A 287346-nucleotide genomic window follows, 5' to 3' on the forward strand; every position below is an offset into this window, starting at 1 on the left:
TTGAATACCTGACCGACTGATCCACCCAGGTGCCCCCATAGTGTAAATACTTTATTTGTTGCATTGATGTATCTGTTGAATACTGTGTGTTCTTTGTTCTTTTCACATATTTTTAAATGGTTTGAGAAATTCATTGGCAAAAGCATAAATATCTACTAAGAGTACCTAGGATGAGGTTAGGGGGGCTGAGGATAATCCAGATCTCTTCCTATCATTTTGAGTGCTGTCAAAATAATATTTTTGATTCCAAGGATTTTCATTTTACTTACTGACATATTAAAACAAATAATATAATGTAATTTTAACTTAGACCCTCCAAGTTCCTTACATTCCTAGATTTCAAATAAATGTAATTAAATTTGTTTTGCCTATTGGTTTAACATGTGAGTGCTACATGAATTATGAATACACAGACTCTACCTCAACAGAGTCAAGGCCCTTATATAAACTCCCTGGATTACATCTCCTTCCGTAACTTCCTGAATTTACTATTCATTCTTCCCAGGCATTTTACTGCTATTTTACTCTTTACATAAAAGATAACATAGAAATTCTCCTGCAGCCTTGGGTTTCTTCTCCACTCAATATTACATTTGTCATACTCACCCATATTGATATAGCTGTAGTTATTCATTATATGTAACTAATATTAATATAACATATGTAGCTAAAATTATAGTTATTCATTATTGATAGATCTATAGTTATCCATTCTCCTGCTGACGGACATTGAGTTTGTTTCCAACTTTTAGCAATGAATAATCTATATCTGTCTCTTTGTATACAGGAAAAAACGTTTCTCTAGAATTAGAATTTCTGGGTCACAAAATATGAGCATCTTTGACTTTATTAGATGTTGATAAATTGTTCCCCAGAATGGTTGCACCAACTTACAGCCTAAGCAGCAGCACAGAAGACTTTCCACTGTTCCACTTACTCACCAACACTTGATAGTGTGGGACCCACTTTCCAACCTAGTTTTGTAGCTTTAACTCTCACTGCTCTCTTTCATGCGTCTTCGATTCCAGCCAAATTGTAGTACTCACCCACTCACCGTTCACACCCCTGAACGTATTCTGTAATTTATTTCCCTTCTCCCTCAAATAGCTACTCAGTAGGTATCCTGTATCAGAAACCCTGCTAAATGTTAGGAAAACAAACATGAAAAGACATGGCTCCTGCCCTAAAGGACTTTTTCTAGTTTCCTGGAGAGACAGACTTGTCAACAACAACTAGAATATAATTGTCACAATGAAAGTCGGTACAAATTACAGTATGCCGTAAGGCAGAAGGGGCACACAAGTCTACTTCTGTTTGGGGCCCGGGAGGGAAGAAGGTCAGAGAAAACTTCACAGAGGAAATGGTTTGGCCACGTTTTTACCAAGGCCTACCCCTACCTGGAAGATCTCATCCTGTACATTGCTCGCTTAAAGGCCAGCTCCCCACAAAACGTCCCAAACATTACATCGTGTAGCATTGCAGATATTAGTATACGTATAGTTTACCTCCTCTACTAAATTATCAACTCCTTAGTGAAAGGTATTGACCTCTTAGGCATCTTTGTATCTCCCATACAGTCTAGAAGGTTGCTGACACCCACCGTGTATTCAGTAAATGCTTACTGAATGAAAGATGAACACAAAGTAGTGGGGGTTACATCATTTGGCTCCCATTCTCCCAGATGCTTGACCCTTCAGACATTTTAAGTAATTGCTAAGTCAGACTGCTTTTTGCTATTGTCAAGTAACAGGAAGACTTCAAAACAAACAAGAAAACGAACAAATTCTTTTTAAGGTCATCTACCCTCTTCCATGGTGCAAAAAACATGTTATGTAACATTATAAAATCTAGCCAACCAAGAGCGCTTTCTCTGGTCTTCTCTTTCTTGCTTCCTTAATAAACTCTACATTCTCCTTTCAAAAGATCTTGCCAACATTAATTCATTACCACTGTACTCATCAGCAGAATGGAAAATATTTGCATATCTCTTTGGTATAGCAAAGGAAAAGAGGTCAGAAGCAATTCAGGACTTGAAAGCTAGTGGCTTTTATACTCTGTATTATGAGTCTCCCTCTTTTCTTTTCCAAACTGCACTCCTATTCCATAATGAAATAGGGAGTTTGATTGTGCTCCAGGATTTTGTGAGAAATACATACGAGCTGTAATCTAACAGATCAGTATGAAATAGTTTTTTACTCCATAGCTTTTTACACATGGCCACCCTATGATACTATCTCTACAGATGAAACCAGAAAGCTCTGAAAACATAGGTGAAAATATTTGTGAATAGGTAAAAAATTATATTGGCTTATAAATCCTCTATGTTAAAAACCAACCTGCAGACTAATGTATGGAATTGTTGAATCACTATATTGTACACCTGAAACTAATATAACACAGTATGTTAATTATACCGGAATGAAAATTAAAACCAACAGCAACAAAATTAGCCTGCAACCTTCCAAGATTTTAGGCTGCCAGAGAGACACCAAAGAGCAAACACCAAAGATATCTCTTAGATTCTCTGTTGTCACTGGGGCCATTTGGACATGGGTTGAAAGCAAAATCTACTAACAGGTGTACCCTTACAAAGAATTGCAACAGGATGGGGCGCCTGGATGGCTCAGTCGGTTGAGCGTCCGACTTCGGCTCAGGTCATGATCTCACAGCTTGTGAGTTTGAGCCCCGCTTCGGGCTCTGTGCTGACAGCTCGGGACCTGGAGCCTGCTTCGGATTCTGTGCCTCCCTCTCTCTCTGCCCCAACCCACTCACATTCTGTGTCTGTCTGTCTCAAAAATAAATAAACATTAAGCAAAAATTAAAAGAAAAAAAAACACAAAGAATTGCAACAGGAAATCATTCATTAAGAAAGATAAGAGGCAAGTACTCGCCTATCATAGTGAGGATCTTTAGATTTCCTTCAGAAGGGAAATGCCTTTTGCATCTTGTCTTAGGACCAAGACAGGAGATTCTGGGGGGTGGGGGGGGGGGAGGGAGAAAAAATTCTTTTCACGGAGACATTTTCAATAGCAATTGCAATTCTTTTTATTTGCTTAAAACATTTTACACAAAAGGCTATTTTTGCAATGATTTAGTTACCACAAGAATCAGGAGGAAACAAACAGGAACTTGCTGGTTTCACTCTGGTGATGGAGGACCAGGATACACCATCTGTGAATGTTTCCAAACTTCAAGATGAATATAACACTTCTATCAGTTACTAGACTTGTGTGAAGAAAGTGAACCTCTTCACAATTATGCAGTAAGGGACCTTATAAGGATGTAGCGCAGGATAAAGAGGTTGGTGAGTCTCCCCAGCCAGGTATAGGCTCCAAGATACAGTGGTGATAGGCCGGTGCCGGCCAAAGGGCAGAATGATTGCTTAGGGCAGGAATGAATGGGAGCCTTCGCTGCTCCTTCTGGCAGTACTTCTTCCTTTCAATTTTGTGAGCATACACTTTTCTGTATATTCATCCCACTCCTCCCTCTGTCTGGAAGAAATAGACACTGGCCCCTCGTAGCCCTGTTCTTAATATAACACTGAAGGCTTACTTTCAATGATCTCTGGCCTTGGAAATCTATACTTCTTTCTCCCCAGCCTGGTAATTAAATGAGTGATGCAATAAAAGGAAAAGGAATCGGTCAGGCTTTTTTCGTTGCCAGTAAAAGGTACACCTTCTTATCTTCTGTATTCACCCAGCAAAGCTAATAAATTTTTTAAGATCCTGTATTTGTGAGGCTACAACTGACGTAAACTCAGATTAAGATAAAGTGTCAAATCCAACCTCAGACAGACCGGGCTAGGCCAGAATTTTGACACTCACATAGAAGAGTGGAGTGCTTCTCTGGTTCAGCTAAGCATCCCTGCTCCCAAACTCTCAACAACATTAATTCCAGAATCCTAGAACTGGAAGGGACCTTTGTCCTTGTGATTACCCCTTAGTCTTGGTCCCCGTGAGTCTTTCCTCCAAAAATGTCCTTTTATGTGAAGTAGGGCCACAGTGAACCAGAGTTGTTTTTTTTTTTGTTTTTGTTTTTTGGTCTGTTACCTCTTTGTAATCAGAGGAAAACAACTGGCTGAGATTGTTGTCAGTACGTGGGTGTGGCTGGAAAAAAAATACCCTCTGTGACCAATAGTTCTTTCTTCACTGTACTCTGCTTTCATACTGTTTCTCATGAATAAAACATATTCACATGACATTTTGTGCTTTTCTCTCCTTATTCAGTCGATGCAGATAGCCACTTACTCCTAGGCGGTTGGAGAGAAATGCCAGCTCCGGGTAGCCAGAGATCAAGCAAAAGGTGCATGAAAAAGCTACAGCATTTGCTTAAGAGCACATGATGGAACCCACTTAGAAATGCGATGAAAAATCAAAGTCCTAAATTCTGGTCGATAAGCTTTTTATAGGGAAGAGAACTTATCTACTTTCCAGGACAAAAGAAATCCCCGCCTCTGATTTTTAAATGAAAAGCTATCAATACTTATTGATGCCTATTACAATGGCGGGCACTGGGTACACAGTAAATACAATACAGTCCCTGCTTTCACAGAGCGCAGAGCCCAATGGGATGAGCAGATAGGAAACAACAACAACAACAATTTTAAATATAGCAGTGTTAGGAGAGAAAGAAAGAGCCTCATGATAGACAGTGAGAGAAGAAATGACAGAAGGAAAGAGGGAAGGAAAGGAGAGAGAGAGCCTGAGCAATTTCAAACGTAAACTTTTGGCAAAAACTACAAACTTGGGCCAGTTTGAAAATAAGAGCCTTCACTAAGGTGAACATGATAGCTTTGTTTTTGTCAAATAAGGTGAATCGTTTGGAAGGTCACATACAGCAAGAGCAGTGAGGTTCGAGCTGAATCAAGTGGAGACAGAGACATGGCTCATCCTAAAATGTCAGAGGCAGCTATGGCTCGTCTAACCGGGTCGTGCTATCTCCAGTCACTGACCTTTCTGCTCTTCTGTTCTCTAGAGTGGCTGCTTGGCACGTATTGGCTTTTCCCATAGCTGAATTATTTCTCTGCCAACTTGGCTTATGAAATGTCTACAAGCAGTTTAAATCATCATGACGAAAGACACAAAAAGGTCCGGAGGGCTTTTAGATCACGTTTTCCTAATTTTTTTCTTTTCTTTTCTTTTCTTTTCTTTTCTTTTCTTTTCTTTTCTTTTTTCTTTCTCTTCTCTTCTCTTCTCTTCTCTTTTCTTTTCTTTTCTGTCTTTTTTTTAAGTGAACAGGTAAGAAACAAAGGTTACCAGGAGGATTTTCAACAGGTTTGCCTCTAACCTTTGCAGAGCTACCTGTGAGAGAAACAAAGGCCCACATACTGTATTTAAATATTTAGCATGCATAGATCAAGCTAGCCAACTTAAATAAAATAGGATAAAGAGATAGTCTCTCCTTTTACCTTGACACACATGCCTTCATGTTCTAGAAGGCTAGATTTGGGTTTAGAGTTCTCAAACGCCTTGGAGTTCCACACGAGGAAGCGATGGCGTGGGAAGAGCTGGTCCCCAGTCCCCAGCCTCTGGTGCCCCTCTGTCCCTATGCCAGCCCCATCCCACACTGGAGGGCCTTTCTGCTCGTTCAGGTGAATCCGGTAACTAACATGATTCAGTTCCAGTCACACAAGCTTCAAACAGCCACCCCTGGGGTCTGGCAGTGTGCGCACTGGGGCTGCGGTTCACCCTTAGAGGAAAGACGCAGGCAAGAGGCCCATGGCTTGGGTCTATTTGGGAAGGAATGCTGGGATTCTAGGTGCTCAGAGCTTGGTCTGAAAGAGGAGAACACAGATTCGTGGTGGACACATCCCCTTGGTCCCATGGATGCCTCCACTTGCTGAAAAGAGCATCAAATGGGACCCCAAAACCTGGGACTCAGGGCAGGGGCTCCTCTTGCCTGGGTCCAAGTACATACCAACTTTCAAATTTTTTTATTTACTTTGATTAAAGTAATAAAGTTATTTTTATTAAAGTAATACTTGTACACTAAGCAGATCAAATAGTAAAGACTAGTTTATAATGGGTGTCAACTCTCTCTCCCTTCCCTGCTGCCACACTTCAGAGACAACCTCTTGGAACCACCAGGTCTTCTAGCATTTCTCTCAATAACCCTAGATTACATCCTCACTTCTACCTATTAATTTATCAACTGTAGACATTATTGTTTTTACATGAACAACCTTAAACTCCACAAAAGTTGCAAGTACATGACAAAGAACTTTTTTTGTTACTGAACCATTTGAAAGTAAGTTGCCAATATGATCCTCATCAGCCTTGTATTTTTGTTAGTATTTCCAATAAGCGAGGGTATTTTCCAACATAACCACATTACAATCATCAATCCTCCAACCTCATTCGGTTCCCAGCAATGTCCTTTTTTTTTTTTAATTTTAAATATTTTATTTATTTTTTGAGAGAAAGAGTGTGAGTAGGGGAGGGGCAGAGAGAGAGAGAGAGAGAGAGAGGGAGAGAGAGATTGAGAATCCGAAGCAGGCTCCGAGCTCTGAGCTGCCAGCACAGAGCCTGACATGGGTCTTGAATCCATGAGCCATGAGATCATGACCTGAGCCGAAGTCAGCCGCTTAACTGACTGAGCCACCCAGGTGTCCCCCCAACAATGGCCTTTTCAGCAAAATAATCCAGTCAGGAATCATGCATTGCAAATAGTTATCATGTCTCTATAGTTTCCTTCAATCTAGAATAGTCTTTTGATTTTCAGGATCTTAACTCTTTTGAAGATTAAAGGTCACCTTTTCTTTTTTTTTAGAATGTCCCTCAGTTTGAGTTTGTCTAATATTTTCTCATGATCACATTCAGGTTATGGGCCTTGAGTATCACGTGAGTGCACATGCTGTGTTCTCATTGGCATCCTCCCAGGTGGCACATTACTTAGCTGTGTCTCATTATAAGGGATATTGATTTTGTTCATTTGATTAAGGTGGTGAAGGAAGGGTACTATTTCATAATTATTCTGTGGAGATGGGGTGCCTGGGTGGCTCAGTAGGTTAAGCGTCCGACTTCGGCTCAGGTCATGATCTCACAGTTTGTGGGTTTGAGCCCTGTGTCGGGCTCTGTGCTGACAGCTCAGAGCCTGGAGCCTGTTTCAGATTCTGTGTCTCCCTCTCTGCCCCTCCCCTGTTCACACTCTGTTTCTGTCTGTCTCAAGAATAAATAAACATTAAAAAAAAATTTTTTTTAATAATAATTATTCTGTGGAGAAATACTTTTTTGAGACTATTTCAATATCCTGTTTCTCAGCAAATGGACACCCTCCTCACCACACTTGAAGTCTAACATCCAGTGTCAGGTGGCCCCTCACGGCCCCCTCACTTCCTTAGACTCCAGCTCCGAACCCCAGGCACCATTGCCTGCCTCAACCAATCCTACCATGAAGACATCCACCTTGCTTTCCTAGTGGCTTTGGATTGAAATGTTCATGAAGGGAAGGACGGGAAGGAAAGGGAATACAAAGAAAGGAAAAGGAGGGGAAAGGTAGAGGAAAGGGAAGAAAAAGAGCAATTCTGATTTACTCTCATTGAGGAGAATATGGAAATAATCTGAAGTAATGATAATTCAACATTAGAAAACTCTTGCATCTGAAAATAAGGGCTTACCGCTTACACTAACCTTTGATTATTATTCTCTTTCCTCACTGGCAAGACAAAATCATACTGTGATATTTATTTAAGTAGAAAAACTAAGAAAAAGATACCTCTAGGTCACACGGCAAATGATTTGCTGAACTAAAACAAAAAACTTGCGGGGTCAAGTGTATCACCACCTCATCTCTATGATTTCACCTGGCTAGCTCCTGCCTTTTGTTTAGAAAGTATAGGTAGAGTTAGTGCCTATTCACTGTGTCTTGAGGAATACCGTGAGGTCCCAAATATCTGCTGGGGAAAAGTGTTCCCATTGATCTGTCATAGCTCCATTCTCTTTTTTATGGACTCTGAAATTCACATGATTTGTCACACATTTGGGGAAGTTAAAAAAAAATTGGGAGACAGCCTTCAGGAAGTCTTTGTTTAAATGTACATTTATTGCCTGAAAGACAGCAGGCTTTAAAGAGAGAGTCCTTTAGGGCGCCTGGGTGGTGCAGTCAGTGAAGCGTCTGACTCTTCATTTCGGCTCAGGTCATGATCTCACTGTGAGTTCCAGCCCCACATCGGGCTCTGCTCTGATGGTGTGGAGCCTGCTTGGGATTCTGTCTCCCCATCTCTCTGACCCTCCCCTGTTTGTGCTCCCTCTCTCTCTCTCTCTCGAAATAAATACATAAGTTTAAAGAAAGAGAGAGAGAGAGAAAATCCTTTAAACACCCTATTAGTGGTGTATGTAACAAGTTCAGCTCAACAAATACCTATTGAATATACCTCTTGGGCCAGGTACCGATATGGATTTGGTAATGAATGAGACAGATATGGTCCCTGCCTCAGGGAGCACCACACTACAAATACGATGAATGTCACAAAAACAGAAACCACAGGGAGCTTGCAGAGGGCATACCATGAAGAGCTAACCTGGATAAACTTCCTGGCAACTGGAAGAAAATAGGAATTAGTTAAGTGAAAGGTTAGGGGGAGAAGGGAGACGGGGCAGCAGACTGCTCTGGGCAGAGGGAAAGGAATGTGTTAATGCTCAAAAAGTAGAGTATTATGAGAGTAGACAACAAAAAAGGAAGGGCGGCCAGAGATAAGGTAACTTTATAAGCAGGGAAGGAAGGACCAGGCATAGAGGGCCATGGTAAGACATATAGACTGAATTCCATTAAAGGGTTTTAAACAGGGAAATGATATGCAGATTTGCATTTTTAAAAGACCGCTGTGAATATAGTGTAGTGAATAGACTTTGGGCATAAGGATAGATACAGGGAACCCCTTAGGAAGCTATTTTAGTAGTCCAAATGAGAGACATTGCTTGTGGTGGCATGGAGAGAAGAGGACAAACTGAAGATATATTTAGGAGTTTGAATTGGTAGGACACATAGAATTGATACAATGCACAAAGGAGGAAGAGTCAAAGATGATTGATTCTTGGTCTTTACCTTGGTAGTGTTTGCAATGATTACGGCCAATTAGTTATTTGTGCCATTGTTTATTTAATGTCTGCCTTCCTCACGGGACTATACGCCACCCAAAGACAATCTTGTTCCACACCTTATTCCTTGCGTGCATGCTCTAGTGTGGTTTGTGGCACATAACCATGCTTAAAAGCTATTTGTTGGTTAAATGATATTTTTAGGTATAAGCAGATGGGTTTCTGGTGGTATCATTCACTGAGATAGGGACATGGAGCAGGAAGGAGCAGTTTAGAGGGTGAATTTTGACCGTGCTGAGTACCTGTGAAATTCCAAGGGGAAACGTCCTGTACGCAATTGGAAATATGAGTCTAAACCTCAGGAGAGGGAGATGGGCTGGACCGATATGGTAGTCATGAGCATAGGGAAGGCAATCAAAGCCATGGAGTAGATGAGATAACCTAATCAGCAAATTTGGAATAAGAAAAGGAAACCCCAAGAGAGCACACAGAAGTAATATTTAAGGGTTGTGCAGAGGAGGAACAGCCAACAAAGGAGTTTGAGAGGTGGCCAGAGTGTTCTGGTGGCCAGAGGTAGGAGGAAACCCGGGAGCAAATAGAGTCTGAGGTTTAAGGGAAGAGCGTTCAGGAAAGAAGGAAGAGTCAACAGTGTCCAATGCTTTCGAGAACTCATCGTGGGGAGTACTTGATAACCAGCTTCAATACAGTGGTGGACGAAAGCCAGAGTGATGTAAGGTGAAAGTGTGGAGAGAAAACAGATTTAGCCAATGCAACCGGCCCAGTAACTTATTTATTTAGCTGGTTAGTTGTCATCTTTCAAAACAATCATGCTCCAGAGAGGATAAAACGCAGAACGTGAATTTTTAAAAAAGAGAGCACGGAGTGTGAGTGGGCTCGAGTCCGTGATGAGGCAATAACACGGAGGTTCAGGGGGAATGAGGAGATCTCCAGGATGAGTGCCTGTAAGTGGGAGGAGAGTAGGATAGATAACTGATTATTTCATCATTTTGCCTTAGGTCAGCCCTAATCCTTACCTTCAAAGAATGTCAAAGGATTTACTGACAGGATTTAGCCAATGGAGCTCCACCTCTCACAGACAGATTTCGTTAAGGCCCTCACTCAAATCCAAGAAGATAAAGTTCTGTTGAGAAATTTTAGGGCATTTCTTGAAGCTTTTCAACCTCTTCTCTGCAAAGAAGCTATCCAGTGGAAAGCAAAAAATATTTAAAAACAGCAACAACAAAAACCTCTCTTAGCTAAGAAACTGGGATTCATATTTACCTAACTTTTGGTTCAGGGATTTGATTTTTTTGTGTCTCATCATTCTTGCCCCTTATCTAGTTATAGGGATGTTAACAGAACTACTAAAATCATCTGCGTGAAATACTTAAAACAAAGTCAGTGGTAAAAATACAAGGTGACACTTCCTTCCCCAGAGGTAATAAATTTAGCATTAGCCTAAAGTACCATTTATTCCTGGGGGTTTATACATTTAGTCCAATCGCTAACTAGAAAAATGGAAAGATAAAGTATAGATTCTGTCTCAGATTTTGAAATTTCTAGGATCATAAGGTCAGGGAAAGTTGGCATGAAAAATGCCTTCCTAATCCTTAAGTACGGAAAACCAGACCCTAGCCTCAGCCCTGACCTCTGTGGCCCCCCAGGTGACCTTGGATCCTTACAGCACTTTGGTTAGAGGTAAACACACTCCACCTACTCTGCCTGGCTAGCCAGTCCTCAGTTCTCCGCTCCCTCAAGGCTGTATCTTCCTAGCTTAAGCGGTTGGGACGAATCTTCTCTTCCCTGTGTTCCCTATCCAGTCATTTCACCACCTTAATCTCTCCTGCCATAGAGCTTCTTGTTCAGAGGAGGTTAAAGTTGATTTGAATAGAAATCTGAGTGTAGAAAGTGCAGAAAGTCAAATTTCTACCTAGAAAGCAATATCTCCATGGCACATATAAGACTGTTATTAATAGGCAGGTTAATTCAGAAACTAGGCAAATTTGGGAATAAAGAAGTTGTCGGAAAGCTGTCCTTTCATTGTACTTTGGTAACAGCAAACATGTTTTTTGTGTGTATGCGTTTCTCACAAAGCTCTGTCCTCAGTGCACACTAAGTGATAATGAGGATTAAGGGGCTTAGAAGCAAACTCAAAAATACCCAAGATGGGAGCTCCAAAAACACAGGCCTTCATTTCCTTTAATCTTTACCCACCTCTTTTTCTCCAGTTAAGTTTTCCTGGCTACCAAAAACTCCTTCCTATTATTGTTTCCCTCTATCATTACAATTTAGAAAAGGGCCCTTAACATCTGTCCCTAAAATCCATTCCTTCAACACAGACTTAGGTGCCTTTTACTTTTCACCATTGTGCCAAGTACTGAGGTTACAACTGTGAATTGGAATTGATCCTCAACTTCAAGGAACTTCTGATTCAGGGGTGATTCAAGAATAAAATGAATTCAAAGATTTATGGTGACCTAAAGCATTTTCCGGACTATAAAGGTGATAACACCTGGATCTCCTTTATAGCTAAGTACATCTTCTGATTTTGTATTATTGAAACCATGGCTCCAAGTCTAAATACACCTGTGTATGCATATAACCTTAGATGTTTACACTGTTAAATTTAAACTGGTCCTTAAGTACAGGGCTTTTGCAATTCATTCATTCCTGGGTTTGTCTCTGAGGTATTTCTTAATACTGATGTCAGAAGTTTCAAGCATACCCACCAATTTTGAGGGTCAAAGGGCATATCTGATAATAAGAACGGTGTTTGGTGTCCACGGATATTTTCTTTTCCCTAGTTCCTTTAAAAAAAAAAATTAATCAAGTTTTATTTTTACAAATGTGCAGTTGGTGGGATCTGTTCATGGATCTTCACTGGCAGCTAGCGTCTCTCCATCCTTGAGGATTCTAGTGTAAATGACTTGGGTCCTGTGCTTTGAAATCCGTTTAAAAAGTCTTTACTAAGGAGCTTCTGGGGATGCGTGGGTGGCTAAGTAGGTTAAGCGTCCAACTCCTGATCTCGGATCAGGTTGTGATCTCATGGTTCGTGGGTTTGAGCCTCACGTCAGGCTCCTCACTGACAGCCCGGAGCCTGCTTGTGATTCTCTCTCTGCCTCTCTGCCCCTCCCCCTCTTAAGCCCATATGTGCTCTCTCTAAATATAAATAAATAAGATTAGAAAAAAAAGGGAGAGAAAGACATCAAAATAAGATTATATTAAAAAAGAGCTTTTGAAAGGCTGCCCTGGCAGGGGAACCACGAATCTACTGTCTCTATGACAACAGCCAGGGTTATAAGCTTATAGTCAGGAACTTCCTTACAAAGTTTGTCATATGTCTGCTTTGTCAAACAAGACCAAGTTACTGAGCTTGTCTTGAACTTTGCCTTTGGACCACCTCTTTTTGGCCTTGCTTCCAGATTTGTTCACCAGGTCTTTGTCTTTCTTGGCTGACTTTCCGGCATCTCTGTTCTTGTCCTTGGGCGGCATGGCCATGGTGAGGCTCAGACGGCAGCTGCTGCCCCTGCGGCCTCACTATCTTCTCCCTAGCTTTGATGGCTTGGTTTGCCTCGTGTGAGAGATATGTTGAATTATTATGTAGAATTCATATTTAACAAACAGCTTTGCAGAGCTGAGTTGTGATACTCTCCATTTTGTTAACCAGTTTGACTATTTGAAACGTGTTTTTACAATTTATTTATTTATTTTTTAAATGGCTATTTATTTTTGAGAGACACAGAGACAGAGCGTGAGTGGGCGAGGGGCAGAGAGAAAGGGAGACACAGAATCCGAAGCAGGCTCCAGGCTCCGAGCTGTCAGCACAGAGCTGACAGGAACCTTGAGATCACGACCTGAGCTGAAATCAAGAGTCGGATGCTTACCGACTGAGCCACTCAGGCACCCCTAACCAAACTCCTAAACAACCAATTTTGAGAATGGCCTCCACACTTTTAGGGGCATGGGAGATAAATGACAGGAATCCCGAAGCATTTGAAAGTTACAGCCTGGTGGAGTCAAAGGGTCACCGGATTTGCAGTCAGGAGACATTGATTGTAGCCTAGCTGTAGTAATCCTCTTTGTTACTTTCCGGGTCTTAGCTTTCTCATTTCTTAAATAATGGCAGTGAATTTCATAATCTCAAAAGTCTCTTCTGGATTGAATAGCCTATTATTCTACAATAGGTAACATGCATTTTACTTAAGGTAAAGTGATATAGAGTGATTTGCACAGATCGCAGAGATTTTGTTTTAAGTATAGCAATATCCAAGAGTCATCTTAAACTCTTATTCATTCTGTAGCTACAGTACAGTGTAGAATTATATATTATGTTCAGAGTAATGATCCTGAGACATTGCAGGATGCCGAATCAGTAAGAGAAGATTTCATTATGTTCATTAGACTACTTATTAAAACAAGAAAATGCACCGAGACAATTTAGGGACATTTCAAACAACAAGTGGCCTCTCATTAATCCATAGTTAATCAGAAACCCAATTAACCAGTATCCTCTATTCCAAGATTTTACTGTTTTTAGACTTATTTATTTTTCTTTACATCCATGACCAAATCACTGATCCAAATCTTAGCCATTTCACATTTATAACACTAAAATCAATGGATTATTCCTCCCTCAAACAATAGAAAAAGCTACCAGAATAATCACCTCAGAGACAGAAAAAGCAATTATTTAAACAAGAAATAGAGATGAATAAAGTGATACAATTCTGAGTTTTGCTTTAGAACACTCCAGATGTACTCTATAGGGTACATGTGCAATTAAAAAACAAGGAAAAAGAAATAAGTAAATAAAGCAACTATTTCCCAAGTATGCTTCTATTTCAATAAATCTTAATCTTTTCTGAATTCCAAAACCCTGTAAGTTTTAAAATATGCTAAATCGGGGTCTGTGGAAAATGTAAGTCACTGATGAGACTGTCGAAAGGCTACTTCTCTTTTGTGTGTGTGTCTTTGCTTTGCTTTTTTTTTTTTTTTAAAGTAAGCGCTATGCCCAACATGGGTCTTGAACTCAAGACCCCAAGATCAGATCCTCTACTGACTGAACAAGCCAGGCACCCCTAGGTCATTTCTCTTTTATTCACTATATTTAAGAAGATAAAGCTAAAGCAGAATTCTTTGAAATCTTAGTGGACACTAACCTGGCTCAACTCTACAGAATAATAAGGCAAGATTATAAAATGATTTTGGTATTCAATTTTTGATTGTAACATTCAGGGAGAATTTTAAGCTTGGCCTATTAAGTCTTCAGATTCATTCATCACTCTGAACTCATTCCAAAATTACGGCTTTCTTTTACAGGATATCCCTTGTAGCGTTCAGTTTTGTCTTCAATCAGTGAGGAAATTTTAGTTTTATATTGACCATGAACATCTCCTCGTCAATTATTATTGTCCAAAATCACATTTCCACTTTTCAAAAAACCAAGACTCTAATTTCCTCTCTTTATACTGCCTTTGATTAGAACTTCTCGACCATTTTCCTTTCTTCAACTACTTCCTTTCACTGGTCAGTTAAGTCAGTCTTTCAGAAATATTATTTTTTATCTCTTTCTCTCTCCTGATTCTCCTTTACTTCTTACTGTTTCAACACAACTTTCCTCCTTATTCAATCTGTCAACCTACACATCTAGATTGAGTAAGTAGTGCACACCTAACAATGCGTGAGGTGAGAATTCGAGGGATATCAGAGATCTAGGCATGGAGCCTGCAGTCAAAGGCTGACCTTCTAGTTAGGAAGACAGCAAACATATCAGAGGAAACAAAACCACGAGGAAACCATTACACTAAGCCATGCGATCCTAGCTGCCGGTGTAACTCTAGAAACTCCTGGTTGAGAAAACCAAGCAGCTGAAGGCTCAAAAGTAGAGAAACAAACCCATGACACCATCTGCCCGGAAAGCTTATGCAAATCTGCAGAGGTGTGAAGCCTTCTCAGTGCTGCCTCTGAACTTGGAGCCTATGTACATGGATGAGAAAACAAACAGTGACTGTAACTAGGTAGATGGTGGATTTATATAAACTTGAACACATCTCCTTTCTGACTGTATTAATTTAGCTGATTGTCACTAAACATGATTAAGCCATTGTCCAGGTACAAGTATCAGAAAAGTATTTGGGGGGGGGGGGAGGGCAGGGAGACAGAGACAGAGAGGTAGAGACAGAGACAAAGACAGAGACACAGATAGAGACAAAGAAACAGAGATTTAGCCTGGTGGGAATCAGTCAAAAGATGCATGATTAGTGATCCAACCTGTTCCACCAACATAAACCCACATATCATTGGGTGGAAATATCACCAGATAGTAGGCCTGCTCTCTTAATTAAGTCCTGTCTTATGTGTACCATATAAAAAATAGCTACAAGACACATCTTACAGCAGGTACTACCCTGGATAGACATGAAGTCACACATGGATTTGGGATTACCATAGTCTCACCCTGACTATGACTGTCACAGAGATTGACGTTTAACCTCAGCTGAAGGCGTGTGCATACCTATGCACTTAGTCTTTCCCCAGTTTATTCTAGTTTCACAAGGTGGAGGTGTTTGATTTCTGGTCTGGGAGGGATGTTCCACCCCATGCCTTCTAGGGGATGTTTACTTCAGGTCAACCGACAGGTAAGGAAAAGAAACTTCATCACCTAAAAATATAAGAAAGTGGTGCCCTCTGCAGGACAAAGTGGAAACTGCAGCCCTGGTGATTTTTTTTTTTAGGAGGGTGATCTGCGCTAGATTACCTCTCTCCACAATGTGGCGCTGCTGTTCTCAGTGTCATTTTTCAGCCAGCTTCCGAGGCAGGTATGAGGAGGAGACAAGGAGGAGAGAGAGGAGACAGTACAGGGTGGGGTTACAAGGGATTAGGAGGAAGGAGAGGTTAAGGAAGAAGGTAAGGAAGAAAGCCAGTTTTTCTGCCTGATAGAGCTTCCCTAGCACTTCAAGTCAGATCCACTGCAATAAGTAAAGTAATCCCCTAACCCAAGTAATTCATTTTGGATCATTTAATCCAATAGTTCTCAACGCGACTGGCCAACAAAATCACCGGGGGGACGTTTTTAAAGATACCAGTTCCTAACTGCAGAGTGTTATGCTAAGTGAAATAAGTCACACAGAGAAAGACAGATACCATATGTTTTCACTCTTATGTGGATCTTGAGACACTTAACTGAAGACCATGGGGGAGGGGAAGGGGAAAAAAAGTTAGAGAGGGAGGCATGCAAACCATAAGAGACTCTTAAAAACGGAGAATAAACTGAGGGTTGATGGGGGGTGGGAGGGAGGGGAAAGTGGGTGATGGGTATTGAGGAGGGCACCTGTTGGGATGACCACTGGGTGTTGTATGGAAACCAATTTGACAATAAATTTCATCTTTAAAAAAAAAGTTACCAGTTCCTAGATTCTACTCAACCCCAAGAAAGTCTGATTCGTAAATTTGAGGAGGGGCCCAGTCATCTGTCTTCAAAAAGTTCTCCTGAAGATCATTGGTGGTTCGTCTACATAAGATTTGGAAGGGAAAAAATAGTTTAAGAGGAATCAGTTCTTGCAGGACTCTGCAAATAGAGCTTCCATTTCTCAAGTCAATAACAGCGAATGTAATGAGAATCTTTTCTGTACCGGTGAGTTCTCTACGAAATAAGAGCACAATTTGTTGAGTAAATTCATCGATGTCTTTTAGGAGCTTACTAAGGAGACCTCTGTTCAGTGTTTTCTCCTGCCCATTTTTGGCAAAAACTCTGTGAAACAACAGATTCATAATTCCCTAGTACCAGACCGCACTGTCTCCCTTTTACGTACCATCATCCCAGTTAGGGAACAAGGGTGATCCGGCTATCTTTGACATCATTCAGAACTGAGTTTGAATCCTGACTTGATAAGTCATCAACTATGGGACATAGTTATCTAAAAATTTATCTAATCTTTTAGATATCTAATCTTTCTGAACCTTTATTTATAACAGGAGATAGTCATACCTGCCTCTAAAGTCTGTTACAAGATTCAAATGAGATCATTTAAAGTTCTTAGCAACCTGCCTGGTGCATGGTGTTTAATAACTATCATTTATTAATAGTAGTAGTAGCCTGCCACCTTGATCTCTAGACCTCGTCTAAGTACGTGTCATCCATTGACCCTCTATGTTCACAGTTTTCCATGCCCTAATGCCCTGTTTTGAGGAGAACTACTGACCTTACCTCTATAACCTATAAAGAAAGGAAAGTGTGCTTCCCGTCCCAGAATCGTCACAGGTAAATGTAATAACTATATTTCTCCATCCTAATTCCCTTTCCCATGCCTCTATCTGTAATTTAGAATGATTTTGTTGGAATTTACCTGAGTGGGAGTTTTCAGACTTTCGTAAGCAATAGGATAATCAGGAGCACATATACAAAGTGCAGTTTCCTAGGCTACTTGGCGGGATTCTGCACTTGATTTTAAGCAAAATGCTGAGAAACGATGGGCAGGATTCTGATCATTGTGTGGTACACCTTAAACATATACAATGTTATATGCCAATTATATCTCAACAAAGCTCTTGGGGCAGGGGGAGTTACCTAGTCCCAGGGTAGCAAACTGAAAAGCTCTTGGAGGCCAAGCAGATCATGCACCTGGATGAAGGAGCAGAGTGTAAGGACAATGTTTACCAAACAGAACTGGAAAGTACATGCCCTGCATATCTTTCTTTTTAAAAATTAAGTTATAATGTACTAATTGAAATCATCTTCTAAACAAATAAAATCTGTTGTTAAGCCAGGAAAGATAAAATGACTTGCTCAATGTTACTTGTAGTGGTAGAGGTGGGCCCAGAGCCTCACTTTGTGAATACCCTGGTTCCTATGCCATGTTGTTTCACAAGCGGACTCAATAGTCTCCTTCTTCTTTGGCCCAAGACTAAATATCATACCCAGCTGGAGAAAAGGAAAAATAGCATTTGGAAAGTCCAGCTCAGGATTACTCTAGCCTGGACTATTTCCCCAAACAGAGTTTTCTTAGAGAAAAGCAGTAAGAATTCATGGAGGAAGACTTTTCCCTGGGGCCCCAAGTGCAGAGATCTGTCAAACTGCAGACAAATAGCATCAATTATTTTGTGACGGATCTTCACACTATTTAAATATTTCTTTTTCTTTTTTTTTTTTTAACGTTTATTTACTATTAAGACAGAGAGACACAGAGCGTGAGCAGGGGAGGGGGAGACAGAGGGGGAGACACAGAATCCAAACCAGGCTCCAGGCTCTGAGCTGTCAGCACAGACCTGACGCGGGGCTCGAAGTCACAAACTGAGAGATCATGACCGGAGCTGAAGTCAGTGGCTCAACCGACCAAGCCACCCACGCGCCCCTAAAAGTTTATTTTTCAAAGCAACCAAAGCAGTTTTATTCTTCTTGAGAGGGCTATCCGCCTGGTAATGGTGATCAATAACAAAAACTAATAGACTATATTAGTCCTTACAGATGTCCCAAACATATCATTAAGTGGAAAACCCAAATTGCAATATTGATTGCAAAAAATATAGATTGTAAAGCAGTGGGAATATACATATACATATATATATATATATATATTTATATATATATATATTTCTTCATATATATATATTTCTTCATATATATATATATGAGGAAAGTATTCCCGTTTTATTTTATATATCTCTAAATTTTTAAAAAGACAACTAGAATGTCTCATTTTTGTACATCTTTTCAAAAATCAAATACAAATACTAGATAAACAGCAGTGATGACAGCATAGTTATTTAATCTCTCTAAATCCCCACATAATAACCAAGAGCAACCCCCCCCCAAAAAAACAACCCAGAAACCAAGAGAGCAACAGAGAGTAAGACCAAAATCTACACCAAGCAGGAGAGAGCAATTCAACAACAGCCACAACATTTGCATAATTTCAGCGTCTGTGCAAGAAAGCAGAGGAAGCAACAAGACATCTAACAGACCCCCAAACTGGAAAACCCCAAAATAGCCAAGAGGAAAGGGAGGTGAGTCAATTTGAAAACATGAGATTAAACGGAGAGTTTGGCCTAATCCTATTAGTGGCTTAGAGCATGGGGCCCATAAAACCTGAAGGGGTTAGAGCAATCTAACCCCTTAGAAACTCTTGAAACTGACCAACCAGGGCTCCATTCTGGGATATGGCCACACACTGAGAGCAACTTCTGGGTGTAGAATCAAAATTGAGTAGGATTGGGATAATAGAGTCAAGGAAAGACAAGGTCCAGATCAAGTGGGGGAGGGAACAATGTCAGGAAGCTGTAGTAATCAAGGCACCATACTTTTAAACTATACTCATATCTCCTAAAATTTTAGGAAAACCAACAGCACATTAAAGAACAACAACAACAGGGGGCGCCTGGGTGGCTCAGTTGGTTAAGCATCCGACTTCGGCTCAGGTCGTGATGTCACAGTCCATGAGTTCGAGCCCCGCGTCAGGCTCTGTGCTGACAGCTCAGAGCCTGGAGCCTGCTTTGGATTCTATGTCTCCCTCTCTCTCTCTCTGCCCCTCCCCCTCTTGTGCTTGCTCTCTCTCTCTCAAAAATAAATAAACATTAAAAAATTTAAAAAACAACAGAAAAGTATGAAGTTTAAATCCGATAAAAGAAGATATTATACAGAAAAGGAAAGAAAGAAGCAGAACATTTGTACAGATAATGCCAGAAAGACTAAAACTATTATACTCTGTTTCCAAACAAACAGAAAACCAATTAAAAATAATACAAGACATAAAAGAAGAGTTGAAATAAAAAATAGAAAAACTCATGAATTAAGTGATAAAACTCATGGAAGAATTAGAAATAAAAGAAAAAATTTCAGAAATAAAGATTAAATGACGAGGAACATCACAGTGAAAAATACAACAGATAATGCCTTTGGATAAGTAAACGGTAACAAAGGAGGGAAGTTTAAAAACCAGAAAGAAGTAAAACATTAAAGAGAAAGCAACAAATACTGAAGATAAAAATAAGAACATCCAATGGAGAGATAATGATCTATACAATTATTGTTGTGAGAGACTCCAACTATATTGGGAACATAAATGTTTAGGAATTTTTAACTTTTTAGTTAAAATTTAAACTAAAAAAAAAAATTAAAAGTTCACTTGATGCAATTGAAGCTGTTTCACTAATTAGAATCCCAATCTCCTTTCCTAGGGAAGCTATCCTCTAGCTAGTTACAAAAAAGATCACTCAGGTGAAGACAGTAATAGAAGCCAGGATCCCTTACATCTTGGACTGATCCAGATTTTATGGTTCCTGGAAGTTATACAATGTGGGGAGACTTCTTTAAGAAAAAGGACAAAAAAATGCCTTATTTTTGTAAATTTTACAAAAACAGAGCAGTTCAAGGGGCCCTAATTTAGTCTTGGAGGTCCATCTCTGCCCATGCTTACTTCTAATACCAGAATAGGCTCTCCTCTAGCTTGTTTTACATGATTTCTTTCAAAAAGACTTTACTTTTCTAGAGGAGTTTGAGGTTCACAGCAAAATTATGAGCAAAGCGCAGAGATTTTCCATATACCCCTATCCCCACACATGCACAGTCTCCCCCATTATCCACATCACCCACCAGAGTGGTACCTTTATAACTGAGAACATACACTGATACATCATAATTATCTAAAGTCCATAGTTGACATTAGGGTCTACTCTGGCGGCTGCACATTCTATGGATTTGTACAAATGTGCAATGGCATCTATCTGTTATTATGATATCACGCAGAGTAGTTCCACTGATGTAAAAATCCTTGGTCCTCCACCTATTCATCCCTCCCCACCAATACTTGGCAACCACTGATCTTCATCTCCATAGTTTTGCCTTTTACAGAATGTCCTTTAGCAGAGTGCCGTTGCTGACATGGAATAGCTTGCTTTTATTTTTTCCTTTATCTTATTTTCTATTTTTTCTATTGTGGTACAAAATACATAACACAGTATTCACCACCTTAAATACTTTTGAGGATACAGTTCAGTAGTGTTAGGTATATCCACATTTTTTGTGAAATAGATCTATTCTCTTTCCTCTTGCCCCAAACGATCTCCTTTTTTGTACTCTGCTTTTTCTCGACAGCATCCACGTCACTCAGATTCAAAATCTCAGAAACAACCAACAACCTCTGAGTACTTCTGTTCCACTTATTAACTCCATTCAGCTCCACCTGTAAGTTCTGGTGGTTGAGTCAGCCTCCAAGAAAGATGTTTCTCATGTAATCAGTCCCCCCTTTCCAAGGTAATAATTGTAAGAGTTTTATAAGTGATTCTCTTATTTCCAGGATCTCTCCCCTGGAGCCATTTTTTAAAACCCAAATGAACATTTTTTATAAAAGTTTTTCATCATGTTATTCCTCTGTTCAGAAAACACTTCAGTGACTCCCCCTACAAAATAAAATATGGTGTCCTTAGCCTATCATACGAGGTTCTGCATAATGTGCCATAACTTATCTTTTTAGCCTCATATCCAACAAGCATGGTGTGATTTCAGGGTATTAACAAGAAGAAAAGAGCCATTTTCAATGTACAAAGTAGAGAATGCATCTCCAATACCATCCCATAACAGTACTATGAGCCTGGTTTCATTAGTTTTTGCATCTCAAAGAATGCCTTTCCAACCCCAAACGATGTAAGACTACACACCATTGTGAAATCACAGGCAAGAGAAGTAAAATGTTCTTGCTTCTTGAATGTCTGCATTATTTTCTTTTGGAAGTAACAGAAGTATAACTCCTCTGGAAAATCGTGGAACCAAAGTACTGAAAAAAATCTTCTGATCTGTCCACTTCTCTTTACATCCATTGCTACCACCCTTGGCCAAAATCCACCATCTCTCACCTGGACTATCACAGTAGCCTCCTAAATTGTTCTCCCTGCTTCTATTCTACACCCCTCTAATCCATTCTTCACACAGCAAGCAGAATACATTCTCCTACAATATAAGCCATACGTGATGCTTCCCTGCTTAAGCCCTCCTATGGCTTCCCATTGCCCTTAAAAATAAAACCCAAGCACTTTGAAGGCTCTTTCTGATCTAGTTTGTTCTACCTCTTTGACTTTATCTCCCCTCTTTGCTTGCTATGCTTCAACCATACAGCTCTTCCTTTTGCTCTGGACACCTGCCCAGCTTGTTCCTACCTTTAGGCCCATTGCATTTACTTTTTTCACTAGAATGCTCTTTTCTGGATTTAGGCCAGATGGCTCCTTTTTATCTTTCAGATTTCACCTCATAAATCGCCTCCTCAGAAATGCTTTCTATGAGCATACAATTTAAATAGACCTTTAGTCATTTCCTATCAATTACCTTGTTTCATAATACGTATCATCTGAAATTATTTTGCCATTGGTTCATTTTATATCTCCCTCCCACCTCTGTAATAAAAGCCCCATGACAAGAGTTGGTCTGTTTTCTTCACAGCTGTATCCCTGTCCATGGAACAGTTTCTAGCACAATACAGGCACTCATTAAATGTGTTGGATGAATGAACTACCTTCAAGCAATCTGAAAGGAGAGAAGCCTGTTCTCTCCTTAAATATCTCCAGAGAAGATTCCACCACTTTCTGAAAAATGAATTCCAGCATCCAATAACTTTTAGTTGTCAGAAAGGTCCTCCTAATATCCAGCTTAAATCCTTCCTAAGGCAATTGCTGTCTCTTCTCATTTGATTCTCAATGGAATCATTAAATTGCCTTTTTATGTCAGTAATAAGTTTGTTATTGGCTCTCCTAACACTAGTGCTACTTCTCACGCTTTCTAACACTGTTCTCTTCTGTTCTTGTCAAAGTTCTCTGTCTCAAGCTTCATTTGTGATCCCAACACTGAACACAAATATTACTGCTTGAAATAATGCCTATGTAAGAAAATCTCAACTTGAAAAGAGTAGTCCTGGGGCACGTGGGTAGCTCAGTCAGTTAAGTACCTGACTCTTGATTTCAGCTCAGGGCATGATCTCACAGTTTGTGGATTTGAGCCCTCCATCAGACTCTACACTGACAGTGCAGAGCCTGCTTGGGATTCTCTCCCTCTCTCTCTGCCCCTCCCTTGCTCATGCGCTCTTTCTCTGTCTCTGGGTCTCTCTCTCTCCCTCTCTAAATAAATAAATAAATAAACAAACACACACACAGACACACACACACACACACATTAAAAAAAAAAGTAGTCCTTACATCATCCCACCTCTTCCTTGACCTCCTTTTCTACAGGTTCTGCATATGAATTCATAAGTGTCTGTTGTGAAAGTGGTTGGACCTTCTCAAGAATCTGTAGGTGTAAATAAGAAGATGCAAAATAACTAGAGGACATAAATCGTAGAAAAGCTTCTCAACATGACTGGCCCACTTGTATTTTGGCCACTCCACACAAAGCAAGTCATAGGCACAAGGTCTGAAATTCCAACAATCCAGAAGAGAGTTGAATGAATAACTGTGAAGACATACTTTAGTGAGAAGATTAAAAGTGGGCTTTGGGGGTAAATCTCAAAGTTGAGATGAGGAAAAAGTAAAACTAAGGACCTCATCTTGGCTGAACTAAAGAGAGAAAGGATTTTTTCATACTTGAATCAGAATAGTTAGGGGGATTGGAGCACACTGATGTGCTCATGTGATGTGATGGTGGCATCAGCCATCCATGCTGTATAGCCCTCTGGGACCATCTAAACTTGTGTATGAGGAAAAAGGAAACCAAAAGTATTCAGCCCAATGAATACTGATAAGTCTCTGTGTGAATGTAGACAAATTATATATAGAAATATCAGTTAGAGAATATCATCTAAGATGAACAAAAGTCATAATGAGAAAAAAGAAAGAAATCATTACCTCTTGGAATGTGCTCACCAATTTTCTCACAGCCTATAGGAGAATGACAATCCTACTGGGAAATAAGAAGACAAAAAAGGTAAAGCCTAGCATATAAGACCAAGACAAAAGGTTGGGCATGTAGTCTACTGAGAAGTAATGGTACTTACCTAAAGATAGATCTTGAGTCTCAACGTATTTGCTTCTTGTAAGAAGCAAAGCTGACACTTGTAAAATCTCATAAAGTGATGGGGAGTGGGAAGAGAGAATAAATCCATAGCAGCATCAAGAAACAAGAAAGAGCATCGCTCTTCTGTGAGAAGTGTTAAGGTGATTTGCAAAGATAAAAAGCAGCCAAGATAGTCACACGGAGATGGGTAAGGTGGCAAGGGAAATAAAAACACTCAAAGGTTATTATCTTGTTTGTGAAAAAGACAGAGACACTGATTAACCTGAGATGTCAGTAAAAAAATATAAATTAAATATGTATTCTAAAATTTAAGGTCAATCGCTAAAGAATAGGATAAAGATATACAATTTCTAAATGGCTAGAGAAGAAATAGGGAACCAACTTATGAAAGGAGTATTTATGATGGTGATGGTGATGATGATGATGATGAGGGAGATGATGATGACAGTAGTCATGACACAAAAAGAATCCATTAAGTGGATAACATAAAATAAGAGGTGGATACAACCAAACATATCAGTAATCACAAAAAAACTGATTGAATTAAATTTCCACCTGAAAGAACAGGCTCTCTTTTTATTTGAAAATAAAAACTCTAAGGGGCGACTTGGTGGCTCAGTTGGTTAAGCGTTCAACTCTTGATCTCAGCTCAAGGCTTGTTGTCAGGATTGTGAGTTCAAGCCCCGTGGTGGGCTCCATACTGGGTGTAGAGCCTACTTTAAAAAAAAACAACCACACTAATTCAGAGCCATGTGCTGTTTCCAAGGTACATGCCTAAAGCAAAATGAAACCAAAAAGAAAAACAGGGAAAAAGGAAAAAATACAGCAGACATTATAGAGAGAAGCTTAAAATGTATTCATATAAGATGAAAAGAGATTTCAAGGCTAAAAACTTGAAATGGGACAGAAAGGGATATTTCACATTAGTGAAAGTTCAAAGCATTAAGAAGATATGACCATCTTAAAATTTTATGCACCTAACTCACAGCTTTAGAATTTATAAACAAAAATGAGAAACATAAAGGAGAAATTAAAAATTACAATATCAGTATGAGAAACTTAAATATACTTCTTCAAGAAATGTATAGACTATGTAAGTTGAAAACACATAGGAGCAGTATGAATTCATGTTTAGCTTAAGATAAAATACAGATGGATACATTTACAAATATTTATAGATATATACACACACACAGGTTAGGATACACGCATGTATCTCCTTGCTTTATAAGCTGAGAAGGCCTTGAGGTAATGATACCTTAGTAGGAATGAGCACACTTAGTGCCAAGATCTTGGTTCTAATACCAGTCTCCAATAAAAACAACCACGGTCCTTGGGGAAATGGCTGTTCTCAAACTGGGCCAGGAAATATACAAGATAAGCCTGGAGATTCTTATAGTGCCAGAAAGTAGGAAAGGGCTCAAAAACAAAAGACAAACAACAACAACAAACTCACAATGACAGAGGTATGTCAAAGGGACACAAGAGCCAACTGAAAGAGCTCCCAGTGGCCAAATGTGAAACAACTAGAGCAGGAAAATAAATAAAGCAATAATTAGTTATAATTCAAGGTATAAAATAAATATTTAGGAGTCCTTACTAATATAAGTAAAAGATTGAATAAATGAATGAATGAATGAGTGAATAATAAATTAGATGCATCCCCCATGTAGAAGAATTCCATGTAGGGCCTCAGTCAGTTAAATGTCTGAATCTTGATTTTGGCTCAGGTCATGATGTCACAGTCATGAGATCGAGCACCGTGTTGGGCTCTGCACTGACAGTGTGGATGGAGCCTGCTTGGGATTCTCTCCCCGCCCCACCCGCTCCATTCCCCCCCACCTCTCCCTTTCAAAAATAAATAAATAAACATTAAAAAAATTAGAAGAATTCCAAGTAACTTATGTATGCATTCCACTCTCAAGGAGGTGGATGAAAACTCCCCACTCCTTAAGTGTGGGCTGCACACAGTGACCTCTTTCCAAAGATTACAGTATGGAAATGGGGGAAAAACCACTGAACACAAATACTACTAACAAACAGTATCTCAGCCACGTGATCAAGGTCAACATCAGTAGTGATTGTCATGTTGATAGTATGTATTCTAGATACGTGATGAAAATGGCACTTTACCCTCTCTGGTCTTCCTCCCTCAAACCATAACTGTATCTAATCATCAGAAAAATATCAGACAAATTGCAGCAGAGGGGCATCTTACAAAATACTTGACCAGTTTTCTCAAAACTGTCAAGGTCATCAAAAACCAGGAAAGCCTGAGCAACTATTACATGAAAAATTATAATATTCAGGGGAAACTGGGTGTTGTAATATTAAGGGAAAACTCTATTATCTTTGGACTTTTTCTGTAAACCTAAAACTGCTCTAAAATATAAAATCTGGGAGTGCCTGGGTGGGTCAGTCAGTTGAGCATCTGACTCTTGGTTTCGGCTCAGGTCATGATCTCACGGTTTGTGGGTTTGAGCCCGGCATGAGGCTCCATGCTATCAGCCTCATCAGCTATCAGCATGGAGCCTACTTGGGATTCTCTCTCTCTCCCTCTCTCTCTGGCCCTCCCTGCTCAAGCTCTCTGTCAATAATAAATAAATAAACTTAAAAAAATAAAAAATAAAATAAAATAAATATTTTTTTAGGGGCACCTAGGTGACTCACTTGGTTGGGCATCTGACTCTGTTTCGGCTCAGGTCATGATCTCAGGGTTGGTGTGTTCAAGTCCCACATCAGGCTCTGCACTGTAAGTGCAAAGCCTGCTTGGGATTCTCTCTCTCCCTGTCTCTCTACCCCTTCCCTGCATGTGTGCTCTCTCTCTCTTTCCCTCCCTCTCTCTTAAAATAAATAAACTTGAAAAAAATTTTTTAATAAAAAATAAAATCTATTTTAAAATTAAAGGAATGATAGACACAAACAGATAGAAGGACAAAAAACTTGAATAATACAATTAAGAAGCTTGACCCAGAACTTCTAGTTCTGTTAGTATGGCAGACTGAACAACTCCACTGAAAGCATCTAAATATGCTAGATAAAATATTTTTAGAAATCTCCTTAATAAATGAATTCCATGAGCCAACAGATAGTAAGGACTTCTTCGGGACCAGTTGCTTAGATTGCTCTCACCTGAGCAAGGGACCAGGCATGAGTTCTAGGAAAGGCCCAGACTGCACAAAGAAGTTTCCATGTGCAACTTGCACCAACAAGACCCAGTACTTCCAGCTGACAGGTAAAGCCTGGTACAGTGGGGAGTAAGCCACAAAAACCAGGCTATGCCCCAGCCTAGGCTGCAGGGTCCTGTTCTATCTTACCTTGGCTGTCTCAATAACCCAGCCTGCACTGAGGTTGTGACCCCACAGCCCAAAGTTGGGATGCCAGCACATCTTTGACCTGGGGCTTGGACCCCATAAGGAGCAGCCAGCTGAAAGTTGGCCTCCCCCAGGAAGAACCTGTAGAACCAAGTTTGGGGTGACTTTCCAAATGTATACCCCATTAGGTCTTTGTGAAAGAAAGAAAGAAAGAAAGAAAGAGAATGAAAAGAAAAGAAAAAGAAGAAGAAAAAGAACAAGTTACTGCTTATGTTCTCTTCTTGGATTTTTATGGTTTCAGTTCTCACATTTAGGTCTTTAATCCATTTTGAATTTATTTTTGTGTATGGTGTGTGAAAATGGTCCAGTATCATTCTTTTGCACATTGCTGTCCAGTTTACCAACACCATTTGTTGATTAGACATTATTTTTTCCCATTGGATATTCTTTCCTGCTTTGTCAAAGATTAATTGACCATATAATTGTGGGTTCATTTCTGAGTTTTCTATTCTGTTCTATTGATCCATGTTTCTATTTTCGTGCCAGTATCATACTGTTTTGATTACTACAGTTTTGTAACATAACTTGAAGTCTGGAACTGTGATGCCTCCAGCTTTGTTTTTCTTTTTCAAGGTTGTTTTGGGCTTTTGTGGTGCTATAAAAATTTTAGGATTATTTGTTCTAGCTCTGTGAAAGGGGCTGTTGGTATTTTGATAGGGATTGCATTAAATGTATAGATTGCTTTGGGTAGTATACAAATTCTTTCTAGACATGTCTCCTGAGACAAGAGAAACAAAATAAAAAATAAAGTACTGGGACTACATCAAAATAAAAAGCTTCTATACAGCGAAGGAAACAATCCATGAAACTAAAAGGCAACCTATGGAATGGGAGTAGATATTTGCAAATGAAATATCTAATAAAGGGTCAGTATCCAAAATATATAAAGAACTTATAAAACTCAACACTCAAAAAAACAAATAACCCAATCAAAAATGGGCAGAAGACACGAATAGATATTTTTCCAAAAAAGACATACAGATGGCCAACAGACACGTAAAAAGATGCTCAACATCACTATCATCAGGAAATACAAATCAAAACCAGGATGAGATACCACCTCACACCTGTCAGAATGGCTAAAATCAATAATACAAGAAACAACAAGTGTGGACCAGGATGAGGAAAAAAGGGAATCCTCTTGCACTGCTGGTGGGCATGCAACTGGTATAGCCACTTTGGAAAACAGTATGGAGGTTCCTCAAAAAGTGAAAAATAGAACTACCCTACAACCCAGCAATCACACTACTAGGTATTTACCCAAAGAATACAAAAATACTACTTCAAAGGGATACATGCACCCCAATGTTTATAGCAACATTATCTACAATAGCCAAATTATACAAACAGCCCAAGTGCCCAACAATTGATAAATGGATAAAGAAGAGGTGGTGTATATATATACAGTGGATATATATTACTCAGCCATAAAAAGAATTAAATCTTACCATTTGCAATGACATGGATGGAGCTAGAGTATTATGCTAAGCAAAGTAACTTAGAGAAAGACAAATATCATATGATTTCACTCACATGTGGAATTTAAGAAACAAAACAAATGAACTTAGTGGGGGAAAGAGAGACAAACCAAGAAACAGACTCTCAACTATAGAGAACAAACTGATGGTTAGCAGAAGGGAGGTGGGTAGGGGGATCGGTGATGGGGATTAAGGAATACACTTGTCATGATGAGCACCAGGCATTATATGTAAGTGTTGAATCACTGTGTTGTACACCTGAAACTAATATGACACTGTATGTTAACTAACTGGAATTTAAATAAAACATTAACAAAAATAAAAGAAAAAGGAAAGCAACCAATATAATTCATGTATTTTCATATTAAAGAAAGCGTGTTTATTCACTAGATGGATAAAATGTATAGGAGAAAATGCATAATCAAAAAAAATTATAAAACTAGGAATAAATGGGAACTTCCTTTATTTGATAAAGCCTCTACAAAAACTCCCTATATCATTTATCCATCACTGCCTGACAAATTACCCCAAAGCTTAATGACTTAACACAATAATAAACACTTATGTTCTCACACACTTTCTGCAGGTCAGAAATTTGGAGGACCTTAGCTGGGTGGTTCTAGTTTAGGGTTTCATAAGAAACACTAAGAATATTGGCCAGTACTGCAGTCATCTGAAAGCAGGACAGGAGCTGGAGAAGCCTCTTCCAAAGGGGCTTACTCACAGAGTTGGCAAATTGGTGCTCGATGCTCGCAGGAGACCACTCTGCCACATTGACCCTCCCATAGCACTGCCTAAGAATGCTCCCAACACAGCATCTGGCTTCCAAAAACGAGCAAAGCAAAACAGCACTATCTATTATAACCTAGTCTCAGAAGTCAAACTGTCATTTCCTCAGTACACTATGACACAGGCCAGCCCTATTCAGGGTTGAAGTGTGAATATCATTAGACAAAGACCATTTGGGGGTGATCTTGGGGACTGGTTATCACAACACCATGCTGAATATCTTATTTCATGGTGAAACATTCAAATTATCCCCTATAAGTTCATGAACAAGAAAAAGGTTGCCATTACCATTGCTTCTATTCAACAGTGGACTAGAGGACTTAGCTGACACAGAAAAACAAGAAAAAGGAACCAATGGAAGAAAAAGTCACTATTTGCAGATCATATAGATGGGTCAACATAGGAAAGGCAAATATATATATACCACAAAGCATGAGAAGTAGGTGAATAATGTTTCTCAATACAAAGCCAATGCGTAAAAGTTAGCTTAATTGTTATATATCAACAACATCAGTTAGAAGATGAAACTTTAAAAAATGATTTCACTTACAACAGCATAAAAATATGAAGTACTTAGGAATAAACCTAACAAAATACATCTATGACCTTGATGGAAAATATTGTAAGACTTCACTGAAAACATTATAGAAGACCTGAATAAATGGAGGGCTTTATCACAGTCGTGGACTAGAAGACTCAGCGTTGGGAAGATGCCAGTTCTCCCCAAATTGATGTACAGATCTGATAAATTCCAATCAAAATCCTGAAAGTGTTTTGGGAGGAGGGAAGGATTGACAAGGTGATTCTGAAGAACAAGACCGGGGGACTTGCCATACAAAATATAAGGAATTATTATAAATCCCTAGTAATTAAAAATGTATCATACTGATTTAGAGACAATGAAACTAATGGAATAAAATAACCCATGCATAAATGGAAACTTGGTGTATGATAGAGCTGATAATGAAGAGCAGTGGGGAAAGGATGATAGCTTTTCTGATAAATGGCACTTGGCTATCCAGAGGAAAAATAACTACCTTACCCCATACACACAAATCAATTTTAAGTGAATCTAGAACCTAAAATAAAGAATAAACTATAATATTTTTAGGACACAATATCAAAGACCATCTTTACAACTGACCAATAGGAAAGGATTCTTTTTTTTTTTTTTTACCTTTTTTAAAATTCATATTTGAGAGACAGAGAGATACAGAGCACGAGCAGGGGAAGTGCAGTGAGAGAGGGAGACACAGAATCCAAAGCAGGCTCCAGGCTCTGAGCTGTCAGCACAGAGCCCAGTGTGGGGCTCAAACCCACCAACGGTGAGATCATGACCTGAGCCGAAGTCGGATGCTTAACTGACTGAGCCACCCAGGCACCCCTGGTAGGAAAGGTTTCTTAAACAAAACATAAGAGGCACAAGTTAATAACAATGGTAACAATAATAATAATAAATTGGATTGAATCTTGGATGTCAACAATTCTACAATGCACCATTACTTTAAGAAAGAAAAATTAAATTATAGGAATTTTTAATCTTATACTATTATAAACTTGCTTTTTAATTTTTTAAGATTTTATATGCATGCATAAGAAAGAATGTTTGAGGGAAATAAACTAGTTAAAATATTCCTAGTATGTTTTCATATTCAGAACCTGAATGTTAGAAATAGCTCTTGACTCCATTCTTGACATCTGTTTTCCACACAGTAGCACCCTTTGCCATCAGGAGCTCTTGATGAACTGCTGCTGTGCCTGCTTCTTCTTCTTCTTCTTCTTCTTTTTAATTGAAGAGTCTTTTGCTATGAGATTGAATATTTATTTAATAAGATCTATTTTCGACGTGGCCTCTTCTCTGCGATTAGCTGCGGAGAGTCTGTTCTGCTAGTCTTCGGGTCATTTTCTGGGTTATTTACACTGATGTGGGTGTTATCTAAGTGCATTGGTAGGACAAAGTGAACGTAGGATGCTCCTACCCTGCCCCCCGCCCCAGGAAGTCTGAAGTGCTTCTTAAAGAGTGCTCCAAACTGTCTTCAGGATTTTCTCCCAAGCCACTGGCACCTATTTTGCAAATTTGGATATAACACTTCCTTGGTTAATGAGAAATTATCAACAGAATATTTCAGACAGTAACCAGGATTTATAGTCGTTTTCCAATAGTTTTCAAATAATCTGTTGTTTGAAATGTCGAAGAATTGCTGTTGGCCAGGATGAGATCAGGAGTCACAACCAAGTCCCTGTCCGGGTAGGTAAGAACAAGTACATCATGACTTGTTGCCTGACTGGCAGGCATGTAAGATCCATCAATTGTAAGAGATGCTGTATTCATTTTCTACAACTCCTGCAACAAAGTACCACAGCTGTGGTGCTTAAAACAATACACATTTAGGGGCACCTGGGTGGCTTAGTTGGTTGAGCATTTGACTCTTGATTTCATCTCAGATCATGATCCCAGGGTTGTGGGATCAAACCCCACATTGGGCTCCAGGCTGGGTGTGGAGACTGCTTAAGGTTCTTTTCTCTCTCTCTCTCTCTCTCTCTCTCTCTCTCTCTCTCTCTCTTGGGGCACCTGGGTGGCTCAGTTAAGCAACCAACTCTTCATTTCAGCTCAGGTCATTATCTCATGGTTACGTGAGCTTGAGCCCCACATCGATCTCTGCATGCTGACCACTGTGGTGCCTGCTTGGGATTCTCTCTCTCTCCCTCTCTCTCTGCCCCTCCCTGCTCACACTCTCTCTGTCTCTCTTTAAATAAACTTAAACAAAATTCTTTCTTTTTCCCTCTGTCCCTCTCCCCCACTCGTGTGTGCTCTCCCTCTCTCAAAACAATGCAACACACACACACACACACACACACACACACACACACACTTACTCTGTTTCATTTCTGGAGGCCAGAAGTCTGTGATCAGTTTCATTAGGCCAAAACCGAGTGTGAGCAGGGCCACATTCACTCCAGAGGCTCTAGGGGAGAATCTATATCCTTGCCTTTTCCATTTGTTAGAGCTTCATTCCTTAGCTCATGGCCTCTTCCTCTCTCTTCAAAGCCACCAGCAAAGCATCTTCAAATGTCTCTGTATTTCTATTGTCATAACACACCTTCTTCCTTCTGTCAACCCCCTGCCTCTCTCTTATAAGGACACTGGAGATTACATTTTATGGCCGTCCCAGATAATCCAGGGTAACCTCTCCATTTCAGAATCCTTAATTCAACCACATCTGCAAGGTAACTTTAGCCATATAAGGTAGCAGTCACAAGTTCCAGGGTTTTGGACCTGGACATCTTTGGAGGACACTATTCAGCCTACTACAGATGATAAATGTGAAAAATATGCATCTACAAATTGGTGATATATGATAATGTCAATAATAACATATGGGCTTCACATAAAATTACTGTTATTTGTTTGTTAAGTTCAACACAATATAAGAGACTATCTTTACAACCTAGGGGTAAGGAAGGATTTCTTTTTTTTAATTATTACATTTTTGTGAGGGGTGGAGGGACAGAGGGAGACAGAGAGAGAGAATTCTAAGCAGGCTCCACACCTAGCGCAGAGCCCGACGCAGGGCTCAATCCCACCATTGCAAGACCACGAGCTGAGCTGAAATCAAGAACCTGAGGCCTAAGCCACTGAACCACCCAAGGGCCCAGGAAGGATTTCCTAAATGAGATACATAGGCATGAACCATAAATTATGATGATAATAATAGTAATATGAAAAATTACTATCAGTAATAATACAAAATTATTACATTTTATTAATTATAACATTAAAATTAAAAAGTTCTATTAATCAAAAGACACCACACAGAAAGTGAGAAAACATACCACAAACTGGGAGAAGACATTTGCTATGCACACAGTTGACAAAAATTTAATGTCCAAGGTATATAAAGAATTTATATACATCATTAAAAGAGGAAAGACAAATAATCCAATAGAAAAGGTAGGTAAAATCCTGCTCAGTAGTGGCCAGGCCTCAACACCCACCCAGTTCCCACCTAGGGCCACTTGGCCCCACATACTCTTCCAGGTCTCCTCCCCCACCTCCCCACCATCAATAAAGCGTCACAAACAGAAAAGAAAAAAAGGGTAGGTAAAAGACTTGAATCTACACATCTTAAAGTGTTTAATGGGATATAAAATGCTATTTGGAGCGTATATTGTTGCAATTCCTCTGGAAAATAATTTAACATCATCTTGTAAAACAGAAGATGTGCTCACCCTATGAACACAAATTCCACTTGAGGTATATACACTAAAGAAGCTGTTGGGACATGTGTACCAAAACACATGTATGAGAACATTCATAGCACCAGGGGTGCCTGGGTGGCTCAGTTGGTCTTAAGTGTCCAATTCTTGGTTTCGGCTCAGATCATGATCTCGCGGTTCATGAAATCAAGCCCCGAGTCAGGCTCTGTGCTGACAGCATGAAGTCTGCTTGGGATTCTCTCTCTCTCTTTCTTTCTCTGCCTCTCTGTCTCTCTCTGTGTCTCTCAAAATAAACATTATAAAAAATAACTTCCCCTTTCCTTAAAAAAAAAAAAAAGAATATTCATAGCACCACTGTTAAATACTGGTAAAAGGACTGACACAACCCTAATACTATCAACAGTAAAATAGATAATTCGTAAACTATACAATCGAATACTCCATATCACCCTGAAAATAAATCATCTATTTTAGAAAGCATTTTGCTATCCTATACTTCTTTTTCATACTGTCAATATTTTCCTTTTGAAAAAACAATACGTGAAATATTCAGGAGACACTGAGAAGCTCAACTTGGCAGAGATATTATTTCCTCTCTGTCCTTCTCCCTCTCATCCAAATTCTCAGGGAAGGAAACGTGACTGGCTCAGCTGGGTGATACCAACTTGTAACTATTTGTAGTGGGGATGGCAGAAGGCTGCCATGTGGCACAAAATTATTCCCGAAGGTCCCCTGTTGGAGGTAGACAGCCCATAAAAGTAGTCATTATGAGCTGGGTAGACACTACAAAACTGTTCTACTAAATTATAGCAGAATACTTATAATAATTTTACATACCTTTATTTATAATAATTAGTTAGAATTCAATAATTGTATTATTTATAATAATGTATAATATTCAGTGAATATGCTTGTGTATATGTCCTCATAAACACTGTCTGATTGCCTTCTCAAGTAAAATCGTAAAGGTGCAATTATTGGATCAAATGTATTAATATGATTGAAATTTTAAATTCGTGTTATCAAATTGATCTCCTAAGCATTGGATTAATTCACACTCTTACCATCAGTGTACAAAATGACCACTTGAAAGAACACAATACTCTTGTCAATATTGCGTCTCATTTTTAAAAAACCTTTGCCAGTTTGATAAATGAAGGTGGTATCTCATTGTTTTTTTATTTTTTCTTTTTTTTCTTTTTTTTTTAACGTTTATTTATTTTTGAGACAGAGAGAGACAGAGCATGAACGGGGGAGGGGCAGAGAAAGAGGGAGACACAGAATCCGAAGCAGGCTCCAGGCTCTGAGCCATCAGCCCAGAGCCCGACGCGGGGCTCCAACTCATGGACCGCGAGATCGTGACCTGAGCTGAAGTCGGACGCTTAACCAACTGAGCCACCCAGGCACCCCTCTCATTGTTTTTTTAATTAATTAATTTTTTAATTTACATCCAAATTAGTTAGCATATAGTGCAACAATGATTTCAGGAATAGATTCCTTAATGCTCCTTACCCATTTAGCCCATTCCCCCTCCCACAATCTCTCCAGCAACCCTCTGTTTGTTTTCTATATTTAAGAGTGTCTTATGTTTTGTCCCCCTCCCTGTTTTTGTATTATTTTTGCCCTTATGTTCATCTGTTTTGTATATTAAATTCCTCAGATGAGTAAAGTCATATGATATTTGTCTTTCTCTGACTAATTTCACTTAGCATAATACCCTCTAGTTCCATCCACATAGTTGCAAATGGCAAGATTTCATTCTTTTTGATTTCTGAGTAATATTCCATTGTATATATATGCCACATCTTCCTTATCCAGTCATCCATCGATGGACATTTGGGGTCTATCCATACTTTGGCTATTGTCAATAGGGCTGCTATAAACATTGGGGTGCATGTGCCCCTTCGAAACAGCACACCTGTATCCCTTGGATAAATGCCTAGTAGTGCAATTGCTGGGTGATAGGTAGTTCTAGTTTTAACTTTTTGAGGAACCTCCATACTGTTTTCCAGAGTGGCTGCACCAGTTTGCATTCCCACCAGCAGCGCGAAAGAGATCCTCTTTCTCCGCATCCTCGCCAACATCTGTTGTTGCCTGAGTTGTTAGTGTTAGCCATTCTTACAGGGGTGAGGTGGTATCTCATTGTGGTTTTGATTTGTGTTTCCCTGATGATAAGTAATGTTGAGCAGTTTTTCATGTGTCTGTTAGCCATCTGGATGTCTTCCTTGGAGAAGTGTCTATTCATGTCTTTTGCCCATTTCTTCACTGGATTATTTGGTTTTTTTTGGGTGTTGAGTTTGATAAGTTCTTTATAGATTTTGCATACTGCCCCTTTATCTGATATGTCCTTTGCAAATATCTTCTCCCATTCCATCGGTTGCCTTTTAGTTTTGCTGATTGTTTCCTTCGCTGTGCAGATTTTTATTGTGATGAGGTCCCAATAATTCATTTTTGCTTTTGGTTCTGTTGTCTCCAGGGACGTGTTGGGTAAGAAGTTGCTGTGGCTGAGGTCAAAGAGGTTTTTTACCTGCTTTCTCCTCTAGGATTTTGATGGCTTCCTGTCTTACATTTAGGTCTTTCATCCATTTTGAGTTTATTTTTGTGTCTGGTGTAAGAAAGTGGTCCAGGTTCATTTTTCTGCTTGTTGCTGTCCAGTTTTCCCAGCACCATTTGCTAAAGAGACTGTCTGTATTCCATTGGATATTCTTTCCTGCTTTGTCAAAGATTAGATGGCCATACATTTGTGGGTCCATTTCTGGGTTCTCTATTCTGTTCCATTGACCTGAGTGTCTATTGTTGTGCAGTATCATACTATCATGATGATTACAGCTTTGTAATAGATCTTGAAGTCCTGGATTGTGATGCCTCCAGCTTTGGTTTTCTTTTTCAAGATTGCTTTGGCTATTCGGGGTCTTTTCTGGTTCCATACAAATTTTAGGGTTGTTTGTTCCAGCTCTGTGAAGAATGCTGGTGTTATTTTGATAGGGATTGCATTGAATATGTAGATTGCTTTGGGTAGTATTGACCTTTTAACAATATTTGTTCTTCCAATCTAGGAGCGTGGAATATTTTTCCATATTTTTTTTGTGCCTTCTTCAATTTCTTTCAAAAACTTTCTATAGATTTAAGTGTATAGATTTTTCACCTCTTTGGTAAGGTTTATTCCTAGGTATTTAATGGGTTTTGGTGAATCATCTGCTTTTTTGATATTTTTATTTCTGAACTTTTGAAGAGCTTCCCCATATAAATGAATTATTTTGAAATAGAACTGTTTTCCTCGTCCTAATGGTGGTAAAAGAAACATATATGTTCAAAATATTTCTATTACTCTTTTCATTTATTTAAATGTTTTATTTTTGAGAGTGAGAGTGTGAGCATGAGTGGGGGAGGGGTAGATGGGGGGCAAAGAGGATCCGAAAGGGGCTCTGTGCTGACAGCAGAGAGCCTGACGTGGGGCTTGAACTCATAAACAGTGAGATCATGACCTGAGCCAAAGTTGGACATTTAACTGGCTGAGACACCCAGGTGCACCAGTGTTTTTATTTTGTTTATAGAAAGGTGGGGTTTTTTTTGTTTTTGTTTTTGTTTTTGTTTTTGTTTGATGCCTGCTTCAATCTAAAAGGATATTTTTGCCTAAATGTTGCTTGTCCTCAGATAAACTTTAAGAATAGATTTTTTAAAAATACTCTGGAGAAAAACAGATTAAAATATTAACAAATAAATATTGAATACCTAATGAATAAGAAGTGCCAAGCATGTATTTGATCATAGTAGCCTCTGTTATACTAAATAGCTAATTCCATCCTCTTTCATTTACTAATGTAGGTTGGTATTTTTCTCTTCTCACTTGGATTTCTGTAACTGGCCCTAAATTGTCTCTGCCTCTAGTCTCATCCAAGCCATCTTCCATCATCGCCAAAACATAATCCTTCTGGTGTCCACATTTTATGTCACACATCTGCTTATCACCCTCTGGTGGTTTCCACTTGCCTTCATGGTAAAATCCAAACTCCTTAGCACAAGGCCCTCACCCACCTGCATCCTACCTAATTCTCTGGCCTGCCTTCTCTCTCTATGTCACACACACCACAGCCACAAAGAGCTAATTATAGTTCTCCAAATGCCCTGTACCCTGTGTACCCTGTTGCTTCACAGATTTGTGTTTCCTTCTGTGTGGAACCCCCTTCCTCCTTGTCATTAATGACGAACTGTTACTTATTTTTTAGACACAGCCAAATCTTTGCATATTCTCAGAAGCCTGTCTACCTCTCTTCTGTTTCTTTAGCTACACAGCTTCTATGCATGCATAACACCTCATGCATTTCTTTCCCTTAGCACTTCTGAGTGTTTACTGGTCTGTTTCTTCCAGACTATAAACTTGGTGACAGATTCTTCTGTCATTAAAATTCAGGATCTTACACAGGGCTTGACACATCATTGACCATTAAGTTTTTGCCAATTAAATATATAGACGAATTAACATTTCTGTGCTTTCCCTGGAAAAAGTACAACAAAGCAAATGGGCCACTATCGAAGTTTTAAATAGGGATTAAATGATATAGGAGAGTGAAGGACATTAATAATCATTTGAAATACTCTTACCACTTAGAATATTTAGTATATTGCTTTTCTGCCCTGTGCCTTTATTTCCACATTTTTAGGTCTAAAAGGATACGAGCAAGTAAACATCTTATCTTCAGATAAACTAAGGTAGAAGAAAATTCAGAAATTTGACTATAAAATGCTTTGATATATCAGTTGTTGGTATAAAATTCCAGGAAACCTAAAAACATCTTATTTTCAAATATCTATAATATTAAAAGTTATTAAATAAGGTGATATAGGTCATTTTTAGAGGAACTATGCAAGTGTAATTTATTTTTACATAGAACCCTTGATTTAAGGACATCAAGAGGAAACTCCAGAGCTAGGATTTGGAGATGAGAGATTAAGAAAATTATATACGCTTCAAACTTGCTAAGAGACTAGATTTTAATTGTTTTCGCCAAAAGAAGAAATGATAATTATGTGAAATGATAGAGGTGTTAGCTAACACTACAATGCTAATTATACTACAGTGTATCAGATCAACACATTACACACCTTAAACTCACAGGAGGTTATATGTCAATTCTATCTCAATTTCAGGAAAGAAGGTTATTAAAAAAAACCATAACAAACAAATAAACCAGAAACAGACTCAAATACAGGGAACAAACTGGTGGTTGCCAGAGGGGAGGGGGCTGGGAAGATGGGGGAAATAGGTAAAGGGGATCAAGAGATATGAAAAGAAAAAAAGAAGGCTATAAAGTTGAAAACAAACACAAAGTTTATGGAACTCATAACTTTATATATAATCCATCGTATCTAAGACACTGGGATAACTCTATTCTCCAGTATCAAGGTGATGAAAGTGGCAACACTTAAAGAAAAAGTAAATAAAATATAACCATGAAAAAAAACAAACACAGCAACACTTAAGTCCAAATTAGATTAAATTTAGAAGTTGGCAATTCTTTTGCTACGCTGAAAACAACCCCCAAATATTCAGCAAAATAAGAATGCTGACAATTTGTATATATGAAAATTTATATAATCCTGCTCCTTAAGAGAGAGAGAGAGAGAGAGAGAGAGAGAGAGAGAGAGAGCTTTAGGCCCTAATATAGAAAGCAGCATAATGTATTATTAAATGAGAAAAGCAACCTGCAAAAAAACAATCTATATAATTTGGGTGAAAATTTTTACATACATATTTGTATTCAATTATGTGTATATTAAAGCCTAAAAGACCATCTAAAACTTAACAGTGGTTACACTGAAGTGCAGAGTAGGAGGTGGGTCATCAGGATTTGCGCTCTTTAAACTTTTTTGTCATGTTTAAGTTTTTACAGTGAGAATGCATTAATTTCATACAAAAATAAGGATATTAAATTTTCCCTTTGTGGGAAAAAATTCTGAGGTAGTGGGGGAGTGCATCAAGAAACTCTTTATTCACATAAAAGTCGCCCAAGTCTGTTCTACCTCCTACAAGTTTTTTCCATCCCCTGGGAATTAATTCCCTAGTCAAGTAAATGGAGAGAACCCCGTCTCTATTGTCGTCAGCCAAGAAGTCAAGATTGAAATTCAGTAGTCATTACTCTTTACCTTCCTAGGACTTGACTCTAGGTCTTAAATAGGCTGCTACCTTTTCTGAATGACAAAAGACAGAAAGACCTACAGAGAGTATGAACTTTCAGTCATAAGATGAATAAGCTCTGGGGATCTAATGTACAATATGGTGATGTTAATAATAATGCTGTATTGTGTGCTTGAAATTTACTAAGACAGTAGATCTTAATCGTTCTCAACACACAAACACACACACACACACACACACACACACACGCTAACCATGTGAGGTGATGGATGTGTGAATTAACTTGATTGTGGCCATCATTTCACAATATATACATTTATCAAACCATCGCATTGTACACCTTAAACTTATACAATTTTTATCTGTCAATCATACCTCAATAAAGCTGAGGGGGAAAAGAAGAGGGAGTGAAGGACCTAAAATTTAGTGGGAATCAAAACCAACTAAGCTCATCTCACCGTTGGGAATCCCAAATAAAGGCCTGGTCCGGAAGATTCCAAGTGGACCATAAAATTACCGAGTCAGAATATTCAGATCGAGAGCCTTAAATCATCCAGCCTGAATAATCTGACAATGAATTAATCTGATAATTCTTTATTTTCCAGTTACATTTGCCAGTGTAGATCTGGCCAGAGAGAGTTCTGAAGTAAGAGCCACAGGCATAAAAAGGAAGAGAGCAAAGACAGACCATTGACTCTGGGGAGCTCTAGGGAAAGGTGATGTGAGTGTCAAAGCAGAAGATGTGGCATGTGGAAGTAAGTTGGGGGCCTTCTGAGGACCCCTGAACAGTGACGGAGCCGACGCTTCCTCCCTAGTGAACAGAAGGGACAGCAACTCAGAGATGTGTGAGCAAGAAGCCTCGGTGTCCCACTGGCTTCACCACCAGAGCCTGAGTGGGTAGGGATTTGGCTGCCCATTGAAATCTCTACCCGTCTTTGAAGTTCAAATTCTATCTTCTTTAGAAAACCTTCCCCAAATAAGCCTATGTGATTTATAGTCAGTATGTAGCAACTTAATACCTTATGAAATTACATTCTTATATTACCAACTTACTGGACTGTAAATGTCTTTGGGGCAGAAATCATGTTTTGGTTTTTTAAAATGTCCATGATGGCTAGCGTGGGGTTGAGAATGGAATAGGTTGTTCAACAAGTAAGTGTTCTATGGAAAAGTTGAAAGGAAGAAACCATCAGGTTCCCTAAAGTTCCCTAAGCTTCTTTCTAACTTACAGAGGTGGTTGGGTTGAATCCCCACATTCTCAGATCAGAGGGCTGAGGTTCACCCAGTAGTACATGGTATATTTTTCTCTGAGGAAAGCTACTCTGAATGCAGATTAAGTCTCAAAGCCCTACAAAGGACAACAGGGAAAGCACAGTCCCTTCTAAATCCCCTTGGGGACCAGGCCCTCCTCTCCGTGTGTCCGTGTCTGCGGGCGAGTGTGCATGGGTGGGGGAGGTTGTGGTGGGGCGGGAGGGCCTCGGCAAGAGGGAGGAGAGAAACTCCAAGCGCTGATTCTGTGGAGGGGATTTGCTATGTCTCTTTTCCTCCCCCCCTCTTCTTTCTTTGTCCTCTTTCTCCGTGTTCCTCTCTTTGTCCCCTTTTCCTCGTCTCCTTCTTCTGCATTTGTCTGGGAGGATCCTGGAGTGTTCTTTTGATCGACTCAATCTTTCTCTGGCACTTGAGTTCTGATTGGCTGAAGGACTTAGAGGGGAAAAAAACACTTTAATTAAGTAGATAATCTCTTCTTTGGACGTTTGGCAGCTCCATTTCACGTCCCTTCAACTCTGTTTGGGATCGCTTACACACCACGGAAGTTGGGGCTTGAGGAGAATTCCATCCCACTACCACAAGGAGAATATTTCCCCATCTTCTCTGTCTCCCACGTTTTTTAGAATTTTCTATTTCTGTTGCTCCAGAGGATTATGTTGCTTGTGAAGCCTCCTGTGTTCATCTTCCTTTTCACCTGTATCCTCCGAATTGGCCACACCTGGTAAGTAACCTGGACTCCCACCTGGGACTGGGACCAGGTAAATGTATGTCGTCTATGAGAGAGAGTTCTTCCTCATTTCCCGAAATGTAGGAATACTTGGGATCTCTCCTAGGAAAAACTGTTCTATGGAGTAGGGGCTCTTTCTAAATTTATGGCTGATTTCAGTAAATCTTTAGGACCCTGATCAATAAATGAATAGATTAAAAAATAGATTAATAAGTTGCTGTACCACAAATATTCTAAGTGGTTTTGGGGAAAATGGACAGTAGCCTTTTTTTTTTTTTTTTAAACCAAATCCTGATGTCAGCATTGTGGAAAAAGGAAGGTCATTCAAAGCAAGTTCTACTGTGTTTGAATCTGATCTTTGAGGTGAAGGCTGGAGACAAAATGCGATGGGACCTTATTTTGCACTTTCTGACATAACTTTTTTTTTTTTCAGAATATTCTAAGTAACTGCTCATACCATCATGTCTTAGAGATAAAAATTCACTTGATCTGTTGAGTTGGTATTGGGTTAACAAACACGTTTGAAATGAAATATTTTAGAAAGCTAAACTTTCTACAGATTTATGTAACCTGTACAATTTACAAATATTTCTAAATCGCTCAGAAAATGGGGCAGTGTTTATAAAAGTGTTTTGGAAACTATAAACAATTGCACAAATGATAGACGATTTTATTGTCAGTTTCATTTAGCTCTTGGAAACCACATAAAGTATCTATACATGGAAATGTTAACAAGTAACTACGTAATAACATATAGAAGAAAGACCTGGGAAGTGCATGTTGCTACATTGCTATGTGTTTAGAGTCTCTCCCCAATTGAGATACACAAGCTCAGTCTCTATCAGTTTGCATTTTGACCATCTGTTTAACCAAGGTATGAATCCAATCATTCCATAAACTGTTGAGGAAGCAAGGATAGGGATTTCTTTGTTGAAATCAGCTTCCTGTGCCAAGAATGTATTCTTATCATAAATGAATATAGCCATCTTTATTGAAAAGTTGCTAAGAAATATGTCAAATAAATATAATTATTTGCAAGTTAAGGCAATAATTTGTAACACTTCTGATTACAAAATGAACTGCCAAATAATTGGTCAATTTTTAATTGGCATTTAAATTAAATATTTCATGTTCAAAAAAAAGTCTCTCTTTTTTTCCCCCTCATGAGAACAAAAAGACAAAAGGGAGCAGAGACTATTTCAGAGCATTTCTACTGATGTTCATGGTATTCTTCAGCTGATTCAGTATCAGCAAAAGAGAAACACGAGATTCCTTTCCCCAGTCACCAGGGCAGTGTGAAGAATTGTTCTATAAAAAATACCTTTACTGTGTGTTCCTTCCCTGCTGGAGGGGGTCATGTTCATTTCATTCCGATACTGACACAGCCACACTGAAAGGTGGCTGGGTTGCTTGTCTGTCCAAATTCAAGTGTCCGGATTTAAAAAGAAAAAAAGAAAAAAGAGATGTGAAAGAAAGTTCTAATTTAAAAACAGGGTTTAAGAACCCCTTCTCGCCTTGCCTGACTTTGAGGAGAAAATGTACAAATCTCCTCTATAATGCAATTAGATTTTAATTGCTTTTTCTCCATAAGCCCCAATTTGAATTAAACATTTATACTTTGTCAAGAGTCTGGTTTTGGTAGCATTTGAAGAGTGATTTTTAAATTTAACGTTAAATCTTGATTCTTCTTATAATGGAACTATCAGGGTTCTGCATAAGGTCACCTTCCCCTTTGTGCCATGCAGAGAAATTTGACCAACCGCAGCCTTTCCGATGTTTCTCTTAATACTTCATTATCAGCCTTTTATGTAAGGACCTCAAAAGCATTTAACAAATAGAGAACCATAATTTCTGCTTGGCTGTTCAATTGTAGGCTTGCCTGAAATTACTGTCAAAAAAAGTCCATCAACAGAAACTCCTAGGCTTGAAAGGAGAAAATAAAGATGACATTCATTTACAACATGCAGTTTTGCTAGACTTTCAAAGTGAGATGATTGCAGGGGGAAAAAAAAGCATTCTCCACAGTTTCTTCTTGTTGGGACAATTCTGAGAATTATCCTTTAGTACCTTGAGAAAAAAACCTTTTGTTTGAATTTGTTTTCCTGAATCCTAATGGCTCCCCGCAAAAGAGAGAATGGGAGTGCATGATACAGCCAAGCAGATGGTGATGGTTATAATGGTGGCCGAAGATGAACCAATCTGACTTTTCATTTTCCAGTATACATACTCATCTGGAATGATCAGGCCTAGAACATGTTTGTTTGTTTTAACTGTGGTCTTCATTTTACTCCAAATGATGTCTCATAATGATCCTAGGTTTTGCCCTGTTCTGTCCATTTCTTCTCTCTCTCTCTCCCACCCCCTCAACTTGATGACTAAATCAGAGAGATACACTCACTAGAACATGGAGGTTAACTATGGCTCTGCTCTCATTCTTTGCAAAAGTCACTGCCTCCACTTCTTTCCAAAGGATTTAAACAGGGTTCATTTCTTTTCTACAGTAGAGCAAGAATTCATCGAAAATCTTTGGGTTTTAAGGCACCTTTTGAAATACATCATCCCTTGGTTCTCTACATTTATGTATTTAGAGCAACCCTTCTATGGCTCTTGAAATTTCATCTGATAATGACGTGCAGAGCCCCTGATCAGCAAGGGCTTCAGTTATTTTAGGGGGCTGTCTTGAATCTATATTCTCCCCAAGCATCATCTATAGCTAAAATTATTGTTCTCCACATACATATGCTACTATTTCTCAAATGTATTTTATGAACAATAAGATATACACTTAAAATTACTGAATTCATGATAACTGGTTGCCATGTTAAGTTTCTGTTAAGTTTTTCCCACCAACAGATACAAAAAGGATAAGTGCAATCAAGTGAAGCTGCACTACAAACTTTGTTACATTAAAAAGGAATTCTCATCCTCACAGAGGCTGGGAATCTCTGAAGTTAGGGAAATAAAAGGTAAGTGAAAAATTGCTTTGGAATTTGGAAAACAATATGCCAATATCAAAGAATCACATCCTAGTAGCTTTTCTGATCAGTAAAAAAATTCATAATCCATGAAAAAGCTTGGAGTTTGTGGGGTAACTCAGGGGGATGAAGTTAGCAGCTGCACCGTTGAAAGTCCTTCTAAGGGCTTGAGACATGATCACAGAAGTTTAACTTCCAGTTCTGTCATTGATTTGTCAACAACTTTAGCCCTACAGTTTTGCTTTCAGAGTCTCTATACTTTCTCCATGAATAACAATTAGTTAGCTAAAAATAATTAGCTAATAATATTTATTAGTATCACCACCAACACCATCATCATCATCATCTACAAAGGCTAAGAAGTCCTGAGAAGAGACACTTCATTACAGCTTTTCTTATGAAACCAGTTTGTATAAGCAATAAGGCAGATGCTCCATAATGCATCTCTATTGTGCATGTGTGTGTGTGTGTGTGTGTGTGCATGTGTGATAATATGACACAAAGAAGGATCTCTTTTTTGTGATATTATGTAAATGGGGATATTAAAAACGGATCAGAAGGAAAGGAGTTTTGATCCAAACCCTCTCTCTTCCGAGGAAAAAGTTTACTTCTTTGCTGGGACAATTGGTTTCATGCTATATATTGGGTAATGCTATTTTCTTTGGGGACTATTAATAAAAATCCCTTTTCCTGGGCTCCATTTACTCTTTGATTTTTTTCTTTTTCAACTGATATGATCAAATTCTCTTAATCTGCTGGATGTTTATTATTATTATTATTGTTATTGTTATTATTTTAAAATCAGGACATTTAGAAACAATTTTATTTGCTCACATTTTGGGTGAAATGGTTTTTGGCTGAAAGATTCCAAAGATTCCACTAGAACCTTGCCATCTACCCATCTTTGAAGACTTAGTTTACGTATTCTCTCCTCCTGGAAGTCCTCCCAGGTTAAATTAGCTACCTCTCCTTCCCCCCGCCCCCACCCCCACCCCCATATATCCAGCGTCAGGTTAAGCCATTAAGGCACTTAGTACATTTTATTGAAAATTTGCTTTTGAATCTGTCTTCTTCACTAACCAGAAACTCCTCTAGGATCAGACACCTTGCCTCATTTATCGTTGTGTCTCTTAGGTGGAAATTAACCACAATTGTAACAATGAGTAACTTGCTCTGTAGGCAGGCACTGTTGTAAGTGCTTTACAAATCATTACCCCAATCCTCTGAAGTACATACTAGGGTCATCTCCACTTTACAGATGAGGGAACTGAGGCCCAGAGATCTTAAAATAACTTGGCAAGATCACCTAACTAGTAATGAACCAGATGGAATTTGAACACAGAAAACATGGTTGTGGAGGCCCCATGCTGAACCACTACGCCCTATTAATGAGCATGTTTTGAACTGACCAATGCATGCAAACTATTTTACATAAGGGAAGAACCATGACAGGAAACTTTAAACATAATTTAAGCTTAAACTTTCCTAAGTAGGTATCAGTTCCCAGAAATAGAGCAATTTCATATTTGCTAGTTTAAAAGTAGAAAGTTCCCTGGCTTACTGAAGTCCTTACTTTTGGATTGCTATAATCTTCTGAAAAAGGGTAACTCTGCCCCATATCCTGGAACAAAATCGATACTCAGGAATAAAATAATGTGAACCAACATTTACTTCACGCTCACTGTGTAACTCGCCAAAGACACAAAGTCTGTCAGTGATGAGACAGGAATCTGAATCTACACCACTCACTACCTTTAGCCAGTAAGCCATCCTGCTTCAGATGGGACCTTGCTTTCTTTGACCTGCCCACATTTGTACCACAGTCACCAGAGCACTGGATTGTGGTCCTTCATGTTGTGACTGTCCTTCCTTCTCTGTCTGGCACTCCAATTTTCTGTGAATTTTTAATGATGTGCACAGTGGTCTGATACACAGAAGCCTGGCATTAAGAAACAAAAGCTTGGGGCGCCTGGGTGGCGCAGTCGGTTGGGCGTCCGACTTCAGCCAGGTCACGATCTCGCGGTCCGTGGGTTCGAGCCCCGCGTCAGGCTCTGGGCTGATGGCTCGGAGCCTGGAGCCTGTTTCCAATTCTGTGTCTCCCTCTCTCTCTGCCCCTCCCCCGTTCATGCTCTGTCTCTCTCTGTCCTAAAAATAAATAAAAACGTTGAAAAAAAAATTTTAAAAAAGAAACAAAAGCTTGTACCTGACTAGTATTTTTATTTTAAAAGATATTGGTTCTGAGAGCTTATTTAAATTATCTCTTACATTTGTTTATCGATAGAATTTATATTATTTCATTCCTTTCATCTCACTGAAAACTACCTGCAGGTTTGATTTGGATTAAACGCATCAAGTACTATCTTTTGCCAGAAACCCCAACTTACCTGTTCTTTTCAACATAGTGGGCTTGTGCTTCTTTGGAGATCATTCAAAAAGTATCTTTACCATCTGTAGTATCAATACCATCTGTACTGCCTCTGAGATTAAGATTTTATGTATAGTATAAGAGAGCTAGCTCTGGCTATATTTTCCTAAGGATAAAGACCCATTTTTGTAGCACATCCTAGGATCTCCAGGAGTCCAAGAACTATTATGGTGTCCGCCATTTTTCATCATTTTTCATTTCACAGCTTTTAAATAGATATTTAGAATCTTTAAAGTTCCTTTGCCTTTTGATCGCCCTTACATTCAAAGTAATGGCCAGTGGTAAAAACAAATTCCTTAAGATCCCCAATTCAAGCAAGTGATGGGGATATGTAGAAAATAAATGTGCAGTGTTGGTCTGGAAGGAAGGAAGGAAGGAAGGAAGGAAGGAAAGAAGGAAAGAAAGAAAGGCTCTTTTCTTTATCTCCATCAGAAAGGCAGAGAATTCATAGGGCTTAGAGAGAGAAGTCAATATAATTTTTCTTAGGCTAAACCCTCACTTTTCAGAAAGCAGATTTTTTTATCCTACGTAAAAGACTAGCCTGGGGGAAACTCTGAGCTTGGTTCACATAAATAACATTCCCCATTGCCTCCCATTGAAATATACCTACACTCCGAGGGCCTCTCAAAAGAAACTACCATCCACTTTGGACAGACTCTCTAGTCTCATTATAAGTCAAGCTTTTATGGGTTTGTTTTTCTCAATCTTTATTGTAGGCCCTTGTTATTGATCATATCATTTCTCTGTACACTTCTTAGGTCAGAGTTTTCAGTGAGATGAAAGGAATGAGATAATAGAATGAAAAAATATAAATTCTATGGATAAATAAATGTAAGAGATAACTTAAATAAGCTACCAGAACCAATATCTTTTAACATTTTATTTTTTTTTTTTTTTGGGACAGAGAGAGACAGAGCATGAACGGGGGAGGGGCAGAGAGAGAGGGAGACACAGAATCGGAAACAGGCTCCAGGCTCTGAGCCATCAGCCCAGAGCCCGACGCGGGGCTCGAACTCACGGACAGCGAGATCGTGACCTGGCTGAAGTCGGACGCTTAACCGACTGCGCCACCCAGGCGCCCCACCAATATCTTTTAAAATAAAAATGCTAGTCAGGTACAAGCTTTTGTTTCTTAATGCCAGACTTCTAAATGTATATCAGACCACTGTGAACATCATTAAAAATTCGCAGAAAATTGGAGTGCCAGACAGAGAAGGAAGGACGGTCACAACATGAAGGACCACGGTCCAGGCCAAGAGCAATCAGACTATAAGGGGATCACTTAAATTCACCATTATCTGACCAATCCGAATTCACTTTTCTTAATTGGTTATTTTCCCAACTATACATCCTCTGGAACCAGCACAGTATGAGGCTATGTTCCAGTAGTCTCCATAAGGCCCTGTAAGTGGGCCAGTAGTTCAGTCTTTCTATACAAGTCCATAGATGAGATTCTTATGTTTCTCTAGGCCAAGCTTACACCACTCTGCATAGTGAGAAGTTTCTCCTTCATTCAAAATGAATTCTCTTTTGCTGCCATAAAGCTCAGTTCTTTTCTCTTACTCAGGCTCTTCCGGTTCACATATCTGACTTTAAAGATTCCATTCCATACTGATAGCCGGGATAATACATAATGAACCATACTATCCTGTCTGACATTTCTTCCCATTAATCCAAGGTGTCTGGAGGAGCCTGGCTTTCGGACATTATTGTTTCAGAAGGAGTGTATTGTTTAATTTTACATTATGGAAAATTTCCAGAGAGAACAGCATATACAATGGAATCCCCTATAACTCTGCTTCAACTGTCATCAACCACTAGCCAATCTTGCTTCATGTATACTTGAGTAACGTTTTCAACTGCATATATTTCTCTGTGTCTAAATATTCCAAATACTAAATGGTTCAAACTTGGAAGAAGAGGAATAGGAAAAGAAATCTCCTATGTCATGTCTGAGAGATCTAGAGCCAGCGATTAGAGTGAATCTTGGAGAACATCATACAGATATGACTGGCCACCCTTAGGGAGAGAAATCGAGAATAATAACTTGTGAAAAGAGAAAATTCATTCAAATATATATTTAAATTTATTTCTGTTTGAGCTGTGGCTGATTAGCAAAGACAACAGAAATTGATAGTTGGCTTAGATTGAGGACAGAATATGTTTACCATCTATTAAGATTTAATTCCATTAAATACTAAAATGGCACTAAAGTTCAAAAACCTGTCAATTTTCTCACCTTTAACTGTTCACCTAGTTTTTTGTAGGATAATTTGTAGAGTTATCATATATGCCTACCTTCTTCATCCTGAAATAAACTAGTATTATATCCATCAATGCAACTGAGAACACGAATATTCTCCAAAGTCTATACTACAGGGATCAAAGTAACAAGATCAACAAACACAACAAAATTCTCTGCCTGCATAATGATCCTGGAAGAGGTTCCTGTGATCCCAGGCTTTCTGGGAGCAGTGGCTTGAGCTGTCCCTTAGCAGCTTTCACTTAGAGACCACAGAACAGAGAATGAGTACAGCGCATTCCCAGTTAGAGTCCTCATTTAAATGCTAAGTGTTGAAGCTCTTTTTTTGTAGCTGAGTGTTTCTCAGCAGAGTTTGCCACAATACATAAAGAAGGAAGGAAATGAGGACAAGGAGAGACAGCCTGTCACTTTATAAAATATCCTGGAATACAAATGACATTTTAGTTTCAGAGGAAAAGATTATCCCTTGAAAACTGGTGATTTGCTCGGGAAAGACTGCCCAGGATTGTTTTGCAGAGACCTGTGATACACAGTTGTCCCGTCAGCTACTCTACGATCTTTGCCAGCAATTATTTGGCAGGAGCTGGATTTGAGATAATGTGGGATTTTACTGTAAATTTTAACATGACTACTACTAAAACTGATGCATCTGTTTAAATTTTTTTTTTTTTTTTTTAGCTAAGTGGGTTACAAGACTTTTTAAAAATATTTTTTAGGGCCCTGCATTATAATATGGAAAATTCATGTTTATAAAAAACAGTTCGAGAATTATTTACAGACCTGGATTCCCTTTGAAGAAAGAGATGGAGTTTGAACCAAGGACATAGACATGGGGATGTGACAAAAACTACACATTCCTTAATTTTTAAAAAATATTTATCCTGGAAAAAGCCTTCACTTGGCCCCAGTCCTCATTGCAGTCATGTCTTTCTTCCCTTTCAATGGCATACTCGCCTTCAGTGAGTCTACACTGGCTGCTTCTGTTTTCATTTCATAACTGTTCATTCGCTGTAATCTCGCTTCTGTTCCTTTGTTGTACCAAACAGATCTCAACACCAATATCACCTTTGTCCCCTCTTGATAAATTTTTAAGGAGGAGGCAACTTGTCTTTGAAATTCTGGGTACTTCTCTTCCCCTCAAGACTTCAGGTATCTGTGCCTTCTACTTCCTAATCCCTTCCTCTGGCAAACTGGGAAAGAGCCTGATTTTGATTACCTGTACTTTACAGTGGATAAGAATTAGTCACGCTGTTCACCCTTTAAAAAAAAATTTGCATCTCAAACTTCATTCTTTCTAATTGTACAGTGAATTGCTCCTGGCTTAAATATGCTTGTGTATTGTCAGAGGGGGCAGTGACCAACTTCGAACTGAGGGGATGTATTTCACAGTCGTTAGTAAAGCCCGCCTTCTGTGTAACGGTGTGTGTGCATAGATCTGTGTATGTGTATGCTGCTGCATACATGTTCTGTGGGTCAGATGCCGTAGAGGATGGAGAGAAGCACAAGGAAACCTGCTGAGAAACGACTGTCTTTGGGCTCTCGCTGGCCCGAAGCATCTTGAGAGTTCTGTGAGGTGAAAAGCTGGCTGTCACGCACTTATTCTAGAAGTTGCTTCACTGAAGCACCTTCTAGCTACAGCTCCAGGCAGCTCCCCTGCTCTGGATCCTCCTCTTGCCCTTTCTACCCTCTTCTCGTTCCCTCTCTGTGCCAGGCCACCAGATGGAGACCTGCATCTGCCCCTTTTCTCCTTGCCTGGGCTCTCAGCCCAAGCTGTAGTGATCAGATGGTCTCTCCTGAAGTAGGCCGGCTAGAGCTTCAGGACCCAGAGATTTTTTATGGACCTTGAAAGATGAGATTAAAGGGTAGGGAGAAGCCAACCCTATTATTCAAAGATCTATGGGGAAAGTGAAGGAGGCAGAACAAAGGAGGGGTCAGATGGCACTGAGATGAAAGTTTTGGACCCTGAGAAGAAAACACTAAATTCTGGAGGTTCATATTCGAAGCCTTTGCTTTTTAAAAAATATGGTGGGGAAGGAAAAAAGGGAATCCTAACTTAAATCTAAGCTACTATGTTAACCACTGGGATTCAAATGCCCCAGGGTACACTTGGCAAACTAGTGAGGCTGGCCTGGAAGAAGCTTGCTGAGTGGGACTGAGTTCTTCACTGAGACAGGACTCTCATACTGAGGGGAGATGGAGTCCAGCACATGAACTTGACCTCATAACAAGGTCCTGGTCATACAAAGGAAGAAGTAAGCCTGAAGATAGCATGGTGCTGGGTCCTGCTGGTCCTGTGCCCATCTGTGTCGCAGGCTCTACAGAATCAGGCATGTGCTCTCATCGCAGCTGCTAAATGGGAAACTATGGAATGTGATGTGCTACAGGTGGCCTCGTGGGCTAGGCGGGTTCGGAAAATGCCCCCACATAGGGAGAAATTGTCGAAACTAATTGGATAGCGGTTTAAACTGCTCATCCACAATTAGGCATAACTACCAGAGAATGGGAACTTGCAATTTTCTGTGAACTTCCTAAGGTGGTAAAATAAATTTCTTCAAATGGTATCAAATGAAGGGGAGCTTGGAAAATTAGAGTGTATGGGTCTAAGGATCGTAAATGTTAGGTAAGAAAACACAAACAAAACAAACTTGGAGACTTTCCAAGAGCTAAAAGAGAAGCTATGGCATTTGTATTGGGTTGATCCAAAGTCTCTCCCATTCTGTCTCAGCAACTTTGGAAAAAGTTTTGCTGGTGGTCAGGCTGACTGAGGGATAGGCAATTCAGGAGGCAATATAGCCCCAAGGGAAACTGCATAATGCTGAACGCTGCGGCTGTTTGAGGAGCTCTAGTGCCTTACATCAAAGAATTTTGGTGATTAGATTGTGGCCGATTATGGCCACTGAATTGTTGCAAGGTTGGAAGGTCCATAGAGCAGAGGAGCAATGGGAAAATGATAATCCACAGGGTTCTGCTTTAGCGTTACCCATAGCTTCAAAACTACAAATGCATCTGTATCTGGATGGTTGTTTAACAAGAATTGAAAAAAAACATTTAGTAAATAAGAGAATAGCTAGGACTTAAACACACATTGAAACGAGGGGGAAAGAACTCATAAATGTTGACGTGAGGGGAGCTGGGCAGAAGGTAGTGAAAGCCTGACAGAAGGACATGACTCAGCTAACCAGCCTAGACTGGAACAAGTGACAGCAGAAGGGAGGTACTTACAGTGAAACATTATTATCAGAGCTGAGAAGGAATGATAGAGAGAGAGATGATTGCTCCCCCAAATTCCTACCTTTGGTACATTAACTTGGAAGAAGGATGAGATGGCATTAGACGTAGGAAAAAGCACAAGCCAAAGACTGAATTATGGACTCGCTGATGACAATGGGTTGATGACAAGAACATGGAGGTGGTCTAAGAATATTAAATAATAGCTATGGTAGTGAAGACTTCCGTGAGTGGAGGCAGATAGCATGTTTCCTAGAGGACAGATGGCCCCTAGACAAACACTCAGAATCTTTTGGGCACTTTCCACTCCCAACATATTTTATTCCTGGTATGAAGAAGAGAAGCATAAACAGGTCGGTTATAATTGCTAGGGGGGAAACTACAGTACCAAGAAAAACTACAGGGAAGGAAAGAGATCCCCATGATTTTAACACTCAGCACAGAGACCCAGCCCCTCAAGGCAGTGACCAGAGAGCTTTGAGAGCTGCCAGAACCAGAGGTACTCAATCCAGAAACAAAAGAAGAGAATGCTCCCCGATTTGTTACTGGTACAGTTATAGCAGCCATTTCCCAGAAAATTAAAACAATAATTTGAGCTTCCCGAGCCCTCAAATTATTACTTAGGTATTAGATGCTTTGGGGCACCTCCCTGTTCACCCTCTGGACCAGTGTTTCTCAAAGTGGACTCTGAGGATCATCTCAGGAATGTGTACATACAGATTCCTTCCATCCATTTCCCCCATCACCACTGCTCAACAAGAGTTTCTGGAGCTGGGGCTCAAGAATCTTCATGTTTAAGAAATTTCCCAGATGATTCTCATGGACTCTACCAGCTACCACATGTGGATTAATTTCCAAATGCTTATACTAAAGTCTATTCTCCAAATCTTTGGCACCTCAGGTCATGTAACTATGTAATATTTTATCTGTATATATTTATATATATGTTTATACTTTATATATTTAAATCATAAATGTATTTTTATATAAATAAAATTTTATAGATTTACAGAAATTTGCAAAGAAATGCACAGGGAAGTCCTATGTACCCTTTCCATAGCCTCCTCCAGTGTTAACATCTTATAACTCTACTAACACATCCATAAAGCTTATTCAGATTTCACAGTTTGACATATAACACTAAAGTTTGCACCCCATCATCCTAGACTGATGGAACACTTAAAAAAAAGAAAAAAGCTAAAGCAAGACTGACACCAGGAGACAGGACGTAGGGAAAGAATCCAGTCCTATCTAGGTCAGGCACTATGGCCACCTGACTGTTATAGGGAATTGGTGGAGTATGGTTGTTGCTTACACCCTTCACCACTGGGACTCACAGAAAGGCCAGGAGCAGATTTGGGTAGATGCTTTCACCACAGCCAACTTCTTCAGGCATCTGGGGACAAGGGCAGGGCTAGCTTCAGTCAGAATCTCATTGAAGAATTATCCTGCTTATCTGGTCAGACTGCAGTCCCAGGTATTTGCTCTTGGGGCAATGGAAAATGCCAGCTCCCAAGGTAATAAAGAGTCTTTCCTAAAATCAGAAAGTGCACTGGTGCTTATTCTTCAGGGAGTCATTATAGGGATGGAAGAGGTTCCATGCCTATGGAACAATAGTATGGGTGAAACAATAGTAGCCAGTGTGCTATAGGCCAAGGATATTGCCCCTGGGTGGATAAAGGTGTTTTTAGCATGAGGTCACAGAAAGCTGAGCCCAGGAAAGGTATCAACAAAACACTAGAGAAACTCTAGTTAATACTTTTTCTTAAGTGCCCATTTCTTTGCAGGGATGGCACCCAACGAAAGGAGCACCCTTTGACGGGGCTCCAGGCTGGGCCCACCACTTGGATTCCACATATATGGGCAGGTCAGGGGAACTGGTGAGGCTGCAGGCTCCAGATGTTTATCTAAAGGAGTGACTATGGAGTCTTCCCAGGATAGCATTCACTCTAAGGGAAGGGAACAGAGAAGATCCAGCAATGACACTTCTCACTGGAGTTTGTTAGCAAGCTCCTCAGTTTTAGTCCAACTAAGAAGGCTGGAGGGTGATTAGGGGGGCATGTTACAGGCAAAACCTGAAAGTACTGCTTTGCTAAAACCCTATCAGAACTTGTACACAAATGGCATTTTGATACCTAAGTGGAAAGGCAAGACTCTAAAATGGGTTAAAAGACATTTGTCCCTGTGTTTAAAAAAAATAATAATAATAGTTGTTTTAAGAGAAGTTTTAGGTTCACAGAAAACCTGAACAGAAAGTAGAGTTCCCACACATATCCGCCCCCTGCACAACTTCCCTCATTGTTAACATCCTGAATTAGTGTAGTATGCTCCTACTTTTTTTATGCATTGAACCCAGTCTAGGCAGCAACAGTTCTCCCCACCCCCAAAATGTGCCCAGGGGATGTGGTGTTACCCAGACAAAGCAGAGCCTAGGCCTGGCAGATATGGGCAGATATTGTAGGCCTACAGGACATACAGAGGGAGGGCTAGAGCAATGGAAGACTGGAAAAGCAGCAGAGACAATGTGATAGCTAACTGAGTTTGTTCATGAGTGTGTGCAGAACATCACTAAGACCTCCAAGAAATACTTATCAAGAACTTTGCGGGGATCAGGAGTCCTGGATTAGCAAGTGGGAATAAGAGCGAGAGAAATACAGGTTGCAGGAGAGCGTAGCAGTGAAGGAATATATGCTTTAGAATCACACTGAGGGGGAGGGGAAGGAAAAAGAAAAAAAAGAAAAAGAAAAAAAAAGGGAAAAAAAAGAGGTTAGAGTGGGAGAGAGCCAAAGCATAAGAGACTCTTAAAAACTGAGAACAAACTGAGGGCTGATGGGGGGTGGGAGGGAGGGGAGGGTGGGTGATGGGTATTGAGGGGGGCACCTGTTGGGATGAGCACTGGGTGTTGTATGGAAACCAATCTGACAATCAATTTCGTATATTAAAAAAAAAAAAAAATCACACTGACTAGGTTCCAATCCTGGATTTGCCACTTACCTAGCTGTGTGACGTTAGCTTACCACTCTTTCAGTTTCTGTATTTGTAAAATGGAAGACGTAACCCTTTCTAACTTATAAAACTGTTGTGACAATTATATGAGCTTAAAACACATAAAGCATTTAAAGCAGTATTTTGTGTGCACAGAATAAACATTCAGTAAATAGCACAGTACCTCATGGGGTTGCCACGGAAATAAAAAATGACGGTACAGGTAAAGCACTCCTCTAGAAGAGACGTTCTCAATGAATGTCAGCTATTGCTGGGTGATGGAAATTAAATTTTACAGGGTATCAGTATATATCCTGGAAGACTGTCAAAAGGAGAAGAAACAATTATAAAATTTTTATCTGGCAGTATAAAAACAAAACTGACTGCAGTTATTTATGTAAATTGCTTCCCACTTATGTCTAATTACTATGAAGCACAATAACAATTATACATAACATTAAGTGAGTCAGATTGACTTTGCTAAAACTTTTGATTGTAACACCAACTTCTGTGTACATATGCTGCGTGCTCACTGACTGTGGCTCTTCTGGTACATACATCTGCTAATGCAGCATGGTGGTCTGCTCACAATGTTGGAAAATTAGTGGGAGCACTGGCTCGCCAGACTGCTTTCCCCTACCCTCCCCCAGATCTTTTTCAGTCCTTATTATCCTACAATTTTCTGCTCATTCTGATGATGCATCCATCCTTTTTTTCGATCCATTTAATTCAATCAATGTTTAAAGAGTAGTTACTGTGTTCGAGGCATTGGGTTAGGAGCTGGAGGGGATACAAGGATAATTAAGGCAACCCCTACTTGTAGTCGAGTATTAGGGAATAAAGGGAAACCTTAATGTGAGGTAGAGAGAAGTTGCTGTGAGTCTTCAGGAAATGCTGGTTGTGGCTTTTGTGCTAGATACTTAAGAGTAAGTATAAGAGTAAGATACTTAAGGGGCGCCTGGGTGGCTCAGTCGGTTAAGCGTCTGACTTTGGCTCAGGTCACGATCTCACTGTCCGCGAGTTCAAGCCCCGCGTTGGGCTCTGGGCTGATGGCTCAGAGCCTGGATCCTGCTGCCGATTCTGTGTTTCCCTCTCTGTCTGCCCCTCCCCCGTTCATGCTGTGTCTCTCTCTGTTTCAAAAATAAATAAACGTTAAAAAAAAAAGAGTAAGATACTTAAGAGTAAGATTTTTATATACCAGGATAGCTTTACTGAGATATATCACATATTATAAAATTCACCCTTTGAAAGTGTACAAATCAATGGGTTTTGGTATATTCACAAATTTGTGCAACCATCACTACAGTCACTGTTAGAACATGTTCATCACCCTAAAAAGAAACCCCATCCATGTCCATTAGCTATCACTTCCCATTCTGCCTCCCTGCAGCCCCTGGCAACTGCTAATTTACTTTCAGTTTCTATGGAATTGCCTATTCTGGACATTTTGTATAAATAGAATTATACAATTTATGAAACAGAGAAAGAGGGTGGGGGAGTTGCAACTTGAAATTTTTTTTAATGTTTATTTTTGACAGAGAAAGAGAGAGAGACAGAGAGACAGAGCATGAGTGGGGGAGGGGCAGAGAGAGAGGGAGACACAGAATCTGAAGCAGGTTCCAGGCTCCGAGCTGTCAGCACAGAGCCTGACACGGGGCTTGAACTCCAAACTGTGAGATCATGACCTGAGCCGAAGTCAGACACTCAACCGACTGAGCCACCCAGGCACCCCGGGGGAGTTGCAATTTTAAATAGGATGATCAGGGAAAGCTTTAGGGTGAATAACACACTCGATTTTTTTTTCAAAATTTTATTTAAATTCTAGTTAGTTAACAGATAGTGTATTGGTTTCAGGAGTAGAATTTAGTGATTCATCACTTACGTACAACACCCAGTGCTCATCATAAGAAGTGCTCTCTGTAATACCCATCACCTATTTAGCCCATCCCCCACCCACCTCTCTCCATCAACCCTATTTGTTCTTTATCATTAAGAGTCTTATATGGGGGTGCCTGGGTGGCTCAGTCAGTTAAGTGTCCAACTCTCAGTTTCGGCTCAGCTCATGATCTCAGGTTTCATGAGTTCGAGTCCCACATTGGGCTCTGTGCTGACAGTGCAGAGCCTGCTTGGGATTCTCTCTCTTCTTCCTCTCTCTCTGCCCCTTCCCCACTCACTCTGTCTCTGCCTCTGTCTAAATAAATAAATAAATAAACTTAAAAAAAAGTATCTCATATGGTTTATGTCTCTCTCTCTTCTCCCCCATACCATATGTTCATCTCATTTATTTCTTAAATTCCATATATGAGTGAAATCCTATGGTATTTGTCTTTTCTCTGACTTATTTTGCTTAGCATAATACACTCTAGCTCCATCCACGTCATTGCAAAGGGCAAGATTTCATTCTTTTTGATGGCTAATATTCCATTGTGTATATATATGCCACATCTTCTTTATCCATTCATCAGCCAATGGACATCTGGGCTCGGACAGTCCCATAGTTTGACTATTGTTTTGATAGACACATTCGATTTAAAACCTGAATGCAGGTGAAGAAACAAACTCCGTGGCTATCTGAGTAAAAAGCATTCCAGGCAGAAAGAACAGCAAGTGCAATGGCCCAGAGGCTGGCGAGTGTTTGGTGTGTTGGAGCAACAACAAAGACATCAGTGTGGCTAGAGCAGAGCAAGTAAGGGGAAAGTAGTAAGAGATTAGGCATTAATGGGGGCCAGATTGCATAGGACCTTATAAACTATGACAAGAGTTTGGCTTCTGCTGTATGCGAAACAGGAAATCATTAGAGGATTTTGAGCAGAGAGTAGCAAAATTTGATTTATATTTTAAAGGAGTTTATTTGTTTATTTACTTATTTATTGGGGGGGGGGCAGAGACGAGGGAGAGGGAGAGAGAGAATCCCAAGCAGGCTCCACACCCAGCATGGAGCCTGATATGGGGCTTGATCTCACGACCATGAGATTATGAGTTGAGCCAAAATCAAGAATCCGATGCTTAACCAACTGAGCCACCGAGGTGCCCCTAAAGGGATTAATCTTTAAGTGGACCGATCATTTTGAGAATAAAATGTGGGAGAATAAGGGTGGAAGCAGGGAAACCAGTCAGTAGGCTTTTAACAATAGCCCAGGTGAGAGACAATGATAGCTTGGACCAGGTGATAGCAGTGAAGGTGTTGAGAACTGATTAGAGTCTGAATATATTTTGAGCTGGAGTCAGCAGGATTTGATGACAGAATGAATATGGGATGTGAGAGAAAGAAAGGGGTCAAAGATGACTCCAAGATTTTTCTCTGACAGCTAGAAGGAGGAACTTAAGTGGGGAAGACTACAGAAGGAGCAGGTTTGGGATGGTGGCAGCAAAGATCAGAAGTTAAGTTTTAGTATTAAGGTTGAGATGCCCAGTAAACACTGAAGTGGAGATGTCAAGAATATAGTTGGATATGCAAGTCTAGAGTTCAAGGTCTGAGATTGCTGAGAGGGTAAGGCACAAACCCTTTGAATGACACTCAATCTGGGTAGTATCTTAGCACTGTCCATATGGGGAATAGGAAGCTTGTGCCTCTGTCTAGGAGCATGCTGATTGTACCATGTTCTTTAGAGCTGCTCCACCCAGTGAACAAACGCTATTATCTTCCACTGTTAGCATCTTTCCTCCAATCATATAACTGTCCCTAGGTAATAAATACCCATATAAACACTTAAATTCCTTCCTCTTTGGCTCTCTTTCCACTTTCTAACATTACATGGTCACCATACTTTCTGTAATGCATGTTATATTTTACTCCCCAGTAGGAAATCTTGCGATTGTCTCATCAATTAAGAACAAGATCCTCGGAGCACCTGGGTGGCTTACTCGGTTAAGCATCCTACTCTTGCTCACATCATGCTCACATCATGATCTTGTGGTTCATGAGATCGAGCCCCGGATCTGGCTCTGCACTGACAGCAAGAAACCCACTTGGGGTTCTCTTTCTCTCCATCTCTCTGCCCGTCCCCCACACCAGTTCACTCTCTCTCTCAAAATAAATTAAATTTAAATTTAATTAAATTAATTTTAAAAAAAGAACAAGATCCTGTTCCTTTGGTGTTCACCACAAGGACACAGTATTTTTATTGAGATATAGTCAGCATATATTAATTTCAAGTATATACAACAAAATGATTCAATATATGTACATATTGTAAAATGATCATCACAATAAATCTAGTTAACATCTATTCCAAATCTTTTCTTCATACTGGATAGTTTGGTTACGAGGAAGTAAGTCAGCCATAATGGTTCAAATATGTCTGCAAATAACTCAGGAGTTAACAGCATGTTAATTTATGGAAACGCTGTCCACATAATGCCTACAGTCTTGTCCCATGGCAGGTGTTCAGTTAAATCTGATTGATTAATCATTTGGGCTCAACCATGTATCATATGAATCTTTACAAACTGTAGGATCTTGAGGAAAGAAAACTCCTCTACTATCTCCGCCCATCACTCCCTGTGATTCCAACTTAGTATCCTCTCACAGGGTGTCTCTTCATCCGGGCTCATGGCAAAGCTTTCTCTTTCACCTGCTGCTTGATTTTTGTTTTGTTGCTTTGTTTTCTTTCCTGACACTGTCTGCCCTCTGGCATGGGAACTAGCCTCTGACTGGCCTGGTAATGTCCAAAACTCTTTGCAAATTATGCCTAACATAGAGATTGCCCTTGTGAGCCAAGCAAGACTCTGGTGTTAACCCATCATAGCCACACTCATCCCTTAACCCCTTGCAACTACTAATCTATTCTCCAGCACTATGATCACATATTTCACGATTGTTACATAAATGAAATCACGAAGTGTGTATCCTTTTGTGATTGGCTTTGACCACTCTGTATAATTTCCTTGAATTTCACCCAAGTTATTGAATGTATCAGTAGTCCATTCCTTTTTTTTTTTTTTTTTTTACCACTGAGTAATACTCCATGGCATGGGTGTACCACAGTTATTTTTATCCACTTACCCTTCGAAGGATATTTGAGCTGTTTCCAGTTTTGGGGTATCATAAATAAGTCGTTATAAGCATCCATGCACAAGTTCCTGAATAAAGATAAGTCTTCATTTCTCTGAGATAAATGCCCAGAGTGGAACTGCTAAGTTGAATGGCAAGTCCGTTTTTCGGTTTTGAAAGGAACAAATGATTCCAGAGTCAAATTATTTATTTTTTGAATTTAATTATGACTCAGTCCCCAGAAAGACATTCCCCTGTTTACCTCTTTTTGATTAGAGAACTATCCTTCTCAGAGTCCTGTGGAGTCAGATGAACCTGTATTCAATTCCGCTTCAATCACTTATTAGCTGGGTGAGCTTGAACAACTTATTTACCTTTTTTGAGTTTCAGATTCCCTATTTAAAAATAGGGATAATGATGGTGGAGAAAGGAAGAATTTAACAAGATCAGCATATAAAGTACTCAGAGCAGAGCCTGCTACACTGCAGTGAGTTATGCTCTCTTTTCACTCCATGGCAAAATAATGGTCAAATATTACTTCCAACTTTTTTGGTATATTTGAAATTTTAAAAACCAAAAGAAAGCATAATGTCAGCTCCTTTTGTACATATTTTTAAATTCTTTTTTAATTTATTTTGAGAGAGACAGAGAGAGCGCACACATGCAAGCGGGGTAGGGGCACAGAGAGGTGGAGAGAGAGAACCCCGAGCAGGCTCCGGGCACTGTCAGCACAGAGCCCGATGTGGGGCTTGAGCTCATGAACTGTGAGATCATGACCTGAGCTGAAATCAGGAGTTGGGTGCTTCACTGACTGAGCCACCCAGGCGACCCCATATTCTTTTTTATTAGATGAATTATCTTTAATAGGTTCCTTATGCATAATTTTTCCTTGGCAAAACCATTTTCCCTTTCTTCCTATCAATTGTTTGCTGAAGTAATCCTTACAATGCTTGGCAACAGAAATGAGTTGGTGCATCTCCATTATGCTCTGTGGTTTTTCTCTCTTCCAGGTCAGTGAACAATTTCCTGATGACTGGTCCAAAGGTAAGAAAAAAAGTCCTTCGATTTATTTGGATTCACTAAATCTTAGCCTCTTGACTGAAGACTATACACGTCCATTTCTTTTCATTATGTCCACATTTTTTATTAGCTGTATATATTACAGACAGAAAAACTGTGGCATAGAGAGGATTAGGGATACACCCAAAAGAACACAGCAAACTAGTGTCAGGGCCAAGGCAAGAACTCAGGAGTATTGATTCTGAATGTATGGCCAGAATTTCCAGAGCCAGAAAAGTCAACAGCCTTTCATGGTTTCAGGTTGCAGTCACACATCCCTCTCGGTGCAGTGGTTGGATGCAGCTTGCCATCTTTAAACTACTGGCATTGTACTACATGATCTCCAAGGCCATTTTCAGCCCCCAAATGTTCTTTTCCAAGATAGTAATGGAGTGAGAATAGCTGAAAACCCATGAATTATATAATTTGGGCTCATTTTGGAGAAGCAGGATAATATAGTGAATAAAGGCTGGTGAAGTCTAGAGTCTGGTAACACTGAATTTCGTTCCTACTTTTACCTTCTGCTACCTGTGGGACCTTGAGCAAATTGCTTTACTTCACCTCTCTAAACCTCAGGTTCCTAATCTATAAAAATGGTACCTATTTCACAAGGTTATTTGTGATGTTAAATGGGACAGCATATTTAAAGTGCTTACTCTGTCATTATTTTAGAAGGCTGGGAGAGTGGGCAGGAAAAGAGGTGCTTGGCCACTACAGGGCAAATGTCTCCCGAGTTCAGCTGAGAGGCTGAATTTTGACCCTTGTGTTTCTACGCAGGCTTACCTGATATATTCCAGCAGTGTGGCAGCTGGTGCCCAGAGTGGTATTGAAGAATGCAAGTATCAGTTTGCCTGGGACCGGTGGAACTGTCCTGAGAGAGCCCTGCAGCTGTCCAGCCATAGTGGCCTTCGCAGTGGTAAGGAAAGCCTCGGCCACAGCTCCCTGGACCCCCTGGCCACAGGTTAGAGCCCCACTCTTCAGGGATGACCCCTTGCTACTTCTACTTCCTCGTTCCTCAACCTGGCCTCTGTCCTCTCTCTGGGATCTTCTCTGTCCCTTCTCCATCTTATAAAGCTTTATTTTCTTTCTTCCCAACACCCTCACTGCTCAATGAATGGACCCTGCCTCACCCCCAATCCAATAGCATCGTTGGCCTCCCAGTTGGCTGAATATAAATAATGTCAGGAGGTAGGTAGGTGTCATAATTCTTCATGCCTCTTAGCCCCTTCCTTCAGCAGCTCAGCAGAGAGGTACAGGCCAAGCAAGGACTGACTTGGACTTGACCTCCAATGGAGAAGCTAAAGAGTGGCCATGTCAGTAAATGAAATAGCTGCCAATCAGAAGTTCACGACTAGCTAGCATGCGCCTGTTAGACTTCAGTATTCCAGGTAGAAATAGGCCTGTGCGCTTTACAACCTGGCTTTCAGATTCATCTCCTTCCCCTTTTCTTCCTCTGGCTCTTCACCACCTAAATCCTTTACAACCATGTATGTAAACAGTAATCTAGCCACCTAGTCATAATGTGTGACCTGAAAAGATGGGAGGGAAGAAGCATAGTGCTGAGACCAAGGCTGGAGAAGACCATGGAAGTAAGGTACATTATAAAGGTGGGGAAATAGGATGGAGCTGGGGAAGGAGGGCATAATGATGGAAGGAAGGATACATTTATTTATCCTATATTTATTATAATAATAAAGGAAGACAGCATGACTGATACCTTGAGTTACAACCCCTCCCTCTAACTCACCCATTTTTGGTTCCTGCCCAGCTAATCGGGAGACAGCGTTTGTACATGCCATCAGCTCTGCTGGGGTCATGTACACTCTGACTAGAAACTGCAGCCTCGGGGATTTTGACAACTGTGGCTGTGATGACTCCCGCAATGGGCAGCTGGGTGAGTAGTGATACTGCGGTGGGTAGGGCAGACCATAAAGTTCACTGTGAATGAAAAGTCTGGTGGGTAGTTTGGCGGGGGTGAAGAAGCGTTGTATTCTTCTAAATCTGAGGAAAATCAGGGCCAACTGGTTTAAGCCCAAACCCTAGAGTGACAAACCAGGCTAAATGTAGCTTGGGGCCCTCCTCCAACTGAATGGTTTCCTTAAACACAATAAAGTAACAACACTCCCTGAGGATTCAATCCTTCTACTCCCTGAAAATAGGGGGGGGGGGTGTCATTCTCTGTTGTCTGTCCCTGTTTCCTCCCCACTCTTTACCGCTACTGTCCTCTCCCATCCTCTCTGCCCTCCAGCTCAACTTCCAACTTTGTTGTTCCATATTATTTTCATTGTGCCGCCTCCCCGGCTCCATGCTGGCACTTTTGCTCGCCTTTTTCCTGGGCCATTTTGTGGATGTCAGTGGCTGGCCAGGCACGTGAACACTCTGCCCGAAGGCCAGAAGCACTGTGTGTAGAGGGAGACCCCAGCATCCTGCAGAGAATCCACTCGGCAACTATTTACGTCATGGAGTGCAGAGCAAGGGACTGGATGAGGCTGGAAGTGGAAGCCCAAAAGTGGCCTAAACAAATCTGGGCTGAAACGAATCTGGAGACAGGGCACCCGCCCAACCCCAAATCCAGTTAGAAACAGCAGCTAGGAGGCTCCAAGCCCGCCTGCTCAACGACCTTTCCTCCCCTTGCACTTTTCCAGGGGGCCAAGGCTGGCTGTGGGGAGGCTGCAGTGACAACGTGGGCTTCGGAGAGGCAATATCCAAGCAGTTCGTCGATGCCCTAGAGACAGGACAGGATGCCCGGGCCGCCATGAACCTGCACAACAATGAGGCCGGCCGCAAGGTGAGTCCTGCAGCCCTGGGGGTTAGGCAACTGGCTCCATCCACCATGAGCCCTAGGTGCGGACAGCTCTTCAGTTCATTTAACAGATTGGAAAAACGAGGCACCAAGCCGGCCAGCCACGTGGATTAATCAGCTGGACGCCTAGCAACCCTCCCTCACCCCCCCCCCCCACCGCCCCCGGCAGACTTCCCCCAGCCTCATCCCCGATCAGCTCACTTCTAGCTCTCTCCCCAGGCGGTGAAGGGCACCATGAAACGCACGTGTAAGTGCCACGGCGTGTCCGGCAGCTGCACCACGCAGACCTGCTGGCTGCAGCTGCCTGAGTTCCGCGAGGTGGGCGCGCACCTGAAGGAGAAGTACCACGCGGCTCTCAAGGTGGACCTGCTGCAGGGTGCCGGCAACAGTGCGGCCGGCCGCGGCGCCATCGCCGACACCTTCCGCTCCATCTCCACGCGGGAGCTGGTGCACCTGGAGGACTCCCCGGACTACTGCCTGGAGAACAAAACGCTAGGACTGCTGGGCACCGAAGGCCGAGAGTGCCTGCGGCGGGGGCGGGCCCTGGGCCGCTGGGAGCGCCGCAGCTGCCGCCGGCTCTGCGGGGACTGCGGACTGGCGGTGGAGGAGCGCCGTGCCGAGACCGTGTCCAGCTGCAACTGCAAGTTCCACTGGTGCTGCGCCGTCCGCTGCGAGCAGTGCCGCCGGCGGGTTACCAAGTACTTCTGCAGCCGCGCCGAGCGGCCGCGGGGGGGCGCGGCGCACAAACCCGGGAGAAAGCCCTGAGGGTCTCCTTTCTCCCCTCCTTTCCCCATTTGTCCTTGGCTTCTTTTAGAGACCCCAGTAATAGAGGAACCTAGGGAACTGTCCCCCCCCCCCCACATTCCCCTGCCCAGGGATCCCAAGAGGGAGAGACGCTACAATCTCTCCAGAGCTTGCCACTTTCCACCCCTTTCCTAGCTCTTTGCTCTCCTCCAGTCCATCATCACCCTGCATCATCCTCACGGTCCACACTTAGGTCTGAGGGCTCCCAGTTCTGAGATTCTGAGCTTCTGATTCCCCTTGGACTAGGATGAGAATAAGCGTTCCTCCTCCCCTTCCTAGCTGCCCTAACGCCCGTCCTAGCCTATACAGCCGTAGGGAACCGGAAGAACACTTCTCTGATATACAGGGTCAGGCTAAAGCCCTGCTTCTCTCTTTTGCCCATTTTCTTGCCCTCCCGCCATTTCCCCATTTTCCTACTGCCGGGTCTCTACCATAGCCACATCTTTTTTTTTTTTTTTTTTTTTTTCCCTGCAGAGCTCCTTCCATGCTTTTGATTCCTTGCTAACTGTTGACAGGCACCCCAGTGATCTCTAATGCTTCCTCTCTCCTTTTCCCTTTCCCTTAAGAAAAATTGTGACAAAACTGATGCAGGAGAAAGCATGTCTTTGGGGGTCGTTTCCTAGAGGCAGGGCCTGAAGATGGAAGCAGTGGGAACCCCAGAGTGCCGACTTGCTGGAAACCAGGGTGTTTCTCATCCTTGTGATACACGTCTCCAGTGGACTTTGCCAGTCAGACCTTCATAGACAATCACCCCAGGTGCTCCAGGCAGACCCCCCATGTCTAGGAACTATGTAAGGGCAGATTACGAGTCACTTGCTATCTTTTAACATCAGCTTCTCCCTACTGTTTCCTCCTAGCCGCCGCCGTTACCTCTTCTCCTTCCCCAAATGATCCTTGTTCCTTTGAGCCAAGACTGAGCTAAGGAATGTCAATTTCCCATTCAGATCCCAGCTTGCACCTCTAAAAGCAGATCATAAAGCAGGAGAAGCTGGGACCCTTTCTTTTCACAAACCTGGATCTCAAACAGGCAGGATTCAGGGCATTGGATACTTTCCTTCGATAGGTAAACTTCCTGCAGGGAAACTTTCCAATAGGAAGTTCAGCACCTCGAACTTTAATTTATTACAGTCACTGTGATATGTGCCTTCTTTTCTAGGTATTGAACTTATTCCTGGGGACACAGGTAAGGGTGAGTGGAAGATAGAATGTCTAGGCCCTCTCTTCCCTTCCACCTTGCCAGAACACTATCCTCCCTTAAGCCTCACTTCCCTGATGGCCTAAGTAGTTACACTGGTCTGTATGAGGCTAATCTGCCAACAATTAGTGAATAATCCACATAAATCTTCCACCAATACATTCACTCAGTAGCTAAGAGCTCACTGCTTATGGTGCTTGAGACAGAAGCAGTCCAGCAGGGACTTGCTTCTGAAAGAGGGCTCTGGAAAGAGAAGAGCCAAATCCCTGACAGACTGCAGCCCAAGGAGCTTCCCAGCCATCTCCCTTCTCTGAGGCTGGCCCTGGGTCTGGGTATGGGGCAGCTGTTTAGGAGAACTGGTCAGATGCCAGACCACCTCATCCTACCTCCCAGAGTAGGAGACAACACAGAAATGTGGCTCTCAATAGGTAACAGGGGCTGAGGCTTTCGGGGCCAACCCAGGACAGTGGAAAGACTCCTCTTATATTCCAGACTGGGGCAGTGGCCAGGTCAGACCCAAACCCCTAGTCTCTTCCCTACATATCTTCTGGTCGATGAACACTTACTGAGGAGAGAGGTTGCCTGTCCTTCCTCACAGGGACACACTGCCCTTCAGGGTCTCCTATTGCTTCATTCATTTCCAGTACAATCGGCAAAAGGCCTTTTGCTCAGTCCCTCAGCTTTGATCTGAGCCTGTTGAATCTCTCAACTTGATCTTTCCTAATCAAGCAGCAACATATACTAACCTGGCTGTCCCACTTGGCAGAATTACTTGACAGTGTGCGGTAAGAAAATCTGGCAAGGCAGCTAGAAGATACAAAAGTACAATATCGTACAGGAAAGCTGCATTCTCCAGGAGGTCTCTCAGCACAAAAGTAGGACTATTGTGCTTCGTATTTGATAATTCCAGGTCAGTACTTGAAACCTGTCATGCTGCCAGAAAGTTCTTTCATAGGGGGTTGTTTTGTATTCCCAAATGGCTATAATTGATACCAGCTTCATCTGAGTTCTATAAAGAAAACATTACTGAGCTACCTTAGATCTGCATTGCTTTTTTTTCCTTTTTTGCATTATCCATTCATTCATTTGGTCATTCAACAAACGCTGGAGTGCAAGTCCAGTGGCAAACAACACAGTGACCTCCCTGCATTCATGGAGTTTAGGTTCTCTCTTATACTCAACCACCAGGGCTGTGTTCCCCTTTGCAAACATGGACAACTCCAGAACAGCTGCTTGGGAAGACACCTTGGAGGTCAGCTAGTCAAAGCTTTTGTTTTACAGATTAAAACTGATGCTGAAAAAGATGTCTGGCTTGTTCCACCAACTAGTAAGTTGCCATGGGGTGCACACTGGAACCCTGGTCTCTTCCCTTCTCTTGTGTACTCTTTAAGGCCCATCTGTCTCCATCAGAGGAGAGAAGCAGAGCGGGATCCTGAGAAGTGACAAGGATATGGGTTTGTGCAGGGGGTGGGGGGGTGGGGAGAGTGGTGCAAAACACTGTCTCCTTCCTGTCCCTGGCCTCTGAGCCTACACTCAGGCAGGGGTTTCTTTTCTTGAAAAGAATCCCAGCCTCAACTGGCCTTAGCAGCAGGTTAGGGTCGTGCTCAGTGCTGGTGGTGCTGGCGGTGGTGGGAGGGGAGGGCAGGCCAGGGCACCCGCCTATTGTGGGTCTGGATTGGATGCTTCCACTCATTCATTTCCTTTTAATTAACCCGCATTCCTGGAGGAGAAATATTTATGTTGGCTCCCATAGAGGCAATCCGCAGACTGGAAAGAAGGGGGAAGAAAGCCTGCCTTAGCAAAACAATATCTCTAAAGAGCTCAAGAAGAGAAAATAAGAGAACAAAATGCCATTAAAATAGCCTTCTACCCCCACTGGAGTCAATGAAAACTTCATTTCACATGCTAATCCCCCACTCCGCCCCTTCTCTTCTCACAACACCTTTCCTGAAAGTGTTTGGGAAAAGTCTTCGCAGTCAGTACACAGCTCCCTGCAGCTCAGACTTCTCCTTGTGTTAGTTCAGGGCCCCAACTGGGGCCCTCGCTCCAGCAGCGGCTTTTTTCTCCCCCCCTTTAATTTAAACAAAGACTTCAGAGTTCATCAACCTCCCACTGAAATTCACAGCTGCTGAACAAACTAATCCCCTCTCCCGGCCTTTCTTCCCTTCAATGGGCTCTTGGCTTCAAAGACACTTTGGGAAAGGACTTTGCTGGGGCTCACACTGCTTCATCAATAGAAGTTAGTGCAAGTATTATCTGAAGAGCAAGTGGCTTTACAAACAAATACTGCCTAACAATCCCTTCCTCCCAAACATACACATCTAGCCCACAGACATGATGGGATCTACAACAGGATTAGAGATAGTACCCCTGGCTTCACACCCAGCCCCTTTGTGCAGCTGAGCTCAGCCCTGAAGTGGTGTGGGGAAAACCCCGAGAGCTGCATGTCAGGCACGGATGGAGATACACACACACACACACACACACACACACACACACACGGCCACAAATGCTGCGAGGAGAAAGCCTTGCAGCCTAATTCAGTGCCACCTTCCTTTCTTCAACTCTCTTGACTCCCCATCTGTCCCCAAGCCCTTCTCCTGTCTTTCTGGGGTGCGGGAAGCAAGAACAAAGAGGCTAGGAAGAGGGGTAAGGGCAAAACAGGACCCAGAGGAGACAATCATTGGGAGATGACTGAGGAAACCAAATCGAAGCGGCTTTATTGCCCATTGAGTACAACAGTGCTTCAAATGCAAAGTCCAACCATGAAGAGTGCAGCCAGAGGAGGCAGCCCTGAGACGTGTGGGGGCTGAGGAGAAGGGCCTCCAGCCCTTGAGGAACAGTGCCAGAAAAGTCTTGTTAATGTGGCTCCTATTCAAGAAGTGGGCTCATAATCACACAATGGAAGGACCTTGGGCCAGGGCTCAGACAGGTCAAGTCAGGACCATTCCCTGCAGGCAGAGGTCTCTCTGCTCCTATTTCATAGCCTAAGACAGCTCCCAGCAAAAGACAGTGCACCCCTTCTCCTTTCCACCTGACCTAGCCCACCCTTATGATGCTGGCAGAAGAGAAGGTCCTTGTAAAAAGCACCTAATAAGTTCCTTCTCTGGGTTCTGCTCAGCACCCATGCCTCACATTCATGATTTGTTCAGAAGATGAACAATAGTCAACTCTACCCCAGCCTCTGGGGCTCAGAGGAAAATGGACCCGGAAGTAGGAACTCAGAGGCAAGGAGAAGGTAAGGCCAGGCTCTTAACTCACAGAAGGGGAGAAAGAAAAGCCCCACAAGATGGGTACAGCAGAGGTAGACTTGGAGGTAATAATCCTGTTCACCCCCTCAGAAGCCACTTAAACAGAATATCTCTGGGGTTCTTAAAGAGGCCCTGCCCCAGGTCTTGTCAGAGTACAGAGTCAGGGAAGGTGAAGAACCAGCTATATGCTCTGCCTCTGACGCTGCGAGAGCCTTGGGTGGATTCTACAAGGCCAGGCATAAAGCACCCTGCTAACTTTAGAGGCAAGCCCACAGCATCATATACCTGGCAGCAAGGGAAGAGGGTAGGGAAAAACAAACAGAATCTCTTCCGAAATTCCCCCTTTTCCACAGGGAGGAGGTAAGTAACAGCAGAAGTAGCCTCCTGGCAAGAGAGGCTGCCTGGTTTACGTGTGCAGCTTATGAGCAATGGTGAGGACGGCCTTCAGGACAGGCATGAAGCTGGAGACCTCGCTGAAGCTGCTGCAGCCCACCACCTGGGCATGCACTGCAAGGCCCTGCTCAAAGCTTCCTGCGTCCACACATCGGGCAACCTCATGGAGCCCAGCCAGGACATGAGGCGAGAGCTGTGGAGGGATCGACCCTTAGGTCAGGGAGCCCAACCCAGCCCCTACCCTGGCAGGACGGAAGGGTAAGAGAGGATTAAGTTCTGGAGCCCAGTCCGGGCAAGATGTATGTATTGTGTGGGGGAACCCAGGTCGGTGAGACCTATGGGAGAGGACACTGGGCTCCCTTTGGCCATGGGTGATGGAGGGCAGGGGGCAAAGGTGCACCACGAAGCGTACTTACTGTCCCCTGGCAGAGCTTCTCATATAGACATTCTAGACGTTGGGCTGCCTCATCCAGCTTCCGTTTTGTCTTCTGCAGGGAGGGAAATGGATTCTGACTCCAGCCCCTAAGACTAACACTACACAGGACTATAAAGAATCACAGTATATTAGAGCTGGAATGGCTTAATGCTACTGCTTTCATTTCACAGGAGAGGAAATGAAGGCCCAAAGACGGTAAGTGATTTGCTCAAGCGGACACGGTTGGTGAATGAATGGCAGGTCTCCTACTCCTAGCTTTCACCTACCCTCCAGTGCCCCGGGCTGCCCTTCCAAGAATTAAGCCTCAATGCCTCTGGGCCCTGCTACCGAGAAGCTGGACTCAGACCAGACGAGCCCCATGTCCCCGCATGGATATCAAATAAGTACAAGACACAGGGGCCCAGGGACCATGAGAAAAAAGTCACACAAGGAACTGATGAACAGCTCAGAAATCCTGGGACTAGCTAGTGGTGTGAGGAGAACATCGTGGGGAAGGCTCATCAGACTTACTAAATCAGTGGCAGACAGGGAGCAGCGTCGTAGAAGCTTGTCAAAGCTAATCTTCAAGGACCGATGCTCTGGGGGCAGCTCCTTCCTTTCCACCTTCTCAGGTGGCCGCTGCTGAAGCTGCTGAGGAAGGAGCAGGGAGACAGGATAGATGGGCAAGATTTCCTTTTCACAGCTGCCCTACAGACTAGTCCTCAGTGACTCAGTGTCACACTTCTCCCGCTGGAGCAGAACAGAGTCGGGGAGAAGGACACCCCCTCTTCTCTGCGGTAAGGACATTTGGTACCTGCCTGCGCCAGTTCCCCACCGCAGAATCTGCCTCCCTCTTGAGGAAAGAGGCCCATCTTCCATGTTCCCTGCTTTTCTATACCCAAGAAGAGTTGGAAAGCAGAGGGGAACATGCTGCTCCTGTCACCTGCAGGCTGAGTTCTCCTGGTGCTCCTGGGGGAGGAGCATGGCCCACACCAGGGACAGAAGGCTGGGAGGAAAGGACCCCTCGTGGCTCAGAGGTGAGGCTCATAACTGGAGTGGTAATCGGTGCCGGGGGCATAAATGTCTCTGGCAACTAGAGACAGAGAAAGAAAGGCATATGAGTCTAAGCTGAGAGACTTCCTAGGCCCTGGTTTGAGAGACTGACTGGACTTGTGAGTGAGCAAGGGAACAGAATAGTGAGTAGGGAACCAGGAAATAGGGAGACTGGTATCTGTACGCAAGAAGGAAAGAGGAGACAGGTGAGGGGAGAATAATGAGTGGGGAAAGAGACAGGACAGAGTGTGTGACGAAGAAGGGGACTGGGCTGAATTCAACAAGAATGTAGGTCATTGGTGAATGTATGAGGGATAAGTGGCAAGAGATGCATTGACCTTTTTCCTCTGAAGGTTTGTCCTGGGCACTGGGGCATTTTTCAAGGAATCTTGAGGTCCTGCATAGCACAAAGATAGAGGTATTTAGGGGCATGGTCAGGAACGTTGTTAATTTTTAGCCTAAAGGCCAGCAAAATTATTTCAGTTGGAGACTACCACACATCCCTCTGCAGACCAGCCGTACTCTCAGCTGACATTCTCCAACCCAATGGCCCCCAGTTTACTGGCCTGAGGAAAGACTCCTAATAAGGTGGTAGTGGCGAGGGGAGGAGAAGGAGGCAATGATCCAGAAAAGGGAAGCCGTGGAAGGAAGACTGACCTGGGGGAACAGTCGAGAGGCCAGTGGTTGGGAGGGCATTAGAGCATGGAGCACCAGGCCCTCCTGGAGGGTGTGTCACAGGGAAGCTGACAGGAGGGGCTGGGGACTGGAAGCTCATAGGGCTGAGACCTGGGAGTCTCACAGGAAGCAGAGGGAGCTGTTGAGCAGTCTCAGCCAGGGAGGCAGAGCCAGGCTGTATGGTGTCTGGGGGTGCCATGGGTGGAGGTGGACCAGGAGGAGGCCATGTTCCAGGGAACCCCGTGGGGTTAGGAACTTGTGCCTTTTGCTCTCTTAACAGTGGTGGCTCAAATAAAGCTGAAAAGGAACAGAAACAAGTCATTTGCCACCAAACTTCAATTTGGGAGAGATTCAGATCATATCAGGGAAGAATAAGGCAGCAATAAAATGAACAAACAAACCTAATAATGATAATAATAAAACATTAGTATGTGTGTATGGAGAACTGTCATTTACAAAGTACTTTTAACTATTCCTCAATTGATCCTAAACATAATTCTGTAGGGTTAAAATGACCAACATAACATCTACTATCATTTTTCAGAAGAAATAGAGTGGCTAAGTCTGTTGCCCATAGATACAAAGCCAGTAAGCAATAGTACTGGGGATTCAGACTTCAAATTCCAAGCTCCTCTCACTACATATTAGGCATTATGCCCCCAAAATCCATGCTGGCCATGCCAACTGTCTTCTTTTGTGCTCTCCCCAGACAAACCTTTACTCACTCACTCACTCACTCACTCACTCACTCACTCACTTACTCACCAGGCCTTACCCCAGGGCCCAAGGGCAAAGGCTGGGCTGCCTGGGGCCCAGGTGACCCGTAGTCACTTATATTATGCATTCTGGAGCTTTGATAAGGGCTAGAATGGGAAGGTGTCAAGGGTGTCACTAGAGGTGTGAAAATCCTTGGCCTTAGAGATGGAGTTGGAACCTGTGAAGAGAAAAAGGGTCATCACTTGGAAAGGAAAAAAAAGGTAAATAATTGAAAATAGAAAAACAATAGAGAATGTGAAACAAAAAGCTGGCTTTTAAAATGAAAATCAACAGAACTGGTAAGTCTATATAAAAAGTGACAAAGATGGGGGAGGCGCCTGGTGGCTCAGTGGGTTAAGTGTCTGACTTCGGCTCAGGTCATGATCTCACAGTCCGTGAGTTTTAGCCCCACATCGGGCTCTGTGCTGACAGCTCAGAGCTTGGAGCCTGCTTCAGATCCTGTGTCTCCCTCTCTCTCTGCCCCTCCCCTGCTCATGTTCTGTCTCTCTCTGTCTCAAAACTAAATAAAAACATTAAAAAAAAAGTGACAAAGATGAAGAAATAAGACAATTTCATCAAGCTCAGGGATGACACAGGGAATAATACAACAGTCCCTACAGCTGCTAAAAAGATAATAGAGGAATACAAATAACAAAGTTACAAGTAACTTTATGTTAATAAATTTGACAACTTAGAAGAAATGAACCAATTCCTCAAGAACCACACTCAGCCAAAATTAAATATATTACTTGAATAGTCCTAAAACAATTAAAGGAATTTAATTTGTCATTGAAAAGCCCTCCCCCCAAATAAATCCTTAGGCCTAGATAATTTTACTGGAGAATTTTACCAAACATTCAAAGAATTAACACAAAGTTTATACAGTCTCTTCCAGAAAATAGAAGAAGGAACATTTCCTAACTCATTTTATGAGGTATTACCCTGAAACCAATGCCAGACAAAGACAGCACAAAATAAAACCATAGACCAATATTTCTAATGAACTTAGGCACAAAAATCTTCAGCAAAATTTGTACAAATCGAATCTAACAATGAACTATTTTATTTTATTTTATTTTATTTTAAAGAAAGTAACAGCGTGCAAGCAGGGGAGAAGGGCAGAGGGAGGGAGGGAGGGAGAGGAAGAGGAAGAGGAAGAGGAAGAGGAAGAGGAAGAGAGAAAGAGAGAGAGAGAGAGAGAGAGAGAGAGAGAGAGAGAGAGAATATCCCAAGTAGGCTCCACACTCAGCACAGAGCCCAATGCAAGGCTCAATCCCACAACCCTGGGACTATGACCCGAGCAGAAATTAATAGTTGGATGCTCAACCAACTGAGCCATCCAGGCACCCCAAACAATGAATATAAAAACAGTAACATACCACAACCAAATGGAATTTATTCCAGATGATATAAGGCTGGTTCAGTATATTTAAATCCACCACAATCCACCATAACAACAGGCTAACAAAGGAAAATTGTTTAAAATGATAACAGGAAAATATCTGACAAAATTCAACAATCATTCATGACTCAGGACACTAGGAATAGAAGGAAACTTGCACAGACTCATAAAGAGCATCTACAAAAAAACCTACAGCTAACATCATACTTAATGGTGAAAGACTGAATATTTTCCCTTTAAGGTTGGAAAAAATCAAGGATGTTCACTCTTGCTTTTCTAAGTTTAGTACTACAATAAGGCGAGAGAAAGAAATTAAAGCATACAGAATAGAAAAAAATCTATCTCTATCTGCAGACAACATGACTGTCTACGTAGAAAATCTCAAGGGATACACAAAAAACTCCTAGAACTAAGAAATGAGCTCGGGAAACTCACTTCTGAACATTGAAACGTCACAAGATACAAGATTAACACAAAAATATCAACTATATTTCTCTATACCCACAATGAACAAAGGGCAATCAAAATTAAAAATACAATTATCATTTGATTTCAAATTGCTCAAGAGAAATGAAATACTTAGGTTTTAAATGAACAAAACATGTCAGGATCTGTATGATGAAAATGATAAAATGCTGATGGAGATAGCATTAGAGAGATATACCACGTTCACAGGTGAGAAGATTCAACACAGTAAAGATACCAATTCTCCCTACCTTAATCTAGAATTCCTGTCAACATTTCAGCAAGTTTCTTTGTAGACATAGACAAGCTTATTCTAAAACTTAGGTGGAAAGGGTAAGGTCCTAGAATACCCAAAGTAATTTTGAAAAAGAGAAACAAAGTGGGAGGAATTACTCTTCCTCATGCCAAGACTTATACAGAGATAGTATTCAAGACAGAGGAGCACTGTCAGAGGGAAAGACACACAGATCAATAGAACAGAATTGAGATCTGAGAAGGAAATCCATATAAATATGCCCAGTTAATTATTTTTAAGTCTATTTATTTTAAGTCTCCCAGCGTAAGCAAGGGAGGGACAGAGAGAGGGAGAGAGAGAAAATCCCAAGTAGGCTTCACACTGCCAGCATGGAGCCCGATGTGGGGCTCAAACTCACGAAACCATGAGATCATGACCTGAACTGAAACCAAGAGTTGGACGCTTAACCAACTGAGCCCACCCAGGCACTCGCCAGTTAATTTTTGGCAAAGGAGCAAAGTCAATTCAATGGAGTAGAGACAGCCTTCTCAATAAATGATTATGGATATCCATTGGCAAAAAAAAAAAAAAAAAAAAAAAAAAAAAAAGAAGCTTGACTATACTTCATGCCACATGCAAAAATTAATTCCAAATGGAACATGGACTTAAATGTAAAACATAAAACTAAAACTTTTAGAAAGAACACAGGAAAACTTTAGAGGACCGTGGACTGGCAAAGAGTTCTCAGACTTGACACAAAGGTCATGATCCATAGAAGGAAAACTATAAACTGGACCTTATAAAATTAAAAATTTTTGCTCTGTGAAGGACCCTGTTTAAAAAATGAAAAGACAAATTCTTACATAGTTACACACACACACACACACACACACACACACACACACACACACGAGTACATATAAAATCGGTGAAATCTGAATCTATGGATTGTATTAATATAAGTTTCTTAGTTTTGATATTGTGCTATAGTCATGTGTGACTAGCATGACGTGGGGTGGGGATGTGCTACATGAAACTTCCCAGTACATTTCTTTGCAACTTCCTGTGAATCTACAATTATTTCAAAATAGAAAGGAAAGTGGAAGAGGGGGAGAGACAGAGAAAGAGAGACAGAGTAGGAGAAGGAAGAGGACAGAGGGGAAAGAAGGGGGAAGGAAGAAAGAAAATTAGGGTGAGAATTGAAGGTGGGACAGGATGAATCATCAGAGCTTCTGCCTAATACCTCTATTTTCAATCTTGCTGGATTTTGTTCCCCAGCCCTTCCAGTAGGCTGCTGGTATAAGTTAACAGCACCCAAACCATCTGGGCACAGTGGCCAGGAACCTGGGAGTTAGTTCCCCAACTTCACGGACTCCTCTAAACCATCACTAATTTCTGCCAATTCTACCTATTAAATATTTTAAAGCTAACCTCACTCTCCAGCTTTAGATCATTTCATTTCCTCATCATTTCTTGCTATTGCCTTCTAGATGCCTCCTTTCTAAACTCATGGCTAGTCATTGCCCTGCATAAGACCATTCAATAGCTCCTGACTGCTATCAATTTCAGGGTCAGGTCTAAGATCTTTAGCACAGAATTCCATGCCCTTCCTGATTTATCACCTACCTGTTACTCAAACTTCACCTAACCTCACTCCTCTGCCACAAACAACTATTTTGCAGTTTCATTAAAATATTAGTAATTCCTCAATTAGTAAAATATTAGCAATTAGTAAAATATTAGCAATTTGAAATCAAATTAGTAATTAGTAATAAGCTTTGCTTACTCTCCCTCCAATGCTTTCATACATGCTGTTCCCACTGCTTGAAATAGCCTTCACCAGGGCACCTGGGGTGGCTCAGTAGGTTAAGCGTCTGACTCTTGATTTCATGTCAGGTCACAATCTCACCATTTGTGACATCGACCCCCAGGTCAAGCTCTGTCCTGACAGCACAGAGCCTTCTTGGGATTCTCTCTCTCCCTCTGTCTCTGTCTCTCTCCTGCTTGTATGCTCGCTCTCGCTCTCTCTCTCAAAATGAAGAAAAAAAAACTTAAAAAAAAAGAGTTTTCACTGACCCCTTCCTTTGCCTAAATAACTTAAAAAATTCTTTTTTAATCTTTATTTATTTTTGAGAGAGAGAGAGACAGAGTGTGAATGGGGGAGGAACAGAGAGAGGGAGACACAGAATCCAAAGTGGGCTCTGTCAGCACAGAGCCCAACACAGGGCTGGAACTCACAAACTGTGAGATGATGACCTGAGCTGAAGTCAGATGCTTAACTGGCTGAGCCACCCAGGCGCCCCCCCTTGCCTAAATAACTTTTAATCTTCAAGATTCAGATCAAACATCATACTCATTCTGAAACATTCCCTAAACTTCCCCTGCTCCCCCCAAAAGTTGCTTTCTTCTGTGGGATCCCATGGCACCTTATCATACTGCAATTATGACATTTATGATTAGGAGCTAATTAGGGGCATGAATCATAGTTTGGCCACCTTTCTGTTCTAAGAGCCTAATAGTTGTTCAATAAGCAGTTATTAGAAAAATAACTCGATCTATGCTTTAGTTGGGAATTTTCATCATTTTTGTTCCCTAATATATTCTAACTGCCTAGAACCATGCCTGATACTTGGTAGACATTTGATAAATATTTTTGAATGAATGAACAAACCAGGTCTTACCTGGTGAGAAAACTGGAATCCCAATCTGTAAGATGATGTCTCTTTAGAGTGGGGGGTAGCCCCCACAACAACCCGGGGGAAGGGAAAAGGAGGACACTGTTGGCCCATGACACCAGACCCCTGGGCATGAAAAAGCCGATCTCTCAGCTGCTGAATTGGTGGCTATAAAAGTTATGACAATGAAGAACTGTGTTAATTAAAATTAAAACAAGCAAATGTCCTCTCTTACAAGCCTGGCCCCATGTAGCATTCAAACTTCAGTTTATTTCTACACTTCAGCCACCTTAGATAATTCAAAGGTTCCCAATCCCTGCCAAGCCTCCTTCCTTTCTGTTCCTTCTGCCTAGAATGCTCTACATCTGCTGGTAAGCTACTTCTCTTTGAAGGTCCAGCTCAACTGTTTTAACCACTGGAAAGCCTTCCTTCATTACTCTGGGCAAAACCAGCCCCTTTCCTGGAGTCCCACAGCACTTAGTATAAGCTTCTGTTGTGACACTGTAAGTTACTGACAACTGATTTCCCCCAAGGAACTGTGAGCTTCCTGAGGGACTAGGTATTATCTATCCCAGAACGTCCATGTTTTGCATAGTGCCTGGAACGTGGAAGTGCTCAGCCAGTGGTAGATGACTGAAATGGCTTGCCCTCTCTACATGGCCCCACTCACCTGAGTACAGTCCCTGGGTAGGTAGCTCATGGCAGTGGCCAGGCTGCCCTGGGCTGCCAGGAGGTTGGCATACTGAGTGACCCTGTAGGTTGTGGCAGGGCCTGAGCTCACCCCATCAGGACCCCGCAGTAGCTCCAAGCTCCTATTCAGGACCATCACCTTCTCCATCAGGTCCTATAGGAACAAAGACAAGACAGGCCTCTTCAAAGCGCATCCTGCTCTCTAAGCCTAAGCAGTTCACCCAGGGACTTCCCATTATGGGTATGAGGGTACTTGGCCATAGCCAGCTACAGATAGTAGGTGACGCTACATCTAGTTAGAGAAGGGCCATTGGTGTTAGCACTAACTTCAACTGGGCCTATCTGGGTCTTAGACTCTTGTACATCTCTGCCTCTTTGTTTGCTCTCTTTACTCTTTACTCTGCTAGTACATCATCAATTTCAGGCTCTGGTATACTACTGTTTCATCTGTGACTTTGTCTTCCTATGAATCTGTGACTCCCACCTTCTCTGGTTACCTGCAAGGTGTCTGGTATAATTTAAATCCACAGAACTTTTCAGAGCAGCTAAGAGAAGGCCCAGGCTCACAATTACTCAGATAGAGAATAAACTCGTATTAACCAAACCTGAAGTGGGAAAAAATTAGGAAGGTTAATACCTAAGCAGCTATTTATTGCTCAGTCTCCCCTGACTGAGAAGGGGGGAGGGAGGTGCTGGCTCATCCCTGGGAGAAGGGCCCTTTTCTCCTCCCTAATATCCCTGATTCCAGCCTGGGGTACATAGAAGACTCGCCTCTGATGTCCCTACACATCCCTACCACTAGCCTCTCCCAAGATCCTGGTATGGAGTGACCAGTGCCCTGTAGAGAAGGAGTACCTGTAGAGCCAGGGGGGATGAAGCCTGGTGGCATTTTGCCCAACACTCCACCAGCTGCTCCACATTCCCTGAGCACACATAACAGAGTCTGGCTTCAGAGGTCAGTGCTCTGCCACCCTCCTGTTCCATGCGCATACCCAGCATGTCTGCAGAGAGATGGAATTTTTTTTTTAATTTTTTTTTTTAACGTTTATTTTTGAGACAGGGAGAGACAGCATGAATGGGGGAGGGTCAGAGAGAGAGGGAGACATAGAATCTGTAACAGGCTCCAGGCTCTGAGCGTCAGCACACAGCCTGACACGGGGCTCGAACTCACGGACCACGAGATCATGACCTGAGCCGAAGTCGGATGCTTAACTGACTGAGCCACCCAGGCGCCCCAAGATGGAAATTTCTTTAATGGCACAGCTTCCCTGTGCTTCTCCTCATTCTCCTGTTTGGAAATGGGTGGAGGACCATGAGCTGTGGGACAAGTGACCACAGTGGCTTTGGACAATACTGAGGCCAACCTTGCTCCACAATAAAGGGCAGAACTCTTGCATCACGATGTGATGAGAAAAAGTAAAACAGAACAACTAATGATCCATACTGCAAGTAGGAAGATGCACTGTAGTCCTTGCCTCCTGGCTGAACCAGACCTTGGCCTTGACAACATGGCCTAGCCTCCCAGAGCTCAGGCTGCTCCTCTGCCTTCTCCCTCAGTGTGTCCATTAACTCCATGTTGGAGTGACACCACTCCATCCCGAAGCCTAGGGCTACCTACCACAGAGCTCAGGGAATTTCTCTGGCCCTGAGTATGTCAGTAGCAAGGCCAGTGCCTCTCTCCAGTTCTGCAGGCTACAGGTACACACCATATCCTTCCAATTCTTCCGTACAACACAGGCTAGAAGCTGTAGTGGGCAGAGAGCGAAGGAGGCCATCAGCCATCCATCTAGCACAGGCAGCAGGAGTCACACACAGGGACATGCTAAGAAAAGCCACTCGCAAGCAGGTTTCCTCTTAGACCACTGACTAGGGGTTGGGGGTGAGGTAGGGGTGGTTGCAGTTGGAAGAGAGGGATCCCGGCAGATCTTCTGAACGCCAAGGTGTGGGCATCCACCTGACAAAGTCCAAGTAATCCCCTCCCCTCCCCTCCTTCACAGTGGGCAGTTACCGAGGAGATTCTGCTTTTCTTCTTGGCCCAGTAGCACTCCTGTGTTTGCTTTAGCAGATCTGCACCCCCAGCCTGGGCCAGGATGATGGCATCAGCAAAGCGCTCTTCCTTTAGACACAGCTCCACAGCAGGGCCCAGTTCTCCAAGCAGGAGAGCCTGGCTCAGGAGTCCATCAGTGTCTGCAGGCAGAGGCATCCCCTCCATGTGAGTCTGCCCTCAGACCCTAGCTTCCTGTCCCCTGCAGGGCCCACAGTGCACCCCTTCCACCTCTGTATCACTCAGCCTCCCTTGCCCCAAACAAAACTCCCAAGTTTCATTCCTCAACAATAAAATGCAGTGGGCTGTCCTAGAGTGCCAGGTCTGGTGGTAGGTAACTCTAAGGATAGGGCTCAAGAGGAAGGAGGGCTTCATGTGGCAGCATCAGAGGTACAGTGTGCGCTCACTCGGCAAGGACAGGGTACAGTCTTTTAAGCAAGGAAACAGAAGGATAGAAAGAAATATCTTGCTAAAAGGCCTTCCAGAGGAAAGGTGCAGCCATGAAAATCCAGAGAGAGCTCTAACCAGTAACAGAACTTCCCAGCTTTTGTGTGGTGGGAAGGAGGCAGGAGATAGGAGGCAGGGGACAAGAAGAAAATATTCTCAAGTCCCAGAACTCTGAGCCCACCTACTCCCACACAGAGGGTTTCTCTCCCTCAGGATCGGGGTACCTTCTGTGATGGGGATCTCCCATGGAGTCATACTCTGAGGGACCAGCTCATCAAAGAAGGTTGAGGAGGCAGAAGCTTCCTCTGTGATGTGTTTTGAGGCCTGTACAAGGAAGGACAGAGGTGGGTACTTAGGAAATGAATCCCAAAACAGACGGAGAGATGCCTTAGTGACTCTCTCTGGAAGCTCTACTATTTGGCCCTTAATGGGTAAAGCTAAAAGAATAATCAGGTAAGGTTTGGGAAGGGCTCTAATCCATGGTTAAAACATAGCTTCTCTCCCAGCGCAAAAGCTTATGCACTCTGTATCTCACTGCGGTTCTAAAAAAAATGAGGAGTCTGAAGACTTCTACAGAAGCTGAGCATTTCATGAGAGCAAAGCAAAGGGCCAGGCAGAGGCAGATGCTCTACAGGCAAGTCTCCCGTGCTACCCTAGGTCTGGCTGCCTGGGCTCCTACCACACCTGGCTGCAGAAGACCTGCTGTCTGTTACTGTGATCATCTCCCTCGGACTGAGGGCTCTCACCCAGCCCCAAGTCACTCTTCAGCCACGTGGCCACCTGCAGGGAGAGACCTGTGAGCGCCCTCTTCCCGGCACAAGATCAGACATGCATTATGCTTTCTTCCCACCTCCACACCCTACTGCCTGGACTCTCTAAGATCCTGGGGCTTTTCACCTGGGGAAAAGCCGACCTCCAGGAGGTAATATTTTTGTATATGCATTAACGAAGCCCACAAAGAGGTCACTCAAGACAGTTTCCATTGACAGCATTTTCTTCTTCTCTGCCTCAAGTACATGCTTCTGATGTGTGAGCAGCTTACCTTCTTCTGAAGTTCATCCTTACTGTATCCTAATAGTTTTAGAAATTTCACTCTGGAGTCTTGTTCTAAGGTCACCTAAGGAACCACAGAATACACAAGTCTCCATTACACCAATGTGAATGACCCTCTCCTGCCTAAGCCAGCGTACCCTCTAATACAGTTCTTCGTCCTACCAGAGGTGCCCTACTAAGGCTGGCACCATCTCTCCTCTTTTTCTCCCCAGATTTGATCCCGCTGGGCTGGTGGCATGGTGTTAACAAAACCCTCTTCCATTTCTGCATGAGAATGAGACCTTCAGTTGACTTACTAGATCTGTTGGCCTGGTTACCTGATAAGAGTAAAACGTCAGCTATGTTTCTAGGCAACATTGCTTGTGACTGATAAATTGGACTGGAACTATAAACTATAAATAATCTCTGTGGACACTATGCTCTAGTCTGCCCTGATTGCAAGGGCTCTTGTAACTGAATAGATGTCTTTCAGGGACTCTAGAAACTACATTTTTGGTGTGGGTACAAGAGACATTGGCTCTTGTGGGAGTTAGGCTTCTAAGGCAGAGCCACCTCCACAACTGCCTAATTTTTTATCTAATCTCCTTACACTTGAGCTGTCTTCTGGGGAGGTGAAGAGGAGAGCTCTGAACTGCTGCATGGCCTGCCACAAGGGCTCCCACAGAAGACAGCCACAACCTGCTGCCCGGCTGACAAGCTGTGGGTCCTGTCCCACAGCTCTCTGAGACTGATGCCAAGAGAACCCAGAGAGCCTTGTGCGTGTCTAAACATCCAATTGAAAACACAGTTCCTAGTGGAAGCTGCATAGACACAGTAAAAGCCAGATACTGAGGGCCAAGCCTTCCTGAAGCCCTACCCTAACCTGGGTTAGATGGCTGGGCCCCTCATTTCCCCTACACAGAACTGTGAATTCTGACTAATATCTTCCTCACAGTGTCTCAGGGCTCCCTCTTTCTCCCACGCTTGTCCTTTAGAAATGTCCAGCCACATTCGGTTTCAGGGCCATCATCACAGACAGCTCTTGGATAGCTTTTCAAGCAGACTCCCCTCTGTCCTTGGGCACTGCTGCCTCCTTTGTTTGGAAGAGTAAAGGTTCAACTACTGATGGTGCCTTCTATTCTCTTTCTCACTCCACCATTCATTCCTGGAGCTGTTGCCTGCATTCTGCTTACAACAAAAGCAGCATTTCTTACTCTTTTCTCCCCACATCTTTTTCTAGCTTCACTCTATAGATGATCTTTCTCAAATCCTGTCTCCTTCCCAGATACCTGGTGTCTACCATCACAAAGTTCTTCTGTGTCTGAAGCACAGACCCAAGCCTTGCTCAGAACCCCGGGCTGGGGTCTGTCCTGTTTTTTGTAATCTTTGCTACGGCCCCAAAGCTTTGAATAATCCTCTCACTGCCTGCCCAGTCGGTTACTTCTTTTTCTTGTTTTACCTCTCTCCTCTCATCTGCTCACTTCCTTTCATAGGTAGAGCACTCCTGGTGTCATAAGCAGCTTGAAATTTCATTAGCACTGGAACTCGATCCATGCTCCAGAGTAAATTGGGACTTGATCCCTGAGTCTCACCACAACAACTTGCCTTGGATTAACGGAAACAAACTCAAAGCCTTCTCATGATGCGTTCCCCACTTCCAGCCAATCCTCTTCCCTTCCTTTTCCTTCTCTTCTTCTCTCTTCCCATCACCTTATCTGCCCTTTGGCATGGCATGAAAGCCTTCACCTTGGCCCTGGTAAAGTCTCCAGGACATCAGCAATAGTAGCAAAAAAGGCAAATGTTTTTGTACCCTTTGGCTTCCTTGGCTGCAAAGGATCGCTGAGCCACTGGCAAAAGGTGAAGATTTCGTGTCCAGAGGGTGGGTGTGGCGTTAGGAAAAAGGCTGAGAGGTCAGAGCCTTTGTAATCTAGGTCCCAGTGTGATTGTGCATCTCCTGGAATTTCCCACTTTAGGGAAACACTTTGGAGCAGCCAGCCTTTGGGCTTCCTACCTTCAGGAACTGCCAGAGCATCTTTTCACTTTGTAGTGACGTTAGTTCGATCTTGTTCTGACAATAATTCAGGAGATTTCCTGACCCCAGGGACTCCTGCAGCTCAGCTGACCGCCTCAGGAATTCAGATTCTGTGGTGACTTGACTGACGAAGACTAGGCGGAGGCAAGGCTGTGGCCCCTGATGGGCAGGGGTGCTGGGGAGGCCAAAGGTAACCAGCTTTCCCCCAAACTGGTGAGGAAAAACAAGAATGGTAAAAATTAACACCAAGTCTACATCACAGAGAAGGCTATCTATTGGTCAACCCTAGGATAGAAAATCAGTAATAATGCGGGGAGCACCATTCTCCCAGTCACCTGCACTAAACACCTTGGCTTCATCACGGTCTTTATACCCACCACAGCCAAGCAACAGCAGTCTTACCTCTTGCTCAATGTCTCCCATGCAGGTCCCCTCCATCCCACTCCTAGTGCTAGCACATCTAGATGACTGGAATTGGTTGCTAGTCTCTGGGTTTTTCCTCCTCAACCCAAGCCTTAGACTACTGGCCTGTACCTACTGCTACTTAGGGGCTTGTTACGGTTTCACAAGGCCTCAGACGAGGGCTTAAGTACCTCTGCCCATAGCATACAAAATCCTCCAAGATCAGGGCCAGACACTCTAGCCTCTCTCTCCCTCCTCATTTATGTGATCGCTCCACATCCCCAAAGGGCCCAGTTTATTCCTGCTTCTGAGCCTTCACCCACCAAAACACCCCCAACTGAGAATCCTTCTCACCAAATTAGGTACCCTACATAAAGCACCTGTCACAAAGCAGAGCTCAGTGAAGTTCCTTTACTCCAGCGGTTCTCCACCTTGGCTGCATATTAAAACCACTTGAGGAGCTATCCAGAGTCATCATCAGGTTGTACTCCCAACAATAAAATCTGAATCCCAGGGGGTGGGACGAGGCATCAGTATATTTTCAAGCTCTTCAGGTTGCAGACATGGTTGACAACTACTGCTTACTCCCCAACCCTTCACTATTTTCCTAAGACCCCTGCCTTAATGGACTTTCCCGGCCAAAATTCTCCACTTGACTCTCCTACAGCACAAACCTATACTATAGATTAGTGCTACACAGAACAATTTTAACTTTTGACTTGTTAATACTTGATAGTTTTACAAAGTGCTTGTATATATGCTTATTTGAGGTTAATGTCAATGCACTAACGTATAGCTGAGCAGGTATTACTATCCCTGTTGTACAAATGAGAATACTGAAGTCTTGAGTTAAGTGACTTTCCCAAGGTTACCCAGCTAATAAGTGACCGAGCTATGATAAGAATGCAGGCCTCTCCAGAATCATGAAAGCAGCAAGGGAAAAAAAATCCCTAACCTACAAGGGAAGACAGATCAGGTTTGCAGCAGACCGATCCACAGAAACTTGGCAGGCCAGAAAGGAGTGGCAGGATATATTCAATGTGCTGAATCAGAAAAATATGCAGCCAAGAATTCTTTATCCAGCAAGGCTGTCATTCAAAATAGAAGGAGAGATAAAAAGTTTCCCAGACAAACAAAAAATTAAAGGAATTTGTGACCACTAAACCAGCCCTGCAAGAAATTTTAAGGGGGACTCTGTGTGTGTGTATGTGTATATATATATGTATATATATATATATATATATATATATATATATATATACACACTCACTCTAAACGTCAATGGACTCAATGCTCCAATCAAAAGACATAGGGTAACAGAATGGATAAGAAAAAAGATCCATCTATATGCTGTTTACAAGAGACCCACTTTAGACCTAAAGACACCTTCAGATTGAAAATAAGGGGATGGAGAACCACCTATCATGCTAATGGTCAACAAAAGAAAGCCAGAGTAGCCATACTTATATCAGACAATCTACATTTTAAAATAAAGATTGTATCAAGAGATGCAGAAGGGCATTATATCATACTCAAGGGGTCTATCCACCGAGAAGAGTTAACAATTGTAAACATTTATGTGCCAAATGTGGCAGCTCCCAAATATATAAATCAATTAATCACAAACATAAAGAAACTCATTGATAGTAATACCATAATAGTAGGAGACTTCAACACCCCACTGACAGCAATGGACAGATCATCTAATCAAAAAATCAACAAGGAAACAATGGCTTTGAATGACACACTGGACCAGATGGACTTAACAGATACATTCAGAACATTTCATCCTAAAGCAGCAGAATATACATTCTTCTCCAGTGCACATGGAACGTTCTCCAGAACAGACTATATACTGGGACACAAATCAGCCCTAAGTAAGTACAAAAAGATCGAGATCATACCGTGTATATTTTCAGACCAAAACACTATGAAACTCGAAATCAACCACAAGAAAAAATTTGGAAAGGTAACAAATACTTGGAGACTGAAGAACCTCCTACTAAAGAATGAATGGGCTAACCAAGAAGTTAAAGAGGAAATTAAAAGTATATGGAAGCCAATGAAAATGATAACACCAACAACCCCAAACCTCTGGGACTCAGCAAAGGTGGTCATAAGAGGAAAGTATATAGCAATCCAGGCCTTCTTAAAGAGGGAAGAAAGATCTCAGATATACAACCTAACCTTACGCCTTAAGGAGCAGGAAAAAGAACAGCAAACGAAACCCAAAACCAGCAGAAGACAGGAAATAATAAAGATTAGAGCAGAAATTAATGCTAGAAACCAAAAAAAAAGTAGAACAGATTAATGAAACCAGAAGCTGGTTCTTTGAAAGCATTAACAAAATTGATAAACCACTAGCCAGTTTGATCAAAAAGAAAAAGGAAAGGAGCCAAATAAATAAAACCAAGAATGAAAGAAAAGAGATCACAACCAACACAGCAGAAATAAAAACAATAATAAGAGAATATTATGAGCAATTATATGCCAATAAAATGGGCAATCTGGAAGAAATGGACAAATTCCTAGAAACATATACACTACCAAAAGTGAAACAAGATGAAATAGAAAATTTGAACAGACCCATAACCAGTAAGGAAATCAAATTAGTAATCAAAAATCTCCCAAAAAACAAGCGTCCAGGGCCAGATGGGCTTCCAGGGGAATTCTATCAAACATTTAAGGAAGAGTTAACACCTATTCTCTTGAAGGTGTTCCAAAAAATAGAAATGGAAGGAACACTTCCAAACTCTTCCTATGAAGTCAGAATTACCTTGATTCCAAAACCAGACAGAGACCCCACTAAAAAGAACTATAGACCAATTTCCCTGATGAACATGGATGCAAAAATCCTCAAAAAGATATTAGCCAACTGGATCCAACAATACATTAAAAAAAATTATTCACCACAACCAAGTGGGATTTATACATGGGATACAGGGCTGGTTCAATATCCGCAAAACAATCAACGTGATTCATCACATCAATAAAAGAAAGGACAAGAACCATATGATCCTCTCAATAGATGCAGAGAAAGCATTTGACAAAATACAGCATCCTTTCTTGATAAAAACCCTCAAGAAAGTAGGGATAGAAGAAGCATACCTCGAGATCATAAAAGCCATATATGAATGACCCAACACTAGTATCAACCTCAATTGGGGAAAAACTTTCCCCCTAAGGTCAGAAACAAGACAGAGATGTCCACTCTTGCCACTGTTATTCAACATAGTATTGGAAGTCTTAGCCTCTGCAATCAGACAACACAAAGAAATAAAAGGCATCCAAATCGGCCAGGAGGAGGTCAAACTTTCACTCTTCGCAGATGACATGATACTCTATATGGAACACCCAAAAGATTCCACCAAAAAAACTGCTAGAATTGATTCATGAATTCAGCAAAGTTGCAGGATATAAAATCAATGCATAGAAATCGGTTGTATTCCTATACACCAAAAATGAAGCGACAGAAAGAGAAATCAAGGGATCAATCCCATTTACAGTTGCACAAAAAAACATAAAATACCTAGGAATAAATCTAAGCAAAGAGGTGAAAAATCTATACACTGAAAACTATAGAAAGCTTATGAAAGAAATTGAAGAAGACACAAAGAAATGGAAAAAGATTCCATGCTCCTGGGTAGGAAGAACAAATATTGTTGAAATGTCGATACTACCCAAAACAATCTACATATTCAATGCAATCCTTATCAAAATAACACCAGCATTCTTCACAGAGCTAGAACAAACAACCCTAAAATTTGTATGGAACCAGAAAAGACCCCGAATAGCCAAAGTGATCGTGAAAAAGAAAACAAAAGCAGGAGGCATCACAATCCCAGACTTCAAGCTATACTACAAAGCTGTAATCATCAAGACAGTACGGTACTGGCACAAGAACAGACACTCAGATCAATGGAACAGAATAGAGAACCTAGAAATGGACCCACAAACGTATGGCCAACTAATCTTTGACAAAGCAGGAAAGAATATCCAATGGAGTAAAGACAGTCTCTTCAGCAAGTGGTGCTGGGAAACCTGGACAACAACATGAAGAAAAATGAACCTGGACCATTTTCTTACACCATACACAAAAATAAACTCAAAATGGATGAAAGACCTAAATGTAAGACAGGAAGCCATCAAAATCCTCGAGGAGAAAGCAGGCAAAAACCTCTTTGACCTTGGCCACAGCAACTTGTTACTTAACATGTCTCCAGAGGCAAGGGAAACAAAAGCAAAAATGAACTACTGGGACCTCATCAAAATAAAAAGCCTCTGCACAGCAAAGGAAATAATCAGCAAAACTAAAAGGCAACTGACAGAATGGGAGAAGATATTTGCAAATGACATATCAGATAAAGGGTTAGTATCCAAAATCTACAAAGAACTTATCAAACTCAACACCCAAAAAACAATCCAGTGAAGAAATGGGCGAAAGACACGAATAGACACTTCTCCAAAGAAGACATCCAAATAGCCATCCGACACATGAAAAAATGCTCCACATCATTCATCATCAGGGAAATACAAATCAAAACCACAGTGAGATACCACCTCACACCTGTCAGAATGGCTAACATTAACAACTCAGGCAACGACAGATGTTGGTGAGGATGCGGAGAAAGAGGATCTCTTTTGCATTGTTGATGGGAATGCAAGCTGGTGCAGCCACTCTGGAAAACAGTATGGAGGTTCCTCAAAAAACTAAAAACAGAACTACCCTACGACCCAGCAACTGCACTATCCAAGGGATTTATCCAAGGGATACAGGTGTGCTGTTTCGAAGGGACACATGCACCCTCATGTTTACAGCAGCACTATCAACAATAGCCAAAGTATGGAAAGAGCCCAAATGTCCACTGATGGATGAATGGATAAAGAAGATGTGGTGTGTATACACACACACACACACACACACACACACACACACACACACACACAATGGAGTATTACTTGGCAATCAAAAAGAATGAAATCTTGCCATTTGCAACTACGTAGATGGACCTGGAGGGTATTATGCTAACTGAAATTAGTCAGTCAGAGAAAGACAAAAATCATATGACTTCACTCATATGAAGACTTTAAGAGACAAAACAGATGAACACAAGGGAAGGGAAGCAAAAATAATATAAAAACAGGGAGGGCGACAAAACAGAAGAGACTCATAAATACGGAGAACAAACTGAGGGTTACTGGAGGGGTTGTGGGAGGGGGGATGGGCTAAATGGGTAAGGGTCATTAAGGAATCTACTCCTGAAATCATTGTTGCACTATATGCTAACTAATTTGGGTGTAAATTTTAAAAAATAAAAAATAAAACAAGTTAAAAAAAAAAAAAAGAATGCAGGCCTCTCCAGACAGACCCAGAAATACAGAGAACAAGCCAGTGGCCGCCAAAGGGGGGAAGGGTTAGGTGAGAGGCCAGGCAAATGGTTGAAGGGGAGTGGGAGGTACCTGTTTCTAGTTATGCAATGAATAAGTCATGGTACAGTATAGGAAATACAGCCAATGGTACTATAATAGCACTGTATGGTGACCCATGGTAGCTACACTTGTGAACGTAGCGGAATGTATAAATCTGCTGAATCGCTATGTTGTACTCCTGAAACTAATGTAACATTGTGTGTCAGCTATACTTCAATTAAAAAAGGCAGAGGGGTGCCTGGGTGGCTCAGGTGGTTAAGGGTCTGATTCTTGATCTCAGCTCAGGTCATGATCTCACAGTTCATGAGTTCAAGCCCCACATTAGGTTCTGAACTGATGGCACAGAGCCTGCTTGGGATTCTCTCTCTCCCCCTATCTCTGTCCCTTCCCTACTCTCTCTCTCTCTGTCTCTCTCAAAATAAATAAATAAAAACTTTAAAAAGAAAAGGTTTTAAATAAGTATTGGGGCTAATTCAGAGAAAATGAAACTCCTAGGCATTGTTGGAAATATTAAATTGTGCAGCTGCTGTGGAAAATGGTATGGTGAGTCCTCAACAATTAAACACAGAATTATCTCCTGAAATCAATAAACAAAACAAACGAAGAAATGTAGGTCTTTCAACATCAGAATTCTTCACCTCCCTGCCTCTTGAGTGTGTTGGCCTTGCCTCCACAATAAAACTGGTGGCTCTGCACAGAAGAATCACTTCTTCGATACATCTGTTTTTAAATGACACCTAATATTTAAATCATTAGGTTAACCTAGTGCTTTAGGGCCCTGCCTCTCCTCAGGCCAGCAGCAAGGGAATCACCTGGGAACTTACTGGAAATCAGAATCTTGGGTCCTACCCTAGACTAAAGGAACCAGAATCTGAATTTTAGTAAGATCTCCAGGTAATCTGTATGTGTATTAAAGTTTGAGAAGCACTTGCTTTAGGGATAAAAATGAACAAAATGTGGTCCCTATCCTCCAGGAGTCCATTACTTAGTAGGGTCTCCACCCGAGTATGTAAATAACCTTAGTCCAAGTAAAGTGTATCATTATAGGAGGATAAATCCTCAAAGTGAAGTCTGACAAGGGTTTAAAGATGGACATCATGGAGGGGGTGGTATTAAGCAAAAGAACGGTAGGATTCAATGGCTCAGGAGAGAAGTTGAAGGGCAGGGTACAGGCAAAAGCAGCAAAGCTGAGGAGTTATTTGTGGAACAGAAAGGAGTCATATATAACTGGAGCACATGAAACACATAAGAATAAGGGGGAATAAAAACTGGAAAGGTAAGTGCGGCCCTTTGTACATTTGGCCTTGAGTCCATAAGACAATGGGGGCCAAAGGTTTTGAGCAGAGGAGGGACAGGATGGAATCTACATTTTTTTCTTTCCTGCTTTGTATTCTAACCCTTACATGTCTGGACTCACTACCAGTCCAAACACGTAAGAGTTAGAGAAAGATCAGGTGGAATCTCAAGCAGTTCTCCATAACCGAGCAGTCTAAAGCGCTCAATTCCCTTTAGACAGGACCAGCACAGTACGCTAGGCGAAGGGGTAGAAAGGAAAGCTACAGTAACTCTGCCTGAGCATGAAGGTGGGACCTGATCTGAGACACAGGCAGTAGGAATGAATCTCCTACAGAACACAGCTCCGTGCTGGGCACGCAACAGGCTTCACAAACACATACACACATACAACCATGCACTACCCGCCCCCCCCGCCACACACACACACTACACTTACAGCAAATGAAACACCTGCTGGCCTTCTCATCCATTTGGGGGGTTTTTGTAGAGGAGGTATCAATGATGCTTGGGCCACTTGCTCTGGCACCTGCAATGGTGGGAGAGGCTGGCCTTTGCTGAAGGAAGAAGAGATCTGAGGGCAAAAGGACACCAACTTGAAGTGGTGCTGCATCTACAAGTTTGGGGGAAATCCGTGAAACATCCAATCTGGCCCACAAAGGCTAGACTCCCATTTTCTAGGGAACTGGTAGTGAGAGTAAAACTCCCATGCAGTAGGCTCTTGGAAAGCCTACTGTATCCAAGGTCTACAGTGGAGTGTAGACACAGAACAGATCTATAGGAGAAAGGGAGATAAGGCACTTCCAAAATAACGATTCCACCATAGAGGTCCAGTGTCCCTGAAATACCACAGAGAACATCCAAGAGCAAGCATCAAGGTGAAGGCCTCTTTTGTATTGTGGCAGAAATTGACATCCTCCCAGGAAGATGGGCACTAGAGCAAAGGTGCAGCCCTCCCAACCCAGGCCCCTGGCTTCCCAGTCTCCAATAGTCCCCACTTCTTCCCAGGCCATTCGTCCTTCTCTCTCCCCCAACATAGAGACAGCATTCCCTCCAGCATTCTCCACCAAGCCCTTCAAACCTTGTCAGCCTGTCTGATCTGCTGGACTTCCCAGCTCCTACCCATCACGGAGTACAAACTGATCCAGCCGTCGAAGGAGGCAGCAGAGAACACTGGAGGATCCCGAGGGCACCACTGCACATCAAAGCACCAGCTACTCTGTGTGGGTAGCTTATATACTACCTGTGAAGGAACCCAACCATTAGGGAAACCTTGACTTAGGTAAAACAATGCAGAACACACAGCTCATCTCCTCTCCCAGCATGCCCACAGAAAGGCCGGCCTACCTCACCACTCCCCAGGTTCCAGCACAAGATCTGGTTGTCCTTGGCACTACTGAGCAGCAGCTCAGGGTCAGCCTGGCTCCACGACACTGACAAGATCCCCCTAAAAAGGAAAGGAAAGAGGAACTAACATTTGTTGAATGCCCACTAGGAGTAGAGTGTCATACATATCTTGGATATATCTCATCCCTATAAAATGAGTGGCCTGATTTCATTTTACAAATGAGGAAAAGGAGGCTTTGAAAAATTAAGGAACCTTCAGCAGCCATATAGCCAGGACACGTCAAACCCCAGAGCCTGGGCACTATGCACTGTATCATTCTGCCTCTCACAGTTCCCTGCAGGATGGCCCGCTTCTCTTCCCTGACTGTAGAGTAGGGACTGTGAATCAGCATGAGTCACTCAAGCACCCATCCCTATGTGTGCTTTTTAGCCCATGTGAGGAGTGAGGATCTAACTCTTAAAAGTCCCCAAGAAGGCATAAAAGCAACATAGACCTTTAGTAAGAAAGAACAGTGTGGGGTTGTTTTCTCTGCTAGGGGCCTAAGAGTTACAGCTTCAGGGGCAGGCCTGTTCAGAGGATAAACAGGAGCCAAGGTTTTCTTACTGAAAAGTCTTAGGGGTGCCTGGGTGGCTTAGTCAGGTAAGCGTCTGACTCTCGGTTTTGGCTCAGGTCATAATCTTGTGGTTTGTGAGATCAAGCCCCATGTCAGGCTCTGTGCTGACAGTGTGGAGCTTTCTTGGGATTCTCTGTCTCCCTCTCTCTCTACCCTTCTCTCTCTCAAAATAAAGAAACTAAAAAAAAAAAAAAAAAAAAAAAAAAAGGAGAAGTCTTGGAGGAGATAACCTCACCACCTAAAGAGATTAACATTATCCTGGACTCTCCCAGGAGGACTAAACATTGGCTCCAAATATTTGTCATGACCCCATCCACACTCCAATTTCTGGAAGTTAAATGGAATCTCAGGTTCTTCTCCATAACCTTACCATCTCAAGAAACTTCTCTTTGTTGGGGCTAGAGCTAGGATTGGGAAACTGTTCACTGGGAATGGCTTTGAAGGCAGGGAGGATGTTTGGTAACTAAAGTGAGGCATTCACTGCCTCCTACCCAGGTCAGTTATGCCATACCGTCTGCCAAAAAAGTAGACAGAGTTTGAGATGTTACCTGCTGTGGCTCTCCAGCACCTTCAGGGGAGAGGAGGCAAAGCGCAAATCCCACAGCTGAATCACTGGAAGATGATCATCTTCTGAGCAGAGCACCAATTGGGTGGCTATCTCTGGGTGCCAGGCCAAGCCTGAGCTGTGCATCTGTGAACAAAGCAGACCCCAAAGGGTGATGTAACCTGACTCTTCTGATTATGAACCTTTTCCACCCAGTTGGAATAGGGCAGGTTTTGTGTCTCTTCTGTGTGATGACCATGAGTAAGTAATGAATATTAGAAGCCTCCAGATCAGCTCTGTTTAGTTTCCCTAAGCATTCACTCTCAACAGGAAATCTGATAAGAGGCTAAGTCTGCAAGTGTAGCAGCTGAAAGCAGAACCCTGGCCTGGGGAAGAACAGCTCCAAAGCCCAGGCATGAGGGAGAAGCCAGAGCCCAACCCTGCATTCTGCCTCCAGAACTCACCCTGTTGCTATGATCGCTGACTTTGATGATAGGTTCATTCTTTCTGAGATCCCACACAACTGCCTTGCCGCTGGGGTGAGCAGAAGCCAGAATGTGTTGAACCTGCCGGTTCCAAGCGAGTGCTTTGATGTCTTCTGGAGGCTGCTGTGGCAGGATGGGGGGAGGGGTGGAGGACAACTTGTCATCCCCTGGACCAAGAGACATTTGCTGTTCCACTGCTCCCAACCACCCACAGAAAGCCCAAGAGCAGACATGAGCTTCCCAAACCCAAATAGTATCAGGGAGCCGGGGGTTAAATTTTCTAGAGAGGATCCTTTGGGGGTACTGGTGTAGAAATTGAGAGAAGGGCAGGAACACTTGGATTTTACTCCTATCCCAAGTTGCTCCTGAGAGAATAAAGTCAAGATTTAAAACAGGCCTCTTATCTACGACAGAGAGAGGGGGAGAGGAGGAGGAAGAAAGGGAAACACAGACACATAAGACCCTCAGAGAAAATGAGGCAGAAAGAAAAGCCATTGCTATTTTTAGGGCACAGGGTACTATCAAATTTATACTTAACTTACCTCACGATACTGTAAGCATAAGACAGAGAAGAGCCAGGAAGCAAAAAGACAGACCCAGTTATAGACTGACAGGTAGGTACACTCAGAGACAGATATGCACAGGACCCCAACTGCATGGAGAACTAGATACAGAGGCAAAGCTGACCCACCTCACAAAAAGGACAAGAGTGTATCTGGGTGTCCTACTCTTAGCCCCACTTCCTGAGCTTAGGGTCCTACTCTACCCTGCCTGAGCTCTACTATGATAAATCGTACTCACACTTCTTTTCTCAGTGTCTCCCACTGCCCTTCTTCATCTTCCTTCCAGAAACCCTAGGACAGTTAATGACCACAAACCACCCCACCACACGCACACCCTCCCCTCCATTGCTGCTAATGGCTGGCTGGTAAAATGTGTTCGTTTGCGGAGCTTTATTGCCCTCCAGTGGTAAAGTCCAAAACCTGTGCTCTGGCTGCCTCCAGGATTCAAGACTCTCCCTGGGAAAATCAGCTGCCCTAGGAGCCTCCTTACCTGTGACTTGGATCCTGGGGTCATTGGCACATTTAGGTTATTCAAATCCCAAATGAAGATTTCAGAATCACTGGCCCCTGTGGCCAGGAGGTGGCCCTGTATGAAGAACAGGTCTTTGGAGAAACACCACCCCAGGAAGAAGTGAGAGCAGGAAAGGGGGAAAGAGGCCCACATGTGGGGTTTCCAAAGCCTCTCCCCTAACAGCCTGGGAAGGGCTCAGAGTTACAGACTGGAGGCCACAAGTGAATGTTTCCATACAGAATTGTTACTCCATGGCTTGGCCATGTCTGACCAACTGAAATGCAGTACCTGGAAAGGATTAAAGTCAAGGGCTCTGACAGCCCCCGTGTGCTTCTGCCTCTGGGCAATCACAGGCTCCTTCCCTGAAGACAGGATGTGGGTCACATTGTATAGAGTAAGCATGCCATTGTTCCCTCCGCCTGCAATAACCCCGGAGGCTTCCAGAAGCCCATTGCCAAAGCTCCCCCAGATCAGCTTGTAAAACCTACAAAGAGGAGAAACTGGCATCAGCACCAACTCAGAACCATGTTAATAGGCAGAGAGCAGGCATCTCTGTCAGCCTCTGCCATTATGCAGGCATCCCCACCCCAAGACAGGCCTGCCTTTCTCCCTCACTTACCAGACACACAATAGAGGTGTCCTCACTTTGGTCCTGCCCTTTCTCTGAAAAATATTCCATCTTTGTTACACTAGAAGTGAGGAGGCCAGGCTTTTTTTTCCCCCCTAAATTAACATTATTAGGGTTATATAGGGCCAGTGATACATATTTCAAATAAATTACTTCACTTAATCCTCACAACTCAAATAACAGTAACAACTAACACTTATTAAACAGTTCCTACGTATGAAGCATTGTTTTAAGTGCTTCACATGTATTCACTGATTTAATATTCAATAACTCTATAAGGTATTATTACTAACTCCATTTTCAATTGAGGAAACTGAGACACAGAAAATATATGAATTTCTGTATATACAGTTAGTAGTTTTATCCCTATTTGACACCTAGGAAGTGGTGGAATCAAGGTATAAAGTCTGGCCCATTTATTTTAGAGTCTGATCCCTTAACCATCATAAAAGACTGTATTCTGTTTAGAGGAAGATCCAAACTCTTCTGTACCTGACTAGAAGCAGGTTCCCTACACCAACAACTGTTGTCCTCTCTTCCCTCTCAAGCTGTAAGTGAGAAGGGACCCAAGGATCACTCCACCTTGTGTCTCTCCCATGTGACTAGCCCACTGGATGTGCTCTATGGCTGTAGCCGGCCAGCCCTAGAAACACAGAAGCAAAAAGAATAAACACATCTCTTGGGAAACACTTCTGGCTTTCTGGCCTGCATCTTACACAAAAGGAAAAGATGGATCCTGGGCCCCTGCAGAGTTAGGTCCTCTACAAAGCCCCTAGGGAAGCCATGTGAAATCCCCAAAGCCTTAAAGGTAGTCTTGTCCTCCATTTCACAGCTGCTAGCCAAGGGTATTTCCACAGCCCTTCGGGGAAGCCAGATTTCACATTGAATGATGTCATAAGATCCCTAACTGGAATGAAATGTTCCCACACCCTGGGAAACATCAGCCAAGAAACTGAGTGGGGTGATCAGGCAGGAACCTGTTTGACCAGTCATTAGGCAGCACCAACCTGTTAGAAGTGAAGAGTTGAACACCATTTGAGACCAGGTCAGAGCAGAGCTGACACAAACAGTGGCTCTAAAGGTACTGTCCAAAAGGCCATGTGTTCTAACATTGCACTGATCTCAATAGGGCAGAAGAACGTGTGCCACATTGGTTCAAGAGGCTGCCATGTCACCCTGGGGCTAGAGGTCAGTGTGGGCTGAGGGCAAGTCAACAAAATAACTAAAGAAACCCATAATAAGTCTCACAGGAACCAGAGGAGAATATGGCCAGTGAAAAACTCACATGGGGGTGCTAAATGTCACAGGAACGTCAGTATGATCACAGCACCTGGCATACAGACCAAAGACAAAGGCACCTGAGACCTCAAGGGGGAGTCACCAAAGAGTTAGAGAACAAGCCTAGTTAGTTTAGAGTGACCAAAATGCAGAACACAGAGTGTGACAAAATGATTTTCTTTCTGTAAGCATGTGGAAAGTACAGTCCTATGGTTAACCATTTCACTAGTGAGAGTGAGCCTAGAGTCCAAATAGGACATGAAAGAGAACATCTAGGAGAGTGAGAACGGCTAGGACAAGTTAAGCAAGGACCAGGACATGATCATTCAACAGACTCAAGGAATGTCAATCATCTCTGCTCTTCAAATGGTCAGGGAACAGTGTGTGTGTGTGTGTGTGTGTGTGTGTGTGTGTGTACGCACACATGTGCACGCAGAAAAAGAGTGCACGGAATGCAGGCAAATGCAACAAAATATTAACTACTGATAAATCTAGGTAAAAGTATATAATTGTTCATTGTACTATTCTACAACTTTCTATGTTTGAATAGTTTAAAAGTTAAAAAACAAGATGAAGGCCTTTGGCTTGAAAATAGGATTTCCAGAGATTAGAAGAGATTTAAAGAGATGGTATAGGAAGAGTTTGCATGGGATGATGGGAACTTTCAAAACATGAGAATACAGGTGCAATTCTCTGCTGAAGAGGTTCCCATGGAGATGGTGATAAGGGGCAGTATACAGCATCAAAGAAATACAGATTCTTGGGGCACCTGGGTGGCTCAGGGGGTTGACTGTCCGACTCTTGATTTTGGCTCAGGTCATGATCTGAAGGTCATGGGATCGAGCCCTGCATCGGGCTCCGCACTGAACAGGAAGCATGCTTAAGACTGTCTCCCCCTCTGCCCCTCTCCCTCACTTGCACTCTCTCTTTCTCTCTAAAATAAAAAAAGAAAAAGAAAAAAACAGATTCTTTACTTTCCTACTTAGACCTTGCAAAGCAGAATTTCCAGAGACAGGCCCTCAGAATCTACATTTTTAAAAAAATTTTTTGACATTTACTTATTATTGAGAGACAGAGAGAGACAGAGCATGAGCATAGGAGGGGCACAGAGAGGGGAGACACAGAATCTGAAGCAGGCTCCAGGCTCTGAGCTGTCTGCACAGAGCCCAACACGGGGCTCAAACTCACAAACCGCGAGATCATGACCTGAGCCAAAGTCAGACGCTTAACCTACTGAGCCACCCAGGCACCCCCAGAATCTACATTTTTAACAAGAGCCCCCAGGTGATTGTAACAAGCAAACAGGGTTGAGAACCCCTGTGTTGGATACATCAGATTGATACCAGCCTAGACCAGTAGGGGAAGACACTGAAATTCATAAAGAAAACCAGCCCTACGACCAGCCCATGGCTATGCTCCTGGCGGAGAGAAAAAGACAAGGTTAAAGAGAATAAATTGAGGCCTGAGAGATCAAAAGGCCCTCCTAGCTAAGCTCAGCTGAGGCCAAGCTTTAGCTAATTTATAACTAGGAATATGTGTTGTGTAAATTCTTTCTTCCATAATTTATGTACTTCTTTGTTTGGGATTTTGCTTTTATTTGCTTAGTAAGGTTCCTTTTTAAAAATAACCACCTCAGAGGGGGTCTGGGTGACTCAGTCAGTTAGGCAACTGACTCCTGATTTTGGCTCAGGTCATGATCTCACAGTTTGTGAGTTTAAGCCCCACACTGGGCTCTGCCCTGACAGTGCAGAGCCTGCCTGGGATTCTCTCTCTGCCCCTCCTCTGATCGCTTGCTATCAAAATAAATAAAATAAACATTAAAAAAATTCCAACCTCATGTTACTGAACTAAAGTGAAAACAAGCCAAACTAGCTGAGGGAATCCAAGTTTTCTTAAAAGTCAGAGCAGTGAAGGGACACCTAGGTGGCTCAGTTAGTTAAGTGTCTGACTTCGGCTCCAGTTATGATCTCACAGTTGGTGAGTTTGAGCCCCACATCGGGCTCTGTGCTGACAGCTCAGAGCCTGGAGCCTGCTTTGGATTCTGTGTCTCCCTCTCTCTCTGCCCGCCCCCCTGCTCATGCTCTGTCTTTCTCAATACACACACACACACACACACACACACACACACACACATTAAAAAAAAAGGTAGAGCAGTGAGGGCAGTGCTCAAGTTGGAGAATGAAGACAGTGAAGTGAAGCAGTGGCTGTCTGAGAGAACTTCTTTTCTGAAGCCTAATATGCACCAGCTAATACGTGCCCATGTATCCCAAATTTACAGCAGAGAAAAACAGGGCCAGAGAAGTTAAACAATGTGCCCAAGAGGATATTAGATGGCAGCGTTGGGATCTGAACCCAGGCCTATCCAACAACAAAGCCCACATTCTCTCCACTCTGTGATCTTGATGTAATCTCTAAGGAAGGCAAACCTTAGAAATGGGAAAACTAAGAAAAGTACACAAAGTGATCTTTTTCTGCTTGGTGTTGTTCCTTACACAGGCACCCAAAGAGAGGCCGCAGGGTTCCCCAAGTGGCCAGAACTACTATAAAGGTGCTGGAAGATAGATCACCTACTGTCTTCACATTACTAGAGAATAGGTCATACAGAGGTACAGAGACCACAAAAAGATCTAGACCCTCAGTGCAGACAGAGGGTGGAGTATTGCACATCGCACACTGGTCTCTGACCTCATTCAGCCACAGCAGCTAAGTCCTCGTTTCATTAAGACAATTCATAAACAACGTATTATTCTCCCCAAAACCTTTATTCTTGAGTGAGATTCATCTAACAAACCAAACATCACTTGCTTCAACGCACGTGCTAATCCATATTGATTCTGATGCATCCACTGGCTTTAATCCATTCCCTCTCTTCAGTCTATTTACAGCTTGAGGTGGTCCCTTATCCACCCCCACACCAGTGTTTCAGAGGACTTCTCTTTCAGTCAGGTATTTCTAAATACATAATATTTTCTGATGCCTCATGAATTGATATAAGGGGATCTTCAGGATTCAAATGTGGTTGAGGCATGCGTCTGGTGAAAAGGGCAGGCAAAGGATGGGGGAAGATTTTGAAAAGTATGTGTTAGGTAATAATGGGGAGACCCAAGGAAGCTTTCTTTAAAAAAAAAAAAAAAAGGAAAAAGAAAAGAGATTATGATACAAAAAAGGAAGAGAAGGAAACACTGAACATAATACCTGAATTTAGAGCTCAGTAGGTTCTTAGTCTTCTTGTACAACCTCTTCTTTATGTGTAAGTGAGGAAACCTACGACCTCCATTTGCACAAAGTCACCTATCTCTAGCCAAGGGTGCAACCCAATACAACTGTGCTTTCCACTAAACCACGCAAAAGATGGCACAGAAAAGAAAGAGGAAAGTATAAAGCAAAGAACAGGCAGCCCTCTCTCTACCTCGATCATCTTGGCCAATAGTTTGAGATGTGGATTTCTGAGTAAGTGACTGAACCCAGGCTGGAACAGAAAGAAGTGGGTGCCTTAGGCCCTTGGGTGTCTAAGATGATTTCTTCAACAACACCCTATAGATCTATGTCAAAGATAGTTCCTTAGGTCTTTGGAAATGCAACTCACTCTTTGCACACAATTATAGAGGTAGAAAAGAAAATAGAGATGACACACTATCAATAGTGTTAGCTGCACTATTTATTTTGGGTATAGCTCCCAATCTCTGCAGGATCAAACAGGGTATGAAGTGAAGTTTACAATTCCTGATTTGAGTACCAACATTTCAAAAAGGGTCCCTTCAGCCTAGTTGGCTGCAAAACAAACCGATCGTCACCTTTGAAAAGCTCTCAGGGCACTAACATTAACTGAAGAATAACTTTAACTAACTGAAATGGTGGATATGAGTGCTCAGTTTGGTAATCCAGACATTTCTAGCATCGCTCATTCATTTAACAGATAATCCTTAAGCATCAAATGCCAGGTGATGTTTTAGGAGTTAGAGATACAGCAGTGAATGAAACAGACAAAAATCTCTGCCCACAGGGATCTTAGGATTCAATTTCAAGGTTTCTTAAGCAACTATATTGTTTCTTTCTTAGGAACTATTAGCCCTAAGGAGCCACTACTGTGCTAAAACTGTTGCTTGGCTGACTGAGGATAGGAGCTCTTACCCATTGCCCCTCTTCTTAAGTCCAGGAGCATAAATGTTATTGAATTAGCTCCCCTCTTTCAGGAGCCCTTTCTGAAATGCTTGCTTAGAGGCTAAGAATATCTCATCATTATTGGTAAACCCTCTAGTGGCTGCTCTTCAAAGGGAAAGATACGGGAAATACAAAGATATAAAAAAACTGTAAAATAAAGGATACTGTCAGAAAGTGATATAGGGGCTCAAGAAAGGGAGAACAATAACTAACCTTTCATTATTAGGCTAACCCATGTAAAGAAAAAAGAGGGTACTTCTATCTAAATATCTTAATTTATCTCTCAGATGGACCAAAACATTCATAAGAGAATGCAAAGTTGCATTTTGACCAGTAATCTCTAAAGAGGGATGGACAAGATAATTCTCTGTAGGAAAAAGACTTATATTTTTAATCTATAAAATTATGGAAATGGTACTTTTTAATAGTAGAGTAATGCATGTATATTATTTATATTGCCTCTATAACTTGAGTATAGTGAATATTCACATTTTCCCCAGTGGTATGAAAATTTGGAGACCACTGCTTCAGACTGTAAGCCACATCTTTACAAAACCTATAAAAGAGAAGTTGAATAATCGAAAGAAGGTAGATTTTGGAATCAGACCTATGTGTAAATCCTAGCTTCCCAGAGTTTCGGTTCCCTCCTATGCAAAATGGGAATAATGGTATTTATTGCTCAGGCTCATTTTGAGGAATGAATAAGATATACAGAGTCCCTAGCATAGTGCCTGACCTGTATACATGTGCTCTGTGAATGCCGGTACTCAGGCCTGTAAGCCTGCCAGAGCCATGAAATCCAGGAGTACCCAATCAGTGCCTAACCACAATGAGGAGAGGCTCATTCATTCTCCTCCCATTGGCAGAAAAGGAGATATTGTGTAAGGTTATCTTCACAAGAGCCAAGGGAGGAAGAAGCCAACATCTCTGGGCTCAGAGAGAGATCAGGCACGTATGGGTGATCCAGGCTTGGGTGAGGAGTCTCTAACACACGACTCTGCCTGGTGCCGCTGCTGACCAAAAAAGTGAGAGTGGGTGTTTTTAAAATCCTTTGGTAAAATAAACCCAGAGTTAACTTCTCCCCAACTTGGTGAAGGTCCTTCACCTAATAGATATCCTTATGAGCCTTGAGAAGCACACCTTGCTCCCAGAATTCCTCAGTCTACATCAGGAGCTGCCCTGCACACACATCAACAATTCAGACATGGTACCTGCTGGAGGCAGAAAGGACTCCCTTGCGTTTCAAGTCCAAGGAGGGGTCCCTGAAATCAACCTCAAAGATTTCCAAGGTGCCATTTGTGCTAAAGGAGGCATCTAACTGCTGGGCAGATGTTCCTAGGCACAAGAAAAGTTAGGAAGAGGCGGCATATAAGCAAAAATACATGGATGGATTTGGGGTATAAATGGTTAGGGAGAGGCAGCGGAACAGGAGAGGATGGGGTATATCCTTTTTCAAGTGGTAACTCCAAAGAAAGCAAGAAAACAGGAGGTGCTCAAGCTTGAACCATAATTCAAGGCTGCCCCTAGGTACCCCAAACACCTAATGTCCCCTTGCTTATCCTGCAAGCGAACCCCACCTTTTCATGACTCTAAAGCTTTCTCTGAAGCTCAATAAAGAATTCTGAATATTAAGTTTCCCCTTGACCTATGTACTTCCAGTGGATCCTAGTCCACAGTATCATCATACCTGTAGCGAGATACACAGGGCACTGGCTGGCTGGGCTCCACACTTGGACAGCAGGCCGTTCAAGCTCCTTTAGCTTCATGGTCCGTCCTGTAGGTGGCAGAAAACTGACATAACCCTCAGCTTACTAAAAATAGAAATCAGCAAGCTTAAGGGCCAGATCTAGGAAGCACCTGTGGACACGAGTCCTTGTTTCTCTCTCCCCACCATGGAATGGGGGCATTTCAGGGCAATACCGGGTGACACACGCATGACCATCTGTAGATCTGCAAGGACAGTTCACTTACCCAATTACTAAAATCTAATGCTTTAACCCCAAAAAGATATTTAAACACACTGGTTGCCACAGGCCCAATGGTGATGATAACCATCAAATTGGATAACCTCTCAGTGACCTCATCCATTCCCTTGGCTTTTCATCCGTATGCTGATGATCCCTAAATTCATACCACCAACACAAATTTCTCAACTCTGAGCGCCAAGTTCTTATATGTAACTGCTCATCAAACATTTCTATTTGGGGGGCGCCTGGGTGGCACAGTCGGTTAAGCGTCCGACTTCAGCCAGGTCACGATCTCACAGTCCGTGAGTTCGAGCCCCGCGGCAGGCTCTGGGCTGATGGCTCGGAGCCTGGAGCCTGTTTCCGATTCTGTGTCTCCCTCTCTCTCTGCGCCTCCCCCGTTCATGCTCTGTCTCTCTCTGTCCCAAAAATAAATAAAAACGTTGGAAAAAAAAATTAAAAAAAAATTTCTATTTGGATATAGCAAAGATAACCTAAGTCAGTCTGTCGAAAACGGAATTCTCCATTCTACCACCTCCTTCCCCTAAATCTGTTCCTTCTCCATTTTTCTTCATCTCAGTATATGGTATCACTATCCCCCCAACTGAAAGTCACCCTCAATTCCTTCTTGTCCCTTATTCCCTTCTAATTCGTCATTAAGGCTTCCTGATTTCACCCCCAAAATGTCTCTTAACCTGTTTACTTTTCTCTAGCTCCACCACCACCATTCTATCTGAAGACACCATCATCTCTCACCTGCATTACTGCGATAATCTTCCAAATGGTTATCTTTATTCTACCATCACCCAATTAACTCTTTACATAGCAGCAGAAGTGAACTTTTAAAATAAAAAAATATATAGAATTTTGGCATTCCATGCTTCAAATCTTCCAATGACTTCTATTGCACTCAAAACAAAATTGCACTCAAACCCCTTATGACCCTGCTTAAAGGCTCATCCTTCCACTTCAACCTCGTCTCTTGCTACTTTCCCCCTCTATTCATTACACTGCAGCCACATTTTTTTTTCCCTTTCTTTCATCTCCTGGCTTTTTATTACCTCAGAGCTTTTGTAAACTCTGTTTCCGATACTTTAAATGTTCTCCCTTTCATTCTCTGCATGACTGGCTCCTTTTCACATCTTTCTGGGCTAAGTGTCTCACCCCGTCAGGGAGGTGAGCCACCCAACCAAAATCAGTCTCAATTTTTTTTCTCCTTGGTAACTTATTATGTGTCTATTTACATTTATATTGTTGGTCTCAACCACCAATAAGTAAACTCCAGGAGAGCTTGTACTGTGTCTGCTTTGTTCACCATGTTATAACTAACTAGTGCCAGAACAATGTCTGGCATAGAGTAAAGTGCTTGATAATATGTTTAATGAATGTAGACATCCATGTTAATTCTGTGGCTTCCAATACAATTCTAACACATATTCAAAGTGCCATCCCTACAGGCTTGCAAAGTGGCAGAAAAGTTTTTGGTTTTGTTTTGTATTGTTTTTAATGTAACACTGAACTTGAGGGAAGAAACTTGGGACCCATTGTAAACTGCTTAAGGAAACCACCGTCAGGTTAGTCGCAACCTACAAAAATAGTAGGTAGTATTCCTCAACCTCTAATGTACTTTCCAGCCTGAAGACAGTTGTTTTTTTTTTTTAATTTTTTTTTCAACGTTTATTTATTTTTGGGACAGAGAGAGACAGAGCATGAACGGGGGAGGGGCAGAGAGAGAGGGAGACACAGAATCGGAAACAGGCTCCAGGCTCCGAGCCATCAGCCCAGAGCCTGCCGCGGGGCTCGAACTCCCGGACCGCGAGATCGTGACCTGGCTGAAGTCGGACGCTTAACCGACTGCGCCACCCAGGCGCCCCAGCCTGAAGAGAGTTTAAAGCTGCCAATTCAGCCAAGATTCTCAGCCAAGACCCTCTTTAGAGGGGGCCTCTAAAGGCTTGAGGCAACACCAGGTAACTTCGGACTCGCTGCGCATCATATTATACAGTCACCACTGCCACCTGCTGGTCAAAGCCGTTTTCCCGTTTGTGGGGAAAGCCCTTGACAGAAGTAGGAGCTGCGTTCAGCCCTGCGCATTTGACGGGCAAATCTCACTTCTCATAACGGTTCTGTGCAACAGGTACTATTATTATATACATTTCACCGGGAAGAAAACTGGCTGGGGCCGAGATATGAACCCCACTGAGCCTCCATAGCTCAGTGCTTTTAACCATGATATTAGTTCAAACTCAACTCCAGATGAGGTGTTAAATCCCCGACGGCCTAGAAACTGGGAAGATGGGCTGTTAATCTACATTCAACCAAGAGCCGAACAGACTCCCGCGGTGATGGAGGGCGCCAGCGACCCTCCGCAGCCGAGGCCCTGCGGGGGCGGTGAGCACAGCTTCCCTCCAGGCTAGGCTAAGCCGGGGTCCGGGGAGCACGGGAGAAGGTGCGAGGGCAGCGCTGAAGGGAGACAGACCCTCGTGGGGCTGCAGCACCCCGGCGGGGCCGGGAGAGCGGAGCCGGGTCCAATCCGAGGGCGAGCGCGGTGGCGCCCGAGAGGCGCGGACCGGGGTCTCCGCGGGGGACGAGGTCCCTCCGGCGCTCTCCCTACGGTGGAGCGGCGCCCCGGGCCCCAGAGAGGCGGGGAAAACCCACCTGCGCGGAGAGCCCGGGTCACGGCAGCGCGGCGCAGCCACAGCAGGTCTCCTCCGAGGGCCTGTGGGCTCAGCTGGGCGCTGCGGACGGCGGCTGCCGAGGGCCAAAAGTAGTCCTGGAGGCCGAGCACTGCCGCCCGCACGCGCCGCGAAGCGCCGGCGGAGCAGCGGAGAGGATGGAATAGGATTCTGGCTCTGCAGGCTCCCTCACCTTCGCCGATTGCGCGGTTCTGCCGCAGAGGGTCAGATCCTGCGACCGCTAAGTTCTGGCCTATTCAGTTAGAGCCAGGCTCGGGGAACAGCCCCTGAAAAGGGAAGATACTAATTCATTATTTGTTATGATGGTGAAGACCTGGTACTAACTAGTTCCAGAAGCTCTCAGTGGAATCCTAATTGAAAAGGTAAATAGCAATCAAGGCCATAAACAGCGGTGACGCACTACAGCCCACCAACAACTGATGCCGAAAAGCTGTTGGCTGAACGAATTAAGGGCTATAGGCATGCAGAGGCCTAGGTACTGCAGACCAGGGGCTTCCTGGAGTATTTCAGGGACGCAAGACGGGTGTCATACCTTGCAGCGGCAAGATAGGTGGTGTCTCAGAAAGGAGGAAGGGCCCAACTGGCTAGTAGGCACGCTGGCATTTCCCACACCATGAATGAAAGAGGCGGGAAACAGATTGGGAATACCAATTCAACTCTGCAGGTAATTGGGGGTTAGTTAAAATTATGGGTAGGGATGCAATAAGATGAATAGTGTGTGTGTGTGTGTGTGTGTGTGTGTGTGTGTGTGTGTGTGTGTTTAATGTTTATTATGTGATTAAGAGACAGCAAGCAGGGGAGGGGCAGAGACAGAGGGAGACACAGAATCCGAAGCAGGCTCCAGGCTCTGAGCTGCCAGCCCAGAGCCGAGGCGGGACTCAAATCCACAGACCGCGAGATCATGACCTGAGCTGAAGTCCCCGCCTAACGGACTGAGCCACCCAGGTGCCCCTGAAAATTGTATTTTAAGACAAGCAATATGGATCCCTTTAGAGAGAGACCAGAGCTGAAGGCAGGGACTCAAATTAGAAGACTAATAGAACAGTCCAGGTACCAGGTGATGAAAGCCTGGATTAACATAGTAGCAATGATTGTAAAGGAAAACTGGACAGGCTCTTGTGAGTGATGAAGTTAAAGAGCTGAAGAGGGAGGTGAAAAAATCAGATGGATTTTTTATGTTGACTGAGGGAATTATGGCATTTCCAAATAAAAATATTCTACCAGCAGTTGAAGATCTTAGACCTAAGTTATTTGATTCAAAACTTTGGCTTAATGCAGAAACTCCACTGTATTTTTGCCTCCAAAGATGGTGAGTCAGTTCCATTATTTTACAATGGAGCCTCAAGTCACTGTGATACAAGTCTAGATTTCCTTTTTGTGGGGATTAGAGGGTTTTGAAGTCCAGATGTTAGACAATTTAGGGTATTGTCTGTGCCTGCCCACTCTTTGTGCATACTAAGTATTTCTTGAACATGTTAGGCACCTCAACAGTGGATGAAACCCGAGGGCAAGTAAATAGGGTGGAAAACTGAACCTTAGACAACACCTCAAACTAGGGAATGAGGCAAAAGCGTCACTGATGGGGACACTCCGAAAAATTTTAACCAAAAGCAGGTCACAGCTGCAAGCAGGTCAGAATTAAAAAAAAAAAAAAAATGGTGCACTCTTTTCTCTCAACTTAGCTCTTAATTCTTTTCACTTTGTTTTGTAACTCCCAGTCTTAGCTTCTATACTTGAAGGCAACTATTTTTGTCCTGTTCAATTTTATAGCCCCAGGGCCTATCAATGTCTGATATATATATTAGACACACAGACATTTGTTACATATATTACCAAAGGCAACAGAGGACAGAGAATGAAGACAGATAAAAAGCCAGTGGAAACCCTCAAGTAGTGGCATTTTATTATAAGTACCCATCCTCTGGTCTCATAAAAGTCTCTTTAGGGGTGCCTGGGTGGCTCCATCAGTTAAGCATCCAACTTCGGCTCAGGTCATGATCTTGAAGTTCGGGAGTTCAAACCCCGTGTTGGGCTCTGCACAGACAGCTCAGAGCCTGGCGCCTGCTTTGAATACAGTCTCCCTCTCTCTGCTCCTCCCCTGCTTCTGCTCTCTCTCAAAAATAAACATTTAAAAAAAAACTATTAAAAACAAATCCCTGGGGCGCCTGGGTGGCGCAGTCGGTTGGGCGTCCGACTTCAGCCAGGTCACGATCTCGCGGTCTGGGAGTTCGAGCCCCGCGTCGGGCTCTGGGCTGATGGCTCAGAGCCTGGAGCCTGTTTCCGATCCTGTGTGTCCCTCTCTCTCTGTCCCTCCCCCGTTCATGCCCTGTCTCTCTCTGTCCCAAAAATAAATAAACGTTGAAAAAAAAAATTTAAAAAAAAAAAAAAAAACAAATCCCTCTTTCACTTCCTGGACAACCACTAAAGGTCTGGTAATTTGGATGGACTTGCTTTCATAGGTCATATTGAAAGTGGTTTTTTTTTTTTCCCTATGGGACAGGTTTTCAGGCAGTGTAATTTTAAGAAAATGTCTCCAAAGGGACAAAAAGAAAATGAGTTGTTTCACTTAACAGATGCATCGAGATAGACCCTCAAAAACCAGAGCAAAAGCCATGCATAGGTTCAGAATAACTCACTGAACTACCCTCTAATTCATAAATGTAGGATTCAGAAGTTGCTTTGGAACAAGGAATACTTGTGTGTACTCTTACAACAGAAATGACATTAGAGACAGTCACAGCCTCAGGTGAGTTCAAAAACACCTATTTATCCTATAACATACTTGAAACATGTTAAAGTGTACTTTTTAGGGGCGCCTGGGTGGCTCAGTCTTGGTTTTGACTCAGGTCATGATCTCATGGCTTCGTGGGTTTGAGCCCCACATCGGGCTCTGTGCTAGCAGCACAGAGCCTGCTTGGGATTCTCTCTCCCTCTCTAGCTGCCCTTCCCCCACTCATGCTGTCTCCGTCTCTCTCAAAATAAATAAATAGGCTTAAAAAAAATTTTTTTTAAGTGCACTTTTTCCAAAAAAAAAAAAACAAAAAACAAAAAAAACAAAACAAAAACCCTAACCGTTATAAAAAGGTTTCTTATGGAAAATATATCTTGTTCCAACTTGGGAAGTCAGGAACATATCTTCCTTTTTCTTCAACCCTGTAAATGGGCAAAGAAGCTACCCTTACCACCTACTGCACAACTGAAACCCTCAAATACCTTCACAGCCCCAGCAAAATTAACAAAGTACCATTTTCTTGTGCTTAACTCCCCCTACCCTCCCATCTTTCTAATCTCAGAGTGGGTAGGGGGTGGGAACAGATAGCAGGCAGAAAAAAAGGAAAGGAAAAGGATGAGGTCCTCATGGCAGTGGCTATTCCCGGGGAAATGAGGCACAGATACCACAGCACTTCGTTTTATTAGGGATTTCATTAAGGTTAAATCTCTAGAAATGAGGAAGTCAGGGGACACAAAGCCGATGAAGCCATCTCAGATCTCATAATGAACCACCGGCTCAGGCTCTTTGGTGGGATCGCCGCCTCTTTCCAGGTACAGATTGTTATAAGGATACTGCTTTGGCCCCTGAGGAAAAAACACAGGTCAGCAAGATAGCATACATCCAGCCAATACCTGGCTACACCCCACTCTGAGTTAACAATCACACATGGTAAATGGGTATGAGGTGGCCTCTGGTCGGACCCAGCTGGGCTAGAACAGCAGGAACACTGCTCCTCTTCCCTACTCAGCCCAAGGCAGACAGAAAGCCTAGATTGTAAAAGAGGTGGTGCCTACACTGTGTGTGTGTGTGTGTGTGTGTGTGTGTGTGTGTGAGAGAGAGAGAGAGAGAGAGAGAGAGAGAGAGAGAGTGTCGGGGGAGAGAGGGAGAGAGAGGGAGAGAGAGAAAAGGAAGGAGGGAGGAAGGGAGAGCGCTTTCTAAATGAGACGATGCATCCATCCATCCCACTCTCTCCTGGGGTCGAGACAGACTCAATCTCCTTTAAGTCACTCAGCCTCTAATGGTTCCACCACTAAAGTGGCCTAGCAAATGAGGCGTGCAGGAGCAGCGGTGGGGGAAAGCACAGAGGAGACACGGCTGGGACGTGCTTTAGGGGCTGCTGGCTTTACCAACAAACAGCTGTCAGGGAACACAGCTCAAGGGGAGGAGAAAAGGGTGATGTGCTTACAGAACTGAAAAATGGAAGAGCCACACTGTGTTTCTTGCTCTCCTGAAGAGAAGTTAGTGCTCACACTAGCCCTACGTGCACTCTCCAGCCTGGAGCCCCTGGGGCTTGGTAGGAAGGCTCGTGTCAGTGCACACAGACACGCCAGCTACCATCAGGACATCGATGATCTCTGCAGAGGTAGCACCAAGCAGCCAACTGCAAACACGACAGTCTTCCTGCTTTCAGTTCCTTCCCGGACAATCTACCCTGTAGACTACTCCCAGATCAATCATCCTAAACTCCTAGCCTTCATTAGATTATGTCATTTTTCTGTTCAAAAAACCCAACACAGTTCGGTGCTGACTAGAGGAAGTCCAGGTCATCACTGGGTCCCCAACCCCTAGCCCAACCTGTACGTGGAACATAGTAGGGTCTTAATAAATATTTGTTGAATTCATGTCTTACTATGCCACTAGTCTTACTATTAATGCCATTGATGTCTTACTATGCCACGAAGCCCAAATCCCTAGCCATGCAATAAAAGCATCCCAACCTAACTGATCAGCTCACCTCACAATATTTTTTTTAAGATGGCAATTTCCATACCTAATTTCTGAAATCATCAGAATAACCTGGGAACTTGTTAAATATTGATTTTAGAACCCCACCATGGAGCTACTGAATTAGGCTCTCCAGGAATCTGAATTTTTAGCAGCTCTCTAAGTAACCAATACAGCTGGTTATTCTAGGAATATTTTATATGCCTATTCCATTCCAGCTAACTCACTCTCTTCTTCATTCTATTTTGTCCTGCCCCAAATGTTCTCTCCAACTTCTCCCCACCATCCAAAGTCTATACATATTTTTAGTATTTAGCACCATCCTTCTTTTTAACAGCATCTCACACGTCTTAACACACACATTCACTATTTACATATATACACTAAAACTGCCAAATTCCTCTATCTCTGTTCAAATGTTGCTCACCATTTGCTTATCCAAATTAAACTCCCATAAAGCTAGACAGCATATTTTCTGTCCTTTACACTCTCCAAAATAAAATGGTCCATGCTTGTAGTAAATATTTAATTGCTTCCAGCACCCTAAGGGAACTGCCCTTCACGCCACCAGCAGAAGATAGGTTTCAGCTCTAGATTCCTTGACTCTACCTTGAAAGATCACTTGCTACAACATAATTAGTGAGTAGAGCCCCCAAATGGCAACTCTAGAAGACTAGTTGAGAGGCGCCTGGGTGGCTCAGTCAATTGAGTGTCTGACTCTTGGTTTTGGCTCAGGTCATGATCTCATGGTTTGTGAGATCGAGCCCTGCGTCGGTCGGGCAGCACAGAGCCTGCTTGGGATTCCCTCCCTCCTCTCTCTCTATCCCTCCCTCAATATAAATAAAGAAATTTATTCGTTGCTCTCTCAAAATAAACACTTATAGAAGACGAGTTGACTTCCACATTCTCATTCCTCACCTAGTCCTAAACCGTTTCTTCTCTCTTAGGCTGATCCAAGATGTGTGCAGGGAGCAGTGCTCTGACTCTGGTGCCAGGCCAATGAGTCAGGCCCTCCACAGGCCTTACCAGGAAGACAGGCTTGGTCTTGGCTGGATCCCTACTCTACAGACTTCACTCCCTCAGGAAACAGGGCTAAGCAAATGTGCCTCCGGGGACACTTCTCAGATACTCACCACAGGCTGGTAGGTGGGGTAAGTCTCCCCAACCCAAAACATGAACAGCATGAAGGCCACGAAGCCGAAGAGGTGCTTACACATGAGATTCCAGGAAACAGGTGTAGGGGATGTGTCCACACGGTTCCTGATATACATGTCAAGGTCCCAGTGCATCTGAGGCAGAAAAGCAGATAAATACCACATACTGCTCTTCCTGCAAATGGCAGGCAGTCTGCAAAAGGGTGATCAGAGCCTGATATAAAGTTCAATAAAAGCATTCTATTGCCTCAGGACAATACTCTGAGAATCAAGTGTGAGCTACTCTAGCATATAGGACTAGGTGCTGGCTTAGCTCTAGGTTCTGCTGACTAAAGACAGCTCAATCATGGAAGTTCACAATTTTAAAAGTACATAGTTCTGATTATTTCCAGAAGTCCCGTTCCATGTACCACACATGGAACCTCAGATCTCAGATCACTGGACCTTGCTTCCTTGGGCAGAAAGCCTTAATGTTATTTAGACAGCAAAGTGCCATTTAGACTAAAGAAAGAATCCTCAGGAAGATTTAGGGAGAAGGAAGGAAGGTCAAATGGGATATGGATTTCTCACCGGCTCACCCCAGTTCAACCTCAGGTCTTGGTGGTCCCAGTCATACCATGGATCCCTCTCCTGCTGTGAGCGGTCAGGGAGCTTTGGGTAGTCCCCATATCTGGAGAGACAGAAAAACTTCTGGAAGGGGCTCTGAGCAGCCTCACTCAGAAAACTCAAAGTCCCCTCATGTTAGAGATAAGAACCCAAGTGACAGAAAAAATTGCTTCACCTAAGGACAGAGGAAACCACTTTCAAATCAGTATCTCAATTTATAGTCACTAAGCACAAAACTAACCACAAAAGTCCAAAGTGTAAGTAAAACTTCATGTCAAACTGTGGTTTTTATTTTACCTTTTTAAAGTTTATTTATTTGAGAGTGCACAAGGGAAGGAGAGGCAGAGAGAGAGAGAGAGAGAGGGAGGGAGGGAGGGAGGGAGAGAGGGAGAGAGATAGAGAGAATATCCCAAGCCAAATTCCCCCTCCTCCCCCATCCCAGTGAGGGCTTGAACCCACAAACCGTGAGATCATGATCTGAGCAGAAACCAAGAGTCAGACTCAACGACTGAGCCACCCAGACACCCCTATGTCAAACTCTGCAACATTATAACATATATGCTTGTCCCCCTCTTTCAAAAACAACAAAAAGTCATGCAATGTTATAATGTCAGAGCTGGAAGGGAATTTAGCAATCAATCACTCTGATTCCCTCATTAGACAGAAAATAAAACTGTAGTTTAGTCTGAACCCAAGGTCACCCAGCTAATTGGAATACAAACAAAAGGGGTTCAGATTAGAAAAGCTTTCTCTTCATGGCAACTGTGCTCCCAACCACCAAGTTAGCATACATCTCCATGTCTCAAACACCTCATGGGATTTCCTGCTAAGCTGGGTTTTCCCCCAACGAATCCAGTTTCAGCTTATACAGACTGCTACCAATGCTACTCTTGTCTGCAACAAAATAAGAGGCATAGGAAATGATGACAACTAGTCATGTGTCACAGAAAATGATTGGAAAACAAGAAGAAGAATAGGAGCTGCTAAAACCACTAGTGAAAGAGCGATGCTAGGAAAGAAAATGAGGGTGATGGTAATCGCTCCAGATAATTAACCATGGGGATGTTATTTAAAGGGGGGGGGGGATTGGCGTAGGGGAGTTGGCTGCTTAATCCGCTTGACAGTGACTACAATTTCCACAGCCCTAATAGCAAAGGTATTTTTTACAAGAAAGATATACACACGAATATAGAGTACTCCATCTACAAATACGGCTCTCAAGACAGGAGTCCAGCTCCAGCCTGATCACGTGTCTGCATGACAGCACCTGAGCCCAGCAGATGCTCAATCTAAATGAAACCTTGCGCTCTGGATGAAGCCAAGGAAAGTTCCTGCTATTCAGGGGTCCTCAAGGGAGCTATTAAAATACCGGCTTCCTCATTTGAGGAAACAGCCTGAGCCAAGGAGAAAATTGAAGTCCTCTAGGCTGCAGCTGCTCACCCATCACCTCCCACCTCCCTCCACCGAGAAAAGCACCCACACCACTGACTCTGAGGGATCACGAGAAGGTTCAGGGAAAATGGTCAGAGTGGAGCCACGCAACGGAGCTGGCCATCTCCCATCACTACCCGGCTGCGAGCAGACTCTGCATCTCACCCCATGCCATCATCAGGGTACGGTTGGTAGTCTTCTACTCGCATATTATACTTCTTGGCGGCGGCGGCCCGTTCTTCTGGGGTCTTGGGATAGGGCCCCGGGAGCATGTCCTTGGTAACGTGCGAAGCTGGAGAGCAGAAAGGGGCGGGTCAGAAAAGACCTGGTCCCTCCGGCCGCCCCGAAGGCTTCAAGCTGCGGAGGCTGCTGCGGCCCGGGCTTCAAAGGACCAGGTGAGACTTGACCCCTTTCTGTGTGGATATACCTCCGCCCCCTTGCCGGACACGGCCACTGCAGTATCCGCGATACCCACCCCCCCCCAACCCTCGACACACCAAACCTCAGGCATCCCCTTCCCACATTGCGGACTCGCCCGTTTTGGCGAACCTGTCCGTGCACCCAACGGCACCACGGTCCGGGCTGCCCTTTGCAGCCATCGAACTCCCAGGACCCGCGCCCTGGCCGCCGCCATCTTCACCTTCCTCCAGTTTCACTCTGCACATGCGCAAAGGCTTTGTCACGGCGGCTGAGCCGGGTCAAACGCGACGAGGGAAGCCTGCAGTGAAGGAAAGTCTTAAGGGTTCAACAAGGGCGGGGCTTAAACTGCGTTGGGAAGCCACAGGGAAGATGACCGAATGGATAGAGACAGAAAGCCAGAAGGAGAGAAAATGAATTAAGTCACTACTTTGATATTTCATATTATCGTGTCCCTTTCTCCGTCAAGGGACTCAGACGCTAACAAGGGTAATGGGGACTCAACCCGAGCATCTCCTGTGGACAGCTAACCTACCCGCCCCGCCCCCCCAGGAGTAGTACACGTAAGATGAGTCCGCCTTAATTTCTTCTCTGCTTGCCCTTTTCCTCTCCTTCACTGACACGTTCTCCTTTCATCCCCAAAAGTGATTATTCCTCAAATTCAGCCCTTGGTCTTCCTTGTTCTTGTTCTGTTCTGCAAATTGTTCGATCTTCACGTACAGGCGTGGTGCAACACACAAATCGGCCCCAAATTCGCTCCTCAGTTTTACTTCGTGTTTACACTTGAATGTCCCAGTCACCTCAATCCAACAAATGTAAAACGAATCCTAGCACCAGAAACAGCTCTTCCCAGACTGGCTAAAACCTCAGATCGGCTAGGACTTGTATTAAATAGATTTCAAGCAGGACGGACCACAGTTGCAAACACTCGCTTAACAGAAGAATGGGGGATATTATCATGTTTGCATGTGAATATGTTTTCACTCTCACATAAGTGGGATTTGCATAATTTACGCAATATAAATGTGCACATATCTCCAGCAACTTCTGGTATGATCACTGTTTTGGGGCAGAATCCATTATTATAGACATTCTCAAATATATATTACAGAAATAAAAATTATATGAACTATTTGACATATAAAATTGGGGGAGGACTACTTCATAGCAACTTGCCCTCTTGTAAATGAGCATCTCTAGTTGATATTCAAAATAATTGTACAATTCCTGCATTCATTCAAAGCAAGCCCTGATCTAATTGGGTCCAGAAACAGAGCTGTTCTGATTTATTTACTTATTTTTATCATGATATAATTCATATAACATAAAAGTCATCCCTTTGAAGTGTACAATAGGGGCGCCTGGCTGGCTCAGTCGGTTAAGCGTCTGACTTTGGCTCAAGTCACGATCTCACGACATCCTGCGTCGGGGTCTGTGCTGACAGCTCAGAGCCTGGAGCCTGCTTCGGATTTTGTGTCTCCCTCTCTCTCTGCCCCTCCCCTGCTCACACTCTGTCTCTCAATAATAAATGAATGAATGTTAAAAAAAAATTGTTTTAAAGTGTAACAATAAAGTGATTTTTGGTATATTTACAAAGTTGAGCAATCATCAGCACTAATTCTAAATCATTTTCACTACCCCCAAGAGAAACCCTGTCCCTGATAGTGTATTCCCCCACCCTCTGGCAACACTAATCTGCTGTCTGTCTGGATGGATTTGCCTATTCTGTACATTTCATATAAATGGTATCATGCAATATGTAACCTTTTGTGTCTGACTTACTTCACATAGCGTAATGTTTTCAAGGTTTGTCCATGTTGTAGCATGTGTCAGTTCTCCATTCCTTTTTATGGCCAAATAACATATGGATACACAACCTTTTGTTTATACAGTGGTCAGTTGATAAACATTGGGGTTATTTTCACTTTGAGATTATTGTGAATTATGCTGCTGTGAACATTCCTGTACAAGTTTTTGTGTGGATGTATGTTTTCAATTCTCTTTGCTATATACCTAGCAGTAGAATGGCTGGATTAAAAAAAAAAAAAAAAAAGAATTTCTGGATCATAGGATAACTCTATGTTTAGCTTTCTGCAGAACTGCAAAATTCTTTTTCAAAGAAGCTGTACCACTTTACATTCCCACTAGCAGCATGTAAGGGTTCCAATTTTTCCACATTCTCACCAACATTTGTTACTGTCTTTTTTATTATAGCCATTCTAGTGGCCAGGAATGGTATTTCATTGTGGTTTTTGATTTGCATTCCCCTGATGACTACAGATATTGAGCACCTTTTCATGTGCTTATTGGCCATAGTATATCTTTGGAGAAGTGTCTTTTCAAGTCTTTCATCCATTTCTTAATTGGGTTGACTTTTTATTGCTAAGTTGTAAGAATTCTCTACGAATTCTAGAGACAAGTCACTTATCAACTATATGATTTGTAAATATTTTCTCCCATTCTATGCATTGTCTTTCTACTTTCTTGATGGTGTCCTTTCAGACCTTTTTTTTTTTTTTTTTTTATCCTGGAAGGTGTTGGAATTTGTCAAAAGCTTTCTCTGTCTATTGAGATGATCATGTGATTTTTTTTCTTCTATTAATACGGTTAATTTTCAGATGTTGAACCAACATTGCATCCCTGGAATAAATCCTACTTGGTCATGGTATTTAATCCTTTTTGATATAATGCTGGATTTGGCTTCCTAGTGTTTTGTGGGGGATTTTTGCATCTATATTCATAGGGGATATTGGTCTATAGTTCTTTCTTCTTGTGATATCTTTGCCTCATTTAGGTATCAGGATAATACTTTCCTCATAGTTGGGGAGTGTTCCCCTATTTTTTGGAAGAGTTTGTGAAAGAGTAGTGTTAATACTTTTTAAAATGTTTGGTAGGATTTATCAATGAATCCATTTAGTCCTGGGCTTTTCTTTGTGGAATGTTTTTTATTCCTATTTTAATCTCTTTACTTGTTGTAAGTCTATTCAGATTTTCTATTTCTTCTTAAATCAGTTATGATAGTATGTGCCTTTCTATGAATTTGTCTATTTCACGTAGGTTATCTAATTTTTTGGCATACAATTGTATATAGTATTCCCTTGCACTCCTTTTAATTTTTGTGAAGTCAGTAGTAATGACCCTTCTTTCATTCTTGATTTTAGTAATTTGAATCTTCTTATTCTAATTTATTTTTAATTCCCAAGTTTACATATTCAATATACTCTTGTTAAAATACAAATATGCAGATAAAACTAGGGTCTTGGTTGGCACCCACAACTCCAAACCCTCCACAGAGGTAACCCCATTATCAGTTTGGTGTAGCATAGTTACTATGCAGCATAATTACATAGTTAAGCTAGTGTATTCGTTTTTTATTGCTGCATAACAAATTACCATAAACTTAGTAGCAGCCCTAAACAACACCAATTAATTATGTCACATTTTCTATGAGTCAGAAGTCCAGACACAGTTTAGCTGGGTCTCAGCTCAGGGTCTCACCAAGTTGAACTTAAGGTATCTGTGGGGGCTGTTGTCCTCATCTGAAGCTCTGTGTTTTTTTCCAAGCTCAGTAGTTGTTGGCAGAATTCAGTTCCTTACAGTTGCAGGACTAAGGTCCCTGCCGTCTTGCTGGCTGTCAACCAGGAGACTTTTTCAGCTTCTAGAGCCTACCTGCCATTCTCTGCCACAAGGAGTTTACTCCTTCAAATCCAACAGGAGAGAACTTCTTTGGCTTCAAATCTTTCCAGCTTCTGTCACTGCCCTCTAGACCCAGATTGGAAGAGTTAGAGTTATTGAGTCAGGCCCACCCAGGGTCAATCTCCCTTTTGATGAACTCACAGTGAACTGATTAGGAACCTTAATTACATTTTTGCTATATAACATAACCTCATTGAAGGAATGATACCCTACCATATTCATAAGATCTGCTCTTATAAAACTTATAGGGCACGTACACGATGGGATAGAAATCTTTGGATCCATCTTAGAATTTGGCCTCCCAGAATTGGCCGTAAAAACTGTCTAAATAAGCAATAGAAGTCATTGAGAAGGCCTTTTATAACCAATACAAATTGTTGGAAAATGTGAGACGCTCATGGTTGGCCATTAGTAATAATCTTGGTTCCGTGGCAGAAACATCTTTCAATGGGGCACCTGGGTGGCTCAGCTAGTTAAGCGTTCAACTCGATTTTAGCTCAGGTCATGATATCACTATTGTGAGACTGAGCCCCACGTCAGGCTCCACATTGTAAGTGTAGAACCTGCTTGGGATTCTCTCTCTACCTCTCTCTCTGCCTCTCCCCTGTTCTCTCTTTTTCTCTCTTAAAAATAAATAAATGGGCGCCTGGGTGGCTCAGTCAGTTAAGCGTCCAACTCTTGGTTTTGGCTCAGGTCATGATCTCATGGTTCATGAGTTCGAGCCCTGCATGAGGCTCTTTGCTGTCAGCACAGAGCCCGCTTCAGATCCTCTGTTCCCCTTCCTCTCTGCCCCTCCCCTGCTTGGGCTGTCTCTCAACTTGCCATATATCTTTTGTTTAGGCCTTCAGAGCAAACTTTGCCCAACATCTATCAATCTGCCTTTCCCTTCTGACTTCCTTAGGTCAAGGGTTGGCTTCTCTCTCCATCCATGACTGTAAAGTTTAAAGCCCCATTAAATTGGCCTCCTTCTCTGCTTCTTGTGTAGACTTGGGCACACTGAAGCAGAAATAATATTTTGTGGATTGAGTAACCAGGTGATCACCCCTATTCAGTAGGTCTAACCTCTGGGCCCCAAGTCTTCAGGGGCGGAGCTTAGTGTGTAGAGCTGTAGGTCACCATTAGGAGGAGCTCTCCCCAGGCCCCGGTTCCGCTTCCTTTGTGTCTCCGGACCGCTCTCTCTCGAAGTCATCTCTATGGTTTCCGTTGTAGTTTATCCGGAATAGGAGGAGCTTCCGGTTCCGGTGGGGCTGTCTGTAGCGAAGGAGATGGCGGCGACAGCAGCGGAGGCCGTGGCCTCGGGCTCTGGAGAACCCCGGGAAGAAGCTGAAGCCCCCGGCCCAGCCTGGGATGAGTCCCAACTGCGCAATTATAGCTTCCCGACCCGGCCCATCCCGCGTCTGAGTCAGAGCGACCCCCGGGCGGAGGAACTAATCGAGAATGAGGTAGGGGGCGGGGCCCCGCCCGAAGGGGGAGGGGGAAGGGACCAGGTTGAGAAGAGAGGTCAAAGGTGAATGGTGATGGATTTGGGGGACTGGCTGGGCTGTCGCCTAGGACCTAAGGGAAGATGGAGAGGGAGGCGAGGAGACATGGGCCTTAAGGGGTTCGCGCTTGTTCACAGTAGAAATTATTTTGAAGTGGGAAAGTTTTTGGAGTCATGAGACAACAATGCACCAAATTCTTGGGATGACTTCATTTGTTCTTTTTCACTTGGTTTTTCCACTTAGGAGCCTGTGGTGCTGACAGACACAAATCTTGTGTATCCTGCTCTGAAATGGGACCTTGAATATCTGCAGGAGAACATTGGCAACGGAGACTTCTCTGTGTACAGTGCCAGCACCCACAAGTTTTTGTACTACGATGAGAAGAAGATGGCTAATTTCCAGAACTTTAAGCCCAAGTCCAACAGGGAGGAAATGAAATTTCATGAGTTTGTTGAGAAACTGCAGGATATACAGCAGCAAGGAGGGGAAGAGAGGTAAGTTCCTAGATCATGATTTCCCACTGAATCTGGGGCATCCATTTTCCTTTCTTGTAGCTGCTTGAGCATATAGAGGAGTTGGACGAGTTCTCTAGCTTGAGAGATGAGAGAATTTATTAGATTTGAATTGGAACTCTGAAGTTCTTCGTCGTCTTTACAAGTGGGAGAGTTGCCTGGAAGGGTCAGATAGGTGAACAAAGCGAGTGAAATTGTTTAGATGAAAACTACAGTGAAGTTGAATGCATATGCCCTGTTCATAGTGAGAAGTCATTACTTGACTCTTGTTTCTATTTGGGAGTGCAGTTTCAGGGTTTGCCAGATACTCTCATTTTTCAAGAAAAGCCAGAAATCAAGATTTTTACGTAAATGTTTGTGTTTTTTTTTTTTTTTTTTTTTGACTTTTAAATGTGGGCAACTAATTCACATTTTTGTTTTTTGTATATGTTTTTATGTTAAATTTTTTTTTATTAAGTTTATTTTTGGAGAGAGAGAAAGAGCATGTGTGCACACATGCTGGGGATGGCCAGAGAGAGAGTGAGAGAATCCCAAGCAGGCTCCGTGCTGTCAGTGCAGAGCTCAGCACGGGGCTCAAATGCAGGAACCGTGAGATCATGACCTGAGCCAAAACCAAGAGTCAGGTGCTTATAACTGACTGAGCCACCTAGGTGCCCCTAATTCAAATTATTAAAAATGCTGCAGGGGGGGGAGGGGGGTTGGGACAAGCAAAAACAACTCAATTGGATTTAGCCCTGAGATTGCCAGTTTGTATTCTGTGTCCTAAAATATTGGGCTGGCTGGGGACTGTTGAAACTGGAACGTTTTATAGATTTTCATGATTCTGGGGTGAAGGATATCAGGATCCACTAGATTAGGGAAGATCAGATTCAATGGGGGAGGGGTTGATACAGATTTTCATATTGTACTAGAGATAACAAACACAAGACACAGAAGTGACTCTTTCTCCTCTTATTCTAATATGCGAAACGAAGACAGTCTCTGAGGTAGGTCCCAGACAGAATTCAGTTCCATGCTATAACATTTTTTCTAGGAATTGTTGTCACTGAGTATGTCATGGTGAATGATCATCTCTGTCGCACACTTGGTATCCAGCTCTGGGTTTCTTTTTAGTCTCCTGCCTCAATTCTTTTCCTGACTCTTTGTTAGCAGCATATGGCTGAGTGAATGGATTCAAAATATCTTTTTTTTTTTTTTTTTTTTTTGGCTTCCTGATACTTTGCAGTTATCTTAATGATAGAACTTTAACCAAAAAGAGTTTCCAAGATCTCAACCATGATTGATCTGTTCTTTATGTCTTACAAAGGCTGCTGTACCTGAATCATCTTGTACATTAGTTTCTTCAGATTTAACATAGTGTGTACATGTGCGTGCATACATCCACACATACCCCAACGTTTGGAGAGAGGGCGTTTAAGTGGTGCTGGAGTGTAATTCCACTAAATGAACATTTGTACTGGAAGGAGCTTGAAATTAGACACATGTGCACACATGCTGGGGAGGGGCAGAGAGAGAGTGAGAATCCCAAGCAGGCTCCTTGCTCTCAGTGCAGAGCCCAGCGCGGGGCTCATACGGAGGAACCGTGAGATCGTGACCTGAGCCGAAACCAAGAGTCAGGTGCTTATAACCGACTGAGCCACCTAGGTGCCCCTAATTCAAATTTTTAAAATTAGACACTTTAAGTTTCTTACTTCCCTTAGGGGGAGCAGTTTGCCTAAGTGTAAGCTATGAGTGTAGTCTGTACTTTATGGGTGATTCAAGGAAAATTTCTTTCTTTGTGCAAGTTCTGCCATACCAGCTGACTTTATCACCAATCAACTCCATTGTGTAATTGTACGGGTTGTTAAGGTTCTAGGAATTCTGAGATTCCTCTTTGAGCTCTTTTGACCATTTACTGTTCAGCTATAATAGGAATTGCTTGGATTCACATTTGGTGAGTGTTCTGCCTCTTTCAAAGTTACTTGGCAAAATTTCTATATGCATATATATTTTATAATCTCTGGAGAGAGTCTGAAGGTTACATTCGAGTCTTGAGGGTTCCTTGTCCCCCAAAAGATCGCTAGTGTTTACAACTTGTCAAGATTTCTAGTTAATATTGTCTTAAACATCCTGGTTCTAGGCACTGAGAAACCTTTGAGCCTTTTTTTTTTTTTAAGTTTTTTTTAAGTTAATTTATTTATTTTGAGAGACAGAGACAGAGAGTGGCGGGGAGAGGGGCAGTGAGAGAGGAGGAGTGAGAATCCTAAGCAGCACAGAGCCCGACATGTAGCTCATGTCCTGAGCCAAAACCGAGTTGGACGCTTAATCCACTGAGCCACCCAGGCACCCAATGTGCCTTTTGAAGTAATGGTCTCAGGACTAGGATGGGGCTTTTGCATTTTGTCTTCATGTTTGCCCCTTTATTAATATTTCTTGTGGGGCTTGATCAAGTGTGTCTGGGTTTTCATATCCCTTAAGTAACTTCTGATCTTCCACAGTGTATTAGGAGCCCTGGGTCTGCAGAAAACCTGATGAGGCCTTCAGCTGTAGAAGGCTACTACAGAGAGGTGGCTCAGTTAGTTAAGATAAACTAGGGTTCAAGCCAGAGTCAATGACTTGAAACAGCAAAGGTTTATTTAGCTTTATAACAACAATAGTCATGCTGCATTTCCATCCACACTTCATGTCGAGGTTCTGCTCTTACGTCTTCTTTTTTCAGTTTGGGACCCAGATTGCCCCAGCAGCTACTATCTGAAACCTTGTAGTTGTTTAGCAGAGAGAAAGGGATGTGGTGGTAGTGTATGCTCGTTCTTCAGATTACAGTATGGAAGCAACACAAGTCATTTTTGCGGACATTTAGTTGGTCAGAGTAAGTTAAATAAGCAAGCTTGGCTTCAAGAGGGGTACAGAAGAATTAACTCTCCCACGGGGAGGGAACTAGCTCTTGGTGAACAGTAATACGATTTACCATAATGGCCATCCAGGGCCAAAGAGGATGTCTCAGGCCCAGAGAGTCTGTGGAACAAGGCTGATTAATCATTCTAGAGTCTGTGAGTAGGCTTTGAGGAATCTATGCAATTCTGTGTGTATGTGCATTTTTATGGAAACCTTCCTTAGATTCTTAGATTTATGCTGTGACCCACCAAGGGTTGAGAATCACTTCTTAAGGGCTCCTGGCTGGCTCAGTTGGTAGAGCACGCAACTCTTGTGAATTCAAGCCTCACATTGGGCATAGAGCTTATTTTAAAAAAAAGAATCACTTCTTTGAAATATAAGTTTGGTGTTGAACAGAGCTCAGAGAAGGATAGGCAAGGATTCAGTTTTCAGAGAATCTGTCTTGGTTAAGATTTGCATGACTGCAGCTGTTCTGTGGGAGGTGCAGGTGTGGATTTGGATTTCCAGGTGTGGAGAAGCCATGCCGAGGGACTGTGTACGTGCACTAATGGGATCTTCTTCTCGGGGAACATAGGTTGTATCTGCAGCAAACGCTCAATGACACCGTGGGCAGGAAGATTGTCATGGACTTCTTGGGTTTTAACTGGAACTGGATTAATAAACAACAGGGAAAGCGTGGCTGGGGACAGCTGACATCCAACCTGCTGCTCATTGGCATGGAAGGTAAGAAATCTTTCAGAAAGCAGCATAGCTTAGAGTCGTACAAACCTGATTTCAAGGCCTGTCTTCACCAGTCATTTGCTTTATGACTTTGAACGAGTCACTTAACTTTCTTAAACTTCAGCCTTCTTACCTGTAAAAGGAACATGATAATATTTTATAAATAACTCTAAAGATTCAATGAGATGATGTATGTTAAGCAAGTAAGCTTGTTTCATGCACTGGAAAAAGAAAATGAGTTCTTTTCCCTTCCTCAGTTGCTTCACGAGTGTGTACATTCAGATATTAGGGATCTTCCTGAAAAGGTTGCTGTTCTCTATTTGATCTGTCTATATTCAGAAGATTTTTATCCCAGTAGAAGAGGCAAGCTTATTTTTTCAATATAAATTGAACCTTATCTTTTGAATGTTAATATATTTATGAAACTAAATTCAAACGGTATAAACAGGTGTGTAATGATAAATTTCTATTCCACTCCTGTTTCCCAGCCTCTTGTGTTGCTCCCTGGAGACATCTGCATGTTATTAGTTGCTTGTGTATCCTGCTAGCTGATTTTATGCATACACAAGCAAATATGTGAATACGTTCTTTTATTTTCTTACTCATTTGAATAAAAGGAGAAGCCTTTGAACTCCAGTCAGAAGAAGGAGAGCTGCTTACTGGCTGGGGTCGTTGTCTCATTCTTATTTTTATTTCTGGCACTAGCTGAAGGCCAGGCCCATAGTAGATATTTAGTAAATGGTGAATAATTTGTATTGAACAAGGAAGTAATTATTTGTTGTCCTTCACCACTGGGCTCTGAAGTCTCTTCTCCTCCTTTGATTGTCCTTTCTTCAGTTTTGGATTCTTTGCTGCCAGTATTAATAAAGATTTCTAGCATTGCAGCTTATGGATTGTATCCTTAACCTGCCCCTTTGAAAGCAACTCTTGACTGACCTGGCAGGAGCCAGTTGTAGTTTACTTAACTAGGAGTTTTGCTGCTGCCTTCTTGTCCTTTGGTAGAGTCCACAGAAGCAGATCCCTCAGGTAGAGATGAGAGAACAAATCTTTGACGATGCACATGAACTCTCAGCATGTCAGAGGGCGACTGTCTTGGCCCACCCAGGCTGACCTGGGGAGTGTTTTCTAACCTTCATGCTCTGCAGAGGACCCCTCAGCTCCCAAGGATTGTGCAAAGAATAAACAACAGATGAGGTCCCAGTTGCAAAAGAGTAGATGGAGCATATATATACTAAGGCAGAAGTAATTCAAGGTGGCATTTTATTTTATTTTATTTTATTATTTTTTATTTTTATTTTTTGAGAGAGAGAGAGAGAGAGAGCGCGCGCACAAGTGAGGGAGGAACAGAGAGAGAGGGAGACACAGAATCTGAAACAGGCTCCAGGCTCTGAGCTGTCAGCGCAGAGCCCGATGTGGGGCTCAAACCCAAAAAATGTGAGATAGTGACCTGAGCTGAAGTTGGACACTCAACCAACTGAGCCACCCAGTGCCACAAGTTGGCATTTAAAATTATTAGCCTTAGGGGCGCCTGGGTGGCTCAGTCGGTTGAGCGTCTGACTTCGGCTCAGGTCATGATCTCACAGTTTGTGGGTTCGAACCCCGCAGCAGGCTCTGTGCTGACTGCTTGCTCAGAGCCTGGAGCCTGTTTCAGATTCTGTGTCTCCTCTCTGTTTCTCCTCTCTGTCCCTCCCCTGCTCACACTTTGTCTCACTCTGTTTCTCCAAAGTAAGTATAAAAAATAAAATAAAATAAAATAAAGTTATTAGCCTTGTAACAATTATACAACACTCTTCAGGAATCCGATATACTCTCCCGATTCCTTTATGAGAATTAACAGCCCCACTGTTGCTCTAAGAAGTGTTGCATCCCATAGATGTGTTGAAGCGGGAGCAAAGATTGAGAATCTTTGAGATCCAGAAGAGCTACTCCAGGCAGATACATACTCATACAACTTGGAATGACCGGTTAATCCCATCAAAGAAGTTATGTGTGTGTTGTTGATGCCAGTCATTTCGGTTGTTTCTAACTCTTGAATTAGAATTCGGTTGTTTGCTACTCTTGAATTCTTACCATAGTCAAGAAAGGTACTAGTATGCACAGTATATTACTTTGCCAGACTTGTGAGTATTATCTTGATGCGCTGCTGCTTCTAGTAAGGACAGAAGCATCATTTATGAAAGTTTGCTTTGCTCCAATTTATGGTGAACTCTTAGCCAGTGATGGTTTCTAAACAACTTACTACCCACTGAAAGTGCAATACCTAATTTGCTGAGAGTTGTAATTGCAGTCTCCCTGATTCTGCTTGAAATTTTGATTGGGAACCCTTAGCTGAGAGGGCAGACTGGGTTTCTCCAGCATTGGGCCTTGTGTTTCAGCCTATGCAGTAGAGCCAATGCTCTGAATAAGACCTGTCTTTCCTCCCACAGGAAATGTGACACCTGCTCACTATGATGAGCAGCAGAACTTCTTTGCCCAGATAAAAGGCTACAAGCGATGCATTTTATTCCCTCCGGATCAGTTTGAATGCCTGTACCCATATCCTGTTCATCACCCATGTGACAGACAGAGCCAGGTGAGCTTGTGTGGTCTGAGGAGGGTATAGGACTCCTTTGGGATACAAGGTTGGCATGTTTTTCCCCTTCCCCATGGATAAACTCAGGATAATTTTACAGTATAGTTCACATCATCCAGGCCCCTGTGGTGATCCCAAATGTATATAAGGATAAACAGTCCTGTTGCAATTCTGGAGGGCAAACTCCATCACTGATGCTGTGGACTCTGGTTACCCTGTTTGAATGTGTATGTCTCCACTGGGTTTAATAATTATTTTCTGTTGTCGTGGATGCTTGTTCTTTTTGATAAGGAGAAGGGTGAATAGAATTGAGATATATCACTTACTGTCTTTCCTGCATCTAAAAGAAGTATATGGTTGATTTTATGGCCAACCAGAGAGGTCCTCTCCTTTCTTGAGAAAACTGCCTAGCCACTTAATGTAGGAGTTTTTGCTGGCTAGAACGTGTGTGTGGGAGAAAGTTTCAGAAGGTCTGGTTGAAGGATGCATCCTTAATTCCTCATATTGGCAGGCCATGAGTAGGTTTTCTGACTTGCAAACTGTGGTGATTGGCTTCTGATCTCAGGAGCACTGAGGCCCAGGATTCTTTATCACTTAATCTTTGAGCATGGCCTGTCATAACATTGTTTTTTGAGAGAGAGAGAGAGAGAGAGAGAATGTGTTTAATGTTTGTATGATATCTTCCGTCAGGTATGAATTCTAAACACATCTTTTTTTCTTAAAGCCATCTTTTTTTTTTTTTTTTTTGACTACCAAACTAGTACATCATAGTTAATAATAAAGATTTGGTGATTGACTGATTTTTTTTTTTTCTTTCTCTTGAACCTCTCAGGTGGACTTTGACAATCCTGACTACGAGAGGTTCCCCAATTTCCAGAACGTGGTTGGTTATGAAACAGTGGTTGGCCCTGGTGATGTTCTTTACATCCCAATGTACTGGTGAGGAGGGGGCTAGGACTGGGGGCTTCTTGGGAGCTTTCTTTCCCATTCCCTGGAAAACTGTATCTTGTCCCTTCTGAGTTGTGGCAGGATTGGTCTTCTTTGATCTACAGGAAGGTTGGCATATCCAGATGTGAGCGTACTGAACATGGAGGAAATGACAACCCTCCCTGTCTCTAGGACAAGATGACAATTCCTCAGGTCAAAAGAGATCCCAGAGGCTTGAGGCTGGAGAAACTGTTCTTGGCTCTTTTGTATTTGGAGACTGAACACCACTGCCTCTGGTCCCGGGTGTGTTTCACAGAATAAGTGTAACGATAACGTCCTTGTTATTTGCCCTAGCTGGAATTTACCACTTTTTTCCATTCCTCTCTCTAAAGAATATTGGTGGCAAACAGGAGCATGTTTATTTTCTTGCAGGTGGCATCACATAGAGTCATTACTAAATGGGGGGATTACCATCACTGTGAACTTCTGGTATAAGGTGAATATGGGTTTTTTCCCCCTAGATGGGATTGGGGTGAGGTAGGTGTAATAAATGATTTGGGGGCAGGGTGGGGAGGTTCGCTATCTCTGCAAGTGACTCCCAGGTCTTTGGGGAGATGAAGAGGGATGGGATTGAACTGGGCTTCTTAAAAGGGAAGAAGCTTCTAGAACGGTGGGTTACACTGAAGCCTGCTGCTAAAGGCATTTCCTGAGCTGCTGCTTCCTTTGCAGGGGGCCCCCACCCCTAAGAGAATTGAATATCCTCTCAAAGCCCATCAGAAAGTGGCCATAATGAGAAACATTGAGAAGATGCTTGGAGAGGCCTTGGGGAACCCACAAGAGGTATGTGGCTGCCCCAAGGTGGCACTCCTGTGGCCCAGTGGGCAGAGTGACCAAGAAAAGTCAGGATTGGTGTCACGTTCTCCATAGCTCCTCTGTTTCAGTGTCTGGTGTCCTTTCTCTCCATAGAGGTTATGGGTGTGTTCAGAAAATCTTTGTTTTCTGGTGAGAGCTGGGCTTGACTGGTGGATCAATTATAATCTGTTCCATGCTAGTGGTAATGTTCCCCGTGGGGCTTGTGTGCCAGCTGGGGACCCCTGAGGGGATTCTTCTGGAACGGAAAGCGAGCAGTAAAGCATCTCCTCACATTCTCCCAGCTGTGCCAAGGCTGCTCTAGGTAATGTTGAGACCTGCTTCCCACACAGGTGTGCCAGTGGCCCATTGGGTACCCAGGGGAGGTATTTGTAATGCTCTTGCCTTCTTCCTGTGGATAGCCTCAGCATGCAGAGGACCTGTGGGATTGGGAGGTGGCACCAGCCCCAATTGCAGGTGACCGTTTCAGGATACAGAGGCATTTAACCTTCTTAAATCACATTTAAGAAACATGCAGGCACTCTTGGGTGGCTCCTCTGACCTGTTAGTTTGGTGCTGCTTATAAGGTATTGTGAGAGGGAAAGTATTACAAGATGGACCCAGAGGAGGGGACCATGTCCTGGAATATTTTCCAGGAAGAGAGTAGGTTAGAGGGTTTTAAAGATTGAAAGCCTTGTCCCTGCCCTTGGCTGGACATCGAATGCCTCCAGACACACCACGTCTGGTTCCAGGGCCAGGGGACAGGCAGTTCTGACTGGCTCCTCATGTCTCTTCACAGGTGGGGCCCTTGTTGAACACAATGATCAAGGGTCGATACAACTAGCCTGCCAGGAGTCGAGGCCTCCTGCCAGGTGACTGCTAGCCCGTCCACACCGCTTCATTGATGAGGACAGGAGACTCCAGGCGCTAGTATTGCACGCTGCACTTAATGGACTGGACTCTTGCCATGGCCCTGGAGGCAGGTGTTTGGGGCAAGGCAGGGTGGTTGGCACTCCACTCCCATTTGGAGGGACTTCTTGCCCTTGCCTCTGTGCCCCAGCATCTTCCCTCTCTGCCCCCTAAGGTCCTGCATTCAGTGTGTGGAGTCCCAGCTTCTGGTTGTCATCACATCTGTGTGTGTCAGTCTGTCACCCTCAGGATGTGTGTGCGTGTGTGTGCATGCACACGCATGTATGTATCTGTTTCTTGCTTTCTCCTGGGTCAGGATGGCGCTGCTGGCTCTCAGCCCTGTCTCCTGCAACCTCAGTGCCTCAGCCTGAGAGAGAGGAGATGGTCTTGGACGCCCACCACACCTGGGCTGCAGGGCCAGAGCTCTCCTGACCATCAGGTCAGTCTGCCTCCTTCCAGTTTTCGCAGAGTCAGGCTCTAGGCTGGGTGGGAATGGCCACCGGGACTCTTCGTGGGGAAAGTGAGAGGGAGGTTTGCCTCTATGAGCCTAGGTAGACTTCCTGTGAGAGAATTAGACAAGGTTCTGACTCGGACCTTTAAGCTCAAGCCATACATAGAAAACAGCCTTGGGATATGAGAACCAAGGATTATGTATAAGTTCCAAATTGCAGACACATACAGCTTCTCTCTTTCAGCACCAGCTCTTGGCTCCCTGTGCTGAGTACCAAGGGAGTCCTCCTGTAGTGGCTTCTCTAGGTTCTAGGGGTATAAGCCTCTGTGGATGTGTGTGTGGTGTGTGTGTGCATGCGTGTGTGTGTCCACACTGGCCTGCCTCTCTGCTTACCAGGTTTCTCCACTACTTAACCTTGTCCAGTGGGACAGACAGTGTGAGCCCCAGGGAAGTACCGCCTGACCTAGCCTAAAGCTTTTACACTTAGTTTTAGCCATTGGACACTCTTCGGGTCTCACTGCAAACTGCCTGAGGCTGACTGGCTAGAGCGTCCAGGCCCTGTGACCCTCACTCCCCAGGCCACGTCCTCTTCTGCAGTCCTTCCTGGCTGAGTAGATGAAATGGGGTCAAGCTTAGGCAGCTAACTTGCCACTGTCATCCACCTCAGGGCAAGGACAAAAATGTAGCCTTGCCTCTTAAAGCCAGCGCCTCTGCCAGACCCCACTGTAATGTTCCACAAACACTCTTGAAAGTCAGGGCAACCGATGGAGCACAGAAGTGGAATTTTTTTTTTTTTTCCTGTTCATTGTTACTTGTGGGAACCCGTGTCAGGGCCGCAGCTTATAGCTGGGCACTGCACCACTTGAAGGGCCATCAGTCACATGACTCAGTGGAACTGGGGCCCCTGGAATTGGGCAGTGTGGTGGCCCTGTGTCTTCTCACCTCCAGTCCCATCTCCATGCCCCTTCTTCCTGGAAGGAAAGAGGAGCTGGAGTTGGAAAACTGATTTTATCCACCCCCCCCCCCCTTTTTTTTTTTGCCAAAGGTTTACTTTCAGTGTCTGAGCTGTGGCTCTAAGTCCTGAAGCTCAGTTTACAGTTACAGCGCACTGATGGACTGAGAGGGTGTGTGTATGTGTGTGTGCATCTGTGTATGTATTTTGGGGAGGGGCGTCTATTTGTAGTGCCCCATTCTGGGGTTCTCTGATGCAGTGTGGGTGCGCAAACATGGTACCTTCTCAAGTGTAGTTCTTTCAAATATAGCCAATGCTGGAAAATATGATTGCAGTGATCTCCATCCCTCTATCTCTTTTGGGAAAGAGGAGCGCAGCAAAGAAAATAAGGCAGACAGATGATAAACTTGACCACAGTCAAACTTTGAAAGATTATTTTCATTCTCCTTAGCAGGTCTGCTGCATTCCTGGCTCAGCCCTCAAAGATGAGGGTGACGTACGGCAGGAGGCATGTGCCACTCAGCTGGTCCTTGCTGGGTGCTGTGCTGACACAGGTCTGACCTAAGGCTACCAAGGGGGAGGATCCTTTATAGGATTGGTCCTGATCCATGGATAATATAATAGTGACCCTGATAGTTAGACACCTGCCTAGTGCTCTTATCTTGTTCCTCACTATCCTGCAAGGTGGGTATTCTCATTTCACAGCTAAAGAGATGGGTTCAGAGCAGTTTCAGTGATTAATGGCAGTAAGGATTTAAACCTAGTGCTATTTGGCTGCAAACCCCCTGCTCCCTTTCCACCAAATTGTTGGTTCTCCTACCTTTCCTCCTCCTCTACACTACAAGTCATCCTCGGATCTCACCCTGCTGTGCAGTGCCCAAGAGGATGCATGAGATACAGCTCAGGGTAAAAGCTCTTCTGGGCTCCAGCTAAAGACCTCTTGGGAAAACTACTGGGAAGCCCTGTTCTGAGTGCAGAGTGCTGGGAGGAGCTGTGGGGAAATGGAGTTCTAGACCCTAGTGCATTATTTGTGTGTCCTTGAATGGGCCCCATAATTTCTCCCAGCACACGTCTGCACCTATGAGATTGAAGATTCAGTTCTAGATAATAACTAAGAACATTGATTCATGTTCTGCTGCTTCCCTTTCCCCCAAGGAAGAGATCTAGGCTCCTTCCCTCACTTACCTAGATTAGGGCTGTTCGGGCTCAAATTCTACTTGCAGCTGAGGAAACTTACCGGCTCTGTTGCTTACTCCTGTGCTGGCCAGCAGTGTAGAGGCAGACACCAAGGGAAGGTGGGCCTTTGGGCCTGAATGGAGGTCAGCCATATTGCAGGCTCCCATTTTTATACCAGCAGGTACACAGGAAACTACTCTTTTGTGAAGTCAAATATTTGTTGGGGGGTTGGAGTTCGGGGGAGGGAGGGGGGGCTGTTCTGGGCATCAGTTGAGCAGATGCCCAGGATGCCTGGGGGAGACCAGCTTCCCGTACAAATCAGAGCTCTAAATTACAAGGTTTTTACCAACGCGAACAGTTGGGGGAAGTCGTCTGCTCTCATTTGCGTAATGGTTTCTGTCACTGGTGATTAGACACAGGATGAAGGAAAAGAAATTTGACAATTAGGAATGAGCGATCATTAATCTGAATCTGTTAGGAGACAGAGAGGGGAAGGATCCTTATCGGTGGGCCAGCCCAGTGTGGGGAGGCCCTCCCTCTGCCCCCACCAGAGACTCTTGGGCCACGTACCCTTTCCTTGTTTCCACAAGCCGACTGAGCTGATATTTCTTGACAGGCTAGGTGGGCCCAGTCCCCAGTCTGAGGTGGATACAGGAATGGACACGTATAGGCACGAGCCATCAGAGAGAGAGAGATGGGTGTCAATTGCAAGTGATAGGGCAAAGGATAATGACAGAATATTTGTGACATGCTTGCTGTTTGTGGAAAAATTTTTTAATTCAACACCCCAGATACCCTTCTTGTGACAAGTATTTGTTATATTCTAACACTACAGGGTGTGGAGAAAACCTAGTTTTTATCCTGTAGGAGCTTCTACTTAGTTGGAGGGGAAACCACATGAAACAACTAGCGGTTATGAAGCCATGAATCGTGCGCCCTGTGAGGACAAGATGAGAGATTGTTGAGAGATGAGGAAGATCAGTAGAGAGCAAACCTCTGGGCTCCCCAAGGAGTAATGTTGATTCTTCCCAGTCAGTTCAGCCGTAGTAGTTGCATGGAGGGCACTGAGGCCCCACCCAGATACGTGAACAGGTAATGAGATCACCTCCAGTGGGCTGAGTTGTAAGGTGTGGAGATTCCCAACCTGGATCTTCCCAGGTCTCTGTGGTACCTGTGTTCATTCTTCCTCTGTCTTCAAACTTCAGGGACTGTATTAATTTGCACTAGTTGGTATTTGTTCCTCAGTTTTGTGACTTGTATGTGGTGGGTTCCTTAGATTAGAAGCTCCCTCATAGATTGGGGAAAAGGGTGGTTCCTTGTCTCCTGTCAGAATGTGAACTTCACAGACAGGACTGTTTCTCTTCCTCGATAAGTTCCCTACCTCTGTAGCTTCTACCCTTCCAGATCGGATGCAGAGTTTAGTAGGGCTGCAGGGAATGGCCCTCAGTGACTAGTTTTACCCAAATAGGATGGATGCCGGGGTGCACTGAGAAGTGGCTCATGGGGTTCCAGGGGCCCTGGCCTTTCAAGCCAGTTCTTGTCCTTCCCTGGGACCTTCGGTGCTCATTCTCCAGTCCCTGCTGACTTCTCTGGTGTCCTCTCAAGCTTCCTGCATTGAAGAGATGTTCCAGTTTCCCTTTTCAGGGCTCCTCCAGTTTCTCCTACTCAGCCTCCCTCTGTCCAGTCTCCACCAAGAGCCTTTTTCCTGAACGGGCGTTGCCCTCTCTTCAAAAGCCACGTCCATGGCTGCAAGTGTTGGGATAGAGTTTCTCTAGGATCCCTCTCCCTGGGATCAGCCCTGAGCATGTTTGAGTCATCTTCTCTTCTGACCTGCAGTTAGTCTGTTTGTTCTGTGCCTACACTGCCCACGTAGCATTCCTTTGTTTGTTCTGTATAGCCTGTTTAGCTTTTCTAACTCTGGTGGCTCTTCTGCTAGTCTTCAGCCGTCTGTTTAATCCTCACAGGTCTTGGGGTCCTTAGTGGAGACTGAGCACTTTTGGTGCGTTTTTAGGGGACGAGGCCGTAGACACTAGCAACCGTGAGGCCTGAGGATCTATGGCCAGTGGTGCCTCCAAAGATGGGTGAGGGGAGGGTACCCAGAGTCTTGGATAACGGAGAATCATGAGGAGGGATTGGGTGGGAGAATCCCCAGGAGTGGGGCCAGGCCTGGCAATCCAGGGTGGAAGAAGCAGAGTTTTGTGTTTCCATCTGAATGCATCTGTGTGCCTTACGGTCCAGCAAGCAGTTCAGGGATTGTGGTCATCTTGTGGATGTCTCCTGGCCTGTGGTGTCTTTGGCGATGCTCTGAGTCACCAAGTTTGGCTGATCTCCGCATTTCAGCGCTTGCTGGGACGGAAATAGCATGTTGAGTAATTTTGTGTCTGGAGCGAAGGTCTTAGATGAGACAAGCCACGGAAGCTGGGATAGCAGGTGAGGGACCAGTGGTCAGCTTACCCAGATTGTCTTTCCACTCCTCCAAGTGTTTAGGCACAAAAACTGATTAAAGAAGTGAAAAAAACTAGGCCTTGCCTTCTTTCCCACCCGAAGTCTGGGTTTTAGGTAGTATTTTGGGAAGGGGCATGTGTCTTTACCTTCCAATAGAAGCAACCTAGCATAGTGTTTTAAAGCATGGATTTTGGAGTCAGATGTGTTTGGTTCTGGTTCAGATTTCTAGCTTTGCCACTTATCAGCCAGGTTTGACCTTGTTGATTGACTTTACCTCTCTGAGCCTCAGTTTCCTCAATTACAATAATATGTGTGGGGGGCGAGGGGAAGTGTTGAAAATATCTACCTCAGGGTTGTTGGATTAACTGAAACGATGTTTGTAAAGCTTTAGCACGTACCTGGCAAGCACTTAATAAATGGCTGTGGTGGTGGTGGTTACGTTTATTATGTGACTTATTCAGAAACTTTATTTCAGTGATTTGTGAGCAGATTTCCAGTGATTTTTTTTTTTCCTCTCTCAAGAAAACCATAGGAAAGAACAAGGAACATGCCCTGGAGACACCCACATCGAGTCGCAGGCAGACAGAAGGGCTTTGGTACCCAAACCTGTCCTAGAAGGAGGGAAACAGGGAAATGCCTGATGCCTTCTGTCTAGACAGCCAGACTTTACCACTCTCAACACCAGCCCAAGGCCAGGGTGAGAAGTCATCAGGTATGAGCTCTCCTTACGCTATGTGAGGAGTGAGGGCATCTGAAAGAGTTTCCATCACCCCTGTAGAAGCTCTTGCCAGTTTCCTACTGTGAGACACCAAGGCAGTCAAGTCCGACCTCCTTGGTTCAGTTTTATTTCATGCCCTTCACTGTATTTAAATTATATGTGTATTAAGATAGCTCTGGGGTAGAGTGGCTTTTAGAAGAGAATCCAGAAAAATATCAGACTAGAATCTTAACAGCTACCATTTGTGGAGTGCCCTGGAGCATTTCTGTTCCAGACCCGGTGCTAGTTTGTGCCTGTGTGCTCTCAGTTCAGTGGGGGCACCAACCAGGCAGTTAACATTACAGATGTGCAAAGGAGAAGCTAGGTGTTCACAGCAGGCTTCCTGCAGGAAGTAACATAGGCTAAGCCGATATCTAGAAGTTAACCAGAGGTTGGGGAGTAGCAAAAGGCATACCTTTCTTCTCTGGCTTCTCTCCCAGTTCCCAAACAAACCCTCTGCTCCTCCATGTTTAAGGGTTCTGTTAATAACACCTAGAAAGGAGCCAGGTGATGGACCCTAAAAGAAGAAACCCTTTGGTTAGCCACAGAAATCTTTGGAAATTATTTTGGTGGCTGGTCCAAGTTTGTCCTGGAGTACAGATGGATTGGACTTGTTCCCTTGTAACCTTTCCACTGTCCTCTTTCTCAGAAATCTGTCTGCATTCTGGCCTCTGGAGCCACTCTGCCACCCTACTTGGAAGAGATGCTGGATACTCAGAAGTCAGCCCGAGGTATATTCTGGCTGCCTGGAATTCTCAGCTTCTTCCACACTGACATCCTCCTGATTTCTTAGGTTTTGTCTCCCACTATGAGCCACTCCCTTCCTCCCCACTATGAGCTGAGCCTCTCTGTAGTGCCCCCTCTGTAGCCACACACAACCTCTTGCCTCTAACCTTGGTCCCCAGCCCCATGGGTGAAGAAGACCCCTCTCTAGCTTGTGCCAAGTCATTCCTGGACTATAGGCCATTCTGTAGTCGCTTTGCATTCACCTCTTCACTTCTAGATTTCTTTGGCTCCGGGCCCTGAAAGCCTTCTCTTTGGTCCTTAAGGGCAGCTCTACTCCTTAACCCAAAATGTAAGCTATATCTGGGCTAGGTTTTTATTACCTCTCCAATATAAAGTGTATAATGCAACATAGGGTAGTGATTGAGAATGAGGGCTCTGCATACCTGACTTTGAATCCTAGATCTGTCATTCTATATGACCTTGGGCAAAATGACAGACTGCTTGTAATTCCTTTATATATATGGGGATAACTACTACGTTGTCAAGGCTGTATGAAATACGGTTTGTAAAGAAAGGCTTAGCAGAGTGACTATTTGATAGCAAGCCTCAGCCCTTCTGTCTTTCAAAGGCTTCACCTCTTCCTCATCTAGCTTTCCAACAGGTCCTGCTTCCAGTCTCAGGGTAAGTCTAGTTGTCAACTTATGAGCAGAGCAGAGATACGAACTTTCCTGCTTATGTTATGAGTCCCTGCCCCTTCTCGGTGACCTGATTCACAGGACCCTATCACACCACCATCACTGGGAAATGGTCTTCCAGAATCTCTCTTCTATAATATTAAAACAATGGCAGTGACAGTAGAAAACATCAGAACTGCTGCCAAGGGGTAAGAGGCACTGAAGGTGTGTGCAAGCTGGAGGCATAACAGGCAGGGACTTTGAGGCAAGGAGATTGGTGCAGAGGCCACCATACTAGTTGAAAGGCAGCAGGACCATGGACTTTAAGGTTCCCTCTAAGTTTTCAAATAGCTTTTGACAGTGGTGTTTGAGCAACATCCTACCCACTTTATAGTCAGTGTGTGGTCCTTGATCTCACAAGGGTTTGTGTGATGTCTTAATAAGAATAGAGGCATTAGATGTGCCTCCCGGGTTTGAAATCCCTATTTGCTGCTTCCCGCTTCCATCCTTAGCTGAGTTGAGGGTTCTTGGTCTTGGCTGCTTCACCTGTGAGGGCTGGGAAATAGCACGTGGCTTGCAGTATTGTTACACGAGTATGTGGGAATGTTGTAAAAATACCCAGTTCAGTGTGGGCACTTAGGAAGTGGTTTATTATGAAGACCCGAGTGTCTTTGAACAGTGTTCAGTTAGTATTTGGAGAGAAGGAAACTGCTGGCAGCAGGGCCTTTTGGATCCTACTGACTCAGGATACCACGCCTGAAGCAGAATCTCACAGGAGATGGCTTGGTGGAAGAGCAAATGGAGAAGATCATAAAGCTTTGGAAGAGCCTGAATGTCTGTGAGACGAAGGGCTGGGGACAAAGGTGGTTTTGCCAGGATGGGGTCTTGGGGAACAGAAGCAGAGACCTAAGCTCTAGTTTACCACCTAATTCCCAGAAGGAGAGAGGAAATGGGACAGGAGAGTATCTGTGGAGGACACTGGCTGAGTGAAAAGAAAACAAGATTCAAGGGCAGTGAACCTACATGTAGATGTACTTTTCACAGGCTGGTTGACTTTGGGCACGTTTGTGTCTATGCTTCAGTCTTCATATTTAAAATTGGCTAATACTGCTACTACCTTGCTTACAGTATAGATGGGACAGTTTACATGAAAATGCCGTCTAAACAGAGTACTATGTGTTTGTTGTTGGGTGGTTGTTAGGGTGAGGGTCTAGGAGAACGTTTCCAGAATGGATGAGTTACAGAATTCCAACAGTTCACAGATTAGAGCCTCCCACGTTTTCAGGAGGAAGTAGTAAAGCAGCGTTTCCCACCAGTACACTGTTCTTTCATCCTGCCAATATTTGACTAGGAAGGATTTTGATTAAAGAAGAAAAAGCAGTGTGGTGAGAAAGGGCAGTTTTGGAGTTGGCATGGACTCAGTTTGAATCTTGGTTTTACCATTCCCAGCATTGAGATGGTCAGATAACGTACCATCTCTGAGTTTTGGTTTCTTAACAGGCCTCTTCATGTTGGGAATGAATGAGCTGCCTCACTGCCTAGTGCCTATCTAGTAAGTGCCCAGTAAATGTTTGTTCCCTTTCTTTCACTTCTTTTCCCCTTAGACAAGAAAGCTTCAGTTTACCCAGCATAAAAGGGTCTCAGTTATCCATACCTTAATAGGAACAAGTAATACCAGATTTCTAGGGTGAGGTCAGTTGCCCTTTAAGGCAAGAAAAAGGCAAGGGAAGAATTGTGGAGAAGGGGGCACAATCCCACAGTGTTGGGGGTGCAGTACAGGGACTGTCATTATTGAGTTGGTACAGGGGTGGGTGAACAAAGGGTGACGTTGAGAGATGAGAATTTCAAGAAAGAAGGTGGGTGCTGGGGCGCTTGGTTGGCTCAGTCGGTTAAGTGTCTGACTTCGGCTCAGGTCATGATCTTGCAGTTTGTGAGTTCGATCCCCGCATCACGCTCTGTGCTGATAGCTGGGAGCCTGGAGCCTTCTTCGGATTCTGTGTCTCCCTCTCTTTCTGCCCCTCCTTGCTCACACTCTATCTCTCCCTCAAAATAAATATTAAAACATATTAAAAAAAAAAAAAAAGGTGGGTGCTGACTGCTAGAGGGAAAGCCATTCGAGCAGAGGCTGTATGGAGTGGAGGACAGAGTGAACTAAGGGTGAGAAGACCAGAGTTCTGCCAGGAGAACCTTAGGAATAGTGACTAAAAGTCAAAGTTATGAAGATGTCTTGCCTTCAACCAGCTATCATTTTAATACCTGTAAGAGTTGTGGTCCTCTCAGAAAGGAAGAATATAAAAAGAAAGCAGTTATCCTCAAGATGGAAAGACATGTTGTTGTTTTTTAAGTAATCTTTATGACCAACGTGGGGCTTGAACTCACAACCCTGAGATCAAGAGTCACATGCTCTACTGAGTGAACCAGCCAGCTGCCTCAAGATGGAAAGACTTCTAGATGTTTTTAGAGCCAAGGATATGCATTACCCCAACCAGGGTATATGGTAGCCCAGTTGGGGTTCTGGTCTTCTATGAGAAAATGCAGTTAGGTACTGAAGAGCATAGAACTCAGGGATGACTTGAGTGGCCACCTCTTTAAATAATGGAGGTCCTTTGATAGGGCTTTCCAGAGGCTACAAGTAGGACTTTCTGGGTCCCATCTTACAATTCAGTCACTGGTCCAACCAGAGTTTCTGGTTTACACCTTCAGCCATCTGAGAAGGTGACCTCAAAACTATATGGGGCAGCATCAGTTGCCTCTTTGATAGGTAGGCACACGTCTTTTAGCACTGGAGGACTTAGAATGAAGGATAGTAGTGTTTAATTAAGAACATCAAAGCCACAGCATTACTACATTTGCTTTTAAGGAATCTATACTTTTTTTTTTTTTTTAAGTTTATTTATTTTGAGAAAGAGCAGGCCAGCAGGGGAGGGGCAAAGAGAGTGGGAGAGAAAGAATCACAAGCAGCCTCCGAGCATTTGGCACAGAGCCTGTCGCAGGGCTCCATCTCACAAACGCAAGATTGTGACCTGAGCCGAAATCCATAGTCAGACGCTTAATGACTGAGCTACAGAGGTGCCCCTGTGCCATTTGTATTAAAGAGTGTTGAGTAATTTATTTAGGCTTGAATCTTATGTTGAAATCTTGCTAAGTTTCTATATAGTTTTGGAACATTTTAAATGATTTAAGATTTGCTATATTTATAAACTTAATTTATTGGAGACATAATAAGTACTTGGGAAGGTTTATTTCAGTCAGATAAATGAAGTACTTGAGGAAATCAAATACATTAACCTTCCATTAAACCAAACTCCTTTGTCTTATAAGCAGAACTAAGGTTTATGTAACTCTGAAAGTTGAATATACCTTTTAAAACTAATATCTTAAAACTAATATTCTCTACACAAAAGTCACCCATATGGATATCAGAAAACTCAGGGAATGTAGTATTACCACAAAGCCAAGTCTTTAGCCTCTCCAAGTACCAGGTAACTGGCAGCAGTTAATATGGCCAACATGGGTCAAATCAGAAATACAGACGTGTTTTTTTAAAGTTTTTTTTAATTAGCATTTAAAATCAATTTCCATCTAAAAAGCCAGATTTTGGCCTGTCTGGAAAATCAAAAGATCTGACAATAAAATTTATAGGACAATTGGCTGGAGCCGAGTAGCCACCACTCTTTTGGGGGTGTTCCTTCCAGTTTGCTATAGTCACCGTGTCTCTGGTTTGTCTGGTTTATCCCTAGTTTGTCTCATTTCTGTGACCTGTCTGGCCCCATAGATTTTTAAGCGTGTGACCCCTGAACTAGAGGTTCTGAGGTTTCCAACATCTGGTTCATAGCCTTGGGTAAGGGCTCAGGAAAAGTGCAGGCCCCAACCTCCTCTCTGTTCTTGTCTGCACTCCAGCTAGGCTGTCTTCCCACCTGGATTGGTCCCAGGACGGGATTCAGCCCCTCTAGGAAATATGTGAGAAATTTCCAGGCTCAGACTTCCCTGTTTTGCTGCTCTTTTCTATGACCAGACCAGTTCCAGGTCTTTTCTTGCCCAGATGTTTTGCCTAGGCACTTAAGTCATGTCTCAGTTCTTGTGAATTTCCTGATCACCTTTATAATTTGACCACAGCCTCACTTTGGTTTGGTGAGTGAGGGTTCCTTCCCCCCCCCCCGCCCCCCCCCCCCCCCCCGGGTTCTCTGCTTTAGATTATACCTGCTCTCTCTAGCCTGAGGTATGGAAGATTACTGACAGTTCAGGAGACATGAGAGGTGAGTTTTGGATTTTCAAGAGAAAGAGGCAGAGGCCAACCATAGTTTAGGGAGGCAACTAGTAGCTTTTTAGAGGAGGGAGGCTACTGCATATTATGTGAAGGCAGAAGAGAAGACAGGAGAGAACTTAGGTGTGAGGATAGGGTCTCAGAAGGCACAGGGTGATAAGATAGGAAATGGCAATAGTTGCTTAAACTCAGGGAGATCCTGAAGCTCAGAAATATCTGCAGAGACAAGAGATACAGGAGGGAGCACCACTGGGGGCCTGTAATCTCCTAATGTTACAATTAAATAAATAGCACTATATACTTTGGAAAGAGGGCATAGCCATGATATTGGGGTCACAGCCTGGGGCAAGAGAAATTTCCACCAATGCAGCTGATAGCCTCTCACAGTATCTGTAGACATAGTAGAAACATCTGAACCAAATGGTCATGTTGCTTGGTGAAGAGCCGGACCCAGTGAGGGCTGATTAATGGATCCATGTCCTCCTAGGCCAGAGGGAAGTCTCCAGCAGCATGCTGTAGGGATCAGTCTGGGCCTGTGTCCTGTCTGACATTTTTATTGACAACTGACCAAGGCAGCAGGTTCATCAAGTTTGCAGGTGATAGAGCTGGGAGGGGCAGCTAATACTTTGCATGAGAGAGTCAGGATTCAAAATGATTTCAACAGGCTGGAACACTGGGCTGGAACCAACAAGATTAAATTTAACAGGGATAAATGTAGAGTCCTGCACTTAGGTTAAAACAAAATCAATGACATAAGTACTGGGCGGGGGGCGGGCCCAGCTTGACAGCAGTTCATGAAGAAAGACCTGGTGGGGGGGGGGGGGTAGTTGACTGCAAACTCAATAGGAGTCAACCATGTGATGTGACTGCTAAAACCTCTAATACAGTCACGAATTGCATTAACCAAAAAGCAGCCAGATCAAGGAAGGCCATCACTCCACTGCTTTCTCAGATTGTCAGGCCACCTCTGGAATACTGGGTCCTCTTTTCTAAAGGAGGTCAGTGACAAATGAGAATATTTTGACAAGCAGCCAGCATGGCCGTGGGCCTGACTACTGCCAGAAACTTTCTAGAAACTCGGGTGCTGAGCTTCTGGGATGAAGAGCAGGGGTGTATAATCAGAACCCAAACAAAGATACAAAGTGTATCTTGAGCACTTCTCTGGAGGTTGGGAAAAAATCTGGGAGTCTGCTTTCCTCCCATCCTGTGGGTACCCACAGACACTGGCCTGTGAGTCTCATCACAGGCCTTTCTTAGTTGGAGGACTAAGGGTTACTTCGATGGGGTCTAGAATAGGGATCAGCATGGGAGTAAGTAGGAAATGGGGTAGTGAAGTGGGAAGGAAGCTGCACATTTGCATCTCCAGCACCTCCTTTCAACGTTCTCCCCCGGGATGTGCAGTCCCCATTTTGGTCACAACGTGGCGCCCTCGCTCCACATGGATCCTGAGCCAATGGCGAGAGCGGAGTGGGTGGCCTGGCTGCAGCTGCACCTGCACTTTCCGCACTCCCCACTATGGGGAGCCCACAGGGGGCACTCAGCTTAGTCGTGTTTGACTTGGGACTTCTGTGTGGCCAAGAAGACGACTGAGGTGAGGAAAAGCTTGCCCGTGGCACAAACGTGTGGGATCCAGATGTGGCTCCTATTACGGCCACATACTCCAACGTGAGCTACTCCGCACATGACCTCTTGTCTGCCCTGGCACGGAGCACAAGCTGCAGAGGGCTGCTTCTATGGCAGGAGGGTTCCTGGGACACTAAGGACTCCATCACAGTGGGATCAGGGGTGAACCCAAATCCCCCATAGTGACTGGCTGTGTTATTGTCACCAACTTACCTAAGCTTTATATGTCTTGGGTTCCTTAACTGAAGTAGAATAACAATGCCAAATTCATGGAGTTGTTAAGATTGAATGAGGCATCTAGGGCAATGATTCTGAACTGGTGTAGGGATCATCAGACAAGATTGTAAATGTGATTTCTGACCCCACCACCAGTCATTTAGTAGTTCTGGATGGAGCCCAGGAACCTGTTTTTCTAGCCAGTTCCCCAGGTGATTCTGATGTTCATGGTTCTCTGACCACATTTTGAGAAATTGACCTAGGACATGGAAGGTGACCTAGTTAATATGCATTAGTTCTTGGAGCCTGTAGGAGGGACAATGGGGATCATTGGGCTGGGCTCACAAGAGTACACAGGCTTGCTCTCCAGATAACTGTAGCCTTGATGGAGAAGGAAGATGGGTCTGGAGATGGGGATATGATATTAAAACTCAAAATGGATGTTTGAGAACTGAGAAGATTGGGTATACTGAGGGCTATAGAGGAATTGGAGTGCTGGCACTAGGGCTGGGGGCCACTTGATGGGGTGTTGGTGTATTGGAGCACTGGGTGTAATGTGTTGAAGGGAATGGGGTTAGAGTGTACTGGGAGGGGAAGAAGCTGAGAGGTTGAGGTGGAGTACATTGACGTTTTCTTGGAGGACTGGAGATTGAGGTTTGTTCTATCATGATGGGGCCAAGAAGACATAACGATGGAGACTGCGATGCTCAGTGAAGCCCCGTGGGGGCAGCCATGCTTTGTGATTTGTGATGAGGCATTGAGCTCAGCCTTCTAACTTTTTTTTTTTTTTTTGGAGTAAGAGGGGAGGAGGATGCTCCTTAAGAGCTTCTGGGGGAACTTTCTTGCCCCCAGAGGGCATACGGGTGTGTGTGTGTGTGTGTGTGTGTGTGTGTGTGTGTAGGAGAAGGTTAGCTTATGCAATGAGATTTTCAAAAGTTCCTTTCTGGATTTCATGACTGACTTGAAAGGGGTCAGTCCCCAGGACACACTCATCTCCTCTGCCTACACACACAATAACATTTGACCTGTGTAATTTCTCTTGGGGCTCAACTCCCCAAAAGGGGGCACTCTTGTCAGCAGCTCGCGAGCATGTGGATGTCTGCCAACTGAAAACACCTTCCGGAAACTCTGAAGACCTTCCCAGAGGAACATGCTAGAAAGAATCCTCAAATTCAAATCCTTGAACACTGGAGCTGGAAGAGAACTTAGATACCATCTGATGCAGTCTCCCTCAGCTTGGTCCTGAGGGATAGACACCTGTTGTGGATACTCTGCTTTCTAAGCTTCTGGGGACCCCAGAAGCTGACATGGGAGATGAGACTCACAGTGAAAAGGGAGACTCAGTAGAGTAGGGTTGTGGGTTCTGCCAGTAAACACCTAGGTCAGAGGGGGATGAACACCTACAAAAGAAGGTTCCCTAGAGCAGGGTGGCTAGGCTGCACTTTAAAATGGGTAGGATTTATTTTTAGTTAGTTTTCTTCTATAATTTTATGAAAAAAAAATACTGGATTAGAGGGTGGGACATGTTCTGCCACAGAGGAGCAAAGCTACAGAGGCCTGGATCCATCTAAGGTTTGGGGGACAATAAAGAGGCCACTTGGTTAGAGGTTACTGATCACTGCTGGGTAGAGTGAGAAGGGCAGGAAGGTCTGGGTGCAGCAGGAGGTATGAGGCTGGAGGCCAGAGGAAAGGAACTGGATTGGGCTCATTGTAGGGACACTGAGGATCAAGTCTAAAGAATCAAATGAGAGTACCCAAGGAGATAGAAGAGGGCTACAGGGACAGGTGTGAACATGCCAAAGAAGCACTTCCCAGGGCATCAAAAATTTAACCAGAGAGTAGAGGCAGACATGGGGTGATCACAGGCTTGAACTCTGAAGAGTTTGGAATAGGAGGTGGGGGTAAGGAAGGTCATTAGAGTCGGTGATTAAGAAGTCAGCAGAATGGTAGGGGCCAAAGTGAGTTGGTGGAGAAGAGATACGGGCAGCAAGGTAGACTATATAGGCTATCCTTTGAAAAATACATGGAGGACTGGAGGCAGTCCATTATTTTGAAAAGCTACAGTGAAGCTTTGTTAAGAGGTAGAGAAACAGATTTGTGGACAGAGGAGAAGCCGCCATTGGAGAGGAAGAGACTGGCGTCACTAGAAAGACAACACCGGGAAGAACCAGTTATAGAAGGGAAAGGAAAGACATGGAAACAGCCTAAAAGGTCAAAGCCTCAGATGTGAAGAAAGGGGTGAGGTGAGGAACTCCACTTGGACCCAGGCTTTGATCTAAAAATAGTCATGATTGAGGTCAGCTTATTCAAGTAAAAGTGCCTGGGGTGGGGCTGGGCTGGAGGAACATAGACGGCAATGGTGGAATCAAAGGAGTAGTCTAATGTCTAACATACTGCCCATTGGTGCCAGGACACAGTGGGGCTGGGCTGGGGTTTGTCTTGGGCAGGGTCTGAAGCTGTGCCTTTGGGAGCAGGATGGAGCAAGCCAGTCACAGTGTAACCATATTACAACCGTGTCAGGAGCCTAGAGGCCAGGACACCGTGAGGGCAGTGAGGGACCTTGCTAGAGGAACAGAGGGACAGCTGTCAGATCCTGACCTACGGGGGCTTGATGGAACAGCGGCAGCCATACAATGTGGGGGTCAAGGGCCTGGATTCAAATGTGAGGAGTTACTGTTACTCCTTTTAAGTGTCTGAGATGGATTCTGAGTGGAGAGAAAAATGTAAGGAGATGCATAAAGGGAGCATTGCTTTGTACTAAACACTGTTCTATATAAGTGAATTTAATCCTCACAAGCACCCCCCCCCCCCCCATGAATTAGGTGCTGTTATTATTACCGTTTCACAAATGAAGTTCAGAGAGGGAAAGTAGCTTGGCCAAGGTCACATAGCCGGTTGGTGGCAGAATTAGTATTTGAAAGATTTTTTCTGACTTGAGCGTCTATTTTCTGCTATGCCTTTTTATTAGCTGCTTACCAGGTAGGTGACCTTGGATAAGTTACTTGATTTCTCTCCTCACTTTCCACATAGAGAGTGCTACTTAAGGGGATGCCATTAATTGGTATTATTTTATTGTTGTCTTTGTCCCTTACTGCTTCTCAACAGAAACTGAAGACTTTGAGGAAAGTGAAGGAAGGTCCTGGGGCACAGGTCATTTAGAGAGGGTCAAGGGTAGTGGGGGAAAGGTAAAAGAATAGGATCCAGCCAGTGGTTCTCAACCAGGGACATTTTTTTTTTTTTTAACGTTTTATTTATTTTTGAGACAGAGAGAGACAGAGCATGAACGGGGGAGGGGCAGAGAGAGAGGGAGACACAGAATCGGAAGCAGGCTCCAGGCTCTGAGCCATCAGCCCAGAGCCCGACGCGGGGCTCGAACTCACGGACCGTGAGATCGTGATTCAACCAGGGACATTTTTGTTACCAGAGTGGCCTGGAGGAGCTATTGGGTTTTGGCGTTTTGGTAGGCAGGACCCAGGAGTGTTAACAGTGGGCAGTCACACCCCACTTGAGAACATTCAGGAGAAACCCATCTGGGAAGGATGCTTTGAGGTTTAACTCAGAAGAGAAGCAGTGCCAGAGGTTGGAGCAGCTTGAGCAAGTGCCGGACGTTTGGAATGAACTTAGAGATATGTAGGGGCCTGGGAAGGATCAGACCCTGGTGGAAACAAGGCTCCCTAGAGGGGAAGGTGGAGAGGTCTGCAAAGGTAGGCTGGGGCCAAACCCCTTAAGGCCAGGCTAAGAGGTCTGGACACCGAGCCGGAGAGGTGGAGAGCTGTGTGGTTCTGGGTGAGGGGCAGGTTATATTTAGGAAGATACTCGTGCAGCCAGGGAAGAGGTTAGGGAGAGTCTGGAGACTCGTTAGGGGATTGAGGCCAAACATTGGCAAGAAACAGCCATGAGCTGGACAGAGTTTGGGGTTGGAGTAAGTGGAAACACTAAGGAAACTCCCAGCATGGAGATGCATAAATGGAGAGTGGCTGGGGCTGGATCTGGCAGGCACTGATCTGGGAGGGAATTCTGGGAGAGGTGGGCTGGTTTGGGACCCACGTCTGGTGTTTGGGACATGGTGATTATGGTGGATTTAAGGTGATGATAGGGAGTCAGGAGAGAGATGTGAGGAGCCAGAGACACTATTCGAAGTCAGGACTCAAGTACAGATTTGGGAGTCAGTAATCCACATCTATTGAGGGCCGTTCCTGTGGGGTTGCTGGTTGAATTTGAAGTCCTACTTGCGGATACATTGGTCATGGGAGAGGATGTGAAGTGCTACAATCTTCAGATAGCCTGGCCCTCTCTGCACATAAGGGAGGAAGAACTGCTGGGAGAGAGGCCAGGACACTAGGAGGCCAAGAGCTTCCTGGAGGCCTCACTAGTGCCAGGCTCCACAGAGAAAAGGCCCAGGGTCTGACTGCTTTCAGAGCAAGTGACTTCAAGACAGCAGCAGGGTGGAGGGCAGAGTCAGGCAATGGAGCCACCGAGGAAAGGGGGTGGTAGGTGAAGGTGGCTGGTGAGTTGGAGGTTTTGGAGTTCAAGAAGAGGGGCAGAACTGGGGTTCTGAAGGCAGGTTAAGAGGGTGTATTTGAGAGAGGCAGTGGTGAGGCTGATGGAGGGGAAGAAACCAGAAAGGAGGTTCCTCTATGACCTAAGGGGTTCCCAAGTAACTATCCTCAACTTAGGTACAAAGTAATGGATTTTTCCAGGCTCACTCCTCTGGCCTTTCTCTGCACACTCCCCAACCCCCAGTTTAGGCTATTTCCTCTGTTCTTCCTCAAGAAACACAGAAAAGAACAGGGAGCCCATGTCCCGTAACTATTCTGATTCATCTGGCTTTCCTACCCAGCCCTCCAGGCTCAGTGATTTCCTGCGCCTTCAGTCTTCCCTTCCCCAGGATACAGTTTGCTCCCATTAGGTGACCTGACCATAGAGTTTTTTCCGATTTGGAAAACCCCAACGCGTGTGGGCTTTTCAGGAAGCTTGTAGACCACCCTGCACTCTGCTCCCCCTTCCCCCATAATCTTCTGCTACTCCCATTCAGGCCAGACTTGCCCTTTATTGACGGTCAAGTTGATCACCTGTCCTGGGAAGTGGTGCCCTGATCCCTCCCTCATCAGCTCTCTGGTGTCTGAGTCTGTCACCAGAGTTAGAAATCAGCACAAAATGTTGAAAACTCTCTTCTCTAGGATTCCTCCTCCAATTGGGCTCATTCAATTCTTATTGGTCTTTTCCTCTGTTGATTCTGCAGGTGGGGTTCCACTTAGGTAACTTTGCAGCATGTGCTCTGGTATCTTACTGTTTTGGAACCATTTTGCTTCTGTTGCATTGTGATATTGTAGAATGGAGCTAGAGATCACCTTGTACAGAAATTTTAAAGAATATATTTTTTAAAGCTTATTTGTTTATATTGACAGAGCAAATGGGGGAGAGGCAGAGAGAGAGGGAGAGAGAGAATTCCAATCAGACTTCACACTGTCAGTGCAGAGCCCAACACAGGGCTCGAACTCACGGACTGTGAGATCATGACCTGAGTTGAAACCAAGTCAGACACTCAACCGACTGAGCCACCCAGGCGCCCCTCAAAGAATGTTTTAAACTTTAGATTCTTCAATTCTGAAAAAACATACACACAGCTAAAGGTAGAAGTGGCTTTTATCAGCAAACTTGCTCACCCTTGCCCCAGCCTTTGCCCACAGCAGCTTTGGATGCTCCTGAGAACCCCTAGAGTCCCACAGAACACAGTTTGAAAGTCTGATGCCTTAATTTATAGGTGAAAAAACGGCCCAAAGAGATGAAGGGACTTGCCCAAGGTCACACAACAAGAACAAAAACTCAGGATTTTCTCAGATCCCTCCCAGTTCTAGCATTCTAGGACTTGTTAACTTCTAGCTGAGCTGTCTCTCTAGTGTTCTTTTATGTTCTGTGTTGATCATTCATTTACTTAGCAGATGTTTATTGAGCACCAACTGTGCACTGAGTACACAGGCCCTCTGGACTATTAGGTACCAGTCCTGGTAGTGAATGGAAGCAAAAGCAGTCACTGTCTGCCCTCATAGGGCTTTCAGTCTAGTGCCAGGGGTAGAAAAACTACATCTGTGGCAAGTACCACGAAGAAGATCAACAGTGTGAAAAGGAGGACTTGGAAGTGGTTATCAGTCCATTTGAGCTGCTCGAACAAATATACCATAGACTGGGTGGCTCATACACAACAGAAATTTATTTCTCTCGGTTCCGGAGGCTGGGAAATCTAAGATCAAGGTACTAGCAGACTTGATGTGTAGTGAGGACGCAATTCCTGGATCGTGGGATGATCATTCTCACTGTGTCCTCACTTGGTGAAAGGAGAGAGGAGCTCTCAAGTCCCTTTTATAGGGACACTAATCCGATTCATGAGGGCTCTACCTTCATGACCTAATCACTTCTCAAAGGCCCCACCTCCAAATACTATGACATTGGGGATTAGGTTTCAACATATGAATTTGGGGGGAACACAGACATTCAGTCTGTAGTAGCATGTGAGATTTAACCTAGTTAGAAAGTAACCTGGAAGCCAGAGCTAAAAGTAAACTGGGAGAATAGAGAACCGAAGTGTTCCAGGTGGAGGGAGCAGCATATGCAAAGCCCTGTGGCCGGAGGGAGCGAAGTTGGTGGCGGAACAAGCAAGGCTAGAGTGTAGTGTGGGAGGCGGGAATGTGGGCAGACAGGCGGCCGGCTCCGGATACCAACAAGGGCTGTTAAAGAGTGCTGGGGCTTTATTCGAGGATTAGATTGTTTCGAAAAGATGTCTCCAGTTGTAAAAGGTAACTGAATGCCCTGTCCCCAACCCTGTCTCAACTGACTTCCTTTCATTCCATCTCCTGTCTGTTTTTCTGACTTCAGTCACATGCTGCTTGGGGTGTTCTCAGCAGGTCTCGTTTCCACTTTTTGTGGCATATGCATTTCAGCTGTAAGGTGTACATGTGCATTTGGTGTGTGAGTGTGTTGCTACTGTATCATTTATTCACTCAATAAATATGAAGTTATTAAGTGCTGCTATGAGGCAGGCACTGTTCACTTGTCACTATGGGCAACCAACATGATGAGTGATAGTGTGTCTTTGTGTGTGATGTTGGTGCATTGTGTCATTACGCATGAGGGCTGTGTGTAAATGTGTTGGCCGTATGCTCAAAATGACGGCCACCGTGGGTAACCATGTAAGGCTCCTCTAGGTGTCATTATGTGTGCCTATCATTTTGGGTGTTTTGTCTAACTTGATGTAATAACAGCAGGTGTGGCTGACGTTGTGGATGGTTCTGTGTGTGGCTGTGTGATGTGAATGTAAGACTGTGATGTGTCTGTGTGTCTGGGAGTGCAGCTTGGGAGACCTTGTCTCCTGCAGTAAATCTAGCGGAGAACAAGCTTCCTGAGACTGTTGGAGGCGCTCTCCACAGCCTCTGGGATGATTGGTGCAGGGAGTGGAGCCTCCCCGCTGGCTGGAGCTGGAGGCAGAGGGGAGAGGAGGGCGCCTGGGCAGGCCTGGCTGGCCAGACAGGGCCAGATTAATAAAGCAGGACCTGGGAGAGGGCAGGCCAGGGCGGGTGGTTTTGGCAGGAGGCGGCTGAGATGAAAGTGGTCCGACTGGCGGGCAGGCAGGTGGCCTCTCCCCTGCCCTGTCAGCACTTTTTAATGTCCCCTCAGTTAGAACGTGTGGGAGGAGTGGGGTGAGGGAAGCTGGAGCTCACCTTTCCCAGGCCCTGGAGGAGGGGCTGGGGCAGCCAGGAGGTGGGGTGGGAGGAATGCGGTTCTAGGTGTAGCTGAGAGCAAGAGTCCCATGCCTCCTCTGTCCCCTCAGTGTGCCTGACCTCCAACTATCCAGGGAGGCAGGACTAGGAAGCAAATAGAGAAGCAGAAAACAGAGAGGGAATGAAAGGGGTGACTGAGACTGTGCGCCCGCACGTAGGTGACCGTACTGTCAGAGTAAGCATGCGAACCTGCCTAAACAGATGAGAGGAAGGCTGAGGTCATGAGAGTATGTGAGCAGGACTCTGTGTGTGTGTGTGTGTGTGTGTGTGTGTGTGTGTGTGTGTGTGTATGTGTTCAGCACTCTGCTTATGGGAATTGAAATCTTAAAACAGGAGGCTTGCTTCCTGGTGTGGCCTGTTGCTGGTGTGTGGCTTTGGATAGGTCATTTATCCTCCCTGAGCTTCGTCCCTTCATCTCTGAAGTAGGTATGAGGGTACCTGTTCCACAGGATGATTGTTGGGCTTAAATGGACTGAAATAAATGGTCAACTGTAAATCTCTTTATAAACGTGTGGTATCATTGTTAATAATTGCATGTGGGGCGTGTTGGGTGACTGTGTGTGATGGTGTGGGTGTGTCTAGGGGCCTGGATGTCTGTGTGTATCAGTTATAGTGGGTGTCTGGGTGAGAGTAGTAAGCGTGAACTCTGTTTATGATGAGTTTGTTGCAAGAGTGAATACACAGGTGTTAGATGCATGTTTGGTCCTTATAAGCAAAATATGTGGAAGTATCTGTGTGGATCCAAGAGTGGTCAGTGTCTTTGTGTGACCATGAATGCATGTGTTTGTCTGTGGGCGTCTGTATCGTTGTGTGTGTCTGATTTTGTGTCTCGAGGTGTATCTGAGTTGCTCTGGCACCTGAGATAGATGTTTGTGTCTTGGAGAGTGTGCTGGCTATGTGGGGGGGATATGTGGGGTGGGTTTAGCGGGTCTGTGCACCCTGTGTGCGTCTCTGAGTGTGTGTCCCAATGTGAATGTGGTTGAATGTGCCTTTGTCTTGGTCGTGTGAGTGTGATGGCGGTATGTGGTGCCTTGGTGTGTGTGTGTGTGTGTGCGTGCATGCGAGTGTGTGTTTGGTGAGCGGCTCTGCTGCCTTAAGCACCTTTCGAATACATTGGCCACAGCTCATTGAATCCTTTAACAATCTGACTCTGCTCTTCCTTCCCCGTTTTTTCTAATTCAGTTCCTCTTATTACAAAAATAAAAAATAAAGCGCTGCCCCTTTCCAGTGGCTGGCCCCGCGGAGCCCCCGCCTCGGGACCAGCCTCGTTTCACTCCATTTCGGAGAAAACGGGAAGTCGGTAATTTTAAAAAATATTTTCTACTTTATTTGGGATTTAATGTTCTTACAGAATCCTGCTGCCTCCCTCTGTCCCCCCTCCCCATCCACCCCCAGCCCCACATGCAAGAGGCGTAATGGCCCGTTCAGCATATTAGGGGAGCCAAGTGCGCGCCTGTGTGTGTATGTATGTGAGTGTGTACACACATACACACTTGGATAAAAACACACAGAGACCCACAGCAGACACACATAGGAATACACAGCAGTTCAAATGTATACTCACACATGAACTTGAACACCCTAGTACACAAACATCACACAAAGACAGAGACCCATCCCCGGACACTGTCACACTCTAAAGGGAAACACAAAAGCAGGAGCACTGTCAGGGTGACCCTCTGGATACAGAGAGCCAGACAGACTGAAAGAGGGGGAAGGACAGAGACGTATTTCCAGTGAGAGACTGGAAGCAACTTTTATGCCACAGAGGAGCATGAGTAGAGCAGTTCAGAGAACGAGAGGGGTTTGGTCGTCTCTGGGCCAGGCATCGCCCCTTTGTGCACGGGGACACCATACGGTCAAGAAGTGATGACTCAAGGTCATGCCGGGAGTCCAGACTAGGTGAGGGATTGGAAATGAGAACCTGTGCCACTTTCCTGTGCCCTGCTATTGGGGTCCCAAGGCGGTAAACTCTGTAAGTGTGTGTACGTGTGTGCCTTTGAAAGAAAGATGTGCTTTTCAACAGTACCAATTTAAGTGCCATACATGTATTAGGCTCAACAAATGTTTGCAGAGGCTGACAGAGCCAGAATGTGGCTGTGTATGTCTGTAAATGTAGACTTGAGAACTATGTGTACACACACATGGGAGCATCTATTGTGGTATATAAGCCTATGTAAGTGAGGCTGTGTGGACATGTCGATGCATAGACTGTAAGCCCAGTAGGGGCAGGAACTATGTATCCCCCTTGTATGCCCATCACCTTAGAAAGGGCTCGGCATGTAGTAAGTACCCAGTATATATTCATTCAAGAATGATGAATGAACAGAATCACTCTGGGGAGCTCAGATAGCTTAGGGAGGGCCTGACTACCAGTGGTAGACGTCATGAACAATCCAGCCTCTGGGAAGGACCTGGGAAGAGGGGATATTGTGCACCATGGGGTGGTAGGGTGAAAAACTCTGGTCCTGAGGTGTGTGCTTTGTTCAGAATGATGATTTCAAGAGTTTCAGACCATTCCATGGTGAAAAAAGGAAACGAGCTATCCGTTTGTTAAATATGGGACAGGTGAGGGATAGAACGGCAATAGTGGGCAGAAACTCAAGATGGATGGATGAACAGAGACAGATAGACATACTGACTGAACACACAAACTGATTAATAGATTTATTTATAGACAGACCAAAAGACAAATAGAGACACGGATAAATAGATGTACAGGTAGGCACACAGACTGACGTGAATAGTCGGGCAGGCAGACGATCTCTAGGAGTGACTGACAGACCAACAGACAGGCAGACCGATCGATAGACAGGTAGATGGACAGCTGATTGCACAGAGAAGATGGATGTATAGCTCAGAATACAGAATGGGCCTGTAGCCGTGCTCCATATCCCATCTTCCTTCCTTGCTAATAGAACCCGTGCTTTTGTTTGGTGTTTAGAGACCAAGTGCTTTGCAGGGGAGGGGTTGAACCCCTCCCTTGTCCCAGAGGTGAATCTCAGTCCAGGAAAATCATGGCAATTCCTTTCAACTTGCTGGGGATTGATTTAGGAATGACATGTCATAATTCTGAAACACTGAAATGTGGGAAGAGGTCTCTTAAGGAGACTTTGGAGAAATTTTATCTCACTTATAAAAGGGTCCAGGGAAGAGAAATGCCCTCTTTTCTCCTATTGGATCTTGGAATTCACTGTATTAAAATGCAACGTGCTGAGCAGCTGCAGCCTTTTTTAAAACCTTGAGGTTCCTCCAGAATCAAAAGCTGACATGACAAGGATGGCAGAGATGTGAAAAGAATCTGGGTGTTCAATGATACCACTGAGTTACATTAATTTAGGAACCTCCCTGCGCCCAAACTTCTTGTTATGCGAGATAATATGTTTCTTATCATTTAAGCCGCTTTTGGTAGGGCCATCTGTTACTTGCAGCCAAATGCATCTTAATTGCTACACAAATCAACTGACAAATGAGACAAATACTGGAGAATTGAAGAGATACCTAAGTGGAGAGACTAACCAATAGAAAGACATACAGCTAGATGACCAAGAAACCAACAGTTAGACAATAAACAGATTCTTCAAACTGACACAGAGATAGGCAAGATGGTTTGTAGGTGGGTATGAAGTAAATAGACAAATGGACAGAGGTGAATTAGACAAATGAAATATGGACTGGAGCATGGTGGGATAAATGGGAGGGCTGGCAGAGACATATGTAGACAAACAGACCACAGACACCTCCAGAAAGTCTTCCCTGACCCACTCTGATTGGGTGTTCCCATGGCCATGTGTATAGAATACCATACCAGCCCTCACCCACTGTATGGTGAAATTGGTTTCCTTATCACTCTTCATGGTAAGTTGCAGGTCACAAGTTCCTTGAGGATAGGAATCACATCTTAGCCACCTTTAATATCCCCAGACTAGCACAGAGCTAAGCATACAGTAAGTGCTCAATAGCAATTTATTTATCAAATGAATGACTGAATGAACAGCTGTAGATGGGGGCGGGGGGGTGGATGGAAGGAAGGGAGGAGAGGGAGGGAGGGAGAAAGGAAGAAAAAAAAGAAGGGATAACTAGTCCGTCAGGGGACCAGGGGAGTGGTAGAGATGACTTCACACAGATGCAGGCAGTTGGTGGCCCTTGGGGTATTCCTCCTGACTGTTAGAGCCTCCCTCCTCATTGTTGCCCTTCATCTCCTGCTGCCTAGTTATTCTTTCGGAAGCATTACTCTGAGCAAATGCCCATTGTTGAAGATGACTCAGCATGGCATTCAGAGTTCTCCACTATAGGCCCCAATTTACCCCTTCCAACTCCACTCCCACCCCTACAGGTCTTTCAAGACGGGTCACCTTCCTTGACAGGCCTGCAGTTTCCTGCTTCTCTACAAACCACATTCCACTTCTTTTTTTTTTTTTTTTAAGTTCATTTATTTATTTATTTTGAGAGAAGAGGGGAGGGGCAGAGAGAGAGGGGCTCTGTCAGCACAGAGCCCGATGTAGTGACATTATGACCCGAGCCTAAGTCAGACGCTTAACCGATTGGGCTACCCAGGTGTCCCCGCATTCCACTACTTTTAAAGCTGTACTTAGATGTTATCTGTTCCAGGAAACCTTCCCTGGTTTCCCCTTCCCAACTCAGACCCACATGCACCAAATATAAATATGCCCTTGTTTATGTACACACTGACCTCCAACTACAAATGTTGACACAAACACCAAGAAGTTCCACTGTCATATCTTGTGCTTTCTACCTGGGCTCTGGTCAGAGCCCAGGCTCCTCCAGGCTTATGAACAGGTCATCCCCAAGACCTTTCATATTCTCGGTTCCACTCTGTCCAAGCAGGCCCTGGTATATCCTTTGGGTTACCTGTTTCCTCACCCTTCCTCATTACTTTGCCCAGACAGTGATTCTTTCTTCCTCCCCCTTGCTGTCCTACCTCCCTACTTCTTCGTTAACATCAACAAGCTTCCTTGAGGACTTACTGTGTGCTGAGTATGCTCCTCCCACGCCCAGGGCACAGATCTGGAGCCAGGCTACCTGGGTTCTAATTCTGGCTCCACCTCTTCCTAGCTGTATGATCTCAGGCAAATTACTTATCTTCTCTGTCTCATTTCCTCATCTGCAAAATGAGGTTAATAATGGTACCCACCTCACAGAATTGTTGAAAGAATTGAGTTGGTATAGTAGGGTGCTTAGAATAGTGCCTAGCATATAGTCAGTACTATAGATGTAATAGTTATTATTCTATTATGCTTTGGCTCTGAGGATTCCAGATTATCAAGTTTAGAGGAAGAGAACTGTTGGGTACTGAGTGGCCCCTGTGTGCAGAGGGTCTTATATGTGGCATCTCAATTAAAAAACAAAACAAAACAAAAATCCTTTTTAGAAGGGGTCATCACTGCATCTGTTCCATGGACAGGAAAATGAAGCTTTAGGTAGCTGATGTGACTTGCCCAAGGTCTCACCACCAACACAGAGAAGATTCAGGAGTTGAATTCAGATTTACTTGACTCCAAAGCTGTGCCTTTTCCAAAACACCATGCTGTTTCTTTGCTTTGAGGATCAGACTAGGAATTGAAGTTTGTACTCAAGGATGTGAGGTCTGAGAATGCTGGTGCTGTGAGGGTCTACATTATCTTGGCTGGGAGCAATTTAAGTACAAGTAATCCATTTTCATAGTGGTCATAGTATATGACAGAGTACTATACCCTTGTTGCCGTATATCCCTGCTTTGTGCCTTCTGAAATCAATGCTCGGGCTTCACAGTATGGTTTGGGGGTTTCTGGGGGGCAGTGGTCAGGGGAGTGCTGGAGGACAGCAGGAGTCACCAAATTAATGGCCCACCTGGGGCCAGGAAGTCCAGGGCTACCTGGAAATGAATTATCTGGTTAAGAAGCCATGACCGGGTGGATCAATGGAGACAGAGGGTTTGTCACTTACTGCCCCGCATTCAAAGAGCTGCACCACTGGGGCTGAGGTTCATGGGGACTGCTGCCTTTCTCCTGTAGTGCCCCAGCCTCAGATCACTGAATCCTCAGGGAGCTCAGAGCCTAGTTGAGTCATAAGCACTAAAAGCTTCTCCAAGAAGCAGATTCTGAAATCAAGATTAATGTGCAAGGTGCTGTCAGGAAGCTCTAGGGATCAAAACCCGTGGGAGAAGAGGAAGGAATCAGGATTAGACAGAGCCGACCTTTTGTGGCACTCAAACTGGAATGGCCCTTCAACTTTTTCCAAACTTGAGGCCAGAGGGCTCAGCTCTTATGCCCCCACATTGATAGTCAGAGGGTGGGTAGCCCTAAGAAGCAGTCATGACCTTGGGCTAGGCAGCTGTCTTCAGCTGAGGCCATTCTCCAGCAGGAGCTAATGGGACTGTCTGATAGCACTCCCAGCAACTAGGGTAAGTTCCTCATTGAAGGGGATCTGGATGGTGCATGACACTGTCCGTCATGGGTGCCTACCCAACTGGGAAGGGTGAGGCACTCAAGAAAGCCTTCCTGTATGAGACAATACACGAGCCTTTAGGAGAATAAGTAGGGGGAAAAAACTAGGAAGGGGGTGTGTAGGGAAAAGGGGAGTTTCTGGTATATAGAATAGTACTGCTAAAACCCAAAGGCAATGCTGATGTAGAAGTAGGCAGAGCTCAGATCTGAAGGTCTGCATTGCTATGCTAAAGAATTTGAGTTTTTGTATTAAGAGGATGGGGAACCCTTAAGGATTTTAGGGCAATGTGTGATTCTAATTAAGATTTGTTTGCATTTTAGAATAATCTTGGCACTGTCCTTTACTAGCTGTGTTACTAACAAGTGACTTAACTTCTCTGTGCCTCAAGTCCCTTGTCTGTAAGATGGGGATAATAATTGTGCCTGCTGGTTAGAGTTGTAAGGATGATGTGAGACGGTGGGGGTGAGGCTGGCATGTGGCAAGCCTCAGGGAAGATGAACTACAGGCCAGCCTGGGCTGGGTGGAGACCAGTGGAAGCTGCATTGTGACAGCTTCTGCAGGTATTCAAGAAACCTATGGTGAGGGCATAGCTAAGACAGATGCAGCAGAGGTGGGGAAGAAGAGGCCAGTTTAAGAGTTTTTAAGAGGCGGGGCGCCTGGGTAGCTCAGTTGATTGAACATCAGACTCTTGATTTTGGCTCCGGTTATGATCCCAGGATCGTGGGATCAAGCCCCGTATGGGCTCTGCACTGAGTGTGGAGCCTGCTTGTGATTCATTCATTCATTCATTCATATTCTCTCTCTCTCTCTCTCTCTCTCTCTCTCTCTCTCTCTCTCTCTCACTGTCTCTTGCTCCCTCTCCCTCTCCCCCCTGTCTGCTCCTCTCCCCTGCTTGCATTCTCTCTCTTTCTAAAAAACAAAATTAAATTAAAAAATATAAATATATAAAAGCTTTTAAGAGGCCAAATTCACAGGATTTAGTGATGGTGTGGATGAAAGAGGTGATGAAAAAGATGGCATTCACAGTGACTCCCAGGCTTCTGGTTTGGGTGACTATTTCTGGGAGCACACAAATGGATTTGGTGTGGGGGAGGTGTTGAAATTAAGATTCTTGAGGAATCCAGCTGGAGGTGCTAGTCAGTTATTCAGAACTGAGCTCTGAGAAAGGCTGGATGGGAAAAAATGTGTGGGGATCGTTTGTGTAAAGGTCAGTGGACCCATGGGCCTGGATTAAGCCACCTAGTGAGTAAATAAAGGGAAGAGTTGGCTGCAGGTGGAACTGACGAGTGAGATGGAAGATAAAAGAGATCCCAGAGAAACAGGGTGGGGCGAGGACAAGGAGATGCTGCTGTCATGAAAGCCCAGGAGGAAGGAGACCCAAAAGGGCCTCAGCCAACACAGCTCAGTGTCACAGAGACAGCAACAAAGATAAAAGTGGCAGAGTCTATTGAAGAGGACAAGAGGTTTCTGGTTGTTGAACTTGAGGACAGCATTTCATCAAAGTGGTGGGTGGAAGGCAAGTTGTGATGGCTTGAAGCATAAAGATGAAGCTGAGGGTTGTACAACTCTGAATGGACAAACATGTAGATAGAGAGATTGCCAGGGGTCAGGGCCGAGCCAGGCCAAATGCAATCTTTCCAGACCTTTGCTTGTGCCCCTTCTCTCATGTTTCTCATCACAGACTGTCTGTAGGTATCGTAGTTCTCCCTATCCCTGCCTGCCTCCCCTACCAGATTGTAAGCTCCTTCGTGGTGGGATCCTCATCCATGTTTGGGTCCTTCCCGGAACCAGAGATGGTGCCAATTGGATCTGCAGGTGACCAGCAAGTGCTTATGAATAAATGATCTGAGATGAGACCATGCAAGTTTCCTGGTTTGCAGACTGGTCAGTTAGCAAGGAAGTAGCGAAACTATGTTCTGGAAGAAGATATGTGGTGGGAGAAGGGATGGCTGAGAACTATGGGGTGTGAATCAAGGCACTTAGGGAAAAATAAATACAACTGACTTTTTAAAATTTAAGTGAACTCTACTCCCAGTGTGGGGCTTGAACTCATCACTCCAAGATCAAGAGTCACATGCACTACTGACTGAGTCAGCCAGGTGTCCCTAAATACAACTGACCTTTGAGCAGAAGTTCTTAACCATTTTTGATCCTGGACCCCATAGAGATGCCAACGTAAATAATGAACACTTGCTCCAGGAAAAACACATGTCAGGAACTCCTATCCAGTCTGCACATGATTTCGGCAGTTTCAAAGGCTCCTGAGGCCCATCTACACACCTAGCCAGTGGTCTGTGGGTTACAAGTCAAGAATGTGCTTCCAGAATGGGATATTTACCAGCCCTGTGACCTGGAGTACATCATGTACCCACTCTGTACCTCAGTTTCTTTATCTGTAAGGTGAGGATTTATGAGGTGAAGGTGAAAAGTGTAAAGAAACACACAACTTTGTAAGTCAAAATACCACAAATATTCTACCTTCTTAGTGGGTAGAATTATCCCATTTTGAAAATAGGAAAATGGAAATTCAGTTCAAGAAATTTGACCAAATGTACAAACGAGTAGGCAAAGGAGCTAGATTCTATCCAGGTTTGTCCAGGTCCAAATCCTGGGCTCTCTCCCGTAGACAGTGCTGCCGACCAGGTATAACATCATCAATGTCTCTGCCCAGCCCTGGCACAGTTAACACACTAACATGCATGAAAAGGATTTGGAAACTGGACACCATTTATGGAAATGCCACATTAGTATCAGCATTGTTGATCACCTCATATCTTAAAATGTCTTCCTTGGCATCTGTTATGTTCCTCCCCCGAACCTCAGATCCCTTTTTCCTTGCTTCTGTCACCTGCTCCTCTTTTTTCCTCTGTCTCCTGGGGGTAGGTATTCTCTAGTCTCACCTCTTGCTTTCTGTTTCTTTCCTCTCTAAACCCCCTCATGTTATAACTTCAGCTCTGACCTCTAAGCAGGTCACTCTGAAATCTGTACTCCAGTCCAAAGCCTTATTTCAACCACCTGCTGGGAGTTTGTCACCTAAATCAGTGGTCTCAGATTTTGTTGTGCATCGGAATCACCTGGAGTATTTGTTTAAAAATGGGTTGCTGGGGGGCGCCTGGTTGGCGCAGTCGGTTAAGCATCCGACTTCAGCCAGGTCACGATCTCGCGGTCCGTGAGTTTGAGCCCCGCGTCAGGCTCTGGGCTGATGGCTCAGAGCCTGGAGCCTGTTTCCGATTCTGTGTCTCCCTCTCTCTCTGCCCCTCCCCCGTTCATGCTCTGTCTCTCTCTGTCCCAAAAATAAATAAACGTTGAAAAAAAAATTAAAAAAATAAAAATAAAAATGGGTTGCTGGGCCCCACTTGCATAGTTTCAGATTCAGTAGGCTTGGGGTGGAGCCAAAGAATATTTTTTACAGCATTATACAAGGTATAATTGACATATAATAAACTGCACATATTTAAAGTGAATAATTTGATAAGTTTTGACATGAATACAATCATGAAACCACCGCAGTCAAGATAATGAACATATCCTACCCCCCAAAGTCTCCTTGTTTCTTTTATAATCCCTCTTTCCCTCCCCTCAACCTCCTCTCCCACCCCCCAGGTAAACTTTAACTTGTTTGTGTCACTACAGATTAGTTTGCATTTCCTAGAATTTTATGTAAATGGAATCACAAAAATGTACTCTATTGTTTCTGGCTTGTTTCACTTAGCATAATTATTTTGAGATTCATCCATGTTGTTGCATGTATCAATAGCTCGTTCCTTTTTATTACTGAGTAGTAGTCCATCATATAAATATACAATAGTTTGTTTCTCCATTCATTAGTTAATGGACATTTGAGTTTCCAGTTTGGGGCTATTACAAATAAAGGTACCAAGAACATTTGCATAAAAATCTTTGTGCTCTTATTTCTCTTGCAAGTAGAATGGCTAGGTCATATGGTAAATGTATATTTAACTTTTTAAGGAACTGCCAGATTGTTTTTCAGATTGGTTGTACTATTATACACAGCCACCAGCAGTGTATGAGAATTCCAACTGCTCTATATCTTTGCCAGTATCTGGTATGATCAGTCTCCCCCCAGCCTTTTTAATCTTAGCCATTCCAGGGGCATCTGGGTGGCTCAGTCCATTAAGCATCCAACTTCAGCTCAGGTCATGATCTCCCGGTTCGTGAGTTCAAGCCCCACGTTGTGCTCGGTGCTGACAGCTCAGAGCCTGGAGCCTGCTTCAGATTCTGTCTCTGTCTCTCTCTGACCCTCCCCCCCTCTCAAAAATAAATAAACATTTTAAAAAATCTTATTAAAAAAAATCTTAGCCATTCCAGTGTGTATGTGGGTATGTCGGGGGTATGTAATGTAGTGGTAGTGGTATGTAGTGGTTTTAATTTGTATTTCCTTAATGACATGATGTTGAGCAGCTTTTCAGGGTGCTTATTTGCTATCCAAATATCTTCTCGGGTTTAGTGTTTGTTCAAATCTTTTGCTTATTTTAAAGATGAGATGGTTGTCTTTTTACTATTGAGCTGTAAGTGTTCTTTATTTATTCCAGGACAGATGTGCTTTGTTGGATATTTGCTTTGCAAATAATTTCTCCCAGTATATGACTTACTTTTTCATTTGTTAAACAATATCTTCTGAAGAGCAAACATTTTTAACTTGATGAAGTCAAATTTGTTATTTTACTTATTTATTTATTTACTTACTTACTTAAAGTAATCTCTACACTCAACGTGGGACTTGAACTTATGACCCTGAGATCAAGAGTCGCATACTCTTCAGACTCAGCCAGCCAGGCGCCCCTTGATTTTTTTTTTTTAATACTTTGCACTTTTACGGTCATATTTAGAAATCTTTGCCAAATGCAAGGTCTCTAAGATTTTCTCTGTGTTTTCTTATAGAAGTTTTATGGTTTTAGCTCTCGTATTAGGTCTATGATCCTTTTCAAGTTAATTTTTGTATATGGTGTGAGGTAAGAATTGAGTTTCTTTTTTTTTTCTTCTTGCATATGGATATTCAATTATTCCAGCATCATTTGTTGGAAAGATTCTCCTTTCCCCATTGAATTGCCATGGTACTTTTTTCAAAAATCAATTGATCATTTATGCATGGGTTTATTTCTGGACTCTGTATTCTGCTCCACTGAACTATTGTCTGTATTTATACCAGCACCATGCTATATTGCTGCATCTTTATAAGTCTTAAAATCAGGTAGTGTAAGCCTTTCAACTTTGTTCTTTTTCAAAATTGTTTTGGCTATTCTATCGTATTTCCATATGCATTTTAGAATTCATTTGTCAGTGTCTAAAAATAAATAACCTGCTGGGATTTTGAGATTGCATTTAATCTATAGATCAATTTGGGGAGTATTGACATCTTAACAATATTGCATTTTCCAATGCACGGGCATAATATTTCTTTGTTTACTTGGGTTTTCTTTAATTTCTCTCAGCAGTGTTATTTAGTTTTCAGAGTATGAGTCTTGCATATCTTTGGTCAAATTAATCTCAACAAGTGTTTAATATTTTTTTATTTTGTTGTAAATGGCATGTTTTAAAATGTTATTTCCTATAGTTTATTGCTAGTATATAAAAATACCGTATGTGTTACTGTACTAACAGATAGTTAGGCCCCAACTCTACAGTTTCTGATTCTGTAGGTCTGGCATGTGGTCCCAGAATTTGCATTTCTAATAAGTTCCCAGGTGATGCCTATGCTGTTTGGGGCACACATTTTGAGAACCACTGGCATAAGTGTTCTGCCTAAATCTCTTGTTTCAAACTAAAGTCATCACCTGGACCCAAATAAATTCTTCCTCAGATTTTCCTCTTTCCAAAAATGGCCCCATCATCCAATTCCATGTCTGTTGGTCAAGTGACTGAGTTTCCCATTGCAAAATCAATCCACAGAATCACATCCAATCAGCTGCCACTCTAATAATATACTCCTGAAATAGGTCTCCCCTCTGTCCCCTTCACTTTCCATCTCATATCTTCATCCCTTTCCTGCTTGACCAGTGAAATCACCTACTTACTAATCTCTCTGCCTTTAGTTTCTTTCTACTACAATATAGTCTTCACAGTTCCAGGCTAATCTTTCTAGTCAGCAGCTTGGATTGTGCCAGTCTCCTGTTAAACAATCCCCCACGGGGCTCTCACTGCCAGATTAATTACATCTAAACTCTTTACTCTGATGTAAGGGTTTAGTAAGAGACTTCCAGTTGTCTACTTAGTATACTTTCATCTTTAGTAATAGAACTTATATCTTATCCAGGGGAGCAATCTGCCCAGAGGTTTCCGTTTATTTTTCTCAGCAGATAAATGGTATGTTTTTCTCTCACAGATAAATGGCCATGTGACTAAGTTCAGGCCAATAAGATATTAATACAAGTTGTTGGTTGCCACTTCCTGAAGGTTCCATAAAGGTTCCATAAAGAAGGCAGATAGCTGGGTAGATTGCCTCTCTTCCCTTCCTTTCTCTCCATGTCTGGAATGCTGGAGCTCCAGCAGCAATCTTGGACCATGACACAACTTGAAAGATGGAAGCACTTGCTAAGGATATAAGGAGCCTGGGTCTCTGACGACAGTAGAGCTGCCAAACCAACCCCAGATCACCAAACTCTGAAGTTATTTTACTTAGAGAAAAATAAACCTTTATGTGTTTAATGTAATTTGGGTGCTTGCAGTCAACCCTAACCCTGACTGATACACCCAATATTCAAAGCTCTCCAAATAATTAGCCACCTCTGACTCTATCCACCGCCCCCCCCCCACACAAATACATTATGTTCTAGCCAAACCATACTATTTTCTGTTTTCTAAGGACAAACTTGTACCTTCTTTTCTCTCTTCCTATGCTCATCTCATGCACTTCCTCCATGTTTACCTATTGAAGTCAAGTTCAGATGCACTCTTCTTATGAATCCCTCCCTGTTGTTCTATCCAAATATGATTTCTCTGTCTTCCGAGCTCTCAGAGTATTCCGATCATATCTTTCTTGGCACATAGAGTCTGCCCCAAATTATCATTACTTAGATGCCTATCCTGCTGGATTGTAAGTTCCTTCATGTTGCCAACCACAGGGTTATTGTTCAACAAAGATTTGCTGAAGGAATTCATGAATAAATAAGGGAATGAATGAGTGAAAACAAATAGTAAACATCTGCTCCCCCCTCATCATGTGCAACATCCATCTCAACACTTTCAAAGAGACCACATTAAGTTAAAAAGATTCCTACAGTTGATAAGAAGAGAGAGGCAGTGGGCACAGAGTAAGCCAAAAAACCTGCTCTGTCTGGAAAGGACTAAGGCTAAGGACTAGGCTATAATAACAAATTATTATACCTAGCCCAGCCTGCCTTGTAACAACAACAAGAGCAGCAGCAACAACAGCAACAACTAATATTTACTAAGCATTTGCTATGTGATGACATCCTGCAAAATGATATACATGCACTATTTTATTTAATCCATCAACAGCCTATGATATTGGTGCTAATATTTCTCCTGTTTTTGTTTTCTTTTTTCTTTCTTTCTTTCTTTTTTTTTTTTTTTAAGTAGGCTCTGTGCCTAGCACGGAGCCTAATGTGGGGCTTGAACTCATAACACTGAGACTAAGACCTGAGTTGATATCAAGAGTTGGACGCTCAACTGACTGAGCCCCTCAGGCACCCCTTTCCCCTGTTTTACAAGTGAAAAGACAGTATCAGAGAGGTTAACTCACTTACCCAGGGTCACAGAGCTTGGATGTAGCAGAGCAGGAATTGGGACTCAGTCCTGATTCTAAGCCATGCTGTTAACAATGAGCCAGACTATATGAGACATGGCTGTCTGTCTCACCAAATGGTGAGGTCCTGGCATACAGGAGCTATAATCTATATATTATGCTCCCCCTGAAGTGCCTACACAGTACCTGGGTCCTGAAGACCCAGCAAGTGGGTTGGTTTCAAAATCATCAAAGAAGTTCTATCCTAGAAAGATAGCATAGAATAGGTGGAATAGACATATTTTCCTTTATTCTTTCCAATAAGCACAACTAAAATTCTTGGATGTTATACATAAAGCAAACATAAGAGTCTGAAAGGTGGAGAGAAGAAGGCAGATCAGCTAGGGACCTTGGAATCCAAGAAACAACATATTAAGTTCTCTGAGTTTTCTTTTTGTCCCACCTGATCTATCTTAGACATGGAGCTGAGGAAGCTGGCAACCCAGAAACACCAATAAGCACACACATACCAAAAAAATCCTAATGAAAGTTGCTCTCTCTAGTCAAACAAGAAGGAAAAGGGCAACTAAGTGAGACAGCTTTTAGACAATAACTGATCTACTTCAGCCAAATTCCACAGAAAAAAATCTGTGGCCCCACTCTCACCCATGCCAGCAAAGATGAGTGCTGAGCCTAGACTTCTAAGTAGGCTGTAATGAGGCATTCCAACCACTGGCAGGATGGTGTCAGAGAAGGCCAAGTAGAGAGTGTGAACACTTGTACTTGCCAGAGGTAACAAGCTCCCCACCCACCCCACGTGTCAGTGGAGATCACATGAGGATCCTGGACTTCAACTGCCACCCAGCAGTTATGAGGTGACCCTCCTTTACTTTGGAGTGGTGTTGGAGGAGGCCTAGTACAGTTTAAGGACTTTCATTCCTTCCATGGTGTCAATGAAAGCTATGTGGATAGCAGTAACAAAGCACTCCTAACCCCTCTCAGCCAGGGAGGTATCAGAGAAGGCCTAGTGGAGAGGTGGAGATTTTACCTCCACCCAGCAGTAATAAGGAGAAAGGCCAAGTGGGGAACCTGGATTTCTACCCAACCTTGCACTAACAATGAAATGTTCTCCCTATGCCTCTGCTAGAGGAGTGCCAGTGGAAGCCAGCTAAAACAGAGGTTTAAATAAAATCAAGAGTCTTATAATACCCCAAATTCCCAGTTTCAATAAAAAAAATCACTTATCATACCAAGAACAAGGAAGATCTCAAACTGAATGAAAAAAAAAAAAGAAAGAAATAGATGCCAACACTGAGTTGTCACAAATGTTAGAATTATCAGAACAAGATTTTAAAACAACATCACAAAAAATGCTTTAATGAACAATTATGAACACACTTGACACAAATGAAAAAACAAAAAGTCTTAGCAAAGATATAGAAAGTCTTAGCAGAAATAGAAAGTTTTAGCAAAGAAATAGAAATATAAAGAACCAAAAGAAATTTTAGAATTCTAAAATATCATAACAGAACTGAAGACCTCAATGAATGGGCTTGAAAGCAGAATAGAGAAAAACAGAGGAAGATAAAACAGTAGAAGTTACCCAATCTGAACAACAAAGAGAAAAAAAAATACCAAAAATAAACTGTAGGACTATAACAAAAGATCTAACATTTTTGTCATTGGAGTCTCAGAAGGAGAGTAGAGAGTAGGACTGAACAAGCATTCAAAGATGGCAGAAACTCTCCAGAATTTGGCAAAAGATGTAAACATACAGATTCAAGTAGTTGAGTGAATTCCAAACAGGATAAACCTAAAAAAGCTCACACCAAGACACATTATAGTCAAAATTCTAAACACTGAAGACAAAGAAAACTCTTGAAAGTAATGAGAGAAATGACACCTTACCTGGAGGAGAACCCAATTCAAATGCAGTGGGTTTTTCATCAGAAACCATGAAGACAAGAAAGAAGTGGCACAACTTTTTCAAGTGCTAAAAGAAAAGAACTCTGAATCCAGAGTATCCAGTGGAAATAACCTTCAGAAATGAAAGGAAAAGCAAGACATCAGCAGATAAAGGAAAACTAAGAGAATGTGTTACTAGCAGACTTACCCTAAAAGAATGACTAAAGAAAATTCTCTAAACACAAAGGAATTGATAAAAGAAGAAACCTTGAAACACCAGAAAGGAATAAAAAACATGTTAAGCAAAAATATGCATAAACACAGTAGATTTTCCTTCTCTTCTTGAGTTTTGTAACTTACGTTTGACTGTTGAAACAAAAATTACATATGCATAGAACGCAAATGTTTTACATGATTATATTATAAATGGGCGAAGATAAAGGGATGTAAAATGAGATAAAAGGTCTACACTTCACTGAAACTAGTAAAATGATGACACTTGTAGACTGTGATAGTTTTGCATATTTAATGTAATACCTAAAGATGCCATTTAAAAAAAGAGTTACACTCAAAAACACTATAGAGAAATAAAAACAGAATTTCTTTCTTTTTAAAGCTCTACATTTAGTGTGGGACTTGAACTCATGACCCCAAGATCAAAAGTCTAAAAGCAGAATCCAAAGGGTGCATGGGTGGCTCAGTCAGTTGGGCATCTGACTTTGGCTCAGGTCATGATCTCATAGTTTGTGGGTTTAAGACCCATGTCAGGCTCTGAGCTCTCAGACCCTGCTTTGGATTCTGTGTTTCCCTCTATCTCTGCCCCTTCCCTCACTTGTGTTTCTCTATCTCTCAAAAATAAATAAATAAACATTAAAACAAATTTAAAGCAGAATTCTAAAAAGTGTTCCAGTAACCACAAAAAGGCAGGGAAAAGAAAATGGAAATGAAAAACAGAACAAATAGAAAACAAAAAATAAGAGATCAGACTCTAATAGATCAATAATTACATTAACTATAAATGGTATAAATACACAAATTAGAAGACACATTGGCAGAATGATTAAAAATCATGACCTAAATACATATGTGTGTATATGTATTTGTATATACATATGTATATATGTATATGTGTGTGTGTGTGTATATATATATATATAGCAGACACACACAAATATATAGAGAGAAAGAGAGAGCAAGTGAGAATGTGTGGAGGGGTGGAGAAAGCAAAAGATGGGAAAAGATATATCATGGAAACATTAAAACAGAAGAATTCCATATGTGTATCAGTCCATATGCCATATTAGTAGCAGATAAAGCAGACTTCAGAGTAAATAAAATTACTAGAGACAGAGAGGGATATGATATAATGATTAAAAGATCAACTCATGAAGAAGATATACAGTTCTACTTGTGTAGCACTGTAGCACCAAGCAACAGAACTGCAAAATATGTAAATCAAAACCTGATAGAACTGAAAGGAGAAACAGACAAATACACAATTATAGTTGAAGATTTCAACACCCCTCTCAATAACTGATAGGATAACTATATAGAACTAAATACCACCATCAACCAACAGGATCTGATTGACATGTACATAACACTCCAACAACAGCAGAATGCATATTATTTTCAAGTGTACATGGGACATACACCAAGATAGACCATGTCCTGAGCCATAAGACAAACCTCAACAAATTTAAAAGAACTGAAATAATACATGGTACATTCATTGACTACAATTTTTTAAAAGAATTTGTAACATAAAAATAACAATAAACTCTTCAGGCACTCGGAAGCAAAACAACACACTTGTAAATAATCCATGAGTCAAAGGGAGTCTCAAGGGAAATTTTTAAAAATAAATTGAACTGAATGAAAATACAACATATCAAAATTTGTGGGCCACAGTTAAAGCAGTGCTGACAGGAAAATGTATCCACTAAAGTCCTGCATCAGAAAATAGGAAAAGTCTTGACATTACAAACTCCTACATCAGGTATTTAGAAAAAGAAAAGCAAAATAAACACAAAGCATGCAGAAGAAGAAAATAATAAAGAGAAAAGAAGAAATCAATAATTTTTAAACAAAAATAGAGAAAATCCATGAAACAAAGATTTGGTTCTTTGAAAGTATCAATACAATTGATAAGCCTTTAGCAAGACCAACAAAGGAAAAAGAGAGAAGATACAAATTACCAATTTCAGGAGTGAAACAGGCAATATCACTACAGGCCCTGCAAACATCAACTGGATAAGTGAATAGTATGAACAACCTTAAACACACTGAAAAACACAAACTACCACAACTCACACAATATGAAATTGGTCATTTTAATAATTTTCTAACAAGGAAGTGGAATTAATCATTTTTAAATTCCTATAAAGGATATATCCAGGCCCAGACAGTTTTACTAGAGAATTCTACCAAATATTTAAAGAAAAAAGAGCAGAGCTACACATTCTCTTCCAGCAAATGGGAAAGGAAGTAACACTTCCCAATTAATTTTATGAAGCTAATATTACTTGGATATCACTAGACAAAGACAGTACCAAAAAGAGAAAACTACACACCAATATTCCTCATGAATATAGATGCAAAAATCCTTAAGAAAATACTAGCAAACTAAATCCAGCAATATGTGAAAAGAATTATACACTATGACCAACTGGTGTTTATTCTAGTCATGAAAGTCTGGTTCAATTAATTAAAAACTAATCAATGCATTCTACTCTATGCACAGGCTAAAGGACAATTACATGAACATATTGGTTGATGCAGAAAAAATATTTGACAAAATTCAACACCCATTCATGATAAAAACTCTGAAAAATAGGAGGAGAGAGGGAGGGGAACCAAAAAAAAAAAAAACTCTGAAAAATAGGAATAGAGGGGAACTTTCTCAATTTGATAAAGAGCATTCTTAAAAATCCTAGAGGTAAAATTACAATAAGTGGTGAAAGACTGAATGTTTTACCCTAAGACCAGGAACAAGACAAAGATGTTCACTCTCGCCACCGATTCAGTGTAGTGCGTGAAGTTCTAGCTACGGCAATAAGGCAAGAAAAGGAAATAAGAGCTATACATATCAGAAAGGAAGACACTGCTGTCTACTTAGGAAATCCCAAGAAATGTTAAAAAAAAAAAAAAAGCAAACGACCTCACAAAAAAACAAAAAACAATAACCTTTTAGAACTAATGCATGAGTTTACCAAAGTTGAAGAATACAAGATAAATTCTACAAAAATCAGTTGTATTTCTATATACTAGCAATGCATATATGGACACTGAAATTAAAAATAAAAATTTATTCATTTACTTATTTATGTACTTAGAGCAGGGAAGAGGGGCAAAGGGAGAGAGAGAATCTTTTTTTATTTAAAAATTTGAATGTTTTTTTATTTATTTTTGAGAGAAAGATCACAAGCAGGGGAGGGCCACAGAGAGAGACACACACAGAAACTGAAACAGGCTCCAGCTCTGAGCTGTCAACACAGAGCCTGATGTGGAGCTCAAACTGCGAGATCATGACCTGAGCCAAAGTTAGACACTTAACTGACTGAGCCACCTAGGTGCTGGGGGGGGGGGGGGGGGGGGGGAGGGGGGAGGGAGAGTGAGAGAGAGAACCTTCAGCAGGTCCCACGCTCAGCATGGAGCCCGATGGGAGCTTGATTCCATGATCCTAGGATCATGACCTAAGCCAAAATCAAGAGTCAGATGCTCAACTGACTGAGCCATGCAGGTGCCCCTAAAATACCATTTATAATTGCTCAAAAATAAAATGAAATACTCAGGTATAAATCTAACAAAATGTGGGCAGGAATGGTATCCTGAAACTACAAAGTGCTGATGAAAGAAATTTAAAAATATTTTTTAATGGAGAGACGAACCATATTCACAAGTTGGAAGACTAAAGATGTCAGTTCTCAAATTGATATATAGGTTTAACACAATTCTTATGAAAATCCCGGCAAGATGGTGGTTTTTTGTTTTGGTTTTGGTAAGTATAGGCAAGATTATTCTAAAGTTGTATGAAAAGGCAGAGGAGCTAAAATAGCTAAAACATTTTGAAAAAGAAGAATAAAGTGGGAGGAGTGCATCTGTGGAATTTCAAGTTTTATTATGTAGCTACAATAACCAAAACTATTAAGTTTGTCAACTTCCACATATGAGTGAAAACATATGATATCTGTCTTTCTCTGACTGACTTATTTTACTTAGCATAATACCCTCCAGTTCCATCCATCTTGTTGCAAATGGCAATATTTCATTCCTTCTCATTGCCAAGTAGTAGTCCATTGTATATATGAACCACATCTTCTTTATCCACTCATCAGTAGATGGACATTTTGGCTTTTTCCATAATTTGGCTATTGTTGACAGTGTTGCTATAAACATTGGGGTACATGTGCCCCTATAAATCAGCATCCTGTATCCTTTGGATAAATTCCTAGTAGTGCTATTGCTGGGTTGTAGGGTAATTCTATTTTTAATTTTTTGAGGAACCTCCACACTTAACAGAAGACCACGGAGGAAGGGAAAGGGAAAAATAGTTTCAAACAGAGAGGGAGGCAAACCATAAGAGACTCTTAAATACAGAGAACAAACTGAGGGTTACTGGGGAGGTTGGGATAGGGGGTAGGGGAAAATGTGTGGTGGGCATTGAGGAGAGCACTTGGGATGAGCACTAGGTGTTGTATGTAAGCGATGAATCATGGGAATCTACTCCTTAAGCCAAGAGCACACGGTGTGTTAGCTAACTTGACAATAAATTATATTAAAAGAATAACCAAAACTATATGGTATTGATAGAGGTATGGACACATAGATCAATGGAACAGAATAAAGAATCCAGAAGTAGACCACACAAATATGCCCAACTTATGGTGCAAAAACAATTCAATGGAGGAAAGATATTCTTTCTAAAAAAATTTTATTTTGAGAGAGAGAAAGAGTGGGGGGGTTGCGCAGAGAGAGAGAGGGAGAGAGAGAATCCTAAGCAGGCCCCAGGCTCCGTGCAGAGCCCGACATGGGACTAGATCTCATAACCATGAGATCATAACCTGAGCTGAAATCAAGAGTCAGATGTTTAACCAACTCAGGCACACTGGAAAGATAGTCTTTTCAACAAATGATGGTAGAGCAAGTGGGTATCCATACGTTAAAAAAAAAGAAAAACAAAAACAAAAACAAAAAAAGAACCTTGGACTAAGTCTCACACCTTATACAAAGATTAATTCAAAATGAATTATAGACTCAAGTGTAAAATATAAAATTATAAAACATTTAGAAAAGAACATAGGAGGAAATTGTCAGGATCTAGGACTAAGCAAAGAGTTCTTAGACTTGACACCAAAAGTATGATCCATACAAGGAAAAATTGATAAATTGGACTCTATAAAAATTTAAGACTTTAGCTCTGTGAAGACTCTGTTAAGAAGATGAAAAGACAAACTACAAACTGGGGTAAAATATTTGCAAACCACATACCCAACAAATGATTAGTTTATAGAACATGTAAGGAACTCTTAAAACTCAACAGTAAAAACAAACAAGCAATTCAATTAGACAATGGGGCTAAAAACATGAAGAGAGACATTTCACTGAAGAAGATATACATATGGCAAATAATCACATGAAAATATATTCAAAGTAATGCAAAACCAGGGGCACTTGGGTGGCTCAGTTGGTGAAGTGTCCAACTCTTGATCTCAGCTCAGGTCTTGATCTCACAATCATGAGTTCAAGGCCTGCATTAGGCTCTGTGTTGGGCTCCACGCTGGGCATGACGCCTACTTGAAAAAAAAAAAAAGTAATGCAAAAACAAAACCAAAATGAGAGATCATTATATATGTCTCAAAATGGCTTTTAAAAAAAAGCAATACCAAATGCTGGCAAAGTGCAGAGAAATGATACATAGCTGGTGGAAATGTAAAATGGTATAGTCACTCTAGAAAATACTTTGGCAGTTACTTAAAAAAACTAAATATACACTTTTCATATGACCTGCCGCAATTGTACATGTAGGCCTATATCCCAGAGAAATGATAACTTATATCCACACAATACCTGTACACCATTGTTCATAGCAGCTCTATTCACAATAACCCCAAACTGGAAACAAACCCAGATGCCCTTCAATGGGAGAATGCTCTTCAATGGGGAAATAATTGTGGTACATTCACACTATAGAATAATACTTAGCAATAAAAAGGAGTGAGCTACTGATATACACGACAACCTGGATAACTCTCCAGAGAATTATGTTGAGTTAAAAAAAAAAAAGCCAATCCCCAAATCCCCATATATACTCTATGATTCCATTTATATATTCTTGAAATAATGAAATCATTTAATTGGAGAAAAGATTGGTGGTTGCCAGGGGTTAAGGAAGGAGTGAGGGGCTGGAGGGAAATGGGTATGGCCATAAAAGAGCAACATGAAAGATCCCTGTGGTGATAGAAATGTCTTTATATCATTCCCTATATCAATGTCAATATCCTGGTTGTGATACTGTGCTATAGTTTTGTAAGATATTATCATTGGTCAGAACTGGGTAAAGAGTATTCTATTATTTCCTACAATTGCATGTGAATTATCTTAAAATAAAAACGTTAGTTTTTTAAAAGAGTTTTGTACAAGCTCTCTATAGACCTCACCCTGGGAGATGGAGCATAGCTGAAAATATATACAGAACACAGAAGGTCTTAATAAATGCACGTATGACAAATCCCTAAGATCCTTGGGGTTCTTATTGTCAGGGAGGGTAGCCATGTCCCCTCTAACATTCTTTGTGATTCTGTCGATACTGGGACCTGAATAAGGGAGCCATCAGGCAAAGCTGGAGGGCAAGTCCCAGCTTTTTATGTTGCAGAAAGATTTGAAAGGAGTTGAGGGACAGATGTGAGGAAGGACAGAGCAAGCTCAAGAGCCACCTCCTCCAGGTAGCCTCTGCACTGTTGTCCAAGTTAGGTATCCCCTCCCTCTGCTCCATTAACCTTCATTATAATCTACTGTGATCAACAACTTACTTTTCTGTCTTCCCTCTCTATACTGTATATTTCTTGAGGGCTGAGATCACCTCTCAACTTGCCTCTCCATACCCTAAATGTTTTGTTTTTAGATTAAAACAAATAAAAGACTATCTACTCTAATTTTTAGCTGTAGGGCCAAGACCTTCTTTTGTGTAGGGGTGTACTGATTGGCATTTCACCAGCATCTCTCTTGCATGAGCACCCAGAATGCACTGATTGCCTTTTTCAGTTTTGATTTCTTTAACATGGGTTGGAAACCGGAAAGCATTTGAGAAGCTATCTGAATGCAGAATGCTAGATTTTTTAATGATTTTCCCCTTCTTTTTCAGTTGTCTCACTAATACATAATTTGATAAAATTTTTAAGCAACTTGCTGTTACAGAATCTTTCTAAACAGCAACATTAGTTTAGTACTCATATTTTATTGGTTTATGTAACATTTAGTTAAATTATATAATAAGAATAATATGCACAGCTGGCATAAACAGGCTGAGTTAAAAACAAATGACTCTTGGTAAGCATGCAATTCAACCAAATGGGGGAGCGCAAGTGCACTGCATCCTAGCCATGAAGGTTTGATGAGCCATGAGTATAAGTCAGTATGTTTTACAAAAGAATTGATGGTGTCACTTAAGCCAGTGAGCCAGGTAAGTACAGGTTGTTTAAAGTTCTATTTTAATAGTATCAGTAATAATAACTAACACTTACTGAGTGCGTAATAAGTGCCAGGCATCGCACTAAATGCTCCTATACATATCTCAATTAATCATTACCTGAAGAAAGTATTATCACCCCCATTTTATAGATAAGGAAACTGAAGCTCAATGAAGTTCTTCCAAGTTCTCATAGCAATTAGGTAGTAGAGCTGAGTTTCTGTCCAATTCCAAAATCCATGCCTTTATACACTGTACTATGTTATTTCTAGTATTTGTCTTGTGGATGAACAAAGGAATGCAGGCAAGTATGCAGGGGACAGGGAAAGGCTGAGAGTTGGGAGACATTTTCCTACAGTTGAGAAAGTGTCCCTTGAAAAGGAAATGAGGGAGGTTCCTAAGGAGAGGGTTGGATGTTCTTAGAGGGGTTGGTAGTGGGGAGGAGGCCCACAGAGAGTGATGGAGGAAACCTAGACCTGGTACTGGAACATGTAGTTCCTGTTTCCTGTATCTGTTCCAGACTTCTGAACACCATTAACATTGACCTCCCTTTAATTCAATCCTGGCTCCTTTTCTTTCAGTTGAATCTGGCTGGAATCTTTAAACTTAATTATAAAATGAAAGGAAAACAACAAAGCTACACTCTCAGTGCCTGAACTCATGACCCCAAACATACTAGCAGCTGAACCACAGACCAGCTTGGCTGCCAAGACTCATGGGCCAAACACCTCCCCATTTCAATTTCTCACCCCAGTCCTGAGTGGAGCATGATGGACTCAGGCAGCACCATGGCTGGAGCTGGGGGGCCTCAGGTCTTCCCCAAACCTCCTTCTTAGCCACCCTCTCTGATCATCTGTCCTCTGACCAGCTGTACACCTCTGTGCCTCAGAGCTGCCTAACTGCAGGGGTCCTGGTCTCCTGGTAAGGAAAACAGTCAGGGTCTGGCTCCTCCTATGTTGGATTTCAGTCCCTCCTCCCTCCTTGCTCCTATCCATCCCCAATTCTCCTACTTCCTGGGTGACTCTTATCCTTAGAAGAAGAGGCCCTGCTCCCATTCTCGGCCCCATTGGCCCCTGCCCTGTTAAATCCTGTTACCTGAATCATACCTACCGGCTGAGATTTATGCTACTTTTCTTCCTCACTCAGGTTCCCAGCTGATATCTGGGTCTGGTCACTCCTGTACCTCGTACCTTAGAGAAGGCACTATGCTCCCTGGTGCTTCACTGTCTCCTGCTGGGTCCCTTCCATAACCTGGAGCAGATTCTTCACCTCCAGCAACTTGTTCTCTCTGCTTGGAATGCTCTTCTATCCTTTCTTATGTGGCTACTTTTAAAATTATCCTCTGGATCATAGCTTAGATGTCATCTCCTCCAAGAAGCTCCTCCAATCCCACATCTGCTTTGGGAGCCTTCTCTCTGTGTTGGGTGCCTTTTTAGCTCTTAAACACCATACTGGAATTGACTGTTTACTTGTATGTCTTCCACCCTGGGCTCTGAGCCGTGAGAACCTATATCTTGTTCACTGGTGTGTACTAGCACCTAACAGTATTTGTCATGTGGTAGGTGCCCAATGAATGTTGTTTAGTTAGCTTATTAATCAATCAATGATTAAATGCCTTCTGGTTTGAAAGCCTGACCTACTACCAATCAACTTTCATCTGCTGTATGATGATAGTTTTGTCTCCCTGGTCATGTTTGGGGCAGAACGACTCTAGTAAATGAGGTCACCTGGTCACCCACCTCCTCAGTGGACCCATCTAGGTTCCCAGAAACCTTCTGGCTTCCTATCTATAGATTTTCCAATATCAAAAATACTATATATGGACAATGTATTCTTAGTCAAGGTAGACTAAGTTTGTGGCTGTAACAACCCCCATCCAGTGGTTTAAGGCAAGGAAGGTTTATTTCTCCTTCATACCGTGTGTGGATCATGGTTGGGCTGGGGGCTCTGCTTTGCACTGGCATCTCTCAAGGACCCAAGCATGGATCTAAGAAGTCTTATAGTTAGGAAAAAAAAAGTTAAAATCCTTTTAACCTGTTTAACCTGTTTCTCAAATTATTTGACCCTAAAATCCTTTCTGTTGTATAACACCTATTTCTATCCTATGGACAACCCCATGTTCAGAAATACCAGTCTAAAGGAGTTGAAGCATAACAGATTTCTGTGGACATCTAATCAGTGATAAAATGAGTAAAGCAGTCTCTGCTCGCATTTATTGATATTTAAAATGTGTTCAAATATCTGTGGAGGCTTTACTTTGTGCCAAGTGTAGTGCTCTTCCAGGTGCTGGGGATACAGGACTTGTGAAATGTATATGGTCTTTGCTTGCATCAAGCTTCCCTTCCAATGGGAAAGACACATATTCAATCACTAATGGCCACCCTCACTATGCACGTAAAGTAAATGTGTTCCAAAGTGCTGTGGAAGAAAGGCACAGGGTATGCAATGAGAGTGTGTAATAGAATGACCTTGCCTAGTCATGTAAGGCTGCCCCAAGGAAATTTATCTGCCATTTAACAGGATGAACAGTTAGTTAGGCAAAGTGGGGGTGGGGAGTAGAGGTTGTGGGTAGAGGTGAGAAATATATCAGGCAGAGAAAATAGCATGTTCAAAGGCCCTGAGATAGGAACAGAGAAGTCAGTAAATTTGGAACACTTGAGAAAGGGGGAGGAAACAAAGGGCTATATTGTACAGGCCTCGCTGGTCAAGTAGGCATTTTGGGTTTTATTCTAAGAGCAATGGGAGCCAATGAAAGGGCTCCCAATCCAACAGGGAAAATGCAGACACATTCAGCTAATTAATTATATGGCTTTTTAGAGTATTTCGTTGGCATAGGATATTATGCTTTACAAAATGCTTTCATGTCATTATTTTATGTCTTCCTTGTAGCAGCCTCCTGATGGAGATAGTCCATGTATTAGCGTGGATGGAATCTGAGGCTCAGAGATGTAAGCAACCTGTCCAGGGAGCTAGCCAGGGAGAAGGCATCCACATCCTGGTCATTTTACTTCTTAGGCCAGTCATGCAGAGAAAGCACTGGCTCTGCATGAGTTGGCCTTAGAATCTATGTCCTTGTTGGCAGAGAGGCCTTTTACTGAAGGGCTGTAGAGTGGGAATAGTGGTCAAGAGCCTGCCAAACTGAAGTTCAAATTCCACTGCAGCAACCATTTACTAGCTAGGTGACCTCTAGCAAGTTACTTAACCTCTCTGACCCTAAAGTTATTTGGGTAACCTCATAGAGTTACTATAAAGATTAAGTGAGATCATTCAAAAGGTGTAAATGTCTGACACTTAGTAGGAGCTCAATGGATATCAGTTTGATTTTTTAGAGATGACTCTTTCTTTTATTTTGGAACCTTGGGATATACTGAATGTGGAAGCTAAATGAGGCTAAAATCCCTTCATACCAGGGTTCATTGTAAATGAAATGGGTTGAATCCTTGTGTGATTTTCAGACATTCAGGATGGTACAGCGGAGGAAGAAGTGCTAGGGCCTTTCTCAATAATAATGCTGATGCTCAAAGTAAAGACTTTACAGCTGGCACTTCTACTTTCTATACTGTGTAGGGGACTTCCGCAGATGATAATTCCCCTGGGAGCTAAGTGCAGGGGAGTAATTGCCTAGGTGTTCTCCCAGGTGGCTATTTTATGGTGGCCTTGAGAGCCACATTCAAGCAGCTGTCTAGGGGTAAAGACCTGGAGAAACAGCACTTAAGAGTCTCAAAGTCCTGCTAAACATCAGCTGAAAGGCCTTCCCAGAGAGTTGATATTAGGCTGAAGTACAGAGTCCTGGAGCACAGGGAATATCTGTGATTCACTGGGTATCCTTGACCATTTGTGAGGCTTCTAATTCAGGGCAGTATAGAAACTTGTGAGATCTGCCCTCCTCCCTAGGGTATGATGTTGTACTCTAAGTACTTTATATGGAGAAGATAGGCCTTGAGTTTTCCTAAGGCTTATCTTCTTGCAATTAATCTTTGCTCTTGAAGGTGGGCCTGCCAAAAGTGGGTAGTAGGTTGAGTAGGGTCTCAGAGAAAGGTCTAAATCAGTGACCTTCAAACATGTCTACCCTGAATCACGGGCTGAAATATATTTTGCATGATGACCCAGCATATACACATACACACATCCCTCTGAAACAAAATTTCAGTAAGCAGTACCTATACTTACATATGTGATGTACCTTGGTATTTTATTTTCTATTTTATTTCATTAAATTGATTTCATGACCCAATAATGGATTGCAAGCTGCATTTTGAGCAACATAGGTCTTATAGATGATGACTTATCCTTGAAGGTGATTGAAGAATATGTTATCCACGAATAACAAAATTCAGATGAACAATGGCAAAAGCTGAACAGACTGGTTATATACTTTAAATGCTCATAGCAGGGGTGCCTTGGTGCTTCAGTCAGTTAAGCCTCCAACTCTTGGTTTTGGCTTTGGTCATGATTTCATGGTCATTAGATTGAGCCCCACATAGGGCTCCATGCTCACAGCACAGAGCCTGCTTTGGATTCTCTCTCCTCCCTCTCTCTCTGCTCCTCCCCTGCTTGCACTCTCTCTCTCTCAAAATAAATAAACATTAAAAAATAATTTCTAGAAATAAAATATTGAAATAAAAACAACTCAATGGAGTGGTTAAGCAGTTGATAACACTGCTGAAGAAGGAATTAGTAAATTGGAAAGCGAATTGGAAAGTACCCAAAATGCCTCTCACAGAGTTACCGTCATGGAAAATATGAAGAAGTTAAGACATGAGAAATAAAATGAGAAGGTAGAATAGAGATATTAGAAATTCCAGAAGAAGAGAACAGAGAGAAAAGAGAGAGAAGAAATATAAAGATTCAATGGTGGCAAATTGGTATTGAATGCAAAAAAAAAAAAAAAAGTTTTCAGTAAGAAGGAACACAACTGGTTTCCCAAGCAGAATAAATAAAAAGAGATTTACACCTAAAACCATAGTGACTCTGCAGAACATCTAAGAGAAAAATCTTACAAGCTAGCAGCATAATGACAATCAGGCAACAGGCTTCTCATTAGGAGCAATGGAAACCAGAAGATAAATAATTATAGCCTCAAAATTCTGAAGGAAAATAACTGTCAACTTAGAACCCAGGGGCGCCTGGGTGGCTTAGTCAGTTAAGCATCTGACTCTTAACTTTGGCTCAGGTCATGATCTCACGGTTCATGGGTTCAGTCCCCTCGTAGGGCTCTGCATAGACAGTGTAGAGCCTGCTTGCACTCTCTCTGTCTCTGTCTCTGTGTCTGTCTCTGTCTCTCTCTCTCTCTCTCAATAAATAAACTTTAAAAAATTATTTAAAAAAATTTTTTAAAAAGAAAATTCACCATCTTATAACTACTATAGGTATAATTAATTGATTCGAGCAAGATAATCAATGGATGCTAAAATCCCTGGGTCAAAAATATTTAGAGGACAGGATATTCACAGTCTCAAATCCTGCCCCTACCCACATCATAATGTATTACTCAGAGAGGGCAAAGGACACCTTTACAATGGAGAATCTTGAATGATGCTACCTTAAAAATGATCAAACGTATCATCACAAATAATGAGAGAAACTGATATCATATGCCTGTTGATATGATGCACTGAGAAGGAAACATCACCTACATGGTATTCCTGCCCAAAATGTTTAGCCTGAATTTAACCATGAGGAAACCATTAGATAAATCCAAATTGAGGGACAATCTGCTGCCTGGACTTTTCAAAACTCATAAAAGACAAAAAACAAAAACAAAAACAAAAACCTTGGAGAACTATTCCAGAATAAAGGAGATTAAAAAGACAAATACAATGAAAGATCTTACATTGGGATGAGGGAGGGGCAGTTATAAAGAACATTACTGGGAGAATAGAAGGGTTTTGAATATGAACTCATCTATCAGGCAAATGTTAAATTTCCTGAAAGTGATCATTACACTGTGCAGTACAGACGAATGTCCTTGTTCTTAAAAGATATCTGAAGTATTTAGGGATGAAGTGTCATTTATGTCAGCAACTAACACACAAGTGTTTTAGAACAAGAAAGGGAGAGTTAAACCAAATGTGGAAATAGTTACAAATTGTTCATCTGTATCAGAGTGTATGAGCATTCATTGCAACAGTGAACTTTGCTGTACAGTTTTAAATTTGTCAAAATAAAAAGCTGGAAGAATAGAAGCAGTTTCAAAACAAATACAACAACACCTAATGAAAGAATGGATCTAGTCAATGATAGTAAATGGCTGTTAAAACCATTAAGTGAAAAGCTGATGGAGGGAAAAAAGCTGAACGTGAACTTTATAATGGATAGATCCAGCTGACAGCAACTGAGCCCACTGATTAATCTTGATATTTAAAAAGAAAAACGACGAGGAATTATGTGGTCCTGACGTGATGCAGTAGGAAGTTCACACCAACTGTAAAATATTCTAGCCAAAAAATCAAATCTGAAGCCAAGCAACTCTGGAATCTACCATTTTAAAGGGACAGAGAAACATGTTAAATGATACCACAGGGGTGCTATCAGCAAAATCCAGAATGAAGGAAATTCCGTAGGACAAATGGCCCACAGTTTCTTCAATAAATAAGTTGCAAGAAGAGGAAAGAAAGTATAGCCTAGGAGTGCCTGCGTGGCTCAGATGGTTGAGTATCAAGCTCTTGATCTCTGCTTAGGTCATGATCTCACCCGTGACAGGCTCTGTGCTGATAGTGCAGAGGCTGCTTGGGATTCTGTCTGTCCTCTCTCTCTGCCCCTCCCCCACCTCTTTCAAAAACAAAATAAACATTAATAAATTTTTTAAAAGAAATTTTCAAAAATTTAAAAAGAAAGTGTAGCGTATAGAACTGAATAGATATTTGATGAGAGTAAGGAATTATAGTTAATTTTTATTTAAGTGAGATAATGCTATTGAGGTAATGCTAAAAGTGTCCTTAACTTTTAGAAATGCATGTTAAATCATCGACAGGTGAGGTGATTTGATGTCTGTGTCCAAATAGTCCTGGCAGATAGAAGAAATAAGATTGGCCCTATGTTGATAATTATTGAAACTAGTTGATAGGTAGAAAGATCTTTTAAGGGACGTCTGGGTGGCTCAACTGGGTGAGCATCTCACTCTTGATTTTGCCTCAGGTCATGATCTCATGGTTCCTGAGTTTGAACTCCACATCAGGCTCTGCACTGATAGCAGAGGGATTCTCTCTCTCCCTCTCTCTCTCTCTCTGTCTCTCTCTCTCTGTCTCTCTCTCTCTGTCTCTCTCTCTCTCTGCCCCTCCCCCACCCGTGCACCATGCTTTCTCTCTAAATAAATGAATAAACATTTAAATCTATCTACCTATCTATCTATGTATCTATGTATATTTATATTTGAAACCCTTCAGAATAAACTTTTAACAAATAAGTAAACCCAAGCCACTCCAATATTTTCCCAGTATATTCTCCCAAAGAAGGCTCTTCAGTGTTAGAATGGTTGTTCCCTCACAAGTAGTACACAGGTTGAGACCAGAGAAAGAATTCCAAGTGGAGGGTAAAACCCCAGGCCATCATGGGGGGCCAAACCCTCTTTCAAATGCAGTGCTATTTACTTAGGGGGTGAGGGGCTCTGTCTTGTGTGTCTTAAACCAGACTGTTCCCTGTTGGGTGGAAGCAACATATTACACCTGGGCAGCTCCCTGCCCCAACCTAGGTTAAGAAACGAGATTTGTAAAGACTAGTAGGTTGGATCCAAGGCAGAGGGAGGAGGTAAAATTAGATGTCTCTTTTTGTGAGGCTTGGATGAGGTTGAGGTCTGAGGTCAGAGGTCAAGGATGGGGCTGGAGGGATGGGCGTGTCACTAAGGTGAGTGTGCTGTGCCAAGACCTAAGAGGCTTTGGGAGCTGACCTTCCTGGCCTTCATGCCTTTCTCCTTCGTGCCAGTTCTCTGGGATGGAGACAGAGCTCCTACCCATCTCCCCCTCAACCCCCCTGCCCATCTCCCTCCCACACCATTCTCCTCTCTTCTCTGTCCAGTTCTCTGATCCATTTCCATTCTCTCCTTCCTCAAGCCCCTTCCTCATCTCCATTTGCCATTCCCTGTCCTCCGCCCTGCCAGACACCCCAGTTCAGGGTCCAGGAGAAGGACAGCTTTTATGTGGCTTGTAAAATTCTATTATATCTGTATTCAAAACCTAGCAGCTGAGAAACACTGGTAATAAGCGTGTTATTAAGCGTGTAAATACACTTCCACTCCAAGGCCTCTAAGGGGCAAGGGCTGGATTCTCAGGCTGGGCATCTCCCCTGCTTGTAAGTCCCTCCCCACCTGGCCTCCACCCCAGACTTGGACCTTGTGCCAAGGCCCAGGTCTCCTCCAGTCTCCAACCACCACCGTCCTGCAAAACCCAGACTCTTGGAGAAAGGGGGCGGGGGAAGGGGCCGAAGAAAAAAAACATTAGGAAAAAAACTCCCACCCAGAGAGCATTCTTTCTGCAGCACTCAGGAAAAAGGATGTCTCACAGGGGACGGGAAGGCGAAATTTTTTCACATCCAAATGGATTGCAATTTCCCTCCATTTAGCACCTGAAGGTAATTAGCTCGAAGAGACTGCCGAGTGCGAAACACGTTCACGGAACATTAACTCTCACACATTCTCCAGTTGCAGGGAATTAATAGGAAAGATTAAAGTTTAAAGAGAGCAAAATGCCATTACCTCGCCAGCCACCTCTCTCCGCGGCAGTCTCCAGCCCCCGAAAACCTTCGGCCAGTGCTTGGGCCGGGGCTCGGGTCTCAGCCTCCAGCCTGGCTGGCTGGGGCATCTGGGTGTGCCTCACCAAGAAGGCTAGCATGTGCTGATGTGCACGCACGTGTGCAAAACAAGGCAGCTCTGCAAGGCCAGTGCAGCCCCCCTCCCATCCCCGAGAAGTTTGGGGTGGACAGGGCAGGTGTGTTCTCATAGGCTGACTCCTGGCATTGGTGTGTATGGTGGCCCTCGGCGGGGGCGGATGGGGGAGATACTAGGAAGGGTTATTAGCTTGGGCGTGCCCTGTGATTTCGGTGCAGAGGGCGAGATCTGGCAGCTTGGCCGGCAATAGAGAAATGGGGGGTGTCAGTCCCACCTTGGGTGTGTAGAGAGGCACTGGGTGAAGTGATGGAGAGAGTTGCTTCCACTCTTGTGCGGCAGGCAGGAGCCACAAACATACGTGTGCATGCATACGCAGGCTCCCACGACCACACACAGACGGCCTTTGTCACTCTGCTTTTTTCAAAGTTTATGTAGGCTTCAAATTGGAAAGGTTTCTGTGTTGCTTCAGTATTTTAGGAAAAGATGAAAGACAGAGAGAGGGAGACAGAGAGAGAGTGGGGGAGAGAGAGAGTGAGGGAGAGAGAGAGGGGCAGAGGCAGGCAGGAGAGAGAGAGCGCGAGATGAAATTGAGACATGGAAGAATTTATTGCCCAGAAAATTCCATTCTGCTATCTGATTCAAAAAGTCCAGTCCCCCCAGCTTCGGAAAATCTATTTTCCACATTTTAATACCCTGCAGAACAGTCCTCATAACTCATCCGAGTGTGTTAAGCACAGTTTTATTAGATCTGAAACAAATTTTGGTGGGGAGATACTATAGGTCATTAACCATGGAGTAATTTTATCCTTGTTTCCCTAATGATGCCATAATGGCGAGCGAATTTCTTAACTAAAGACCAAAGAACATTTTGAAGGTCAGTTTCATCTGTGAGCTCCTTCAAGCGCTTCTCAGAGAAGATTGGAAAACTCGCCGATTTTTTGAAGAGTCATTAATAATGTGAAAGCTGAAAGCACCCTCCATTTGCGTTCCTGCTTTTTACCTTTTAATTTTATATCGTCCCCGCTCAGAGCCCCGCTCCCACTCCCTCACCCTCCTCTGGACCTCCCGCCTGCCTACCCACCCCACGCAGGGAACAAGGCTGCCCCATACCAGGTACCAGGCTAGCTGTGAGGGGCAGACAGGGGCTGCAGGAGGGGAGGCAGAAGAGCTAGAGAGGCCAGAGCCCCAAAGAGATGGGGGCCTTTGCTAAATTCCCAGAATGTGGTGTACTGTGTGAGGGTATTGTTATAGGCATGGTACACGTGTGCGTGTGTGCATGTGTGCAAATGTGCAGTGCAGGGGACTGGGGTCTCTGGATTGCATGCTGGTTGTGCACACACATGCTAGGGACCAATGGGGACTTAGTAGTCTCTATAGGTGGGTGCCCTCTGTTGGACGCAGGTGGGGAAAGAGAACTGGAAACCAGCACTGGGTCCAGTGGCTTGGGCAGTGGGTCAGCTGGGGGACTTGAGGTATCTCCCAACAGAGATGGACAACACGTGCAAGGCATGAAACAATTGATAGCGCATTGTGAGCCCTGATTATAGTGTGTGCACATGAGCGTATATGTCCTGGGGGTGGTGAGGTCATCAAGGCAAGAGCCCCAAGGGCCCTCTCTACTGGCAAATATTTAGACACTTGAAACAGTGACCATTGTCTGCCCATCCCTCACTCCTTGGACCACTCAATCCTTGCTCCCCAGGCCTGGAGCCCTTCATTTGCCCACTTTACTCCCTCCTAATCTCCAGTCTCTGGCTCCTTGGACCCCCCCCCCCCGCCTCCCAGTTCCACCCCTTCCCCTGAACACTCCTCCCCCCAGCTCCTCACCTATCTGATGGCTATCATTGCAGGGTGCCCAGCCAGGAGCCGGGGTGGGACAGCATCTCTGTGTGTGTGCAGGTTTGGGGAGGAGGGGGCGGTGTGGTGACACTCCATGCTCCCAGATGTGGTGGCAGCGATAATTCCAATTTTATGCCTTTGTTATGGCTTTAATCACTTTCTTTATGCGTTTTGTTCCAGCGATCAGGGAGAGACACCTGATAGGCAAAGAGGATACCAGGGGAACCATTTTTATTTGGAATGTGGTGAGAAGTCTAATTAGAATCTGAATTCTGCTGAGCCTTGAAATGGCCAGCACTTTATCCTGATCGCCTTAGATATTGTTTCGAGTCAATCATCTGTCATGGTGCGGCAGGAGAGCCTCTCCCTTCACACCGCACCCCTCCCGCCACGGGGCCAGCCCAGGCACACTGGGGGAGGGGAGGCTCAGGCTTCCGCCCTCGTAGGGATCTGTGCCTCCTTCTGGGGAGGGGGGCGCTGTTTGGTATAGCCAACCCTCCATTGGTGAGGGCTGTCTTTGCTGGGTGCTGAGTTTCAGTTCATGGGGGTGGAGAGAGGGGCTGCAGGAAGAGGGGCCTGAGAGGCCTGTATTAGAATTAGGAAATACTGAGGTGAGGCCAAGCTAGTCTGGGGCACCTCCTAAATGCTCTCAGTACACTGACCACCCCACCTCCTATCAATGGCTCACAGCGACTCTCCTCTCTTTACTGTCCCCTGGACATATTGTATCTCTGCCACCTGCTCACTGTCCCTCAAACTCACTGCTCCCATTGCCAACCCCTCCCTGACCAACACTTGCCACACGTTCAGCTCCTGGTCTCCGACTTTCTTCCCTCCAGTCCTGCCGCTGGACCACCAATCCGGCTTGTTCTGCCATCTGTCGAGTCCCTGGACTGGTTCCACCTCCTCCAGAAAGCCTTCCCTGACTACCTGAACCCACACAGGTGAGCTCCTCGAGAGGTGAACAATTACAACACAGGCCCCCATCTGGCGATGGCCGCGCTGACTGCCGACACTCCTCCCACAAGACCCCGCTCCATTTATCTTTCTCCTGCCTTCAGATGATTTCCAGTTGTCCTCTCTCTTTCTAAACTGTTTTGGTGTGTGTGTGTGTGTGTGTGTGTGTGTGTGTGTGTGTGTGTCCTAAATCTGCTCAAACCCTTTTTGAGCATAGCAAAATGTAAAGTAGAAATAAATATTACTCTGAATGATAATTTCACCTCCCCAATCACATCTTGTGCTCCCAAAGTCTGACCATTTCTTCCCTGTATCCTGCCTTTTCCACTAACTATAAGCACACAGGACCAGGCACAGAGTGGGGAGCTGTGCATTGCCTCCAGAAGTCAGAGATTCACGGAAGCTTTCTGCTTCCTGCTTCCCCTCATACATAACCCCCAATACATACCTACTATGTGACAGATGTAGGCATAGTTGGGGGACTATTAGTAGCCAAGGAAGTGCCATTTCTGGCAGGAAAGAGGAGCATGTGCTCTATGAATAATGTTTCCATGGGAGATGGCCAATGTGGGTCCTTTTTAGATGGCTGGGGCACTCAGTGGCCCTCTAGCCACTTAGTGTGCCCCATAAAGCAGAATGTCCTCATTGATGTCAGTATCACTGGGCCTCCTGGATGGTCACTGCCCTCTCGAGATTATCTATGTAGCCAGGGTACCTTATGTATGGTCCAAGGGGCAGTGTGACCAGATGCTGCCATAGAAAAATACAGACTCAGAGGGTCCCCAGAATACCCTTCTCAATCTGCTCACTTCCCCATCCCTATCTGGACCCAAGCTTGAATGCAATCCTGACTCATTTTATTGGAGGATGGTCTCTTTCCCTCCTTGAACCTCAGTTCTTCCTGGTCCCTGAGCTGTGGGCAAGGAGTGGGGATGGCACTAACCATAGTCCAGCAAATCATGGGGCTTGTTGGGAGACGGTTCTCTGGAATGCATTGCCAGGACTCTATTCCTTTCTCCCTCCCAGCAGCCCCTATCCGGAGGCATGGCTGTACTGACACCACACTGATGGATGGAGAGTGAAGAGATACAGGGAGATGGAGAAGGAATCCATAGCCAGGGGTCCTCATTTATAGGGGAAGGCAGGACAGTGGCCGGAGGGACTTAGGAGCAAGCTTCCTAGTGGGAAATTGCAAGCTGCCATTAGCGTTTAGGTACAAGTTAATATATCTGAGGTAGTGTGGTGTGTGTGTGTGTGTGTGTGTGTGTGTGTGTGTGTGTGAGTGTGCACGCACACGCACACACACACACACACACGCATGTGATGGAGGGTCAGTAGGTGAGGGGTTAAGGTCCCTGTAGGGAAGAAGCAGAATGCTGGCACACTTGGTCTGCCCATAGAGAAGGGTGGGAGTTCAAGGGTGGCTCATGCTCCAACTACTGTTTCTCCATCTATACAAATAGTGGGGAGATGAAGCTCCTGGCCCAGGGAGCACATGTGTCAGGTGAGAGCGGCGGGTGGGAGGACAGAGATGCCAAAGCTACTAAAGGCCTAGTCTCTTCCCATCTCAGACACCCTCAAGGCACTGTCCTCTCTCTACATCCAGAGCTCGGCTGCAGTGGGGGGAGATGAAAAGGAGGAGAAACTGTTGGATAAAAAGAAATTCAAAAAAAAAAAAGTAAGTGAAATATTCAAACTGGAAAGTGATATTATAGAAACTGCAGCCCACGGCTCAGTGCATTCAAATTTATTCAAACTCGGCGCCTGACAGTGATGGATGCAGCAGCTTTTCCCACAATATGGAGAAGGCGCGGGGGCATTTAGGACTGCGGGTCCCCTCCGGGAGGGTGGGGGCCCACACCACCTCCCATGCTTTGCTCCTCCTAAATGGGAATGAGGTTCTGGGTCCTGTCCCCTCTACTTCCTAAACCCCACGGTTCCGGGGATGCTGGGGGACCTGGGCATCGCTGGCTCAGGTGCTGGGGTATGGCCCAAGATAGAGGTAGCCAGCTGTGGAACAGAGTGCGCTCTAGTGCCAAGGAAGAGGGTGGTCAACCCTTTCCAGGGGATGACCCGACGAGGGTGTTACCTACATCAAAAAGAAGAGCGTGGCTGTGTGGTTTGTAGCCAAGTAAACAGCATGAACCTTAGAAACCCCTGAGTATGCTGAGATCTAAGGGTCTCAGGAATCCCAAGTCAGGGGGCATTCGGTCCCAGTGGCTCCCACTTTCCTGCCCATTGACTCCCACCTTTGCTCCATCCAGGAGAGGGACAGGAGGGCCTCTGGTGAAACCTCAAATCTGGGGGCTTGGTGTGAGCAGTGGGCAGGTGATAGACTACCCTGCATGCTGTGCCCCGGAGTAGCCCTTGCTCCCAGGAGCACCCTCCAGCCTCACTTCTCCCCCAACAAGGTTGCTCCCGGCCTCCCGTCCAACCTCTTGACCACCAGGCCCCACTTCTGATTCTCAGGGCCCATCCCTGAGTGACTGGAATACCAGTCACTCGAGGAGAACTACCCATCTCCTGGCTGCCTTGTCCACTGCACTCTCCCCCTGCGTCTCTAACCCTCCTTCTCTGTCTCTTTCTTCCCCTACAGTCTCTCCCAAATGTAGCCACAATGCAAAGCTCTCCACTGTTCTCTCCAGTCTCTCAGGAGATCTCAGTCACTTGGGAACTTGCAGCTGTCACCCCCGAGCAGGTAATGGGAGCACTGATCTCTAACCCCCAAGCTTCTCTTGAGATCCGAGCCCACAACCCAGGCAGCGCAAGGCTCATACTCAAAAAGCAGCCTGCATGCCTCTCCTAAAGCCAGCAACAGCATGTGACTCCCACTTTGTTGGTAGCCCTGTTGCCCACCCACTTACCCTCACAGAAGCCTTGGAGCCCCTAGTCCTCTGCCGTCCTCATCTCTACTTTCAATTAGGGTACAAATTCAGAGATGCTTCCTTATTTCTTTGGTACCCATCTTTGCCTCACCATCACCACTGTCTCCAGGAAGGCCCTTATCACAGCTCTCCCAAGCCTCTTCACTTCAACCAACAAACCCTGTTGAGTGCAAGCCATGCACCAAGTCTCCAAGTGTGGCTTCTTTCTCCCAGCGGGGCTCTCTGCCTCTGAGTTCCATGTCTCCAATTGTTCTACACACTGCTGCCAGATTCATTTTCCTAAAGCACAGCTCTGATCGTGCCACTCTCCTGCTCAAAAACCTTCAATGGTTCCCCACTGCATACTAAATAAAGTACAAACTCCTGACTCCTATATTCATGGCCCCTTGTGACCTGGCCCCTTCCTCCCCCTCTCTCCAAGACTTCCCATTACTCTCCTTCATGCTCATACTTGCCAGCCAAATTGGACTCTGAGTGGTTCCCTTGCACACTCCCCACCCAGCAACTTCCCACCTCTGTGGGCTGGTCCATTCTCCTCTTCTGCCTGCGATGCTGTCCTTCTGGGATGGTATCACTGCCCAACACCCAGCTTATCTCTGCCCATCAATATCCTAATTTTCTGCAAGACCTGATTCAAGTAAAGCCATCTTCTGAATACTCCCTATAAATTGCTTAGCAAGGTGCCTGCTGGTTTTGTTGTTGTTGTTGTTGTTGTTGTTGTTCACCACCACCAGCAGCAGTGGTTTCTCTTCCCTGTGAAATTTCTAGTCCTCTACAGCTTTCTTGGCTCTTATTTTCCCAATAGTCATTACTAGAATGTTTGCCCTACAGCTGTCCTGGACTATAAACCTCTTGAGAGCCCGGCCTAAGTAACGTTCATTTGAATCGTCCTCAGCCCCTGGCCCAGGAGGCTCAGTAAACGTCTGTTGAATAAATAAATGAATGAGTGAATGAATGATGGAATGAATGAACCAATACAGAAAGACTGGCTTGGACATGACTGTGTGACACAGACTTGGCTCTTCTGAGCCTCCATTTCTGGGCAGTGACCACCTAAAATTTCCCTGTCATTACTCCTGGCCCTTCTGACATGTGTCCAGGTGAGCTGGGACATGCATGTGCAGGTTATATGACAGGTGTGTCACCGCTCTAAAGAGAGAGAGGAGTGTGGCAGAGTTCAGCCTTCCCAACTCATCAATCAAAGGGCACTTACTGACAGCTCTTGAGTGCTGGCTCCAGGCTCTGCTGGGGTTGGGGGCTGGACGGGTGGGGGATGAGGCCTGCCCTCTGGAAGTTCACAGTCTAGTTGCTCCTTCACTCCTCCTGGGACTTTCAGGCCACAGGAAGTCAAAGGGCTCCACCAGGGACTGCGTACAGGGATGTCATGCTGATGGGTGGGGTGAGCCCTTTCCTCCAAGCTGCCCTGAAATGCTACTTAATCCAGAAGTGGCTCTTTTACCCTCCTGGTGTAGATCTTAGTGCCCCATCCCAACTGGAGCTCCCCTGGGAGGTCTGTTGCCGTCTGCAGAATTCTCCACCACAGAGGCCAGAACCGCACAGCTTGAAGCTGCTGAATGGATGGGTGGATGGGTGCTGTGAATAGTTGACAAAATAAATGAGTAAATGAGCAACTAGCTAAACACACGGATGAACAAAGTGCTGGGCAGATTGGCAAAAATCACAGTCGGCATTCACTGAGCATCTACTATGTACCAGGCACGGTGCTAAATCCTTCAGCTGCATTGACTCATTTCATCTTCCCTTCAGCCCTTGGGGTAGGAGCTATCAGGACCCTGCAAGGGAGAGGCAACTGCTGCTCAGGGGAGTGAAATAAAGTGTGAGAGGCCCTAGCTCTGCAGGGAGGAACCTTGGTCCCCTGCCCCAAACTCTTCCTGGCAGGGGGCGTGGGGGGGGTGTCATCTGCTCCCTCCCCAGACCACAGACCACAGGCCCTCGGCGAAGGGTCGGGGAAGTGAAGCTCCTGGGGAGGAGGCTCACAGGTGGTGGTGGGTATTGTGGGGTCCCCGTCCCGCGCGCACGGGGGTTGGGGCGGGGTGGGGGGAGCTCTGGGCCCCACGTTTTCTCTCCGTCCCCCTGGGAGATTAGGCGCAGTTCAGAAGAGGCACAACCGAGGAGCCTCTGTTTCCCAAAAGGCGGCTTCCCAGCCCCCCTTCACCCACCTCCGTTGCAAGAGGGAGCGCCCTCTCCCGAGGGGTCCCCGGCGCTGGGGGGCGCCCCCTCCCGCCGGCCCCCCGCCCTGGCGGCCGGTCCCTCCCCTCGCGGCCTGATACAAACAAGCGCGCTAAACTCCGGGAGATTTACAGCGGGCGGCTGGGCGGCGCGGGCCCCCGGCCGCCGGTGAGATATCTCCAAACAGCGCACTAACCACTTTCCATTTTATACCTCACCAGCTTTATAGCATCTTAAGGATTTCTGTGCACGGCTGGCTTCCCGCCCAGGGAAAAAACCCAGCCTTGTAAATAAATACTAAATATATATGAACAGAGACGACAGCGAGGGCCGCGGAGGAGGGGGAGGGGCGGGGGTGCCGCAGGGTGGGGGTGCGGGTGGCGGCTCAGGGCCTGGCGACCGACGGGGAGGAGGGGGACAGGACATATTGGGGTGTCCGAGACAAAGGCGACAGGGAAAAAGCACTTGACAGGCAAAGTGAGGGAAACTGAGACAGCGCCAGAGAGGGAGGCAGAGAGAAATGGAAAGATGGAGGCTGGCTGGAAGTGCTCCGGGGTGTGTGTGTGTGTGTGTGTGTATACGGAGGACTCCCTTAAAGCCTAGGGAGAAAGAGAAGGCTCTTCCAACCCTGCCTCTCTCCTTCCCACAATTTCTGAGGGGTTGGGGCTCAGGGATGGTATTACCATCCGTGTGTGTGTGTGTGTGTGTGTGTGTGTGTGTGTGAGAGAGAGAGAGAGAGAGAGAGAGAGAGAGAGAGAGAGAGAGGTGTGTGTGTGTGTGTGTGTGTGTGTGTGACAGGAGTATGTCACGATGTGCTCCAAGGAAAGAGTTTATGTTTGTGTGTGTGAACCCATGTATGTGCAGATGTGTGTTTGGGGTGTTTGGTGTGGGTAGGACTGTGCCCAGTGGGCACTGGGCTTTTGGGGGGGAAGAATGCCTGTGGTGTAGTCAGGGTGCGAAGCAGGTTTAGGACATACTGGGGGTGGCGATGAGGCAGGCGAGTTCGGAGAATGCGTGCAGCTTTGACGTTGAGTTGAGGGCTGAGCAAGCATATGTGATCAAATGTGTTTGGGTGTCTTGAGGTGTGTGGGGATCTGGGGGGAGATGAGTCGTGAGCTCAAGTAAGCCAGGGTGGACCTTCAAAGGAGCATGTGTTGGGTCTGGAAGCAAGTACCCACTTGTGTGTTGGGGTCTGTCAGGGGTGAGATATGACATGCTACCAGGTGGTTGCATCACCTCTTCCTCATCCTCCCTCTCTTTCTAGGGGCTCTGGGACTCTCTGCCATGGCCACCAAAGAGAGGGTCCCCAGTGCTGACTGAAGCCCCATACTACCCCAGCCCCCAGCTCTGAGGTCTCTGGACAGGAGCCAGATTTGAACCGGGAAGCAGGAGGGAACATCCTCTCCCCTCTCAGGGGACCCAGCGATCCCTTTTTGTTCCCCCCCCTTGTCTTCGATATTAAGTATTCAAACCTCATTTACATCCTTATTTTTCAATTTGCTGCCACAGTAGTTTAATTTATTCGATATAATTTCTTTTTCTGAGGGGACATTAATCATTGCCCTGTGCTTTTGGGCGCCTGTGGGATCTCTGCGTGTGTATGTGTGTGCGCATACGCATCTGTGGGGGGGGGGGGCTCTGTGGGCGAGTGTGCATCTGCGTTCGTGTGTATCTGTGCCTGCTCACACTTGTGTCTGTGTGTGAGTGAGGTGCAAGTTTGTCGTGTGGGTGTGAGAGAGAGTGTGGGTCTTTGTGAGAGGGTTTTGAGTGTGAGAGGGTCGGGGTGGGGAGGAGGTGTGGGAGGGTGGTGTGAGTGTGCTACATTGATCGGGTCCTCTTCCTCCTGGTCCTTCGTAGGATGTCAGCAAGAAGGGGAAGTGGGGCACACTTGAGGTGGGGTCCTCCCAGTACCCCCCGTCAGCTTTCCCTTCTTGAGAGTGTGCCCTGGACAGTTGTAGCTGGAAATGTTCTAGAATCCCTGGTCTCTGAAGAAAGAGAACTGAAAGAGGTGGAAACACACAGAGATAGGGAGAGACAGACAGATGAGAGAAAGGCCGGCCACGGCAAGGGAAGAAAGAAAGAGGGGGAAAGAAACATGGAGAATGATGGAGAGAGACGCAGGAGAGAGGGAGAAGTGAGCAAGCCGGCAGCGTCTCAGCCCATAAAGTCCCTGGAATGGGAGGAAGGGGCGCGAGACTCCCGCCTCAGCTCAGGCCCAGTCATGGCTCAGTGCAGTGATGGGGGGTGGGGGGGGGGGGTGGGTGGGGGTGGGAGGACTGGTTGCTCCCAGGAGCTGAGATGAGTGGAGTGGCTTGGGGGAGGCTTGTTTGGAGAGAAGAGGCAAGAGGAAGGGGTAAGGGAGAGGGGGGAAGAGAGAAAACCCCTCTTGGTGATATAACTCAGGGGAATGAAGCCAAGGAAAAATTCCAGTGTTGTTGAAGGGATAAAAGGGAGGAAGCTCCCAGATGCTAGCTCCCCTCTCTACCCTCAGTATATCTGGGCAAATCCATGGCTTCCTAAGACCCTCTTTTGGTCCCTAGCCCCTGAACCCCTCCGTTTTCCTTCTCTGGCATGTTTCTGGAACTGCCAGGAGCTAATGGTAAGGTCACCATGACATCTCACTTAATCTTTGTAACAACCTGAGGTAAGAGTCGGTCTCCCCACTTCAGAGAGGAGGAGAGGAGAGGTCAGAGCTTATCCAAAGTCCAGAAGAGGTCCAGAGCCAGGATTTATGGCATAGCTGCCTGAGGGCCCATGCTGAGATTTCCCCCTCCCTCAGCTGCCTCCTAGGGTCGTGTCCACCCCAAACCTTCCTTTCTCACCACTATACAGGTATGACACACACACAAAACAATATCTGGGACCCAAGGGTAAAGGAGGTGGCCTTTTGGGGGCAGGAGTCAGGAGGCTGGGGGTGACCTACTATAGCCTTAGCCCAGCTACCCCCAGCTGTGAGGACATTGAGGCCCAGGACCTGAGTGCCCCCAGGGCTCATATGGACCCTGTCTTTCCTCTCATCCAAGGGTCAAAGTCCCCTTAAAGATCCCTTCCAGGGGGCGCCTGGGTGGCTCAGTTGGCTGACTTCGGCTCAGGTCATGATCTCACAGTTCGTGAGTTCAAGCGCCGCATCGGGCTCTGTGCTGACAGCTTGGAACCTGGAGCCTGCTTTGGATTCTGTGTCTCCCTCTTTCTCTGCCCCTCCCCCCACTTCTCAAAAAATAAACATTTTAAAAAAATAAAAGAAAGAAAGAAAAGACCCCTTCCAGAAGGTGGAGGCCAAAACCCACTTAGGCTTGGACTGGCTGACTGCTTGGGGCCTGGTTTCTCCACCCAGGACCAGTTTCAAACAGCTATGACCTGCCCATTTTAGCCTTACCCAGATAGTGGCCCAAGGCTCAGGGTTTAGGGAGAGAAGCTTCTTTCTCTGAAATTATAAAAGTGAAATTTTGAAAAATGGTCTGAAATTGGACTTCATGGGACCTCAGCATTTGAGCCTCCAGATACCTGACTATCTTGAGGTCTATAGATTTAAATAGTCTAATACCAAATCCCTATGATCTGAATGTCCCCAACAACCAAGCATTTGAGTGCATAGGTGGGACCTAGGGCTGATGATGAGCGTCTAGGTGGGAAATCCGAGATGGAAGAGTCTGCATCATTCCAGCCTCAGATCTTCAGCCCCACCCCCACCTTCCTTGTGCTGTCTCCCAACCCAGAGAAGCCGTTCTTTGATCCTTACCCTCCAGGAGTTGGTCTCAGGCCTCACACCCAGGCCCCAAGCACAGACATGTCACACGGAAACCATCACCCACTAGGGTCAGTGATAACTGGGTGGCAGCGAGAGAGGGGGTCCCTGGGCATGTGGGGAGGGGGCAAGGGGACAGGCCTGGGGCCGAGGAGAAGGTAGCGCGTTCATTTGAATAATGGGCAAAATCAAATTAATTCTACATTAAATAGTTGTGAATAAAGGGTTGAAGTCAGCAGTTTCAAACTTGTTTTCCTTAATTACTTTCCGTGTTTAATGTCATTAAGAAGATTAAAAATTCATTAACAAGAGTACTAAAGTGGCAAATCAGGAAAGTGATCACTCCAGGTTAGAAACTCCGCTGAGGCCGCACAGTGAGCCTTCTGCAGGGGGCATGGGTGGGGGTGGGGGCCGAGAGGGTTGGGGACAGACAGGCACTCACACACTTACATACTGATACACAACAGCTCCATAAACACACGTCCATAATATCGGTGGGCATCCACACATGGATACACGCACACTCAGACATTTTCACTCATCGATACCCAGGACTTCTGTGATTGTGGGGAGACAGTGTTTTGGGGTCTGTAGCTAATCGGGTCACAACTCCATAAATCCCTCTCCTAAGAAGGGAATTAAAGATCAAACTTTCCTGACAGACAGTGCAAGGTCATAAGAATCAGTGTCAGCTCAGTGGTGTCCGAGTTCACTTTCCTGTCTCCTGGTCTTGTCTGTCTGTCCCTGTCTCCCCTCCCTTCGCCATCCCTCCCTCACTAAAGGGCTCTCTCAGGGCAAACCTGATCAGTTTCCTGGGAGGAGCTGCTGACTTTGAAGCTTAATTATGCTGGAAAAGGATCCCCTTTGTCTCCTTAGCTTGTTGGGGAGGGGGGAAGAGTCATGTTACCTCTGGGAGAAGAAACAAGGAGACAAAGGGTAACGTGGGTGGGGAAAGGAGAAGGCAGAAACAGCTGGGGAAGTGGCACCCAAGTGTCCTGGTCTTCAGAGTGGATCCTCACTCAGTCACCCATCGCTAACCTCACCCTTTCACCCTGCCTTTTCGCCCATCATGTTGGCTAAACCCCTTCCTCCCCAGTGCCATACTTTACCCCCTTCACCATGAAAGGACCCTCCTTGAGTCAGGACAATGTTCCCTGTGGCTATCACAATCTCTCTGACTGCATTTCTGTTTTTTTCTCTAGGCCCCAAACTCGGGACCAAGTCCCTGAGGGGGTCTAGGCTGCCTTGGGTGCACCTGTGCCTTTGTGGCTATGTTATGTGTCTGATGGTTGTGTTGGTAATTGTGTGTGTGAGTGTGTGTGGGTCTGGTTACATGAGGAGAACCATAGTCTCAGCTGGAGAACTCCGTATGAATCATAAACAAGTACACCTGGACAGCCTTGCGATTCTAATGGAATGAATTCCCTCTGATTTTATAGGTGGGAGAGCCAAACTCTGGGAAGATGAAGTTCTCCTCAAGAGAAATGAAAACGTGGGCCTACACAAAAACTTGTACAACAATGGTTGGAGCAGTATTTTCCATAATGGCCCAAAAGTGGAAAGAACCCAAATGTCCATCAACTGGTGAATACGTAAATAAAATGTAGTATATCCATACAATGGGATATTATTTGGTCATGAAAAGTAATGAAGTACTGATTCATGTTACAACATGGGTGAATATTGAAGACTCTATGTTAAGTAAAAGAAGCCAATCACCAAAAAAACCCAAACACCATGCTTTCTTTTAGTTCCTTTACACAACGCGTCCAGAGTCAGCAAATATACAGAAAAAGAAAATAGATTAAGAGTTGCTTAGATCTGGGGGTGGGGAGTATTGGGGGAAGAGGAGAGACTGCCAATGGGTATGGGGTTGGGGGGAGATGGTTCAAATGTCCTAAAATGTCTCACAGTGAGGGGTGCTGGTTTGATTAAGCGTCTCACTTCGGCTCGGGTCACAATCTCGTGGTTTTGTGGGTTTCAGCCCCACGTTGGGCTCTGCTGCTTCAGATCCTGTCTCCCTCTCTCTTTGCCCCTCCTCTCTCTCTCTCTCTCTCTCTCTCTCTCTCTGTCTCTGTCTCAAAAATAAAAAAAACATTTTCCAAAAAATTTTAAATGGCTTACGGTGATGGTTGCACGACCCTGTAGATCTACTAAAAACCATTGACTTGAACACTTTAGATAGATGAATTGCATGATATGAGAATTATATCTTGATAAAGCTGTTATTTTTAAAAAGTAACATGACTTGCTTAGGGTCTCCCAGCAACTGGGAGGTGACACTCGTACTAGAATGTGGTCTCTTGACCCTAAGCTCGGTGCTCTTTCCATGAGCCCTACAGTGTCTCAAAAATCTTGCCATGGAGACTCGAAGGCCAAATCCTATATGTGCAGGGGTGTCCACATCACATCTCGGCTTTTCTGTGGGGTTGTCAAATTTCTATCTCTGAGAGTGCGACTTGTTATGTGTGTGCACATAAAGATTTGTGGTCTCACAACTGTGTGGGCCTCACCAAGCATGGCTCTGCACATCTGCGTGTAGGCCCGTGGGTCTCTCGATTGTGAGTGTTGTCTGTGCCCATGAACTTCTGCTCGCTGGCACACCATGTCTCTGGGTGTTTGCATTTGCAGGTATATATCAGGTTGCTCCCAAGTCTCTGAATGTCAGCGCATGCGTCTGGGCCCACGAAGCCAGGGGACTTCATGGGAGTCTGTGTTCATGTGTTCTTGCATGGCAGTGTTTCTACCTGTGTAATGTGTCTCAGTGGGTGCCCGTGGATTTCTTAATGCGTCAGCCTACGAGTCTGGGCTCATATGCCTTCACCTCTGGGGCTCTGCCTGTGATATGTGTTAATGTGTCAGTGCATCTGTACACATGTCCATCCACATGTTGGTATGCTGGCGTCCACACAGGTCCATCTGTGGGCGTTTGCACCTATGTGGCAGGGGCCCATGGGCCTGTCCATCTGAGTCTGTGTGTCTGAACCCCTCCCGCAGGCACCAGTCCCAGAAGGCGCCTGCCTCCCCACCCCCGCCTCTGACAGCCGTGGAGAGAGCTACACAGTAAATTCATGGCCGCCTGGCTGGGAAACAGGCGGCTGCAATGGAAAGGAAGCATGGATTTGCATATTGAATTAAAATTAAGAGCTAATTATGCAAATAAATTATGACATTTGGCAGGAGAATTTGCTTCAAGATCATTTATTACGTTCTTTTTATAACAGTGTGAGCATTTAACGGTCAAAGACAATATTTTAAGGGAAAATTAACGCAAGATTATTAACCTAAAAACAATTCCACATTAATGAGATGGTGAGCTGGTCCCCCCCACACACCTGGGCAGGTCTAACGCCTAGACTGGGAAGGCCTTTTTCTCCTCCTCTCCTTCCTTCTCCCAGTCCGCAGGGGTGCAGGTGGCAGGGGGCTGGGAAAGGGTGAGTGTGCCTGGGTTTGTATTTCTCAATGGGGAGGTCTTGCTGAGCTGAAACTCCCACCTAAGATCGGAGTTGCATTTAGGAGGCCACACAGAGGATGAGTTAAGCCCCACCCCCAAACATGCCTAGTCGTGAAAAACATGATCTTGGCCTTGGGAAGCCCCCATTCTAAGGAGAAAGACAGAGCCCCACCGTAGAAATGGCTCTGTAAATACCAGTTGGATGGGACCTGGAAAGTAGGGATTAAACAGTGTGGTTGTGCCCCACCTTATCCAGCCCCCTCTCCCTCCTCCCAGATTCCCTGGTGTCCTCCAGTCACTCGGTGCTCCAGAGCGCTGAGCTCTACATCCCTCCAGGTCCCATTGTCTCGATTTTCCCTACAACCTTAATCTGTCAGCCTCGCTTTCATTTTTGCGAAGTGGCAAGGAAAGTGGGGCTCTAATCTGGGTTTCCCTGGGATGCCCTAACACATCCTACATCAGTGGGGAGTAAGCCCCAAAAGAAGTGGTGGGTGATGTCATACATGGGCCCCAATTTTCTCTTTGCCAGTGTGTGTTTGTGTGTGTACATGTGCGTGTATGGCATCTACTCTACTGACCCCTGTGCAAGCTCTGTGGTGCGCAGACTCTTAGGGAAGACCTTTGCAGTGTGGTTCCGTGGAAGGGAGCCCAAGATCTTCCCATGGGCTTCCCTGCTAGGTGAAAGCCTTTGGTTTCCGGAAGGCCCCTGTTCCGATGCAAACAAGCTCCACGGGAGACAACATGGTATCACCTGCCATCACATGATGCCAGTATTTGGTTCTTCCTAGAATGGCCACAGGAAGGGACAGCCATTCCTCATGCTTGGCTATACCTCCAGGCCCAGCATTTCCTTTGGGTTGTGCCAAACAACTTTGAGACAGGGGCCGGGTATCGCTGGGGCAGAGCAGGGTGGTGGAAAAGACTGTGGCTTTGGACTAAGAAGACCTGAGGTCATCTCCTCTGCCATTTACTGGCAAGTCCCCTCTCCCGCCCCCATACTGGGTGTCCACCCTTCTCCACCCTGTTGTGGACTTGGGAGGCTGGCCTGCAATCTGCATCTGCAGGCTCCCTTGGGTTTGACCAAAAGGGGGCGCCAGCGAGAGATGAGAGGGAGTTGGAGTTTACTCCTTGAATCCCTTCTGTGCTGGCTGCTACTGCCTCTCCCTGCAGCCCTCCCTCCTGGTTCTGGTCACCCGGGTTGGTCATGGCTTCCCGCTGTTACCGGCCCTGTGACCCTGCATCACTACTTCCACTTTTTCTAATCCTCGCCCCTACTTTTGTAAATAGTTGTTTTATTAAACTCTCCTCAGATGAACCAACAGAGTATACTTCTTATGTTTCCCGTTGAAACTCTGGTCGGGACATTCCCAGAGCCCCTCAACCTCCTCATCTGTAAAACAGGAATGGTAAGATACAGCTGACAAATTACTAGTACACATCCAGGGAGATCATGTGTACCAAGGGGCTTTGTGATTTTTAGATCCCAGATCCGAACGCATGTTTCCAGGTAGAAAACTAGACCAAGAGTTAGGCTGATGTCAAAACCACCTCTGCTGTGAAGATCTTGTGTGCCTTTGGATGACTCATTTTGCCTCTCAGGGTCCGATTTCTCACTGACAACATGCGAGGCCTGAACTCCTAACTTTAAGGGGCAGTTGTAGAAAGTGGTGATTCTATGTTCGTTTTGCTGTTGAGAAAGAAGAGGTCGGGTGACATGCCCAAGGTCACACAGCAGGTTCATGGCCATCTGCCTGAGAATCTATCTGGGGTGTAGGAGCCTGGGTGGGGTCCATTGTTGGACCTTGGAGGCCTGATGGAGCAGACAGTCCTGGCCAGAGGAGCCCAGGGCTGGGGGCCTGTCCCCACGTCTGACTGGCTCACTCTGCCTCCGCAGGCAGGGTGGACCATCCCCTGGAGAGAAAGGGTGGGATTATTAATAACGGCGCTAATAAGAGAGAGAAAACAAAGCCAGCAGGGCCTGAGCATTTTTTAAATAAAGAAATTTCCCTCATCTCGTGGTTAATTTAAAAGGTTTATTTCTTGAAATGAACCCTCTTCATCAAACCCCCGATCCTTGAAGATCGGAGGCGACTGCGAGTGCCGGTAATGAATTGATTTGTAACGTGAGCGACACGGCGCCCTCCCGCCCGTGCCCACTGCGGGCCTTTAATCTGCGGTGTTTAAGGGGAAATGAGCTTCTCCATCTTTTGGCCTGAAACCCAGCACCAGGCACCGGAGCCAGCAGGCAAGGCCCAGGCACAGTAGATGCCCCCAACCGGACGGGTCCGGGTAGCAGGCCACCAGCTCCCGGCTCCTAGCACCTCTTTCCCTTCCTCTTAGGAGGGAATCAGAAGAGCCCCTCAAACCGATACAAACCAAACCACACGGACCCACAATCAGCTGAGCAGATGTACCGCCATACCCACACGCATGGTTTCACTGAGCCATCATCAGACCACGGCTGCGCTTAACTGCACAATCCTCAACGTCACATAAATGGTCTTCCTTCAGGTAGAAGAAGCAGAAATAGAGTTACACAGACCCCCTCTACTTATTATCATAAGCATCCGTAGAACTGCCTCCAGGCCCGGACATCCAGCCACACGGGAGCACATACTCTGGACAGAAGACCTGCATTTCTACAGGCACGACAATGAATTTGGGAATATTTGGCAATGCAGAGGTAGTGGCATGGCGTGGTAGGGACTCCATGGGCTTTGAGCCATAGAGCAGGATTTGAATCGAAGTCCCATTAATTCCAATCCGCTAGACCTTTCTCAATCTTGATCTCCTCATCTGTGGAACTAGAGCAACATCTCCCTCATGGGGTTCTTGTGAGGGTGACATTATGTATCGCATGTAAAATTGTTAATATACAATTTTATTATTACGTAAATTGGTAGCTTCATGGGGGCACCTGGCTGGCTCAGTTGGAAGAGCACGAAACTCTTGATCTTGGGGTTGTGAGTTTGAGCCCCATGTTGGGTGTCGTGATTACTTTAATACATTTTTGTTTTAAAACTTCAAAAATGTTTAAATTGTGGGGCGCTTGTGTGGCTCAGTCAGTTAAGCGTCCAACTCTTGATTTTGGCTCAGGTCATGACCTCACAATTTGGTCTGTGAGATCGAGCCTTGCATCAGGCTCTGTGCTGACTACACGGAGACTGCTTAGGATTCTCTCCCCCTCCCCCCCGCCCCTCCTCTGCTCACGTGTACATATGCATGCACACACACCCTCTCCCTCAAAATAAATAAATAAATAAATAAATAAATAAATAAAATTAAGACAATTTTTTGAATTGTTAGCTTCATGAAGACAATAACATTTGCGAGTGAAGTAATATATGTCGAGTATTTAGAACTTTGGCATAGGGTAGGTGCTTGGTAAATGCTAGCTAATAGCATACTCGTCACCCTCTACTGGATCCTCAACACCTACTACAGTGCTTGGTATACATTTTAAAGTAGAGTTATGTTAAATTATCCCTCACACATCGTTGATATTAATGGAAAGGTAAGTATGAGAAAGAGAGAGGTGCAGTAACATGATCACTTAGTGAGTGAATTGAACCCTCTCAGCCAGCCTTTGAGATTATTCTAATATGTACCTATTTGCAAATGATGAAGCTGGGCCCCAAGAAGTTAAGTGGCTTGCCCAAGGTCACATAGCTGGTAAATGGAGAAGAAGGGATTTGAACCCAGGTAGCCAGACTCCAGAGTCTGCTTGCGTTATGAGTGATGTTGAAAACAAAAAAATTTCAGGAACAGCCTTGCTCTTCGGGGGGACCCATGTGTGCTTGGGGCAGAACCGGGTACGCCTGGAGACTGCCTCCTTGGAAGTCACCTTGAAGCTCCCACCAATCCCCTCCAAGCTGTAGGCCAGAGGCTTAGAGTCATCTCTGGTGGCGGGTCTGCGGCAGGTAAATGAGTGATGCTGGCTCTGGGTGGCTCTCAGACCTGTCGCCCGGCTAGAGTTTTTCTGTGCTTTCAGCTTCGCCACCTCCTCTGCCTCTAACTGATCTCTGGTGCCAGTCTGGACTGCTCAATTTTGAAGTATGTGTGAAGTGGGTGAACCCAAACCCAAAATGGCCCTGGGCACATGCACGTGGCCAAATACTGCCTTCTACCTTCCACCTTCCTGCTTTGGCCACTGCCACATTTTCCACCACCACTTGGAGGCCAGGAGAACCACCACAGCTCTTCTCCTTGTCCTCATGGTCCCCTTCTTGCCCAGGGAGTGAGACAGCTGAGACAGTGGTTTGGTCACAGGCTGCATTCAGGTTGGAGGAGCCACAAATCTTCCACATGGCCTCAAGGCCAGTCTTTATGTGGGTCTGACTCTCCTGGGCTTCTGAAGGGCTCCTCTCTTCCTCCACGTTCCACGGCCCCTTCCCAATCTCAGTCCTGGAGACAGTGAAGGCTCACGGGCCTTCCTGAATGGCCCTCCAGGCATCAGTTCGACCAGAGTCTCAAGGTAGCCCCAAGAAGTGAAACACCACGTGCCCAACCCAGGAAGACTCTGGGGGCCTCTGCCCATGCCCATGCTCCTCTATACATCCATGTCTCTCCTCATTCCGCACTATGGCGCTGAGTGGGTACAGGGCGGGGGCGAGGGGTACGTGCTCCCCTCCTATGACTTCCTAGAAGAAAATCATTTTTTGTAACCGTTGGAATCCTGATTGAGCTGTCAAAAGTACATGAAACCAGCCACATGAATGGTAAACTATCCATCAGTCACAGGCCTATTTGTTCTGAGACAGTATAAACATCACACATTTTTCTTCAAAATAGAAAATAATACTTACCCCATCACATCCAGGTAATGTGGTCCCCACCCCACCAAGAAAACTTATTGGTCACACTGGTCTATTCCCTTCTCGTCTCCCAAATCTTTCTATTCTTTTGTCCACCAATCCCACTTTCCTGGAAGCATTACCTCAGTTCTGCCTTTCAGCTTTCTCTCTGTTTAAAACCAGATTTAGCACCCCCTCCCCCAAGTTAGTAAATGTTAAGGAGAAACAGGAAGCAAATCACCCTTGAAGAGACAACCTAGTTTGGACCCAACACAGATTCTGGTCCCTTGAATGAGCACTGACACAGACAGATGTACGGTCAGTCCCTATTTGCCTTCGGAGAGTGTGATGAGGGCCCCTCTGTGCCCGCCTAATGCCTGCCCACTGGCCTGGGGTGATGGCGATGAGAAAAAGGGTTCACCCACCCTTTTAGGTAAGACCTCTCCCCCTGCAAACCTCGGCAGGGCTTTGTCCCTTAGAGGGACTCTAGAGTCAAGGGAACGTATGACAGGAACCTGGGTATTTTTTGAGCCAGCTGAAAGAGACCACAGCTCTCTCTCTTACCTCTCCTCTAGGCCTCCATACATTGGTTTCCAGAAAATTCCATCCTGGGCAATGACCCCAGGTGGCAATAACAGATAAGTAGGGATGGATGGATGGATGGATGGATGGATTGGCAGCAGAAGAGGCAGACAAATGATGGACAGAAAGACAGACACGTACATGCAAACACACCCTGACATACACATCCCCACACCAATCGTAGAGACACATTCAGTGCAGCATAGGAGTTAAGAGTAAAGGCTCTGAAGGCGTCCATTTAAATCTACCTGCCCCGCTTGTCTTGAGGCGTGTGACCTTGGATAAGTTAGTTGACCTCACTCAGCATGCCTCAACAGAAGATGGGAGTAATAGTAGGGTCTACCATGTGGGGTGGTAGGAACTCGGCGATAGCTTTGGTCAGCACACTGCCCAGCAGAGAGGAGTAAATGCGCAATAACTCATCACTGTCACTCTTATCATCACGTTGCACACACTTGGCGCACACACGTAACCACTCATGGGAAGCAGAACTTCTTGCAAACTCAGATAACACACACGCAGGCAAAGGCGCACACACTGACAGAAATATAGGCTGACACGCAGAGGTGGCACAGAGTGGGGGTGAGCAGTGCACTCAGGAGCCACAGTTCGAACCCAAGCTCGGCTGTTTGCTGGCTGCGTGATTTGGAGCAAGTTACTCAACCTCGGTTTTCACATCTATAAGCTGAGAATCATCATCCTAATAATAAGTTCCTCCTTGATAGGATTCTGGTGACGGACAAATGAGTTAATATTTATAAAGCACTTAAAACACTGTGTGACACATAGTAAACACTGCGGGTCTGATAAACACAATAAATCTCACAACCTCGCAAGCTAATACCTGTCTAGCTCCTAGAGTTTACAAAGCGCTTTCACAGGCATAATAATCTTATTAGATCCACCCAATAAACTCGCAGTCAGGATTATTATCATCCTTATTTACAGAGGAGGAAACTGAGGCTACAAGAGGTTTGTACAAAGCCCGGCAGCCTGCGAACGGGCAGGTGGTGGGTAATCCAAGTCTCTCGGCTTTAAGTTCCGTGATCTTTGTACTAAGCAACACGCCGTGAGTGTGTGTGTGAGTGTGTTTACCGAAGAGGCTTTCTCTGCCTTTGTATCGGGCTTCTCAACCCTCTTCACCCTTCCCATCTCCCCTCGTAAGAGTCCCATGCCTAGGGAATGATTCAAGTCAGCTGTTCTCCTGTACCTACAGCATCAGCATCATCCGGGAGCTTGTTGGCCATGCAAATTCTCAGACCCCCTTCGACAACTGAATCACATGGGGGGGGGCGGGTAAGGAGGTGAGGAGGGCTGGGGGAAGCTTCTGGAAGAAAAGAACCTCAACCTGGGCCTCAAATGATGGATAGAGGAGAAAACTCTGAAAAGGTCTGGACGAACACCATCTGGGGAGAAAAGGGGTGGAGTGTGGCTTGTTGGAGTGAGGGTTTCGGGTTGAGGGTGCTGGGGCTGAGGCTGAAGCCATTGGATGTGTGTCTTTTGGTCTCTCCTAGATGTTACACCCAGTTATGTGATCTGTCTTGAATACCTAGAAAGAGGCTTTGTAAGAATTTATCCGCTACAGACAAACCCCAGTGACCCTTCTCCCACAGAGTCAGAGCATTGCTGAAGTATTCCCTCCCCTTACCTCACTCCCTAGATTTGCCCCCAGTGTGACAGCTCCAGACCTGAATGGCTGTGGGGGCTCCCAGCCTCACTCCCATTGGGCCAGGAATCATAAAGTGAGGGGGTGTTTTGCAAGGGAGATGGGAGGGGCAGCTGTGGCCTTCTCCCCGCTTCTCTTCCGGGGCCGAGCCAGGGCCGCCAGCAGAGTCACCAGCACATTAGGAGGCCTGGCGGCCTGGCGCTCCTTCCACGACCTCCATGTGCGCACTCGAGGCTGAGACTCTGCGCTGGGAAGAGTCCAGGGTGAGCTGGCCAGGGGCTCCAAGGCTGGAGAAGAACAAGCCAAACCCAGCCCCCCTCCCAGCCCCCTGTGTCCTGCCCGGGGCTGCCACTAGGAGGCTAATGAAAAGGGAAGAGGCAGGCCAGGGCTTGGGCCAGCAGGCGACAGCAAGGGGACAATGTGAGGCAGGAGGGGGGCGGCCCTCAGGCAGGGACAGACAAAGTCCCCATATGGGAAGCAGACGGAGCCGCCCCGCCCCCCTCGGTCCTGGGGCCTCGGCAGCGGCAGGCAGCCTCTCAGCTAAATGTCGGGGCCTGGGTAGTTTGTGCCCGAGGAAGATGAGCCCACGGGGCTGCGGCAGGAAAAGGAGAAGGAGGGAAACTCTCCGTTCAGCAAGAGCCCCACGGAGGACTCTGCAGGAGGACGGAGAGCCAGGAGCGCACAGCACTCACGGCAACCACGTTCCCGCTTTCCTAAATACTTGTGAAGTAAACCGTTAATCCGGGCCCAAAGTGAAAGAGTAAACAATACAGAAGTGTGCGGAGTAAAAGGTGAAACTCCCCTGTAGCCTGCAACCCCGCCGACTTCCTTCTTCAGAAGCAATTATTTGGAATACGTGCCTTCAGGCAAAGGCCACTTTCTTGTGTAAATCCGGGTGAGTCTGTGGCCGGTCACATTCTCGGCAAGCGGGGGCCCCCCTTGGAGCAGAGCCCCGTGGAGGGCCGCAGGGACAAGATGATGCGCACACAGGCCTGCCCGCCCGCGATCCCCGGCTGTAAATCATCTGGAGTGGTTCTGCTGCTGCCCAACTTTACCCGTCTCTCGAGAATTTTAAAAATCTTCTGTCTTTATGAACGCCAAGCTCCCTCCTTAGTTTTGTGTCTCCCTGTCTTTAAGTTTTCATTCAGCTTGTTTGTTTTTTGCTCATGAATTAATTATTTGTGCTCGTAATCAGGAGGTAGGAATGAAATTTTTAGAATTCCACACTCAGCTGAGGGCTGAAGCCTTTTCAGAATGGGGCCCCAGCCAGGCTGCCCCCTCATCTCCCAGATGTGAAAATCTGAAAATTGAACGAAGGTTCTGTTCCTTTCTGGGACACCCTCTCTGGGACTCGGAATTACACTAGTCTCTTCCCTGGAGGAGGGAACTAGCAATGATTGTGTTCTTACTCTGTGTCAGACCCTTCATGTGCTGTGCCAGTCAGGACCTGCTGGGCTGCAGGTGATAGAAACCCAGTTTGAACCAGTGTAGGCGAAGAGGCGAATGTACAGGAAGTGATGTGGACACCCCAGGTAATAAAAGCAAGGTTCAAATAATCAAAGAGCCGGAAGGGCGGAGTTGGTACAGAACCTCAGGAACCCTCAGAAGGGGACCTGGATGGACACCAGGATGCTCTGTGTCTGAACTCTCACCTGCAGCTCCCACCACAAGGGGAGGATCAACTCTCCTCTCTTCCAGGGCGAAGGATCCCAAAGAGGGACCTGATTGGTCCCCACAGGTCAAGTGTATAGTCTAGGACCAGGTGACGCTGGCCGGGGATAGGATAGGGTCAGAAGACCCTGAGACTACACGTTGGTTTCCAGAAGAAGAGAACCACCATGTTCAGTGGAGCTTGGCCATTGGTACTGGATGTCTACTACAGTAGGTGGGTTCTTCTCATCTTCACAAGTCTGTGAGGTAAGAATTGTTATCATCCCATTTTTCAGGTGAGTAAATTGAGACTTGGGACACAGACTGGTTAGCCTAGAACCCAGATCCAAAGCCAAGTCTGTCTGACTCCAAAAACCCATGCCCTTGATAGGTATAATGCTGATTTTCTTGAAGAAAGGAAATGGCACACAGCACATCAATGTGAAATATATTTCTGGCAGGCCAGCTGTATGCCAGGCAGTGTGCTAAGCTGTGTGGGGCGGTCAGAGATGGGCCAGATGGCATTACGTCCCAATAAGATCACATTCACATGTACAAGGGGTTAGGATTTATTTGGACACATTTTTTTTCTTGGAGGGGAGGGACAGAGATCAACCCATAACAGACACAGTCAGAGCTGTGCTTTGGATAGGCTGCTTTTATAGAGGTGACCAGCACAAACTACATCCTAGACAGGTGGCGAGGAGACTGCTCGGGAAACAGGAAATAAGGCAATCTGATTTGGGCCAGTGACAATGGGGGATGAAGATTTTCTAGGACCTGACATTGCTGGGGTGGGGAGGGATGAGGAAGTGGAGAGAAAAGGCTCTACCAGTGGAAGGATGAAGGCATGAGCCAGGGGCAGGGGGTGGGTGGTCCAGTAAACTTTAAACTCTTGGAGGGCAGGAACCGTGTCCTCCACTTCGTGTCCTCAGTGCCTGGCACAGAGTCTGGGCATACTCAGTGCTTGCCGAACGCTTGTGAAAGAAATGGATGTGTTCAGTTTTGCACGTGGTGAATTCGACATACCAGTTGACGCAGGCAGGTGGAAATTCAAGCTGGTCATTCGGTAGGTGGAATTTGGGGGTTAGAAATTGGGCATCTATTTCCAGACCGATTACGGGTCAAGTTGCAATTGATAGAGCCTATGAAAATGCAGAGAGGGGAGAGAAGGGGTGGGAGGGCTGAATCCGTGGGGCCCTGTCACACTTAGGGGATGGGAGAAGGCAGAGGAGCTGGTAGGAGGCCAGCAAAGGAAGTTCAGGGATGGAGGAGGGGCAGTGGGAAGGTGCAATGTCATGGAAATCAAGAAAGGAGACTGTTTCAAGGAGGAGGGGTGGAACTTCTGCCAAACGCAGAGGTCGCAGAGAAGAAATACTGAGAGGAGCCTGTGGATTTGCTAATTAAGAGACTAGCAGCAGTGTCCCCACCTGGTTAGGGCAGGAGGTGAGGGGAGCCTACTCGGGGGCAAAGAACCTGAGAAGGGAAGGAGTCGGTGCACGTGTGTACGTGTGTGTGTGTGTGTGTGTGCGTGTGTGCATATGCTCTTGCACTCCTCACAGCTGTGTGGACCTGGTCGGGCTCCAAGAGACAGAATAAAAACAAAAACGGGGCGCCTGGCTGGCTCAGGAGGCGGAGCAGGCAACTTTTTAGCTCAGAGTTGTGAGTTCGAGCCCCACGTTGGGTGTAGAGATTACTTAAAAATAAAATCTTTAAACACACAAAGAACAGCAACAATAACAACAACAAAGCCAAAAAGCTGGGGGATAGGTTGGCACGTCAGGGTTCACAAGTGGGGAGATGATACGGGGTAGAAGAGAGATGGCCCCGGAAAAGGGAGAGTAATCCTTCTTGCCAGGAGAATCTTCTGTGAGGGTTGAGGACAAGGACGGCCCAGGCAGGTGAGAAAACAACGCCCAGCCCAGCCCAGCCCAGCCCTCAGATCCCTGAGGCGGCTTGTTGGTTGAGGTTTCTGTGGAACCTGCCCTTCGGTGGGGGGTGGGGACTGGGGCCTTGTCCTCAGTCCCTTAGTCCATATGGAGTCCTACTACTCTCGGTCTCATTTATCACAGTATCACTAAGGCCTGAATTCATGTCTGGCACATACACAGGCGCTCAGTAAATACTTGTGGCTGGGAATAACAAGGACCGCGAACAAAGATCAGTGAAGCACCTACTGTGTGCCAGGCACTCTGCATGGCATTTATCTCATTTGATACTCATAGTACCTCACAGGTAGGTACTGTTATTATCCATTTCCACTAGGAAATGGTAGGAGCAGGATTTGAACCCAAATCTGTGTGACCCCGGGACTCTCACTCTTGACCATGATGATTATCACACTGCAGGAACGTTATGAGTCTGTGATGGAGGTAACCTGTGTCTGTGTTCTGTGCTATTCGGCGTGTACTTGTGGTGTCCACAGGTGCATGCATTGGTAGGTCCTTGTGCATGCATGTGTCCCTGTGTGAAGGGGGTGCCTGTATTCAGTTGTGTGTTCTCGTGGTTTTGTGAGTACATCCCACCCCCAGGTTTGAGCTTCCAGTTTGTTTCTGCTTGAGGCAGTAATGGTTGGATTTAGCTCTTGCGTGTGTTCAGAGCTCAGTCCTGGGCCTGGTTCCCCCTTCAGAAGGCCCACGGGGGGTCTCTGCCCCCACGGTTCTGCCCATAATTCTCCTTTCTTGTTTAAAGGGGCCAGTGGGTTTAATGATTAGTTACTGCCTTGTCGATATTCTCACCCAGGGAGAGGATGAATGTTGAGGCTGCCCCCGCCCCTCACGCGCGCGCGCGCGCACACACACACACACACACACACACACATTCTGTGGCAGATTAAGGATGAGGGAAGGGACCCTTCAGCAAGGAGATCTGGGGGAGGACAGCTCCAGAGAAGCTCTGCAGGGATCTTGGAAGGACCTTTCCTTATGATTCTCCTTCTCTTCCTTATGATTCTCTTTCTCATGACTGGAAAGTAGGTATGGTGTAGGTATGTTCCCGTGTCTTTGGGAGTTTCCACCTTCCTGTGCTTTGGTGACTGGTCATCTATGTAGCCAAACGTGTAACAGTGCATAAGCCTATGTGGTTCCTGGTGTCCCTCCATGTTCATATGTGGCTGTATATGCCCATGACTATGTGCATGCCCACACCGGTACCCACAGGCAGTACATCTGTGTCGTGTGGGTGTGGGTGTGGATGTGCACACACGGATGTGTGTGTGTGGATGGGAGCACCTGCATCCTGCCATGTGTACTTCTGTCTCTGCCCTTCAGTTGTCAGAGGAGGCCCTCTTCCCATCCTGTTCTGGGTCCTCAACCCCAGTCCCACTGAGATCGGAAGCTACCCCATACCCGTGTAGTGACTGGCCCTATGACATAAATGTCTCTGGGGGCAAATTCCACACTTCGTAGCTTCTGATCCCTAACCACCCTAACCATTAAGCCCGCAACTTTGACCCTCTCCCCTGTGACTTTCAGCTTCTGCCCCCCAATCTAACTTCACTGGATCCTGCACTGGAAGAAAGGGGAAGAAGAGAGGGACTCAGAGGCCAGTTCCCCTGTCAGGACGCAGAACCTGGGGAGGGGAGCCTGGGGGCCTGGGGCAGCTGAGGAGAGGGATAGAGAGGAGGAGGCAGGGCGGGGCTGAGCCTGGCAGGAAAGAAACGTTAGGACTCATGTCCATCCTGCAATCCCCCTGCCCCGCCACACACACACTCACACACACACTCACACACACTCACCCTGTTGGAAGGTGACATTTGCTATTAACCTTATATTGGGCCATTTTGTAAATCAATGTCACTTACATTTAATAACAAGTGTAATCAAAGGAATTATGCAAATTTAATTTGATGCTTCTTGAATTATGCAAATCCTCGGTGCACATAATGTTCTCTGACATGTGCCCGTTGGAGAGAGAGAGAGAGAAGAGAGAAGAGAGAGAGAGCATGCAAGGGAGAAAGTGGGGAGGAGCTAAGAGAGGGAGGAGGATGGGGGTGGGCTGAGATTGGGACTGGGGGAGAGGAAGGCAGCTGTGGCCCAGGTGCTCTCCGTCATGGATGGAAAGGGGTGGACAGGTCAAAAACTTCCACCTTCCCCCTGAGATCCCCTCTCCAGCTCTAGTATTCCCTCTCCCCTATCCACACACAGCACGACCTTGCTGACCATTTGTCCTCAATGTCTCCTTCTGTGAAATGGGAGTGACCAAAAAGTGCTGGCCACTCATCGGACCAAGGCTCCTGATACAGCTTGATCCTCTCAGAGGTCAATGTCTCAAGCCCCAGCCCCCATGGCAAGGTGACCTGTTGTGGCACTAGGCAATATGATTGCCTTTTTTGTTCTTAATGGTCTTGAGGTCCTGGCGGAAAGAACTGCACCATCTACCACATGATAATAAAAACCCGCCGATCTACTCCCAGGCACGTATCATGACAACCTTAACATGGCGACAATACACTTGTGTTGACACATGCATTTGTATCCAAGATAACACAGCCACAAACACCCCATGCAAACAGTATGTGTAAACATACAAGACAATCAAGCTTGGACCCAGTTACTCCCAGAAACCCACGTAAAGGCTACGAAGATACACAAACAGTCAGGTGAGCCCTTTAATACCTGGGCATTTAAAATGTCACCCGGACACACCTGGGCCCAAGAGACATTGATTCCTAGTGGTATACCTACCCCAACACATGCTGATGCTCGTGGCCAACACATACTAATCCTGACATGTGAACGTACGAGGCACATTCCCTGATGATGGCACACCTTCACCGACTCCTAAAGCAAACCAAGTGGTCCAGGAAGCTCCTAGCTGCAACAGTGTCCCTCTTTACTGTGAGGCTCTGTCTGATGTTTATGTGGCCCTGCCTTCAATGTTGTCTGGAACAGGGCGAAGATCATGACACTAGCAGAAGTGATTCTGCAGTGAGATGGGCCAAAGTGTGAGGGAAAGACCACCCAAGCCACGAAACTGTTCCCCAAACTCTGAATGCTGGTTCAAGCTGCAAAGGGACACCTCAGGAGGCTCCATCAAGGTCCTAGGTGTGGACCAGCTCCCCCCAGACCCTCACCTATTCCACAGCCCCCACTCACCACTAAGGTCATCACAGACTGGCCCAGGGCCCTGTCTGTGTGAGGGGGACAGAGCAATGGTGGGTCCCTCTTCCCTGGGCAGTGGAAGAAGAGAAGAGATCTGTTTCCTGAGACGTCAACATGAATCCTCAAGGGCTCTAGTGAAGAGCACAGGACACACACTCTATAGTCAAGAGTCACCATAATCAGTGTTCATGCTATTTTCCTTTCCCGTGTAAGTTCTGTCTTGGGTTTACAGATGATGTCTTAATTCTCTCTATTCCTTTTTCAGCCCTACCCTCATGCTTAGAGTCTAGAGGCCTATTCCTACCGAGGCATCCTCCGTACTATTAATTGAATAGAGTGACCAGGGGTTTAGTGGGGCTCGGAAGGACCAGGGGGTCAGCGCATATCTAACAATAAGGGTGTGATGGTGGCAGTATACTTGTGCTTAAGTGTTTCTACTTATCTGTCATGTGTCATTGTGTCTTAAAGTGTTTTTCCCTGTCACTCATGTGTCATTGGCTTATTTGCACGCCCATGAATTAGAGTATGTTCACGTTTACTGTTTCAGTTTTTCATTTCTGTATCGACTCACCAGAATATTTTGTTCCAACACACTGTCTTCATGTGTGACATATACCATGGATGTGTCTCACCCTGTCCGTGAGTCAGCGTGTTCAAACTGTCACTGAGTGTGTGTTCCTATGCTCTATTTCACACATGTGAGTAAATGCATACTTGATATGTTGGGATTTTTACCATGTTGAGTTGCCAAAATATGGATGTCATCACATTGTATCCGGGTGGTTTGAGGGTGTCTGAGTTGATATAAGGTGTGCCTAAATCTATCTCGCTGTGTCTGAATGGCCCCAGTGTGTGTTTCCATGCTTGAATTGTCATCATGTGTTCTTGTGAGCAAGCATGTTTCAGGGAGCAGAGCGTGAGTCATTATGTTTAAATCGTCCACGAGTATATCATTGTATTTGCATTGTTGCAAGGTAAGGCTCTATGTGTTGCCAGGTTTGAGTTATCAGGTCCTCACTGTGGCCCCTGCATCACCGTGCATAATTGGTTTTGAGTTGATACACTATGTACCACATATTACACAATCCGTGTAATTATTTCACCTTTCTTTTAATTGTCCCCCAATTGTGAGGATATCTCCAGGTTTGAATGATCCTTGTGTGTCTCTTTGTATGACTCAAACTTTGAATTGTCATGGGTTATCTTTGTGTGGCAATGTATTTGCATTTTAACAACAGGGTGTGTATCCCTCTGAGTTGGCACAATGCAGATGCCGGGACATTGGAGCATCGTGTCATCAAATGTTGACATTGTTACAATGTGTGTCTGTGTGAATCGTTGGGTTTCAATTGTCACAATGTATGCTTATATATCACCATGTATGTGTAATGCATCTGTATTTATGGTGCAGTGCTATACTATGTGCCTGGGACTGTCGTGATTAAGTTGTCACAACGTGTATTGCCACGTGTGAGGTGTTACAAAGCCTGTTTGTAGCAACTGTTGAGTGCATTAACATGTTTGGGTTGTCAGAACGTGTCCACGTGTGGCCGTGTTGAGGCATCGCAGTGTTTTATCCTGTGGCTTTGCACACTTGTGTATCTGAACATGTTTGAGGTGTCACACAGGTGTCACACAATACACAGGTATTGCCATGTTTGAGGTGTCTCTTAAAATGCGTCTGACAACCTGCCTCACGGCATGGGTTCGAAAGTGAGAGACTGAAAAGGAGAGGGAAAGAAGGAGAAGGAAGGAGGCTGGGTCATAATCAAGACGGGATGAGATGGGGGCTGGTGGAGGTTAGGGACAGAGTGAGCTCTAATTGGCCCGCGGTGAATTATTCACATGTATAATCCTCGCAGAATTTCAGCGCGGGCAGTGCCAGTAAATGCTGTGCATGTTTAAAAGTCATTTCCATAAGTAAGTGCAATTTCTCTACTGTTTGCCCCTGTTTAATGAAGTGAAATCTTGTTTGCATTCCTCCCAATTTCCCAACGAAAGGCGCCCAACCGTTCGCACCAAAATTACACCGCCCAAATTAAAAGTCGGGCTCCAAGGGAGGTGAGGGGACGGCAGCACTGGGCCCTTCTGGGAGGGCCTGTGGAGGGGTGGGGGGCAGGCAGGAGCCGGGCCGGGTTTTCAGCTCATTGCCTCCCTGCAGTGCTCGCAATTTCAAGTGCTCCCCCCGCCATGTTCCCCACCCCTACTTGCCCCTATCAGGTTCTTGCTCTCCTTTGCCTCCCCCTTCTTTAAATGAACCCCTAGGGTACAGGGACTGGGGCAAGAGGTTTGCTCATGTATATGTAAATGCACTCCTATAAGCATTTATATACATGGTCATCTATGTACTTGTGCAACTGTGATATACAGTATACACTGTGACCACCGAAACACAACGATTCACACAAACACACCGTGTATCAACAAAACACAAATGAGTACGTGTGTTTATGGATACAGCCCTGCCCGTGTGTGTATGTGGATCTGTGTACGCATCTAGCTTTGTGTGTTTGGCGTGTTGTATCTGAGATGGATGGGTATACGAATGATGTAGCTAAAGGGAGAGAGGAGATGTGGGTGTTTGTGTAGTGTCTCTGGGTGCCCAGAGGGAGGCTCAGCTTTGTTGCCTAGGGCCCACCGCTTTCTGAGAGGCACATGGTCAACTCCGCACCCGCCCCATAGTTGGCTGCACTGGGGCCCCGCAGGATCAGAGGAATCATTGCTTCCACTCCATATGTGACAGCGCTGTGTGGCCCTGTGGGGACCAGTGAGACGACTGGCCTTCCGGCGCTAGCTCCCGTATGACGCTTGAACAAAGGTGCTGCTGGATGGGCTGGCAGGGGACCCCTCAAGGCTCTCAAAGCTCCACCCCTTCCTAGTGCCACATGGCCCCTGCAAGAGGGTCACTCACTTTGGCCCGGAGACTAAAACAGCGCTGCAGATTGCCCTTATTTGGGTCAGCTAGAAGAGAGTTGGGAAGGGGGTGAGGTGGAGTTGAGAGGAAAAGGTGGTCCCACCCACCAGAGCCTCCCAGCGACCCGTGGAATCCCCACCAAGGGCTCTTGAGGCTTTAGAATTCCGAGAGCTCAAGCTCTGGAGGCAAAAGAATGGTATTGTGTCCCTGTGTGAGGTTGTGTTCTGGTCTCTGTGGATATAACCACCCTCACCAGTTCAATCATCTTCTGCTGCCTACCTTCTTCCAGTTTACCTTGCCAGTCAGCCTGAACAGGACAGACAAATAAGTGACATGATGACAACGATACTATCTATCACCTTCACATCCACAGACGTTAAGACCACCACCTTCTCCTCGACACATCACTGTGGGAAACTGATGGCTGGAAGAGGTTCAGTTGTCCGCTGAAGGTCTGGTGATCATTCAGAGGTGAGATCCTAAGGGAAAGGAATTCAGGGAGGGGAAGAAAGGGGTCAGCTGGTTAAGAGTCAGGGGGCCCCCTCGGAGAGGGCTTCTCTCACACCTGCCTGTTGTCCTTAGGAGGTGGGACTTCCAGGCACAGGGACAAAGTGTCATCCTGGTCACGACTTCCCCACCTTCTCTTTTCCCCTTTTGCATTCTGCTATCGATGTCATCAGCCCCAAGCACAGCTCTGACTTCTTCCACAGTTTAGAAACCATCCATGGCTCCCCACTGCCAGGCAAAACAAGCCCCTCTCAAGAGGACATTCCTTTCCCCTCAAACTTCCTTTTCTAGCCTTGCGTGGCTCCCAGCTAAGGGCCACCCAAGCAAGTAGGGAAACTACTTCCCCAACCTCCTCCATGTTTCCTCACTGCCCCACTTTTGTCCACACTCTTCCTGCTGCTCACACGCCACCGCCAGCCTCACCCCCACCGCAATTCCTGCCTGGTAGAGTCCTACGGATCATCAGAGACAGATTTGATGCCATTTTCTCCAAAATGTTCACGCCGGTCCCCACCGTGACTCCTACCACAGTAGCACCACTGGTTCCTGAAGCATGATTTCTCTGTCTCTGCAATATGAAATTTTTGGCCTTTCTCCTTGCCTCCTGGGGACCGGGCTCTCTGAGCCCTAGGCTTTGAACATCCCTGAGTGAGGATCGGGAGCCACGCATAAAGGCTTTGTGAATGAGCTGATGGTTGACCGCCGCAGAACATGTGTGGGGAGTTGGGATGGGTTTGCGTGCATGTGTCAGGGGATAGAGCTCGTAGTTGGAGCACCTCTCCCCATCCTAAGCCAACACAGTCAAACACCAGCCCCGGTTGTCCATGGCCCCCATCTTTATCTTGCTTTTCCCTCTGTGGCAGCAGAAACTGTTCGCTCCAATGCCCTTGGCCGAAGAGGCCAGGTAGGGGCTTTCTGCTAGCTGAGAGGTCCTCGCCCCCATGAGGGAAACTCTGGATGGAACCGACCCCATCCTGCCCCCAGGAAACCCTGTCAGTATTATCCAGGCTGCTACTTTTCATTAGTAAGGTGCTTCCCTCTTAATAGGGGAAGACTTCCCTTAATGGGATGACAACCCCACTTCTCCTCTCCCCAGCCTGCCTTCCATATTAGCTTACCATTCTTCCCTTCAGGGATGTCCCAGGCCTATCAGGAGACCCTCCACTATATCCCCTTAGCGGCAGAGCCCTCTCGCTGACTTCCTCCATTAGCCACTCCTGGTCCTTCTGTTACCCCCCCCCCATCCCCTATTTAACCCACTCTCATTGAAGAGCCGCCACCAAACCCCCATTAGCCCTTCTTGCCCTCTCTCTTCCGCCCTTCTAGTTATCTCGCAGAACTCCCTTCCCTCTGACCTCTTCCCCCAACCCCGCAGACATCCCCTGGCCAGTCCGGAGGCCTTTGCAGTCAAAATCCTCAGGAAGAGGGCTCCAGCTCCATTTCTAGGCACACCATCAGGCCCCACCACCTTCCCAAGCAGAGCTGGACAGCCTCTGCTAGGTGCCTGGGGCAGGGGGTTGGGGGGTCGGGGTGGGTTCCAGACAGGAAGGAGGCGTGGACTTCAATCTGGAAGGTCTCTGTGGGCCCTTCCCCCTCCCCTTAGCAAGTCTGGGAACTCGGCCCGAGCCTGGTCCTCGCTCCCCCGCCCTCGCCTCTCCGCGCTTTCATCAGAATTCAATTTCCGCCGGTAAGTGACTCCGCGGGCCCCTGATCCTTCCCTTGATGAATGAGCCGCCCGGCCCGGCCCCGTCCGTCACCGTCACCCTCGCCTCGGCCCGGGCCGCTGCCGCCCCCAGCCTCGGCCCCTCCACTGAAGCCGGCCCGACCCCCCACAGCTCGCACCCAGACCCCCGCCGCCCGCGTCTCTTCGGGTCCCTCCCCCGCTTCCAGCAGGCCGCCCCACCCCCATGCCCGCGTGGCTTTCTCGGTCCGGATCTCTGTCTCTCTCTGTGTGACTCTATCTCTCCCCGTCTCTGCTCTCTCACTCTCTCTCTCTCTCTCTCTCTCTCTTCCCCTCCCTCCCTCCTTCCTCCTTCTCTCCCTCTCTCTCTCTCTAACACCTCTATTCATCTCTGGGAGCAACATCATTTATTTTGCACTTCCCAGATAATTTACTTTTTTTCCCTTCTACAGGAATTCTCCATTTCCCTATAAAATGAAAATTCATCTAGAATTACATCTTATGTCATCATTATGTTTATTAAGCGTGGATGATGTATATGAACAGGACGGGCTTGCTGCTGAGTGCTTAATGGTGCATAAGATTAAGCCGAGGCTCTCAGCTGCGCAGCGACTCCCCTCCGGTTCCCATGTTGTCGAGGCATGCTGGGAGTACAAGTTCCGAGCGCACGGCCAGGTGAACGCGCCGCCGCCGTCGCCGCGCGCCCCCTCCCCCTCCCGGGCCCCGCCGGGCCCGCCCCGCCCGCCTGGGGGCGCCAGCGCGGCCCGCGCCTCCTCCGTACCCCAGCGCGCTCCCGGGCGGAGGGCGGCCTGGCCCCGGGTCACCCTTGTCGCCGCCCCCCAGCCCCCGCCCCGAGCTCCTCGCCTGGACGGCGCTCCCCCGGGACCCCGTCCTCCCCCTGGGTCTTCTCCCCCCCGCCGGCCCCCGGCCCCTCCAGCCCGGGGAGCTGCGAGCGCCCCTCCCGCCACTCCTTGCTTCCCGTCTCGCTGGGGTTCTGCCCCTGCTTCTCTCTCTCCGACCCGCCTCCCTTTCCCTCGGTCGTATTTCTTGGGGCTCTTGTCTTTCTGTCTGTCACTCTGCGTCTCAGTCGCCCTCGAGTCCTCCCCTGTCTCTCTCTCTCTCGCTGTCCCCTGCCTCGCTGTGTCTCTGCGTGTGTCCCTCTCTAACTCTCTGGCTCTCCCGGGCTGCGTCCGTCCGTCCGTCCGTCCGTCCGCCTCGCGCGGTCTCCCTGGCTCCCCCTCTCCCCCCTCTCTCCCCTCTCCCCTCTCCCGGCGCTGGCGGCCACCGCACTGCAGCGCGGCACCAGCAGTCTATGACAAAAACATTATCCTTCTGCTGCTAAACAATCCAATAAACCTCTCCACAGGGAGAAAGTTAACCTCTTGTCTCTTCGGCTGATGCCTTCCCGCCCACGTGACTGCTGCCACAGTAAATTCAAATCATTAGTCTCCTCACCCCATCAAAAAACTTCTATTAGTAATGGAGACCTCGCCGGAGACCTTCCGCGGAGAGCGCTGCCTTCCCAATTCCCAGTGGAAAAATTCTGCGCGAAAAACTAATTCTACTTTTAATAATCTGTCATCAGGACCAGAGGCAGTCATAAATTATATGGGAGCGCGTGCGAGAGCGCGCCACAAGAGGGAAATCAGGGCGAAAAATCAAAGCCCAAGTTTGACAAACTTTCCTGAAGATAAATAATAACTTACAAACAGGATTAGTTGTAAAGTCACGCTCCGGCGCGCAGCCACGGCGGCAATCACGTCTGCCGAGGGCCGCCACCGCGAGGCACCTGTCACCGGCCGCCACCGCCTCCGAGCCTTCCTCCCCGTCCTCCTCCGAGCCTTCCTCCCCTTGCCCTCCTCCCTTCCCCTCTTCCTCACCCTCCAACCTTCCTTTTCCCTCCCCTCCTCTCCCTCCTGCCCTTCTTCGCCCTACTCATCCTCGTTTTCCTCCCCCTCCTCCCCTCCTTCCTCCTCCTCTTCTTCCTCCTCCTGCCTCCTTCCTAGCCTGCTCTCCCCTCCTCCCCCGGCCTGCGGCAGGGCCACGGATCCTGATTCCCACCCTCCCCCATCCCACCACCGAGGGTTCCCAGCTGCCAGGACCAAGGTCAGAGGAGGGTGAGAGGATTCACGGGAGCATCACCCTTCGGGGCTAAGACCTCGAGGAGGGGCTCCGTCTGTGAAGAGGAGTGTGGGTGCGGCCCTGCGCCCTAGTGTCCGCGGCCTCCCCTGCCTCAGGGCCTATCCCAAATCTCCCCGTTCCCCGCCCCCACCAACCCCTATGTAGGGAGACTGGCGCGGGCAGCGTGTGGGTGGGGGCAGAGTCCAACCCCTAAGTTTATTTGTCTGTGTTAGTGTAGGGTGGTGGCGGGTCGCTCCGCCAGCCAAGAGGCCGCCCCCCCCACCTTCGCCGGCGCGACCCTCCCCCACCCACCCCGCCCTCGCCCCGCACAATCTCGGCGCTGACAGCCGAGCGGGTGATAAATGCCGGCGACGCGGGGAAGGAATTGCGCAAAATAAAGAAGCATGTTCCAACAAGTCCTGTCAGGATTGTATTGATTTAATCATCTGCAGAAATACACATTCTGGATTACTGTAGCGTGCCGGGGCCGGGGGAAGGGGCGGGCCGGCCTGCGAGGCCCGTGAAGGGAGGGGCGGAGCTGTGGAAGGAGGGGTGGGCAGAGCCCGGAATGGCTCCGCCCCTCACCCCAAGCCCCGCCCTTAGGCCTCTAGGCTGGGCCAGAAACTTCCGGGGGCTGATGGGTCAGGTCTTCCCAGAGAGGTTCCGCCGAGGGGTCGTTTTGCACTACCGGGGACACCTCCTCCTGCACCAGCCCCGCAAGGCGGGCCCACCGACCTTCGACCCTCAGAAAGGCTGTGTCGGGCGGTCAAGGGCTCTCCGGAGTGGACGCGCCTCAGGGCGGGGTTCGGGGTGATGTAGGAGGGTGAGGAGAGGAGATGAAGAGAAGAAAGGAGAGGGAAGGCCGAGGACGGGGCCTCTCCAGCCTTGCGAGTGTTTTGTGGTGGTTCTCTTCCCCATTATCTCTTACCCAGGCAAGACCTCGGCTGCCAGGTTTAGGGGTACGTGGAGGGACGCGGGGCGCTCCAGTAACACCTCTCACAGGACTAACCTGTACCCGCTACTTTGGAGGCAGGGGTAAATGAGAGCCCCTTCCGACAGCCCTCAGGGATCTGGGTTCAACTTGAACTTTATGGGTGCTCGGTAAAAGTGAAACCAGCAAACATGACTTCTGACTTCTGCCCCACAATCCAGGCTCTGAGCCCCAGGTGAGGACCTGGGGCAAGATTAGATTTTCTTTTAGTTGAAAACCTGGCCCTTTAAAAGAAACATACCCCAAAAGGTGGGGTTGGGGGGGGGGTGGCAAAGAAATGGAGAGATTGAGTAGTGTCTAAGAGTGGGGGAACCCAAAGGTAAACGGGGTACAAAAGGGAAAAGAGAAAACCATGTATTTATTTAATGATTGATTTAACATGTTTTAGGGGCACCTGGCTGGCTCAGTAGGTAAGAGCATGCAACTCTTGATCTCAGGGTGGTGAGTTCAGGCCCCACCTTGGGCTCTTGAGCATAGAGCTTACTTTGGAAGGAAGGAAGGAAGACAGAGAGAGAGGGAGAGAAAGGAAGGAAGGAAGGGAGAGAGAGAGAGGGAGAGAAAGACAGAAAAGAAAGAAAGAAAGAGAAAGAAGAAAGAAAGAAAGAAAGAAAGAAAGAAAAAATGTTTTATCTCCCAGGATCCAACAACTTAAGGAGGTTATTACTATTAATATCCCCCATTTTACAAACGATAAAATGGAGGTTCCAGAGTTTGTGTGATTAACTCAAGGTCACAGTATTGGTAGATTGGAAAGCCTAGGTTGGAGACCAGGTCTGTCATATTCCAACCTCTCCCATAGGCCTTTGGAGAGACCACTGTGGGTTTAAGAACTGAATAGTGGTGGTCGTGAGACTGTGAGAAGCACAGGGATAGGGCACCTGGCTGGCTCAGTCAGTAGAGCATGTTCCTCTTGATCTCGGGGCTGTAAGTTCGAGCCCCACACTGGGTGCAGAGATTACAGTGAAAATAAAAAACTTAAAAAAAAAAAAAGCACAGGGAAACAGACCTGGTGAGCAATGAACCTATCCATCCCAAAGGGAGTTTTGGGGGAGGGGTTCAGCAAACTACAGAGAGGGTTTGTCCACTTTTTGTGTGGTGGGGGTTGGGGGGGTCACTGGGGAATAACATTAGGCAATGATTTCTATAGGTGCCATCAGTGCATTAATACTGGTTTGGCGGGGGGGGGGGACATGCAGGATGTGGGGAGAAAAATGGGGATGAAGAATATAGACCAGTGGGGGAGGGGGAGCTTTATCTCAAATCAGAGACTAAGCATTAAGTTACCAATGGAGTGGGAGCAAGGCCCCTCATGGTGGGACAGACTTCATTAGAGTGGCTTCATTAGTGAGAGGCATAGCTCCTCCCTAAGTGACCCTTCACCCAATGGAAAGCCAAAAGGAATGACATACCTGGGAGCACAAGTATGACAGAAGATCCTGCAAGACAGACAGACCCTTGGGTCCCGATGGACCACAGGTGCATTTGGAGAACTGAACATAACTGAGAGTGGGAAATGAAAATGCACTTTATTTCCGTGTATGGTGGGAGGAAGATCAGGAAAATGCGGTGATAGAGGGGATGAAGGGACAGAAGGGAGCAGGGGACATCCCTCTGAGAGGCTGAGGCATCTGCCCCAACGCTGTTGTGTTTCTCCCCATCTGCACCCATTCTGCCTCCACGGGAGCTTTCCCTTTTGCGCCTGTCCCCTACCCCCCATCAGCCCAGGAGAGATAAAAACACAAATTTACTTAATCAACAAACGTTTTTATAGAGCTTACTCTCTGCAAGGGACTGTTGGAAGCACTTTATGCATACTAACTCATTCCTGCATTACAAGGCTATGAAATGGATAATAGCATATCTCCATTTTACGGAACAGGACACTGGAGGCACACAGAGCTTTATTAACTTGCTCAAGGTCTCGCAGTTAGCAGTGGTGACAGACTGAACCCAAGCACACTCCCACTCTCTACACTCTGAGCCCTCAGTGCCAGCACTGGGAGTCAGGGCACCGGGACCTAGCTCCAGTCCTACCAGCATCGTGTTGTGTGATCTTGGCCAAGGCCCTTCCCCGTTCGGGGCCTCAGTTTCCACATCTGTGAAAAATGAGAGGCTTGAGCCGATGCTCTCCTAAATCCCTTCCAGACCCAACGCGCTACAATACGTGATTCCTCCTCCACGGAGCCCTGCTCCCTGCCCCCTCCCACACCCCACCCGCTTCCAACCCTCAGCCCCAGCCCGGCGAGGAGCCTCGCACTCGCCTGCCCCGCCCGCTCCCCGCGGGCCCGCGCGTGACTTTAGCGCGCGCGGCTCGGCCCAGAAGGTCACCTCCTTCATCACGGATTCTATTTGCATCCGGAATCGCATGTACATGAAAAATGTGTCCGCGTGCGGCCCCGACTGCAGACGCAGATGAAATTCTGTGCCGAGCCTGATGCGCGGTAACCTTTGCAGATGGCGCCGCTATTGCTGAGAAATGGATTGCTTAATAAAGCGTATCATCCGGCATATTTGCTGCTTGGCTAGCCAAATAGAAGTTGTTTTTTGCACAAATTTCCTTGTCAAATTTGTCAATGTTCATGTCATTTTTGCTTTAGGTCACAGAGCAAGGTGCAAATTCCTGGCATCTTTACTAGTTGCAGCCAATTTCGGCGATTTCGGCGGTGACGGGGATTCTCCGAGGAGTCGCGTGCCCGCGCACGCCGGCCTGTCGGCCCCAGCAGAGCGCGGCCCCGGCACCTCCTCCGGGAAGCCCGCGGGCTGACTCCGGTTTTGGGAGGACAGGCTCCGGGCCAGAGGGCGGAGGGTATCTTCCTTTCAAAGCTTCCCAGACACTCCACCCCGCCTAACCACCAAGGAAGTTGCGGGGTAACAGTGGGAATAAGGGTATCCCTCCCTGCACCGCCTCCTCTCCAAAGCAGCGGCTCTTTTCCCTTCTTTGGCCTCCTCTGACCTTACAGCGGAAACTGAGAAATAAGTGGGAAAGGGAACCCTGTCCTCCTCCTTTCATAAGAAATTGGGCCTCCCAGGGCCCCGAGACTCTACCCACACCCGTTCCAAAGTCAGACCCATCTCTTGCCACCCTACAAGAGATGTACCGAAAGCAGGAGAGTGGGTGGAGAACAGTGCCCCATTCCCTCCCATACCCACTTTGAGAGAGGTCGGGGCGCTCCACCCCCCACCCCGGGGGGAGGGGGGGACAATGGATAAACAGGTGTATGTGGAACAGGTGAGAGCACACTTTCCAGAGGAGGTATGAAAAGCTGGTCACTCTGCCTAGATTCCCACCATTTGAGCTTCAACCATTGGGGTTAGACCAGACCCTCTCCAGGCTAATTTTATTTAAAAATAGTTTATCCTCAGGGGTCACTCAGGAGCTTGGGCAGCCCAGAGCTCAGTGTGTGTGTGGGGGGGGGGGGGGTGGTATCAGATTATTTCCGCACAGGAAGTCAACACGCAGCACCAGGAATTGCTTCCAGGTGCCCTTGGCCTGGATTATCTCATGAAATCATCATTTAAAAAAATTTTTTTTCAACGTTTATTTATTTTGGGGACAGAGAGAGACAGAGCATGAACGGGGGAGGGGCAGAGAGAGAGGGAGACACGGAATCGGAAACAGGCTCCAGGCTCCGAGCCATCAGCCTAGAGCCCGACGCGGGGCTCGAACTCACGGACCGCGAGATCGTGACCTGGCTGAAGTCGGACGCTTAACCGACTGCGCCACCCAGGCGCCCCGAAATCATCATTTTAACAACTGCATCGGGCATTTACCAACACTACCCCCATTTTACAGATGCAAAAAGAGCTCTAGGAGATGTACCAATCTAGGGAGTTTGGATAGGGCTTGTGGGCTTGTGAGGGTAGACAGGTGGACTGATGAAGGGGGGAACAAAGGGGAAAGGGGAGGAGGGATAAGTGGCTGGGAGAGGGTACCAGTGAGGCAGTCATGAGTGTTGCTGAAAGCGGTTGGTGGTGTGAGAGGAGAGGAACAGACGTGGGGGACAGGGGGGAGTAGGCAGGGGTCTTTACGGGAAGTGTGTATGAGAACGGGCAGGAGATTTGGGACACGTATGGGGGAACGGATGCTGGGGACAGGACTATGGAAAGGGGCACACCGTGTCTAGGAGTCTGAATAAGACAGAAAAGGGACAGGGATGGGAAAAGGACACCAGGACAGGTGTAGGGGGCAGGCAAGTGGGGAAGGTGTAAGAGGGCTGACGTGTGGTATGAAGCATGGGTGTGGGTACGTGGGGACAGCTATGAGAGTCAGGAACATGAAAAGGGTGTGAGGGGGACAGGTGAATGGTGACACTAAGCTCCAAGAGGCTGGCTATGTCTGTGTTGGCTGCTGTATTCTCAGGTCAAAGCCCAGTGCCTGGCACATGGTAGGAGCTCAGGATATATTTGCATAATGACTAAATGGGGAGAGAGCCTGGTGGGGGACAGGTGTTGTCCAAGGTATGTTGTCACGCTGGAGGAGGGGTGGGTAGATTTATCATGAGATATTCTAGGAGAGCTTGGGTTCTCCCTTCAGCCTCTGCGGCACTGGGGCAGGCTAGAGAATGGTCAGACCTGCTTCCCCCCAACAGACCAGCCCGGGATGGGAGCCCAGTGAGCCCAGTGGGGGCTGCAGAGCACTGGATGATGGCGGGTGGGGGAGGGGTGGGGGTGGGGGAGGACTGCCGTCAGATTATTAATGGCCATGCGTTGACTCAATTAAATCCAGCCTGCTTTTGTTGGCAGGCCTCCGCAATTATGCATCTCATTACGGGCGGCCGCCCAAATGCATCCTGGGAGGAGACCAGAACTCCAAATTAACTTTTCTTGGCGCTGCGGGGGCTGGTTGGCCGGTACTGCCTGCATGGCAGCCAATCAGTGCTGGCTCCAAGGGGGGCGGGGTCAAAGGAAGGGCGAAGGTGGCGGGGAGGGTAGGCTGGTCTGGGGAGGGACAAGGCAAGATAGGCTGAGTACCCGCACGTCCGTCCAGAATTTAAGTCCCAAGCCCATCCCAGCCCCCTCTCACCAAGCAAACTGCCTGGGTGTTTGGGCTGTCCTGGAGGGAGTCTTAGCCTTACCCTTCCGCCGTCTGTGGGTGAGGTCACCTCAACACTGAGCACAGAGAACTAGGGGTCCCAGGTCCCGCTGGTTTCCCCACCTCCTCATCCCTGCATGGCCTGCAGGACTGCACCAAACCTCCAAGAGCCCTGTAAAGTAAAGGGCAGAGGTGCCGGGAGAGCATCCTTCTGGTTGTGGGGAGGCCACACTGGCGGTTGGCCAGCCTTGCTCCTGTCCGGCTGGGTGTTGCCTGTGTGTCAGGATGTGTGTGTGCGTGTGTGTGTGTGTGTGCACGCGTGCGCGTGCCTGCTCACAGCCTGCCTCAGCAGTTACACCACCAGCATAAAGCGCTTCATTAACCTGTCAATCAAAGCCCTCTTCTCTTCAGCTCTTATGCTCTGCCCTCCAACAGCCCATATGCATGTGAGCTCCTGCACATTGTGCCATCCTGGGGCCACTTGGCATTGGCTGGCCTCTCCCCCACACAAATGGAGTTCCTCTTGCCTCCACGGGAAACCCTAAACCTCCAGGCCTTACCCAGAAGAGGCTGGGGCCCGGTGATATGTGTGTATGCAGAACATTCTCTTATTGTGTGAAGGGCCTTGCTCCAAGCCATGCATTCACAAGATGGCTGTTCTAAGAGCTAGAGCACCCCGGACTAGTTTGAGGAGATGTAGTTCTGGGCTGTGTTACATTGGACTTGTCACTTTCCCTCGGTGTTAGGTAACCTGGTTTGGACTAGATGATTTCTGATGTCCTTCCTCCTTTCAGCCTTCTGAGCTCAGGTGAGTGTGGCTGATTCTCGACCTTCCAGATTGTACCTGTGTGTACCTGGATGCACGTGTCCTTTGTCAGCTGTCTTCCCTCCCTGGGAGACAAGAGGTGCAGGGGCAAGAGGCTGGCCACCAAAGCCCAGAGGCTGCTCTCAGCTGGGAAGGGTGTGCCTTTCTGAGCTGCCACACGCAACCACCTGCCAGAGTCCACTCCTGGAAACACACACACTCGCTTACTTTGACCAAACTCCTAGCAGAGGTGCGGATGAGCAGGACTACGGGGGGCATCCGTGTATATACCCAAGCAGACATGGGCCCAGGCAATGTCCACCTTTGTAGACGCATTTCCTCTACATTTAGGGTCACCTGAAGATTCCAAGCTTCCCAGGCATGGGGTCTTGGCCTTGCTCCCACCTGCCAAGGCCCATCCATGGAGGAAAGAGGGGATGTTTTTCACACCAAGGGAGGGCTCTGTTCACCCTACTTGTGGTTCTTTATTGTGTGTTAATGAAGCCCTGTTTCTTCTGGGCGTTTAATTCTTTCCATCTATTATGTTTAGACAACTCATTAACAATCATTCGTTATAATTAGACTTCAATTTTAGGCTCCTTTCTCAAGGGAGGCAATGCAGAGCTTTTATACATATTTGCCTCATAAACTGCTTCCAGATCTCATGGTGCCCCCCTTGCCCTGTCCTACCGTAGCTCTTGTCCCTCCTTGTCTCTTCTTCCTTCCCTCCCCTCAGCCTCCCTGCCCCCATTCCGATGTAGGAGTGAGGTGGAGAAAGGGGAGCATAAAGGGCCCTCAAATCCCGCTGTTGCCCAGATCTCTCTGGCTCAGGCCTGGTCCTCACTGAATGGCGCCGATGGGCCAATAGCACCAGTGGGCTTCCCTAGAAACAGAATCTTATCCACTCTCTCTGAAGGGTGGCACCAGGCTATGGTGCCCTCCAGCTCTCCCTGGGCCCCGCCCCCGCTGCCGCATCTTTGAGGGATCCCAGGCGGATTCATATACACACAGAAATGCCGCTCACAGGGAGCCTGGTTGGCTCAGTTGGTTAAGCATCGGCTTCAGCCCAGGTCATGATCTTGTGGTTCATGGGTTCGAGCCCTGCATCGGGGTCTGTGCTGAGAGCTCAGAGCCTGGAGCCTGCTTTGGATTCTGTGTCTCCCTGTCTCTCTGCCCCTCCCCAACTCACACTCTGTCTCTGTCTCTGTCTCTGTCTCTCTCTCAAAAATAAATATTAAAAAATTAAAAAAGAAAAAAGAAAAAAGAAACGCCTGCCCACACAGACTTGCTTACACAGGTGTATACACCAGGCACAAACAACCTCTCGGGGGATGGCGGAAGGAGTCTCCGGTGAGGATTTTTCTGTCTGTTTCTAAACAGAGACACTGGCCCCCATGACCACAGCTCCCCCCAGTTCCTTTCAGTTAAGGACTACTGTTACTTTTAGTCTTTACTTGCAAGATCATAGGATCTCTGGTGAATGAATGCCTGTTGAGAGAATGAACGAATGAGTTTTCGTGGAAATCGTGTAGGAGTTAAAGTCAGATGGAATTGATTCAAATCCCAGCGCTGTAACTGACTAGCCGGGTGACCTTGGCACCTGGCTTAACCCCTTTGAGCCTCAGTTTACTCATCTGTAAAATGAGGATAATGGCTACCTTCCAGGGGGTTTGTGAGGAGATAGCTAAAAATGTCAAGTACCTGGCATTTTATAGGCACTTGACCTATGGTAGCTATAATAATTAATACTGGTGAATAAGTGTATTAATAATTCACGAGTAACTATGATGCTCATCCCAGGAAGGGCCTCCTGGGTCATTCTATGCAACTTCCCTTCCCGTGGGGCAGCTTTTTCTACAGCACCCTCAGTGGCACTGTTGAGTGTGCTAGTGGTGGGAGCACAGCCCTGGCCCTCCCGTTATTGGGCGGATCTTATTATGAGAAAGGTTTTCCTTAGATCCAGTTACAATCAGCCTCCTTGCAACCCTGGATCCAGCCTCCTGAGCCTCTGGGAATCTTCCTCCTGCTCAGCAGTGGATCCTCTGGGAAGCCCCCATCAAGTAGTAGACAAGAGAGCAGGACAGAGGGCAAATGCCTGGATGGGATAGGACCTTTGGGAGGAGGCTGGTGGGAGAACCAGGAGATGGGGTTTGGCTGGACTCCTCAGAGACTGTGGGAACCAGAGGGAGCCACAGGAGGGGAGACAGAGACAGAGAGGGGACACCGGGGGAGAAGGATTTTTCTATCAACAAAACAGCAGGATAGATTCTGGCTGGTCTCTGGAAACATCTTCATCCGGTGCCTGCGGCCAGCTCTGAGCTCCTTTTAGCTCATTACTGGCAATTAGTCCTCTGGGTCCAGCCTGGGGGAGGGGGGCAGTATTAGCTCTCACTCCCCCGGACACCCCCCCAACCCCCCACCCCCACACACCATGAATCAAGTTGACAACTTTGCCCAAGCCTGCCCTCCTTGCCCTGCAGTGTGTGTGGAGTGGCTTGCACGTGTCTACGTGGGTGAGGTGTGTGAATGCACGCGCACCCACGTGAAGATGTCACAGGGAGGGTGCAAGTGCACGCACGCATCCCGTGTGAATGCGAGATTGTACAAATGAGAGTGTGTGTGCACTTGTAAGGGATGTGCATATTTGCACACCCTGTGGGAGAATGTGGGAACATATAAATGAGCCAGTGAGGGTAGAAAGGATATGTGTACACATGCTGGGGACAGGCACTAGAGAAGAAGGTCTGGATGAGGGAAACCATGACCCCTCATGTGCCTTCCTTTTCTTAGGTATCCGGGTCCAGATGACTGAGTTGAGGGAGTGGGTTTCAGGAGATGAAAAGGAAAAGGCAGATCCTGTAGTTCCTGCTCTAATTCCGTGTCAGAAGGGCTGTTCCTTAGGGGGCCCCTTCTTCTGGGACAAACAGGGAGCCTACTGAGGATGAGGTGATTCCGGAGAGGAACACCCAGAATTTTCTCCCCCTCCCCAAACCCTTTCTTTCCCAGGTGCTTTAGCTCAGCACTGTCCAATAGAAATATAATGTGAACCACAAATGCAATTTACATTTTCTAGTGGCTACATGTTTTAAACGTAAAAAGAAACAGGTGAAATCAATGGACTTCATTTTCATTTTCATTTCATTAAATTTTAAATTGATATTTAAACATTTAACACTTAAATAAGTATTTAATAGTATTATAGTATTTAATAGTATTATACAGCCATATAGCCAAAATATTGTCTTAACATGTAGCCAGTATTTTTAGAGTGTTAATGAGACATTAGACATTATTTTTTTTAAAGACTTTCTCTTTGTTTTGTTTTGTTTTTTAATTTTTTTAATGTTTATTTATTTTTGAGACAGAGAGAGACAGAGCATGAACGGGGGAGGGGCAGAGAGAGAGGGAGACACAGAATCCGAAACAGGCTTCAGGCTCTGAGCGGTCAGCACAGAGCCCGACGCGGGACTCGAACTCACAGACCGTGAGATCATGACCTGAGCCGAAGTCGGCCGCTTAACCGACCAAGCCACCCAGGCGCCCCTAGACATTATTTTTCAATACTAAATCTCCAAAAATCGGTGGACATTGTTTGTCGACAGCACATCTCCATTGGGATTGGCCACATTTCAAGTGCTTAATGGCCATATGTGGCTAGTGGCTACCATACCGGGCAGGACAGATCTAGAGTTTGGCTTAGCTGGTTCCCCCCAAGCCAGTGAAGGAGAGGTGGGAGGAGCAGGGAGAAGTCAGGGGTGGAATCAGTGGTGCTCTTCATTCTCAGACTGCCTCAGACCCTGGCCTTGTAGGGTCTTTAGGCTCCTTTCTTTGCCCACTGACTATACCCAACCCTTGGTCCCAACAGTGCTGGTGGAGACCCTTGGATTCAGACTGAATCTTACTCAAGAAAGTTCTTCCCTTTGTCTCACTTGTGTGCTTCCTACTGCGGGGGACTATGGCTCATTCTTTTCAGTTTTGCTTTTTTTTTTTTTAAAGTAAGCTCTACTTCCAGCTTGGGGCTTGAATTCACAACCCTGAGATCAAGAGTCGCATGCTCTACCGAGCCAGCCAGGTGTCCCCTCCCTTGAGTTTTGAATCCCTTGTGCAACAACCCCATTCTCTTGAGCACTCCCAGCCCCTGTCCCCATCCCACTTCATCTAAGAGCCTTTGGGGCAAGGAGGGAAGCATGCAGAAACTGAGGCAGGAGTGAGAGATGGGAGAACAGAAAGCCTAGAAAAGCCCCAAATCCATAGGAGGAGTGGGGAAGGGATGGCGGGGGTGGATGGACCAGGAAGTGATCACAGAATAAATGCGGAATGTCTAGATGGCTTTTCAGCACCTTGGTCCCCTTTTCCCTTCCGATTTTCAATCTCCTGAGCCTCTCAGGTTTCTCAACCACCCCCTATTTTCACCCCATCCCTTTATTTCCCTCGCCACTGAGCCTCTTATCACCTCCACCTCTTGGCCTCTGTGTCTCTCTCCTGGCAGCTTCTCAGCCCTTCACCTCCTCAGCTTACCTCCTGCTCCCACTCATCATCTTCCATTCACCCCAGCCCAGTGTGCTGGGACCAGGGGAAAATTCGAGGAGTGGAGACCTGGAATGGGGTGTGAGGGCCTGAGCCGGCAGCATCTCTAGGAAAGAGAAGGAAGCAAGACCCTCCCAGTCCCTCCCATCCTCTTACCCCTCCTCCCAACCCCCTCCCCCCACGGGGCGGCAGTGATTCCACAGTCTCAGGGCTTGAGGGTCTCGGGGCCCCTCGCTAATGTAAGGTTATTGTAATTGATATGAAGGTAATTGATAATGTGTTACGGTGAATAATGTCTTCAATTTTCTGCTAAATCCCATTTTTGTAGCCATCTGGGCTCCTCCAACTGCCCCCCTGGGACGCTGGGTAATAGAGAGTAATTATTCTCAAGTCATTTACTTTTTCAAAGTGTTTAGTGCTTATCTGTTTTACAATTAAAATGGAAACGACCCTGATTCACTTCCTTTCTTTTTTATTTAAATAGCACTCACCCCCCCACACCCCCCACCACACACTTTCAGTCACACACAACCACGCGGGCACACAACCCTCCAACAGACACACACACACACACACACACACAGAGGCTCCTTGTATGCGGCAACATGTCCACATTCAAAGACACAAAAATACATGCACAATTTCTTTGTCACTCACACACACAAGCACACATACGCAACTTTATATTTGGACAAGGGACACAGCCTCAGTGACCTAGCCAGACAAAACCCTTTGCCTTTCTCCGTTGGAGTAAGAAGATTGGAGGTGGACTTTGTCAGGGTCGAGGACAGGGGAAAGAAGTCGCCTTGGATGTGCGTCTGAGTGTGCAAGGTTATGTTTGAATATGGAAGGCGAGCATCTGTGTGTCCACATGAGTGTGCCCTGAATGTATATTTCAGGGTGTGGGTTCATATGAGGCCAGAAAGGTACAAATGAAAGCAGCAGTGTGAGAGCAGTCATAGCCTTGCTTCTGTGTCTGCACGAGTTACTGGCTCAGGCAGATGATTGCGGAGCTGGTGTCCACACCCAGTTACACGCTAACGAAGGGCCCTGGTGTGCCGCCCCAGTCTGGACATGCGTCCTTAGGAGAGTGGTGAAACCAGAATCCAGAGGTACCTGGCCATGCTGAGTCGGCCCAGAAACGAGAGCCTTCACCTCACACCATGAAATGTGACCCATTTATTTTCACTGAAAATGTCACAGGCACACGTTCTGTGGAAGGCCGGAGATGCAAGGCTGGGGGGAATCAGGAGGTGAAGAGGGCTCACACTAGCCCCTCCCCCATTCCCACCTCCCCCGCCCCCCACCCCCCCCCCCCCAGTCCCACTGACTCCTCCAACAGTCCTTCTTCCTGTCCAAGGATATGGTGTGACCCCTACCGCCCTCACTAGCCCTCCTGGAGCCCTGGCTCCGGTTGGAGGTGGAGAGGCAAGAGTGGTTCTCAACCACCAGACAGCTTCCTGCCCCTCCCTTGGGCTGTTCCCCACAGGAGGTGCCCTGTGGACACGGATGTCTCCGACAGTGAGGCACTGACCTCGGGGGAGCCAAAAGACAAGATCACGCGCACCCCAAATCCTTCCACATGACCAGGCACGACATCTCTCAAACGTCACACAGGCCCACAGCAGACAACTGAGCCATTACACTCATTAGCACACTTCAGCCTGGCACTCAGGTGACCTATGGAGTGGAGGTCTAGAAATCTGCTTCCCATTGTGCGGGCAGGGAAACGGAGTCACCACATGGGCCCAGAAGGCCATGGGTCTCTGCGGGGAGTCAAACCAGCAGCAGGCCCTGAGATTTGTCTGCTTTGCCCAGTGCCTGCTCTCCCCAGGGTCTCCAGCTGCAGGCCCTCCAAGGCTTCCAGCCGTTCCTCTGCTGGACCAGTGATGGGGGAAACGGAGGCCAGAGCCCTGCTCCCGGAGGCCAGGCCCAGGCAAGCTGCCTGAAAGTCAGAGGACACCAGGCTGCAGGGTAGGGCCCAAGAGAGTAAATGCTGTTCCCAGAGCACCCCCTGCTCACCCCTGCACCCTTCCGGGAAAGGCCCGGGGGTTCTGCTTTTTAATTTTGCTTTTAGAGATAGAAGGATGGCAGCACTGGGGGCTCGTGGTGGGGGGGATGCTTCTTTTCTGTTTTTTCTCATTTCTCATTTTATGGGCATCCGTCTTGGTCCTCCTTCCTTCTCTCTTGGACTCTGTATTTTTTTGGTCTCCACGCCTGTGTCGTGTCCTGCTCGGCGTCTTTCTCCCCCTCCCTGCAGCCTCCCTTCGGCGGGTCCCCCTCTGCCTGCTCTGAGTCTGTCTGTCTGCACTTTCGGTCGGTCCGTCCCGGCGTCTCTGGGCCGGCCTCCTCCCGGTGCTCGGTGGCACCGCTCGGCTCCTTCTCGGTCTCCGTCTCCGCGTTTGTGTCCCTGTCGCTGCCTCTCCCTCGGCCGCTCCCTGACTCCGGCCCCTCACACCTTCGCGGAAAAGTAAACATTTAATTTTTTTTGCTGTTAATAGATTTAATGTTCATTTGTTGGTAGCCCAGGGGCAGAAACGCGTGACATTTCAAATAATTGTTGTTTCAGGGGTATCCTCTGGAGGGAAATGCGGCAAAAGTGTGGAGAAGATTTAAGCAAATGACTGTGTCAGCTTCTATTTACTCCTGACAGGATCGCCGGGGGCGCGGCTGCGAGATAACCATTAGCGCGGCCGCTGCTAAAGCGGGGAGGCTGCATTTCTAAAGGCTCCGCGGCCATTACGGAAAGTTAGTGTGAAACATGTTAAATTATCCCCAAAGTGGAGGGAGCGGGGGAGGCGGCGGGGGAGCGGGCGCCCGGGAGAGCCGCCGAGCCTCCGCCGGGCCTGGGAGCGAGGACGCGCCGCGGCCGGGCCGGGCCCTCGGACCGCGCCGCGCCCGCCGCCCGCCGTCCAGCAGGGGGCGGCCGCCCGCCGCCCGAGCCTCAGTCTTGCGGCCGGGAGAGTGGGTGCAAGCCTCCATCCCTCTCTCCCCGCCCTCACCCGTCCGCCCCGCGGCTGGCCGGACCGGCCCAGGCTTACTAGACCCGCCTGAGGTCAGCCCCACGGGGTAATAAGAAAGAGACGAATTGCAGCGCTGGAGGCAGTCGGGTGTCCCTCCTCGGAGGGCCAAGGTGCATTCCTGAACAGCCGCCTCAGGTGTGCGCAGGCAGCACGCCTAACCGCGGGGGTGCCCTTGTACCCTGAGGTTGGCGCAGTGCCCCAGTGCACCTCTCAGATCTGCTACCAAGTAACTGGGCGGCCCTCTGCAAGTCCTCTTGGCCTCAGTTTCCCCATTTGTAAAATGGGAATAATATCCGTCCCACACATCTCATTCCCTAAAGATTAGTTGCAGCAACGAGGCCATGTAAACGTGATCTAAGAAACCATTAAATGCAGTACAAGAAAGAAGCCTTGCTACTCCTGTGCATTAGTTATTGCATTAGTTATCCTTTACACACAGTTACATCCTGCTGTGTGTAAAGGAAATACCTGCGCACAAGGCCACAAGTGGATGCCCCAGTGCACGGGAAATCAGACCCCAATCGCAGTGACTTGAGGCACCTCTCTCCCAACACTCCTAATTTCACCGCTGTTAAGCCACACTTGGGTAAATAAACATCTCTGGGCTGGGCTGGATGTGGAAGTAGGGCTTCAGGCCAGGCCCTGCAAAAGCGTACTTGACTTAGAGAAGGCCTGGGCCGGAGCACTAGCAGTACTGAGCGCTGTCCTATGGAGGTGGGACTGTGTGGGGGCAGGAGGGAGGAGAAGACCGAGAGGACCTCCTTTCTCCATTGTGATAATGGTATCTCCAGACCGTGTCTTCCCTCCTTTCTTAAGACAAACAAAACTGTAAACATATTGAGACCGAAGCATCCAGTGCATTGTATTTTAGGCCTTGGAACCCCATCTGTGGTGCAGAGCCTTGAGTAATCAGTAAGGCCACGTATTCACTCATTTCCAACACACTTTCAGGTTTCCAGGAGCTCTCCCCCAAATTCACCCAACATTTTTGACCCCTCTCCCACGTGTCAGACCTGCTGGAGGCAAAGGAAACCAAGACTATCTTTGCCTCCCTGGAGCTCATGGTCAGGCAGGGGACTGATATTTACAAATGATGACAGTGCCCTAGGAGTCCTGAAATAGAAACATGTACAAAGTGCTGCGTGTTCAAGGGGGAGGCAGTGAATCTACTTCTTCAGGGTGTTTGGGAAAGGTTTCTTTCCTCTAAGTAAGCTTCACACCCAACATGGGGCTTGAACTCATGATGCTGAGATCAAGAGTTGAGATCGAGGGTTGCATGCTCCAATGATTGAGCCAGCCAGGCACCCTGGGGAAGGTGTCTTGAAGGAGGTGACATTTGACCTGGAGCCTTTAAGGCAGAGTTTTCCAGGTGGGAGAAATGAGCCACTACATAATAATGATAATTACCCCTGTGACCACTACAAACAGCAAAAATAACAACGATAGTAATAGCACTCAATCTATGGCAGGCACCGTATCAGGCACTTCACACGAACTGCTACCTTTGATTTATCTTAACAACTCTGGGGGCCAATACTGATATGTATCCCCACTTCACAAATAAGGAAGCCAAAGCTCAAAGGGATTCAGTAACCTGCCTGAGGCCACACAATCAACCTAGCATTGAGACTGGATGAAGTAGAATGCCTCCCCCCTCTATCCCATCATTCATTCTCTTTGAAAAGAGCCTGAATTTGCCTTTGACAAAGGTCGTATACCACCCCCTCCCCCGCTTTTTAAACATTTCTTCATTCATTCAACTGTTTTCTACATATCTGCTAGGGATCAGCATTGGGATGGTGCTTGGGGTACAAAAAATAAGATACAGGCCCAACCCTCAGTAACTCACAGTTCTAGTGAAGGAGGAAGATCTATGAGTTGATCAACACAAAGCCATGTGCAGGATGCAAGTCCGAAAAGCCTAAGATGGTCTGGGCCAACGGGAAGGAGTCAAACTCAGATACAGGCTTGCTTCAGAAAGAATTGAGTCTGGGCCACCTCACACCAGTTAGAATGGTTAAAATTAACAGCTCGGGCAACAATAGATGTTGGTGAGGATGTGGAGAAAGAGGAAGCCTTTTGCCCTGCTGGTGGGAATGCAAACTGGCACAGCCACTCTGGAAAACAGGATGGAGGTTCCTCAAAAAGTTAAAAATAGAACTACCCTACAAACAAGCAATTGCACTACTAGGTGTTTATCCAAGGAGTACAGGTGTGCTGTTTCAAAGGAGCATATGAACCCCAATGTTTACAGCAGCGCTATCGACAATAGCCAAAGCATGGAAAGAGCCCAAGTGTCCATCGATGGATGAATGGATGAAGAAGATGTGGTATATATACACAATGGAGTATTACTCGGCAATCATAAAGAATGAAATCTCGCCATTTGCAACTACATGGATGGAACTGGACGGTATTTTGCTAAGCGAAATTAGTCAGAGAAAGACAAATATCATATGACTTCACTCATATGAGGACTTTAAGATACAAAACAGATGAACATAAGGGAAGGGAAGAAAAATCACATAAAAACAGGGAGAGGTACAAAACATAAGAGATCCTTAAATATAGAAAACAAACAGAGGGTTGCTGGAGGGGCCATGGGTGGGAGGGATCGGCTTAATGGGTACGGGGCATTAAGGAAGACACTTATTTGGATGAGCACTGGGTGTTGTACATAGGGGCTGAATCACTGGAACTCCTGAAATCATTATTGCACTATATGCTAACTTTGATGTAAATTTAAAAATTAAGTAATTAGTTAATTGAAAAAAGAAAACAAAAAGAATTGAGTCTGGGCAAAAGGACGAGTTTAGGGAGGTAGGACATAGAATTCCAAGTAAAGAAGGCAGCAAGCACAGAAGAGCAGAGATGAGGGAGAACATGACCTTCTGGTGTATGGCCTTTGAGGAAGATGGGGGAGGTGGAGAAGGGAGGCCCAAGAGGTTTGCCAGGACCCAGGTTATACCATGTCTACTGGACATGCCAAGGAAGGGGCTTGAACTCAGTCCATGGTTGTTATTATTTTTGTGGAGTAAAATCAGGTCAAATAAGGTATTTCTCCTTCTTTTATACAGGATTTCAAATTTAAAGGGCTCTTGCAATATCTTCGAGAAATTAGGAAGGCTTTTTGTTTGTCTTTTGTTTTGTTTTGGTTTTTTTTAGTATGGGCCTCCAACCCCATGGGTGACCAGCCCAATGGGTGACCAACTCAATGTCATCTTTCTTCATAAATTATTTCACTGGGATTTGACACCATTAACTTTTGCTGTTACACTGTCTCTCCAGTACTGCTGGGATTTGCTTAGTTTTTTTTCCCACAATGGGAATTTCTGAGCCCACATATTGGCATGGTGACAGCTGGGGGCACAATCATAGTGGCTGGGTTGGTTTCAACTTGTTTCTTTGCACTATCCTAGCTCACATCTCGCTTGGACCCGAGGGCGCTCAGTGGACACTACTTTGTCTTTCACCACAATTCGTGAAGAATATCTCCTTTGCAGGGGCAAAGGACAGATACCTTCCAGGAGGCAGATTTGAGCTCTTTCCTTAAGAGGGAACTTTCTAATCATTAAAGCTGCAGGAAATGGAAGAACCTACCTCAAGCGGGAGAGAATCTCTTGCTCTGGAGGTGTTTAAGCAGAAGCTCCCTGAAATGGGACCATTGTAGGAAGTGGTGAAATCCTTGGCCTCTAGAATTATTTGCAGCTCCAAGGCTCAAGAAGTTCATCCCCAGAGTTTAATGATTTCAGACACTTACAGGATTATTTTGACAAAGAAAGTAAAAAAAAAAAAAAAAAATCCAGGCTGGACATAAGGATCCCTTATTAAAGGGAGAACACCGAGGACAGAGGCTGCCCCAGGCTCTCTTTTCCAAAAGGTGTCTCCACAGTTATTCCAGCGTTGTCCAGTGATCTCCCTTCTTCTACTGCCAAGCCCACAGGCTCTCCAGGGAATCCACATCTTCTCATTGTGCTCCCCCAAAATGAACACAGATCAAGCAAGGAGCAGACATATGGAGGAAGATGACAGGGTTCATAGATGTAAGGTATGTATGGAGGTTTAATTCTAGCCAGTCCCTTAAGGGATCGGTGCCTCATTCATTGCTGTGTCCTCTGTACTAAGTACAGAGGCTGTACAGAGAAGGCATACAGAAAGCATTTTTCTTTCTTTCTTTCTTTCCTTCCTTCACTCCTTCCTTCTTTCCTTCCTTCCTTTCTGTCTTAAAAAAAGATACATGTCCACTGTAAAAAATTGTGAACTATACAGAAAATACAAAGAAGCAAGCCAAAAATAAAGCCCCCACATAGGCGAAACAACCCCTGATGTTATTTTAGTGACCATCCTACCAGACAATTCTTTCTGCCTCTAAATAAACATAGACACAGGTGTGTAATTTGATATAAACAGGAATCAACCCCTGTATCCTATGCTGTAAGCTGCGATTTTCATTTTTAAAAATCTCATAGATACTATCCTGTTTCAATTAATGTAGAGCTATTGTTGTAATAGTTGCATTATATTCCACTGTGTTACGTACTAAGCCAGTCTTCTATTGATAGGCATTTATATTGTTTCCAGTTTTGCACTATTTTAGACACCCTGAGATGAACATATTTGTGGACACATCTATTCACACTTACACACTTATCTCCTTAGGGTAAATTCTTAGAAATAGAAGTATTGGGTTAAAAAAATACACATTTTACATTTGGGCACACATTGTCAAACTGCCTTCTTAATAGGTCGTACCACTCTGTACTCCCACCTAAAAAAGTCCTCTACCCTTAAATAAACGAGCTCTTTTTTTCAAAGATAGAACAAGAACAAAAACCCTGATTCTTTAGACCAGTTTCTAAACTGTGTGTGCGTAGGGGGGTGAGCGTGGGATTATGAAGTCTAGGTCAGCCTTGCATACAAGTGTGACTGTATGTCTATGTGTATTCTCTATGTGCTTTCTACTTCATAAGCTGAAGCGTGAAAATTCTCGAGAAAGGATTATCCTCCTACCAAATTCTCTCCTGCCACCTCAGTACAAGGATGAAGCTTGCTTCAACCTTCCTGCCACCAAGGATATTCACCCATTGTCAATCTTGCCACCATCTCTAAAATCTCCTGGCCGGGCTTGTTAGGGAGAGGGTTTGCCCATAGTGGGACTTCAAGTGTTAATCCAGTCTCTCCTCAGAAGGTGCTCCTGACATCAGAGCTGAGGAGAAAAGACTGTGTGTCTGCATCTCTGTGTGGTAGAAATAGTGAACAGATCATCCCAAATCAATAAGTCTGAGTTGGCCATAGATCACTCCAGAGGGCTCTAGAAGGGTAAGAAAGTGGGGAGGGTGATGAGGCTCAGCTCCTTCCTGCATGTGGCGCCTATTTTATGGATCCCTCTGCCACTCCTCTCTGCTTATCAGCCCACGGTCAGTCTCTCTCTCTTTCACGTGTATCACTTCTGCATTCACACATTCACATATAATCCACAACCCATATAATTCCCTTACAATCACACTTACATTCTCACATAATTTGACTATAATAATTTTCATACCATTACACCCACATCCTTGCATACAATACATTCATAGAATTTGATGCTTACATGCATCCACTTACATAAACACACCCAGTCACCCAATAATCACTCCTACACAATCTCACACTGTCATACTTTGTCCTAAGGAAGTGTAGTCACAAGTCCCTCCCAGTCATTGTCATTTATGTTGTTGCAGCCCCAACTCCACACCCTACACCCCCACCGACACTTTCCTTTCATACACTCTTAGAGCCCCACAGAATTCACAGTCATACTTTCACATCTTACTCAAGTCTCTTGAACACATACAGTTACCGAGAGTATCTTATAATGTCATAGTGCATCCAATTTACTTTCGTTATTTTGCTAGGATAATTGAGACCCTGAGAGGAAAAATGTGACTTGACCAAGTTCACACAATTAGTTAATGGCAAATCTAAGGTGTCAACTCCAATCTCATGACTCCCACACAAGTGCTCTCTCTTCTATGCCAAAGTCCTTCCCTCTTAGTCTCCCTTCCAGTCTCCTATGCCAATCCCCTTTATTGACTCTCAGAAACCCTCAAATAAAACAGACAGCTCTTAAAGAGGCAGGCAGCCAGAGGAATGGAACAGGTATGAATTTGGAATATAAAAGAGTCTGAGTTGCAATGTCAAGTACTTTGTAGGGTAGTGACAAGCTTCAGAGAGAATGTATGTAAAGCACCTGGTGCAAACTAACTGGGTGCTTACTACGCCAAGTACTTTCTATATTATCTCATTTAAATTTTACAATCTTTTAAACTATGATCATCTCCCTATCACAGAAGAAGGAAGTGAGGCCCAGAGAGGTTAAGTTTCTTACCTAAGATCACTCAGGTAGTGGATTTTGGAACCAAGATTGTACCCTGCTCTGACTCCAACTCTGGGCTCCATGCACTATATTGTGCTTCTTTCCTTTTTAACAAAGGTCATTCTGTATTAAATCCTTACTCTGCCCCAGACACTGCACTATATATACATAGTTTTAATATATAGCATCTTTACAGACAAAGAGACTGGGACTTGGTAGATGCTCAATGGGTGGTTTATCATAAAGAGGAAGATTCTAATTTCAAAATCAAATTTAGATTTATTTGGTCACCAGGTAAATTCTTCACATCCTGTAAATCTTCAGCAGACCTGATCATTCCCATTGATTAGTTCATTTCAAAATGACCTCCCTTCCTCCCTGATCTGTAATTCCCTGCATCTCCCACCCCAGGAAAGGAGCCCTGCTGTGGCTATATACATACTCATCAGATGAAGTCGCGTTCAGGCACAAGTCTTACACACACTAAAAAGGCCACTCTGGTTTAAGCAGTTGCCAAGAACATTGGGGAGTAGTTTCAAAATACTTGGGTTCCAGTTCTATCCCTTACTAACTGTAAGACCACAGGAAAATTATTTTCTCTGCCTTAGTTCCTGCATCTGAAATACTGGAATAACAATTACTCCCTCCCAGGATATTGTGAGTTTTAAATGCCACAAGATATCATTATAGAAAATCTGGTATAAAGTGGGCACTCAAAATTTGCCATTCACAATCTCACACATAGAGTTACAATATCATCACTCATATCAACCCAAGCACAGATAGACACAGAAACTTGCAGGCAGGCCATATCAATACACCAAACTATAGACACTCTCAGATCTGCTAGGGATGGGCTATCAGAGTGGTTGAGAGAAGGGGCTTTCAAGTAACTTTGGGCAAGTCACTTAACAGTTCTTTTTAAGAAAAACAAGTTAAAGACTTTTTGTATATTTTTAAAAATTTATTTCTGAGAGAGAGAGAGAGGGACAGAGTGTGAGCAGGGGAGGGGCGGAGAAAGAGACACAGAATCTGAAGCAGGCTCCAGGCTCTGAGCTGTCAGCACAGAGCCCCACAAGGGCTCGAACTCACAAACCGTGAGATCATGACCTGAGCTGAAGTTGGATGCCCAACCGACTGAGCTACCCAGGTGCCCCTAAAGACTTTTTAGAAATGTAATCATGGGGCACCTGGGTGGCTCAGTCGGTTGGGCATCCAACTTCAGCTCAGGCCATGATCTCACAGTTCGTGGGTTCGAGCCCTGCATCAGGGTGTGTGCTGACAGTTCAGAGCCGGGAGCCTGCTTCAAAATCTGTGTGACCCTCTCTCTCTGCTCTCCCGCACTCGAGCTCTGTCTCTCTCTCAAAAATGATAAATAAACATTAAAAAAAATTTAAGAGAAATTTAATCACAATGTTATTATCACACCTAAAAAATTGGCAATAATTCCCTAATATCATCAAATATCCAGTCAATATTAAAATTTTCCACCTTTTTTTTTAAACATTTGGCTAATTCAAATAAAGAAACAAACAAGGCCCGCCCAACAATGTATTTGTTATTTCCTTCTCTCTTTCTTTTTAAAATGTATGAATCTGCCTTCTCTTTGAAAAACCTTGGTCATTTGTCCTGAAGAATGTTCCATATCAAGAAAAAAAATCACATTATTAAAAACTTAGTAATGCACAAGTAATACATGAATGTATTCTTGTATTTTTACAAGAAGAAAAAGTTTAAAAAAGAAGGAAAGTGAAGAAAACAGACATGACAGATAAAACAAAGGTCTCGCTTGACCTTAAAAGTCTCCTGGTAATGATTTTTAGTCATTGTTATTATCCTGGCAAACGCAGAAGAGCCGCCCAGCCCTGTGCGCATTCAGCACCTTGGACAGAGGTGGCGGCCGCGCGCCCTCCCAGCCAAGCCTCCGCCGGCGCTCGCGGGAGGATCTGTAAATAAAGCCGCCCGGCTTCCGGCGGGCCCAGCGCAGCCGGTGAAGGGGAAAGAAATCTGGGATTTTCCGAGCCGCCTGCTTCGGCAACGCGTCTGGCGGAGACAATTACCCGGATACGCTCGGGCTGGCCTCCCCCAGGCCCTGGGTCATTTCAGACCTGCGCCCCCGTCCTTGAGCAGGAAGCCGGGCGGGGTGGGGGCTAGAGAGGGTGCCTCAGTCTCGGGTTGCAGAATAACCAGGGGGGAGGACCACAGAAATCGCCACGGGAGGCCCCTAGGGAACCTCTGCCCCTGACACAGCCCCCAGCAGGCACCTACCCCAGCCCCCGCGGTTTTTGGTAGTAGCGGGGGGAGGGGGGGGAAGGTTGTGGGGGGCGGGGAGAGCGGCCTCCTGAAGCCGGCCCAGGGCACAATTAGCGGGGAACGGAGACGCCCGCGAAGGCTGATTTAATTAGGTGACACGGTGCCAGGCAGGGATGCGGGGGGAGGGGAGAGCAGGGTCAAAACATTTTGTAAAAATCTGTTTCGCAAACGCTGCCGCTCCCCTCGGGGCAGAGAGAGATTACGGAATCTTTGGTGTCGATCAAGGCTGGCAAGAGGCGCCAGGAGCGTGGGGCATTTCCTTCTCCTCAGCCTCTTTTGTCCAGTCCCCCAAAACAGTCCCAGGAGCCATCAGCTCCTCTGGGTTGCAGGGCGAGGAACGGGGGAGTGGGGAGGAAAGGGGACGATAACTTTAGAAGGGGGCCCCTGTAAAGGGGAACAAAGTGCTCCCGGTCTAATACGCCTCCATATTTAAGGAATAATATTATCAGTAGTTGCAGGAAGCACCTGCTTTCCAAATAAAACTATCATTTGCGAGCAGAAACGGCACTTTTACCAGCTGTCTGATCTTGGTTATTCATACTCTGCTTCAGTTTACTCATCTCTGAAACACCAAGGACCCTTACAGAGTTAATGTGAAGAGTAAAGAAAGTAAATACTGAATAGTAAGCACTGAGTGGTTTATTATTATGATGATGACGATTACTTCTACTATTTTATTAGTATCATGTGCCAGGCCAGTTGCTTATCTTTTGTCCTTAATCCATAAAACAACTGTGTGCCATAGATATGATTATGCCCATTTTACAGATGTGGAAACTGAGACTCAGAGTTTAAGTAGCTCGTTCTGATCAGGGGAAGATCTAGGAATTGAACTCAGGACAGTTCAGTAGTAAAGCCTGTGCCTTTTTACTCTCCTGCTGCTGAGCCGCTTTAGATTCCCGCCTGTGACCTCAACTCAGGTGACCTCACTGGACCCACCAACATAACTGCATACCTTGCCCCACCCTGTCTGGCACAACCACGCCCACCTCAGGCACTTACTATGGTTGCATGGCACTAAGGAAAAGGAAGCGCCATGAGCACACACACACACACACACACACACATACATCACCAGAGACAGCCATACATGTGCATACAGCCTGCACACAGGTGCCTACCAGCCATTGGCCACATCCAGAGCACCTCATCACGAGGGAAAGGGGATAAGTACGTACGGTTACAAATACATAATCAGAAACAGTTATACCTAAGTTCACAGGAGAGATATATTAATGTACAAATACACATAGTATGTGTATTTCACATACAACTGTCACATACAAAGAAACCAAGGTAATAAGACATGAACAATTACACCACTGTCACATAGATGGGAGGATAGTTTTTTTGCAAGACACCATTTACACAAATATTCATAGAGATACACAGTTACAACACACCCCCTACCACACACGATCACACACCATCTCATAGAGAAGTACAGAAGTATAGCTACACATTCAAAGTAACATATAGAATACACCCACACTTGAGAGATATAGCCAGAAAAACAAATCTGTCTCAAAACCCAATGCATATACTCACACTCCCTAGACACACATACACAGATCAATGGAGACAAGGAGCCATAATCTCGCAGGCATACACACACATACATACACACACACACACACACACACACACACACACGTGAGTGCGCGCTCACAAACATATACACACTAAATCTCTTCTTAAACCCACTGGGAAGCTGGCTCCAACCCAAGAGTTTCCTGCCTCCTGAAGTGTTCAGGGCATGGGGTCAATTGACGCCCTTCCCCCCTCTTCTCCCAGCTGAGCCCGGAGCAGCAGGGACACAGTTCCCCAGCAGACATGGGGAGGGGACCCTTGACGGCCAGTCTTGAGGACACCTTATCTAACACCATGTCCAGTCCAAGCTGGGGCCAGCCCCTGGGACTTAAGGGCTGTTCTCCCATCTCCCATATTCACTCCCAGTACCAGCCCAGCCTCTTACCCCAGCATTAGCTTTTGGAAAAGGCAAATGGATTCATCAGCAACCTCCTATCCTGGGGAGCAAGGGCTCTCTCCTCCAACCTCTCCCCCACCTGTTGTCACCTACCTGTGCAGGTGCACTGTCTCAGCAGCTCAGAGCTCCAGCCTGGGCAAGGTCCCGAAGGCAAGTGGGTGGAGCCTGGTTCCACCTTCTGCACCCCCCAGTTCTAGCTCCCTCGGCAGCTGCCCCCTCCAGCTCCAGGCCCCCTGGGCAGTCCCCTCCCTCCCCGCCGCCTGCTCACCCAGTGCTGTGTCTCTTCTCTGAAAACCAGACTAGGGACTAGGGGGAGGGGGGGAGATCCCAGGAGAGGAAGTGGCATCTGACGGCCCCAGGCCCCAAACCTGGGGGGCTGCAGGGGGGGAGGGAGGAGCAGGGAAGCTTCTCATTGTGTGAGGGAAATTTTATTTTTAACAGATGCTAAGGCAGATGGCGCAGAATTAACAGAAAATGGGAGAGGAAAGAGAGGAAGAACATTACTGACTCCGGAGAGAGTGGACATTAAAAAAATAAAGAATAAGGGAATGAAAACAAGTTTAAGTGCTCTCTCCGGGGGGGTGGGGGGAGGGGAGGGGAGCTGAGAGGCAGAGAGGGACGGAGCAGCGTGGTGATAACCAGAGGCGTGAAATTACAAAAGTAAAATTTGTGGGACTCGGGAGGGGCTGCCAAGGCCCCAGTTTCATTGCAAAACTCACTCAGAAATTACTGATGTGATGTTTGAGCTTTTATCATTAATAATAATCGAGAGGGGAGGGGAAGACAAAAGGACTCCTGGGCTTGGGGGGTTTGAGGCACCAGGAGAAAAGGTGCTTGAGCCGTGGGGGAGGGAGTGAGAGAAGAGTCCTTTCTGTGACAGAAAAAGGAAGGGAAGAGAGAAAAACTCAGGGAGATACAGCAGAAATGGACAAATGAAGAGACAGAAGCAGAATAAAAGAAAAGGCAGGAAAGGAAGCAAGGGGGGGGGCAGGGAGAAAGAAGGGAAGCTCTACAAGGGATAAAACAGGAGGGGCTGGGGGGTGGGGAATGAAAGGAAACCAAAGACAGGAGATTGGGAGACAGAGCGGGTGAGACAAAGAGACAGAAGGGAACAGAGACGGAGCTGGGGTGGGGGGGAGAGCCCGCCCCCCCAAAAAAAAACCAGCACCAGAAACACCTACACCCTAGTGGGCAAGGAGAGTAACTCCGAAGATGAGTGAGTAAGGGTCTAAGTGACTTAAAGCAGGGGACCAAAACACACAGGAGAGAGGGACAGAGACAAAAGAGCAGAGGCCCAAACAGTAAGAAATGCATGAAGGAAAAGACAGAGACCGGAAGAGTGAGAGACAGAAGGAACTAGAGACAGAGAAAAAAAAACTAAGACAGACTTTGAAAGAGACACAAAAAGAGTTGGAGAGACAGACATTTCGAAAGACAGACACAATGCGGGTGAGAGAGGTGAAGTGGCGAGAGGGAGAAAGAAAAACTGAGCCAGAGGCAGAGAGACAGAGAGGCTGTGGGGGAGACGGGAGAGAGGGCAGGAAGGGAGGAAGGGATGGGAGACAAAGAGGAATGGCCGTTTATCTCTCCTCCCAAATTAATTGAGGCTACATCAGCCTGAGCCACTAAAACGGAGCGATTATGAATGGGTTAGTCACAGGTGGAGTTAAAGGCCTTCAGAGGGATATTAGCCAAAATTGAGTGGCTTTTAATTTCTTTCTAACGAGAGACTGTGGCTGGGGAACCAGGCACCGCCTCCGCTCAGCTCCACTGCTAAACACGGCGTGGGGGCAGCCCGGGCCACTCGCCACCTGACCTGTGTGGCACAGGCAGCCAAGTGGAAATGGCCATGCCCGAAACATGCCTGAACATGCCTGCAACATGCCTGTGACATGGGATACAATGGTGGGTAGCCCGATGGAGGGCCAGGGGTGCGGGAGGGGGGAGGAGGGATCACAGTCCAGAAAGTGGTCAGGCCAGGGAGCCGGGGGCAGGAACCGAGCAATTTGGGATGTGGGGGAGGGCGGAAGGGGCAAGAAGATGCTGGCATTGAGAAGTCCTGCCATTGGGGCGCCTGGGTGGCTCAGCTGGTAGAGCATCCAACTCTTGAGTTCAGCTCAGGTCACAATCTCACGGTTTGTGGGTTCAAGCCCCGCATCGGGCTCTGTGCTGACAGCGTGGAGCCGGCTTGGGATTCTCCCTCTCTCTCTCTCTCTCTCTCTCTCTCCCTGCCCCTCACCAACTTGCTCTCTCTCTCTCAAAAACAAATCAATAAACATCAAAAAAAAACAAAAAGCCCTACCATTGCCACAGGGTTCTCCAGTCATCTCTGATCCCACCCTGAGGAAGGCACCATGGTCTAGGCCTGCCTTTCTACACTATAGAGAAACCAAGGCCCTGAGAATAAAGAACTGTTGCCAATTTATAACTGAGTAACAGTGATGATCTGAACCCTAAAGGCAGAATGGTGAGGTAGAAAGAGCACTGACACATGAGCCCAGAGACTCATGTGAGTCTGGATGTGTGTCTCAACTCTCTTCTGAACTCATGGCAGGACATTGGGCATCATCACCCCTCTGGCTGCGCCTCAGTTTCCCCATCAATAAAATGAGAGCGTTGAAGTCTCTGGTGTCTTCCAGCTCCAATATGCCATAATTTCTGCAGGTAGACTTCCCGTCTGAGGTTTTATCCAGGGGTCTTGGCTGCTCTCCTCAGGACATATGGGATAGGATGTGTGAACCAGGACAGCATTTATGGACTAAGGTAGGTGAAGTGAATTTTGGGTCCCTGGCCCGGCAGGGCACACGTCAAAGCAAATGCAATGAGTTTCAAGCAGGGCGTGAGCAGGTGGTAAATGCCCAGTGGACCATCCTGGATGGTGAGGCTAAAGGAGGCCAGAGACGAGGGGAGATCAGTGTGGCCTGGGGGAGCCCAGCAAGGGAGCGGCTTGAGGTAGGTCATGAACAGTGCATAGAGCTGGGAGAGTAGAGGATTTCCCCAGCGGGGACACCGAGAACAAAGGGTGCAGAGGTGTCATCCTGGCTGGAGCCACCCCTATGTGGGTAGACGGTGGGCAAGGGGGAGGGAGGACAGAAGGAAGGGAAATAGTAATCCATGGTCATGCAGGGCTAGGAGGCTTGCAGGAGAAGATGGAACTCAATCCTGTAGGCACAGGGTGGAGGATACAGTGGGTTTCTGAGCAAGGGCAGGAGCAGGTTTGGGGATTGGGGGTCTTGGGGGAAGGTCACTATGGGACCCAAAAACAAATAGACCTGGTGAACCCAAGTGAAGAGGAGGGGAGGGGACAGGTACAAGGAAAGAGATAGAAGACCTGGTAAGTGACCCGGGTGTGGGGCTGAGGAGAGGAGTAAATGACCTTGGGGTTCAAGGCCCGCGCTTTGGGGAACACTGGTGCCAATAACAAAGTGGACAATGCCAGGTGGGCGCTCGAGACACAGAGATGTCGGTTTCCATCCAACAAAGCAGAAAGAGGCTGCGGTGACACGGCGCGGTTCAGCAGGAAGTGTGTTCATCGGCCGGCCGTCTGTGATCTCCAAGGTTTTGTTCTGTCTCGGCCGTAATGAGCTTGGACAAGACACTCCCCGTGTCGGGGCCTCAGTTTGTCCATCTCTAAAATGTGTGAGTTGATCCAAGCTCCTTGTAAGTTTCCCTCTCTCTGGGCGCATGGTTCTGAGACAAAGTCAGGGCGGAGACGGGCCTGGAACAGAGACAGGGCTGGCCGCAGTTCTCACTGCCCTCGGTCCCCGGAGCCAACAGCTGCGCCCCTCCCCGTCGCAACTCCATTAACACTCAATTAGAAGGCCTGATGGGCGCCGGCCCCGGAGAGCCCCCCTCCCTGCCTCGCGCGCGCACAGTCCCCATTCGAGGGTCCCTCTGATGGGCCCACGGGGAGAAGGCTTCGCTCAAATTTACAACTGCCCCGCCGGCCTCGCCGGCCTCCTCTCTCCTCTTCCTCCCAGGGTGCAGCCCAGAGGGTCGGCTGAGGACGGGTGGGGGGCGCAGAGCCCTCGCGGGAGCCGGAGATGAAAAGGGAGCAGGCCCTGGGGCAGAGGAAGTGGGAGGGGAGACGAGAGGAAGAGCGCGTGAGAGTGTGTGAGAGAGAAAAATGACAGGCCCTGAATATTGGGCGCCCTCACTTTAAATCAAGATAAAAGACTGAAGTGGAAAATGAGAGTCCAGAGAAGCCCCGGACGGCTCGGGGCGCTAATGGAAACACATGGCTGCCGGCTGCGGGCCTGTCAGCTTCCCCCGGCGCTGCCATTCCCGCCTGATAATCCGGCCTGCCATAAAATTAGACTAGCAAATACCTCCTGACAAAGATGCATGTTTCTCTCTATTGTGCCATCATAAAAAAAACTCCGCTGGTGACTCGGGGAGCCGCAAACTTCAATTTAAATTTACAGTGCTGCGGAAGGAAAGTGATATGCACTCAAAAATTTTAATAACCTATTAAGTTACGACTTCAATTTCATTTTATGAATATTTTCCTTGGGGAGCACGGCTATCACAGAGAAAGATAGAAATTTAAAAAAGATAAATAGTGCCATTAATCTCCAACATTTCTCTTCCATTATCCTTGAAAATTAGGAGTTATTTTTGTTCAGATCTTCATGTAATTAGCTCCCTCCACTTGATTCACTAGCCAGAAAATGACCATGTTCAGAAAATTAAAAATTTGTCATTAAGTGGAATTTAACATAATATCATTTATCTTTATCTATTCCCCAGCTGACAGCAGGAAGCCTTGGCTGCCTTACCGGCTGGTGTGTCAGAGCGGGGAGGGACTGCTCAGGGAGAGACACTGGGAGAGACAGAGACAGAGACCGAGGGAGGGAGAGAAGGCCAGCGGGGAGGTGGCCACAGCCACAGTGAGGAGGGAAGGGGAGGCCTGGGAGCTGAGGTGTCAGCCATGGTGGGGAGGCGGAGGAGGCTGCGGGTGTCAGCAGGCACTTGGGCGTGGCCCTGAGAGCCGGGCCTACGAGGAGGAGTCCGGGATACAAGGGGAAAAGCCAGAGGGGGACATCAGAAGACGGTGGCTGGAAAGTGGGGCTGGGCTGAAGAAGTGACTCAAGAGAACAGAAACCCAGCAGATTTAAAGGAATTTCCAGAAAAGGGGGGACTGCAGGGGGATGGGACACTTGGGGATCGTTGCCATCCTCACCCAGGGGGAACTAGACGCCAGCACCCTGACCGCAGTCTGGCTTCCAGGGGAAACAGAGAGACAAAACAAGACAGTCAGAGAGCCTGAGAGCTGAGAGGACGTGAGAAAGTGAAGAGAGCCAAGAGGCAGAGGTGGAGTGAGGCAGCCGGCCACTGAGAGTCAGAGAGACAGAGATCGAGGAGATGAGCAGTGGACAGACAGACTGACAGCCGGGGTTCCTTAGTGAACTTGGGCCCAAGGAGGCCCGTGTTAGAAGCCTCCAGACAAGCCTCTGGACTTCTCTCAAGGGCTGCACGGCTCCCTTTCCTCTCCCCCTCCTCTAAACAGCCCCCGCCCGAGTCCCCCCAAGTCAGAAATCATCCAATAAGCCATTCAGACCTAGTCCTGGGTGGAGAGAGCTCTGGCCGAGCCTGAGAGACCGAGAGTGGATGAAGGGATTAAAAAGCGGCACATTAGTGAGAGATTTAGAGTGTAATAAACCCATTTCATAATAATATGTGCGTTGGGGCCAGTGATCCATCATCACAGGAGCCTGTCCACAGCGGGGGGAGCACTGACCTACAGGGAGGGGACCCAGACAGATGGCTAAGGTTTTTTTCTCAGGGTCTTAGGATATGGGCAAGGGGTACAGACTAGCCCTTGGGGCCAGGACGGAGGCACCAGGGTTCTGAGGGCAGCTTTGGCTCAAATAGTCATCAACCAAGGCAGAGGGTGGTACTGTAAGGGAGTCTGGGAAGAGGCCTGGGTGCCTGAGAGACTCCCCTGTCCTCCCGGCCTAGGACCTTGGCAGTGAGGGTAGAAGGTTTCTCTGGGGGGATGTCTCCAAGCCGCAGAGCTTACAGCTCACAGACAGGAGTCAGCCAGCTCAAGACCCCCCCCCCCCCAAATAAGCCCTCTGTTTTCCCCATCCTGGTTTTATCACTTACTGGCAATCTGATCTTGGCCAGTGTGACTCCACCTCTCTGAGCCTCAGTTTCCCACATGTCAAATGTAGATAACATTTGGCCGACGTCACAGGATTGTTATGAGGGTCACCTGAGATAATGAGTTTGCAACTGTTCTATAAAGAGAAAATCCTGGGGAAACATTGTTATTGCTGTGATTTCCTCCTTCATGTGACCCCCCCCACACACACACACAGGCCACCTTGTGATGTTGTTCAGCTTTGCTTATTATCAGGGAGAATTTCATCTCCCAGATGGGACTCTGAGCTTACTCAAGGGCCAATAAAAGGAATGACATGTTGGTTATATGATTGAATATTTAATCTGTCCTGTTAATAGGGCAAAGGAAAACATTCTCCTGCTGTTTATCTCCATTGAGGAGACCAGCCTCGGGGATTAAAAAGCAAACTATTCCCTAAAAAAGGGATTGAGACCTAGGAATGGGCCAGTTAGATCTCAGCTGTCAGTCTTCAAATGTGGGGGGTGGGGGTGGGCAGTGGGAAGACCTGGAGAGTAAACCGGGATGTCTTCCCAGTAGGAGAGAGACCTAGGGGGTTGGGGCTGCAGTGGGTGACAATCTGGGTGGCCCAGGAGAATGTGGCAGGAGAGAGAGGAGGAGTGGGGAAATCAGATGCCGTTTCTCCAAGATCCAACCACACCGCCATCTTTCTCTTGGTCCATTGTCTCCAGGTATATCACCCCTATCCCTGTCCCAGAGAGGACAAGTGGGCACAGCCTTCAGCTCTAGCTAAGAGGCAAAAGGTACTCCTATTGGGAGGTAAGGCAACTCCATCTCCAGTACCATCCTGTCTCCACTCTTGCGGTATTGTGGCTTATAAGAAATATATAGTTGATCATTTGAGTGGTCTTTGTCCAACGTTTCTGGCTCACAGTTTCCCAAGCCCTTGGAGTTTCCTAAATGTTAAGAGAGATGACAGTGTCTTTGGTTAGGTTGATGAAGGTGAATTTTGGACCCCCACCCAAGGACTAGGGTGGGAGTCAGTTGCCAGGAGAGCCAACCATGTGATCAGAGGGTTGGAACTTTCACTACCAAACCACCCAACCTCAGGAGAGGGGAGAGGGGCTGGAGATTGAGTCAGCCAATGGCCAATGATTTGATCAACCATAGCTATGTAAAGAAGTCTCCAACCGCCCCCCCCCAACCCGCCTCCGAAAAGGCCAGGGTTCTGAGAGCTTCCAGGTTGATGAACACATGGAGATCTAAGGGAGAGTAGCATACCCAGAGAGGGCATGGAAGCCCTGTGCCCTTTCCCCATACCTTGTACTGTGTATCTCTTCATCTGGCTATTGATTCATATCTTTTGTCATATTTTTTAATAAACTGGTAAATATAAGCAAGTGTTTTTCTGAGTTCTGTAGCAAATCAAAGCAACTTAGGGAGGAGGTCATTGGAGCCTCAGATCTGTAGCCAGTGGGTCAGAAGCACAGATTGCAGCCTTGGGCTTGTGATTGGTATCTGAAGTGGGGGCTGGAGGACAGTCTTGTAGGACTGAGCCCTTATCAGTGAGATTTGATGCTATCTCCCAATAGACAGTGTCAGAATTAGTTAAATTCTCAAGACACCCTGCCGGTGTCTGAGAATTGCTTGGTCTTGTGTGTGTATTGGGAATACCACCCTCCCAACACACACACACACACACACACACACACACACACCGGGATTGGGTCCAGGAACTCTAATAGAGTTAGTATCTGTGAAAATCTGCTCTCAGCTTTGACTCAATTCAGTATCAAACTCTGTCTCTTAATTTCTAGGGACAAAGACTCCTCAATGGCATCCCAACCGCAATTAATTGAGGGTCTTCCTGAACCCTCAATCCAACCAAAGTCATCACTGATCTCTCCTGACTAAAGTCTCATTTATACCAATCTCCCCCTCCGCCAAAGAACCAATCAAAATCATCTTTGGTAGGCTTGCCCCCACCAAAAGTCAACTAAATGTCATGGCTAATTTCCCCAGCTTCTGCCGGAGGACTTCCAGATGCCCCAAAAGAACAAGGGACATAAAACTGGTTCTGTGCTTTCTCCCAAAGCTCAAGTTCACACTTTGTTTTGTTCATCCTTTGCTTCTTTCTGTACATACTTATGACATGCCTACTAAAGCCAAACACAAATATCTGCACTACAAAACAGTGAGTGAACTTATAAGTTCCCTGTGAGTAATACAGATACTATGGTGTACCAGCAAGGGACAGATCTCCACAAGCTGGCTGGGTCAGGGAGAGAAGTGTCACTGGAGTTGGGCAGGTGTTGGAGGGAGCTTCAACAGGCCGAGCCTGGGGGAACAGCTTGGCCAGAGGAGAAAGGTGCCGGAACAGAGATGCAGACAAGGAAAAAAGCCAGTATTTAAGGAGCACCTGGTCTGTGCCAAGCATCTGCTGACAGCTTCCTCCATAGTATCTCATTAACTTCTCTCATTATTTTTAAAGAGAGTGGGGTGTTTTTTGTTTTTAATTTTAGAGAGAGAGAGAGAGTGCACAAGTTCACAAGCAGGGGAGAGACACAGAGGGAGAATCTCCATGCTGAGCATAGAGCTCAATGCGGGGCTTAATCCCTCCGACTCTGGGATCATGACCTAAGCTGAAATCAAGACTTGGATGTTCAACCTACTGAGCTGAAGTCAGATGCTTAACCAACTGAGCCACCCAGGCACCCCCAGATCCCGTACTTTTTAAAACATATTGAGCACTGGGGCGCTGGGGTGGCTCAGTTGGTCAAGCATCCAACTTTGGCTCCGGTCATGATCTCACGGTTCATGAGATCAAGCCCTGCATCAGGCTTCACGCTGGCAGTGCAGAGCCTGCTTGGGATTCTCAGTCTCTCCCCTCTCTCTGCCTCTCCCCTGCTCATGCTTTCCTTCTCTCTCTCTCTCAAAATAAACTTTTTAAAAACTTGTTAAGGTGGTAGATCTCATATTAAGTCTTCTTACCTCAATAAAATAATTAAAAAAAAAACAACATACTGAAGACTTACTAGGTACCAGGCACTGTCATAAGTCTGTCTACATGTTTTAATTCATGGAATCCGTGCATAAGATTTGTGGGATGTGATTTTGCAAAAGAGATGAACTCTACTCCCACCTCTTTGAATCTGGGCTGGCTATGTGATTGTTTGAACGACAACGTTTGACAGAAGTGACACTTCATGACTTCCGGGCTTAGGCCTAAGAAGGCTTGCAACTGTCACAATCATCTCTTTGGAAGTCAGCTACTGTGTAAAGAAGTCTGAACTATCCCGCTGGTGAGGCCAATGGAGGGAGAGAGACCCTGCAAAATGAAAGGCCGCTTGGAGGAGAACCAAGTAAGGCTTTCCTGACAGAAGCCAACATCAACCGTCAGCCATGTTGGTGAGGCCAACGTGGGTGTTCTGATCCCAGCTGTTTGCAGAAGAAAGAGCTGCAAGGGTGAATGTAGCCAGCACCACCCAGGGAAATAAAAATCATGAAAAAAAAATCTTTTTAAGTTTATTTATTTATTTTGAGGGGGAGAGAGAGAGTGCGCGCGCGAGCGTATGGGCACATGTGTGCGCATGCATAAGGGGGGAGGGAGGGAAAGAGGGAAAGGGAAAGAATCCCAAGCAGGCTCTGTGCTGTCAGTACAGAGAACCACTCAGGGCTTGATCTCATGAATCGTGAGATCATGCCCTGAGCTGAAATCAATCCGTTAAGGACTGAGTTGGATGTTTAATGCCCTGGGGAGAAAAAAAAAACTTTTTGAATTGTTTTTTGCCACTAAGATCTGGGGTAGTTTGTCATACAGCAATAGATAACTGAAACAAATAAGGTGTGCGTTACTATTTCCTTAATTCTCCCAATGAGAACATTGAGGCACAGAGGGGTTAAATAAATCATCCAGGATTAAGGCACTAAGGAGTGACAAAGGCAAGGCTTAAACTGAGACATTCTGGCTCCTGAGACCACATGAATAACCACTAGGGTGTGGTAAACTGAAAAAGGGCCCCTCAAAGCAGTCCCCATCCTAATCCCCGGAACTTGTGAATTTGTTACCTTAAGTGGTAAAAGGGACTTTGCAGATGTGATTATGTTAATGATCTTGAGATCTGGAGATTATCCTGGATTATCTGAGTAGGCCCAATGTAATCACAATGGCCCTCCCAAGAGGGAAGCAACAGGGTCAAAATCGGAGAAAAAGGCCATATGACCAGAGCCATGAACCAAGGAATGAGGCCAGATTCTAGAAGCTGGAAATGGCAAGGGACCAGGCTCTTCCCCAGCCCCCCGCTGGAAGGAACCAGCTCTGCCAACACCTTGACGTTAGTGCAGTGAGACTGATTTTGGACTTCCAAAGTGTAAGATAATAAATTTTGTTGTTTTAAGCCACCAAGTTGTGGTGATTTGTCACAGCAACAATAGGAAACTAATACAGAGGGCCTCTCCTAGTTAAAGCGAGCTGAATCCGTGCCATGGGCTCAAGCCAGGCCAGTCTCCTTGTGGTCTCCTGCCATGTTTCATGCTCCTCTGGTCCTGAAAAATCTTTCTCCTCACCTACTGAATTCATTTCTACCCACCTCTTCCAGGAAGTCTGCTCTACTCATCCTAGATCACACTGCTCTGTCCTGTCTCTACAGCACTTGATGCTTTATACCTTCTTACTCAGCACTAATATCAGTGCTAATGTGTTGGCAGGCAGCCCAGTGACATTTTTATGAGCGTGACTCATCGGATCTGAGGACATCGGGCTGGAGAGGCCCTTAGAGAGTCTACCCCTTCATTTTATGGATGATGAAACTGAGTCCCAGGGAAAGAAAGTCATCTACCCAAGGTCACATAGCCAAGGCTTTAAAGACAGGCCTGACTTCAAATTCGTGAACTCACTCAATCCGCAAATATGAACCAAGTCCTCACTGTAGGCCCAGCGCTGAGCTAGGTGCTGGGGAATCGCTGATAATCATAAACAGATAAGGTCTCTGCTCTCACAGGGGTCTCTGATTGGTGAGAGAGAGAAACGTTTATACAGTGATCACACATATATAATTACTCACCATGATAAGTGTTAGGAAAGAAAGTTCCACAAAGCAAGCTGCGGGAATGTGAAGCACAGATGGGAACTGTTTTAATCTGGAAAATCAGGGCCTCTCTGAAGACTCAGCCATGGGGCGGAGCCATAAATAATGGTAAGTACACTTAACTAGGTCTTTCTAGGGAGAGAGGGAAGGAGGGAAGAAATGATATGTGCAAAGGCCCTGGGGCAGGAGGGAGGAGAGCAAGGGAAAAAAGAAAGCTACGATGCTTGAAAAGCAGAAGTCCACAGAGGTCAGACCACCAGGGCCAGGGAGGCTGTGGCAGGGTTTTGATCTTAATCCCAATGACAATGGGAAGCCAGAGGAAGGTTTTAAGCAGGGCAATGACATGATCATATTTGAGTTTTATGGTGTTTTTCCCCGCCAGGGCCTTCTCTTATCTCTATAGACATGTTAGAGATCATTATTACAGGGAGTTTTATGCCACTCTGTATTTCACTCCGTGCCTAGCCTTGTACGAAGCAGGTGCTCCATAAATATGTGTTAATTAACCTCTCAGCAGCATGTGATGCTGTTGATCATTCCCTCCTCCAGCAGCCCTGGTTCTCGGGCTCCTGCGCTGCAGCAAGCCCCGGCTTCTCTCCACCTTCTGACCCCTCCAGCCTCCCACCACCCCCACTCTGAGCTCTTCTCGTCCGTCCGTTCAGCTTCATTCTTTCTTCTTTGTCCACGCTCCTCACCCCCCCCCCCCGCCCCCGCCCCACCACATTGGTCATCCCGCTGCCTCCAACAGTCCCGAGCTGTTCCTTCTGGGCAGCGCTTAAGTTCCACGAGAGCTGGGACTTTGTCTTGTCGTTATGGTGTCCCCGGAGCCTGGCACAGGGCCTGGCATACAGCAGGCACCCAATAAATTACTCCACAGGAGTATACTCTGTATGATTCTGTCCACATGGAGCTCCAGAATGGGCAAAATGGTGATTGATGTAAGAAGAGTGGTTATCTTGGGTAGATGGTGACTGGGAAGAGAAGCACCAGGGAACTCGGGGAGAGGGGCAGCTGGAAATCTCCATCCGAGTGGTAGCAGCCAGCTGACTGCAGACATAAAAGTTCACTGAGCTGTAAGTGTGGGGTTAATGTTCTTTATGTACGGCATAGCTCAATAAAAAAGTTAAAAATTTGCAATGTCCCTACTCTCCGGAGAGAGAATTCCCAATTTCTAACTGTTCTGTGTGCCCATCTCAATGTCCACCTCGTGATCTTGCCCAGCCTCTCAAATCCGCTCTCTTGCTGCATTCCCGTTCCTAAGATGTCACCATCATGCTCCCGATAATTTAGTTTCCAAACCTCAGAACCATCTTGTCCCCCCCGCCCCCACCGCCACCTCTTCTTCTAGCCCACCTCACCCAGCTTTCCAAGACACATACACCCAAGGGGTCCTGCGGTTATGCAGAAATTCAAGATGGCCCCATGACTTTCACCCCCTGCTCTTACTCCCATGCTTCTGTTACTTGGCAAAAGGGAGACTATCAGGGTGGGGGGTAATCTAATCACAGCGCTGGTTCAAAGTGGTTTTCTTGGCTGCTGGCAAGAGGAACAGGAACCTAAGTCCTACAGCTGCAAGGAACTGAGTTCTGCCAACAAGAACGAGTGGGGAAGCGGATTCTTCCCCAGAGCCTCCAGATAAGAAGTCAGGCCAGCTGATACCTTGATTTCAGCCTTGTGAGACTGACCCAGCCCACTCAGACTTCTGACTGATAGAACTATGGGATTTTAAAAAATGGGTGTTGTTTTAAACCACTACATTCGCAGTAAATTGTTATAGCAGCAAGAGAGGACTAATACCTATCTTCAATCCTGCCTATTCACAGAGGCGTTTGTTTCCATCCCTTGCCTCCCATGATTTTGGTTCCACCACGGCTCAGACCCTCTGATCTCACTTCCGCCCAACTGAAATAGTAGTTTCTGGGACTTTCTCCCCAAACCCATCCATCCAGCTCACTGCCACTGGACTAATTTTCCAAAATCACCCACACTGATCCCATCTCTCTTTCTGCTCAAAAAGCTTCCACGACAGTATAGCTTGGTGGTTAGAGCCTGGATCCAGAATGCTGGGTATAAAGCCCAGCTCTGTCTCCTAAGTAGTGGGTGACCCACATCAAGTTGCCTAACCTCATTCATAAATTGGAAGTGAGAGAACCAGCCTCAGAGGGTAGTTGCAAGGGTTAGATGAGATATGTATGCAAACATTAGGTATGCATGACCCAGCATAGGTAGGCACTCCAGGCTGTGAACGGTGGTTGCCGGTGTATCACTATCGATGGCTCCAGGTTGCTGGCTGATCAAACTCTTCAGCCTGGTCTTACGTTCACAGGCCGCAGGCTGCACATGCATGCGGGCACAGGCATGCACGCACACACACCTACACCTCTCCGGTCTCTGCTCCCACTCCTCTTCTGTTAGTCCCAACCTTCCCTCCATCTTCCTCACCATTATCCGTCCTATTCCCAGTGGTCTCCTCACTGATCCACACACCTCCTTTCTCTGCACCCAGCGGGGACTGCTGAGAACACAAGTGATAATGAAAGTCACTTGTGGGTTTAATTCCTTCCATAGCTCCCCACGGCTCTCAACATGAAGTTCAAAACCCTTCCCACAACTGGCGAGGCTCTGGACAGCCTGGCTTGCCAACACCTCCAGCCCCCTTCCCTTGCTTTCTGCACTTGTCCCTCATACTCATCAGCCTCCCCACCACCCGCCACTAGGCCACCCCTCTTGCTGTTCCCTCTTCCCCACTCTTCTCTTCCCTCTTTGCCTACTTAACACCTGTTTGTCTTTCTGATCCTTAATTTAGTGGGGACTTCCTCTGGGAGGTCTTCCCTGGCCTCTCTGATGAGGCCAAATTTCCCTACTTAGAAGCTATTAGACTGCTCCTTTGTCGACTGTCTCACAGGAGTAGCTTATACCTCTTCATGTGCTTATTCAATTGCCATTAGGTCCGCAAGGTCTGGGGCTGTCTCTGTTTCAGATCACCATCATGTCTGCAGGGCAGAGCACAGTGCCTGGCCCAGAATCTGTGCTCAGCAAATTATGTTAAAGGAATGAATGAGGAAATAAAAAATAAAATACAGGAACGAATGAATGAAACCAGTACAAGGACTCTGCCTCAGCTAAACTGGATTGCTTTTCCCATGGGCGCTTTCTTGTCTCCACGCCTTCCTCACCCACGTCTCTCTACCTGATATGCTTTCTTGCCAACTCTGTTTTTCTGTAAATCCAACCCACCCCTGGCAGCCTCCGCCAAGTAATCGTGCTCAATATTTGAGCCTCCAGTGGCTTTTACCTCCATTCCCTCCCTCCCTGCCCCACCAAAAGCGTCTACGGTTTGTATTATTTCTTTCCGATTGTGAAAGCAATACACGCAGGAATTTTAGATAACACGGATAGTGCAAAAAAAGATAAAAGAAAACAGAACATTTCTAATACGACTACCCACTGATAACTGCTGCTTCTGTTGTAGAGTGTGTCCACCCATTTTCCCATTCATAGTCACGGAAAAATCTGTAACCTCACGACTAATCAATGAGGTTCATATCTGTCTCATTAAAAAAAAAAAAAAAAAAGAGAGAGAGAGAGAGAGGTGCCTGGGTGGCTCAGTCAGTTGGGCGTCCGACTTCGGCTCGGGTCATGTTCTCACGGTCCGTGGGTTCGTGCCCCGCGTCGGGCTCTGTGCTGACAGCTCAGAGCCTGGAGCCCGCTCCGGATTCTGTGTCTCCCTCTCTCTCTGCCCCTCCCCCGCTCATGCTCTGTCTCACTCTCTCTCAAAAATAAACATTAAAATAAATAAATAAAAATTTTGTAAAAAGAGGGTAGAAGGCTCAGCTATGTTTACTAACTTGTTCAAGATCACACAGAACTATTGCACAACAAGGCTGGGGTTGGGAGATGGGCCTCCAGCCTCGCTGACTCCGAGCCCCCTGCCCTTACCATCTCTCTGGCCCTTCTCCCTGTCCCTCTCCTCCATCTTGTCTCACATGGCCTGCTTTCTCCCTTCAGACTCAAAGCCAAACTCTGACACATCCCCTTTAACCCAGTAATTCTACTTCCAGGAGAGCCACTTTGGCATTTTCTGCAGCAGTAGAAGACCGTAACAACCAAAATGTACGTCCACACTGGTTTAACTAGTAACGATACATCCTCACAATGGAATACTAGGTGGTTGTTCTCAGGCACAAGGAAGATCTTCATGTATTACTCCGGAATGACCCCTCAAATCATTTGTAAATCAAAAAAACCCCAAGATGTGGAATGATGCGGATGGTTTGCTCTCATTTATGAACGTAGGGAGTATTTCTCCAATGTATGTGCACAATATTTCTACACACAAAAATGACACCAGTTGTGGCTTCTGGGAAGGAGAATGGCGACTGAAAGTTGAGGGTGAAAATGCACCTATATATAATGTTCGAATTTTCACCATGCCCATGCCCTTAATACATAAAAGAGCAAAAGCAAAAACAAAGACAAAAATTGCCAAGCTTTATCTGATCACCCCACTGAGCCCGTCTTGGCTCCATGTATGTGAAAATGCGTGTCCTGGTCCCCCCTTTTGATGGGGACCTCCCAAATTAGTGTCGAATATGGACTATTTTCAGAGACTGAAGAAGTAGTCTCTTCCATCAGACTATAGGATTCTGCAGTCACCAAGGCCAAGGACTTCTGTTCCAGCCCTAGCTCTGTCATTTGCTGGCTGTGTAACCCTGGACAAATCATTTGACCTCTCTGAGGGTAAATTCATTCTGTCTTCTCCATCAGTCAGGTGAGGAGTTCTCCACTGGCCCCCTAACTTCCAGATCTTCAAACAATGTGTCCCCTCTAGCTAAAAGTAGCCCTCTTCTCCCTTCCCTGTCTCAGTAGCTCCTACCCATCCTTCAAGACTCAGCTTTCAAGTCACCCCTGCAGGAAGACATCTCTGATCTCTTGGTCAAGGTCCTGTTCTCTTGCTGTGGGCTTCCCTGTCACAAGCCCCATCACACTTGGTCAGCACGACTTGTCCAGTGTTGCCGTCCCAATTAGATTACAAGCTCCATGAGGACAGGAGCCATGCTGCGTTGATCACACCTAGCACGGTGCCTGGCACATGCTTGGGCCCAGCAAATATTTGTTCTGAGAGTAAAGGGCCACATTGCCTTTGCCCAGCCCCTTCCTCAGATACCATGTCCTTATAGACTTTAGCAGCCTCCTCTTGGCTGCTCATGAAAGAAGGGATGAGGCCTCTCCATTCCTGTTCTTTCTCCAAAGTCTCTCAGCCCCCTGGGGCATCAGAGCCTGAGATCTTCCCCACCATCACACCCACAGTCTCCAAAGCAGGCTTCTGGAGGCTTCTGTCCAGTCTAAGTCTCTCCTTTCAGGGAAAGGCCCACCCAGGCCAAAGTCAGGCCTCAAACCCATTCCCCACCTCCAACCCAGCCTGAGAACACGGTGACCCAGCCCAGCCTGGCGGGCCTGGCCCATCAATCGTGCTCCCAGGGGTACAAACCAATTTCTCTTGCTTTCCTGAGCCCGTCTCCCTGGCGGAGCCTGGAGGAGCCTTCAATCGCATTAATCCCAGCCTGGCGGCGGTGACGAAGACGGATTTCTCCACCAAACGATCCATTTGTATCTCTCGTGCACTCACTTGGTTTTTTTCTGCGCGGATGTTCAAAATATCATGAAAAAGGCGTTAGCCGGGTAGCTGTGGCGCAGCGAAATAATAGAGTGATCCGGCAATGCGCTCCTGACCTTGCAGGACAGCTAATCCATCCGCACATCTATCTTAATTATTCCCGGTTACAAAAGAGAAACTCCACCATCCATTCATTCCAGGCTGGCAATTCCATTTTCCACCCCCACTCACGCCCCATCCTTTCTCCACCATTCCCCTAGCCAGAGAGGCCCATTCACCAGGGCGAGAACAGACTTTCCCCATGGCAGCTCAGTCTAGCCAGGCCCGGGCCCATCCCATGACAACCCAACCCCCAGCTCGCTGCTCCTCGAGATCAGAAGAGGCACTTCCCTTCCCCAGTTGACCGACCAATGTCCACTGGAGGAAGACTGGCTACCAACAGGATTAAGGTACAGCAGGGACACACACGGACACACACATGGAGACACGCACACACACGCGCGCGCGCACACACACACACACACACACACACACACGAGACCCTCACAAAGGCAGCCGTGGACTCAGTCTCATCCAGACTTTGACATTCAGGCCACCTCTCACATAGACACCAACAGACAGGCCCACCCCCCTGCCCACCCCAAACCAGATCATTGGAACTCTCCTGCTGCCCTAGCTCAGATACTAAGGGGGGGGGGCTCTCTGGGGGATGTCTTGGTCTGTCTCCCTCCCCCAAAGCCAACCCCCCACCCCCCAAAACACACACACTGTGTCCTCTCAGGCCCACCCATTAATACAACCTGGGCAGCTGGAGGGGCAAGGTGGGGCAGGGCAGACGGAGAAAGCCAAAGAGGTGGAGAGAGGAGAAAGAGTTTGAGCAGAGGTCAGGCAAATGGGAGAAAAAGGAAGAAGGAAAGGGAGGTGGGTGTGGTATGGCGAGTAGGTCACCGGGATGGTTTGTGGAAGTGTCTGTTTGTGTAACACAATTTGAGCTAATTGTACCAGATTCACTTCGGGGATGCCTGGGCCAGTCTCTAAGGCCCTTTCTAATTCTACTCCTTCACGTACAATTTTCAGATCCCTCATTCTAATGATTTTAATGCAATCAGCAAAACTAAGCATGTAATTGTCTTGGCTCTGTGCTTGGCCATGGGGGCTCCTGGGACCCCCGGCTCCCAGCTCCCGCGCCCTCCTCCCCCAATCCTCCCCTCCCTCCTCTTTCACCCCTCTCTGCAGCCTCAGTCAACAAGTACCCACTGAGGCTTCTTTGGCTCTGGGGGCCGTGAGAGAAGTAGGAGGAGTTTCAGTCCCTTGCCCCATGAAGCCCAGGTCTGACTAAGGAAAGGACAGTGATGTCTAGGCTAGGACTGGGCAGCAGGGACTGTTTGCTGACCCAGCCTGCCTACATTATTGGGGATGGAGAGGGAGGAGGGCTTCCCGGAAGAGCGCGGCGGGCTCTCCCTCCCCTTCCCAGAAGCAGCAGGCAGCCGGGGCTGGGCCTGTGGGGCGGCGTGCAGGGGAAGGGCCATTTGTCCCGAGACAATGGCAGAGAAGGGGTCTCGGAGCGGCTGTTGAGAGCCAATTTGTAGTGGTGACGGCCGAGGTTGCTCCAAAGGCTGGGAACAGCTGGAGCTCCGGGTGACTGATGGGTGGGCCCAGGAGAGGGGCCATTGGTCTGGCAGACACAAAGGCCCCGATGGTGCGCGGATGGAGCCCGTCAAAATCATTAAGTGCCGAAGATGGGAGCCGCGGATCTCAGATGGGACCAGTGGTTGGGGGGGAAGAGGTCAGGAGCCTGTCCCTCCCTCCCTGAAGCCCCTCCCCGCCCCCCATTCCGGCTTCGGAAAGTCGGCCACCCACACCTTCATTATCATCTTCCTGGCATAGACACCCCACCCCCAGCCTTCCAGGTCCCTGGCCTCACTCCATTGAGAGTCCGGCCTCCGGTCCTATTTCAGCAGCTCTGGCTCTGGGGCCAGCCCCGCGCCTCTCAGGGGGCCCTGTCCACCCTCAGACATCGCAGTCTCTAGCCAGCGGCCTCATCCACTTTTCAGGGAACAGAACATGTCAACTCGGGACCTGGAAAGAGCTCCCCTCCGTTGCAAAGGAAAGAAACTGAGGCCCAGGGTGGTGATTTCTCTCGCTCTCCCCCTCCGAGGGAGATGCTGGTCCCACCCGACCTTCTCCGAGGCGGGGGGGGGGGGGGGTGGTGGGGGGGGTGGCGGCGAGCCCGGGAGCCCCCCGCCCCTCCCCCTCTCGGCGGCGCTCCCGGCAGGAGGGAAGCAGTGACCCGGCCAGGTGGTGATGATGCGGCCGGCCGCGCTGGTCACTCTTGGCCGCTCCCCGCGCGCAGCCCGACCCCCCTCGCATGGGTCACGGCGCCGGCAAAACTCCCTGACACAGAAACGCCGCGGGGCCTGCGCGTGTCGGGAACAATCCTCCGCCTGATGGGAAGCGACAGCTCCGCTCCGCCTCCCTCCGCTCCCATCCGTCCCGCGGCTCCTCCCCCGAGCCTCGCTCGCCGCCCCGCCGCGGGCCCAGCCCGGCTGGGGGACCCCAGCAGGTGCCCCGGGCCCCCAGTCCGGCCCGACAAGTCGCCACCAAGCCCTCCTGGGGGTCCTAGGGTGGGGACGGGGAGGAGAAGGAGCCTCTCTCTCTGCCGCGAGCCCTCGGGGCTGGGGTGAGGGAGAGTGGGGACAACAGGGACACCCGGACAGGTACGCGGCAGCCCTCCACGGTGGCAGGGGAAAGCAGGCAGCGGAACCGCTTGTGTTGTGCGCCCCTGCTTCTGGTTTCACCGTGTTCGCGCAGAAAAAAAGACTGGAAAGAAACACATCAACTTTAGAGGGGGCTTTCCCGGGGTGTGAAATGACAGGTGGGGTTTCCTTTCTTCTTTTTTGCTTATCTGTAACTCCTGGGTTCTCCACCCGCCTCCCCCCTCCCCGTGTGTGTGTGTGCAATAAACGTAAATAAACATATATAAAAGCCATGCCAGGGCAGAGGTGCTGTTGGAGAGACGCTCCCACCCAGACCCCAGGCCCTGGCACTAATTTAGTCACAGGGAGGGAGGCTAGTGCACTCTGGAAGGGCCCTGGGTGTCAGACCAGGCTGGGGAATGACCTCTCACTGGGGGACCCTGCCCCTGCTCCCACTGCACCTGCAGAGGTTAAAGGTATGCGAGGAAGGACACTGGCTATAGAAGGGCCCAGATGTACAAAAGTAGCCTCTCGGCATTTCCTCACACATGGACACGCAGGAACACACTGCTGTACCGGCACACAGCCACACACACTCACGTGTGTACTCACACACCTGTCACACACCCTTGCACTCATGGCCACACGCCCAAGAACACATTCGTAGGCATGTGCTCCTGTACGCACACACTCAGGCTGTCCCTCACAGCCCCAGACAAATACTACCCATCCTTGTCCAGCTGTTTTCCTGCTTACCTCAACCCAACCTCCCTCCGTCCTCTCCCTCTCCCCTAAGCTCCTACTCCACTTGGCCTTGAGATGTGAGGGAAGATTTGCCTGCCCTAGCACCTGGCCTCACCCCAGATTTGGTATGGAAGGATTGCCTGAGGGAGAAAGTGAAGGAATTCTGCCCCACCCCCTGCCCCCCCCAAATAGGCCTCCTGAACCCAGGGCCCTCCTGCCTTCTACCTGTGAACCCCTGACCTGCCCAGCTCCACCACAGAGCCTCCCTCTTCCTCCCCCTCCTACCTTACTCCTACCCATCCTATATGGCCTCACCTGGGGCCTAGGCTCTCTGGAAAGCCACCCCTCCTGGAGCCAGCAGCCAAAGGCCTGGCTGCTACCTGGGACTCCTATCCCCTGACATTACCCCTCACTCGGGTGACATTCCTTCTGTGCCTTCACCTGGGATTCTCTCTTCATGGTTATGAGTCCTGTGAGCTCCTACAAAACAGGGGCTTCATCACGCATTCCCCCCAGCCCCCACAATCAGTCCCTAGCTGTCCCTCGGCTGACTTCCAGATGAATGAATGAATGAGCTGAAGGCTGTTTGTGAATATGGCTTGTCTGTGCCTTTGAGTGTGACCGCATGTGAATGAAGAAGAAGTGGGGATAGCGGCAGGCACATGGGGGAAGCGCCGCCACCTGTTTCCTCTGCGAAAGTACTACCAACAGTGTGCTCGGTCTAAGTGAGAGGTGTTGATTTTATAAGGAAACAGAGGCTCAGAGAGGTTACGTTATTTCTGCAAGGCCACAGGGCTGGGCATGGCAGAGCTAGTCAGATTGCCAGAGTCACAGGCCCAGGATACTAGCTGCGTCTGCCTCCCTCCTCAAGGCTCAGGATGGTGCAGGGGTGGGGAGGAACCGCTCTCCCATAACCCTCCTGGCCCACCCAACCTCTCCAGGAGCGAGGGGCCTCTTATCCCCTCTCCATCTTGGGTCCTAAGTCTCTCTCCCTCCTCCCAAACCTTTTCTTCAGTCTAATCTCCCCTTCCACCCTCTCTATAACATCATCTCTGCTCAAGACCACCATCTCCACAGTGTAACCTTGGCCTTGAACACATTTCCAGGAGCAAGAAGATAGAGACTACGGTCTTTGCTCCATCATTGGTTAGCTGGCGGCCTTGAGCAAATCATTCATCACAAATCTTCTCTGGCTTGGGTTCCCCCAAGTGTGTGGAGTGGGATGGGGCTGGAGTAGGTGCTGTCCGAGGTTCCCTCCAGTGTCAACAATCTGCGTTCCAATCTCTGCTGAGAGCAGGGCAAAAAACGATCCAGCACCTCACCCAACCCCATCCACCCCCAGGCCTCCCAGAGGGGTTTGGGCTCAAAGAGGGCTGGGAAATGCTGTGAATTAATTACCATCAGACCTCCGGCCGCTGTTCATCTCTGTAAACAAACATTTTAATATGCAGTAATTAATTACATCTGCCACACCGACCCTCCTCTCGTTCATCCTTCTTCGGCTTTTCTTCTGCTCACCCTGAACCAACCTCCTCCTCCCATTTGGGGCCTGAGAACCCCGTCAGGGCCTCCCCTCCTCCATCCCCAGCTTTCTCCCCCCCCCCCCCCCACCAGATGCAGGTGCTCACATCTGCCATGCTACTCTGCAGCTTTTTGTTCCTTTTTCTGTTTCTCTAATACCTGTCTGTCTTTTTGACAGTCCTTTGTCTCTAGTTCTCTCCGCCCGGATTTCCTTCTCCAGCAAAGTTTGATGCCGGGGACACATTCTGGTGGAGACTGGAAAATGAGGACGCCGGTGGATCTGCCTCAGGCGCCTGAGCACATGAGCACACGTTTGGACTCCTCCGCGGTACAGGACCAGGCTGATTTACCGGGACTCTCCAAAAGCCAGAACAGACCCTGTTCCAGGAGTAACCCTCCCGGCCCTGAGAGCTCCTAAGAGCCCTCTTGGCCTCCATCCTTTCTCCAATCCCACTCCCTGCCTCCGCAGCAGGTCAGTGGGAATCACGGAGCGAGACATCCGCCCGGCCACGTCACAGTTACTTTTCACCCTCTCCAAGGGCCAGGAGTACCACCATTGGATTCACCTTCTACGCCCCAGGCCGCCCCAGCCCTCGCGGCCCACCGTACTAGCCAGGGTGAGGCAAGCTTAGCATGGTGGACTTGTGGGCTGCGCCCCCAGCCGGTGGAATGGAGTGAACCCCTTTTCTGGGGAGGTTTATCGTGTCCTGTCTGGAGTCTGGATGGGAGCAGGGGTGACCAACACTGGATCAGAGGCGAGAACCCCAGATGAGAACGAGACGAGGGGGGCCAGGTGCCTAAGGCTCCGAGCGACAGGACGGGTGGGAAGAGGACGGGTGGCCCGAGAGGTCCAGCCCAGCCTGACCGCGCAGGGGGAGCCGGGAGCGGGGTGGGCGGGGTAGGGCGGGCGCCACCAGGCGTGGCGCAGGGAACCGAGCAGAATGAAATGCAGATGCAAAACGTGCTCGTAAGAGTTTCCTCTCTCTCCCCATCTGCCAAAGCCGAGATTTTAATCTTTAATCCATGAGCAATCAGCGAGCAGCGGCGAATGGCACATTACAGATGTTTTACTGTCGCGGGCGCTCGCAGCTTCCGCGCTCCGCACAGGCGCGCCCGGCGCCCCCGCCCCGCCTCGCCCCGCCCGCCCCCACCCTCCCCCTGTGGTCCGTCTTCTTCTCCCCATCCCTGGTGGTCGTTTAACAACTCCCCCCCTCGCCTGCACGCTCCTGGCCTGCCGCGGAGATGGGAGTGGGGCGCAGGGCCATTAACCTTTCCTAACGGACCTGGGGCTCCGCTGGTGCGGGCACACGCAGGGACACTGGCGGGGCAGGGGCGGCACTCTATTGTGTCGAGGCGGATTCCCGGCCCGTCCAGATTGGGGAACGCTGGAACAGGGCCACCGAGTGCCACGCTAGCTGAGCTGCCCCACCCCCACCCCTTTCCCCGACCCTACCGACGGGGCCGCTCGCGGCTCTTGTGATTAGCGTTCCAGATGTTCAGTTGCTCTGGGGTTCCAACTTCCAGATGTTGGGCACCTCTGTTCTCACGCGTGGGACCACGATTCCCCTCTGCATGATAGGGGAGATTACTTTCGTGGTCAGATCTGGAAGGCCCTAGGGAATTCTGGCAGGATGGGGGTCTCACTTCAGTTGTGGAGTTGTGCCCTCTGTAAAGTTGGGGCAGAAGTTCCTCCTGCTACTTGGAGCTTGAGCACGAGGAGGAAAATGGAGCCCTTACTAGGCTCTGAGTCCAACTTGCTCTCCGTAATCCTCATAGGATCCCTGAAAGCCACAGGGATGTACTCTTTTCCCAGCTCAGAAATCCTTAACAGTGATCCCAGTTTTCTAAGAGATTACTCTTGTGATGGTTTGATTACTATGTGTCACTTCCACTAGTCCATAAGTTCCATGAGGTCAAAGACTGTTTTCACTCATTGTTGTGTTCCCTGGGTCTTAATACCGGGCCTGGCACAAAGTAGACACTCAATAAATATGTGTTGACAGAATAGAGAACTTGTACAGTCTGCTATAGTCTTGGATCATATTTTCTTGTGCCATTATCAGTGAAGATAGACCCTGCACCCCCATACACCTAAAGCATGCACACACATCCCCCTCCAAAGACTTCCCAAACTGTAGCTCTCATCACTCCGGTTAATAGCCCATTTCCCCCCCTACCTCCACGATGGGTCTCTTTCATTCAATACAAGGGGACGCCAGGGCAAGAATGTGTCCGGCACTAAGCCAGGGCTCCTTTGGCAAGCTACCTTCTCTCCCCAGACCCCGGGAGCTAGGTCCCTCTGACTCAGGGTCCACCCACAACTCTTGGACATCCTCTCCCTTTCCCCCAGCTAACTCCTTCTGTTTGCATGGCCAGGCACCATAACTTCTCTGACACTTCCCTTCCTAGTGGGGGATGTGCCCCCAGTCCAAGCCCAGTCCCGACCCAATCCAAAGCCCTATTTCACTAAGCAGGGTCCATTCCATCAGGGTCCATTCCATCACTGGGACCCCTAGTCTCCCCTCAGCTTCTGGTCTTCGTCTTCTTCAAAGTTTTTTAAATGTTTATTTATTTTTTTTGAGGGAGAGAGAGACAGAGTGTGAGCAGGGAAGGGGCAGAGAGAGAGAGGGAGACACAGAATCCAAAGCAGGCTCCAGGCTCTGAGCTGTCAGCGCAGAGCCCGATGCGGGGCTTGAACCCACAAACGGGGAGATCATGACCTGAGCCCAAGTCGGACGCTTAACCGACTGAGCCACCCAGGCACCCCCAGCTCTGGGCTTCTGAGAAGAAAAAGTAAGGGAAGGAGGTGGAGACTCTGAAATGTAGTGTTTAAAGAGGTGGACAAGAAAAGCCGGAGAAGAAACCTAGACAGGTGGAAGAGACCCACAGCACAGGCAGGGGCAGAAGCGCACACGGAGGGGAAAGAAGGGCGCCTGAGAGATGGAGGACAGAGGCGGATGCAAAGACAAGAGGGAGGAACAGAGATTGGCAGCGGCCACGGGAGAGGCCCAGGCGGACGCTGGTGGAAAGAGGGACAGAAAGGAGGGAGGGTGATGGCGGGGGAGGGGGGAGGCCCGGGAAGGCTGAAGAGTCGGGGCAAGAGCAAAGACTCGGGTTCTGGAAGCCGAGCGTCGGGGCGGGAGATGCTAAAGGACGAGGGTCCGAGAAGCGTGGAAGCCGCGCGGAGTCTGGGCCTGGCCGAGCCGCGGTGCCGGCTGTCGGAAGCCGCCCGGAGCCTAGGCCGCAGGGCCCACAGGCGGCCCTGAGAGGCGGCGGCGAGGGAAGCTGGAGTGAGAGGCGGCGGAGCCGCGTGTGTGTTTTTATTATTATTATTTCTGATTAAAGAGGAATTCATCTCGTATCTGCCTCCTGCCAGGGGCCGAGGCGCCGCCATTGGGGTTAACGGTGCGGAAGAATACAAAAAAATTTCATTGAGGAGGATTATAAAAGTTACTAGCTGGAACATTAACAGAAGAGTAACTTGTAAAAAATGCAATATTACAATATTCACAAGGACGGCAGAGCGTGGTAAAGCTATAAAATTCAACATTAAAATCTTCCACAGCCTAGATAACCTAGTTAACAAACATGGTATTGGAACTACTTTTCTGTTGGGGCTGAGGGATACGAGCCGGGGGCTGATCACACCTCGGCGGCGGCGGGAGGGGCGGGGCGGCCCTGGGCTAGCCCCGCCCCTCCCCAGCCTCAGCATCCTCCCCAAGGAAATGGGGATGACCCCGTCCAGCGCTGGGATTGAAGCACTTCACAACCTCGGGCAGGGCTGGGCGCTTGCGAGGCTATTTTTTGTGTGAAGTGCTAATTAAGGCAGACAATTCGCCCATGGATTTGGTCCTGCTGAATAGGATATCCATTTCTGTAACTGCGGAATGTGCATATAAAATGTATGAAGAAAGGATTGTATGTGTGTATGAGTATATGTATTCAGGGTGAGATATGTGTGCATGTGCAGGGTGGGTGTCCCCAGGGTCTCTGTACGTGTGTGCACAGTTCTGGAGAACATAACGCGGGGCACGTAAACGTGTATGCAGGACACAGAGCTTTGGGGTGCAGAGTGTGCACGTTCATAAAATGTATGTATGTCAAGTGAATATGTAGGGTTTATGTGTAGGTAAGATATGTGTCTGCATAGCATAGGTATTTGCTATGGTACATGGATGTGCATGGTGTATTCACCTATAGGTCATGGTGTCATTGCAGGCATAGTATGTATCTTTGCAAGGTGTATTTATTAAAAGAACATAGGTTTGCTTGGTTCTGTGTGCATGCATGTGCAAGGTATATCACGACAGGGTATTATGTGCTTGTGAACACAGAATGTCTGTGTGTGCATAACAGCATAGAAAGTGTAATGTGTTTGCTACATGTGCAGAATATGAACTTTTGCATAAGCTCTGAATGGGATAGCATGAACCAATGTGTCTATGTGTGTTCAGGGCATCATGAGTGTATGTGAACAGAGGGGCTGTTTGTGAACGTGTGTGTCCAGGTATTTTGTGTATATTCAAGTATTTGTAGTGCATATGTACGTGAGCAGAATACATATATGTGAAAGGCATGTGTATGTATGTTACATGTTTATGAAAAGTATATAAACACCATGTGAGATATCTGAGTGCGTGGAGTGTCTATGGATGTCACAGAGCGTCTGTTTCTGTCAGGCTCCCAAGGACTTGTAGTGTGGTCATTAAAAGCATAGATTTGGAGACAGGCAGATTGGGACTGAATTATAGCTTTGTCATGCACTAAGTATATGACCTTAGTCAAACTTAACCTTTGGTTGTTTTAGCTCCCCCAGCTGCAAAAATGGATATAGTAATAGCACCACTTCACAGAGTTATTGTTGGAATTGAGTTAATACTTGCTGTGGTAGGAAGAATAATGGCTGGCCGCCCAAAGATGTTCAATTCCTAATCTCCCAAATCCATGATTATGTTACCTTACATGACAAAAGGGATTTTGAAGATGTGATTATGTTAAGGATTTTGAGATGAGAAGATGGTCCTGCATTACCTGAGAAGGCTCAGTGTCATCACAAGGGCCTTTGTAAGAGAGAAGCAAGAATATGAGAGTCAAAGAAGATGTGAGGACAGAGGCAGAGATCACAGTGATGTAGCCGTGAGCCAAGGAATGTGGTCGCTTCTAGAAACCGAAAAAGACCAGGGAACTTTCTCCTCTAGAGCTTTCAGAGGGAACACAGCCCTGCTAACCTATTTTAGACTTCTCACGCAAGAACCGTAAAACAATAACTGTGTTTTGTTTTAAGCCACTAAGTTTATGGTACTTTGTTACAGGAGCAATAGGAAACTAGCACCCTTGTAAGGTGCCTCCAATCGTGTCAAGTACACAGCAAGCACTTTATAAGTATTTGTTAAATAAATGTCTTGGCCGTGACACTTGAGGCTCCAGGGGAAGCCTAGTTTGTTAGTCAGTTGCCAGATTTGCTTTCCCCATCTAAGACTGTCTTTGGCTACCCTGAACCCTTCAAGATTCTGGATCCTTCCAGAGGCTGTGTTTTGCCAACACAAGCATGGACACATGGTGGCGGCGGGGGGGGGGGGGGGGGGGGTGTGGGGGGAGGTGGGGGGGGGAGTTCCCTCAATATCTGCCTGTTTATTCTTCTTTAATCATGCGCTGGAGTTCAGGCTAGTACTGGGAATCTAGGCCTGTGGCTGAGGGAGTTGGGGGCAGGTTGAGAATCTTTGGACTTTTCAGCGTTCTTGCTCTTTGGCTCAGGCTTGGCAGGAGAACGAAGTTGTCGTGGGGGAAGAGAAACTTGTGTGGGAAGTTGGGCCTCGAGTTCCAGTGGAGTATACACTTGTCCTTGCACACAGAGAGCTACACCAGGTCACACTCAGCCACAATTTTAGCCACAGAACTTGAGCCATCAATAGGCCATCAGTAGGCCTTGGCTCTCCCCCTTACCTCTCTGCTTCTTCTGCCGTCTCCCTCCATCTCCAGCTTGGCGCCCCTGGGTAATGCCTCCCCCCACCCCATAGTTTCCAGATGGGGACAGGGATTTGGGACACATTGCCATGAGATAATGAAACAAGTGGGTTAATTTGCACCGCAATATATTTTTAATTCATACAAGTAGGTGTCATGTATGAGCATCCGTTTCCTCATCCACAAAAAGGGAATAGTAATAGTAATCCTTTCCTGCCTTCCTCACTGGGCATTAAGAGATTCAAAAGAGGGGCACCTGGGTGGCACAGTTGGTTCAGCGTCTGACTCTGACCTTGGCTCAGGTCATGATCTCACAGTTTGTGAGTTCAAGCCCCGCATCGGGCTCTGTGCTGACAGTGTGGAGCTTGCTTTGGATTCTGTCTCTCCTTCTCTCTGCCCCGTCCCCTCTTGTGCATTCTCTCTCTCTCTCTCTCTCTCTCTCTAATAAATAAATAAATAAATAAATAAATAAATAAATTTTAAAAAAGAGAGACTCAAAAGAGAACATGCTCTACAATCTCTTGGTACCGTCGACGCCCGGGGCCCTGGAGCCAGACTCACATCTACTTGAAGAAAAGAAACAACTCTAGTTGGTTGCTCTTGGGCAAGGACATAAGTAGGGAAGGTGAATCACAAGGATCTGAAGGACCATTGCTGGCAGTTAGATGTTCATTCCTTTTCACCACGGAAGAGGACACAGGAGGTCTTTGCAGATGTGTCTGGACTATAGGGGCCACTTGAGCAGACCCCAGGGAGGTGTGATAGAGCATTCTTGGCATGAGTCCACCACGGGTGCAAACATAGGATTCAGAGTTCTCTGTGTGCATTGAGATGTTTAAGTCCTGCACTCTGGAGTTAGAATACCCAGGTCAAGATCCCAGCTCTATCACTTCCTGGCCAATGTAACTCTGGGCAGCTTAATTAACCTCTCTGTCTCAGCTTCCTCATCTATATAATGGGGTAATAATGACCTCCAAGGGACACACCATGAGGATCAGAATTAATAAACATGTGGCCCAAAAGCCATAGCTGGCCTTCAACTCGGTTTGCTCTGCCTATCCTGTAAATAGGTAATTGATGCAGTTACTGCAAAAGCCAAAATATACTGAACAGCATCTAGGGAAAAAGTCTTCGTATCATCCCTGCCCGGTTCCTTGAGGCAACTACTATTTCCAGTTTTTTGTATATCTTTTTAGGACTTGTCCGTACAGGTACAAATGTGTGCGTACGTGTATGTGTGTGTGTCTACGTCTCTCAATAAATGGTCCCTTATGCATTGTTCCATGCCTAACTTTTTCACTCACTTCCCCTTGGAGATCTTTCCATATCTTTATATATAAAGATTCACTTCATTCTTGGTCAAGGCTGTCTAATATTCCATTGAATAGATGTGTCGTAAGTCATTTAACTAGGCTTCTAATAGTGAACATTTAGGTAACTTCTAATCTGCAAACAAACCTGCAATGACTGACTATCTTTACACATTGGTCATTTGCCTTATACACCATCTGCCTGCTTAGGTTTTGTGAGTTTGCTTTGTTTTTTCAATTTTTGATAGTTTTCATAGGCGCCTGGGTGGCTCAGTCAGTTAAGCATCCAACTTCAGCTCAGGTCCTGATCTTGCAGTCTGTGAGTTCGACCCCTGCGTCGGGCTCTGTGTGGACAGCTCGGAGCCTGGAGCCTGCTTCGGATTCTGTGTCTCCCTCTCCCTGCTCCTCCCCTGCTCGCGCTCTGTCTCTCTCTCTCTCTCTCTCTCTCTCAAAAATAAATAAACATTAAATTTTAAATTTTTGATAGTTTTCAATGAATTTCAAATAAAAACTAAGACTCATGGGTATTTTTAAAAAAATCAGACCATTGGCATCACCGGCCCCCACTTCTGCATGACAGTCACATCCATTAGAGGGGCCTTGCCCTCTCCAGCTGCCCCAGAACCCCCACCCCTATTGGTCTTTCCAACCATTTCTGCCTTCACCGGCATTTGTATTTAAGAACCCCAAGTAAGACTTAGGATGTAAATAGTGTTTTGTCTAGTAGCCAAGGAGTGCTAGTGTTACCCTTTCATAAAGAGGGGGATCACTCATCTACAGTCTTTGGAATGGGCCTGTTTTAGGGGCACAGGTTCTTATAAAATGTAGTGGTCCTGAGGGTCCACACAGGAAGAGGAACTATGCTCAGAGACCCCCCCTGCTGACACTTACAGGCTTCCCACACTCTGGAAGGAGGAAGGGATTCCCTCCCACACATCCTGACCCATTTAATGAGATGAAGACTAACCCACCAAGAGACCCGTGCTGGTCAATACAGTAGCCATCCGCTGCAAGTAAGCGGAATAATTAAATCAAATTTGATTAAATTTAACTTTAAATAAATAAAAGAAAAAATCAGTTCCTCTGTCACATCTGCCACTCTCTGAGTGCTCAATTGCCACATGTGGCTAGTGGTCACCAGATTGAACAGCGCAGATATAAAACCTTTGCACGATCACAGATAGTTCTACGGGATAGCACTGCTCTAGACTGAACCTACATGGAGGCAGGACTGGGTATCTCTCGTCCGCCACTGGAATCCCCATGCCAAGCGCGGAGCTGACACAGAGGAGGCACGCAGCTGTGGTTGTTGAATTAGTGACTGAGGAATGAATGAATCAACCAACCAACCGCCCACGGGACACATAACCACAGGCTCCCCCACAGTGACCAACTGAGGTAGGCTTTTGATGGGAGACTGAGGATGGGCTAGGTCAGAGGGAACTCAATATAACGCTGGAGGCTGGCTGCCTCCAGGAAGCCCAGCAGGGTCCCCCCAGGGCAGAGGCCTAGAAAGAAAACAGTCACCCACAGATGGTTGTTGGAGTCAGAAACCTGTGTTCTGAACATTGCTGCTGTCACTTGTTGTGAGGTCTCCCTCCTTAGAATCTGAATAAAGGTCTCTTTTAAAATATCCCAGTGTCTGTGAATCAGAACTAGGGAAACCTCACTGACCCCTGGGGGTCAGGGCAGAGCAAGTGGGGCTCTTCCAGTAGCTAGATGGAGCGCCTGAGGTCTTGCTGGTGACAGGGGAACTCCTCTACCAAGGCAGAAGTTGTCCCAGGGGCTGTGACGACCTGTTCCTGCCTCAAGCGTGTGTACATGCTGAGAGAGAGAGGAGAGAGATGAGGGGGCTGAGAATCTGGGTAAGAGGGCATGAGAGGGCGCTGCATATCTGCACACCTGTGTGTTTGAAAGATGTGTGCCCCTGAAACTTCTGTGCATCTGTATGCATTGGGGTGTATGTGTATGTATTGGGGGACTGTGTGCAGTGTGAGGAGAAATATGTGTATGGAGAGATTGGCTACATGAGTGTGGTTGGGGTCAGTGTTGGGGAGTGTATTGAGGGTTGTGTGTGTTGGGGGCTGTGTGGGGTACATGTGGTGTAGGGCTGTGAGTGTGTGTGTGTGTGTGTGTGTGTGTAGAAGACTAGTGTGTGGCCCTGCTTCATTTCCTTAGACTTCCTGGATATGGGCCAGAGTTGGCCCCTGAATCGATCTGGGGAAGCCCTCCTCGGCCAGGGAGGGGAGGCTCAAGCTGTTCTGTTAGAACTGCCCGTCTTGCTTCTGGGATGGGGATGTTGGCTGGGGAGAAAGCAAAGGCCCAAAGAGACAGACAGAGAGAAAGAGAGGAGAAATCAGAGGAGAGACCTGATGGGGCAACTGGAGACCAGGTGAGGGGTTGGGGGTGAAGAGGGAAAGTGAGAGCCAGTGGGAGCAAGCTAGTAGGGAGGGAAAGAGACCCAGTGGATCAGAGGCCAGAGGGAGAGCTGAGAAGAGGGAAGAGAGTGGGAGAGACTGGAGAGAAAGAGAGATTAATGGGGAGGGGGGAGAAAAGAGAGAGCGGTGGAAGCAAGTGGAGGCAGTGGATCAAAGGCCAGAGTCGGGGACCACGTCCCGGGCTGGGGGTGGGGGGGGGGGCGGTGGGGAGGGCAGTTGAGGAAGGAGAGGCGAGGGGAGGGGGCCGGCGGGGGAATTGCCAGGCGGGCGCTCGGGCGCTCCGAGCCGCGCGGCTCCCCGGGGAGACGGCAGACACTTTGCGGAGATGTTACTCCGGAGTTGGAGACGATGATAAATATGATAATTTGTATAAAATCTGAATGGGTCTTGTTTTCAGGGAGAATGCCTCGGATGATGAATGGGCCCGGCTCTCAGATAGATGGCTGATAAAAAGTGTATTGGATTGTTGAGAGCGATTTTAATTCTCATTCTGTACCTGCAGATGCCGCGGCCGCCGCGCCCGGCCTCCTCCTCCCTCCTGCCCACGGCGCAGGGCGGCCGGCGGCCCGGCCGGCCTCGGCGGCTCAGGAGGCTTCTGAAATGACTCTAATTACAGAGTTATTAATTTTAAGAGGAGGGTGAGCGGGGGGTTTATGATTATTAATCGAGCGCCGGCGCGCGGCGGGCGGGGCCGGGCGGGCGAGCGCTCGGAGCGCGGAGGACGCACCAGGCCCCGGGGCAGCTCTAAGGCCCGCAGGCTCCTCGGCCACCGCCGCCCGGCGGGCTTCGGACACGGGCCGGGAGAGGCCGAGTCCTCCCGTGCGCGCTCCGCACCCCTCACCCCTAGCCTTGATCCGACCGGGCGGTCCAACCTCTCGGCCTGGCCGGCTCTCCTCTGCGCACCCGAGTGCGCACCTCTGCGCACTCCTCTGGCTCTGCGCCACGGAGACCGGTGGGCCCGCAGCCCCCGGCCCGAGAGGCGCGGCTCTCTGCCCGAGGAGGCTCACCTCCCAGTTCTCAGCGTCCACAGGTGCTGAGCAGTCGCCATGAACCCCGAACCTGTGACCCAGGCAGTTCGGGTTCCTTCAAAGACATATGATAATGACATTGAAGGGTGGTCCCTGTGTGCGCCAGAAGCCGCGCCAATGCGTGCAGAAGGGATGAGCCTTCCCACTTCTCAGATGAGGAAACTGAAACTTGGAGAGTAACTTGTCCTTGGGGAAGGATGTATTTACTTCAGGGATGCTGAGGGCAGAGCCTCCCCCCTCCCCCCTCCTTTCAGCCCCCACCCCCAGGCCCATGCCACCAAGTACATAACAACTTTACCTGAAGAAGACCTGGGGTGGGGGGACAGGAAGGGAGCAGCGGGAGAGAATCCTCTCTCATTTACATCCATCCACTCACCCTCGCTAAGTGCTGGTTCTGAGCGATTGGACTCTTGCCTAACACCCTGTCGGTCTTGGAGGAAGGTTCTCAAGAGACAAGGCTGCAAACTGGGAAGCAGACACTTACAAGTCCATAAAGGGTTTTGTTCTGTGGGCCTGGCAGTTTGGAACTAATATCTTCCTGGCTACAGTGACCATTTTTAAAGAACTCACAGGTAAGGAATTGGTTAAATTCCCATAAAAAAAAAAAAAAGAACCTCTCCAATGTAGGCCCAGACCTCTCCTCTCACACTCGCACACACGCTCATTTCTGCCTCACTCTTCCTGGATGGGTTAAGAGTGTAAATAGTTTCCACAGGCTTGGAAAATTCCAGAAGTTACAACTTCTATCTTTTGGCGGACATAACTCCTGCTCAGAGCAGGGAAAAGAACGACCTCTGTGGGCCTAGAGGCGGGAGGAACTGTAGGTAGTTACAGCACATAGCGGGAAAGGCAGCTCTCTGGCCACAGGGAAGTCAGTTCTGAGGACAGCCACAGTGCCTGGTGTGTGAACCCAGAGGAGCCAGTGGAGAGGATGGGCCCCTGAGTGGGGTCCTCTGTGCTTCCCTGCAGTTCCCAGGGGCACTGTGGTCCAACTCCTGGGGATCTGGTGTGGGACAACCCAGGTTAGGCCTGGGAGGGGCAGGCATTGAGATCAATCCAGGCAACTCTTGGCTGTGGCTGCTGTTGAGGCTCAGGATCCACCCAGGTCTGATCAAAGCCTGAGTCCAGCCAGAGAGGAGCTGCAGGCCTGGAAGCTGGAAAAGCCTGAGGGCTCTTAGAGAGGCACAAGGCCAGGCTAGAGAAGTCAGAGTCTCCCAATACACAGGACAGCTCTTCGGGTAGGGCTCCCAGCTCCCTGAAGGGCTGAGCTGAGCGAGGGCTTGGTGGCCCTGCAGTTTCACAGACTTGTCTGGCCTGGTCCCAGGAGCCAGCTCTGAGTTTTGGATTCAGAGGCGCTAGGCAGAGATGAGAAAAGAGCATGGAGGTGGTGACAGGGGACTTGCGTGAGAATCTGCAAGAAAGAGGGAAGAAGGACTCTTGAGTCCCACCAAATGGATGCCCTGAAGAAATCCTCTCAGACCCATTCAACCCCTGAGCCACAGCCAGTGTCCCTCCTCCCCCGGACTTCTCTCTGGGCATTAAGAATACCTACTACAGCACGTGCTTAAGAACGCAGGTCATGGAAGCAACATCTGGGTACAGATCCTACTTCTGCTACCTCCTCGCTCTGTGATTGTGGAGACGTTACTAAAATGCCCTGTGCCTCCGTTTCCACATCGTTAAAGTGGGGTTCATAATAATGGATGTGGATGAATGGAATTAATATGTGTAAAGCATTTAAAATGATGCCTGACATACCGTAAGCCTTCAGGCATGTTAGTTGTTTTTACTGTCATGATTAACTTTGCTCCAGTGGGGCACCTGGCCTTCCCTCTGGATCGACATCTTCTCCGGAGTGTCTCTACCTCACTGCTCTTTGTACCCCCTGACACTTCGTGCCTGCGCAGGAGAAAATGCGCAATCAGTGCCTGCAGAGGTCTAGGTCTGGGATGGGCCTGGGGAATGACCTAATGCGGTCAGACATTATTGTTGGGGCTTAATATACACCCCTTATTTAATACCACCCAACAATTCCACAAGGCAAATACCCTCACCCCCCCCCCCTTTAAAGATGTGGACACATAAGCACAATGAGTTCAAGGTCACATAACTGGCCTGTTTTAGAACTGAGAAAGAGGAGATCTACCTCAAGACTGCCTGGCCCCATTTTTCACTCTTGGATGCCACCCTCTCTGTCTTGGGTTTAGTGAGAAGTTACCTTCTTCTGTAGGGCACCTTGTTCTATGAGGCTGCCTGGTAAGGTCATGAGATGAGGAGACAAGTGTTGCCTCCAGACAAGATGCCTGGATTTTGGCTTCTGTAACAATTACGGGGGGGGAGGGGGGGGAGGCTTTATGAGAGGAAGGGGATGGTGAGTGAGGGGAGGGGTCAGAGTTGAGACTGAAGTTATCCAGAGACTTAGACAGATCTTAATTTATCATCTCACCCCACAACACACACACACACACACACACACACACACACACACACAATCTGTGCCCAAGTACTCACCACTCTGCTTCCATTTCTCACCTCTCTTCTCTGTCTCCCTCAGACTATTTTGTTTTGAGGCCTTCTATCTGCTTTCGCTGAGAAGACTGTTTGTCCAGTCTCTGCTGCTCCCTGTCTACCTCCCACCCACACCTGCACAGTGGTCTTTCCTCCCAAATCAGATCTTTTTCCCTCCCTGCTTAAAAGCCTTCAATGGCATCCCATGGCCTAAAGGAGAGAAAGAAAAAAAAAAAACTCCTTAGCAAAAGTGTTCCTTGATCTAGACCCCCTCTACCTCCCAGTCTTATTTCCCTAGCCTTACCTTTGACCCCAGTATTGGCCTCCCAGAACCCTTCGCCAGGCCCCAGCTAGCTGGGTTTTTGCCCTCTCTCCGTGCCTTTGCCCCGATCCCTTTCTGCTTGGGAATATTCCAACCAGCTATGACCTACATCTAGGAGACACCTAATCATCTTGCAAGACCCCATCCCCTTTATGAGGCATTCTCTGACATCCTCTGTGTCTTAGTCACCCTTCTGCCCCTCATCTCGACACTTTCTGGAGTTTCTTGGCAAAGCTCTCTCTTTGCCACCAGATAATGTCCTCCTTGAAAATGGGGGCTGTGTCCGATTTACCTCTGTAGTCCTGGCGTCCATCACTGAGCAGACCAAAGTGGACTGACCAACTGACTGATGCCCGCTGAGCTGGTTTTGCTTGGTCACTGCCTCCCGACTTCCCTAGCCCAAAGGATTCTGATCTAGGTTTTGTCCTGTCTCCATACAAAAGTAGGAATGGACTGAACTGTCAATCTTCTCCCTGAAGGTCTTTTCATCCAACTCCTCTCTAGTCCAGCTCTATAGCTGCACCGGACCTGCCAGAGAAGGCAGGAGAAAGGGGCAGGAGCGGGGAGGAGGAGTGGACTGGACTGGACCACATCTACCCGGGAATCCCAGGGGTTGAAAATTTCCGGGCGCTAGTCACTCCAGGGGCGAAACCTTCCTCGCCTCACCCTGGGTCCCACAGGCACAGAGGCCACCAGCGGCCCTGTCGGGGCCTCAGTCTCTAGCCCGACGTCCCGGGGGAGCCATAGCACAGGTCTCACTCGCAATGAGTGAGACCGGGGAGGGAGCGCCTTTTGTCCGTGCAGTGACCTCGTCAGACCGGAGGGGAGACGCCCCCTAACCTCCTTGCTCCTTCCTTTCCCTCCGGTCCACATTTCCACTTTTCATCCCTCGCTGCTTCTCTTCGGCACCTCTCCCCACCCTTCCCCACTTCTTCCTCCTCTTCTTTCCTCTCCCCCTCCCCACTCTCTGCCCCGGGAGGATCGGTGCGGGGCCTGGCCCCTAGAGCGAGAGGAATCTGCGCGGCGCCTCTCGGTCGCCGCGGGGAGGCGGTTCGGGAAATGCGCCCTCCACTGGCGCCGGGGCGCGGTTCTCGCCACGTTACTTTTTTTCCCCAAGCAGAGCAGGGTGCGCGGGCCTGGGAGCGAGGGCTCTGCGAGAGGGGGCGGGGGTGGCGAGTTCTCCGAGGCTCTGCCCAAGAACGGGCCCCGGGGGTCCTAGCTGCGGGGACGCCCAGGGGTCTGAGCTAAGCGACCGAAGCCAGCCCGCCCCGCGTCCCCGTCTCCTTTTGCACCAGGGCAGGAAGTCCTAGGCGCCCCACGCGCGCCCAAGAGAGCCTTGTGCCTTTTCATCTCCCCATCCCCTCCTCCGCCACGGATCTGGGGTGACGTCCCCACACACAAACACCATGCCTTCCGGGAGCAGATGCTCCTGCGTGCCCAGAGCCCTGGAACTTCAACTTGGAGTCCGATTCTGCACGCGACCCAGTCTAGAGCCCCGAGTGCGAAGGCTGCGCTGCCCACCGGGGCCTCTGGGGTCTGCGGCCCTGGCGCGAAATTCCTGGCCGCCGCGGGGCGCGTTCTCACTGCCGAGCCTCTCGCAGGGGAGTTTTTGTAGATAAAAGCGTTTGCTCTTTTGGGTTTCTTTTATTTTATTCTTTTGTCCCCATCTTCTTAATCCCCCCCCCCCCGCCCTCCTTTCTTCTTTAACTTCTCTTTCCCCTCGTTTCCCCATTCTTTTCGTTCGCCTTTATTTCTGCCTCTCTCTGTCCATCTTTCTCTGTATCTCCCTTGTTTATTTTGGCCCCTTCTCTGCCTCTGGGTCCCTGACTTTCTTTGGGTCTCCCTTCCCGGACCCTTCTGTGTCCCTACGCTAGGGCCGCGCCATCTCTCTGCCTCTTTTTTTCCTTTTCTTTTCTTTTTTTTCCCCCTGACTCCGCTCCTCTTTCTCACTTTTTCGTTCTCCCGGCGGCCCCAGTCTGGTGAGCTCGGGTCCGGCTCCCCCGCCGCCGCCGCCGCCGCCACCGCCGCCTCCGCAGTGATTTATTCGCCTCACCCGGCGGAATCAGGTGCTGAACCGAGCCCCGGAAAGAGGGAACAGATTTCTCCCAGGAAGGGTTTTGTGAACTAAACGATGCTAATTACGGGGTGGGGGACGCGTTGCCGGAGGTGGGGAGGCGCGCCAGGCCGAGAGCGCAGGGCGGAGGGGAGAGGCCAGGGCCGGGACCAGGCCCTCCCAGGCCGCCTCCCCGGCCTCCTCCCCTGCGGCTCTCGCCCTGGCTTTCGCCTTTCCCTGGGAACTTTCCTGTCTGAGTTAACTATTAACTGTTGGCGAGAGGCAATTTTCTTCGGAATTCAGCGATTTCCTTTCCGCGGTGGAGGCAGATTAACATGCAAATGGGAGATGCTCGGCTTGAGTCTGCGCGCGGGCGAGGATGCCTCTGTCCCTCCAAACGGTGTCCTTCGCGACCGCGGAAAACTACAGCCCGCCCCCCGCCCCGTGCCGACGCACGAAGCCGTGACCAAGCCGGCGCCCGGCCGGTGCCCGGAGCGAAGGTGGAAAAAGCCGAACGCTCGTGCTTGGGGGCGGGGTTGAGAGGGCAGCTTTACCTGGGCAAGCCCGGGGCACCTCCGAGGAGCCCGCGACCGACACAGCCTGCTCCCTACTCGGAGCCCCGGAATGCGGGGACGCTCCTGGAGGCGTTGGCAAACTTTCCCTCCCCCAGAACCCTAGCACTGTGCCTCACTTCCTCCCCCTTCGCCACTGCCGAGCACCCCAACACACACGCACACACACCCTGCTCGGGCTCCTGACCGCCGCAAACTTTGCCAAACTTGAGCCACCGGGCACAAACTCCTCGCCTTTTCCTCCTTTCCTCTTTTGCCCCGGCCCGCTCTTCCTGGTGCAGGCCGGGAGGGGTTCCCGGCTTCCAGACAGGGGGGGATGGCCGTGCTGTGAGGGTGGTGGCCTGGCCTCGCCGGCTTCTTAGCCCCTGCCACCCTCCAGGCCGCCGGACCCCCAACGCGTTCCACCGCGGAAGGCGCTGTTGGGTGCCGCGGGGAGGCTCGGCAGGGCCCTGGCCGCCAGCCCCGCCGCCTTCGGGCCGGGCCTTCCCGGGGCGCCCGGCCGGCCCCCCACTACCGCATCGGGCGGCGCTGGGGCGCGGAGCCCCGGTTCAGGGCGGCCAGGCCCTCGCCGGCCGCCCCCCCTGCGTTCCCAGTCTCCGCAGGTCGTTTCCCCACAGCCCACGCCCGGGGTTAGCTCTCTCCCGCCCGACTCGCCAGCTCCGTCTCAGGCGGGGCTGCCTCTGTCTCTCTGTCTCTCCCTGTCTCTCTGTCTCTGTCTCTCTTGTTTGTTTCAACGCGCGGACACTGATTGCGCCTTATGAAGTTCTAACTGGTTTTGTGTCAGGAAGATCTTTCTCGCTGCTACCCAGCCTGGCGTGACGGATTAAACATCAACTAGTTAAATAAAAATTAATATCAACTGCCTCCTAACTTCTAATGTCATGTTGTTTATAACTAATGAACTGATTAGGGGATAAACACATCACGAAGACATTCGGCTCTCCTGCCTGGGCTCCGCCGCCGCCCGGTGCCCACTCCCCGGTGCAGCCTGCAGGTTACCAGGCCAGAAGGAGGGCGGGGGCCGGAGGGGCTGCGAGTTCCCCGGGGGCTCGCTCCTCTGACTGCCTTGGTCTTCTTTCCCGCTCTTTCTCTGTATCTTTCTCTTTCCCTTCCTCTGTACGGTTCCTTTTCTCAGTCTCTCCTCTTTTCCTTTTCTTGCCTTCTTTCTTCCGCCTTCCTCCCTTTCATCCTTCTCTGTCTTCCGCTTCTGAACTGCAAAGACCAGTGCATCAGACTGCCCTGGTTGTGTCTGTCTGTCTGTCTCTGGCTGTCTGGGCCCCCAACCCCCCTTTCTCTGTGGGAATCTCTACCTCTCTCTTCCTCCTGCTCCCCCTTCATTTGGATTCATTTCTCTCCCAGCACAGAGTGTAATGATTAAAAGCGTCCTTGTGACCACCCTGCTACAAAGCTAGAGGCTTCAAGCTCTCCTTTAGCGCCTGGTGAGACACTGACACCCCCTCCTCAGCTATTTAGGGGAAAGAGGAGGGAGCCAGAATAGGTGGGGTCTGGTTGTTTTGTTTTTTTTATTTCTCCTCTATTTAATCTGGAATGGGAGGGAGAAAAAGAAATGTGATTTTTAAAACTTTTACCTTTCTTCTTGTCCCAGAAGCAATTACTGCAGGTTCGAGTGCTAAATTTAATTTTCGAGGATAGAAAAACTGCTCTGGTCTTCTCCCAAGGCCTTCAGAGCCCTCTCCACGCACACCCATCTCACCAGCCAGACCCAGCCTGATCTGAACAGCCTCCTGCAGGGCCCTTTCCCTAAAGCTACTTAAACCAGATCACAATTGTCATCATGACAACAATAAGTCAGGAGAGCAAGTAATCACAGACCTGGCCTCAGTGGGTTTTTTTTTTTTTTTCCTAAGAAGCCACAACGTTTAAACTTGGTTTGCCCTGGACCGCAGGGTCTGACAAGACAATAACAACAGAAAAAGCTTTTAAAACCAATTTAGCACACGTGAAAATGTAATTCTAATGAAGAATCAATAGACTGGTGGTTCATTTTTCCTGGGACTCCTTGGAGGACCTGAGAGAGACTTTCAATCAATGGGGCGGGCAATGAGCAAAAGGGCCCAAGAGACGGTGTGGGACAGGGGTGAGGGCTGCAAGACAAAGGGAAGCAGAGCCTTCGGGAGGAGGCTGGAAGGAGGCTGAGGTACAAAAGCTGGGCCCTTTGACTGGCATCACTTTGCAGGCTTCTGGAGTCCCCAAGGCTCCCAGAGTATCAGAGCCAAGAACTAAGAAAGCTCTTTCCTCCTCTTGGCCCTCTGGTCTGCGACAGGCTACTTAGCACAATGGCCTCTGCTGCCTTCCCCTGGGCTTAGGCCTCAGCCCTGGCACTGTCCCAACCCTGGGCCCTGTGTTCAGGTAACTGTGACGAGCTGGCTCCGGAGCAGGCAGGGACACCGATCCAAGTGTGTGTTCTCCCCAGTTCAAAACACCTGGTTCCCCAGTGGGTGCCTCCCTGTTATGTGTGTATCTGGAACGCTGGGCTCTTTATTCCTGTCTCTGATAATGCAGAAGCAAGAGAAACAAATGTGTGTGTGGTCGCGCCTAGATTTTATAAATCACTTCCACCCAAGTTATCTCTTGAGAGCCCTGGGAGAAGTGCAAGGGTTATTAGCACTGTTTTAAAGAGGCAACAAAGGCACAAAGAACTATGCAGGGAAGGTGTGACTCAGCAGGCCGTGGCCCTTGTGTATGACTGGGTGTGGCTCTGAGTAGGTGACTGGGTAAGAGGCTGTGTGTGTGAATATCTCTTGTGTGTGTAAAAGAGTGACCACATGAGTGTGATTTGTGTATGTGTGACACTAGGGTTTCATTTATGCATATTGCTCTCCCATCCTTGCTCTTGGTAATGTTGTTCTGTGTATAACAACAAAAACAAAAAGCAAAACAAAAAACAAAGTGGGTTTTTTTGCATCCAGTTTTTGTGCTCTCAGCTAATCACTGTTTTAATCTGTTAAAAAGAAGACAGAGAAGACACACCGGCAAAGTCTGATGTTTAAAATCACAAACGTTGGCCAGGATAATTTGGCCATGACTTTCCTAAAAAGGGTAGACATTCTTGTTCCTGTAGGAAGATTTTGAAAAGTGGAGGAGCCATGATACAGGTTGGCCTCTGCCCCACCCCCCAGCTTCCTGTCCCTGGTTGCACAATCTGTCTGGAGAAACTTTTGTTGAAGTGGAAGGGACTCGCAGAGAAGAATTCCAGTTCCTAACCTAAGCGGGCTAGTGGGCCCTATGGACCTGAGCCCTGCCCTTTGCCTTGGTGCCCTGCTGCCCCGGGGCCTGGAGGTGTGTGTACAGGAGATGAGGCCAGCCGGAGACCCCTGCCTGCACACAGGGGCTTACCCAGCACTTTCCCTGTCAGCGTCTCGGCGTTACTCAGCACATAGGAGCAAGGCTGAGTGCGAGTGGGAGGCCCAAGGTGGGCAAGTTTCTGGGCACATAAAACAGGGTTAATAAGAAAGGGGTACATGGGGGTAGAAAGAGGAACAGACTGCTTGAGAGGTGTGCCATCGTGTAAGAAGTATAAGAGAGTGCATATGTGAAAAGTGGTGGAGGAGGGGTCTGAATGAGAATTTGTGACAAGGTGTGAGGTGTAAACTCCAGATGTGGGAGGGTATGATGTGGACAAAGCTAAAGTGAGCCTTTGATCATGGCTGAAAGCATGGGTGCTTGGCGATGGTGTCAACCTGAGGGTCCAAGAGACTTGGGGTAAGAGGACCAGAATATTTTGGAATGGTGTGGCTCAAGTCGGTGGCTATTTGAGTGTGGCAGGAGCTTGGGAGGGCTCTGGTCATTCTCCCTTCCTCCCTTTCCTGAGACCCTGATCACCTCCTTAAGGGCATGGAAGCCAAGACGTTTTCCTTTTATTCTAAGTTAAAGGAAGGAGGAGGAGGAGGAAGAAGGGGAAAAGAGGAAGGAAGAGGAGGGGGAGGAGAGGGAAGAAGAGGAGGAGGGGGGAGGAAGGGAAACGGATGGAGAGAGAGAGGAAGGGGAGGACTAAGAGGAGGAGAGGGAGGAAGAAGAGGAGAGGGAAGAAGAGAACTAGGAGGAGGAAGAAGAGGAGGAAGAGGAGGGGGGGAGGAGGAGGAGGAGGAGGAGGAGGGGGAGGAGGAGGAGAGGGATTAGGAGGAGGAGGAAAATGAAGAGGAAGAGGAAGGAGAAGGAGGAGGAGGAGGAGGAGGGAAGAGGAAGAGGAGGAAAATGAAGAGGAAGAGGAAGGAGGAGGAGGAACAGGAGAGCTTGTGAGGAATTTAGTGAGCAGTTCCATAATATACGGATGACAGGGACCTTCAGGGAGCAACTATGTGTTCCGACAAAGTTGGGATGCCTTCGTAGGGATCTTGGAAACCGAGGCTGAGACAGGGGTTGGGGGTGGGCGGCAGGCTGTGGAGCCCAGTGGTCGGGGAAGCAGGATGGGGCGAGGCTGAGAGTTGAGGGGAGGGAGCCGCACGAAGTTGGGGAGTGCACGAGTGAGGACGCCCCCGCGTGCGAGGCCGCGCGGCTGCTGCCGGGGAGAGTGTGACAGTGAAGAAGAGGGGGTGGGGTGAGAGGGTGTGCCGGCGGCTAGGCTGGTGGGGATTCGGTCTCCGGGCGCCCGCGGCGGCGCGGGCGGCGGCTTGCGGACGGCTGGCTCCGGGCCTGGGCGCGTGTGCGCGCGTGTGCGCGGGGCGGAGAGCCGGGGGCTCCTCCGCGCGGGGCTGTGCCTCGGCGCGGCCGGCTGTGTGAACGCGGGCGCCGGCGGACTCACCGCCCAGGCGGCGGGCAGCCTGGGTTATCTGAGCCGCTCGGTCTTGGGTGGCTGCGCCCAGATCTCGGGGAGGCGGCGGCACGGGCGAGACGCGCTGTCGGGGCCGCGGCGCCGCGGAGGAGCGAGACCCGGGCCCGGACGGCAGCGGCGGCGCGCAGAGCATGGACCAGCGCACGGGCCGGGCAGGTAAGAGCGAGGAGGAGCGGCCCGTCTGCGCCACAGGCGAGGGGCGGGGGTGGGGGCGGCGGCGTGAGAAAGATGGGGCGGCCCAGCCCAGCCGAGGACGAACCCCACTCTTATTTTCTGTGCTTGCGGGGGGGGGGGACCGTAATCGCTGGGGACTGGGGCTCTGCGACCTCTCCCCACCCGTGGGACCTTCTGGGTACCTCCCTCCGGGTGTCTTCTAAATCTGCTAAAAACTTTCCATCCAGAAAACGTGAGTTTTACAACTTCTCTTGGTCTCTTTACAGAACCGGGCTTTTCCATTCTGTTGTGCCCTTATGACTTTATCTTTCCACTTTCCAGTGTATAAATATTTTGCATAACTTCCTCCAAGTTGGGTGCACAAGGAAGGTCTTAGTTTCTAGTGGGAATGGAGCCTGGGTGTGTGTACATATGTGTTAGTGGATGGGGACATGCTGTGTGCACATGTCTCTGTGCACGTGTGTGAGGGTCCTGTGTCTGTGTCTTTGAATATAAACCAAAGTGTAAGCTCTGGTGTAGACGTGCCTAACATTTGGAAAGAAGACTCTGCACCCCTCCCCCCCCCCCAAATAAACAACTCAAGGGAGGCCTGGGG

General features: G+C 46.3%; 4 protein-coding genes and 2 long non-coding RNA genes across 11 annotated transcripts; 3 read left to right on the top strand and 3 right to left on the bottom strand.

Annotated features, from left to right (window-relative positions):
• Nucleotides 1–12525: 12525 nt before the first annotated feature.
• Nucleotides 12526–65644, top strand: WNT8B (Wnt family member 8B). The gene is made up of 7 exons (XM_047824681.1): nucleotides 12526–12534; nucleotides 41939–42012; nucleotides 61898–61931; nucleotides 62724–62862; nucleotides 63715–63840; nucleotides 64592–64734; nucleotides 64969–65644. Exons 1-7 carry the CDS (start codon nucleotides 12526–12528, stop codon nucleotides 65512–65514), a joined length of 1071 nt encoding a protein of 356 aa, XP_047680637.1. The 3' UTR covers nucleotides 65515–65644.
• On the bottom strand, nucleotides 65614–106499 carry SEC31B (SEC31 homolog B, COPII coat complex component). Of its 4 annotated transcripts, none has more exons than XM_047825384.1 (26): nucleotides 106189–106499; nucleotides 103257–103343; nucleotides 102781–102904; nucleotides 95791–95986; nucleotides 95482–95577; nucleotides 94408–94551; nucleotides 93948–94090; nucleotides 92786–92885; nucleotides 92520–92681; nucleotides 91878–92012; nucleotides 84293–84523; nucleotides 82292–82366; nucleotides 81934–82029; nucleotides 81474–81573; nucleotides 80767–80945; nucleotides 80377–80503; nucleotides 79614–79759; nucleotides 78739–78912; nucleotides 78075–78236; nucleotides 73301–73469; nucleotides 72518–72832; nucleotides 72199–72257; nucleotides 71751–71900; nucleotides 71339–71458; nucleotides 70809–70880; nucleotides 65614–67555 (listed from the first exon to the last, which is right to left on the bottom strand). In XM_047825384.1, exons 2-26 carry the CDS (start codon nucleotides 103333–103335, stop codon nucleotides 67517–67519), a joined length of 3393 nt encoding a protein of 1130 aa, XP_047681340.1. In that variant the 5' UTR covers nucleotides 103336–103343; nucleotides 106189–106499; the 3' UTR covers nucleotides 65614–67516. The 4 variants fall into 4 exon arrangements, with proteins under 4 accessions (XP_047681340.1, XP_047681339.1, XP_047681337.1 ...); XM_047825383.1 differs by lacking the exon at nucleotides 65614–67555 and adding an exon at nucleotides 69444–70585 and having other exon boundaries at nucleotides 71339–71455; nucleotides 94408–94548; nucleotides 106189–106496; XM_047825381.1 differs by lacking the exon at nucleotides 65614–67555 and adding an exon at nucleotides 69444–70585 and having other exon boundaries at nucleotides 71339–71455; nucleotides 106189–106496.
• Nucleotides 106500–109619: 3120 nt separating this feature from the next.
• On the bottom strand, nucleotides 109620–114836 carry NDUFB8 (NADH:ubiquinone oxidoreductase subunit B8). Its single transcript, XM_047826221.1, has 5 exons — nucleotides 114684–114836; nucleotides 114300–114426; nucleotides 112668–112767; nucleotides 112077–112232; nucleotides 109620–109802 (listed from the first exon to the last, which is right to left on the bottom strand). The coding sequence occupies exons 1-5, from the start codon at nucleotides 114766–114768 to the stop codon at nucleotides 109710–109712; spliced, it is 561 nt and encodes a 186-aa protein (XP_047682177.1). The 5' UTR covers nucleotides 114769–114836; the 3' UTR covers nucleotides 109620–109709.
• Nucleotides 114837–114895: 59 nt separating this feature from the next.
• On the top strand, nucleotides 114896–195948 carry HIF1AN (hypoxia inducible factor 1 subunit alpha inhibitor). Of its 3 annotated transcripts, XM_047826218.1 has the most exons (9): nucleotides 114897–115114; nucleotides 119457–119689; nucleotides 119972–120222; nucleotides 123689–123837; nucleotides 126261–126406; nucleotides 127239–127345; nucleotides 127766–127829; nucleotides 128063–128173; nucleotides 128982–130820. In XM_047826218.1, the coding sequence occupies exons 2-9, from the start codon at nucleotides 119513–119515 to the stop codon at nucleotides 129024–129026; spliced, it is 1050 nt and encodes a 349-aa protein (XP_047682174.1). In that variant the 5' UTR covers nucleotides 114897–115114; nucleotides 119457–119512; the 3' UTR covers nucleotides 129027–130820. The 3 variants fall into 3 exon arrangements, 2 of the variants coding, with proteins under 2 accessions (XP_047682176.1, XP_047682174.1); XR_007145483.1 differs by lacking the exons at nucleotides 128063–128173; nucleotides 128982–130820 and adding an exon at nucleotides 127459–127636 and having other exon boundaries at nucleotides 114896–115114; XM_047826220.1 differs by lacking the exons at nucleotides 127766–127829; nucleotides 128063–128173; nucleotides 128982–130820 and adding an exon at nucleotides 195771–195948 and having other exon boundaries at nucleotides 114896–115114.
• On the top strand, nucleotides 131929–188093 carry LOC125148284 (uncharacterized). The gene is made up of 3 exons (XR_007145484.1): nucleotides 131929–134827; nucleotides 185394–185498; nucleotides 187118–188093. It is a non-coding gene; the product is annotated as an uncharacterized LOC125148284 (long non-coding RNA).
• An 81141-nt stretch (nucleotides 195949–277089) lies between the features above and the next one.
• On the bottom strand, nucleotides 277090–278610 carry LOC125148330 (uncharacterized). The gene is made up of 3 exons (XR_007145496.1): nucleotides 278549–278610; nucleotides 278089–278229; nucleotides 277090–277741 (listed from the first exon to the last, which is right to left on the bottom strand). It is a non-coding gene; the product is annotated as an uncharacterized LOC125148330 (long non-coding RNA).
• Between the last annotated feature and the right edge of the window lie 8736 nt (nucleotides 278611–287346).

This window comes from Prionailurus viverrinus, chromosome D2, assembly GCF_022837055.1.
Source record: "Prionailurus viverrinus isolate Anna chromosome D2, UM_Priviv_1.0, whole genome shotgun sequence".
Classification (NCBI taxonomy): domain Eukaryota; kingdom Metazoa; phylum Chordata; class Mammalia; order Carnivora; family Felidae; genus Prionailurus; species Prionailurus viverrinus.

What these genes read in the sequence shown, in the direction of transcription:
- NDUFB8 (XM_047826221.1), bottom strand. Translation starts at nt 114,768, where the DNA reads ATGGCGGCGGCCAGGGCGCGGGTCCTGGGAGTTCGATGGCTGCAAAGG. An exon ending in GGTTGAACTGGGGTGAGCCG is followed by an intron (nt 112,233 to 112,667) that starts GTGAGAAATCCA and finishes TTTCTGCCTCAG; the next exon opens with ATGCACTGGGACCTTGACAT. An exon ending in ACCCCACCTACCAGCCTGTG is followed by an intron (nt 109,803 to 112,076) that starts GTGAGTATCTGA and finishes TTTTTTCCTCAG; the next exon opens with GGGCCAAAGCAGTATCCTTA.
- WNT8B (XM_047824681.1), top strand. An exon ending in TCCTGATGACTGGTCCAAAG is followed by an intron (nt 61,932 to 62,723) that starts GTAAGAAAAAAA and finishes GTTTCTACGCAG; the next exon opens with GCTTACCTGATATATTCCAG. An exon ending in CTCCCGCAATGGGCAGCTGG is followed by an intron (nt 63,841 to 64,591) that starts GTGAGTAGTGAT and finishes GCACTTTTCCAG; the next exon opens with GGGGCCAAGGCTGGCTGTGG.
- HIF1AN (XM_047826218.1), top strand. Translation starts at nt 119,513, where the DNA reads ATGGCGGCGACAGCAGCGGAGGCCGTGGCCTCGGGCTCTGGAGAACCC. An exon ending in CTTTACATCCCAATGTACTG is followed by an intron (nt 127,346 to 127,765) that starts GTGAGGAGGGGG and finishes ATTTTCTTGCAG; the next exon opens with GTGGCATCACATAGAGTCAT. An exon ending in CTGTGAACTTCTGGTATAAG is followed by an intron (nt 127,830 to 128,062) that starts GTGAATATGGGT and finishes CTTCCTTTGCAG; the next exon opens with GGGGCCCCCACCCCTAAGAG.
- SEC31B (XM_047825380.1), bottom strand. Translation starts at nt 103,335, where the DNA reads ATGAAGCTAAAGGAGCTTGAACGGCCTGCTGTCCAAGTGTGGAGCCCA. An exon ending in TACCCAGGGACTGTACTCAG is followed by an intron (nt 78,237 to 78,738) that starts GTGAGTGGGGCC and finishes TAACTTTTATAG; the next exon opens with CCACCAATTCAGCAGCTGAG. An exon ending in CAGGAGAACTCAGCCTGCAG is followed by an intron (nt 71,459 to 71,750) that starts GTGACAGGAGCA and finishes CTCCTTCCTCAG; the next exon opens with CAGCTTCAGCAGCGGCCACC.